This window comes from Micropterus salmoides, unplaced genomic scaffold, assembly GCF_014851395.1.
Source record: "Micropterus salmoides isolate LMB-PRFRI ecotype aquatic unplaced genomic scaffold, ASM1485139v1 Ms_hic_scaffold_17, whole genome shotgun sequence".
NCBI lineage: Eukaryota > Metazoa > Chordata > Actinopteri > Centrarchiformes > Centrarchidae > Micropterus > Micropterus salmoides.
This window is the reverse complement of record NW_024040817.1, coordinates 23,289,421-23,576,064: the sequence shown is the minus strand read 5'-3', so window position 1 is coordinate 23,576,064 and position 286,644 is coordinate 23,289,421. Positions and strand designations below refer to the sequence as shown.

General features: G+C 40.9%; 1 protein-coding gene across 11 annotated transcripts; it reads right to left on the bottom strand.

The window, feature by feature from the left end:
* Positions 1–66,053: 66,053 nt before the first annotated feature.
* adgrb2 (adhesion G protein-coupled receptor B2) lies at positions 66,054–280,682 on the bottom strand. 11 transcript variants are annotated; one of them, XM_038724748.1, is made up of 36 exons: positions 279,919–280,682; positions 207,040–207,943; positions 171,552–171,635; positions 168,711–168,899; positions 160,681–160,842; positions 155,168–155,332; positions 154,581–154,745; positions 153,258–153,359; positions 149,645–149,751; positions 148,448–148,642; positions 147,989–148,057; positions 147,370–147,478; positions 146,923–147,069; positions 142,148–142,235; positions 141,136–141,238; positions 137,073–137,116; positions 121,554–121,680; positions 111,732–111,835; positions 111,291–111,393; positions 110,646–110,796; positions 107,475–107,544; positions 106,457–106,523; positions 103,552–103,637; positions 101,622–101,720; positions 98,793–98,892; positions 96,668–96,739; positions 94,307–94,399; positions 90,572–90,611; positions 90,170–90,184; positions 86,790–86,962; positions 85,718–86,431; positions 83,165–83,200; positions 80,985–81,098; positions 73,402–73,453; positions 70,404–70,457; positions 67,779–67,917 (listed from the first exon to the last, which is right to left on the bottom strand). In XM_038724748.1, the coding sequence occupies exons 2-35, from the start codon at positions 207,926–207,928 to the stop codon at positions 70,420–70,422; spliced, it is 4,872 nt and encodes a 1,623-aa protein (XP_038580676.1). In that variant the 5' UTR covers positions 207,929–207,943; positions 279,919–280,682; the 3' UTR covers positions 67,779–67,917; positions 70,404–70,419. The 11 variants fall into 11 exon arrangements, with proteins under 11 accessions (XP_038580674.1, XP_038580667.1, XP_038580668.1 ...); XM_038724746.1 differs by lacking the exon at positions 70,404–70,457 and having other exon boundaries at positions 66,054–67,917; XM_038724739.1 differs by lacking the exon at positions 73,402–73,453 and having other exon boundaries at positions 66,054–67,917.
* Positions 280,683–286,644: the final 5,962 nt, after the last annotated feature.

Here is a 286,644-nt window from a genome sequence, read left to right as displayed (position 1 = left end):
TTGCAGCTGTCTAATACTGCTGCAACATTTGACCTACATGTTCACCCGGATGTTACCTTTTTGTACTAACATTGGTGGAAACAAAGTCCTTTAGTGGAACATCTGGACAGTAGTTTGTGCATGCAAGTGTCTTTATATGTGCTGGTAGCACAATAAAATTCCAGTTGCTCATCTCTTTCTTAGATCATATGCATAAGTAACTTAATACCGGGTTCATACTGAACAATATTTTTGTCTGTTAAAATGTTCACCGTGTCAGATTAGGCTATTATAGTCATAAATTATTTGCGTGACGTGGCCTTACAGAGACATTACAGTATACACGCTGGCCCCCCACCAATCATAGCTTGCCGTCTTTCATGAAGGAAGGACGTGCTAAGGGGCGGATACCAGGAACAAGAATGTAAACAATCGTGTCCAAAGCGGTGTGTATGTTCGAGATCAGCACAGACCAGTCATATGAAGAGTGGACTTGTAGCTGGAGAGGTGCCAGTTCAGCTTCTTGAGCAAAGCCCTGAACCCCTAACTGCTCGGGGCATGGACTATGTGGCAGCCCCCTCTCTCAGACAATATCTCCATACGTTAATGCATGTGTATAATATGTATAATAATAACACCAGTGTGTAAAAACAGAGAAATCAGAGGGATTAATAAAGTTATCTCCTAAATATCATTTCCTTGACAGCCAGGATGTTCAGGTTTGAATGCTGAATTTAGAATTTCACCTATCCAATTTGAGAACCTTAATTCCATTCCATTCCTTCTTTTAAACTCGACTTGAATTTTTTGATACGTATTGAATTTAAGGAACTTGAATATACTTTATTTATCCTTTTTTTAAAAATGTGTACAGGTATTCATCCATCCATCGTCAACCGCTTATCCTGCGTAGAGGGTCTGGGGCTGGAGCCAATCCCAGTTGACATTGGGCGAATGGCGGGGTACACCCTGGACAGGTCGCCAGTCCATCACAGGGCCACACATAGACAAACAACCACACACACTCACACTCACACCTAAGGACAATTTAGGGTCACCAATCAACCTAGTCAGCATGTCTTTGGACGGTGGGAGGAAGCCGGAGCACCCAGAGAGAACCCATGCAGACATGGGGAGAACATGCAAACTCCACACAGAAAGGCCGGGGCAACCGGGGTTTGAACCCACGACCTTCTTGCTGTGAGTGTACAGGTATTCATGGTGCCTAAATGATTACTGTAAGCCTAACGATTGTGGTGATTCCCTGAACTGATCTCTAGCACTACTAGCTGTCAAATTTTTATTTATCCAGTGAAATATCTCATCATCTACTTGATGGATTAGCAAAAAATTACGTACAGCAATTCATGGTTGCAAAATTATGTTGACTTTAGTGATCCCCTGACTTTTCCACTAGGGCCATCATGGGGTTCACATTTGTGGTTTTGGTTGAAATGTTTTGATATCGACTGGATAGACTGCCATGAAATTTGGTCCCCCTCAGAATGAATTGTAATAACCTTGGTGATCCCTTAACGTTTTTATCTGCTGCTATCATCAGGTCAAATTTTTATTTGCGCAACCCTTTGGTTTATGATTAAATACTTGAAAAAATTATCAACACTCCCATGTCATTGTTTCTTAGCATATTGCTCAAAGCACCAATGTGCGTAAGTACAGCTTTACAGAGCTGTACGAGGACACGGGGAGAACAAGCAAACTCCACAAAGAAAGGCAGAGGTAACCGGGGTTTGAACCCACGACCTTCTTGCTGTGTACCACCGTGCCGCCCCATGCTAAATTCAGGTATTTAATTTTCACAATTTGGTTTTCTTAGAGGATTTACATTTTTACAGGCTTTCTTTGCCTCTCATACATTACAGATTCAATCATGCAGACTAAAAGGATAAGATGCATCATTTTTCCATCTCCCCTCACAAACAAGCCCCATGCATCTCTATGAAGACATTGTAAGAGAAACTTCATAGTTGCCATAGATGCTGCTGTCAGAAGAACCTATTGCACACGAATATGTCCCCCTCACACACATACACCACCTCATGTACACTTAATCTTTGCTGCTTTACACTCTTTCATCATAATCGACTTGTAGCTATTTGCCTGACCCACTTTTTCAATAAATGTCATTGATTAAGAAGCAGAGATAAATCTGTCTGCCAAGGTTTTCTGCTTTAAAGTGCTCTGTTCAAAACTTGCCAATACAGAGGAAGATTGCATATAATAATTACTAGACCTTTCTTTCAAAGGTGCTTTGAGTGTTTGTGTGTGCGGGAGGCAGAAAAAAGAGAAATTACTGACAAGAAAGATGCAATTATTTTGAAGGTTTCTGTATTATACATGAAAGGCTGCTGTTTCAGAGGCCTCCTGAGAACTTCATACGGGTAACAGATTTGTCTTCTCTTCCAATTCTTCACAGCTCTTCTATGCATACAAGAAAATCAGGCCAGGCAGTGCCATGCGACTACAGTTTCAATGAGAATTGATGTAAATGCTCCAGTTCACATGCATATGAGCCATTCATATCCTCGCCTGGTGGGACTAAATTGTGATGACAACCCTGAGAGACACGATCATAAATGCTTCATCATAGAAAAAAAGGGAAACAAAAAAACAATAAAACAAAATAAAAGGATGTGAAGGATCGACAACTGAGATATCATCGTAAAATTCAGAGCCTTGGGGGAAGTACGGGTTGTGACAAAACTGGTCTCATCTTAAATTAGACTGTGCTGTTGTTCACCAAATTGTCATGGAACACAAGGTTTCTGAATATGGCCTGGTTAGGCTGGTCCAAGTTTTACAGGCTTGGTGTGTGTGCGTGCGCATGTATGTGATGGTGTGAACAATTGCAAGCACACATACTGCTCGCGTTGGGTGGGTTTGGCCGAGTTCCAGCTCTCGGCAGGGGAACATCTCTGAAAAGCAGGATCAATGAGCTAGTCAACCGGCATCATATGGTGGTCTGAAAACGTTCCATGATTTACGAGGTGCGAGGCCTCGCTCTAACCAGCTTTATTCTGTCAGCACTCTAAGTTTCGCCTCACCTTCTGTTCAACTTTAACTGCTCTGCCATTCTTTTTGTTTGTTTGTTTATGCACCTGTTCCATATTTGTTCACAGGACACCACTTTCAAAATAAAGCAGGTCTTCTCAGTCTAAGCTCTCTCCAGTTCCCCTCATTAAAAATAAGCAGAAAGGCAATCCAGTCTGATTACGGCTGAGGGACTCTTGAGCGATCTGTTGCTAATAAACATAAAAGTCTCTCTAAAAGTTTTTGCTGTGGGATTGGAAAGGATTGCACCTGTTGCAAAACCCTCTAGGGGGTACTCCAGGATAGGCCAGACTCTCCGTCACAAGTACCCCTGGGTAAGGAAGAAGCAACAAGGGAGGGGGGTCCATCTGTGTGTCCACATGTTCCTTCCCAGAGCTATCTTCCCACTCTCCATCTTCATTCTATCCTGCCCTCCTTCTCCATCCTCCCTCATTCATCTTCTCGCAAGCCCACGCCTCCTGCTTCCTGTCCTCCTCCACCTCCTTCATCCATAGCTGTAGTTAGGCTGGACACCCCCCCAACCACCGCAACACTCTTTCTCCCCCTCAGTAACTATGTGAGGCGCAGGGAGTGGATGGATTCTGGCAGTGTCTTTATTGGCTCAGTTTTTTCCACTGCATGCTCCCATGCTCCCCTAAGAGGATGAGGGACGGGGGAGCAAGGGAGCACTGAAAGAGGGGAGTAGACGGGGTGGGTGAGGAAAGAGAGAGGGAGAATGAGAAAAAAAAGTCACCTTTTTGCAGTCACCTTAGCGTTGCAGTCACCGAACCTTTACACATGCAGGGTGAAAATCAGACACACACAAACACACACGCACACACAGCCGAGAAGGAGATACAGACAGTGCATACGCGAGTTTCTGCATCTTCACTGCAGATAGAGGAGTGAGTTCTATTTCAAGCATGAGTGCTGATATAAATCACTCAATCAATGAGGAAAGAGATAGCCACAAATGCTTATAGATGGGCAGTCGCACAAAACACAGTCTAGCACACAGCACTGAATCAGTGTGAGGGAATCCTGTTTTGATCATTAAAAGCCTCCGTACACTGGTGTGTACCACTAAATTGGCTTAATACTCAACACTGGCTCTTGTTGACTGATAATGTAACAGAGGCTTCAGCTTACCATGAATAAAATAGTGTGTGTGTGTGTGTGTGTGTGTGTGTGTGTGTGTGTATGGTGCTCTTCACTTTGCTGGTCTGCATTATTGCGGCAATAAGCCACAGAATAAAGTCAAACTGCCAGACACTGAGTCTGAGACACTCCCACTGCTGCAGCAAACGGCAACTTAAGTTACAGCATTGCCACACACTGAGCAGACTTCGGATTTAAGGCTGGAGCAAGACGTCGTAATACATTACTAAAGTCTAATTTGCCTGTCTTGACATCGGGGGTGTGGGGGTACAAAATAGAGCACAATAAAGAGAAGGAATGGGATCCATAAAGAACAGAGCGAGTTACTGAGGGAGATGAGGAAGGAGGCTTGAGAAAAAAAAAACGAGATGGAGAGGGAGTAGATTATGCCTGCCACATCCTGCGCCATGACGACAAGCATGTGGAGCCCATTCGGCCAAGTGACACATATTCCAACAAAAGCACTTCATCCCCCCCCCCCCCCCACCCCCCGCCTCCCTGCTCTCAGTCTTTCCATCCAGAAGAAAGGTTCAAAAGGCAGAGAAGGGGGATGGGTCCGTGGAATATGCTGACACAGGCTAATGAGAAAGAGGGAGAGAGGGGGAGAAATACAAAGAGACACACACACAAAGAAGGAGAGGGACCAAGAAGTTGCGGAGAGAGGTGGAGGAAATACAGTAGCTGCAGCAGTAGTTTTCCACTGGAGCCTGGAAAGAGTTGGTGTGCTCCTCTCACTTGGAGCCAAGAAGGAAGTGTGGTCACATGATCACCAGGCCACGTTATTCAGATGTTTATGAGAGCTCATTACTTCCAAGACTTTGGAAAGAGAAGGGTCTTCTTCCTGCCAGGTTTTCCTGCTCTCCAACAGCATGCCAAATGTATTTTCCACATTAAATGTAACACAGACAATGTTTCTGTTCAGAGCCTATCTCCTCTTAACTAAATCAGATATACTGGGGCTCTGCTTGCCCCCTAAAATTTCCTTTTTTTCTCTTACCTGTTTTTACATGTAAAGGATATGTATATGTGTGCATGTGTCTGGACATATGTCTTTGTCATTTGTTACATTCCTTAGGTTCACATTATGGTATCCCATCCAAACTTGATGGGACCTGATCGCACCTGTGCAGCCACTAAGCCAACAAGCCTCTACCTAACAAGTCTCTACAATGATTGTGTTAACATTGTGCTGTCCAAAACACACAATTATTGCAGCCTCACTCTCACTTCTCACACCCAAGTCGTCACATATGGACGCTTGAGGAAGACCCCTTGGCGTCACTGTTTAACGCGCTGGGTACCACTTTAGCATAATTTCTGGGTTACCAAAATAAACAACAATAATGCAATGTCCGGTTAGACTTTCAAAATAAAACATTTGGTTAAAATTTTGAAACGGCACAGCGTTAATGTAGGGTTAATGTTTAAATTTATGTAGCTTAAAGAGTAACTTATTTAACCTTATTTTCCCTTCTTTTTCTGTGTGTCTATGTGACTAATTGGGCCAACATTTTTTGAAATTGGTCCAGTATTGAGTGAGTGCTCTGCAGTCGACAGCAGCGCAACAGGGCTGCAACATAATCTTTGCCAGCAAAATACGTCCACCAAAGTGCTTGTTTTTCCCACTGACTCAGATTGTTATTGCAATTATCTGACAAGATTATGGAAAGGACTCCTACAGAGATAGACCTTTTTTATAAAGAACAGGATCCTTTTTGTTTAAACAGAAACAGTCAATATGTGTCTATCATCGTTTTAGGGTTAAAAACACCACACAACAACACAAACTTACCAGTCGAGGCATCAGTAGACAAGAGAGGTAAAATTACTATTTCTGTCAAGCTTTGATGAGACTGACAGAGCGACTGTTTCTGGTAAAACAAAAAGGTCTATCTCTGTAGGGATCCTGTATCAGACACTCTGAGCCTGTCAGTGGCTCAATAGGACTACTAAATCAAATAGTGAGAAAATATGAACTAATTCTGGGGAAATTTAATTAGGGAATACTTATGAGTTTAGTTGATTTAACTTCACTCTAATATAAAAAGGAGTCCATAAAAAGTACCTTTATGCCAGTAACTTTAATTTTTCAGATAAAAATGAACCTTTTTTTCCCCATCCAGCACTGGTTGGACAGCATGTGAGGGCAAGTTCTGATTCAACATAAACAGGCTACTTAGTTTCAGGATCATTATCATTAATACCTCTGCTGGTACTTTGTCACAGGGGCAAACAAACTTCCCTCTGAGGTGTATTGCCTTCCATCAGTACTTCAAGTTAATCGATATATTATGGCAGATGTGCGAGGGAGCCAAGCAGCTTGGCAAATAAAAAAAAGCCCTCTACACTTTGCTCCCTCTGAGGACTCAGGAAGCGATGTCGTTAGTTCAAGGGCTGGAGATGGCCAAAGGAGCATTAAGACTTGGCCAAGGTCGACTGTTGACACTTGCCTCCTAATTGCCCAGAGGCTGCATGGGCATGCAATCTGCTTTCAAATGCAAAACTGCACTTTAAGAGATTACAGAGACACACCTGGAATACATATTACCATTTAGCATCACCCAAGACTTTTCCCTCTGTTTATCAGCTCAGATAGTTTATCCTGGCAAAACTATGTGTGCACACGTCCCAATCACACACACACACACACACACACACACACATACAGTGGGGGAAAAAAGTATTTGACCCCTTGCTGATTTTGCAGGTTTGCCCACTTACAAAGAATGCAACAATCTACAATTTTAATCATATGTACATTCTAACAGTGAAAGACAGAATCCCAAAGAAAATTCCAGAAAATCACATCATATGAATTTATAAAAATTGATAACCATCTGATGAGGAAAAACAAGTATATGACCCCCTACCAAACAGCAAGTATTCTGGCTCCTACAAGCCAGTTAGTCTTTCTTTAAGACACAGCCCCAATCCCAACCAATTACCAATTAGAACACCATCCCCACCGTCAAGCATGGTGGTGGCAACATCATGCTTTGGGGGTTCTTTTCAGCCAAGGGGACGGGACAACTCCATCGTATTGAGGGGAGGATGGACGGGGCCATGTATCGTGGAATTCTGGACCAACATCTCCTTCCCTCAGTGAGAGAGCTGAAGATGGGTCGAGGATGGGTGTTTCAGCACGACAACGACCCTAAGCACACCGCCAAAGCAACAAAAGAGTGGCTGAAGAAGAAGCACATCAAGGTTCTGGAGTGGCCTAGCCAGTCTCCAGACCTGAATCCAATTGAAAATCTTTGGAGGGAGCTTAAAATTCGAGTTGCCAGGCGACAACCTCGGAACCTGAATGATTTGGAGGCTGTCTGCAGGGAGGAGTGGGCCAACATCCCTGCCGAAATGTGCACAAACCTTGTCACCAACTATAAAAACCGTTTGACGTCTGTGCTGGCCAATAATGGCTTTTCTACAAAATATTAACATGCTGTTTGTCCAGGGGGTCAAATACTTGTTTTTCCTCATCAGATGGTTATCAATTTTTATAAATTCATATGATGTGATTTTCTGGAATTTTCTTTGGGATTCTGTCTTTCACTGTTAGAATGTACATATGATTAAAATTATAGATTGTTGCATTCTTTGTAAGTGGGCAAACCTGCAAAATCAGCAAGGGGTCAAATACTTTTTTCCCCCACTGTACACACATACTGTAATAATAGAGCGTGCAGGTAAACACCTTGGCATGCGGAAGCAGACTAGGACTCGCACAAGCAGAAGTAAAACTGCATTACCATAAAGACTAGCTTTACAAGCCAAAAGAGGAAATAAAGCCATCTGCATGTCCTCCAGTGGCTAATTACAGCAGGTCATGAAGCACATACAAAACACAAGTGTCTGACTGAATCAATATCAGCATGCTTCACATTGCGCATGTTGACAAACACACACACACACACACACACACACACACAGGGTGTTTCTAATCAGATCAATATGAGCAATATCAGTGTTGTGAATCTCAGCTGCTGCTGTGTCTGCCATATGCTGGTCTGTTATATCTGCTCCATTAACCCTATAGGGATCCAAAGCTCCTCTTGAATGCCTACAAAAAAAGTTATATTTGCTAGTGAAGAGTGTATACACAGCAGCCTTTTGCATGTCAATGTAATTCATCCTCAAGGTGGTTAAAAACCTCTAAGAAATCTACTGTACATTTCTTAGAGGTTTAATCCTTGTCTACATCACCAAAAGAAACAGACAGTGGGAATGTAAATCAGCCCTGAGTCGGTGGCTTTTAGGCTAATCGAACTGTCCGCCAGGTAAACGAAATGCACCAGGAGTTCAGGATACTTCTGACAGCCAATGCTGGCAGGTTTAATGAAAGTGTTGGCTCATTAACATAGGGCTCAGACGGTGGCCCTGTGCTGTCCCTTCTAGGCTCGTTATCTCAACAGCGATCCACCACATCCATGGCTAATTGGCTCCAAGATGCAATAAAACTTCTAACATTTTGAGAGAGGTTTGTTTTTAGAGCTTGCTAGCATGTTATCAGCAGGTCCACTGATACAAAGCATCAGATGGCTGCAGGTTCACCTAATTTCTCCACCCTAATGATGGATCCTGCACAGGGGTGTGAGTTTGTGTTTGGAAAGTGATGAGGATGCAAACAGGAGGGGATAGCTGCCCTACTTTCAGAAAAACTGTCCATTTTGTCCAGTTTAAACAGAGTTAAACATTGTACTGTATTTAGATTACAATATAACCACCGTTGATACAAACCATACACCAGCGAGAAACATCACTTCTATCTTCTGTCACCACGTTACCTGCAATGAAAAGAAAACATGTCTTAGTGTGCTGCAAGTTAACTGAAAATTGGCAGTAAAACTTTATTTCGTGTTTAGGAAATTGAAATGCCACATATGTTTTCACTGGGAATTGTGTTTAGAAGTATAGGCTAAATTGCATAGAATTGAACTACTTGTCAAACATTAATTTAGCTGCTTGCTTATATTGCTATTTTTTTATGTTGCCATGTCTTTTCATTTCTTTTAGACTGCTGTGTGTGTCAGGGCTTAAAAGACAGGATTTGAAAGTGGGTTGGACATTTAACATGCTATATTTTCTTTCCTTTCCTTTCATTTTACAAGTAAATAATGGTCAAAATGAAAAGAAGAGAAGTGCTGCAGTTATTATTTTTATAACTGACAAATTGTTGACTAAATCTGCACCAGCAGTGATATGGGCCTGCCTGCAGGGCAGGGAAGCTAAGATATCATGCCGCCTCAGGCTTTTAGAGTTTAAGATGTTTGGGAGCAAAAACACAGATATCCGTGATTATGCCCTTAAAATATCGGTCCTGTGTGACAAAAGTTAATTTATACATTTTTCTGGTGAGCCAATACCTTTTAATGTGCTTCTAATTTGTATTTCATTCTCTCTGGATCTTGGATAAGTGTGCTTGTGCTGCTAGCAACACATTGCAGGGCTGAACTGTCATAGAGAAAGGCTGTGCTATGACAGTTGCATACAACATCGATGTTTTAAGATTAAATGTAATATACTTGTTACGGCTGCTGATTGCGACCACAGCACAAGTAGATGCACCCTTTACTAGGGCGGGTTCAGCCATAAGTCTGTATCATTTCAACTAACGCGAAGATAACGAGCAGAGAGGCTAGTTCTTTTTTTTCTTTAACCTGTCCTGCCCAGCAGCCTGGTATAGAGTATGATGAGCTGGATACCATATTGTGCCAGACAGATTTTACTTTAACAAGAGAGTATTAATATACTCCTTTGTCTGTTTTATTATTTATTTAATTATGTATTGATTTGTCACATGGGGATGGGGGAGCACAAACATTCTAGGCTAGTTCTGCTCACTTCTTGCAAGGTAATCAGGAACTTTTAGTTGCTTTTTTATACTGTTGCGCAACTGTTATTTTTGAACAGATGTCAGAAAGGAGAAGCACGGCGGTGGGAAGGGAGACTGAAAACCTCAGTGCAGTAGTAGAGGTGAAGTTGGCTATACAGCTTTAAACATCAAAAGAATCCTGAGGTGTGTGTTTGAAACGCAGGGAAAATAAGGTTTGTGAAAACAACACAATAATTGTCATGTTGTACTTCTGGCTTTTGCTTGTACACTTTTTTTCAATTGCAAACACACTACATCAATCCTTATCTTGTTGAAACGTACTGAGTGTTGGAAAATGTGGATTGCATTTCTATGTCTTCATCAAGGTGTAGGCAAGCAGCAGCAGCAGCAGCAGCAGGAGATGCTTCCTTTCATTTTGTATCTGTCTGCATGCACTCCCTCTCACACCCTCTCTCTCTCTTTCATATGCATCAGCGGTCCTTGCAATTAGTTTAGATTAACTAGAACCTGCTGTGGGGAAGCCGGCCTAAGCCCAACCTTTTGCAGCAGTGAGGTTGGCAGGTGGTATTTCCAACTGAAAGTCTTGACAGTGCCAGCGGCGAACAGAAGCTCGTCTCGACAAAGAGAGCGTCTTTTTGTGTCTTAAAGGTGTAAAGCTTGCTCCGTCTTACAGAAAAACAGTGAGACCTGTTACACTCCGCCACCCTTCTTCCCTCACATTGTCCTGGTCATTAAGAGTCTCAAAGGGTTTAGCGTTGACCTCTTTACCCCTGCAGAGAAGATATGCTCACTATCATCGCCCGAGATCAATGATGGTGTGAGACCGAGAACAGAGAGAGGGCCAATAAAGAAAGACAGACAGCGAAAGAGAGAGATATATAGAGAAAGAGACTGTTCCACATCAAGTCCTAAGCTGATCGATTCCCTCCTAACAGGGCCTAGTAGTATTGATCGTAGTGTAAGTAGCTGCCTCAATGTGGCTTACACTGAAGGCCACACAGCACTGCTGCAATGGTCTACTGATATCCAATAGAAGTTGGTTTTTAATACTTATTCAATTTCATTCAGTGTCTCTTTTCAAATGTTTTGGTTTGAAAAGTGATTTTACAGCCTTGTTAAGGCATACATGCCCTCAAATGTACACTGTCACAAATCTACTGAGTAAATAATTTCCCACACCACATGGGAGTCTAGCACTAGACGGGGGGCCTATTATCGTTGCAAGTGCTCACCCATTTGCTTGTTGCTTGTTGCTGTTGTTGTTTTTTATCTGAAAACTGTGTGTTTTGCGAGCGTGTGTGAATGTGTATGTCCTTTGAGCCACACACTTGAAGGGATTTTCTTGGTTTATGATCTCAGCACAAAAACCAAGCAAGCTAAACAGAAGGGAAGGCAGAGATAGAGGCAGTGGAAGATCTACGACAGAGGAGACGGAGATGAGTGAAGGATGAGTGGGGGAAAAAAAGAAAGAGGAAAAGAATGCAGGTCAGGCCTCGAAAGATTACTGCATGAAGGTGGTCTAGGCAGCACGGCTAATTATGCGTGACATTACTGAATAAGCTGTTCCGCTTGCTACATTTTATTAAAGGGAGTAAGAGGCTGCACGCCTTAATTCGTTATTCATTGATTTTAATGGATATTTCACAGTGAAAAGACAGGACAGGAACAGTCCACTGGTTCAAAATTTGGCCTTCAGAAAATGTGTATTTCCAGGTAATCAACTTATTGATTTTAAGGGAAAACAACAACAAAATCTGATTGTTTTTCCCTAACTGTCAAAACCAACACATTTGGAATTATACTGTACAACACATGCTGAGGAATGGTGTTATTGGGAGATCACACTTTGACAAGACGTAAATGTCTATGGGCTTAAGGGAGGCGCAACATTTGAGTTGCGATGTTTACAGGTGAGATCTCAAGGCAGCTTTGCTCCATTTACCAAACCAGTGAGGCAATCCAGTTTTACAAATAACTGTAAATGTTGCACACAAGACAGTCCCCTGTGCCAGAGTTACAAGGAATCAGTGAAGAGGGTTTTGTTCTGTACACGGCATTGACTCAGACCTCCAGCTGAGTGAGTTGTGATTCTAATCCATCCATTTGTTCTCCCTCTCTCCCTCCCTACCAAGCACTTGCCAAATATGTTAATCTAACCACATATGCCAACTTATTCTACCAGGCGGAGTGTGTTTTTCTCAAAGCAAAGACCCCTGACTTAGTCCTAGATACTTGTGGTATGCAAAGCACTTTCTTATACGCACACATACATTAGGATTAGAATGCACACACATGCTCAGTCTCCCAGCAGACATCCAAATTCCCAGAAATGTAAAGGCATACGTGCACACATGAACTGAAACCCCGCTGCATGGGCGAGCTCTGGGAGCAGCTGCTTTTGTGCATCTCCGGGTTGCCAGTGCGAATTAGAGAGAAGGCTGCTCTGCCTCCTCTAAATGTTTCATGATGTTTACCAGACTGTTTGTTCTGAGATCAGATCAAGGGCGGACCACTCCCACTGCCCGCACCAAAGGGAAGAAGAGGGGAGGAGCAGAGGGGGTTAAGGAAAGGAAACAGGTAGATGAATGAGTTTCTATATAGCTGGATTGATGGGTGGATGGCTTCAGTGATGGATGCTTAGATGGGTGGATACACCTAATCTGTAATGCATACGTGTTGCTGCCGTTTACGGTACGGGCAGAATGCTGCTCAAAGATCTTGTTGCTCGAGTAAAATGAAATAACATTCATTAGATGTGGTTATCGATCACATTTTCATTATGAAAAAACCTTACTGGCAGCTGGCCACATGCATGGCAAAACAACATTCAGTAAGTGCATGCATTATCATTGCATATGTTGAATCTAAACTTGCGCAATCAGAAACCTGGATGGATAGAATGAAGGTGACCCGATAGAAATGCGGACAAAGGGCTAAATAATGAAATCTAAAAAACTCAACACGCAAAAAAAATCATCACAGAGCGTGGTGGAAGATGGGTGAATGGATACAGGGTACAAAGACACACAAAATCTATAGCTGGAGGATGGCAAACACCAAAGCAGATTCAATAAATATGACGACATAGAGGTAACGCCTCTACAGTGAAAAACTACAGTAGCTTACTAATGGTGATGGGAATTCAGAGGGAATTCTCAGCTGGAATTCCTAGGCAAACTTCACAAACAGGAATACAAAATAGGGAATAGATTATAATTTATTCAGAATTAGATTCACAGTGTGACGGCTCCCCTGCCGTGACTCCTGAGACCTACACTTAGTGTGAGACGGAGTGTGTTTTTTATTACTTTTTCCATTTGAATGAGGCTTGATGTGTTTTGGTTTTGTCTGTTTGTGTTTCTCTCTCTCTTGCTCTCCCTCTATCTCTTCCCCTTAAGCCTAGTTCGCACTACACGATTTTTAAGACGGATTTGCCGGCCAGAGAGCTCGGCGACCGTCGGGCTGTGATCGGGGGTAAATCAGCAATCGATTGGTGGTCCTCAGTCGTTACGTGTGAACTAGTCAACGACGCATCAAAACGGCTCCCTGACGCATCTCAGACGCATCGCAGATGCCAGCCAAATGTCTAGCATGCCAAATATCTGGAGGAGTTGGAGGAGGTAGCTGGCAGAGCAGCTAATTTTTCACTGCAAAACACTTTTTACTCACCTCCAGCTCTCTCTGTAGCACAGACAATTTCTGTTAACTGGGTGTGCTAATCGATTCTTTCACCCATATTCTTTGTCTTTATAATTGTTATCTTTATAATAACAAACAACAGCTGTTTCGTGTGTAGGTTTGCGTCATTTCCTGTTTCCCATTCCAGCCATTGGGTGACACAGCTGTTGTCAGCTCGTGTAGTGTGTGACCCCCTGTCACCAATCAGTAATGTAGTGTGAACACCACAACACCTTCAAGACTCCCGTTACAAGAGGGCAAGTTGTGTAGTCTGAACAGCATGGCGATCGGCCGAGGTTGAAAGTCGTGTTGTCTGAACGAGCCTTTCGTTGGTAGCTGTGGCCGTTACCTCTGTCTCTCATGGTTTGTCGCCTTCACTCACCTGCCTAAGATCTGCAGTCTACATCATGCTAATCAGCTCTTCATCTTAAACCCAAGCCTCACATCCAGTCCCCGTCGGCTCTTTGAGTCATACACAGTATCTCTAGTGAAGCTTCCAGCTGTTTTGCTTGTGTGATACTAGGAATTTTGCCTTTTTGCTCTGTTTGCTTGCCAGCCACACTAACCTTTGTCTCTGTCTTCAGATTCACCTGCAACCAGATATCCTCCTCAACCTGCCCAGCTTGCCTGCCAGCTCACTCTGCCACACACCACATGGATCACTAACAATCCCTGCTCCACTCTCCAGCCGGCCAGCCAGATTCACCAGCCCAGTCCAACTACACCACCCTGGGCTATTCCCCCAACTCAAGCCTACCCCTATTCTGTGTCATTAATTAAACTGTTTAAACTTAAGTGCCTGTCTCCAGTCTGCTTCAGGGTTCTAGCCTCAAATCCTGATGCACGGTATTCGTATGGCTGGGGTAAGCTAGAAAAGATCTACAGATTTTCAGACAGTCTCTCCTGGAAGATAATTACAGTATTATACTCATGTGTACATATGAAAAAACAGAACTACAGAAATAGAAAAAAATGAAAAAAGAGAGCATGAGAGAGTTGTTTGATCCATGCTTAATTCCTTACCTCCACATCTGGCTGCAACTGCTGGGTGAGTTGGATATGAATTTGGGTCAGCAGTTTCAGAAAGCTACCAAAATATCATATGAAGTCTCCCCAGTTCCAATGTCGATGTCAGCAATGTGTGGGGAGAGGGAGTTTCAGACATTGTTCAACCATCCGACAAGCACTTTGCGAGCATATTGACAAGGCAAGTTGCTAAAACTAAAGTACGACACAGCAACCCTACTGCAAGACAATAACATCAATACTAGACAATTTAGTTACATTCCAGATTACGTTGGAAGACAATGTTTTGTTGTTTATTTTTACGTTCAGAGCCAAAGTTTTCTCCACTGGCCACCACAGTTTGGTTAAGGAAATAAAATACAATAGCTTTTTAGCCAATTGAGAAGATCAATACCACTCTTGCATTTCAAAGGTAATAAAACTATATAGTAGATTTTGTAGGCTAAAAATTAAGCAAATGACTTTATGGGTGCTGGTAGGTGGATTTTGTTTTGTGAGGCTAGCTACTTCCCCTGGTTTTCAGTCTTTTTGTTAAGCTAAGCTAACAGGCAGTAGCTTTAACTGTACAGACGTGACAGTGATGTTGATCATCTCAGGTATGTTTCTGTTCCTCTGTGTTCAGTTTCTTCACCAATGTTTTGAGTTTAGCCACTGATGTTGGTGGTGTAGGCTACTACGAACAATGGTGACAGAACCTCAGCGGATCATGTTGGAGCTGACCGATGTTGAAGAGCAGCTACTTTTAATGAAATCGCTAAAATGCAGAAACAAGAGAAGGCGTGGAAGGAGATGGTATATACGACCCTTGAACCGGTTGAGGCAGAAGGAGAAGGACAAACCGGAAATATGTAGGAGGAAATGTGATGCTACCCAGCTGATATTAACATTCTATGTTTTACCTTCTGCATAGATTTGACACAGGAGCATAAATTGGCCTTAACTCTTGGCTGGAAAGTGAAAAAGCATATTTCCCAACATGTCGGACTATTCCTTTAAGGCTATAGGAAACTAAAACACTTTGTTATGGTGGGGTTAGGGGAATATTGTGGCTACATCTAACAGGCACATGTTAATTGAAGGTTTGCGATGGGGCTTAAACTCCAGTCAAGCGTGTACAAATCAGATGTGCCCATCGACCAGGAATGGATGGAAAAAACGTGGATATAATTCCTAAGATACCCTGCTGCATACAAACCACAGGTTGCCTCCTCCACCTTGCAGTGTGCCATAGGTAGCCTATGTCACAAAAGGACCAACATAATGGGACATTATATGTTGTGGCACAGGGAATACAGTAGGCCTAGCTATAACTTGTTCTCTTGCTTTCTATCTTAAACAATGAAGAGGAGTGCATTAGTATTCTAGCCTGTAGCCTTATCTCTAGCACTCCTCTTGCTCCTCTTTTTCTTAAGCTGCAACGTTGGGCAAATATTTCCTCCCTAACTTGACATTTTTCATCGTTCAACACCCAAACCCCCCTCCCCCCTTCTCCTCAGACGGCGTTTAAGACGATAATTGACATTCTCAGACAAGATCAGTGCTGACCTGGAAGCGAGCAGGGAGGCGTTTAGGCGGTGGCGAAGCTCACAATGCCTGCGCTGTTCTGCCCGGTAATTACACGCGGGGCACGGAGATCGGCCGCTGCTTATTGAATTCATATCAAATAAAACTTCGGAGAAACTGCCGGCTGACGGTGCGGTGTGGCACTATCACCCATCCCCCACACCCCGACCCCTCCCCCTCCGCAGCTCATCTACACCCCAGTTTCTCCTAATTCACTTATTCTGTCATTTCTGCTCCCTCTCTCACATTTGCTGGCTCTTTTTCTCCCCACATCTACCCTCCCTCCCCGAAATATCACTTTCGGCTCATTGGCCTCTCTCTATGTTTCCCCCCCCTTCATCCTTTTCCTGTTCACTTGGTCAAACCTCTGGAGTTCTATTTCAGTTTCTTTATCGGATTGTCTGGCTGCTTTACTCAGCTAAAAGCTGGGGTCTCTTGTGTTATTATCCCGTGTATACCCCCCCCCCCCAACACAGCCCCAGCTGCGTTTCTGCCACCACTCGGTGTCTGTCCTCACCTGGCCTCACGCTCTGCCACTTGCTATTTCACTCACAAGCCATCCTCTACTCCATTCTGTAATCATCTCTCTGCATCCAACAGCCTAATCAACTCTTAGCTGATTTTTTTTTATTATTCCTTTCAAAGGTCATGATTGACGCAGAGGAGAATACAGATTACTATATAGTGGTCTGCCCACATAATAGTTAGTTATTTAAAGCACGCTTGCATTTTATTCCCTTCGCTCTATCTCCAGAATGCATGCTGTTATTTTGTCTGTTGCACTGCCGCAGTTTTTCCCCTCGCCAAGAGTTCTGCTACCTGCCACTTGGGGGCGACATGACCATATGCTTCCATTTATTAACTGATCTGCAACTGCAGGTCCACAGCCCCTGCTGTGCCTTATACACAGTCCACAGTCTCGGGTAGCTGCACCATCCCATGGTCTCCCTCCTCCTAATCCTTCTCTCCATCACCCCTTTCATCCCTCCATTACCCCCTCATGCACCCCCCGCACTTCTTAAATCAGCTGCGATAAAAACAGATGCCAGATTGAAATGTCACAAGTGTATCTCAAACTGCCAGAACATTAACCTGTTCACCCTTAGGTGCCTTGCGTTTCTCGGGGGGGGGGGGGGGGGGGTCTGCAGGGGCTGGAGCAGTACGTGGTGAAAGGGAGAAAGAGAGGGAGGTAGGGTGAACTGCCATTTATTAAGAGCCCTCATACGGAGAGCAGGCAGATATACAGGCAGGCTGTGGGGGGAAAACAGACGGCGTAAGCAAAGTAGACAGAAAATACTCCAGTGGCGAGGGAAAGGAGGGAGAGATGGAGGGAGGTAGCGAGAGCAATAAAGCAGAGAGACAAGAACGAGCTATAGAAAAAGAGAGGCAAAAGGGTCGACTGAGCAAGAGACACAAAGTCAAACAGACGAGCAGGAAGAAGGGGAGAAAAGTGAGAAGTGGGTAAATACTGAAGGAGAGGTAAAAGAGTGTACGGTAAAAGGTAAGGTTGGTTGGTCATAGTCAGGTTACGTATGGTGATGGTGGTGGGGGTGAGCACTGATCTGGAAAGAGAGTGAGTGGGGACACAGAGCAGAGAGAGAGCAGAACAGAGTAGATATGTGTTACGTCTCAGTGGGGGCGATTTGGTTGATAATAGGCTGATAAAACCACCGTCTGCTCTCAATGCCTGTCATAAATCTTTCATTGTTACTCTCGTCTACTCCATCTCATTTTTATTTTTTTTTTCATTTTAACTTGTATAGCCATTTCATCAGCCTTCAGCCGTACAATACAACCGCCACAGCTGAAACAGGCCTGTGATGCATTTTAAAATAAGCACCACAGGGAGCATCAGGGAAAACAATGGCTGATGCCACGTCTTCCTGCCAGCAATGGCCAAGCCCACTGTCTTCGAGTCAAAGTGGATATGACTCTGAAATGAGATGTGTGAAGCCTTGAGGATTCTTTATACATAGGTGAAGAGGGATAAAAATGAAAAAGATTCTGAAAAGAAATCCCTGACTTTGACATGTGGAACTAAGTATTAATATTGTCTAACCCAAGGATTTGTTGAGCTACATCACTACTCGGATGTCTCATATTTTTCTGTGCCCATTGTGCCTTCACCTGTCCTCTTAGAAAGTCCTCTTCTTCATTTCCACTTACTGCACTAGACTCAACTACATACCTCCCTCCTCTTCATGCCAGATCTCTTCCTAGTTTCTGTGTCTCCTCTCTCTTGACACGACAATAAATCACCGGGTCTGAGAGGATCTTGTTTGCGTTGGGGGTAATTATATGTACCGTATGTAAGCTCTCAGGCCATGATGAATTAGCTGCCCTAAATAGGCCACTCCTGACTGACACAGGTGGCACTAGCATCAGCCAGAGCTAGACTAGCTGCTACTTATCAAAACAGGTAAATAGGTGAGCAGGAGATGAGAAATGGGAATACAGAGTGGAGAAGAGAGGCAGATTTGGTTTTTTGTTAGCTGCTCAAGCTACTATAGCCACACAATCCTGGAATTACTGCCTGAAGTTCTCTTCATATAGTATGCATGTAAAGTCTGAAAGTATTTAATATTTCTCCTCCCCAGCATTACAGACCATTTTAGTGATTTGGTGCAGTGTCACTACATGCCTAGTGCACAACACAGCAGAGAGATAAAGTTAGTGGCTGGCTGGTTAACATATTGGAACATTTAGCAGCAGATATTTTTTTGCTAGGTTTGGTAAAAAACCTAAGAAGAGCTAAAAGAAGAGCAAATATTATAGATATTATAATATTATTATAGACTTACAATCATCAGGTTGCCAGAAACACTACTCCAAATTTCCTGCCTAAGTTGCTGCATGTGTGCTAAATGGGCAATAGTTTGCTAACATGTTGGTCATTTCAGCTTTGTAAGGCTGTAACGTGTGGAATTGTTAGCTTAGCTTCTTCCCAAAGAGCTGGGAAAAAAAGAGAAATATATGTGTGGTAGCGGTAATCATTTATGAATCAAACTTTACAAAGGAACTTTGTGCAGCAACTGTCAGTCAGGCACTGTACATTCATGTGGGGAAAAATTAAAATAGCCTTGTTTGAAATCTTGTGAAATAATAATAATAATGTCTTAATGTGAAATGCATATTTAAATTACAAAATTGTAATTTCTATCAGTCATGAAGACCAAATTAAGTGACCAAATTAAGTGCAGAGATTTACAGATCAAACAGATTGCTGTCCTCAGTTTAACCCTATTATTGAAACCATTTTATACAGAGATGAAAATCAAGTTGAACATACCTGCATGTATTAGACATATTCATGGAATATTTTATATATTTAAAAACATGTCTAGACATATCACAGTGCAACTGTTATCACCTGCTTGTACAGAAGACATGACGCTGTTAAGCTAAACCAACATTCCCCAGAAATGTATTAAAGACTATGTTCATATCAGGGAGGCATTCAGGATAAATGTAAGATAAATTACTTATTGAACTGAATTGATAATGTATCACGCTGGAAAGAAAAATAACATATTGTCACTGACTGACTGCTTTGCTTTCCTGCAGAATTAATCGATGTATGCAGCTTTTCTAAGAGGCTCTTGGAATTTTTTTGTGCCAAACAATATTCGATGCATTTTATGCTTTTTAATAGCTGCGACTTTAGTGAATTAGCATCCCTGGCCTCTTCTAGAGAAGTAAACATTTTGAACACAAAAGGAGACACACATTGACTTCCAGCCAAGAAAAGGAGACTCCAGTCTGCCTATAATGGGATTTAAACAAAGACGGAAGTGGGTTGAGGTAGAATGCCTCGCTTTGCCCACGTTCCCTCCGCTACGTGCCAGCCATTGTCGTCCCTCAGCTGACAAGTGATGTTCAGTGTGTTCCAAACGCCATGACAGAATGCTCTATCGTTTCGCCTCAGCCAGCCAGACAGAGGCGAGGAGGAGAGGAAGCAGGAATAATGTGGCTGGACTGAGGAATACGAAATGAGGGAAGAGGGAGGGATGGAATAGCGGCTGCAAGCAAGGGCAGGGAATGAGGCAAACAGAGAAAATACATTTATCTTCTGGTATATGAATAATCTTTTTGCCCCCCCACAAACCCCACCCACCTTCCATTCATGCATAATGTTTTTCTATATCACTGGCAAAGGTGCCTGTATGAGAGTGATGCAAAAGGTAAAGTAAGAAGGGAGAAAGGGTGAGAGAAAATGCCTTGCACACATAGATGGCACACGCACACACACACACACACACACACACACACACAGCTAGACCTTCCCTAATGCAGCAGATCAGAGTTGTATTTATGGCTCTTCTGATGGTCACCATGACAATATAACACATAGTGGATTTTTTTCTCCCTTGGAGCTGCCCACACAATTGTCACACATGCATGTATACACACAGCCTGTCACTGGGGTCAGGATAATATATTTGGGAGTGCAATTATGTGTTAAATCTGTTCCATCTAACCTTGAGGAGGGATCTCGCCTCTCCTCTGTCTCCTTGGCTGTGGCACCTCTGTCCCGCATTGTCTCTAGCTCTCTGTCCCCCATCCCCTCTGCCTCCTTTCTCACTTTCTCCTTGTCTCATTGGCACAGGCCTCGTCTCTCACTGGAGGTGTGCGCAGATCCAGCTGGTGTGTGTCATGCTCTGCTGCTTGGTAGTACTCAGTAATGGCCGCGGTGGCCAAGAGAGCATCTGGGCACACACACACGTGCTCGGGCGCGCACACACGGCACACACACAGGCCTCACTCGCTCACTATTCATTCCCCTCATTACCATATTGCCTGTCTCTCAGACAGAACAGGGCCAGGGGGGTATGTGCTGTTGTTTTACCCTGGAGCGCCATCCAAGTGCCTTGGAATAGCTTTCACTGTGATGACCAATGGCACATTTCCATTTCCATCAAACCAGAAAATGCCACGGGACCAAAGGTTTAAGCCTGAACTTAAAATTGCTGGATTAATGCCTAAATTGGCAATTGTAACAAAACAGTGCCAATCACAAGGGCTCTGTGAACAAATCCATCTTGGTTACAAGTCTCCCAGTTTTCTGTCCTTATTTTTATTTTTTTCCCCACAAGCTGATAACCACTCAGTACAGGCTATCTCATGTCAGTCAGGTCGGGGGATCTCCAAAGGAAAGCAGCACTGCATGTCCAAATACATTTCAGTTTGTTGGTCAACAGTTAAACCTAGCAATTCCAGCAATTTCAAAGTTGAAGATTTATTACATCAAAAACTGCATCATAAATCTGATTGCAGTGATTCTAAAAACAGTTTGTAGGCGATGGCTCCATTCGTTCATCCTAGTTGGGGATGTGCTGTGGAGATATCATGCAGAAACACCTGGGCCCATCACAGTTTCTCTTTGAACCTTTGAATGAAATTGGGGGGGTGATGGGTATTTCATCATCACTGTTTTCACACAACTAGCAGGATGAAGAGAAAGACAGCTGCTGGACTGTATTTACATATAAATTCATAACAAGTACAAACTCTTTGTGTGAGTTGATGGCACAAGATGTTGCTTGGGTTTTTAAGACTCTATTCATGGGCCCTGTTGGGTGCTGTTGGCAATTTTGGCAACGTGCATGTAGACTGAAACGTTTGCGGCAGGTTCTGGTCGGGTGGAGTCCTTTGTTTTTCAAACGCTCAGGTCTGCACGAAAAACAGACTTTGTTCCACATCAAAGCAGCCACGGATTTGTTAAGGATCATTTCATTTGCGAGTCTGTGTACTGACTTGTGCCTGGACAACATGTATCTATCCCTGTCTGTCTCCCTTTATCTTTCTGTAACTTCAATATTTCCTAACCATCTAATCGCATTTATTTGAGTGATAATTCTAAACCCAGTGACAGATATTTAGCCTGCCTTTCCTTAAGGGAGAAGCAGGCACACTCAGAGGAAGGGTTTTCACTTAGAGGACAGACAAGAATTCACTCAGGGGGATTATAGGTTGGCATTATATCAATGTGAAAACCCAGCAAAACAGTGCCTACACACACTGCACTGCTAGCTTAGCTGAACAGCTTCAGCTTACCATAAGAACTTATTTCCAATTTTTATCACTTGACTTCATCCACTACAATCACAATCTGAATTTCTTAATACAATGTAGTTGTGCAAGTGCTCCATCATTTATAATTCAGCTACTACAACTTCAGGCTGCTGATTAAAATCAGGCAACATCCACACATTAAAATTGAGTCATTATTAGCACTAACATCTGTGGTGCTGGCCTGCATGGGTTTTACTGATGGATGAATACACATGTTTTGTTGGGTTATAGGTTCTGCCATTTGGCTAGCTTTAACAAGGCTAACTGGGGGATAAAACCAAAATGTATTTCTTGAAATACAATGTGAAGAAGAAGTGCCAATAGGAATGTTCTCATTTATTTGATTGGCAGGTGTCAGCCTATCACTCATTCACTGTGATTTCTGCTTGCTTGTCACATACCAATGGGTGAAGTCACAGACTCTAGACTCATTTCTCCAATCTATGTTCACCTTATTTGACATGATATGTTTAATTTAGGCCTTAGTGTTTCACAGATGTACGTAACATTTTACTATTACTAAAGGTTATGCTCAACATCAATCTCGGCATCAAACAGAGAGAGAGAATGTAAAAACGGGGGAGAAGAACAGACATGAAACAACTCCAACTACACAGATGAATATTTTAAAAGTGCTGAGCGGAAGTGATCTCAGAATTCCTTCTTTGTTTTGACAAACATCAAAAACATCTGACTTTGTAAATGATTGACCAACCCCAGATCAAAGTCATATTCTGTAGAGGAAGTTCATAGACACACACACACACACACACACACACACACACACCAGAGAAATAAAGAAGAAAAAGTAAGAGAAATTCTGTGAATGCACCCCGCTTTGTCTTTTAATCGTAAAGAAGACAAGAAATACACAGTAAGAAAATAGATGTATTGATGGAGCTTATGTGATGAATACATGAATAAAAGCAGAAAGACAGAGAGAGAGGGGATGATGGATGATAAGGGAAACATGGGCAGAGCATATCCATGACTAAGCAACAGAGATGAGAGCTGAGAGTATTGAAGATGAGAGAGGCGAAACAGTCCGGGAGCTTGGCAGCAAAAAAGAAGCACAAGGTGGGGAATGGAGATGAGGTGGGCAAGATGGAGAGAGAAGTTGGGAAAGAAACAGTGTAATAACTTTTATAGTTATTAAATCAATGTATGTAATTTGCTACATCTGACAATGCACATACCGTTACCTCTCATACAGATATCTCTGTCTAACACTGTCTTTTACTAAGGGATTATTTTACTTTTCCCAGCTTCTCCACTGTAAAACTCAGTTTGCAGACAGCACTTCTGTCTACTATAATCCATTTTCTTCCTGCATGCTGACAGGTAGCTGTAATCACTCCTCCTCTCCATACTGGCTATGAAGTGATCCATGTGTAATGCAACTACACTGTAACACTGAAGACCCACTGACCACGATACAAACTTCACCCACTGTTCATTTCCTATGGGATGTGAGCAAATCCCTTTGCAAGGCATTGTGGGATTCTAGGTGATGTGGGAATGCCAAGTGACAAAAAAGTTGATTTTCTGCAGTGACATTTGGTCTGACAATTACTCTGTAATACATAAACTACATAAATTTGTGGGAGCCATTAGTGATAATACTGGTATCAACCCATTCAACATGTAACCAGTTACTTTATTGAAACAATTCTCTGAATGCAAGTCTGGATTCAACTGCAAAATGTAAAAACTGCAAAATAACACATACATTTTTTTTATTTTTTTAACTAGATGGAACACGTTTCAGTAGAACTCAACTCATACAAAAGGAGGGATTAATTGCTCCTATCATTGCAGTCTAATTGTGCCACACATCAAAACAGGCACTTTACACTTCGAACAATTGTGGAATGATCATAAATGTGCCTTACATTGCAAGCTCATTCTTCAGATTTCGAAGTTTGTGTGATAGCTCACGTCGACCCCAAGTTCAGCATTACTTGCGGCAGGAAGTGTTTTCCGGTGGAGTGTGTAGGTAAAGGCAAAGAAGAAGCACATCTGAGAGTTCATTCATTACAAGGCTGCCTCTAGGACGATCGCTACTCTTGACGGGTTCAGTTGAGGCGATGGGGACGGGAATAGACCCCATTATCCTCAAAGCAGAGGAGGAGTGCTGGGATGTCCAAGGAGCGTGCATCATCAAGAGTTTAAGAGACAAGAAAAAAAGGAGATATTCTTGTCAATTGCGATTTGCCGCAAGGCCTGACTGTAATTGTGAAAGGGTTTGTGGTTAAATCAGCCATAAAGTACTGTCTGTATTCTGGGTCTGTCTGAATTTGTGCTGAGGACTTATATAGTTGCACTGGAGGGGATCATTCATTTGTCATTTTTTTCCCATCTGTTTAATCTTGTGACTGTGTATCCCATGTGTCTTCCAGATCCTGTTTGCTCGTTCACCTACACTTATACATTTCCAACTCTATCATTCTGCCGTGCTGCTTTCCAAGACAGCGATGACATTATTTTATGAATGAAGTCCTCAGCTTTTTTTATGTATTCTCTGCAGTATACACGACAATAATAAACAGGAGAGGCAAACTATGACAAATTAACATGATGAAATGACCATTTACTGTTACCCACTAGCACAGCTCCATCTGCAATAATAATTCCAATAATAACAAAAGAAAGTTACTCACAGAGCTGCTCTTAAGGAACTTAGATGCATCATCCCCAAGAATGTCAAGAAGTCCCCTATGGACAAGGCACCTGCTGGCTGTTGACTCAGTGGTATGGAAGAGGGTACAGCATCCATATGAAACAACAAACAGATTAGTCTTAGTTTTGTTTGTGTAGGTTTTGAGAAATTTGTCTCTGATATTTCTGCCTCCACTTGTTTGTGGTGCTCAAAGCACTGACCAATTAATTTGAAAAGCTTAACACCAATGACTCTCTCTCCTCTGTCGCTGTTACTGGAACTATTTCTATAGTGGAAAACAATAATTATAGTAAGGAAATAGATCAATAAAATAAAAGGAATAAAATCAATAAATGACTAAATACTCAAATCTAGACAGAATACACAAACTAAAGCAGTAGTAGTTATAAATTATCTACAGTGTATGGGGCACTAACATACAAAGTGACACCACAGGAGGTAGAAAAGACAAAGAAATGTCAATACTGTGATATATCAACAATCTATACCATACTTCACGTCCAACACACCTAGCTGCATATACTAAGGTCTTCACTTAGCCATAAAGTTATTGTGGGCTAAAATGACCAAGGAAATGTTGCCATATCAACGTGAACTTGTCAGCTGTCCCCCTAACAGAATACCTTCTCTTCTCTAATTTAATGAAATACAACATGTCCCTAATCCACTGTGCAAATGTTGGGAGGTTGCAGTCTTTCCACTTGATCAGAATTTGTTACCTGGCTTTCAGTGTAGCAAATGACAAAAATCTAATTTGTCATTTAATGCAGGAGTTTGTATTGCTACACCAAATAAAGCTAGGTAAGCTGATGGTTGTAAGAGCTCATCAGTAGTCTTGGAAAGCGCATCAAATATTAGCTGCCAAAAATTTGACAATTTAGGACAATCCCAAAACATGTGCATTAGTGTAGCTTGGTGCAGCTTGGGTCTAGGGATTGGGAGAGAACCGTAATAGTCTAACTTTGGTCCAGTGCAAACGATGGAGATTTTTAAACTGCATAATAGTATACTTCATACATATCGAAGATGAATATATTCTCCCTATCATCTTTGGCCAAAGGGTTTCAGAGATCTCAATTCCCAGATCCACTTCCCACTGGGCTCTGAGGGAGTTAAGACTGGTCATATTTTCTTTCATTGAAAAAGTGTATATGTCACCTATCTTTCCCTTTCTAGATGAAGTAATATCATTGATCGGATCTAAGAGGGTGTCTGGGGCCTGCAAGGGGAACTGAGCAATATTTGAAGCTAAGAAGGTGCGAATCTGTAGGTATCTAAAGAAATGTGATCTGGGAATATTAAATTTCTGACTAAGCTGTTCAAAAGAGGGAAATAAACCATCATGTTTTTAATGAAGCATCCCTCAAAGATGGCAGAAATTCGTGGTTGTTTACAAAGGGAGCGAGTACTGAGAATTTACCAATCACAAAGGATAGTCTGAATTGTTTCCAAATTTTTAAAGAATGAATAATAACTGGGTTAGGTGTATTTGGTAAATGGCTCAGAATATGGCAGACCCGAGCATAATAAGGTAAATAGTGAGGTATCCTTAGAAGAGCCTCTTTCTAAAGCTAGCCAATCAGGTGCAGCCACAGCATCCAATTATCAATCATTTTAATGTTTGCTGCCCAATAGTAGAACTGAAAATTTGCCAATCCAAGACCTCCCTGCTGGTTAGGTCTTTGCAGTATAGCTTTCTGTAAACACAGAGTCTTTTTATTCCAAATGAAGGAAGAAAGCTTTCTGTCTTGGGAAATGAAGAACGATTTGGTTAAGAAGGCTGGTACAGACTGAAATATATAGAAGAAACTTAGGCAATATGTTCTGTTACCCCTGCCAGAGACAGGGGTAAAAGATACCAATGATCACTGTCTTCCTTAAGGGAAGACAGGCGAGGGGGGAAATTTGCTGAAAAGAGGTCTTTAAATTTGTATGTTACCCAGACACCCAGATATTTCATTTTGTCCATGCTCACTTTAAACGGCACTGTGTGGATAAACTGGGATTCTCTCGCTGATAGAGTTACAGCCATCAGTTCACATTTATACATGTTTATTTTGTAGCCAGAGATTTTTTTACAAATTTGCTCAAAAGATTATAGACTGCAGGAAGAGATAAGGAAGGGTCAGACAAATAAAAGTAACATATCATCCGCATATAATGAAATTTTATTTTCCAACCCTGCCCTTGTAACCCTTAAATTCCTTACTGCTACACAAAGCTATGGCCAACGGCTCAAGCGTTATTGCAAAAAGGAGCGGGGGTCTAATTTTATACAGATGGTGGATATCAAAGGAGGATTGTTGATTTTTGATGAAGCCTGTCTGTTCTGGTGAGACTGGAAGGACAGTTTCAAGACGGCGAGCGATCATTTTGGCCAAGATTTTGCTGTCTACATTAAGCAAAGAGATAAGGCGATAAGAGCCACATTCCTGCTTGTATTTGCCTTCTTTCAAAGTAAGTGATATGGTGGCTTGCCGTGATGTTTAGAGCAATGTGTCGGCTAACAAGGAGTCATAATATGCAGATTTTAGGATGGGAGTTTTTTTGAAAATTTTTTGTAAAATTCTGTTGAAAATCCATCTGGGCCAGGAGATTTTCCACACTGCATACTCCTAATGGCCATCTCTATTTCACCAACTGAAAATGGGGATTCTAATTTGGTAGTATTGTAGTTAGTTGTATTGTATGTAGTTAGAAGGTCAAATTCTTTTTGGAGGAGTAGATGTTCCTTAACACCATCAGCTGAGGTTGATATCGCCAACTGTGAATCAAGGTCACAAATTTTGTTAGTTAATTCATTAATTCCAGAGCTGGCCCTGGCAATGTTGGTGCCCTAGGCGAGATTTTCAGACGGTACATTTCTGCCTTTTCTGCCTCAATTTATGGTGGAAAAGGTTTCATTTATGTAAAGGGGAACACAAAATTCAGGCAGCAGGTGACAATTCAAAATATAAAAAATGTATAGAATATAATGCAGTAAGGCTTTCAGACATTCTGTAGCTATTGCTTTTAAATAGCCTGTATTTCTCCTGTAGATCAACTTTCCTAATTTAATAAAATCCCTGCTTAGTCAGCACACATGCAGGCATGATTCAGTCTTCCCTACTCTTTTGTGTGTTTTGCATGGGGGTGTGCATGTGGCACCTTTTCACCTCAAATAACTTATAGTTAGGCCTATATATTCCTGGACTTTAATAAATCCTGTGTTTCAGCAGGTTTTCTGCTCATGTTCAAAACTTTCTGCACATTCAGAATCTCTCCCACATCTGTGTTCTCTGACATGTCGAGAAAAAAAAAGATGTAATATTAAGAGACTAACGTCATCATTTGATGAGAATTCATAAGATCTTTTAAGTCAGAGAGTCAGCCCTCTGCTGTGCATTACTTATTGCTCCGCTGGAATTATCCCCTTTAGACCGTTTAACCGACACAGTGCACAGACTGCATGTTACATGCGAAACCGAAACCAACTGGAAAACACTCACCACAAATCCACACACACGTTAACTTCAGCAGCTCACAGTCCCAAAAAGAGCAAGGCTGCGCCTCAGCTTTTAGATATTAAAATCTAAAACTGTCTGGACTCATAGCTCGAGCCGCGAGGTACACTTAATTACTATCAACTATCAATACTATGGAATTTTGAGTTATAAACCTCACCAACACATCTATTGCGCAAGTGTGGATGGTCAGATATTTTCAGATGGGTCTCCTGAAGAAAAGCCATATCTACCTTTAACTGGTGTAAATATGTCAGAACCTTCTTATGTTTCACAGGATGGTTCTTAACGTTCCAGCTCACAAATTTAATTGGACATGTAGCCCCCCTACTGTGGTCCCACCGCGTGCCATAAGCAGAGATAACGAGTATAACTAAAGACAGACAGTAGTTTTCATGCTAGGCCCCCATCATTACAAAAAACAAGGCATGAAAAAACAAATGTGATAAAAAGCAAATGAGAAAAATATCCAGGAGGTTTCAAATCCTTTCTTCTCCTTTCCATCTTACTGGGAAGGGGTTGAGCTTTCTCCCTAATGTAGCAATATCCACACAATGTGCTTATAATAGAACGACTATTAAGCTAAAAGCTAAACCCAACAGAACACGAAAGAACTTTTAGGCGTATATATCAATAGCCTATATAAATGGACCAAAAAGATTCTGATTAGCTCACATCGACCTTCAATTGTTTATGCCTGAACACAAAACAAACAAGGAACCAAACATCCCTCAAGGTAGACTTAATATGAAAGTATGTAGAGTGTAAATATTATGCACATTCAAAAGGCCTGAAGTTGACATGGCTTGACATGAGTCACTCAGTACCCCAAATAGGTTGACAATAGGTGTTTTTTGGGGTGGCTGTAAAGTCCGGTGGGCTCTGTCCAGCACAGAGGCAGCTGTACTGCAACTACGGCTGTTACACCAAAGATTCGTATATTGCTGCGTCTAGATCTGCTTTCCAAGTCTTCACATTTTTCTTCCAAGGCAGCCACCTGGGTTGAGAGCCATTGCACCGTTTGCGGCAATACCACGATGTCATCTGAACACCCAGAAAGTCCCCTCTCCATCTCTATCATGGTATTCTCCATCGCGGTCACCTCGTTCTCGTTCAGGCACAGCCCGAATCCCATCCTTGAAAATTGTCACACAATCCGAGCACAGCGATGAGCTCTTTCTTAAAGGGAACAATGTCAGTCGGGTCTTCCGCTCTCAGAGACACTAGAGGCCTCGGAGGAAGACGGAGTGTTGGTCTTAACAGGCCCGATCACTGAAGTGTTAGTATTTCGGCCTTTGGTGTTTCTACTTTCCATGTTTTTCCTTCTGTTCCGTAAGAAAGCAAGTCAAATGAAAGACTATGGGTGATTTTGGCAATGTTGCGCCACAAAATCAATTAAATGACAAAATGTTCTGATGAGCTCTGCAATACACCAGCTACTCCACTGCTCGCTCGCTAGCGCCCCCCCCCCCCAACCGTCATCTCTTGCCAATGCCTATTACGAGAGGTTTTGTCCAAATCCTCTGTGTCAGAAGTTCACATCTGCTTTTCTTCAACCTTATGTTTAAGAGCTACATCAACACAAGCTTCACCAAGCTTCTGACAAAGATTTCAGGCTTCAAACCTTCAAAGTATGTTCTCTGTTCACTTCACTTTTGTGTGCATTGAAAGTGTTTTGAAGTAACCATCTTTATAGCAGTGGTTTTCAAACCTGGGTGCTAAATAATATGTGTGGTCCTCCATTTGTCCAAATTTCACTTCTCTTCTTACTTCTAAAAAAGCAGACGACAACTACTACTACTACTTATACTACTTCTTTTTCCTCAATTTGAGCTGCTCAGGAGCTCAGTTTTTGCAGAACGTCCATGTTTTAGTATAATGCTTGATGTCTGTATTTATTTGCATTTCTAAAGCATTTCTACATGTGTCTTTGAACACAAAACTGCTGTGCTTAATAAACAAGACTGATGTTAAAATTGGCTTTCAGTTGGGTTTTGGAAGTTAAATTAAAGTAGCTGGGTTTGATGACAAAATTAAGTTAGCAACAGGGCCCGGAAAAATGTAATTAAATATTTTGGATTGCTAATTACCTCTGCCAAACAGCTTTGTGGCACAGCAAAAGTTGAGAGTGGCTATGTTAATTAGTTACAATACAGTGATAATGCATGCTGATCAAACTTAAGCTTTAATGATGATAAGATGATTTCTTCCCATCAATTGAACATGGAAAACAACTCACCATGTTCCAGACTGTGGAAAACAGATTGAGGGAGGAAATGGCATCTTCTGGCAAAAATGGCGCAACTTTCTTAGTATCATCCATCAAACAAGCCCAGACTGGTCTTAAGTGTTTTAGTCAATGACAATCTGGCAGAGTGCTGCAGTGCTGAAAGCTGGGGTGAGGTCCAGGCTAAAAATAGATATTTTAAATTTGTTCAACTTAAAAATACAAGTGCACCCAGTGTTTGCCTTATAATAGTTGTAACCATGTATGTTGCATAGATGATAGAAAATCTAAACCCATCTTTTAAAGTATTGACATGTCATTCTGCTCTGACACATTATCCAACATAACAGAACAAGCAAAAAACATAGTATGTCGGATGTATGGGTAAACTTCAGTGTGCCAATAAAGGCATGATGAATAAAAATATGTTAGGATCAATTTTCCTGCAAAGCTTGATGAGAGACAAACACAATGTACATGCACCTACACCAAAAAACACATACAATAACACACTTTTTTTTCTAGTTGGAAAGAGTTTTCCATCTGTCACAATCCAATAAATATTTAATATAGCCAATTTGAATTCACACAATTCAAAATGTTATGCAGTAATAGCAGAATCGGTACTGGTTCATCAATGGGTGCTTCTTATGTCATCCACATCTGCATCTAGGATATATGAGGTCCCCCCCTATTCCGCTGATGAAATCTCTGTGGCCATTATACAGCAGCAGGGGTGATGTGTGTGTTCCATCTGTGGTCTCTAAATTAAGGGATGTACTGCACATTCTAAATTGCTGAACAATTATGCAAACTTTAAACAGTGTGGGTAACTGTATTACAGAATATCATTTGAAATGGCATTGAGCTGTAGCAAAATATGTATATGGCCTTCTGTGCCCCTAGATTGGTGGGCTATTCCTCACAGACTTTATTGTAGGAAATGTCTTCTAGATGTGTCCTGAGCGCAAAGATTTCAACAAAGAGAACATGTTTTCCTTGACTTTTCATTCTTTCTTTCCAAGTTATATGAAATGTTCATGCATTTTTCCTTCCCCATGACCCTAGCCCTAACCCTAAGTTCTTGAGATTTCCTGCTAGCCTGCAAACAAACAAACAGAAAAATTAGATAAAAAAAACAAAACATGACCCAACCAACTCTGGAGTTGAAGGTAATAAAGGCCAGACTGAAAATGACCGGAATAAACCTTTAACTGAAGGTTGAACAGAGGGAGTCCCAGAAATCCCTTTGATATCTGATGCTTGTGTGTACATGGCCGTCTGCATGCATGTGTGTATGTTTGTTTGTGTGTTTCAGCATTCTTACTCTCAGGTTTTGTGATGTTGGCTTTCACTAATTGAAAAAAAGTACTTACATTACTTCACTAATTCATTTATAACAAAGTAAGTGTTTACTTGTTTCTTAACTTTAATTACCAAGCAACTCCATCAAAGCTGCCTTTAAACGACTACAAATCCCATACGTCACCAATTCTGTATTTAATACGTATAGAAATTAAAAACGAGACATTATTTTTTAACAAGCTGCCAGTGTAGGTTTTGGAGGTATTTACTGACCATCACCAGCTAGCTTAACCTCACATCATGAATGGTAATGCTTTTACTTACTCCTGTTAGTTCTGAAATGCCTTTGAATTGTTCACTTACTGTAGTAGGCCTACATACTGAAGTGCATTTGAACAGTGATGTGACCGCTTAGCTTGGGTAAAAAAGTAACAAACTACAGGTGGTTCTAGTGCGCCATGATGCAACTGAGTGACATTATACTGAGGTTAAATGAAGCAAAATCAGTAAACAAAAAAATGGAGCATTTACAACTACAGAAAGGGAACAGCATGTAGGTTTGACATTTTTTATCATTATATATTAATGCAGTAAATCAGTGATGACAGGATAATTACAATAGTTCTCATCCAACCAACTAAGAGTTTTCTTCTCTACTAGCTCCTGTAAGATCATATTGAATTCTTCATTACCATAGTCAGAATAAAGCTCGACTCCCATGTCAAATGCCCATTCATACTGCGAGACCTCATTTCGATGCTGATGCCTCATCAAAGAGCTTGATGATAAAGAACAATAGCTGAATAACCCTGTCATTTCCAAGCCAATGCATGAACTCTTTTTTATAGAGTCCTCAGGATGAAGGAGATTTGAAATAAAGGAGTCAGTAAGATAGATTGAGGTTCCTAAGATATCGCTGGGAGATAAGAGGTCATTCAATTCCCAGGAAAAAAAAAAATAGTCTCAACTGAATAGCCTGAAGAGACTGCAATTCTTTCCAACCCCCAATTATTGCTTGCTTTCCTATTCCTAGCTATTCCGACTGGCTTTGCCCATCTCAACAGCTTTGTATTTACTAAAAAAGTCACAACTGCTGGCTTTCTGCCTCTTCTCCACCTCCAGTTCTCTACCAAAAAGTTCTCTCAGCTTCTAAGTAATCGTCAGCCATGCATAGGAAATAAATTGACTTGTCAGTGGACGATTGCTTACGTCTGGTTTGCCGTCTCATCTCTTTCCCTTACTTCCTTCTGCTCATTCCACCAACTACCTCCCGTTCCTTCTTTCTTTTCGAAAGAAGGCCCTTTCTCTAATCGCTCCTCTCTCTTCTTCCCTCCTCTTATTTATTTTCTCTTCCTATCATTTTGGTTATCATTTTCTTTCCTGAATGTGTTCTTTGCTTCTCTATTACCCCCCTCCTCTCTTTACTCTCTCTTCTTCTCCCTGGCTGTGGGGTGATGTATGGTCCCTGTCAGCCCTGGAATCAATGGGACGCCGGTTGTTTTAATTTAGCCTGGGAGCCCAGCGGATCCAGATCCTCAGCGTCATGGAAGAGCGATGGCAGTGGCCTTTCTCTCTGTTTGTACTCCCCTCCCTCTGTCCTCCCTCACTCGCTGCATTGATCAACACTTAGCTCCCCTTGGACAACGCTCTGTGGAGGCCCACACCATCTGAAGGCCTTAGAGAACAAGTGAGCTCGCCTCTTGTCTGTTAACATGCTCTGGATTCGCATCAGTGCCAATCGATGAGCTGCCTTTAAAAAAGAAAATGGTTGGATGGGTTGAAGCTGCCACCTGCCCTGACATGATGTAGGCTAACACATTAAAAAAGGAGATTATCATAGATCATAGCATGTGCTTAGCAGTGCTAAGATGTGACAGTGCAGCTTTGAGGATCTGTCTCAAGTATGCAAAAATCATCCTTATGGACTGATAAACAACTGATAATGGGCTGAAAGGTAAAAGGTTGGCCGAGCTTCATTTGAGCCATGATCTGGGGCTCATCAACCACATTTCGCCCGACAGCTCCTCCTCTCATTCTGTCTCATATCATTTTCTGACCTTTCGTCATCCTCCTTCATCACCACCCATCGTTAATACAAATCATCTCTCCCCATATTCCCCAATGGCAGGCTTGAGCGAAAGCCGTCATGCAAAGCTCACATCGTGGGCTAAAGTAATTAAAGTGGCTGCTTTGAAACAAAAGGCTGAATGGGGTAGAGCTTTGGAGAAAATGAAAGAAATCCGTACAGAAAAAAGGGGAGGCAATCAGAGAGGTGGGTTCCACCACAATGGCTCTGTTGATGAGAAATGTGCCGTACACACGGGTCATGTATTATTGGGTTTTTACAGATGTATGCATGGCGTGACACAGAAAGTTGGAGGGGTTTGTTTGTTTAGCACATTTGCATTCAAGAAATAATGTAACAATATTGTCAGAGCTGTAAAGTAATCTAACAATGAGTTATTTTCTCTCAATCGTTTCTTCTCCAACTGTTTTAATTGATAAAAGGAACAAAAAAGATACATATATGTAGACAAAGAAAAATATATTTGACACCAAAGATGATCCTTCATCCTCAAGGCTTCTAAATGGACATACAAATGTAAGTGTTTGATTGACAGCTGAGACAGAGAAAACAACTTCCTCTGGTAACTGTAGCTTATCAACCAAGGACAGACAGAAGTGGAGAATGACCACAACATTTGGCATCAAATCTGACTGATAATAGCATTTTCAGTTCACGTAGACTCATTGTTTTTCACACTTCATGGTATTGTTGACCTCTGACCAAGAAGCATCTCCTTCATTTATTTGTCAGAAATTAGTTGATTTAAATATTCATCATTGTAAATTGTAAATAGGATGCAGAACCCATCACACCTTTTCAACCAAGTTTACCATTGCACATAAAAAAAACATGACAAACTTTTTACTATGGTGGAACATGAGAGAGTGAAAGGAGGAGGGTTAGTGCAACGTAGGATTGATGGTTGTAGGACGGGAGCATTGAGGTGAAGTCGGCATGGTGTCAGAGAGCACCTGTGCAGTTCCCTGGTCTGCAGTACACTCCATTTAACATTACAGCACTGTGAATGTGTCAGAGGGAACCAGGCAGAAGAACTGTTAACTGTTATTTCAAGCTGTCACCTTGGATCTGTGTCACACAATGCCTCATAGCACTTCTCCGTTTATGACAAAAGAAAAGAAGAGTGTAGGTGGCATATAAGGAGGAAGAAACATACACAAAGACAGATGCAGAATTATTATGAATAAGAACGCTGCTCTGCACCTGTCAGAGAAAAAAAGTAAATGATAATGTCCATGTGAGACTCAAACAATTAAAGGATTTGAAAATTTGCGTAATCATCACAGTTTGTGAACACAAACAAAGCAAAATACATAATGATGATGTTGTTGTGGCCTACAATACCTGCTAGTTTATTTTAAATTTGTTTAGGAATAAATTGTCTGAGAATGCACCGAAACAGAGCTGTACTGAAAAATTAAGCATGTAGGTAAAACAAAAACACATAACCATAAACTAATTCAAAACAGGATCCTGGCTCTCCCCCTTCCCTCCTCCTTCTATCTAGGTTTGCAAGGTGTGTTGCCTCCTCCCTGCAGCCCCCATTTGTGACACAAATGGCACAAACATTAAAGCGCATAGCGACAGTTCGCAAAATGTCAGTAGCTGCAGGGCCAGACGTTGTGCCTCAAAATATGCTAGCATGAAAACTGTGTGCTGACTGTTTGCAAACAGAATGCTCTGTCGTCTAAATCACATTTTCTCCAACTGGATTATCACAGAATTTATATTTAGTTTCCAAATACTTAAAGACACTGTGCATATATGACTTGTCAACACAGTAACAGCTACACACAGCATCGGTTTAAGAAAGTTTAATCACATAATGTTGACTTTGATTAGCTCATCTATAGACATTGACTTAAAACACGAAGAATAAAGGGCTCAGTATTCTTCAGATAATCTAGTTTGTAGGAAGTCTCTACAAACAGATTGACTTGATATTGACAGTTTTATTATTGTCATGCTTAGCTTCTATTTCTGTTAGTTGCTGGTAACAATTTTGAGGAATTAGCATGCAGCTGAACACTTTACGCCAGAGTTTTCATTGTGTATTGCATTTTTGACTGCCAGTGTCACAGATGAAATAATGTGTATTACCAGTAAGTCAGAGCAAGGAGTAGAGTAACAATTAATAGGTTCATATTTAGTATTTTTCCCTTCTCATACTTTTATGTTATATCATAGTTTATGATTATAATTCAAGTTCTGCATTCAATCCTGTTTGTAACAAGATGGGGAAAAAATGACTATGCACGTATGTGCCCATAAAGTGCATAGCTTATCGCCACAAGCTTGGCTTTCCATTTGTTTCATCTTCTGATATCCTTTAACACTATGCTGTACATTCTCTCTTATTCAAATTCAAGCTGTCGACCTTCTCTGATTAAGCATGTGGATCACCTAATAAGGATAAGGAGCGATCTGATATTTTCCAATATTTTTATGTAACAGTTTTTGAATAAAGTCAAAAAGTTAAACAAATCACATTGCTTGTCCATAACAACATTAATATGATAATAGCAATCAACTACTATGGCTTCAACAGGTGTCATTTTACGCAAGGTATTGAATGAAGTACTCTATTGGTATCGATATCACTTTAAGGGTACTGGTTTTGGTACTGGTATCGTAAAATTTTAAACAATACCCAGCCATAGTTACTTTTGTGTTCACAGTGTCAATTTATCACCGGGAGTAGTAAAAGCATTGTGCAAGTTTGTGTCCATCCAGCTTTCATTCAAACACTCCCCTTTTCAGGTAGTCTCTGATAATTAGTGTTAGAGTTTTATGTATATGTGTACATGTCGAGGAGTGTTTTTAACACGGTATGTCCGCACATTGTGGAGTAAAGATGTTAATTACACGAAGACGAGTAAGCTAACCACATTAGCCTTTAGCATGCTAACCCAACAGTGGACGAGAGAGTAGTAGCCATGCCCAGACACTGTACCTGTCCTAGTGTCTTCTGTATTTATGTTGCTGAAATGTACTGTTAGCGGTGTAATCATGAATTTTCATATGTTATCAGCATAAGTGTAGTAAGCGGTACTATTTTTTGTGGATGTGTGTTGCTGTATTTGTTTACTCTTTAGTTAAAAGTGGAAAATATTACTGCAGACATATGGTTGTTTTGATGTACCAGTCATTACATACATGATCTAAGGAAAGTTTGTGTCTGTCCAGCTTTCATTCAAACAATCCCCTTTTCAGGGCTTTTAAACAAGCCCTGACATTTTCTTGTCAAGTGGTTTGAGTCATCATCTTTGAATTGTGATGCAAAAGCAGATGTCCTTTTTATCTCCTTCATTATATCGTATCCATGCCAAGAAATTAAGGTTCTTGCCTTGGCTTGAATGTTCAGGCATCTTGTCAGCTGGTAGCCATCTCAAAATCAGTCCTTCTTTTGGAAAACAGAATTTGTTCAGCTCAGGTCATCTAAATTACTGCCCACTAGAATTAAACTGATAAAGAGCTTTAAATGTTATGAGGGGGATTGTGTGATAATGCAAAAACACCTACAGGCTTCTCAGGTGAAAACAGTCTGGCAGTCAATTTGCTTCACAATGCCAAGACGTCCAGAATAAAATCAGCTTCCCTGCTCATAAATTAGCATGGAAAATCGTGGCAAATCCCGTTAGCTGAATCCTTGTCACGCACAGTGCTTGACTTTTTCAACCTCACACATGTCACACACAGTATATTTAAGGGTCTAAACCTGCTTCCATTTCACATGTTTAGTTGAGATGCCAAAAAAGACAAAACTTTCTGGTCGAGCCATCTTTTGTTTAATCCAGGATGGTCACAGCTTCCAGAATGATGCGTAAAAATTGGTCTTAAAGACCTAAATTAAAGACCTAACTCAAACCCACGCTGTTTGTAGAGAAAGCATCACAGCTGAGCGCACAGCGAACACAAAAACCGCAAGTCAATACAAATAAGTCAAGGAAATCTGATGGATGACAACTGTAAACATATTCTAAATCAATACCGAACTGAAGCAAGCTAACATTTGTTATAGCAATTGTTCTGCAGAGAGCATTGATGGCTCTCAGTTTGTTTTGGTAAAGGGACTAAATTAATTGAATCATTTTCCCTTTATTAACCTGCAGAGTAAACAGAGTAAATGCAATTTTCAGTAACACTCTGAATCAAGTGATAAACTTTGTTTAATGCTTTTTCTTATCAACCCTGGGTTGATGCACGCTGACATTACCTAAACCGATGGTCTACAGTGTGTTGAAAAGACAAATCAAACACAGGCATTGACAAGCTGTCACCAGAATAAAAAAGAAAATGGCAAGAAAATACAGAATTTTCTGTGATGGCAGGACCTGACTTTCTACTTTGCTGTTACCTTGGAGACAGGAACAGGAAGCGTACAGACCCACATATATGTGCGCACATACATTCACGCCCAGTCACACAACAGAAAGTGCACCAAAAGCGGAAAGAGAGGGCAGAGGAGGGAGAACTGGGCAGTCTGACATTTCAAGTTGAGTTCAGTGCTACAGTGCAGAAATGTCATATTATTTGGCCAGACACATCTATCAAAGTCAGGAAGAGTCTCCTAACAGTGGACAGTAAAATAATTATCAGTTCATTACATCACCCTTTTGTGTCTGGCTCTCTATACCTACATTTATTTGCACACACCTGTTAGCTTTGAATTTCTTGACTAATGAAACTTGACCTCACAGAGGTGGGAAATGGCACTTTGTTTTCTCCCTTTTGCAAGTGCATTTGGTGGATTGCATTCCCTAATGAAACATATAAAATCCATTTGAGAACCCCAAATGACTCACTAGTACTTCTGTAAAAACATTGCTGTCTGTGGAAAGAGGAAAAAGATGGAAAAGCAGTGGGCGCTAAATAGTGGTCATACGCACATGCACACGCACACATATTTGTCCTCTGGGTATTCAGAAATGTCAAGAAACACATCACGCTGTCAGTCACTGACTCAAAATGGAAGTATACAGTATAAAACAGGAGCTCTCTCCCCTGCAGGATGTGCCACCATGGGATACAGCATCCAGAGCACAGCAGTGCCCCTACGGCTAGCAAACAGTCATCACAAACTGGAGCTGCAGGACTCAAGCACTCATCCAACAGCCGCCACCCCACCCGGAGCTGTATCCCCGCACCCTAAGCCATCATTACATCTGGGTTAGTAGCTTAAAGGCCATGCGATCCATTTGGAGAAGACTAAAACGCTTGCTCGGACACAACGTGGAATTATTGCAGAGGAAATGTTGAGCCTGCTGCTTTGCCCAAAGGCATTAATATGTTTTTCTGCAGTGGAGTGGACCACCTAGAGCAGTGCTGCTAGTAGAGGAGAGGGAGGTAGAAAGAGGCAGAGAGACTTATTGTGAGGCTAGTGGCAAAATCTACATCCACAAAAATCTTGTGCTGAGAGAAAATAAAAGAGAGATAAAGAATATACTCTGATTATATAAAGGGAGCAGTTACTCAAATAGCCAATAGTGGGACCAAATTTCTCCCATTTAACTAAAAAAGACCTTCCAGCAAAATGTGTGTAGAAAATACTAATGCATCATTCAAGTACTACAATATGAGTCAAGCAACTTACAGAGCTATAGTGCTCTTACGTTAAAACTGTTAACTAGGAAAAATGTTCACATTACCTTCTGATGGAAATATTAAGGACATGAGCCATTTGCCCTAGTGTGCAGAGCCAGCAAACATTAGCGCTTTCTTTTTCCTAAGGTAAAATAAAGGTAAAATAAAGATGAAAGGCCACATCTAGAACGTTTAGCGAAGGTAGTTTTCCAAAACATCTGATGCAAAATGATGCATCTCTGAGTATAAAATGGATCATTCCCAGCCTCAAATGGTCAGAGTGACGCACATTTGGCCCTACTTCAGGCATAAGAGTAAAAGCATTTCATAAATTTTCTCAACTAAGGTTTGTCATCCTTCCTCCGACAAGATGTTAAGAGCAGTGCAGTCCTGTCCTCACCAAATCAATCCATTATACTCACAATGCAGAAAAAAACATTACCACACATTTTGGCAAGAAAATACAGCGTGATTTGTACTATGATGTGTACTCTTGTTACTCATTTTTAATGCCACTCACTACTACAACTATCACTAGCCATGCCAGTGATTCTAGTGATGACAATACCATCATTCCACCACTTTGGACCAGACCAAAATATTTCAAGTGCTAAATAGACTGCAACGACATTTTGCACTGCCAATCATGGTCCCCAGAGGATCAAACCCAATGAATTTAGTTACCTGCAGACCTTTCCTCAATTTGCTCTTCCTCTTTTCTTCTTGAGCAACATGTCAGCATTTTCACTTATCCAGAAATCTTTCAACGTCAAATTTGTACAGACATGGTGGCCAGACGATGTATCCAAATGACCATCGGGGGCCCTGACTTTTCTTCTAGTTTACCAGTGTCATTAGAGCTCTGCAGTGCAAGTTGTGACGTAATGCTTGCTGAAAGTGTAGTAAATAACTCTTATCCTATTCTGAGGTGGGATAATCTTTCACTTTATTCTAACTTTCAGTTGTTATTTGAAGGACAAAGAAACCTGAAAAGTTGAAAGAAGTTGATTCAACAGCACAGTCACACATTGACCCTTGGTGTGCAATATAAAAGTGTCTGAAGGTGGATCTTTCCTGCGAGGCGTTGATGAAGGACAGAGGCACACAGCCACCTGCATGTACAGCAGTTTGGGAGTCTAAATCCCAGATACATTCATAACTTGCCTGGAGATGGCCTCGCCAGTGTAATCCCTATCGCTAGTAGCTTGGCGCTGTGGTTTAAACATGGTCGAGAGAACTCTCCCCAGTTAGCCATAAATCTGTGACTTTAGCCGGTGAGAGAGCCAACAGGAGCCTCTCTCTGCCTTCTTATCTTTATGTCCTCCATTGTGAGAGCGCTGATTAAAAGGTGCTTGATTTAAAGTGGCTTTGCCTCATCTCTGCCTTTCCTCATATTGCATTTTTCTCTCGCTCGTCCCCCATCCTAATTCTCTGTCTCACTCTTGTTCACTGGCGTAACGCTTCACTTCCTTAAGAGCATCCAATCATGGTCTCACACAATCACACACAGTACACACACACACACACACACACACACACACACACACTGACAATGTATAGGGGAGGGAGAAGAGGGAGCTGCCTGCTATTTATATGGCTCTGTTATAATTATAGAGGTAGTTTTGGGGAATTTACCCGCCTGTTGCTGATTGAAAAAATAAATTATGGAGGATGGAAGAATGACATTCATATAAGACAGATGTACATGAAGAGTAAATTATCTAAATTTAATTGGTTTTCATTCTATTTCTTTCTCTATCTGTATCTCTGTTTCTTTTTAATCATGATTTCAATCATGGAGCCATGTGATTATTACCATCATGATTATTATTTAAATGGAGAAACGGCTGGACCTATGGAAAGAGAAAATGGGTAGCAGATCAGTTGTGGGCACAATATGAACACTGAGCAATAGATGGGGAATATTGATTCTATCTCATGCGTATTAATAACATCAGGACACTCTTTAATTTTATGAGAAATGCTTGAGAACCACATTACCCCCCCCTCCATAATCTATTTCAGGCCCTCTCGATCCTGGGTCATGTTTTCAAATTAGTTTGGAATTTCCGCCATGACAGGCTGGGCTCAGCGGAGGCCACAGCAACACCTTCCAATTCAGCATGACACTGTGGAGTCTAGGGAGAGTCGGGAGGACGAGGACAGAAGAATAGTGAGGGAGTCATTAAAGTGTTACACTCGGCTGATTTTTCTCTCCTCTACCTGGATGTTTCTCCCTTTCCTTGCCTCTGTTCCTCACCTTTGCTTCTTATCTTGATGACTTCCCTCACTTTATACCCATTTCCCTCCTCTGTTTCTTCTCTCCTTGTGCCCAGCCCACTTTGTTACAATGTATATTATATAAAGCACAACATTTAGAATATGGCAACACGGAGACTGTCATCACAAGAAAAAGACTTGTGTGGATGTGTGAATTATGTCTGTTGTTGCTGTCTTTTTGAATCAGAGGTGAGTAGTAGCGTGATTTTCTTGTTGTGCCACAAAAATCTCTCAAGGAGGAATTCAGCGTGGATGGTCGGTTCAACAAAGCGTGTGACTTTAACACAGGAGACAGGAGGCAGCTGCATCATGTTTAGTACAAACAGTGACCATGAGCATGATCTTTCCAAGTGGTTTTCTAACCCAAATCACAAGATTTCATCAGAATCATGAAGATTTTACATTAATATAAAATTATTATTAATTATTAATAAAATAAATAAATTACAGCCTGTTCACCCCTTATAAGGTTAACTTTTACTATTACATTTACATTTAAACATGTCCCAATACTTAATTCATGCGGAGATTGTCGACATCTTAAATGAAGATTGACTTCATATACACGTCTCAAAGGGTGTTATTTTTTTTACCAGTGTGCCATATTTCTAACCCAGAAATCAATATTTGGCTTTTTATTTTATTTCACGTGTCCCCACTGAATAGATTTTCGTTCAAAATGACACATACTGATGCTCATGTTTCCTTTTCAATGTCAGATCACATCCCTATATGATGTATACACAAACTACATACAATGTGTGCAAGCACTGGCTCTTGCCTTTCTTATGTAGACTGGAATTGTGGACTCTGCCACTGACAATGCAGACTCGCAAACTACTTTATAGAAAGATAACTAGTAACGAGTAATAACGAGTGCAAATACTTTTAGAGGCTATGGCAGAATAAATTACAGTCACAAATAGTATTAAAAGTTGTGTTTGATATCATGAGACCATTAAGGATTATATCTTTACATTAATTCATTTTAGCTGACGCTTTTATCCAAAGCGACTTACAATTGCTATACATGTCAAAGGTTGCACACCTCTGGAGCAATTCGGAGTTAAGTGTCTTGCTCAGGGGGTGCATGGCCGGTGTTGTCGGGGTAGGTTTTGGTGCTCCTCCTTGGGGGTGCTTGACTGGGGGGGCTGGGCCCCCGTCCAGGGATGAGATCGGCCTCGGGGGCTGCTGGCACTGCCTGCACTCTGGGGAGGGATGCCTCTGGCTGGGCTGGGGGACCGTTGGCCTGGTTCTCCCGCGTTATCGCTCCCTGGCGGCAGGGAGCTTCCCGGCACGGCTTTCTGCTGTTCTTCCTCGGGGCGGGGTACAGCTTCCCCCGGGACATGCGGTCTGGGGTCCTTTGCGCTTTGGGGGGTTGCGGGGTGCCCTGGCTTCTGGGGGTGGGGGTCTCTGCTCGGGTTGATCCGGTTGGTTTGGAGGGCTGCGGTGGGATTGTGGGGCGATTGTCGATGCATCTTGATGCATTGTGCTTTTTCCCTGGGCAGGGTCTCTGAATGGCTGCTGGGCGTTTAGTTTGTGCACTGGAGTCCGGGGGAGGCATTTCCTCGTTGGCTGGGAGGGACCAGTTTGCGTCCCTGTTTTGCTTCGTTGGCCTTGGATCCATGCTTCCCCATTTCTCTGTCGGCCGGTTGTTGGACCCCTCTGGATACTGAGGCATATAGTTAGTTTTCGGGATGTGCAGTGTGGGTGTGGGGCAGGGCTGTGCTCCGGTTTGTTCTGGGCTTGTGCCTGGAGTTCTCGGCCCTTGACAGGTGGGTGGGTTGTTGGTGGCATGCAGCTGAGCTGGTTGATTTTGCCTCGTTGCTGGTTTGGCTGGTGTTGCACGGCAGCCGGGGGGCGTGCTGGGCATGGGGGATGTCGGCTGGCGCCGGCGGCCTTAGTTTTTTCCGGCGGTTGGGGGGACGGCGGACTTTTATTGGCGGGTGCACGGTGACTGGTGCGGCGCGTTTGCTGTCGGGCTAGGACTTGCTGCTGGTGTTTCTCTCTGCTGGCTTTCGCTGTCGTGTTATTCCGCTTGCTCTCTCTCGTTTGCCCGACCTCGCACGCAGGATTCGCAGGGTGCTGCTGGGCATTGGGTGTTGCCGTGCTCACGCAGTGTGTGCGTTGGGCTCGTCAACTTGTGCATTGGTGTTGATGATTGCGTGGCATTTGGGCTTTTGGTTGTTCGCTGCGCGGCGGTGGGGTGCTGGGTGGCGGAGGAGCACTGGTCTATGTTGTGTGCGCGCCGCGGTCGGCCCGGACGCTGCTCTTCCGCGGGTTACGCTTCTTGTGTTCCGTCGGCATTACGTTGTCAACTGGCATTTGGGTCGGGGTCTTCCGCGTTTGCATCGCGGTGCATCTGGGAGTCTTTGGTTTTTGATTGATCCCACCCCTATTGGCTACGGGGGTTCTTGCCTGCTTGTTGCTGAGGTAAGTGTGGCACAGTCGTGGCGCCCCACTCTCACTAACAACTACATTCTTTAACAGGCTTATGCGCACACACATGTACATACACACATACAAACACATTCACCCACACGCACACAGACACACACATAGACACAAACAAATTTAGGCTGTCCGTGGTAGAATTATTCCTGATGCTGTTCTTTCAGTTACTTATTTAAATTAATTATTATTCCAGCTCTCGTGGCTGTGCTGTGTTGCTTATTTAGTGTGCTGGACTGTTTCTTGTTTTAATTTTTCTCTTAGTTGTCATACTATGTCAGCTGTTTATTGCTGCTGTTCGGCTGGCTGTCTTTTACTATTATTATTATTTTTATTGTTTGTTTTTGTTTGTGTTTGTTGACAAATCAATATATAATTAAATAAATAATAAAACAGACAAAGGAGTATATTAATACTCTCTTGTTAAAGTAAAATCTGTCTGGCACAATATGGTATCCAGGTCATCATACTCTATACCAGGCTGCTGGGCAGGACAGGTTTTTAAAAAAAAAAAGAAAAAAGAAGTGTCTTGCTCAGGGACACATTGGTGGATGTGTCACAATGGGGGATTGAACCCAGGTCTCTCACACCAAAGGCATGTATCTGATCCATTGCTCCATCACCACCCCACATAGGTGATATAATCATAGGATAGTGGTGGAAGATCTGAAAAAAAAAAAGGTAACATGAATATTTTTGTATCATTTCTAGCTGTTTGGAGTGGCACTGAAAAAAAATGGCATGCTGCCTACAGGGTCACCAGACACGGGTCTGTTTTTAAGGCAATAAAAAACAACTTATTTTGTCATTCATGGTCAATCCGTCCATCATCAACCGCATATCCTGCGTACAGGGTCGCGGGGGCCTGGAGCCAATCACAACTGACATCGGGCAAAAGGCGGGGTACACCCTGGACAGGTTGCCAGTCCATCGCAGGGCCACACATAGACAGACAACCACTCACACATCCACACCTAAGGGCAATTTTGGAGACACCAGTTAATGTTTGAAACCACAACCTTCTTGCTGTGAGGCGACAGTGCTAACCATTGCACCACCGCGCCACCCTTTCATGGTCAATATGTTCAGAAAATACATTTGTGCTAGTATGTAAAATTATCCTTGAAACATGTTGAAAAGCCAAAAACTTGCAGATGTGCTAATATAAATTGAAGGTCAGTATGAAGTGATATGATATAGTTAAAATGAATTCCATCTGCTTTAAATTTAGTTTATTTTTTAACATACAATACATACATATGTGAAATGTAATTTTTCTGTCTGAAATGTGCTTTTGCGCTTCCTGGAGTTCATTGTGCACAGTTTTTCTATTTTTAATGCAGTAGAGTACATTTGTTTGCCAGCACAATCAACAACAACAACACACCGCCACCCAACCGCCTTTCTGTCCTCTCTCCATCACTTTCTCTCTCTCTCTCTGTCCATCTCTTCCATGACTCCAGCTTGGCCCAGGGAGCATCCTGGCTCGCCTGACCAAAGATAGTTCCCCTCTTTCTCTGTGTCTGCCTAGCTGCTGTGCGCTAGACCCTGGGGCTGTCTCCAGTGCAACTGGCTGGGCATTGCTCCACATGACATGTCCATTTGCAAGACGTGCCCTTCCCCTACTTGCAAAAACAACACCCCCCTAACCACAGAGCGCACTGGCAGACTCTACAAAGACATGTAGGGAGAAAGTTTTCTAGCGGGGGAGGTGGTGAGGAAAGGCATATTGTGAGATGGAGAAAGGAGAGGGTGCTGATAAGGTGATAATCAGAAACAAATTTCAATAAAGTTTACATGAAATAACCTGGTAAATAACCTTAAAAACAGTGTCCCTCCTCAGCCAGTTTGGTGTTTTGGTATTCTTTGAAATCCCTTAAATCCATTGGCCTTTCTCGTGTTTAAGGTGAAGTGCCTCATAACATTCCTGTGTGTTTACATCTCTCTGGCCTGAGGGACAACTTAAGCATTATATGCCACTGGAGAGGTGTGAGATGTATTTGCAACGTATTCCCTCCTCTGCTTGCAACAAGACCATCCACTGAACCACTCAGTGCACTGTTGAGGGAGAGTTTGAAGGAGGAGAGAATGTGTTGTCAAGGTAACTAATGTGAAGCCAGATCAATTGATAAGCAGTGTGGCAGAAGCCAGAAAGACAAAATAAATAAATAAATAAATAATTTGTGGCTCAGAGGCCAATAATTGTGCTGTCATAATGTGGTTTCATTTTAAGATCCACTTGGACAAATCACTGTGTCATTTACCTGTCATTGGACATGTTATAAAAAGAAGCATCATTTAATGATGGCCTCTAAAGCATTTGATTACTTCTTATAACCTACATCAGGCACCACAGAGGGCCCATATACCACACAGGAGATCATGAGGGTCTGGAGGACAATCAGCATGTGCCTGTGCCTGCCTCCATCATAAACATAACAGTAAGAGGCAAAATGAGAATTTCTTTTTGCACATAACATGACACAAAATGCTTTTTGGCATTAGTTGTATTAATCACTAAACCTCATCATTCTGTTACAACTGCACTGTATCCTTCTGGAACCAGAATAATTTGCCAGACAAATGTAATACATCATGCAAAAAGTAGTGAAGGGTCTACAGCCATGATAGCTCTGTGAGGCTGTACTTTGAGCTAAATCTGTCATCAATACATGCTATCATGCCCACAATGACAGTGCTAACATGCTGATGTTTAGCAGGTATAGTGGTTACCATGTTCACCATTTTAGTGTAGTTTGTTAGCATACTAACATTTGCTAATTTGCACTTATAAAATACAGCGTAGACTGATGGGAAGGCCGTAGGTTTCACTGGTATTATATACATTTTAACCTGATGACGGTGTGAGATGGAAAGTCACCATAGTGATCACAATTCATGCTGAGGAGAAAATGACTGTCTGGACCAGATTTTATAGCATCTATCTATCCCACTATTTACCCCAAAACCAAAAATGTCAACTTCATTGGCGCTAGAGGAAATGTGAGGGGTTCACCATGAATTAGAAGGCTTCTTCCTCTGGGGACCATGAATGTCTGTACAAACCTATTTGATAATCCATCCAGTAATTGAAGTGGTGTACTGACTGACCGACCAACATTACCATCCCAGAGCCACACTTCTAGCTAAAAAAAAATCAAATCACTTCTCATATGATTGTGGCCACTTCACATGTGACACTGCACATGTCGTTTCAAATGATAGATTAGGTTATGTCAAGCTAAGAGTTGTCTCTGCAAGCTGGTGCAATTTTGAAAACAATGGGCGCCTATGACACCTGGGAGATGGGGCAAATCTCCAGCAGGTGTAATAGCTGGCAGAAGGAGCTTCTTACTGTGAAAAGTAAATTGGTGGTTTCAGATTTCTCATGGGCATTACTGGCTATATATAAAATATTTAACCAAGCAGTGAGCTGCATTCACTGGAATAGTGTGTATCACCTTAGTATTTCACTTTTCTTTTCGAGCATTTTATTATCTGTGATTTGGTGTTGATTTGCCTTTCACACACATCCACAAGTGTCTTTGTTTTTGTTTTGTTTTTTCAAATCAGGGCAGGGCACTAATGTAACATCAAATATTATATATCTTCACAGTGAAGATTTTCATTAAACAAGCATGTTTTTTTGTAATAAGTTTCCAACTGGGTACAAAATCCACTCATTAAGAATGTGCCCACACTCCAGCATGTGCTTGAACATGATCTGAAAAAAGGTGTAAGTAAAACTGCCCAATAAACACATATTTCTCTGGTTGGTGAAATTCTGAGCAGCAAAAAATGTTTTTCTTTGCAAAAGGTTACTTTTGATTTCACCCTAAGAACATTTGCTGTTGAATTTCCCTGTGATTTGATAATGCTATGACATTTTCTACACACAAATACACATACCCCACTGAGTTAAATGAAGAGAAAGCAAAAATAAATATTTCAGTGAATGTGCTGCCCATTTGACTAAACATTATTGCGCACCATGATGAATGCGATTGGAAAGACATCCAGTTCTTCTCCACTGTGTGCGTATTGCAAAAGAAGCACGAGGTACTGTAGTGTGTGTTTGCAGGCTGAACGAATGTGTGTAGAGGTGTCTGTATCATTTTCAGGAAAGCAATTTGAAAAGGGATTTTAAGCAGTTTTCAATAATGTACTTACTTGGTCTTATATAAAACAGCACATGGGCTAAATTTGAACAGTTGTTTGAAAAACTTGGCTTGTCTTAAGAGCTGTATCACCAGATCAGGCTGCTGAATGTCTAGTGCATGAGGTGCCAATTATGCTCACTGGGAGTGTCACATTCAAATTTAAGTGGGTAATGTTATTTTGGAACATCCTCCTCAACATAAGCAATTTATAAAATAATGCTCCTCATCAATGTATGGCTCACAAATGATGGCAGAATCAGTTATGGAACAGCACAAGTTATCTTGTATGAATCACTGTATTTGTAGCATTTCATTTCCTGATCAAGGTTTTGGCTAATCTGAGTCAGGGGAGTTCTGTAACAGCCTATTGTACATGCAAACTCTACAGACCTGCTGGGAGCCCAAATGTTACACCAAGCCGCTGGGTTCGGTCTCAGAGAACGGCCTAATTGGTTCCTCTAGTGCAATTTTTGTGCTCGAAGAGCGGGACACTCCTCTTTGGTTTTGTCTTTCAAAAGAACCTGATGATCATCCTGGTGTGGCAGAGGCAGGATGATGTCCCTGCTGACATTGGCACAGAAAGCATGAACAGCTGGCTGGTGTGCCGTACTAGGCAGAAGTACTTGGGAACAAATATTTAGAGCCTGAAAAGTGAGTGTGTCATCCTGTGGGTATAACACTCAAGTTATCACAAGTTGTCAAAAATGCTATGCATTATTGTTGGCAACTCCTTATTTCTTACTGCTTGCCAACCTTCTTTAAACTCTCCTTTATTGAGTTACATAACTTTTTTGTGCATGTCATAGGTTTGCAAAGTGAAAAAGCCCAAAGTCCAGCCCAAAGGGAGTTCCCATCTCCCACAGAAAACTCTGCTCTGAACTGCCTGAAAACAGCTTGTCTGCAGTCCAGCCGCTTCCCTTTCATCCCTGTGACGACACAGGGATGAAAGCTAAATGCGCCTCATATAAAGCTCCAAGTGGCTAGTCTAACACACCCTCAAAAACACCAGTGGAAAAACACTGAGCTGCAACACACCTCTCCTCTCCCTTCCAAACACTAGCTACCCTCCAGTCAGTCAATGGACATAAAGTTGTTACTGTGATGTAGAGACAGAGCTCATTTAAAATGTTATGGATGAAAGATACTTTTGTTACAGATTAATAACTCACCACTCTGAAACTTTTGCTCCAGTCTATGTTGCGAAGCTGGTCGGCAACATGTACAGCTGAACCAAAGCCGTTTGCCGGCTCCTCACTGACCTGCCCTTCTCTGCTTCTGATTAGCTCGTAGTCCTTATCTAGGAACTGCGCATGTGCAACTCCCATCAAAGATCTAGAGATAAGATGCCTCACTCCATAGGTAAAACGAAGCCTTCAACTCAGGGTGAAAAGAAGAACAGCAGCAATGTGCAGTATGACAAAAAATATAGTGTTTTTTTGAAAATGAAACCAGGTAAACCTGGTACAACCCCTAAATAGGATTTTGAACCTGAAAATGAGCATAATACCACCTCTTTAAGGATTTATATTGTGAATAGTGGCTATAAAATATTAACTGTTACTGCCCGTGAGCAAACATTCGCAGGCATCAACACAGTAACATTATGAGGGACCTCATCAGTGATAATCGGAACCAAATCATCACTCTTTTATAATTGGTTTACAGTGATTTAGCCAATCAGATTGGATAAATACAGAGAGTGAAATTAAATTAGCAATGCCTTCAGCATCAGGTGCTGAATACCACAATCACACCGTCAGGTATTACATTATGTCCTTTGTGGAAGACAGTATTCAATTGTCCTTTTCAATAATTTTTAAAATATCTGTATGAGTTACCTCTTAAAACTCATGGTTTTCATTACAAAGTATCAGGACTCTGGACCCCATGTTGGCAACAGTAACTGAAGCCCTTCAGCACAATAATACGGACACTAGATCTGTGATGCTCATGATGCCCAGAGGCTCAGGCATACAGAGGCAGGCGCAGCAGCAGCATTAGGCTTGCAGGAGAGATCACATTAATAGCAACTGTTCAAGGTTGAAGCTGACTCTTTGCAATAAACTGCATGCCCCTGAGCTTATACAGTTCTACACAGTTTAATGTGACAGAATTTATATTTCCTATTTTTGAGTGCAAACTGTACATTTTAGATATCTGAAGGCCTATGATTTAAACCGAACGTTACCTGAATGCATTATAGACTTGTGAGAATTTTTTTTTACCTCTGCATGTATGCCTGTGCACATTCCGGACTGATTCTCACAGCAAGCATTGCAGTACTGATACCTTATGGAAAAATGGTTGTTGTCTCCAGTGTTCACATGAAACCTTCCGCCTTGACTGGTTTACAAAGTTACTTCACCAATACACACTATGTTTGTATGGAACTTTGCTTAGCTATAGCAATAAATTTAGCTTTAGTTTGTATCCCAAGAAACAAGTCAAAACACTTGTAATTGCATTCTTTTACTCGAGAGATTATCATATTTGATGCATCTATTGTTCTGAGTGTAGTACTTTTCCTGTAAGTTGAGGATGTATGTACATAGATTTGTGTGGCAGCTTAACTGATTAACAAGACATTGTATGACTGAATAAACCTGAAAATCAGTGACTGCTAGAAATCTCTCCCCCATGCCTGAGCTTGTTCACTTTTTGCTCTTGCACTGTTATTGTGGTGTCTGTGTAGCCCAGAATACTGTATACCACTGTGACAGAAGAGCCTTCGCACTTGGCCTCTCCCTAATAAAGCCAGTGAATACTGCAAATGATAAATTACATGCTTAGTATGTGCAGAACAGCTAATAAATGGACCTTGAGGTCCAAGGTCAATAAATAATTTTGAACCTTAGCTTTGTTGCTTGGGTTAAAGGAAATAAAAGGGGGCTTAATACATGTAGTAAATGAGTCAGTTAAATTCTGTAGTCTCTACCTCAGACTGACAGCCATGTTTTTCACATTCCTTACAGTGTCTGGACTAAAGTCGCTGTGACGGTCCTATCACCCGCCAACACCTAAAGGGGTGATAATGGTTTTGTTTTTCTACAAGTAAACCACAAACATTTTTCTTTAGATATGTTTATTCTTATCACAAATGACACTAAAATTTCCAATCTGAGTTCACACAATTTGGTTAATGTTAGTAGTCATTTGAGCAGAATTGCTTAGTGATTTATACCTATCCTTTGTTTCTCCACATGCTGCTGCGGAGTCATCTGCCAAAGGGGGAGTTGGAGTTTGAAACTGCCTTTTATACTCCACCACAGGAAGTGGAAGGAACCAACTCCCGGCAGTGGGCAGAGGGACTCTGAACTACAAAATCCTTAACAGCATGCTGATATTTTGTTATATTGGATTTCAGTAGTGTTGTTTTGTTAGTATTTTCTTATGGCTGGTTGTTGGGTTTATTTATATATTTTTTAAATTGTAGTATGTGTAGTAGGGGTGGTGAGGGTGCAATGGATAAGATGCCTGCCTTTGGTGTGAGAGACCCGGGTTCAATCCCCCACTGTGACCCATCCACCATTGTGTCCCTGAGCAAGACACGTAACCCCTCGTTGCTCCAGAGGTGTGCGACCTCTGACATATATAACAATTGTAAGTCACTTTGGATAAAAGCATCAGATAAATGTAAGTTAAGTTTTTTCCCCCTTTGCATTTGGTGTAGGCTAGCCTGTGTGTACTCCTCCTTTTGTGTCATTTGGTAGGTCAGGTTTGTTATGTTCAGACTTATGTTGTAGTATTGTTACGCTGACCTCAGTTTAGTTAAGATCCATTTTGAGTAATTCTGTTGATACCTTTTTGTGTAATATGGTTTTGAAACTTTAATTGATTTTGTTGGCTAAATAAAGCCTCAACTTTATTAAACCTCTGTGTCCCTGCCTTTTACTGCTTAGTCCCTGACAGTCGCAGAAATACAATGTGCAGAAGCATATCTGGTGTTAGGGCTGCACGATTACGGCCAAAATGATAACCACAATTATTTTGTTGTAAAGAAATGCCACCCCACACCATTACTGACCCACCGCCAAACCGGTCATGCTGGAGGATGTTGCAGGCAGCAGAACGTTCTCCACGGCGTCTCCAGACTCGTCACGTCTGTCACATGTGTTCAGTGTGAACCTGCTTTCATCTGTGAAGAGCACAGGGCGCCAGTGGCAGATTTGCCAATCTTGCTGTTCTCTGGCAAATGCCAAACATCCTGCACGGTGTTGGGCTGTAAGCACAACCCCCACCTGTGGATGTCGGGCCCTCATACCACCCTCATGGAGTCTGTTTCTGACCGTTTGAGCAGACACATGCACATTTGTGGCCTGCTGGAGGTCATTTTGCAGGGCTCTGGCAGTGCTCCTCCTGCTCCTCCTTGCACAAAGGTGGAGGTAGTGGTCCTGCTGCTGGGTTGTTGCCCTCCTACGGCCTCCTCCACGTCTCCTGATGTACTGGCCTGTCTCCTGGTAGCGCCTCCATGCTTTGGACACTACGCTGACAGACGCAGCAAACCTTGCTGCCACAGCTCGCATTGATGTGCCCCATCCTGGATGAGCTACACTACATGAGCCACTTGTGTGGGTTGTAGACTCCGTCTCATGCTACCACTAGAGTGAAGCACCACCAGCATTCAAAAGTGACCAAAACATCAGCCAGGAAGCATAGGAACTGAGAAGTGGTCTGTGGGCACCACCTGCACTCCTTTATTGGGGGTGTCTTGCTAATTGCCTATAATTTCCACCTGTTGTCTATTCCATTTGCACAACAGCATGTGAAATTGATTGTCAATCAGTGTTGCTTCCTAAGTGGACAGTTTGATTTCACAGGAGTGTGATTGACTTGGAGTTACATTGTGTTGTTTAAGTGTTCCCTTTATGTTTTTGAGCAGTGTATATTGAAATCACGATTATTTATCAGGATTATTCATTGATTTTAGGGATAAAATATTTTTATTGCACTTTCAAATGAAAATTTAAAAAATTTAATAACTGTTTTTACATGTACTGTATTTGTGCTAATGTAGAAAATCTTTGCATCAAGAGAAGCCTGGTCTTTAAAGTGCATCATCTCCTAGAAGCAAAATATGAATGACATTTTACCCAGACAGTCCACTGAGTCCGGCTACTGCTGCGCCACGGTTTTGTCCCATCCTCTGCACAGCGTGAACGTCCACTGGAAGCGTCTCAGACGCATTTCAGGAGCCGAGCACATTGTTGGCTGGTTGTTATTTTGTCCTTTTTCTGCTTCTACTCTGCTTACCAGCAACGGCTCTCTGCGACTGTTTTGTTCGGTTGTCTGCATGGCTGCATTTCATACAATCTTTAGAGTGCATAGAGTCTTTTGCCTGCCCGATTGTGCTGACATGTTTAGATTTTGTTGATTTGGTGATTTCTGTGCTTCTTCTATGATTAAGTAGGCAATGTAGATGACTGTGTTTTTTGTTGTTTTATGATCGGGAGTAAGCACAGGGTGTTTAATTTTGAAAACTTGAAAACCGGATTCTCTATGCCGTTCTGTCTAAATTCCTGCCCAGTTTGATGTGCTCTGTGCACCTTCACGTGAAAATAGACGCGTATTTTTCGCGGAGTGGAGCTGAGAGCTGCTTCTGGGCGAGCTGCGTCTGATGGACTCCCAAGAATTTACTAGAAGGGCCGCAACCAGCTCCAGCAGCCGTAGAGCAGCGGAAACATACTGACTCATGGACTGTGCTGTCTACTCTGACTTTAGCAGCAGGAGGGTGCGCTCGTAGCCAAATCACCCCTTGGCTGTAAATGGGAAGCGCTGCAGCAGAGTTTAGTTAGGAAACTAATTAAAATGCTGTTTAAATGCATATCAGCTAATTGCTTTGAGGTGCCGGACATGTGAAATGCTGACATTTTGCTGAATGCATAATTGACAAGTAAGATACACAAAAAAGACAAAATGATTTGTAACTCCTGCTATTTTAGTTTTTAGCATGTTTGATGACACTATCATGTAACTTATGAACCTATTATGTGACGGTGAGCATGGCATCTGTCCATGAAACACATCTGCCATAACAAGTGTGTTTTTAACAACTCTGTTTCTGCAGGAATTGTAAGTGGGTCATTCATTTCTGTTTTTTGAATTTTTTACCCCCTAGTGGCCACAAATCCATTAACACAGCTTTAAACTGAAGACTGAAAAGTAAGAATACTCAAATTCTGCTTTTATTGGACATATTAAGGTGATTGCATTTAATTATGGTCTGACCTCAGTAACTTCAAGTATGCTACTGGATTTATGCTGTTGTTGGGACCTCACATTATGGGAAACAAAGTGGTATGCATGTAAAACCAAAAGCCTAAACAAAGGGACAGTGCAGAAATCCCTCTGGTTCTTTAACTCACCCCTGATTGTGAGATAAAGTTGAATCCAAATCCTGGATTCCTACTGGACGCGCCCGCTCGGGACCGCAGGAACCCCCGGTGGTGCGACATGAAGTCACCTGTTTCTCCTCCAATTTTCACTGCGAGTTGCTACAGGAGGTACCTGTTTCAATTAAATTAAATTTAATTTCCCTTGCTGAAGGTGTTAACTAGCTGGGTTTACAATTAAAGCCTTTTGGTGTAAACCATCCCTCATCAAAACGGACCTTTAGGCTAAAGGTCCGTTTCCTTATCAAATCAATGTGGGTATGGTGCATTGTTTACATTTAAAAAAGGTCCAGTTGGCATTTACAAAGGTGAAAACACAAAAGATCCAGAAATTGTAAACAAAAGCCATGGAGATATAAATGTTGTTTGTAGCCCAGGCTTAATAATGAGAAACACTATTTAGCTGTCTGACCAAGTCACTAAGGGTTAAATTTTATCTTTTCTTTGATGGACTTGTAAGTTAGCAAATGGGTGAACTGTAGGATGCAGTGAGCTGACCAATCAGCTGCCAGCTACTGTATGCTCCGTTACAGTTACGCCTCTAGTTTCGCGTCTCTGCACGTTCTTTTGGCGCCTGCACCTGAGCGTAGGAGGCTGCGTTATCCACTTGGTAAGACGAGAAACGACACGGAGTGAATTAAACTCTTAACTAAATAATAAATAATTAAATTCTGTGTCCATTATCGCTTATACTGACTATATCCTGTTGTAATATAGAGAGTAAAAGAGAGCTGTGCCTGAATCCACTGTTGTCATGGAGCTAAAGGCAGTGAATTCCGCTAAAATGGTGAGGTGTTTACCTGGCGCTAGGCCTTTGAGTTCGCTAGCTTCCACGTTAACAGGCCTGTGGAACCAAGGACGAACTGAGCTCAATGAAGCTGTGCGCACTTTATTATTTTAGTTTGTAATTTTTCATAACTGTTTTTTTTGTATGTACCAGCCCTGTGTATTTAATACACTTAATGCAAACTGTCATTCTGGTGTGGTATTCTTTTTATTGACATTCAATTCTCAGGCTCTTAACAATTTAGTGTCTTCTGATTCTGGTCCACATTAATGATAACCTCTAAGACTACTTTAGACTACTACACCTATGTACATTATTACTACCTCGTGATAAGGGTTACATGTTGGATTATTGGTCATAAACTAACAACAAACCCCTCCAAATTTCTACTTGGATAACTTACTGATATATCTTACTACTTGTTGGTCTGAAACACAAATCAGCAGACTCCAGAGGGCTGCACATATGATTTAGACAGTGAGTATAATAATATAATTTAATGATGCAGGCATTTCGAGGAAGACGCTCTGCCATCAGACGGTCTTGTCACAGCTTATAACACGACTTGTTTACATTTGCCAAATGAAGTGGACCAGTGAAGTAAGTGGGCCACAATTGCAAACATGCAAAAATCAAGTTAGCCCATGCAAATAGGCTAAAAAAAGGTGGTGTTTACGTAATCCATATGTATATTCTGGAATGAATGAATGAATTCATCCATGATTCATAAAAAAAAATAAGTATACCACACACACTCATTAAACTCTCCAGGGTTTGGTTCAACTGGATTAAACAAGGCTGGTGTGGACCCACCCTGAGAGGACTGTGTCTGGGCAGAGATAGGTTTCTAACTGTGTCATTGTAACTTTAGGTTCATTGTTGTGATTTTTGCTTTGCCTGGGGTAAATAACAGCCTGCTGCAATTTCGCTGCCAGCTCCTGTGTGATAAAGTGGCAATTATTTTGTCTTACCGCAGTAATTAGGATGTTGTGTATATTTGCTTGTGTAAGTTCCTGCCACTGTGTGTGAAGCCAAAAACTATGCGTTGTCAAGACCAAGGTCCAGTACCACAGCTGCCGAATGCAAGTTCGCTGCCGGGTCCTGCGTGATAAAGTAGTACTTACATTGTATCTAGCTGCTATATTCCTGCATTGGTGCTCTGTATTTATTAATTGTTATTAATAATTTCAGCAAATTTGCTCAAATATATTCGATGTTTACTAATTCCCAAATCTACCCCTCCCAGATTCCACCTCTGTGTTTAGAAAAAGCTGCATTATATTACTTAATTATGGTCCATTCCAAACCTGCAAACTGATTAATGAAACTACTTGAACTGATGAATGATACAAAATATGTTCTGAGTAATTCAGCTGTGACGTTTGGTAATTTTCAGTACACGGCACTGAGAGTGTCTGTGCAAGGAACGCTTCCTTCCTCTTCTTTTCAGCACAATTATTTTAACTTCAATGGGCTGTGTTTTTCTTAACTCTTTAAAGATTAATGAGGTCCTTGGAACACATTTCTTATAGTGAGGGAGCAGAATCTAATAAGAACAGAAAGTGTGCATTAATCACAACATTAATCACTTCTGTACAAATGAGTGTCAGTACAGGTGCTGTGTTTTGCATTTGCTGAAGTTACCACATCACCCTGAGTTACAGAAGTTGGATAATTATGCAGGGAAATTTGTTTTCTCTTTTCATGTTCATTTTCTTAACATTTCATGGAACTGCTAGTGAATTAGCAGTGATTCATCTGTTATGCTTAAGGGATGAGAAAAGAGGTGTGTATTTTAAGTCTTAATGGCTTGGTTGAACATGGAAATGTTCTCCAATGAGGCAAATGTCAGTTGCAATGTTTGAACGTCTGTGTTTGTAACTTTACACTTACAGAAAGACTGTAAGTGAAACACTGTTATCTTAAGAAGTTTCCTATCTTTCTTTTTTTATCTATCAATGTCGTTAAAGGCACGTGTCCGATTATAGCATTATTACATAGCAATGCAAGTGTAAATGCCCTGTTCATAACATACAGTGTGTTTTTTATTTACACATAATGTCAATGGATATTATTAACTGGTTTTATACAGTGAGACACAGTAAAGAGTGTGACACAGTAAAACAAATAAGGACATCCATCACACACACACAGACATGTTTTATGAATCAGTCTATACTATACATAGACTATACGCAGAGCAAAGATGTGTGCAAATCAAAACCAATTTTCCCAGTATGGATGGTTCACTGAGAGGGATTGCAGATAGGGAGGCAGGGAAGGAGATGGAGGAATCTATTCCTGTATTGCTGTGGGTCTGCTTGACTTGGCACAGAGAGGCTCTTTGAGTGGGATCAAATAATATTTCCTCTCCCTTAGGGGTGAGACGGGGTCCCTGAACGCATGCTGCTTTTATCTCAGGCCACTCTTCAAGGCGTCGAGCCTTATCTAAGAGAATAGAGGGATGAAAAGAAAGTGAAGTGTGATTGAGCCATCCAATCTATGTTGTCTGTATGTTGGTGATAGTATTTATGTGGTATATTTGCGTCCCCGTTGCTTTGTTCGAAGGTTAGGAAGAGCGCTGTGACAAAAATCATTAAAATAATTTAACTTTGCTATGCAATACAGACATTTTGTTTTTGATTATTTGAGGCCTTGACAGGGTACCCCCAAGTTAAATTTAAGACTTTTTAAGACCTTTTTAATACCACTTAGGATGAAATTTAATGCCAACTACACTGCCATATAATGGAAAGTTTTCTTCAATTTGTAATAATACTCACATTCATATTTAATACACAATAGCTTTTTGGGGTGTGTTTGTACTCTGATAACATAAAATGAATACAATATTTGTTGCTCTCAGAATTCATATGTTGTGAAACCAAAAATACAAAATAAATAGTGCAGTATGAGTTGCTACAATTAGTTACATGTCAGTCAGCACAAATTGTAACTTTTGACAGAGACAGTCTGTTTCCCCTTGGCTCCAGCGTCTTTTACGCTAGGCTACGATAAACATGTCCTGACTACAGCTCTGTTCTTAGCACACAGATATGAGACTGACGTCCATCTTTTCATCTCGCTCTCGGAAAGAATGTTAATAACTAAAATGTTGAACTACTACTCCATTAAGAAAGCCTTCTTGACTCTCACTCCAGTTGAAATGGATGTCAGGATACCCAGCGAGCAGTGCATCAACCTCAAATACACACGCACACTCACACACACAGCTGAAAAAATGACTAAAGTGCATGTGGGAGGCATGGATGTGGTTGCCCTCATTTGGACTTCTCACTGCTGACCGCTATTGGACATTTGGAGTTCGAGAGGCCGGCTAGGCTGTCTCATTACCCAGGAACCCGATATGTGTGGGGGCACATCACGACTCCTCACCTCCCTGTCCCAGTCAGTGTATCTACTACACCCTATCCTCTGAAAAACAGGCTGGAGGTGTTAAGCTGCCTGCACAGCCTCATCCTGTGTTCTTTTCTTGGTTTTCTCGCCATACCAGAGGATATGAGAATGCTAAGCAACTGTTAAACACCTAGCAAGTCTCAGGCGTTGCTTTTCTCAGCATGTGAGAGAGGCTGTGGTAGATTGCATTAGCCTAAGCTTACCTCTAAATTGTGCCAGTGCTTTCGAGAAGCCCTTGGCAGTGTGGAGAGGCAATTCATTCTGACTAAATGTAGGTTGCCATGATATGTGAAGAGTGCTTTGTGGAGAGAGCTTGGTGGAGCCAAAGGAAGCCTCAATGAGTCCTTTACCTCAGCTCTGAATAAATCACCCTCTAAGTGTCAAAGACCACTCGTGTTTTATCCCTGTCTGTATGATGGGGACTTGGACACTCAATGGATCAGCAGGGCCAGAATTTGGATGAGGGACAGTGAGGGCATTTCATATGGACAGCCATCTTACGCCATTGTGGAAAGGCAGTCTCAAAAGAGCAGTCTGGCTGTGCCATCAGCACCAAAGAACTGGGCCAAAACTGAAACGTTGGCATCGCAAGGCATTCAGGGATCTGATCCATAACAACACAGATGAGAATAAGCTGTTTAGACAAACATCAGAAAAATAGATGTCTATGGCATTGTGCAAAAGGCTTGCTAACGCCTTTAACTTGGTTTAGAACTTTCAGAGGACTCAGTTTACATTGTGATCTACTTTGCATTACATCCTCAAGACAAACTTCACAGAACCATTCTCCAGTGTCTAATCTATACTTTTATCAGTGCTCCTGTCCACCACGGCCTTGTCCGCTGCATCCCCTCTTCTAATCGGCCAGTCTGCTCCATTCTCAGTGTCCTCTCTGAGCAGCATGGCACCAGAGCCTGTGGGACAGAACCATCTGTCAGCCAGAGAGGAGGGACAGCTAGACATGCCACAACCATTAGAGAAATGGATTTCTGCTGTTCCCTGTCTCAGGACTAAAACTTCATCCTCGCATGCCCTGCGCACTTTCACTTTATTGCAGTGTCAAAGTGAGACATGTCACTCAACTCACAGGTGGTTGCACATTCCCAAGGTACCTCACACTGTCACTTTGCCCAAATTCCTCAACGTTCCAAGGGTGGTTTTTGTTTTTCCTCCCACTAGTATTTGTTTTGCTTGTTTTTTGACTTTGCTTGTCAATCTTATTCCTTCTCACTTTCCATCTCCCCTTGCTCTCACTTTTTCACAACTTTAGTGTATAAATTGTTGTATTTAAAATAAACTATGTATTCCCTACTGAGTCTTCTTCCAACAGAAACTGTTAGTTAAGCTATGCCTTGTTTAATAAAGCTTTTACATTTTGTTTAAGGTGCCCTCTTTTATAGTAGACAAGCAAAGGTTGTTAACATTCATGCTTTGTGTGAATCCTTGATGCCAAACAAACATGTTAAATGCATTTTTATGAGGACCTAATATCTGAAATTGTGCATTGCTTAAATCAAAGTTTGCTAACTATCACTATCTACTTTGCTGCCTAATGAACGCATGGTTCAGATCTTTGCACATTTCTGCCACCAACTTTACTTATACCTAAAAATAGCTACAGATATGGCCAATAATGTTATGATCCTTTATGTAATCTGTGGCATTGACTGTGTTAAGAGACTTTGTTCCCTGACTTTGGTCTTTAAGGCAGCGCCTCCCCCAAGGCAACATCAGTACCCTGATAAAATGGCACCATGCCGAGAGAGAAGGTCTGTCTTGAGGACAAACTTGTGGACAAATCTCCTTTCCCTTACTGTTGTTCCATAGCTTGCAAGCTTTATGGTGAGGTATGAAATGGGCGAGTATATTTAAAACACTTGTAGCTAGGTAATTGGGCAAACACAACAACTGAATGTGAATATGAAGCGAACACATAAAGCAGAAGGATCTCCAGAAGGGGCCGATCAGACCGACATATACCGTTCGATAACAAGGGTGGCTGCGTTATCCCAAGGATGTGTGTTGCTAAAGCTACAGTGCAGGACTTTTACATATAAATAAACATCCGTTACATTCAAACCCTTGCCAAACGAGTTCACACAATGCTGATTAAGCTGATCCCCGCCAGGTAAATCTTTCTGTATTTCGCTGTATACCAAACTTTTTAAATATGGTATCTGTGGCGACATTCCAACTGCAAATACGAGAGCCCTCCCCTTCTTTTGGACCACCATGGGACCTTACTTCAGGAAAAAATAATGTTAGTCAATGGCAGAAGACAACAAATTATTTGATCCCGTTTGAATTGTGCCCTGAATTACACATATGATGATGGTCAATCTAAAATATATATTTCAAAGTCAAGAAAGTGTTGTAAAACTGTTGCAGTATAAGACTGTAATAATGAATAATTACAAAGACCATAAACCCAGAAGTGTATGTGAAGTTGTAACTTTTTCTCTCAATGCTTAAATCAAGCTAAAATCAAAGAACTTACATGAGAAGATGATGTGATAAAAAGACCAAGAGTGGCTGGATTAAACACATCCGATGAGATGATGGGCGGTTTGTTCATTAGGGCGATGCACCACCAAACTGGGAAAGGCAGGGGAATTTTTCTCACCCTTTCTACCACACTGACTTTTTTTGACAGACAGTTTGCCTCTGAATATCGTTGTCCAATCAGCGTCAAGTCGTGTTCCGTTGAGTCCTGCCCATTTCGGGGGATTTCAGTCTAGTTGAAAATCGCCCAGATCTCTGTCATAGACTTTCATGTTAAGGCAGTTTTTTTTCGAACTGCGGGCGCTGCAATGCAATCTATATGGTTTCTGGGAGGGCTTGCACTTCCGTGTTTACGTCATGCTCTCAGCAGCAGAGCTACGGTTCTGCCACCCGAAAACAACTCAGTGGTCTACCAGTGTGTTGCTCGTGCTACTATCAACTGCTGTTTCAACACAACGTACGTTCAGGAAATAATACATACAATTTGTTAAGCTATGAGGAGAGGAAAAGTCCACTAGCTGCTAGGCTAATTTATGTAGTCCAATGCCATTGAAGCCAATAGCTGTGAATAGAAAAAAAAACAAAAAAAAAACAAATCTTGATAGCTGTTATAAAGCCGGATTTTATGTTAATGTTAAATGTGATTGTTATTAAGCCATTTTCATGGGTGGAAGTGGAGTCAATTTAAAATTTTAATTAAAAACCTTAATTAATTTAAAAACCTTTACAGCACTTACCAGTAACAATTATTTTATGTTGTTTTTTTCTTTTATGCCATAAACCACAGAAGAAAGAAGAGGATGATGTGGCCATCACTTGCATCTTTGTCAGAGGAGGATAAAAAGAAGTAGAAGAAGAGAGCAACACAGAAAATAAACCAAAAACAATAGAATTAATTACTTTTATATTTCCCCACATGCCTTCTTGTTTACCAGCCTGTTCTCATGCTCAGGCGTCACATATACACGCTTTGGAAAAAACGTGGCTATTGTACGCAAAACAGCGTGTGTATGATACGCCCCCAGGTTCGTATATATCAGATCGCATCCAGGCAGCGTAAATACAGAGTAAAAATGGGAGAACAGCACATAGCTCACTCTTAATATGTGACTAAAAAGCATGGGATAACAGTGGATACTTCTAATACAGCCCACATCCCTAATATTACTGTGTAACTAGAGGATAACAAGTGGAGAACATTCAAGATGTTTTTACAACTATCTGCAGACCTTATTAGTCTTGTGTAATGAGTGTAAGAATGAAAACAAATTCTAGGCTCCTCTGTACCACATTAAACATTTAAGATTAGCTATGTTTGATACACCTTAATATACAGTATATGTGACATTATTACATTACTGTATTACTTGAGACAGGTAAGCTTGTTTTCTACTCCAGCCTGTCCCTCAGCTGCAGTGCAGAATGAACTGTAAATAGTTTTATTCATTGCACATTATCAGCCCCGTTGCCACTGCACTTTATTCTGGATTTGCTGTACCTAAATAAAATGTACGTAACAGAATCAGATGATTGTGAGAGTAAACTTTTTTTCATTAATGCTAAAGTAGTTGCCTTTACATCCAAAGGTCTTTGAGGGTGAACTGATAAATGGATTCAATGTTCATTCATTGTAGACTTCGACAATGAACTTGAGGATGTAACTGCCGGTAATCCAACCTTGTTTGTGACATAATATTTTATTGATAATTCTAGTGTTTTTTATTTACATGGCCTCTGTGGGACAGTCCTGTCCATGCTTGTTTGTTTAGAGGGTGATATTACAGTGCTGGCGATCCTTTTGTGCATGATCCCTGGGAATAGCAAAACATCATGGAAATAACTGCTTCTTTCAGGAGATGCTGGCAAAACACATGCAGATTAAAAAGAATTTTGTGGATTAGCTGTTTGACTGTGCATGAAGAGTCTAGTGCTTCATGTTACTGCTGTGTCACTATTGAAAACCCACAGCGGAAGTATTTGAGCTTTTGTTTGACTCAGCTATATTAAACTTTCAGGACTTGCTGTTCTGAGCACTAAAACATGTTGTTCTCCCAGTGCTGTCAGGAACACGCAACAGCGTGTGCTGTCTTCATTGTAAATATCAAGCAAAAGGCAGCGCTGACAAGAAGTTCCTCGTGGACACGGTCTCGTCAAGTTGAAATTTGTTATCTATTCCTCCAACTCATGTCTGTCCACTCTTCACTTTGTCTCCGAGTATTATTTGTCAGCAGGGTCTCTTCTCAGGTCACCAGTGACAGACCAGTACCACAACTTAATTACCCACAAACCTCTGGGAAAAACAACCAGAAGGCACTCTAATCACTGCCTCCACTGCCAGAGGTAATGTGAAAACCCCCTCCTTGCTGTTACTCTGTCACCATGCATTTGATCCTTGGGGCTGGCGTCTCTATTTTCTTCCTCCTCTGACCTCTCTCTCTCATCCCTCACACTCCCTTGAGAAAGTTCCAGTTGGTGGCCTTTCTCCAGGGCGAGTGATGGCAGCTCCATGGACAGACTCATCCACACTTAATTACCCACAAGCTCCTTGGAGGGCAAATGTAGAGAGACTGAGGCATGCGCACTGGATCATCCATCCCCTTATGTTCCTTCATTCCAGCCTGTCCACTGTGACTATTTTCACCATGTTACATAACAAAAGCATTTCTGGGAAAGTCCACTTTGGAAGGGGATCGTTATTAGCATAAATATTGCTCAAAGTTTATAAATTTTTAATGAAATAATCACTTTGAGTTGACATTTCCGCCTTTGGTTATTCCAATGCAACATAACTTCAAACCCACAGAGCTGTTCCTCTTACATTTTCAGACAGACCAACAGGGCCTCCGATTGGTCACAGTTAAGCTTCAATGCTTCTGGGTAACAGAGTCTGTCATGCTCAACACCCAGAGTGATATCATGAAAACATGGGATTGCAAGTACACTGCAAATTAAGAAAGAGCCGAGTTGTTCGTCCACAGATGCCCTTGAAGCAACGCGTATACACACGAGACACTGACATCAATTTGAAAATTTATTTTCATATAAAAAGACACTATGAAAACATTAGAGGACTACTTTGTACAATTGTATGTATAAAAATAACAAAAATGAGGGAGAAAAGGAAAGGAAAGGGAGAGTTTTCATAGTAATAAATCAACTGGAGTGTTGGATGGTTGTAGCAGTCGGTTAACACCTAAGCAACGAAAGCGTGAGAAAGCAAGAGTGAAGGTGAGCATAGTAGGTTCTGACGTTGATGTCCGCTTGGGGCAAAGTTGCAAATTGGCCCCGTGTTTCATATTTATTTATGGGCTGTTGAGTTTGGCAGGCTTTCAACACACAAAGAAAATAGACAAGATACTAACACACTCTGACCACGATCTCCATGTGTTAGCGTACACATCATACCAGGGTTTATCATTGTGAAGAAAACTGTGAAATTGCAAGATGACCCTTATTTGTGGTTGCACATTCAAATGATCAGTCAAACACCTCAATCTTAATCAGTCAAGCAGCATCTCACTTACCGTTCTTGGAGCTGAAAACCTTAAAGTTCCAATGTTCATTGAGGGGAAACCTGACATAATGTTCATGTGCTGTGAGAAAAACGTGGAGAAGCTCACTAACGGAAGAGGAAAGTAAGAAAAGCCCATACTTTCCTCTTTTCCTTTTTCTTCTTAATCTTTCATAAAATCCCATTTATAACATACCATGGGAACACAGTTTGTAGAGAATTCATCTAGAACTTAGATCTGGATCCTGAGCCTCACAGAAGGTCAGGTGAATGTGACCTTAGCTCAGCATCCTGGGGGCCGAACCTACCTCGGTCCTCCGAGAGGGAGCGGGCTGTAGGTTTGCCTATCAGCTGATTAGCTTAAAAGGTTAGAAGGGCCGCACTCTTGTCTCACCATCTGCGCTGTGCTGCACTACCACCACATTAGGGATCTTTAAACAGATGGTTTGAGGGCTGCATTGGAAAATGTCAGGACAAATCGCCATCCCCGGATAATTACTGTTATGAGCACTCCCCCCTTCTTAATCTGCATCTCTGCCTGCCTCGCGCTTTCTCACTATATATATTTGGATCTTTTTCCTTGGCTACCTCTTTCTCTGGCACTTTTTCTCCCTAAATTCTCCAGACTGTAAAATTAATGGGACCTGCTTTTTAACATAGACTGAAAAGTTATTGAGCCTACTGAATTCATTCGACACTTTCTCTCTGCCGGTGTGTGGAGGACCGATGTGCTTATGTAGCAATGGCAGGAAACCGGTTGTCCTCTTGTAGCTACTGATGTGCGGATGTAGAATATTAAACAGGAAGACTTCTCCACTGGCTTTTTTTTTTTTTGCCCTCTTTAGTCTGCCACCTTGTAGCCTTATAACCTCTGTGACTCCCCCTTCTGTCTTTGTATTTCACTCTCATTCTCTGCAGCTGCTGTGCTCAAGCGCAGGGATACAATCACACTGACAGGTCTCCATGTGAATGAGGAATTATACATCTGGCTTCACTGCAAACATTAAGATTTCATGCCTCCCTGTTGCACGGCGCTGGGTGGGCAGAATGAGCAACAGAGAAGGGGAAACGGGAAGTAGGTGGTAGAGGAAAGCAAAGGAAGGCGTGTTTCTCTTTAAATCTGATTGGATTCTTGTGACAGAATGAACAAAATGTGGCTCGTGTGGTGTCACATGTTAAAAATTCCTCAGGTTACGTGAAGCTAACAATATTTCCTCAATAACTAGGGAAGACTGCGGTAGCCGCTAAACCGATCGATGTTTCACTCTAAGCAGCCTAAGCATACGTTTCTGTACCGTTTTTCTGGCATTACAGTGATTGGTGATGGCTGAAATGGATTCAGATGTTGCACGGTTTAAAGGCTTTTATCTCCAAGCAGTAGGTGGGGAAAAAACAGCGGGAATCTGTATGACGTTCACTATCCTTCTTTTCCCTCATGGGTGGATAACACGCACTTACCTCAGAAAGCAAGCTCACGTTTATGTGCTGTGTGTGTCCTAAATCCTTGTTTTTTTTTTTTAAGAGTTCCACATGGGTTCATTCTCGCAGGAAATGAAAAAAAGAAAAAAAACAAGAAAAAAGCCAGCACAAGCACAAACCTGTCTGAAAATAAATCAATTCTTCTTGAACAGTTAGACCATAGAACACAACTCAGTTATTTGTTTCAATCGTATTATTTTTTCATTAAAAGTTTCAAAGCATAGGGGAGGACATTTTTGTAACTAAAGCATAGAAAATACACAAAACGGGGGAATACAATGTTGACACAGAGGATGTGAGAGGAATGGATGGATGGGATTGTTGAACTGGAACCTGAAAAAAAGCAGGGTGGATGGCACATATCAATGAGCAGCTCTTTGCCCATTCCCCTGTGCCCTATCCATCCAAAATGACAAAAAGAAACAAATGAAAATAAAAAAAGGAAAGACTTGAGAGATAGAATGCTTTCGTCATCCATTAGAAGGGAAGAGGAAATAAATGAAAGCAGGGTGCCTAGGGGGGCTACCAGTGTGAGAAACCTCAGTGAGATTTTTTCCCCCTTGCTATAAAAAGAACTGAACGGTGCAGAAATATTCTTCTTTTTCTTTTTTCCCCCCCAAATCATCAAACAATTGAAAGAGATTTTCTTTTTTCTCCAGAATAAAATCAAGACATTTTTCTCAGAAATAAGTTTTTCATAGTTTTTTTTTTAAAGTTCATTTAAAAATCTCCGTCAGTCACAGACGTGTCAAGCCCCTGTTCTTTCTTTTCATTAGTCTTTGCGAAAATATAGAGTAGAACAGTCTTCTTTCCATGTCTGTCCACTGCAGCAGTAAACAAATACAGTATGGGATCCAGCAGAGCACATTGCAGGAGACGGGGGAGCGGTGTGTGTGAGATCTTTGCGAAAAATCATTTACGTTATGTATAGCTTTTCAGAAGTTCAGTATCTCTGTGTGCATCTGTATTTCGGCATGAGTTTGAGTGTGTCCAAGTGAGTGCATGTACGTCTGTGCGTCTTCACACTTCAGTCTGGAAGTCTCCCTCGGAGGAGTCAGGCGTGTTGGCGGAGGACGAGTCCCAGTTTTTATTGTGCAGCTCCATCCGGTCCTTCTGCTCCCCAGGCACGATGGACAGCTCGGGGGTCATGGTCTTGAAGCTGTCCCAGGAGCTCTGGTCCTCTGGGGTTGACTTGTCCTGATGGAGAAAGAGGACAAGGAAAAGGGCCACGTAAGGAAAAATAAGCTGCAAATGAAGGCGCCATGTGGACGTAAAAAAAAAATAGATACAAAATCTAAGTTAAAGGGAATTCACACAATCAGGGTCTTATTCTGATGGGTTTGGACACCATTTTTATCTGTACTTATAACAGTGGTGACATCGCAAAAGTGTTGTCTGACAGGGCAAGAAACACAAGCAGTTAACTTAGTCAAATCTATTTGGTAAGTCTAAGGGCCATACTAGTTTTAGAATTTTAAAAGAGTACTCCACTGACTGAACTTTTTTGTTCTACACATTCTTTTGAACTTGTTCAAACCTGGTGCCTACATTACCCACAATGCAACTTGACCACTGACAGTTCAGTCAGACATTTGTGTGTGTTATGCTAGTGGTGACTAATGTAGCCTCGAGCCTTTAGCCTCAACCAGAGATAAGGAATAAGGCTACAGAGGTTGGGTATATTCTCCTCACCTCCAGATTTGTTTATTTTATTAGTAGTCTTCCGCCCCAGCTGACACTGATTTAAGTGACATCACAGGCACTTTACCAGATTTTGCACAGCTCCCTCCGGAGCCACAAAATGCTTTACAAATACAGTACTACTCAAGACCTGTAAACAGAGTTTAGTGTGTAAAATTGTTGTTCCCTTTAAATAGTTCCAACTGGTATTATGATTACATAGTGCATCTTCTTAAATAAAACAGCTTTCAGTCACATTATAAACAAAAACCTTTGGCAACCTGGGAGCCGGAGAACTGAGGGGCCCACAGTTCATGCTTGCCCTGCGGTGGGTTAATATGTCCCTGACCTACTTTACTTACCATAGCTGTGCACAGTTTTCCTGTGCAGTGATGGATTATTACAGACATTTTGGGTGCACTCACATTCGGTTTATCTCCAAATAAAGTGGATTACATAGTCTCACCAAACTGTTTGCTTGTTTCCAAAATGTCTGATCATCTGAATGCACAAGTTTCTTGCCAAGTCAAGACAAAATTTCAGCAATTAAATTTGGTGAATACAGTGTTGTCATAACAATAGACATTATGACCAACACTATGAAACAAGGCCCAAGTGGTAACAAACTGGAATTGTCCTTTAAATAAAGTAACCCGAAATCACTGCCATGGCGAGTGGCACAGATTTGGAGATGGATACATTTAAATATGCGCTAAAGCTAAAGTTGATCTTTTGTCTCTAACCAAATATCAACATAGAGATGCCACTCAATGCCATTTATTAGAAGTTATTTAACTTGACAAATACTAGAAAGTAGGACCACACATACCTGTAGTTCAAGGCACCTTTTCATCTTTCTATCATAAAAAACAACAATTCTTTTATGTACAGAAAAAAATATATACCTGTCTTCCTTTATCTCCCATCTGTCCCAATCAGTAACTTTTTTTAAGGTCGACTGATAAAAGCAGGGCACCTTCTAGGCGTGGGTCTAGAAGGTGGTCGCCGCGTTCGGCAGATGTGCCCACCACGCATGTAAAATGCATGTTGGGGGATTAGCTCTAAACGGAATTAGAGGTAGCATTATGCATCAGATAAGGGCCATTATTCAAATCGGACTCATTATGCGGCAGAGATAATGATTTCACAGAGACGAACTGGGAAAGACATGAGGGATCGCTAGCCCTGATGACTCGTGGTGGAGCAAAAGATACAAAAATAAATAGATAAATAACAAAACCAGGACAGACTACTTGTGGCGCTTTTTGCAGACATGTTGTACCCTGCTGCAGCAGATATTCAAACAGCATATAGCAAGATGAGTGCTCTGAAAAGTGTATCTGCGAGTAAATTCAGGGACAATACCAAACGTGTGAGATATTTACACCTATGTGCCTGTTTGTACATATGTAAGCCATCAGAGAGAGCAGTACTGTATCTGCTCTTCAACTCTGTCTCCCAGCAGCTCAGCTCTCTCCTTCAGCTTCTTTCATTTAGTTTTCTCTGTCTTCGTTTGCCACAATCCCACTTTCCCTTCATTGAAGCAACTCTATGTCTATCTCTTGATCAGAGAAACACACACGCACGCATGCACGCACACAGACACAAACTCATTGATCTGCAGTGGCACAGCACTCCCTTCCCCCCTTGCAGTGTGATGATGGTAGCCGGAGCGCTAGGGGGCAATATCTGCCTGATTATCATTCTCCCTGCGTCACAGCCTGACAGTTGGTAAAATGAATACAAAAGGCATAATCTGGGAGCCAATTTGCATGCTAAATGCTGGCGAAGGAACATTTTGTAATGCAGGAGTGTGGGTAATGCTGCAGTTAAGCCCAACTTTATCCCTGGGAGACTAGGCTAACGCGATTGTGCTGCTACTGCGTGTCTATCCATTCCCTTTCGCCATCTCTGCCTGCCTCCATTCCCTCTTTGCCCCAAAGCACCATCTCATCCCTCTCTTTCTCCCTCTCTCCCTCTCTGCCAGAAACCCCTCTACTTACACTCAACGAGTTCTTTTCACCTCCGGCAGACGAAATGCTCCATCGCTTTCCCCTCTGTGGTGATGAAATGGGAGGCAGAAGACAAGGAAGGGGTGACGAGAGAAAGAGAGAGAGAGAGAGAGAGAGAGAGAGAGAAGAAAAGAAAGAGAGAGAAGAAAGGGGAGGGAGAGAAGGGTGGGGGATCACAGTCACTGACAACTCTGCCCTGAAACAATAGCAATGTTTCCACACCTTCAGCAGGTGAACAGGCAGTTGTTGCTTTGTGCTTACACCTTACCCTTTCTCTCTCTCTCTCTTTCTCCATCTCTCAACCCACCAGCGCTCTCATGAGAAAATAGAACACGTGTAAACACTCACCATGCACACATGAACAGAAACAGTGCAAACAATGGTCGAATACGCACTGTCAGCATGGGTATACACACATAATTGAACTGCGCCGGAACAGGCAGTGTTTTTAACATCCTGACCTGTCCGAGCTTAGAGGAAAACTGATGAAGCAAGGACGGAGTGGCTGAAGGTTTCTACATGCTACGTACCACTAATAGCAACTACAACTACTATAAAAGGGATAAAAGAAGTGACGGCATGTGGGGGCGTAAAGTCATCTGGCTTTAAAGGCAGCAGCAGTGAATCTGCTGTGTAGTGCTAGAGGCTTTTGAAGCTCATGTATTCTAAATAATGTTGAAAGAGGATAACTAATCTGGTTATTGCTATCTACACTATCTGCATTATTGATTTGATACTGTATGTGTGAACACAACACATAAAATAGCTAAAGCTGGGCTATAAAGTGGACATTGCTGACTCTGTATGTTCTGCCTCTGGCTTAGACACATAAACCTTACTTCCCCTGCTGTAACTCTGCAGTGTTATCTACCTTTTTTTTTTAAATGTTCCTGTCTTTCTTTTTAAAGCAAGGTGTCTCAAATGATTTGTTCGTTCTAAATCCCAGTCTGTGCCCAAGTCTTGGCCCGAAATTGATTCTCTACAGTGGCTGTAACGACTTGGCTAATAACAACTGGGGCTAGAAGGATTTCAGGTTATTGTCCAAAAAGGTTTCCGCCACACACAATTGTCAAGATTACGTCCTTCCTTAATTTTTCTTTCTGTGAAAAGCAGCAGACAAAATAACACAACATTCTTTCTAGGAGAGCTGTTTGTGTAAGTGGGAGTGTGTGTGTGTGTGTAGCAAAAGACTACTGCTGTTGGTATGTAAGATTTTAGATTTACCCCTTCTGAGATTAAAAACATTTCTGGGGCTCACCACATTGCCTCAGGGTGTCTTGATTTACTGCCACAATGTGATGTGCTGCATTAGCTAGCTTAGCCTACATGTTGGAATTTTTTAATAGATACTATTTAATTTTTTTATAGAAACTTTAAATTAGCCTATTCCTATTCAACAGTTTCTTCAACAGATTCTTGAAGGTGTCATATTGTGGCATCAGTGGTGGAATGTAAGTGCAGTACTTGAGTTTACAAGTACATTTACTCGAGTACTGTACTAAAAATTACAAATTTAAGGAACTTTAAGGGAGTATTGAGTATTTTTTACTGCACTACTATCTGACAGTTTTAGTTTCTAGTTACTTTGCACATTAAGATTTTACATACAAAACCAAGCTCAGTTTATAAAATATGATGCATTGTATAGATATAACTACCGAATTCAATTCTTTTTTTTATACATATAGAGCCAATTCATAAAAGAAATGATCTTATTGCACTTTTCACATAGAACTAGACCATACTCGTTGTAATATTATTTAAAGAGACCCAACAATTCCCATCACAAGCAAGCACCAGTATATTAAGTAGTTGGCTCCACCAACTAAAACAAAACAATGCTACCAATGCATTAATGAATCACTAACAGTAATCAAATGATAATATGCACTATTATTATATTACTTACAAGGGCTATTTTTGCATTTTGGACACTTTTACTACTGCTTATAATAGAATATTTCAATGTAGAACTTGTAATGGGGTATTATTAGAACCCAGTATTGCCAATTCTACTCAAGTGAAGAATTTGAAAACTTTCACAACCACTGAGCCGTATTAACAAAATAATGTATGATGGTATCTTGAAAAAACTAATCTAGTTCATCTATCAATTCTTTCTTTCTCTCTGCTTACCCCTTTTTCTCTACTTCAATTTGCTTCCGTCTGTCATGTCCAAACATATGCAGCATTTGTAAAAAGAACTTTCTTTAAATAAAAATATACCAAGTTTGGGCAATAGGATGAACATTAGCCATCTGCGATAGGCTGGATTTATGACTCGCATACTTTTTTTCTGGTCACTTTCAATTACCATAATGAGTGCCTTTATATTTCTGCCTCATCAGCATTCAAAGCATCAGATGTGATTTAATAATTAACCTCTAAAAGCACAGTTTGTGCACCATCAGTGTAATGGTACTGGCAATATGGGTTTTCATTCACTGACTCATAGTAGAACAACGTCAACCATTTCACCTACAGTGTGCCTTTAAAAAGATGCATCATGGGGGTACAGTAAAATACTTTCCATAATACTTTTGCAGAGCACAACATGGGAAATGTAGCTAATGTGGCAGTGAGCGCCCCAAGACACCCAAATCCATTGTGTATCACTGGTTAAAGGGGTGTCGGTCACCAATCAGAAATGGTTGCCTACTTGCCCAATGCCAGAGGTTTCAGATAAGCTACATGATTCCCTGAGACAAAATGCTACAAGCTGCAAGCACAACAAAGTTAGGTGAAAAAAACAACAAGTTGTAGGGATAGAACATACTAGAAAAAGATGCTACTGCACAAACGTCTAAGCCCATCTGGGTAAGATTCCGCTACAGTGTTGGTGTATGATTCCCACTCTCTGCCACTCAGTGCCCCTCATTTGGACCATGGAATGGAAATTCTGTACGGATGTGGGTGAGCAATGTAGCAGGTTGTCTTTGGGAGATGATGGGGGAGGACAGGTGGTTGTGGGTAAGTGGGTTAACTTTACCTTTGTTGACTTGGATGCCCATGGTTCTGCTGACTGTCTGGCTACATTCAAACTGGGACATGACAACAAGCATGCAACACAAGGCCCAGTAAGCCAACAAAGGACATAAAACAAGAAACAAAACAAAACAAACAAACAAACAAAAACATAACAAAAATCAATAAAATGTGGCAGTAAGGCAAAGAAACGACATACCAAGTGTGAGGCTCAGATGAAACAAAATTAAATCACATTTATACATGAAGAAAATGAAAGTAACATCAAGAGTGGACTGAGTGGATACCAGAACATGACTGTAGTGTTACAGCTGTCAGTGAGCTTTAGGTCATTGAACCAGAACTGGACTATTTCAAGGTGTCCACATGTGTTTATTCCATTATATAATCCAGATAATGATAAAATCCACGTGCCCTATTCAGCACTGACATTAATTTATTAGGGGGCACAAAAATAGACTAACTGGGCATAGCAGTCTTTAGCACCATTTACCCCTTAGCTGGGAAGAAATCTGTGTCACAAGTAATAAGGCCCTTCAAAGGAGCCAAATCTGGAAAATGTAGGGCAAATAAATTCCATTAGTGCAACACATTGCAAACAAATGAGCAATCAACCACACAGGCTCGGTTCCCTGCTGTCAGAGCCTGTGCTATGCAGCGCAATGTAATCTAAGGCCAGTGCTCCTACAGTGGAAGCAGTTCCAGCCAGTGATTCGGCTCCTTTCACCTACCTTTAATTGGCCCAAGGACACTAAATGAGCTAAATTAGTATTGTGCCTCTTGGTGCACGAAGCCAGTGTTGGGCTTGTTCCGCCTGGGCTAACTGTCCCCTCATTAGGAGCCACTGATAGAGCCAGTGTGCTAAAGCTGCACTCTGCCAAGCCCTCAGTTTTCATGGGCAATTTGCGTGGAAGGATGAAAAACAGATGATGAGTTTATACTCGGCACGGAGAAGGGGGCAAGGAAATAATTAAAAACAAGCTAATGAGAGGAATTAATTATTCAATTAATTCCTCAAACGTGCCACCGAGGGCTGAGTTTAGAGGGAGAAATGGGAAAATGAGGGAGACAGCAAGAGAGAAAATGTCAAGCCGTGAGGTTGAATTGAGGGGAGAATGAGATATGAAGAGGAAGAAGAGGGGAGGACTTGCTTTATTGCTGGAATGTGAAATTGAAGCCCCTTAGCTTAAAACCAGCAAATTGACTATCAAGACCTACGGGGTTTGCAAGTGCAGGCAAATTGCCCGCACTGAATCAACAAAAATGGGGTCTTTGTCATTTAAAATTATACGTCTTCATTTTACATTTGACATCCTCAAAGCATACACGTTACCTTGGCAAAATTCCCCTAAAGTGGCCTAAAACATTGCTGGAATATCAATAACAGCCACTAATGTTAACTGTGCATGCATGCCGACAGCACCCCAGGTTCCACCTCTCTTTTATGGGGCAGGATAATGGAAGAACCCTCCTGAACTAAAATATATTTCCATATGTAGCCTAAACATCCAGAATTTCATAATATAATTCAAACACACGTGTACAGCCATTTAGATTGAATTGCAAATACCTCTTTCATAATTGAAAACCCTGTTTGCTGTCCCTGCTCTGATCTAGCATGAGTGAAATTAAAACAAAGTAGAGTGCTTGTTTCCTTTGTCTTTTTCTCCATCCCACTGCGTTCAGCACAACTCCTCACTGTCTATCTGGAGAGGGAAGCCAAGCACGCTTCATTTAATCAAGAACACAGCAGACGACGGGACGGAAATATATCCCATTTGAGAGCTAAAAAATGCATCAGCCAGGCCATTACGCAGTGCGAACTCTCTCTCTTTCTCTCTCTCACACACACATACACCGTACTTCCCACACAGAGGCACGACACTGCATCACTGCGCACTACATGCAAATTTGTGTTATGACCTTCTGAACCCTGTGGAGAGGATAGGCTAACTCTCCACAGTGACGGGAGCCAAGACGCTATTCTAAATCTAAACATTAGCGCAGATGATGATGCTAATACATACTGTGTTACATACACGCTGCATCCACTCTGTCTTTCGCTAACCCCACTGACTCCATTTGTATGCCACCATTATCCTGTCCTGTCCATTACGGGAGATACACTGGAAAATGAACTGCATTGCCCTGCTAGCCATACGGCCCCTGTCAGAGCATCCACTGTACTTAAAACAGAGTAGGATTTGAATTTGTTTTCATCATTAGCATTAATGTGAAGCCCACTTTCTAGCCACTTCAACTGAGTACAATAAGAGTGTTACCACCGCAACAGATATTATTCTCTTACAGGGGCAGGCAACTGTGTATCTGTACAAAAACACTTGATTCAAGTTAAGTAGCTGCTGTTGTGATGTCAATCAAGCAACATAAAAGCTAACAATCTACAGTCAGCCAACATAAGCTCACAGTGACCTCGGTAACTTTTGTAGCCAGGTTTCAGAATGTAACATGCTACTGTATTAAAAATGCACCCAGACGTCTGAAACCAGGAGAAGAAATATATGTTTGTGTCACAGCTTGCGACTGACCTTTGTTAGCCATAGTTTACCAGTAAGCCATTTTTCCCAAGTAGATTTTAAAGGCTATGCATATGATTTTCAAAGATATCAACAGAATATGTAACAGTGATTACATGTATATTTATTTTCAGACTACAGGAGTAGCTCTGCTAGCCTCAGCAGCCTAATAGAAAAGACAGACAAGGTGATTTTCACCATTGAGGTTAATGGGGAGTCTTGTGATATAGTGTCTGCCTCCCCCTTCTTTACGCCCACGTCTTTCCCCTTTGTTTCTGTCTATTAAGCGTAGCACCGAGTCATTGCTTAACAGCATCTAGCTATCAGTGTAGGGAAATAAAGGGATTACCAGTTACTGGACAAATAGAGTTAACAACAGTGTGAGTAGGTGGTATGGAGAGACAAGGAAAGACAAGGGAAGTAGAAAAAAATGATGTGGATTCTATCTGTGATGGCACAAGTAATGCTCAAGACCACTTTAAGCCCAATGTACTTACACAAAAAACTGGATAAGATAGTAGAAACAAATATGCCTGTCATTGTGTGGGTGACATTTTCTGATATCCACTCATGTCCTCATCACAGCCAACACAGAGATCCTACCTTTTTAGAGAAGTAAAATAGATCAGGTCTCTTCTGACACCATAAGCCTTTGTGATAGTTACTACTATCTCTCATCAGCACCCATACAAAGTGCATTGTGTTTGGCCTTTTTTTTTATTTTTTTTAGAGCCAATGAGCTAGTTTATGGACAGAATGTCGTGGTTTATGAGGTGATTATAAATCTGTTTGGATGGGTCATTGTTTTTATGAACTGATTTACCACTTGGTTATGGTGTTTAGGTCATAAGGTTTAACTCAGGCAGTGAAATGGGCACTGTGACTGTATAGAGTGTCACACCATACACAGTGGTGCTATGGTAATGAAAACACAACCCCAAAACAACAATAAAAAAGTCCTTCTATGTTTTTGTCTTATCGTGGAAGATAAATCCAGTCCTGCATCAGACCAAATTACAAATCCATCTCTCTGGTTATACCTACTCCAGATTGTTTGTTTCAATATGAATTTGTATAGGACTTGATGGAGGACAGGGAATTGGCACTCACTATATGAATGTAGAAGCACATGGGGTATGAGCTGTTACACACTGTTACACCACCACACCACTAGGGGGCCATCTACTATTTAAGCTCATCAAATACAGTCACTTCACTATGAGACAGCGCTGAAGTAGTAGATGAGCAGCTACATGGAGTAAGATTATAGTTTGACACTGTCTGTATGATTGGAACTACAAATAATTATGGTCTTGAAATAGCAGGCTTTGTTTCATGCACACATACAGTATGAAGTACCATACTCGAAATTACCTGTTCGCTAAACCCCGCCCCCCTTAGTTACTGTTGCTAAGCCTGTCAAGCTTTCTGTTGTTGCATGGCATGTATGGTGTATGCCATGATCTGGTGGCAGATTTGGCATCAAAATTGTTGCTCATTTTTGATCTCAGACAGAGGTGGACAAAAGCAGGTTTCTTATTTTCGGCTGGTGACCGTTAATTTTGCTGTCACTGGCAGATTTTCTCAGCTGTAACTTGCTAACTTATTAAGCTAGAGTTAACTTTAGCTACGTGAGTTGGTTGAAAACAATGTTTCTGGCAAGCTTTTTCATGTTTTCAGCTGACTTATTTTGAAATGGACATCTTTATAGAAGAGTCTTAAATATGCACTATATGGCTACACATATTATATGATGCTAAAAGATTAAGCTATAGCTGCATGTCCCAGGCAAAAAGTCAGCATCCTCAGTATTTATGTAATCTATTAATTAGTCTAGTACTGTATTATAAGAATAATAAGGCGAAATGTAAGAAAAGACTGTTATTTTGTTCCATTATAACTTTTGGCTGCACAGCTTACATACTTGCCTTTAACTTTAAGTGTTACACAAGTAATGGATGAAGACTGACAGATGTGTTTGTCAAACTTAACTCTATGTGCTACCGTTAATGTCATAGTAAGAAATTTAGCCGTATGTGCTATAAACTCCCTTTTTAATTCATTCCTTACACTTTTGCTCTTGCGTTTTTAGTTTCGGAAAGGCTAGGAAAAAAAAGACCCTTCAAACTCTTTAAATATTGAGTGTCGCTTTTAGTACAGCCACCTGCACAGTGCTTCAACATGTGAAGCATGTTGAGCAATCTGAAGCTCGACAGGCCTGCCATGCCTAGTTATTGTTGTAAAGTTATGACCGGACTGGGGGGAGGTTAAGTGAATCGTCAGTTACATATGAAATATACATTTTTAAAGCCCAGAAACATACAGTACGCACAGTGGCAAACTATGTGATACATACAGTGACATGTAGCGCATCAACTCATCAACCTTAGAGTGAGTTAGAGGGGCTCTATTGCGGGATGTTTATGCAGGGTTTAGCATGTCTTACGTTGACTTTCTTTGTAAACGAGTGACGCTCTGCGCACTAGTGATGGCTCCGTGTTGTGCCTTGGTGGTGGGGGAGGGGGGACCTGTGGTGGACGAACACCGGCCGTGGTGGTTAGAAGGGGTTACAGGTTCTTTAGGGTCAGGGTTAAAATACCGTTTAGGCACTTTAAAGAAGAGAGGGGCCTGCAAAAGTCAAGGGGGTCAATGAGTTTTTGAGGCATCATTGCTTGAGGTAAATGACTCATTGTTAGGTAGGTATGGGGGACTGGCTAGCCTCCCTTTTCATTCAAAGGTGAGACGCAATAGTGCGAGTATCAACTTTTACAGGACAGAAATGTAATTATATATGATATTAAATGACAGCACTCACATAACATTTGTTAAAATCGCTATCTGTGTTTTTCATATGGCACAGAAACGAGGTCAGTCAAGTTGTTATGAAACAATTATATCCTTACTCATCCTGTAGTTGTCTCCTAAACACAGTTAATGTGCTTCAAACAGGTGCAGTGCAACACACTGATCTCAAATGTAAAACAGATACAGACATTACACAGACATGGAGGAACACAAACACATACACACTTATGCCTACAACCACACACACAGAGACCTGCAGCAACACACGGCACTCTAATATGCGTAGTGTACAGACACACACACACACACACACACACACACACACACACACACACACACACACACACACACACACACACACACACACACACACAAACACTCTTCTCATCTCCATAATTATTGTATAGTCAGCATGTCCGTGTCTGGGGGTGACTCTCAAAGTGAGATGTTGACAACAGCAGAGCTGAACTCAAGCTGGGTCCTGTCAAAGGCCTGACACTGATAGCATTATCCGTGTAATTATTCACAGTTAAGTGAACTGCCTACTTACTTTTAACATAATGGATCTGGATGAGTAAGCCACATCTATGCTGCACTTTCATTTCATAACTTATATGACGTCACTAATCCCGTGGAAATATGCATTCCATTTTGTCTTAATTTGTTTAAATACAGCCAATCTATTATTTGGGGCCAGGCTTTCATTTCTTTTACATTTAATCTTAAAGCACACCTGAGCTTCCTCTGAGGCACGTTAGCATGCTGCAGTGCAACTGTTGAGAACCGCAGACTTCTAATATATGGTTCATGCAAGTAGCCATTTTTCTTCTCTCCCATAAAATATTGACTTGGCATTAATTAATGGGGAGTCGGCCAAAGCTTCTGAAAATCTTGATCAAGACATTGAGTAAATGAGGAGTGAAAGAAAAGGCCCGCTGGTCTGGCATTGGGAAATGGCAGTGTGTTTGTGTGAGTGTACAGTATGCGTGTGGCTACATGGCACAGGGAATATGAGAGATGTCAGCCTGGCCCTCTGTTCATCTACTAGTGGTGTAAATTAGATGTGAACCAGCATGCCGTCTTCGCCAGGGGAAAGTACACCTATCAAGGTTGGCTAACTCATCACGGCTCTACGCACTGAAGCTCCGCAGATGAGGGGAGTGCGGGCATGCACGCGTGTGTTTAATTCTTAATGAAACTGGCCCTCTGAAGGTCAGCGCAGAGCAAGCAGGGACTCTTTCGTCTGCTGCTAATGGTGTATTAATGATTAAAGAAGTCTCATGCTCACAGGAGGCCACCCAAGCACCCTGCTGACACGCACACCCACCTAACCACCCACATAGACACACGAAGAAACACCGTCACATACAATTCACAGACAATGAATCCAATTAAACAGACACATAAACCAGTGTGACACAGGCATAGACAAAGCACTTTTAGTGTATAGGCATGTGTTGTTGTTTTTTTAGCATTGCATTATGGTCAGGTGAGGTGATTTGGTGAGCGTGAGAAGAAATATTTTCACAGCTTTTAAAATTGTAATAGCTGTTTGGATTTCATTAAGTAACTATGATTGATTATCCCTCAGCTTAATGCTTATGTGATCAACTGTTTTGACAGGTGTTTAATAAGGCACCGACCACAAGTGAGAATGAATTAAGTTCAGGCCAATTACAGCAGGTCTAAAAATATATTTACAGTAAGAAACCTGGAAAAAAATCCTGCTCTTAAAGTTATATTCATGAGGTAGTTATTGTTCGATTCTCCATGGATGTGATAATAAGTACAACAATGAATTAATCAAATGGCAATGAATTTAGATACACCATTCACATAACATTCCCTTCCCAAGTTCCCTTGTTAGAGTGGACAATATTTTAATATTTCTAAGGCAGCAATTTGGCTGGGAAAAAGACAACATAATGAATAAAACCTCTTTAAAAGAACTACCTTGTGGTGTATTAGACTGGGAGCCTTGCTCAGAATCTTTATGACTGTAATTGTCTTAAGAGCTGCTTTTACTAATAAGTAAATGCAATGTCACTATATAGCTGATAATTAGCCAGTGCAGAACAGTTTCTGTATATTTCTGCAATCGGCGCAGAAGTCAGTATTTGCTTTCCAGTGTGAATTCTTTTAGTGTTAAACGGGTGGGGTTTATGGGGTTGTGATAAAGTGCGGGAGGGGGTGGAGGTGCATGGGTTCAGTGGGTTCCCATCCCGCATTTGGGCAATGGTCTTACCTTCAATGTGGACATGGCTGGGTCCCTGCTATACCTGTCTATGGTGTGGAACTTGGACGAGTGGTTGAGCTCATGGTACAGCTCAGAATGTCTTTTGCGAGTGTGCATCACTTTCTGGAAGGGAAGAAAGGAAGGGACAGCAAAGATGAACCAAATAGAAACAAAAAAAAAGCAAAGGGAGGGGAGGGGGGGCTGGGGGGGGGGGCAATATAGGGGCAGGCAGGGGAATGGGTACAAGGCTGAGGGAACTGCAGTGATGTCAGCCATGAAAAGGGGTTAGAGAGGGACGCTGACAGAGCTATCGATTGCTGGCTCATGCTCATACATCATCCACTTCCTTAGTCTTTAAGAATTTGGCAACTGGGAGTGCTGCAAAGGAGTCCTTTAAGTGAAAATTTGGTGAAAATGACTGACAGAAATGTCATTGCTACAGACTGATGCCTGCTAGAAGGTGGCCCTGTTAACTCAGGATTTTGTTGAACTCATTAAACGCCTAACAGATGGACTGGAATTTAACACTTGCCCTAGCGAAAAGGATATTTGACAATCCTGCCTTCCATGTGTTTTGAATAAGTCCGTCTAGAAGGTAGCGAAATCCAGATCTTTAATTTTCTGACAGCAAACTGCATATGTCAGTGCCACTGCTGTTGTCTCTCTGTGCTAATGGGCAGTGCTGGAGCTGCTCGGCAGTAGCTAATCGTCAAAGCAGCTTGCGAGGTTGAAAGTGACACAGGGGCAAAATGCCAGTACTCACACCCGCACACTTACTGGCCAGAACTAGCGCTTAGCACAGGCTCCAATTACTTCAGAGTGGGCACTCTCATCTCTGCTCAACTAAGAACGTGCCACTAGTTCCTAGCTATGTGTCTTTTTGCTGCTATGTCTTAAGTTTTCCTTTTTTATGTTTGGCATGTTCTTGTCCGAGTCATATGGTTTTAGTTTTTCATGAAAGTCCAACGAAACCTGAATAAACTAAAGAACACTACAGGGTAACTCCAATGATTTTATGCTTAAAGTATAGTTTACTTGTCCCGAGGAGCACTACCCAGTCTCTAAAAACAGTTGTATAAGTTCTTCTGTGGTTCTGGAGGAGATAGTGAAGTAGCGATGAGAAAGCCTGTGGGTATCAGGCTAATGAAATACACTTGCAAGTCCCTTAACCTAACTTTAAGTACAGTACTAAATCAATGAAGCACTCCTATAAGTTTTCAGAATACTATTATTTCCCCTGAAATACTTACTTAGTCAAGTTTAAAGCTGCTTAGAATGCTAAACTTATATATATATATATTTGACCGTCTAAAAAGAAAAAAAAACATGGATGAAAGTTCCATTAAAGTGTAGACTTCCCTATTTAAGTGATTCTTCTACGTCACCCTCTTTCTCAAATGTCAATAGTCAATTGATGAGAAAAGAGTTGATAAGAATCCCCTTGTGCTAAATTCATGCAGTGGCCATAAATGACTCTCTAGTAAATTTGCCAGATAAGTAAAACAATAAGCCATAGTCACTGTTAGTAGCTGTTCACCACACATACCCTCTGTATGAAAGACATATGTCCATGGTGGAGGGTGAATGTCCAGTCTTTACAACAGTCCAAATGAAAGTGAACTCTCACCAAAAAGCAGCAATGCAAAGGGAGGTACTGTATTGTATAGCAAACGAATGCTCGCTAGAGACTGGAGATTCACAGGACACCCGGATCATTCTAACACAAACATACTCACACGCTGCCAAACCATGTCGTTCCAACAGATATACCAGCCAATCAACTACGGCCGCATACGAGTTTCTTACTTGTATACTTGTATTCATTCAGACACAAGAAGCACTCTACTTCGCTGTTTCTTCAACCAGGACCCCCATAATGACATGACAGCATTGTTTGATGTAATTGTACATGTCAGTGGGATGTTTTTGTTTCCACGTTGCTATGACTAACTGACACATAAATTCACTGAGACAGATAATGAGCAGGGACAGGTCTAAGGCCATTGTTGGAGAAACAGCATACTAAAAGGTAGGTCTGAAACAGTTCATAGTTCTAAATGCAAGGGAAAAACAGGTGCAAAGGGAGGGGTTTAGCAATGCTTTTAGCTCCTCTATGCGTTACTCAAGTCCTGGCAGAAGCACAAGAAAGCAGAGGCAGGCTGATGACGGGGTGAGGTCCGAGATCTTACCTCGAAGTCCAGCTCAGAGTACCGTACTCTTTTCCTCTGGAAGAGGAGGGGGCAGGGGGAGAGAAGAAAGCATCAATGATCACCCCTCGACCAACTCTATCTCCAGTATATCTGTGGATCTCTCAGTGCCATTGTTCAGTTACAAGAGGGGGGCTAATATGCACAGGCTGCCCAACATGATACAGACATTCTTACAAATGTCATGGCAAAAAAGCAGATTATTCAGTCTATTTCAACGTAATGAGATTAGTGAAGTGGAATAACCCAGAATTAGAATTAAATAATAATTTCTCGGCTCACAAACTCTCAAATACAATCATTACAACCCTGGCATAAATCATCCTCCTTGCTATTTTTGGAGAATTTGTTGGAGAAATTCCGATTAAAAGGGCTGCAACAAACATACGAGAAGTGGTTTTTCATCCTCTAATCTTGTTTGGACCCCACCGCTCTCCTCTTAAGTGCCTCCATAGCTATAGCGAGTGGCACACAAGCTGCCAATTTAACAGCTGCAGACATTTCCAACTCATCTGGCCCTGACATTGCATTGCATTACATTCCATCTCTGACTTCCTATCTGGCTCTCGCTGTCTGCCAGATTTGCATTTGGCAGTAAGAGGAGCTGCTCTCCACAGTTAGTTAAAAGCTGTATTCATTCTTTGAAGGGGCAGAATTGCTGATCTGATGTTATGGCAGCCAAGGTTTTAAAAGGTAAAGAAATGCAAACAGAGAGAGCGAGAGAAAGAGAGAGGCAAGTTTCTCTCTGACATGTCACTTTGTGAATTCCACTGCCCCTAAAACATAATGCATTTACTGTCCTATGGAGAAATCCTTACCTTAAACAGAGAGATTCCATGACTCAGTTTGCTTTGTAATATGGTAGACATGCAACATGCATATACATGTACAGTATATTGCATGTTTCGGTGGGAACACACATAAAGCAGTCATTAATGCACTCATACAAAATTCATAAGGAATCCTTTGCTGCTGTGTTTTGTTGCTATGATGGCATGAAGGTTCTACAGCCAACCAAAGTCACACACTTTTTTACATTTGTTTGCATGTATTCAGTGTTGTAAATTGTACGATAACCTGACCTCCATAACCAACGGTATGTGGGTTTGTACAATATTGGAATAACATGGCCCGTGAACCTTTCTCACACCTTGAGTAGATCATTTGGAGTTTGAATTTACAAGCCTCTTACGTAAAATCAACAGTGAAATGAACACTGAGTACATTTGCGTGATCCCTCCATTATGCATCTCCATGTTTGAATTGGGGAGTAAAACTCTGCTGTGATTTAATCTTGAGAGGCACGCTCTGATATCCATCTCCAAATCAAGCATATTCAAACAGGGTGAAATTATAGCAGTAAATTACATCCCACAGGTTTCTCTGCAGGTTTTTTTTTTTTTTTTTGGTATTCATGAGTGCACTCGCAGCTCTTCTGACAGTGATTTTTTATGAGTTTTAATGACGTGTCCTTAACGTCCTCAGCCCTAAATGAAGCATCTGCACTTTTCGGTAAAAGCGTCGTTTCCATCTCTTTAATCAACCTTGTGAGTCAGCAAGATGCCATTGGGGAGGGGGGAGATCCAAAGTGGGTGTGTATGTGTGTGTTTATGTGGCCATGTTATGAAGTGCATGTTTTTGGGTGTATGTATGTCCGAGTGTGTGTGTGTGTGTGTGTGTTTAAAATTAAGGTGGTCTGAAAGACATTCACCAGGGGTATTTCCCCTGATCCTGTCCATCTGCTGTGCCATCTTGTATGGTTAGGAGGGGGTCTCCCACACTCAAACACATTCCACTGACTTACACACTCACACACAGCAAACTACGAAGAATCTGTCTGTCATTAAGAGAATAACTCATTTCAATGCTCATTGTCCCAACCAGCAGCAGCAAATACTCATCTGAAAATAATAACACTTGTTATAGCAGACTTGTTCAAAGGCACATCACTATGCTATTACCACAGTGTGTTGGACATATTATTACTGTATATCACGGACAGTATGTACACACTTGTGTAATTATATGGATGTTAGCCATACAAACTGACTTCTTGTCTTCCCATATTCTGCTGTAGCCATGAATATTAATCATAACATTTAATTTAGTGTAGTATAGAATCTTGCATCTTCTTTTTCTCAAGGTAAAAGCAATGCTGATTGGATAAAATATTTTTACATTTTCCCAATGCACATTACTTTTTTTTAGCTATAGCTCTTTTCTTGATGTGTCACTGCGTTAGATGCAAATGGTGTTATTAGCATTTTTCTTGCATAGAATATTTGAAAGTGTCTAAAATCCTTGCATAAAGAGAATGTCACATTAAATAACTGCACCTTTTCTGCAGAGAACTTTCCTTTCCCTTGCTTTCTTTCTCTCCTCTTTGTCACTCCACCATTACAACTTCACTTATACAGCCACACCACCACCACATCCATAACTGTAATCCTCAATGTGTGCTCAAATGAAAGGTGAACATAGTGAAGAAGCAGCACCACCAACAGGTACCCCTCCTTCCCTCAACCTCTTACCCACCTCCAGGGATCCTGCTGAGTGGCTGGTGTTGGCATTAGTGCTGCCCAGGTTGCGAGGCAGGGTCCTGGTTCTTTCCACTGTGGTCCCCCCTGTCAGAATCTGTCTAACCGACGGCCTCTGGCCTGGCTTCAGCTGGAGCGAATGCCCGTGGGAGTGCATGTGTCCTCCGTGGGAGTGTACAAGACTACCCTGTGCCATCATGTGGCCGTGCCCGTGGGGCATGGTTTTGATCGTCCCATAGGAGCGGTTGAGGTTCATGGTGATGTTCATGTCACCCACACTGGACGGCACAAAATCCGCAGGGTAGGCCTCACTCTCAGCTGGGTGTAGGGTCAGGGGAGAGGGAGGCGGGGGGAAGGGGGGGTCCTCCACTGCAATGTTGAGAGGCTTGTCCTCACCCCCCAGTCCCAGACCTCCTCCTTGGGAGGAGGGTGCTGGAGGTTTGAGACTGACCGTCCTACGAGGCAAGACCATGTAGTCTCCCTCCCCGCCTCCGCCACTTCCTCCTCCCCCTCCACTTCCCCCGCTTCCAGCACTTCCGTCCTGGGAGGTGTTGGAGGAAGCGGGCGGTCGAGCCCAGCCCAGGCCACTCTCAGTGCACAGGTAGATTGGAGCACCGCTGCGTTGCTGCCCCTGCTGTCTCTGCTGATCCACATTCACCTCCTTCTTTAGGGGCGTCTCGCTCAACTCATTGAGGCCGCCGAGCGTTGGAACCTTGTGGAAAAATGGTTTCCATTATACAATTATTTACCGGAGGCAAGATGATATATATATATATATATAGTCTTGATTCAGATAACTTCCTGTGTCAAGATTCAATATTTAAAAATTTGTTAGCGATGTTGCTAGTCTTCATAATACTAGGGACATCTCTTTCACCTCCTATTTAACTACATTTCAATCTAACATTAAAGCCACGTTTTGTATATTTTTTGTAATTTAAAGTAAATGAAATGGGAGGGCAATTGATATGTACAGTATTTAGTTCTTTCTAGTTGATTGTTTATAGTTTTTGGGCAGAAAAGTGCTACACAAATCATCAAATCAATGTAAACTTCAAACCAATCCATACCTGTACGATGAGGTTGGGAGGGGGGATGTTCCCGGGGAGGGAGTTGAAGTTGACCCCCACTCCCCCCTCCTGATGGGCTGACAGCTTGGGATCGTCCTCGTCATCCAGGGAAATACGGGAAAGGGTGCCAGTGATGGTGGCCGGGTTGCAGGTGTTCACCTCCTTGAATATGACTGGAGTTAGATGCGGAGGGAGAAAAGGGAAGCAGTGAGGCCAGCAAGAGAGTGGGGGATAGGCGTGAGAGAGGGGAGTAGGCGTTAGGGTAGTCGGCAAAAGAAAGAAAAGAAGAAGCGGTGAAGAGTTTAAGGGTGGGGTAAAAGAAGAAGAAAAGGTGAGGAAGAGGAACATTCAGAGGGAGAAAGATGAATGGATAATGAATGGAAAGGGATTCATTTAATGTATGCCAAACAGAAGACTGCAAAACAGTTACTTAAGACATAAATTCGGTAGTGATAAAAGTTTGTTTGCAGCTTTCATGTAGCTGTGATGCAGACTGCATCTCCAATGAAAGTTTCACTTCTCACACTGGACTTATATGGTTCACAGTAACTAAGTAAGAGTTCTGTCTCTGACACTGTGACCTTAAGTCTTGCTCCATCTTGAGATTTGCCTGTGAGCCAGGATTTTTATTAGCTTGGATAAAGAGCCTTGCTGCAAAATGTTGAGTGCTTCAAATGAAATGGAGCCAAATTCCCTCCTTACTGACTCCTGTCCCACATCTTGCTCACCATCTTATTATTCCCTGCCCTGTTGTTATATATTACTGAGTCTGTGTGTTTATGTGCTTTAATACATGTGTATCATTGTGTATTTCTGTATGAGGGCCAGTTTGTATGTCATGATACTGTAAATAAAACAGAACATAAAAGTGGTGCTTTGGGTTACCTGGCATACATGTTGTTGAGGAAAAAAAACTTCAAACAGATCCTATGCATTTCTAGAATAGCTGCTCTAAAATTAACTATGACATGCTGATGAGAGACAAGGTTTAATCAGAACTAACATCAATCTATCATCACAATCAAACACAACTCAAACCATCTGGATGTTCATGCTAGATATCATGCTTATTCTGTCATCAGAGGAAAGAATATTTACTCTGTGGCCCACAACATATCAAACTACACGTTTTATCAAAACAATTTAAGCTAGATCCCGCTGATTTCTGAGCATACCAACAAGGGCACTGACTGAGTACAGAAACAAACATTTTCTCTGTGTTCACCATCCTGTTGGTGCAAAGTGACGGGAAATGAGTGGACAGGTTTTGGGAAATCTGACCAATCTGATCCCTTCAAATCTGCATCAAACAGAGACCCAGAGAACGACCCATAGACGAATCCATTGGTTGTTTTATGTGTTGCGCTCTCAAGTACTACTACCATTAGTGAGGTGGCATAGTTCAACTGAACACGCTTACTCTGAGAGACTGAAAGCAGAGATGTTCAGGTTGGCATTCGCTACCTCTTACAGATGAAGGTACTCTGTGTGAATGTGAAAGTTTCAGTCTAAAAGCACTAGTCTTTCATTTTTATATTCTTTGGGGGACAAAAAGAACATTAATGTACCTCTCCCACAGTGCGGATGTCAAAGTGCTGTGTGGAATAATGCAAGATTAAACCCATCAGGAATTACTCGCTATCTTATGATTTTAATCAAACTCAATGATTTCTTGCATTGTTATCAGAATAAATTCATTATTTAATAAAAATTTGAGATCGGGGCACTGTACAAATAGAATTTTGGCCAGAAATTGTAAGAAAGTACCAGCTAGCAAAATATATACTCAGTCTTGAGCAGTAACCTTTAATTTAATTGGGGTGATGACTACAATGTCAAAATGTAAAAGGTTTTACAGGATTTCTTGGCAAAAGTGCATAAGAAGTGATATCTTTTACAAGCATTACAGAGTTATATGCAAGTTTACAAATGCCGGGCCCTCTCTTTAAGCAGGCTACATGTAGGCCAGAAACTTTTGTTAAACAGCCTGCAGGTAAAATAAAAGCCAACATCTCTATGCCGGCGTGACTTTTAAGTTGAATCTAAAAACTGTATTTCTACTAAGCCCATAAGAGGGGAGGACAACAGTCTTTCCTCATGCTTCCACTGCCAGTGTAAGCTTCAGCGCTGAACTTTGTTTCCCTAGGTGAAGGTCTAACTCGCTGGTCGAGTAGGACTGTTTTCTTTTATTTCTCTTTTGTTTTTTTGAATCCTGAAATAGGTCATTGTACACAACATAACGGTCTCATACCTGCAGAAGAAGATAGGCTTCCACTGTTATTTTACTGAGAGATGGATAACTTGACGCTTTGATCTTTCGACCCGCTAAGTCGACTCCACTGTTTTTCACAGCTGCTCCTAAGAATCTGCAGATTACCTCAATGGATTACCTAAATGGACTGATGCATTATATTGCCGTCAATAGCAATTTCAAGTAAGAGGCTGATGTCTGGGCAGAGATTAGGTTTATTACTGTGTTATTGTAACGTGAAGCTTCATTGTGGTGATTTTCTGTGGGATATAACTGCCCGCTGCGCCCTGTTTATTGCGTTTAGTGTTTTCATGCTTAGCACGTTAAATTTTGCATCAGCACATTTCTGCTGGGCCTTTACTTGCTGTGTTCCTCACACTGTGTGTGAAGCCAACAATGGCGCTTTATCAAGACTCCAGTAACACAACTGTTGAATGAAAGTTCGCTGCCGGTTCTTGTGTGATAAAGTGGCAGTTATTGTGTTTTACCACTGTAATCAGGATTCAGTGTATTTTTAGCTGTGTTAGTTCCTGCTACTGCGCGCAGAGTCAATGGCTATACTTTATTGTAACCCTAACCCCTAACCCTTCACTGCTGGGTACTGTGTGATAAAGTGTTAGTTATATTGTTTCTAGCTGCGGCAACAGTGACCTGATATACCTTGCTCTGTGTGCCCTTTTCTCTTTCTCTCTTCCTGCACTAACTAGCTGTGCGCCATCTTGGTGAGGACAGGTAGAGTTGTTCCGCCATTTTGGTTCTTAACCCCTTGCTTAAGGTCAGCGCACCTGCCTGCCATTTTGGATCATTGCATGACGAGCCACCCACGTGGTCACGTCCGACATTTTCTTTACTCTTCCCCCCTTTATTGACCCCCCCTGTTGATGTAAAATAGTGTTTAAATATAATTATATAATTAATCTTTATTAAGAATTTTGTAATACTTTATTACTTATTATTTTGCTAATAACCAACCCTACCCCTGTCATATACTAACACAGGTGAGGTGCCACTGCAGCAATGTAGGCTTTTTTACTTCCACATAACCCGGATTCGTCTATGGGAATTATATAAGTCTAGGGACAAGCCAGGCACTGTTAAGGAGGTCAATAGTTCATGGTGCAAAACTTACATGGGTGTCCTCTCTCTGCAAGGGTGGAGGGGGAAAGTGACTGTATTAATATTTCAAAGCACAAAAAAACAGCATTGTGGTACATTTGTAACACACACACACACACACACACACATACACACACACACACAAATGATTATTGTCACCAGTGAGTGACAGATCTCTGAACACATTAAGGAGTTGTTATTATCATGCACAATTAAACACATTCTCATCCAAACATATGCTCGCTAAACACTTGTTGGGCAGAATCAGTGTGATTGATAAGGCATAATAATTTGTGCACAACTGTGTCGAGATGTAACACATCACCTCATCTCATTTTACCAACATGCACAGCAGCAAGCTAAGAATATTACAGCCCTACGAGACAAAGGGAGAAAGGGAAAAAGGAGAGCTCACCTGTTTGACATGCCAAGTCCACATCCTTCTCAAAATCCGTCTGAGAGAGAGAGACAGGGTAGGAAGAGAGGAAAGACAATGAGTGTGTATAAGTCACTACATTCAGCACATCAGTAGAGACGTGAGGCCTGATGAGTGATCGGATCTCGAGTGGTTATGCTGTATCCAATGACTCTGATGCTCTAATTTAGCTCTGTGGAAAAGGATATGATCTGTTGGCATGGTGACATGTTACAACTCAGTCAATTAGTAAGGCCCTCTGTGAATGAACAAAAAAAGTTGCCTTAAGTCATACAAGAAATGTTCAGTTTCCATTTCTTTACTGAATATGTCCAAAGCCTTTCCAAACTAAAAAGAACAGAGAAAATATTGAAAAGTCTGCGTAATGGCATGCACTACTGCTGCTCTGTTCATGATGTATATCAGTTCACAGCAGCAGATCAAAATACAGTCTTTGAAAGAGACAAGGAGAACGCTGTGGAGTTTTGCCAGATATGTAATGCTACTGTATGCCTCATCAGTCACCTCGCTATGGGGACAGGGACAGAAATATACACAGCAGCAAAACTATTATCTGCTGTGCCGGCTGAAGCAAAACTTTGCCGTCTCCTAGCTGAGCTTTTCTTAGATTGAAATAAATATATGTAATGTAAGAATACAAATGCTTCTACATACAAGACTGAGTTTAACCTGCACTCAGTATTCAGACTTTATGTAGATACAGTATTTTGGGAGCAACAAAAAATAGTGTTTATTTGCTTTGATCTGGAATTCACTTGAGGAATCCAGTGTGGCACTTCTCCGTGTGGTAAAGAAACACTCCCAAACCCAGAGGGCGGTGGGCTGAATGAAGAAGGGCTGCCAAAATGGCCAAGTTTCCTGAACTTTAGGGAAAGTGAAGCTCATTGCTATGCAGTTGTGGTCCTCGCTTGTCTCACGATAGAGCCTCCTCCTGTCCTCGGCGGGATTCACTTACAAAAGCCTTTGTTTGGATAATAAACTACAGATTTTAGACAGTTTGGGCACACCACAGAGGCAAAGAGAAGAGGAAATGAAAAACTGAAAGAGAGAAGGATAGAATGTGTAAAGGTCTCAGAGGAGTGGAAAAGCTCTCTGTACGCAAATCACCCGCAGCACCATAAATGGGTTTCTGCTAAATGGACGAATGCGGATTTGAAAGCAACCTCTCTCTCTTTCACTCAATCTCTCTCTCCAAATTAAGAAAAACAAATCATCATTTTAACTCTAATACACTCTTTCTGCAACAGCATCACAGGTTAAGTACAGTGAATCATCAAAGTCAACTATCTGGAAAAAACACCACAGGGGAACACAGTCCTATTGACTCAGTTAACATCCTGTAGCTTTCACTGTTCATGGTGACTTTAGTGCTGAAGTTAAATCAATTGAGCAGATGCTCAAAGATATATAATAAGTATATTTTTTGCTTACCTTGCTACAGTAAAACAGCTAGTTTGTAGTTATACAGCACAGCTATTCCTACTTAGATTTAAAGGTGCAATATGTAATCAAAACAAAACTAAATTTGGTTATTTTCTTACTTTTTTGGTTAAAGGAATAGTTTGACATCTTGGGACAAACATTCATTGGCTTTCTTGAGAGTTAGATAAGAAGATTTATGCTAAATATGAAGCTACCGCCAGCATAGCTTATTTTAGCAGGGAGCCTCGAAACAGGCACAGACAGCTAGCTGGCTCTGTGTGATGCTAATATACTATGCCTAACAGCCTCGCTAACATCCCTAATTAGCATGTTATGTCATGTTTGTATAAATACATTATATTATAAATGATATATGACACATTGTGGTTTCACGGGGGGTTATGTGCCGGACTATTTCTTGGCTAGGCACAGTGACTTGCAGAGTGAGTCTTGTCGTCAAGAGCTGTTAAGAGCTGTTTCGCCCTGTTTCCAATCTTTGTGCTAAGCTAAGCTAACCAGTTGCTCACTGAAGCTATATATTTAGCGTACAGACATTAGAGTGGTATCGACCTTCTCATCTAACTCTTGGCACTCTCAAAATGTCAAACTATTCCTTTTATGTTTGTTCATATTTGTTGTGAAATATAGTTTTACAGATTCCACCTTTCTCCATCTATAGACTTGACTATTCATTATGACTAATGATGTTGTCATTTCTACAGGTGACATACTGGTTGGCTGCCGTTGTGGTTGTGGCTATGGCTATGAGCGTGGGTCTGGGTATTGTTCAGGAAGGGGTTATGCTCATCATGTGTGTGGCTGAGGGCGTGGCTGTGCTCTAGCCCCTGGTTTCTGCGAGGTAGACTGTGGTAACAGGCTTGTTGGCATGTCTGGTAGCACGTCGGTTGGAAAGGCTGTGGGTAGCAACCCAACAGGCACGTGGATTTGCCATAACGCTGAGAGCCACACTGCTGCCCACAATGGTTCACATTTGGACCCTTCTGATGGTATAAAAAAATAAACAAAGTTGAAATGTTAAAGGAGGACATATAACCCGTTTGTAGAGGAGAACACTGATCTTTAATCAGAGATTAACTAATCAAATACTTTTTCTAAAGACGGCTATTCAACTTTAACAAGAAGGTGTAGTTACAGTTCTACATCTTTATGATGTCTCTAAATGTCAGGGGTTTAACATTCTAATGAGATTTCCTGTGAATAAAACAAGGACACATGAGAGGAAGGTGTTCACTGTAATTATGATTCCGCTATAACTGGTGGTAGCTTTCACTAAATTATCCATCACAATTAATGTTCCCAAGGGTATTGTGTCTTTCATACAACAGCTCTCCATGCATATGTGCTATCTGAGAAGAGTCCTTCATCGTACACATTTAGACATTTAGAAAACTTGAAAAACGTAAAGTTTAACGAGCTGTCTTCAGAGCAATGGTTGGCACAGCAATTCACATCCACTATGAACTGTGTATATGATAATAACATTGAACCAAAAATTTAAAAAGCACAGTTACACTATAAATGTTCCTCTCTGTTATGAAAACAGAGACAGAGAATCTGTCATAATGGGTTCCCCGAGCAGAACGATGGCTCCAAAGTTTAATCTTGATAACCTCAGAGGGGTGTTCAGAAACCCATAATCGTTACCGCAAACAGGTCTGAGGGAGAAATAAAGGGAATAGCGCTGTGAGAGTCACTCATGCTCTCATACTTCCAGTGTGACCGTACTGACATTGGCAAAGCAGTTCAGGCCTATATGATTTATCACACTATTAGCCACATTTGGAACACACACAATAACCTTATTGGAGCTCTGTGCTCTTCAAATAAAGATGAACAAGTTTAAGTTAAAAGTAAATAAAGGTGCTGAAGTGTCTGTTTCGAAAATACATGAAGTGTTACGGACAATAAACAATAAATAGTGTTATCTTGAAGTAAATACAAAAAATGCCAAGTGATATTAATATTAGCAGGATATTGCTTCAGTAATGGCATCTGTTGGCAAAGTTTTATGTCCAGTGATAGGAAGTTAGTATCAGGCTGGGAGTGAAATTGCATTTCTATGGGTAATGAAATCAAACATTTTTGGAAAATAAAACATGAAAATGTATGATGCATAGACAATAATGAAATCCTGCTGAAAATTTGAGCACTTCATTAATGACAGTCATGCTTCTTGCTATTGGAGCTGAAACTTCTTGAAACCTCAGGCCTGGTAAATATTAATCTGGGACTAATGGATTGCAATATGGGATGAAATGGAATGCTATTCACCATGATCTGCACCTGTCCATTCTTGCAGGAGTCTGGTGAGTTTTCGCTGTCATCTTTACATCCCCCCATCCTACAGCGCACAGCATCCTGCACCTGAAGGGGGGTGAACAAAGGATAGGGGAATGGAGGGAAGAATATAGAGAGTCAAAGTGTGGGGGGGATGGTGAAGGGGCGATGCAAAGGAAAGAAGTTAGTGGACGAACTTTTACTTTTACTTAAGTTTGGCAAATGTTGGAGCATGGGGAACTCACTCCTCAGATATTTTATATTGTTCATCTTTATCGCTGCAATGACAGATGTTCAGAGAATGCTAAATTATGTGGAAGGGGCAAAGTAAACGGAAAAGCTTAATTCTTCACAAAGTAGCTCAGCTTGTAGCTTATATAACAGTCAGTGGAGTGGTATAGAAAGCACACAGCAGTTCTTCAAAGTGGCCTATTTGATCCTTGTGAGATCAGTGGTGCACAGTTCTAATTAAAACCAACAGCACGGTATATAGATGTTCTAACCCCTGGGCCTTTCCATTGTCACATTGTTTTTCTTTATCCTCCCACATATGGCATGCAGGCAAATACACACAAGCCCACTGTCACAGAACTTGTTCTTGTAACAGAGCTCAAATCAAATGGATCCCTGTGCATTCTATGTTTCACAGCCAACTCTGAGATTCTTTCCCCCCATCAGGCTCTGTATTATAGATAGCCTGGTTACTCGCTGAGAAGCAACATCATTTCTCAATGTTGCTGCTGTCAAATCCCATAAGAATCTCATGGCTGGAAACACGACTGCTTGTGTAAGACGTGGTGCAAAAGCGAACGAGAGCATCTTCACTCTCGCTAGGTGGTCTCATCTTTGAATGTGTGTGTGTGTGTGTGTGTGTGTGTGCTGCTACAAATGGAGTAGATTGGAGTAGCCTCCATGTCTGATTAATACTGCATGGGCTAGGGGTTTGCTTCCATTGTTTCCTTCCATCCGTCTCTTCTTTTTATGTCCATACTCATCCTCAGTGGCATTTATTCCCTGTTCTCTGTTAGTGTGAGTGTGTGTTGTTTGTGTACTGGCACCCACTGAAGCTTATTCTGACATCAAAGTGGAGAGCCCCCCTATGGGTCCATACCTCCTTCTCCACCTTCCTCTCTATTTCCTCCTCCCCTACTATCATCCCCTGCTCTGCTCTTGAATCACGTTTTTCCCCCCAACAGATCTCTGCATGCAATTTTTTTCTTCCTCCCTTTCCTCTCCACTCACCTAACCAAGTCACTCCCTTACTCTTTCCCACAATATACCTTTCCTTCACATCGCTCCCTTGTTTTCATCTCCTGCTGCCTCCTAATCACAACACCTCTCCTCCTTCTCGACTGATCTCAGTAGGCTGTCTGTGCTGCCGCGATCCTTTCATTCTCCGCTGCACACTACACGTAGCGGGCGCTATCTAGGAGCCCTACACTGCACTACACTCACTGTCACGTTTTATGTCTGTATGTTATGTTTTTACTTCACATAATATCACACTTTGTACTGCTTTCTCTCTTGTTCTGCACCGTAATGCTTCCTCATCCCCCCCCTCGTTCCTCTCCTTCCTCCCTCTGGTGTGGCACTCCCCTTTGCCAATTGTTCTGCAGCTACGGAGGATTTGCGCTCAGTCTCTTGCAGGGGATTTTCATACATTTAAAATAAATAATTCCTGGATTTACTGTACCCTGATCCCTGCTGCTCTTCTGATATTGATTTAATGCAGCTAAGCATTCCAAGCATTTAAAAATTCACTTACACCATGCAGTGCACTCAATATCATAATGATCTCCTGGATGTAGGCAAAGATGTGTGTGGTTTTCATGCATCAGCAACAGAAGACGCATTGACAGCTATAGAAAACTGATGATTAATTGTAACTGTTTATGCCTGTGTCAGTGGTTGTGTAAATATCTGTCTCAAGGGCATGAATGCATGTGTGTGTACAATGAGTTGAAAATGTTGCTTCCCATGGGGCACAGCAAAGCCTGTGGCAAATAGGGACTAGACGGTATTAGTTAGGGACTTATCTTCTTATTCCATACAACACCTTAGTAAGCTCCTTACGGCAGCCTTGGATCAGACGGACAATGCACTATCATACTGCATTATGAAGAAGAGGCATCAGACATCAATACTGTTCTAATCCTTCTCATGTCTGATCCACTTGTCTTCTGCCGTGACTTCGAAATGACCCGGTACCTAACATGACATTTGCAAACATGAATTCCACCTGTCGAAGGTAGTTAGTGTCGCTGAGGTCACTGTGCGGTGCTGAATTAGTAATGTATGAACTCAACATGTCTGGGTCCTCACTGCTGCCTAGCAGAAGGAGGAAACTGTTCTCACCTCTCGTCGCATTGCACAGTGGACGGTGATGATGACAAAACCCTGGACAGAGTCAAAGACGGCAAAGAGGACCTGGAGGAGACCAAAAACATTTGCTTGTTAAGTATTGCACATTGATACTGTATAAACCAAACCTTTTTCAATCATGGTGCCCATTTATAGCGATTTATACTTTCTAGGCACCCCTCTATATATATACACCCCACACCGCTGCACACATGCCATCAGATAGGCCGACTCTCAATTAAAACAGAAGTAAGCTGTGTAAGAAAACTACTAAACAATGGATAAAAATAAGCATGCAAATTAGTTCAGTGTATTTCTTTAATTAAAATTAGCTTACAATTTAGGTCATAAAAGGACAAAAACAGATGACATAATGGATTTATTCAGTTTTTCATTTATCTTAAAGACTTTTTCCCTTTATTTCACCCCAAAGGGAGTTACACAGAAAACACTGCTCCTGCACTGCGTGGAAATAGTTAGTTTGTATACCAGCCTTTACTTCCGTGAACAATTTGCGTCACTGTAACATGCGTCAAAATGCTCGCCTAGCGGCTACTGTGGCACACCCTCAATAACACAGGTGGAAAAACGGAAGAGCTGCCGCACACACAGTGGCAAGTCATTTGCCTGCCTCCCTCATTCTCTCAACCAAATGTTAAGTAGTCAATGGCCATAAAGTTATTACTGTGTTGCAGAAACAGTGCACAGTTAAAATGTTACGTACGTAAGAAAGAATTGGTTACAGATTAATAACTCACGACTCTGAAACTCTTGCTCCAGTCTAGGATGTGAAGCTGGTCAAGGAACATATTCAATTTTTTAAAATTTAACCATGTAAACCTGTTCTGGTACAACTCCTAAATAAAATTATGAACCTTAAAAGGAGCATAATATGACCACTTTTAAGTATTTAGTAGTAGTATCTTTCCTGGCTAAAGAGTGATGTTTCCTCTCAATCTCTTTTGAGCTTACTTGTCAACTCTACCTCATCTGACAGGTTTTCCCTGCAGAGGAGGTATTTTAGTGTGGGACAGCTAACTGTAAGCTTACGGCTGCTTGAATAGTACATTTTTTGGCCGGAAGGGTCTGTTGTCCCATACTGTGTTGAGGGCCGAGATGTATCAGCATCTCTCTGAGCTCTCTCTGAGCTGTTTACACTGACAAATCTTTCCGACACTGACTCTGATACTCTGACAGTCACCATTTCTGACCTGAAAAACTCATGAGCCAGAAAGTGTATTGTGTTACCATGACAACCAGCAACTGTGAGCTGCCATCACTGTTCTTGGCTGTGGATTGCAAATTCCAGCATTTAGAATTGAGATATAGTGGTTTTGACCTTTATTGCCTTTTTTTCTCTTTGAATACATTAGAAAATGTATCATTCACTATATATACTTTACTGTATATTAAAATGTATTTAATGTAAATGTTAAAAGGTGAAAAATGCTTGGTTAAAAAGAGCGAAATAAAATTTGTGCCATGCTTGAACTGTTTTCAAGGCACCCCAGGGTGCTGCATATTACTGTAATACCGTAGTGAAATGACTCAGTGATCAGTAGAGAATGAAATGAGTCAGCCAAGTCATGTTTATTCAAAATAAATCATCACAGTCAAAGTGTAGTTTTAATTAGTCATTCAGACTGTCTCTACACATGATCCTGACAGAGTGGGAATTGTAGGTTGTTCTTTAATGCATTTAAAAAAATGGCCTATTCTCTGTTTATACATGCTATCATTCAGATTTTATCTTTTTGTCTTCATGGCCAAGTGAGATAAAATGTCAAGAATCAAGGCTCTCAGAAGTTTATAGTTGACAGATTTTACATCAGAGTTTACACTTCATTCAGTGACTAACTAACCTGGAAGGGCAACACACACTGGCTAGGTCATAACACCCGAACCAACCGGTGGCATTTTGGCAATGCTTTCGGACGTGTTGTAATATTTCCAAGCATTGACGAGCATTTACTCTGCAGAAAAGAAGCACTGCACGTACCCTGTGTGTTGTACCTTCGGATGCCACACACCATTTTAAAGCTGCTTTTACATGGTGCATCACAGGTGTATGTGTGTGAGTAACAGTATGTGAGCATCTGCTAGTGTTGAGATACTTCACCTGGAAGAGTGTGGAGCGACGGTCGGTTATGGCTAGGACTGCTGACATCCAGGTTAATGCCAAGAGAGGAAGAACCACACAGGAGCTCCACAGAGACGCCCTGTCAGAGAAACAGGCAGAGGCCGAGAGGGGTAGAGGAGGGGAAAGAAGGAACAAGGGTTCAGTCTCAAACCACACCAGCCAGCTCTGGTGATACACACAATTCCACACACACACACACACACACACACACACACACACACACACACACACGTTTGTTCCTCTATCCCTGTGAGGACATCTCATTGACATAATACCTTCCCTAGCCCCTTATCATAACCTTAATCATCACAACTACATGCCTAATCTTAACCCTTACCCTGACCCTAACCATAACCTAATTGTAACCTGAACCCTAAAACCAAGTCTTAACCCTCAAAAAGCAGTTTCTACCCAATGGGGGATCTCAGTTTTTGTCCCCATCAGTTAGTGTGCATTCAGGTTGAAGTCCCCACCAGGATATAAAAACATGAAACGCACACAGAGATCAGGTTCAGTGGTGGGCTATTTGGAGCTGATTGGCAGACTGAGGTTTACACCAGACTTAATATTCAAACTGAGATGTGGAAGATGATGTGTAATCAAGTAGATAGTTATGAGACTGACAATTGCTCACAATTACATGGTTAATGCGCACTAAGTGTCATGCTGGTGCACTGTGAGACGACAGGCAGAGGGCCAACAGGGAGGGGGAAGACAGGCCAATGACAAGTCCTGACATGGGGGCTTCTGAGGAGTAAGTGCGTGGGGGAGTGTGTTTGCATCTGTAACTCCATGGAGTCAGACACCAATTTAAAATATTCGTGCTGTTTCATGGTTTTATAACAATCCGTCTAACAGACGGACAGCTCTGTCTGGCTACGCTTAGAAACACGTCCCTTCAGATGTGCATGTCCGACGGCAATGAATAAGAGAATATAGAGCAATAAAGCCAAAGCTGTGCTCTTCTCTTGTTGATGTGTAAAATTTCCAGCCGTTGTGGACTGTGGTTTTAACTACAACATGTGGTTCAGTACAGTACCATTAACAGCCTACATTCTATGTGAAAAGACACACTCTAACACTGCAAGTGTACTTAATCATACACAATAAGTGTTTTTAATAAGCTGTTATATTTGAAAGTGCTACAAAGTAATTTGGGAGAAAATAAATGTTTGGAAAGCAACATTGTCAACATTTCCAAATGGTGTTTATCTCAATCAAAAAAAAATCTTTATCAGGACACTTAGACCAGGCTTACTACATAATAATGCTACAGAGAATAAAGAAGTTTGTAATACTATCAGCATTTGCTATTTCACTAAATAATACAGAAATTATCCAGCACAGTCAGTTTGATTATGGCTTTACACTATGGATTTCTGTAAACTGATTTTTTGAAGGACCTTCCAACCAAACAGTACACTGCAAGTAGCTAAAAGAAGTGCAGTAATGTGTACAATATAAATGACAATAATAATAATAGACTCTATATGTATTTAGCTAATATTTAGGTGGATCTGAGATCAGCAGAGCTGTGTAAAAACAAATGTCAATAATGGCCCTGTGTGTTCCCAGTGACAACAGAAAACCTGATAGAAACGTGTAACTGCAAATAGGCAATCTCATCCCATTACCCTCCAATCATAGCGTCCAATCACTGAACAACACAGCAAAGAACAGAGCTGCTGCTTTAAACACAGCACTCTTCCAAAATAAACACAAAGCCATAATGAAAGATTTGCACAGGGACGTTGTTAAATATGCAGAGGGTTGTTTGCAACAGTATAACGGGGGAGGGGCCTTTCATTAATAGTCTGGCTGCACTGAACATGAAACCATGACAACAAACTTCTTTCTAAGAAGCACAATTCCAGGTTTGATCCAAGTCAAATACCAAGAAAGTGGTGCAAGTTCCAATGTCATTGAAATAGACAAAGAAATGGTCTTTGACCTGTCCATTGGTCTGTGACCGTTTTCTTGTTACTCCATCTAAAATGTGACCACCCAGTAGAAGATGTTCACTAAAAAATACATATAACTGCCATACATCTACCTGTGTCTCTTCAAACTGATACCTAATGTTTTTCCCAAAATGCAAATCATTGAATTTTTATTCTCCAAGCTCAAGTCGAGATGCGATGTCAATGTAATAATTTTCTCAGACTTGACAAAGCTCTCTTTCAGAGCCACAACCGACATTACAAAAATATTTCCACTGGCTGTGTAGCATTCTGCACAATTAGGAAATACATTTCTTCATTGAGTTCTCTGAGACATGTAGTAAAAATAAGAATAAATGCTCTAAAGATTTAAACACCTGCAGCTCTAGTATATATATATGTTGTTGGTATGTCTGTATCTTAAATGCTTTGTCAGTTTTGAAATATGATGCGTTCACTGTGACCAAAGGTGGTGGAATGGAAATACCATTAAACCATACAACATATATATATAATGAGGGAAAGAAAGTTTATACGATTACAGTACTGACATTGCACTGCCCTGATGTGTTAAGCCTCTGCAATTCTGCACTATAAACAAGTTAAAACAAACTCTAAAATTGATTCACAAATACTGTTTGACACAGGTCAGGTTTGCTCAGCACGACCTGAGGAAAATCCGCTTTGGATCAAAACAAGCTCATTAAATAGTGGCGGCTTGCAGTGCAGGTGTTTTTCCTTTCATTAGGTAGTTTTTTCTTTTTAATCCAGACAAGTCTGAATGTCACCCTGCATCATTAACGACAGCCAGAGAGAGACAGAGAGGGGAATGGAAAGAGAGGTAGAAAGATGAAGATGAAGGACTAACATGGCGCTGCTGGCAGTCGAGCTGGACAGAGCGGTGCTCGAGATCACGCCACACTTGGAGCATTTCAGGAGCAGCCGGCTACGCGCCTCCGCTGGGACACTTTAGGACATGTGCACACAGACACACACACACACACACACACACACACACACCCAACCATGTGGGGAGGAGAAGAGGGAGTGGGATGGGGTCAGGGGGAGGATGTGTGGAAACACAAGTTCCAGTGATGGCGACAGGTGAATGTGCAGGTGTCACAGTTGCAAAAGAACCAGAAAAGAACCGAGAAAAAAAGTGGACACAACAAAGAGTGGGAGGGGAAAAGAAAAAGGGAGGAGGGGGAGGGAGAAAAGAAAGAAAGGCAAATTAAAACCAGACCTTAAAAAGTAGCAGCAATGAATAACAGTCAGAATACCAAGATTGATTCAGAGCAAGTAGAAAGAAAGTGAGAGACGGACATTGCAATGTTAACAGCAAAGTCATGTGGATTAACAGATTACAGTGGCACAGACAGGAAATACACCAACAACATCTTATTCCACTGCCAGTGTATGCAGGTGTGTGTTATATACGAGTACATGTCACCGTGCACAATGAAGCACTATCGGGGTGTAAAGGAAGAAAGAAAAAAAAAAAAGACTCTTTTGGTTGTTTACTTACAGTTGACTACTCAGATGGAGAGCAACAGTGTGTGTGTGTGCGTGTGTGTGTGTGTGTGTGTGTGTATACACAATCACAAGTGGAGAATGATGGGACCATGCACGGGCTATGCTACATTAGCGTCCCATCACAGCTCATTGCCTTAGCGCGAGCCACATCCCCACAGTTTCATGAGGAAATACATTACGCTAATGACAGCCTGTCCTGTTAGCAACACTACCAACTACTGTGTGTAGGTTAAGGCTAAGATACGTGTGTGCTTCTAAACACACACTTCTGAGAATCTGAGAGGAAATGTGCTTAGGATTCGGATAACACCGAGGACTTTGCCTGGAACAAAGACGGGTACATCTGCTTGTGTGTGTTTGCGTGTGTGTTAGGTGTGTTTGTATACACCAACTGGTCTAATCTCAGTTGCATCACCGGGTAACAAAAGCTAATCAAACCCCCGGAGAGCCAATCTGTACTGTTAACCCTTGCAGCTATACACAGATTATCAATTTCAATTTGTGCAGGAGACAGACATTGGAGGAAGTGTAATGAGAGAGAGCGAGAGAGAGAAAAGAGAGTAATAGGAGACACAAGAGAAAACAATGGAATCAATAGGTATGGAAATGAACACATGGATTTGGCTGCGAGAGCTGAGGAAATCTCCACTCATAGGATTAGAAGATGATGAACAGCCGGCAACTGCTTTAATAGATGTAATGTTGTGGATGTAGATGGGTGCATTTGCATGCATGTCTGATGTGTAATAACAGAAAAAAAAATCCAATAGGATTCCAGTAGTGCACAAGACTTCATCCACATAATCCTGGTGTTTACACTAGGTTACACAGGTTTCCATCTGCTGTTTATTTTCATTGACGCCACATAATACTGAGAAAACTAGATGGAAACAGTATGTATGTGGAAGCTAGAACTGAGCAACAGAACACAACAGATGTCTTGTCATTTTGTTGCCAAATTGGAATCTTTCTCTTTTTTTGGGATTTTTTTTTTTTTGCGGGAGGCGCAGGTGCACAAGTAGGTGTGTGTTCCGAGGCCCTTGAAAGCAGTTCGAGTTAGTTGCCATGAACATGTTGTCTCCCTCGGTTTGTGCCTGACAGAAGGTAAAATGTAGCTAATGCAGCAAATATGTAGTCACTTCCCACCAAGAAATTGACTGAATGGATGAGTAAGCGGCACGTGTTTTGTGGGAGTTGTGTGGCAACGCCTTTTGTGTGTAGTAGACTGTGTATGAGGTGCAGAGGGGTTTAGGAAGTGAACTTACCCCGCTCGCTGCTTTTTAGACTTGTCTGAGATGCCGTCTCGAGACATGAGCTTGTTAAACACCACAATTCCAATGAGCATATTCACCTGAGAGCAAGAGAGAGATGAAAGTTTGATCAGGATTGCTATAACAGATGGGTAGCCAACAGGAATTCATGCACTGTATAAATCTATATTTTTATTTCTTAATGTTTCAGTTGATTGATTGAAGATGACTTTTTAATTGTCCCATAGACTCAAGGCTGAATGTGACAGTGCCTTTGCTGTCAGAGTTTCCAGGCTGACTTGCTCTTGTGCAAGAAGAGCTTTAGGCTCAGCTCATTTCACACAAAAAAAATAGTTTCCACAGTGGCTGTTGTGGCAATATGATTTACAACGACAGGCTCATTCACAGCTGAGTGGCTAGTAACGTCCAATCACATTCATGCCGGTATATAGCGTGGACATTACAAGCTGATTGTTCAAATATGTGTTTATAAATGGTGATTAGTTCTCTCAGCAGAAGCCTTGTCCTTGCTCAGACCCTTTAAGAGTTTAAATTTAACATTTACATATTGTTAAAAATGGTTAATTTGTTTGATGCAAGTGTCTCTGACTAAATTATACAAAATAGTGTGTCATTTGTGGTGACTCCCTTAAAGAAATAGTAAAAAAAAAATTAATCCCCACTGATTCTCATCCTGGCTTCTCTTACTAATGAGGCGGCCATAGCTAAGCCTGCCAAACATCTGGCCACAGTGACCCAGTCATAAAGATTCTATTAGGCACACACACACACAAATCTGAGCCAAGGGTTGCTACATGTAGACCTCTTCCGCTGTGAAATTCTGCCCATCTGGGAGATTTTCTATGCTGGCGACAAGTTCCTTCTAATCCTGGTTTCCAACATTATTTCATACTCATTCTTCCACCCTCTGTGGGTGTCTCTGTAGAGTCTCTGTTTGGGTATTCATCTGCTCATGATGTCAGCTGTGAGGTGAATTACCAACACATTACTTTCATACAACTTTGCTGTGTATGTAATGCATTCATGTTCTTATCAAGGTCTTTAACTAAATGTCTGCCTGGATTCTTTTTTTTTCATCTGTTACCAAGTTCAGCTTCTGGCTAGGCAGAAAAATGTTATAGATTCAATACACAGCTGCTAGAAATCCTTAGGAAACAACTGAGTAGTTGAGCACTTAAAGTCTGACTTTCATGTGGTCAGTTGAATTTTCAGTTATTGCAGCTTTTGCAGAAGCTGGATTTTAACTTGAAGCCCATTTCTCCGCCACATCTACGGTACATCTGGCAGCGTTTGCAGTTTGCTAAAAACTCTCTCTCTCTCTCTGATCTCCTTCCCCTCTCTTGTGTGTGTTTCGCTGCTGACAACTACCTGCGATGTGCCAGATTGTGAGTGCGCCATTGTCATGCCAGTCATGTCTGGCCCTAGCTCTGTGAGTCAGCATCATCCTGCTCTTCTATTTGCCCAAGGCCAGGTTCATTAATTAGAGAAGAGTCCTGTGGGAAGGTCTGTGTTTCTCTGCCCGACGTCCCACTCTCATTACAGCTGTTTGTTAGAGTGGGGGCCCTAGCAACAACACCGGGGGGCTGGGGACCGTTACATAGCAGATGGGGTGTGGAGTGCACATTGACATTGTGAAGGTAGAAAGCGTTGAAATTTGGAAACATTCAAAGAAACATCACACACTGACACACAGTGTGTGAGGACAACTGTCTTTTGATTTTACATGACGGCTGTAACCTTTGAGCTCTTATAAAGAGAGACCCCAAATGCCTAACATTTATTTCTTTATAATGTATGAGTTCTACTATATTAAATTGATGAACTTTGGATTTAGTAAAATAAAGCACCAACCTGACGGTTTTCTGGCTAGGCAGAAAAATGTTATAGATTCAATACACAGCTGTACAGTAGTATTGGAATCTACTATATTATCATAATCATGGATATTCAGCACTATTTAATCCCGTATTACATCACGTCCCAAACTGTAGCTTGATGAAAATGTCAACCTGCCACTCGCTTGTCAGGAATTTACTTAAACTAAAAACATGCATATCACCCTGCACACCCGTGGTGCTGTCCATGCTTCCTTTCCGACGTGTAGTATGCCGTGAGTGTGCAAGCAATGAGAAGGGGAAATCTTAACGTATGAGTAGACACACAAACAAAACAACAACAGCAGTGGCAGCAATTACCAAACTAAAGTTTAGTACCCCATCCAGACTTATTAGGCTTAGTGGTGGAAATATGCACCCAGGGATTAATTTAAGAGAAATTAGCTAATCCTGGAACCAGCCACGTACAGCAGCACACAACAGCAGATGATTAAAACACCAGTGAGATGCAATCAATGCACTCAATTTTGCTGTAGAACAATATAGAGCTATATTTACTAGTATATAAAAATGTCAGTTTTATAGCAATTGGCAAAAGCAAACACACATTATTATGATTGCGGTGCACACTGTTAGTCATATATTTATGTTTGAAAAGAAGTTGTTGTTTTTTTTAAATCTATCCTTAAATACATTGGGTACAGTGACTCATACTTTGAAAGTACACATAAGAGTGAGATATTTGGCTGCTGGGCAAGAATTCAGTCCAGGCATATGTTGCCGGGAAGCGCTTGTCTGCTGGAATACATTTTACTTTTTCTGAGCTGACATTTTAAACTCAAGGATCAAAGTCCTCAGCTCATCATTTTGTCGTGGACACCCCGGGTGTGTATGCTCACATGTGCACGTGGGAGCGGAGGGAAAGGGAAAATCCTCTGAGGTCAGCTGCGGCTGTTTTAGCAAAATATTTGTAGAATTATGCAATGTGACCAGTGAGAGATGGGAGCAGTCCATCTAAAAAGTGAGGGAATCTCGTCATGAGAGAGTATTTTGGACAGACTTACCAATACAATGACAGCAGCTGGCCCGACGAAGGCATAAAGCAAGCCACCCTCCAAGGATAACCAACAGCTAGAGAAAAAGAAAACCAGGGAAGTGTTTTGACACAAAACACAGCAAAAGCACAGAGCTACTGGTGTATAAAATATCACTTCACCACATTCAGGTCTCTCATTTCACTTGCCATGAGTGCCAAGCACTTAATCACCACAGGTACCCAACCAATTAAGGAACACATTTACCATAAAACTTTGAATAATAGCCTGGGCTTTTATTTGCTAAAATCACTGAATCGACCCTGCCTTTATTTGGGACAGGCGTCCATATGGGACAGGCCTTTAATTCTTTTTGCACAAAACTGAAACTACTATGAAACAGTTTATTTATTTCGAACAGAATAATACTTATGTAAAAATGATCAAATAATATCAAATACACGTCATTTATTTGATCTAGCTCCGACAGATGGCTTATGCGCTTTTATTTTGAAGGCAGCAACCTCACAAAAACAACAACACGGTGCAGGATGAGAGAAGTTAGCAGACAGAGAGCAATGAACTTCACATGACAGGATTCATAACTTGGATAAATGTTTCTGAAAAGCTGTTTTGATTCTTTTGATTGGTGGACCCTTACAGACTAAAGGAATATAAATAATCAAGGAACGGACACATTCGGACTGCATTTTCAAATTATTGTACTTGCAATTCTTTATACAGTATATTCAGCTGTATAGAGCAAAGCCTCCCCTGAATGAAAAACTGGATACAAATACAAATGTATGAAATAGACCTTAGCTTGAAACCTATAGGGGAAAAACTGGAAGATAGACTTTTCTAAACAGCAAAAGGAAGACTAGGGTATGCTGTGAATGGTAAGTAGTAAAGGGTAATGGATTCTGTTGTGCGTCCGACCCATCCAAACATAAATCAGAGGTAAAAAACTGATGATTAAGTGATGATATCCAAATCGAGTCATGACTGGTGTGAGGGACAGAGCAGGAAGTCTGAGAGTGTTACTCACTAGCTGGCTGTGCCGTAACCTCTTGCTCTGGTGAAACCTACTGACACTGCTACAACTAGAGCTGGAAGACCTGCAGACAGACAGAGAGAGAAAGATCAAAAGGGTGAGACAAAGGATAAAAGGAAGCCTTAATGGGGACAGTTGAACATGTCGGCCAAATAAGATTCTCCGTTGTGAACAACTCCATACGGCTCTTCCTTTTCAAATGCTAAGCAGCCATGCAATAGCACGTAACATGTGCATATGTGATCAAAACTGACTGAGTGCCCTGTAGTTAAGCCCGAGTGCTCTGCATGTGCTCCCTGACACACAGGTCTAACTGGGCTTGGATCCCAGTTCACTGTAGAGATGGAAGCGCTGATTTTGCATCTCAGGACATTCTTGTTGTGCATTAACCCTGCCATATGTCACACACACATGCAGTATGCCTGAGTGTGTGAGCATGCAAGACTAAGAGAGAGTTTATAAGGTGTAGCTTGGAGTGGTCAATAAGTCATGCATTAATTAGCTCAATCAAGCAATTTGCCTGTGTCTGCATGTGGGTATGTGTGTAAATGAGAGGCAGGGAGAGTGAGACTGAGTGTCACAGAGCGTGTGCCAGAAAAAAGAAGGAAATATGCTGGGCCCGTAATGAGTTTGGCTCTGAAATATTCATGTAATTAACAAAGCTGTGATTATGGCTGCAAATGAAAAGCAATTAGAAAAAGTCACATTAACATTAACAAATAAGATGGTGGGGAGCCAGGCCGGTCCACTAACCAGCATGCGCAAAGTTTCAATTAGACAGCAACATTAATCTAGCATTTACGGACATATAATAAAGTAAACACACACCTATACATTACGCAAGGACACTCTACTGCTAATCTAATCCAGATCCAGTCACACCCCAAATCCTCTGTTTCCATGGCAACTGATTTCAATCATTTGGGGAGGAAATTGCTAAAAGGACGTGTGGAAGATAAGCTGTTTGATCCCCTCCACTCTGCTCAACTGTTTCATTCATTTCATGTGCATTTGTAGGTATATTGGATAATTCTATAGCGGCCACCACATACCCAACAAACGCACATACACACACTGTGTCAGTATCTCTCTCTATCTGTGCCTGTACAACAGTCTATACAGTCTCCCTCCCCTGTATCAGGTAAGGGCATCAGTAAACTTGGCAGATTAGACTGGTTGGATCAATATCAAGTGAAATGAACAGACAATGTGTGTGTGTGTGTGTGTGTGTGTGTGTGTGTGTGTGTGTGTGGTGATGGTGGTGGAGCCTGCAGATAGTAATTTATACAGTTATCTCAAAGCATCTTGCTAGTGTTATGCAGATGTTATCATATGTTTTGATTATCCTCTAACACCACTGGTGCTTGTTGCGTCAGGTTATAGTACACTCAGAGAACAGCATAACAGAGTGACACGGAGGGTGAATGCAACAGAGGTAGAGCTGGATGTCTACAAAGGAGTGAGATTACCATTGCTCTGAATCTATACTGTGACATACTTTGTGAGTGTGTGTATTCATGTCAAATTTCATGTCTAGCTTTGGTTTAATTAGATGAGATCACATCAGTAAAAACTGTAATAAATGTATTTTGAGAAATGGAGTCATTGAAGCAGCAAATAATCATATACAGCAATGAAAAATGGGATACAAATGAGAATAGAGCAAATTACGGTTATTAAGCATAATGCAGTCAACAATTCTAACACTACAACATAATAATCTGTTACATTGTCATAAAAAATGCCTGTTTAGCTGCTCTCCATCACCAGCTTGTGTCACACAACAGTGGTTCAATCAGCCTCCATTTCCTGAAAGTGTCTTCATTTACTATGCTGAAAGTCCTCTGGCACACAAGGACGGTTTATATTTCCAGTAACAGCAACAGCAGGAATCTACATTAGCAGCTAGGTGTTGTAGTCAATTTATGAAGCGACTGTGTGTGTGCACTCGGAATGCTCTGCATGCACAGGAATGTACTGTCATATCGTATTAATAGTTACAAAGACTGTGCCGAAAACATTTTTCTTAAAACAAGACTAAAACTAAACACAAAGTGGAAGACTAAACAATCATAAATGTTGGATTAATGGACAAATAAACTAATAACCTGCGATAACCTGCTTGCATCTTCAGAATAACACACAGTATGGAACTGGTAAAAGAATATCTTCCCTCACCTAAATTTATCCTTTCCTCAGAAGATGATTTACCTGCTTGACCTGTTAAGAAGCAGCAGCTTACTTTTCAGTAATGTCAGATAGTAATGTTAGCTAATGTCACTGTTTAACCGTTTAATGACAATAAAGTAACTTCACAGGCTAAATGAATCAACGGTCCCACTAAAACCTTGAAACAAATGTAGCAAAAAACAGCTGGAAGAAATCACAAAAACAAGCACGCATTATCTGTGTGCTTTTAAATGTATGCTAATGTTACTTTCAGTCTTTCGTGTTTAGGATATTGACAGGAATGAGTGCAGGAGTAATGTAGGCTGACCATCCATCCATCCATCCATCATCAACCGCTTATCCTGCGTACAGGGTCGTGGGGGGTAATGTAGGCTGTCAACAATCTAAATCTTCTCCTTGATGTTAGCTAAAGGAATATTTCTATGTTAATACTATCATCTGTTTTAGCCGCTTCTCTCAAGTTAAATCCAAACAGTGTTTTACTGAGCAAGACCATGAATGCAAGCCGTATTGACAGGGCTGAGGAGAGGATGACACATATGTCTTAGAAATTAACTGTCTAATTGGACTGTCACATTAGTCGCTAATGGTTAGCAAGCTTGTTAGCAAGGAGAGCTTCCCTCTTCAGTAAAACGCTTTATTGTATGAACTAAGCTTATGTATAATCCTAAGAACAAAATGCCTGGCAGAGAAAATATACAGGAGCCCTATAGTGACTTATCAACGCTAGCAAGTCCGGGCTGACTAGCATGTTAGCGTTAAGCTAGCCAGCTACAGCAGTTCACCAGATATCTTTGCAAGTACTCCCTATGTCACTGAGCTTCTAAAACCAAATGTTTTACAAAGACATGTGAAATATGAATTTTGCTGTGACACTTGCAGGCCCTAAAACTAAAACTGAATCAAAACAAAGTGCCAAAATTCACACAGCATTCTTTCGTTTTGTAATGTATGATTGGTATTGTGGGTGCTCACCCCAGCCGAGGCACAGAAAACGCTTGCGAATGAGTCGTGACCTCATTTTCCCAATGACGGCCAGGTAGGACTGCCACGCCTCTGTCAGCACCCAGCAGAAGGATGCCAAGAAGAAGAAATGCAGGAAGGCAGCAGTCACAGTACAGAGGCCCTAAAGAGAGAGATGAAAGTCAGGGAGATAGAGAGAGAAAAAAACATTGGAGGCGTTTCACAAAAAAAACGCCTCCAAAAAGGTCTTTTTGTGAGAGGTGTTACAGTGAATCATCTCTTAGGACTAGTCAGCAGTGGAAAATGAAACCTCCACAAAATAAAGAGGAACGTAGGGAGTTATTTAGAAGACTAGGACTTCAATCTGGTTCAGCTGTGTTCCTCATTTTGATCGATACTGACCACCACACAGTACAGTCTTGCTTAGTCAGAGTACTCAAGAGTGCGGTGTGCCAAAAATGTCAGCACGACACTTTGAGAACTCCACTGTATAAACCATGTCTTCCGTTGTGCCAGGTGATTTTTTTTTGACAGTTCGTTTCTGTGCATTATGAAACGCTTGGTCAAAAGCACTATTACTGGAATAATAAATGTACTATGGAAATCCAGTTGTGCAGGAATAGAATGTCCTTTATGTGTTTCTGCTCACTGCCTTACCTTGCTAAGCGTTTGAGATTGTCCCACCAAAATCAATAAATTGGAGGCCAAGATGGAGAGGCAAAAATTCACCAAGATGATGGATCTCTCCGAACGGATATACCTAGAGAGCAGAGGATGAGAGAGAGTGAGGACAGACATGTGAGATAAGTATTAATGACAGATTGATGGACTGAACAGCATCTTTTTGGACATTGCAGAGTCATTAGCTTGATTTTGCCATCTGTCATGTGTGTTACAAAAATCTAATCACCACCCCCTGCTGCAGTTGAACCATTTGTTCCTTATTAGGCCTCACTGGAGTTTTGGCACAGCAGACGACACACACAAAATGTACTTTTTATGTACTGGTAGGAGCCAAATAGTGAGAAAAATCACCACTGTCAGCACAGAGGATGCAATGGTAGACTATGAAGTATGTGTTTGAGTGTGTACATGTACCTCCAGAAGGCAGCGTAGATTAGCAGCAGGATGAGCAGAGCGGTGCAGGAGACCCCACAGCCCACCATGAGGGGAACAGAGGGCATGCTGGTAGGACCCATGTCCTGAATTGGGTGAAAGGTAAGAAAGGGAAAAATGGATAATTAATAATTACAGCAAGGCATTATCCCACAGATCTTAGACATCTTATTTTATTATACCAAAAGAACTATACGGGTTAGTTAAAATCACAGTGAAATGGCAGTTAGAGCATCTGGAGCTTCTGTCTTATGCAATGGAATAGGTGGGTGGGCGTGGCTTAGTTTTGCTGACTGATATCCAAGTATACACCTTCTGCTATGACATCCCTCTGTTAGCTACTATGACCCACAAGCTAACGGTCAAACATTGTAATATTTGACAGGCAGAGAAAAAAGAGGAATTTTGTTATAAAAACATAAAAAAATAATACTGCACATATCAAGAGATAACTCAAAAATTAATATGATGGATTTCGAAAGGGTAATTTCTTAAACTGTGTCTTTACACTGGCTTTGCAACCCGCTTCATGCCGCTTTACATGGAACACACACCGCTTAGCTTTGCTATGAGAATGCATGCATTTACACATTCTCATTCAGGTAACCAGCCGATTTCCAAGGTAGAGAATGTACACTGGGAGCCTGCTGTGCACCCATGTTCAACAATTGCATAATTTCACGTGTACAAGGGTAAAAGCACTAGACCATAACGCATAATTAAGCGATTTAGGTCATGATGTACAGCGGACCTCTGCTTTGCCTCTCTCTCTCTCTCTCTCTCTCTCTCTCTCTCTCTCTCTCTCTCTCTCTCTCTCTCTCTCTCTCTCTCTCTGTGCCTTTGAAAGGAGGGGAGCAGACAAATGAAGCTGCGTGGAGAGCATACACCCTGCCGTGTCCCAAATGGGCTTAATGTTTGGCCTGCTTTTAAGTTCTCAATCACACAATTTACCTCAATTTACCCCCTAGAGTGGCTAGCCTTCCCTTTCATCTCAAAGATTTATCACTGTACACACATACTGCACAAGGTGTCTTTTACTGCAAATAAAGTACATACTCACACACAAAGGCACATCCAGGCAGATGTGCCAACGGCCAAGTAATTGAAAGTCAGTGTTTAAGCCATGTGTGTGTGTGTGTGTGTGTGTGTGTGTGTGTATTCAAGATGAGCTGAAGGCAGAGGAGTAAAGCAAGAGAGAGGACTTTAGAAAGGAATAAAGAACACACGCTTAAAAGAAGGAGTAGGAGATAAATTCAAAGAGAGATGGAGTGGGAAGAGTTAAGGACAACTAAGAGAAAGCAAGGAGGAGGAGGAGGAGGAAGAAGATTTAGATAGGGAGAAAAGAGAACGAGTGAGAGTCAAAGCTTCCCTTTTAGTGGTTTTCCCTGGCCCATCAAAGGAAGCCAATTTCTCCAGAGGAAAGTGAAATAGGCTGGAATACCAATACGACGCACACACACAAACACGCTAGGAGGAGAATGGAGGTGAAACATAATCAAAACTGCCTCCTAAGAAAGGAGAGACCCAGAAAAAAGAGAAAGAGATAGAGGGATATGACAAGCACCTGCTTTAGGAAAAAGGAAATGCTTAAGAGGGGAGTGAGAGACAACAGAGACTCAGTGTGTTTGATATTATGTAGAGAGGAAGGTCAAAGGATATACCGGCATTTGTGTTTTTTTGAGGTCTGACAGATCAAACATGGAGGACCCATGGGGAATGAGAGACACACACATACACACAAGCCTCGTGAATTCCCCTTTTGTCTCTGTCTGTTTTACTTTGTCTTGAATTAGCCTCTGCCAGGCAAGTAATCAAATGCATTACACTCTTACTCGTAATTTACTCAATATACATCCGCAAATTGTCCCTCAGCTCTTCATTGTGTCAATTTGTCTAACAGTGTTTTCTTAATTGGTACGTTTAGGTTATGTATGTGTGATGAGTTTAGGCATCTAATTTCATAATGCGGAAGGATGCTATAAAAGAGGAAATGAAAAAAAAAGGAAACACCCACACAAACACACAAATAAAACACACTCGGCCTGAGGATACAGTGTCACACAAATGCCCTGCTCTAAATAGATATAGTGATATTATGTTGCAGTTGGAGGGGATATGTGGATGTGTTTGGTATGTGTGTGAGACAAGAGAAAAGCACAGAGAGAGACTACAGATTAGAAAGAGTGTGCTGAGGCTCTGCTGTATATGGCCAGGCTCCCCTGGGCAGCTTGGCTACCATGTGATGGAGAAGATAGCTATTTTCAGCTCAGGAAGTTTAACCTACTTATCCTCTCACTCAAACCCCTCCTCCCTCCACTCCTACCTATCCTCCCTTTCTCACCCTCTCTGTGTCTCCCATTCTTCCTCAATATACCTGTACCTCTTATTCACTCCTCAGCAGCTGCGGGTCTCTCTGTACAGTGCTGAGATCACACAATAATGCACACGTTCTAAGTAATTCTGCAAATGCATCCTCTATGAGGAGTATGAGAGGGCTCAGAATACTCTATAAAACAGCTGGCACTGAGTGTCTGAGTGTGTCTCACCACTCGTGTAGTGTGGTGTTTTTGGTGAGTGTCTCATAGGCCCATATAGACTGAAAATGCCATGTCTCTAGTGGAAACCTTGAAGAAAGTCCATTGTATACTTTCAAAGACTATTAGTTCTTGAAAAGATGGCATTTTGGAAACTTGAGTTTTTTAATCCATTAAGTTCTCACACCAAAAGACCAATCATGGCATTTGTCATTGTCTTAGAAAACATATGAGCTCTGTATGATCTCTATGGTTAAGGTTGGTTTGTGTTGTGTTTAGTCAACTTAAACTACTATGTAAAGGGTATGGAAGGATCATGGTTCAAACTTTTCTTTGCAGAAATGCTACAGTGTCAATGCTAACATGCTAAATTTAATTTTTTGTTTCACCTGTTAGCATGCTAATTAGCATTACAAACAAAATGTTGATGGGAAGTGGGATGATGGAATCTCATTAGTTTTTGTTTTTTTTATCATAAACCAAAAAGCTACTATAATTATTATTTTAATATTAACAATGGATGAAATGAACACATGTAGGTAAAGGTTTTCAATTTTCACCTGACTGAATACGTGAATTCCTCTCAGCTCTATGGAGTGTTTACGCTCATTGATTTTGGTTTTAAAGCCGCCAACTTCACTGATTTGGTTCACTATCAATGCTCTCATTATAGACATAGCAAGCAGCTTTTCTTGTTGAAAAGCTTTATGAACCCACTGTATGCTACCTGTTTCGTTAGGTGTTGGTGGAGAGCAAAACAGTACTAAAAAAAGAATGAAGATTGGATCTACATATTTAAGGTGACTTCAAATGAATTCAACTCTAACTAACTCGACTTCAAATTAATGCTGATGTTGCTCCATATCAGCGGGTTGTGTAAACAGGCTAACAGTTAGCTAACATGTTCAGCATATCAGCTTAAAAGGTGATGACATGAGTAATAAGTGTGTTTACAGCTTATTTCTGATGCTACCATGTGGCCAAAAAATCAGTTAATGCAGGTTAGGGAAAGAGTGTTGCAAGTGGGATGCGAACAGTGTGTCATATCACATGACTGCTGACCGTTCCATCCACACTGACAACAAATAACAGCATGTTACTTTTGTCCTTGCATTTGAGAGAGAACAGTCATAACTAAGAGTTTTTCTGGTGAGGCAAGTCTCAGGCTCTGAATACTCTATATGCATCCATTTGTGGGTGTCTTTTGCCATTTCTCATAGTCCCATGTAAGCTGTGAAAATGCTATTCCTCTTGCTAAATATTTCTTGAAAATATGGCATTTTCAACATTCAAGTTACTTCCGCAGTCACATGCTCCATTTGTCCTCACATAGGCACACACAAAAGTATTCACAAGCAGACTGTGCCCCTGCAGCGATGTAAAACTCTACATCTTGCTAATCTAGTGTTCCTGCTATTCAGTTGCCTGTTTTGCTGTCATGGCACCAGGTAAATATTGCCTGCGATATGCTTCAACAGAATCACTTCAGCAGACCCTCGAGGGTTCAGCTTGACAGGCTCTGGCTTCAGTGGCCTCAAGACAAACCATAAGTCTCCTGTCATTGTGTGACAACCTGGAGAGCTGACATAGTGTAAAAATGTTAAGTCATCATATCAAGTGCTGGCCTTAACTTCAGGGTTTTTTTTTTATATATTATTTGAGGTGTGTGTCGCTTGTTTAAGCAAAATGTACCCGGTACAAAACAAAGGCCTAATCCCAAAAACATGTTTGAAATTAAAGCAAATAGCACCAAGATACACTGTTTCTTCAAGGCTACTGTCAAAACCATCTCCGCCCAATCATAGATACACTATAACAGGCCCAGGTGATGGTTCACACAAATCTTCATATCATCACATTGCAATTTTGAGCTTACCAAAAGGGTATTTTAACCTTCATACAATTTGTCACATAAGAAAAACCAAATGAAGTTGGAGACATGCCGAAACAGCATGCCCTACTTAAAATTACTGCCTCTAATCAGCCACCTGTTTACTGGTTTCCACTTATTATTTATTTATTCACCATTCTCTTTCAGTGCTGTTCATACTGTGTCATATTGTATATACTGTATACCAATACACCTACCTCAGGTCATAAGGTCATAGGTCTTATTTATTTATCCCAGCATCCTTTGCACTACACTCCATCACACTGTGTACATGTGTACATGTATGCCTGTATGTGTATGTGTACCTGTATATCATATCCACCTTCAACATGTACATAATGAGAATAATAGTTTACTCTTACATCCTTTGCAATCTGATCACTGCACTATTTATCAATATGTCCATATTGTTTTGTTCATAGTGCGTTTATTAATGTTGTCTATACTGTAGTTTGTGTCTGATTTTATTTTATTATTATTTTATTATTGTGTTATGGTATTTTTGTATGAATAAGCACATCATGAGCAATGTACAATCCTGACTCAAATTCCTCGTATGTGTACGCATACCTGGCAATAAAGCGGATTCTGATTCTGATTCTGATTAAAATTGTTAACAGGGATTCTTGCGGTCAAAAAAGCCACCACAGCCAAAACTATACCTTCTGCTATCCAATTATCAAGTAAATCTGTCCTCACCACACCCACGCTCAGCCATTATGCATCTTCAGCCAGAGAAATAACTAAATAATTGCACCTGTTTATTCTCTCATCATCCTTTCCCTTGTCACTAACTCACCTTCAATTAATGTGACAAGGGATCCAAAGATTCTAATGCAATTCCACACAGAGTCCCTCATAAATTAAAGAAGCCCCCCATCTTTTAATTACGGTTGACAAGTGCAAGGTATTTGCATACTGTAACCTTGTAGGCTTGCTCCATCTAGGCCAGGCCTTGTTGTCTTTCTAAACACTCTCTCCAGTTAAGTTATAATAAGCTAAAATATGAGTTGCCATCTCAGAGTGCCTCAATCATCCCTATCGTCCTTCCACAGTCAAGTCAGGGACTTTGGCCATTAACAGTCTAAATAATAGACTCAGCTGTGAGATTTTTCCATTCTGATTAGCTGCCTGTGAGCACTAATGACAGCAGGGGAAACAGACTCAATTCATCTCAAGCAGACCCAATCATTTCACGAGACTGATTGGGCCAAAGACAGTTAGCCTGGCAGGTAAAAGAAGCTGTGAGAAATCCTTCACAGCAGAAGCAGAGATCACCTCGCATATTGTTCTGTTGAGAAAATTGCTTTGATACCATAATTGGCTTATAAACGAGCTATGGAAACGCAGAAGGCACCCCCGCCTCTTCGCAGTGCCTGCTGCCTTATTTGTCTCCTCCTAGCCAATCTGTGTCTGTAGAACGTGTTTGTATATTTGCTGGTGTACTCGTTCACACTCACTGGGATTAAGGTCTCAGGTGCTGTTTGAACCACTGACCTTTTCACTCACATTTCTGGTTACCTGCTCAGGCAAACCACAAATCCCACTGTAGCCGTAAAAAACAAGTTTGAGAGAGGCACTTGAAAAGCTGTAATTAATTTTCACATCAGCGCAGCCAGGGAAGGAGCCTTGTGTGCTGACGAAACTGAAGTGAAGAGGTATAACTCTCTTGATTAACTTGAGGCACAGAATGTTAAACTGACTTTTATAAAGCCAATACCCCCTTCAACTCCAAATCCCATGATCCCTATGAGCACTATGGAGTCCAGACATATCCGTAGGGTTTGTGTTCCCACTGGAGTCATTTTGGGAATTAAGTGACTTGGTTTATTGTAGGGCTGCATGACCTCACTCACTCGACTCCTCTTTCTCCCTCTCTCCCCTCTGTTTCTCTAAAGTAACAACCTCTGTCTTGTCTGATAGTGGTCTCTCTCTCTACGCACACAACCACACACATGCACACACAGAAATCTCAGAGGCTATAGAAAGTAAACAGGATTAACTGGCTATCCTCGCTCCACTGTAAACGGCCTGTAATGGCAGCACTGCTTCTAAATCCCTCCATCTCTTTCTCTCCCCCTCCCTCTGTCCCTTTTCTATTACACATGGAGGTTAATCCCCCCCCCCTCCTCCTTGTCCCTAGCGCCATGGCCCAGGATAAGCTGTCAGAGCTGGGCCTCTGATACTCAGCTCTGCTCCAGCAGCCACAGAGTCTGGACACAGCATATGAATGCATGTTTGAGTGTGTACATGTGCAGTTTTGTGCGTGCAGATTTGTATGTATGCGCTTGTGTGTGTGAGGGTGTATAAAAGTGCAAACATCCGTACCTAGTTTTCTGTGTTTGCATGTCTGGATGTGACTAGGTTTTTTATGTGTTGCCAAATTCAATCCGTCTCTCCCTCCTCTTTTATGGAATCCAATCTCCCCTGGAATAAAAATCTAACTCTGGAGGGCTGTAAAGCAACAAAGTGCACTCAGCACTGGCCACAGCAGCTCCTGACTGAGAGCCATGAACACAAACACACTGACCCATACCTTCCAGTCCTTAGCACTAGGTCTAATGGTGGTACCGGGGGCTGAATGTTGAATCGCTAATGACTAACGCACTCTTCACAGATGTAACAAATGTCTAAAAAAGTCAATGTGCGTTGCCTCCTAGTCCTCTTTCACTCAACATGGCCGACCTGCTTGCTGCAGCGAGGGAAAAGTCAATATTGTTCACTTGGAAGAGGAGTCACAGGAACCAGAAACAGCAGCTGGAATGACCCATTAAGCTTATAGGTTGTAACCACCATGTTTTCCATATAGTGGGAATTAATGTTTCCCAGAGTTCTGTAAAAGGTTCCAGACCTCTGTGAAGTAATTCAAACATTGAAGGACAAAATAATGTATAACTGAATTTACTCACCTGAAGGCAATTACATTATTTTGACCCCTTTTACATTTCTTAAAAAAACTAAAGAGGGTATCCAGGGGAAGATGACAGGAATCAAATTATTCAAATATGATAAAAAGATCCCCAGAATAAAAATCCAACTGAATATTGGAGGTTTATATCATCCAGCTATCCAGTATGATCAGCACCTTTAGCATAGCCAGGGCTTCTAAAAGGCAAAGGATCAATCACTGCCAGTTCGGCTTATCCAGTGTCCATTGTTTTCAGCTGTCACTTGGATCACTCCATCCTGTGTGACCTATTGGACACCATTCAAGCACCCTTGGTTGTGGAAGTTAAAATCCCATTCATTTTCTCTAGACTCACACATGCAGCACTCCATCCACCAACGGTGGGCAGAAGCTAAAGGTTACACTGTTGAGAAAATTAATTCACCTTCACATTCTGGATAGATTTGACAACTATGATGCCATGTGTTGTTACCAACTGCAAGGAAGAAGCATTTTACATTTGACAGGCTTCTTCTCCATTGCAATGGGGACTGAGGCTCATGGTTAATGTAGTATTTGGAGCCATCCGCCAAGTCAAACATAATTTCCCAGTAACAAAGTAAAAATAATTAAAACCCATAACATAAGCCTATAGGATAATTAAATTTTTTGTGTGACTCCTGTGTTTCTTTGTTGAAGACTGGAGAGAAGAATATTAAGTGGTGAATTTATAATGGTGATAAAATACAAGCAGAACCAGCAGCTCTTTTCACTTCGCAGCTCTATAAAACTGGGTTTAGACTCTAGTCCAGCTGAACCTTGTAATGTATCTTTGGAACATGAGAGGAAACAAAGACCCCAGAAAAAAACATTGACACATATGTAGAGAACGTTACACACCAAGCTAATGTAATGCGCAAACCGAGCCACAGTGTTTTTTTCATTTTCATTTGATGCAGTGTGTATGTAAGGACAGGCACATCTTACCAGCAATGTGTTTTGATGCACAGCACCAGAGAGTTCTATGTGGGAGCACCGTTTTACACTGAAAAGGTTACAGATGTCCACGTATGCCCACAGCTATTTATCTCAGCGACACTGGTTGTTAATGCATTATTACTGAGAGCAGACAACATCTCCTTTCCATCTCTTCGTCTCTTTCTCTCTCCTTTCCTCTCTCTCACTCTCTCTCTTAGTTCTCCCTGACAGCTGAGACCAGACTGCCTTTTCTGTTTGGTTGAACATTTCCTTCCCCAAATCCTCCATTCCTCACAATCACTTTCCATTTCTGTGACACCTGGAGTTAGCCTCCAGTGCTTGCTAAGGGATCTGCTTTGCTGGCTCCATTTTCTAACCTAACCATTAAGAGAGAGAAAATCACACAAAGCTCCCATAGATTCTAGTGTGTAACAACACATTTACCCAAACTCCCTCCACTCCCTGATTATTTAATGTGTCCTCGTGGGCATTAGGTGCAAGTAAGCATGAAGACAAACTAACAGCCAATGCTGAGGGGAACATTGTGTGTCCAGTGAGGGAGCTGTGGCATAAAGTGACACAACAGCTGAAATTGTTGAAAAGGAGGATGGAATTAGTGGCAAAAGTAGGGTGGTATAGAGAAAAAGGAAAACGAGGAGATATTAATGGGAAATACATCTAGGAGGAAAAAAGGTCGCAAGAAAGTAGGAATAAATATTACATTGGGTTAGGTGTGTATAGAAGGAAGGTGTGAAATAAATGAGATGACGATATGGGATGTTATACAATTAATGAATAAGGGTCTGTTGGACGAAGTCAGGCTGTGAGAGGAAGGTGAACTAACAGCTGTCAGGTCTTTGGATGTCCATTAGTTAAAAATGTGAGAATGGGTCAATGTTTCAGAACAGGCATTACCCTGAACTGCTAAAAAGCCTTCTTTAATCATGTCAAACACACACTGCAAGCCACGGGAACTATTTATAGAAGCGCAGGTTACGTGCCGCTGGCAAAATCACACACAGACACAATAAAATCTCTTTTCTTTCCCCTGATGCCTCTTCTCTCTCCCATCACATGGAAGTAGCTCTCTGAACAAACTGACCTTTAAGCTTAAAAAAAAAAGGAAAAAAAAGAAAGTTGCAGAATGTGGAGATTGACAGCCGATCAACATATAATTAGACAAGCAAAGACATACTGATCAGAACAGCTTCTTATACCGTGACAATGTTAAACGCTGACAGCGTTTTCTTCTTGTCAGTGGTGCAAGGGAAGATGCTTGTCAAAGTAAGACACCTTACGTTCAGATTTCACCAGTCACATCAACACCATCCATCCATATCTCTCTAAAAAGACAATAAATGTTCTTACAGCCTGTTGTATTTTACATTAAAGTCCAACTGACAGGGATGCCATCTAAATCCATACTACGGTAACTCATCAGCTCACTGACCTGGCCCCTGGTTAGCCCCCACAGAGTCCCACAGAGTACATCAGGCTATGCATTAGTGACTCACCGGGTCTTTAGCTTGCTGCGCTAACACGGCGTAGGTGGATATCCTGCTGCACAGGCATTTGGTGTGGACAGTGGTTGACGCGAGCGTTTGGCAGCCTTCTGTGCCCCAGTTCTCTGCGCCAGCTTCCCTGGAGGTGTGGAGAAGGGGGGTAGAGGCGGGTAGGGGAGGTGGCACAGGGGACATAAACAGTGAGCGTTAGACAAATACACACAGAGAACTGTCCCATGACTAAAACACGTCTATAGTAAGTTTCCAACTCAAGGTGGGTAGAACGTTTTCAGAGCGTAGACATTCTTCACCATCAAGTTCACCAAGTTTACACATTAACTCTATAGGTTTAATATGCAGTGATCACCACTCCCCCCCCCCCCCCACACACACACACACACACACACACACTGACAGGCTCTTACACCATGCTGGCATTAGAAGCCAATGTCACTCCATTTGCTCTTGAGTCTTCTCTGTGTTTAGCACCCCAAATATTTTCTTTCTCATCTTTGGTCCTTTATTCCATCTCCCCTTTCTTGCCAGAATACTCTTAAGAGACTTGAGGCCTTGAGGACAAATGAAAAGGGTTGCATCAACAGTTTACAAAGACCAGGGAGCTTAAATGGTGTATGGGCTTTATTTAGCACTAAATGGTCAATTGCTTTGACAGGCAACAAGTTACTGTGGAAAAACGCCCAGATTCTCATACAATTGAACCTTCTACACTTCCTTGCCCTACATCTTTGTCATCTTCTCCTTGTTTGCCCCGATCAATAAGATTTTAACCGAACTAATCACCCTGGTGCTACACATTAACCTCATGTTTTAACCTGGATATGCTTCTATTCTAGTCTCCAGAGACAGATGGAAACATTATGGGAGATATAAGAGCAGGTACAGAGATGTTCCAATGGGGTCAAGAAGGCCAACTTCATGATTGCTGCATAAAGAGCTTTCAGTCCCAGTTAATGGAGGCAACAGAGGAATTATGTCACTGTTTCTGCATAACTGCATTAGCTGCTGGTCTCGGTACGTAGGAACAAGGGGATCTAGAAGAGGAAACCTCAGCAGAATGCAGATTACATTTGTTCTTTTTCTTCTTTAAAATTTAAAATATAAAGATTTGTAGAGCAGAAAGATCTGTATGAAATGCAATCATATTGCAGACAGCACGGTGTACAGTGTTGGTTCACCACTAATGCTTTAGTGGAGATCTTAATTACCCCCTCTCAAGCTAATAGCAATGAGAACCCTCAACAGCAGATGGAGAGATATTTAATCAAGTGTTGCCTATATAAGGACTTTAACATATTAGTATTTGAATAAAATCTGCAAGCTTCAAATCATTCAACATACAAAAAATATATAGGCTTTGAATGGCAATATTTTATATATGAGCATCATTTATATCTCAAGGGAAGGCTTTGGTGACAGTTTCACTTTATGTGAATGATAAGCTGGCTTGTTGCATTTCTGATATCTTACTGTAAGAAACATTGTTTATGTTACCCTGCCTTTGGAGAACAGACAGACAGATTGCTTAACATCTAAAATTTGAATTGAATTTCAAGATATTGTTCTAAGTATAAGTATACTAAGCTAAATAACCTAAGCTAAATAACCTAAAAATAATAAAAACTCTTATAGTTGCACTATGGATTACTAGAGGTACTCCCTTACCTAACTTATTATCATTATTATAAGGATCTTTTCTTCATGAACATGGTTGTTTATTTATTTCTTATTTATTTTTACTATACCAGCACATCCTGCTCTGCTTTCATTTTCACATAGCATTTTATTTTTGAATGTAACAATGAAATCCAAACACACATCTGTTAAAATATATTTCTAACTTTTGCAGCTGTGTGCTTTTATTTTGGAGGTTAGATGCAAAACACAGAAGTCTTGGATTGATTTTATTTGTCTGCTGAGTTCATAATTTATTCTTAAAAATCAAGTATTTTTAATCAGTAGAAACTGAATGAACTAACATGTTGATTTGTCTCTGCATCTTGTTTAAAAATGTAAAAAAGAAAAAAGAAAAGAAAAGAAAAAAAAGTCACACAGTCATATTTTGGATTCTTCTGCTGTCAATCAAATAAAGCAAGCGAACGGTTAAAAAAAGTAAATGAACCACCCGGCAATGACAACATGTTAACCGCAGAACAGTACAATACATCACTCAAGAATAAATATACTTATGCTGTGACAGCCCACTCAAACATGATCAGTCTGACTCTAAATGACAAGAATGTGTCAGCATTAATTCTCAAAAGTATATCTGAACACGAAGGCAAGCAGACAAACACACTCCCACAAACACGCACACGCAGCGACACTCAATTCCTAATGTCAGTAATGAGATGTGAGTACAATTCCCTAATGATCATAATCTGCACAGTGACACTTCAAAGACTGAAGATCGGAAAACGAGCAACAGCAGTGAAACCTAGAGACAGCTTGACAGGTAGCAGCATTGTGTGTCTCTGTGTGTGTGTGTGTCAGAGACAGAAATGGGAGAAAGACAAGAACAGGAAATATGGGAGACAAGAGATGTCATGTAAAGTATGACACAAATGGCTTTGTTCACACAAGTAAAACATAGCCATATGAGCTCTGACTACACATGCATTAATGATTGTGTGTTAAATGGGCTGACAGAGGGACATGCGAAGCATACAGCCAAACGGTCTAACTACATGCAACTAAAACACTGACATATCAAGTACTCTATGCCAGTCTGGCAGCAAAAATGACGTTGGGGTAATGAGAAACTGTCTGACAGCTCACAACAGGGGGTCGCTGCTAAAGATAACTTCAACACACATGCACAAATACACATTATCTGTGACCTCTATGTTTTGGCAGCTGAATTTCAAGCTTAATTGACTGCTGACCCCCATCTAGTTCAGCTGGATTTGATTGTTGGTATTGATGTATCAGCAAAAAGCCAGCTTTGACTTTTGTTCTGTTTTATTACATCCAGAGAGTTGGAACAAGCCCTGATCTTTGTTATTGCTGATCCACTACAGCTACAGATACCCAGTTCTGCTGTGTTCCCCGCTGGGCTCATAGATGTAATAGATTATCAGTCGGGTTTAGCTGACGAGGAAACATTAAAAGGACATGGCTTTTGTTTTACTTTTGTTATAGCACTTGAATGAGCCTGGAGCTGCTGCCGACTCCTCTTACCATGGAATACAGGGACCAGATGTACAAACAGGTGTACATATCAGTGCAGTTGGTTTATAGACTATGGATCCCAAATGTATACTGCAAAGACATAAACCTGGCAGTATCCAAACAAATGCTAAGATGTGTAAATATACGTAACACCATCTAGTTTTCTAGCATTGCGATATTCAATACATCTGTTGTTTGGTCTTGACTTTGACAAAGAATCAAGTTTTATTTAATGGGTGTTAGAGTTGGCTTGATTTTGACAGGTAGCTACCCCTCAGTATACACAGGGATTACAGTTTCCTCTGATCAACCTGAGCCAAAAACCTAACAAATATACTCAACATGACAGAGAGTCTACAGCATTCACTCTGTGAGGCTACACAGCAGTGCTTTGAGCTAAATGCTAATGTCAGCAAGCTAACATACTCACAATGACAATGCTAACATGCTAATGTTTAGCATGTTCATTATCTTAGTTTAGTGTGTTAGCATGTTGACATTTGATAATTACGTCCAATACAAAGTACAGCTGGGGCTGATCGGAATGTCAGTCCCACCAGGTGTTAGGTCATGAAACAAAGTGTTTAACACATTAAACTCATGGTGGCGCTAGTTGAGAACTGAGGGGATATAATTGGGATACATTATCAACCATCAATGTCTGTAAAGAATTGTGTGCCAATCCATTTGTATGTATGATGAAATATTTTACTGGATAAATGAACTCTTTGACCTGCTGGTGGCACTAGAGGAAAAATAAGGGGATATGCTGTGCTTGGCATTATTTCTCAGCAGTATGCTAAAACATGCACTTTGTACTGCAGTAACATATTTCTATGCCTTCTAATTTGTTCCCTAATTGCTTGTAAAATGCTGTTGTAGCTGCTAAGACAAATAGGAAAAATACTTCCTGAACAACAGCATAAATTGACCTTTTATGTCTACTGAGAATATATTGGCACCGACTCTTGACTGAAAGGGCAGAGCTATGAAAGCCAATTGCACCCTGTTAAGAAACAAAAAAAAGGTTAAACATGCTTTGAATTATTAAAATTGAAGGGCTTGATGCAGGGTTTTGAGCTGTATGGAAATAAAGCCACTGAAAAAGCAAGCCATCCATCTGCCTAACACATAGACATGATTAGTGGTGTGTTGCCAATGATTCTCATCCAAAGCAACTTTTTATCACTGCTAAGCATTTAAACCAGTTTTACATGCGAATGTGCCGTTCTACATAGCTGTCATTGATGTAATGAGGATTAACATTATCAGCTAATTTTAGCTGCTGGCAAACACTGTCAAAACTGATTTATGAGATGACTGTAGCCAAAGAAATGTAGTTTAGTTGTAAAACTGAATGCCTTGTGTCCATCACTCCGTCATTGCTCATTTCTGGCAAAATGGGCAGAATTTGGGTTTAATTATATGCCTTTTTGTCATCTGTGGTCAGAAAGCAGACAAGCAAAGCAATTACAGAGGAGAAAAAACTCAAAATGAGGAAGGCATAAGGCAAAAGGCAAAACATGCAAAGAGATGCAGAAATAATCGAGGGATTGTTGTAAAGTCTTTAGAAGACAGTAGATATAGGTTTATTATTAAGCGTGCGATATTGTAAAGTCACTGAGCAAATTGCCGCTGGTACAGTATAATTTGATGTTCTAATGTGCTTTTTTGAAAAGACAACTTCATGTGTAGGCATTGTTTAAAACAGAGTGAGAGTTGGCGATACACACTGCACAGAGCTAATGAGTTATAGACAGAATGACTATTGGGAGGGAGAGGGCTTGTGGGAGAGGGATTTTAAGGATCATGGAGGTAAGTGGCCTCAAGTATACACCAATAGGATCAATGACCATCCCTAACTAAAGCATGCTTGTTGTCATAGCTTAGTTGCTTAATGCAGCTTATATGTATTATTTAACACCATTCTATCTCATGCCTCATATACTATTCTCTTCTCATTGGTACACAGAGTCTGGTGACTGCATGTAATAGGCCACGTCACAGTTAAAGGACAGGTAGAAATAATCAAATTAAAGATGGCTGAGTTCCATTTAGCTGCTTCAGTTTCAGGGTCCTGGTACTGTGCATGTACTTCACACTGTCATGACTTACTGGGACACTTGTCTCCCAATATGGTAAGACTTGAGTGCTTGAGTTTCTGCCACAAAACTCTCAATATCCTGTAGGCTATAGTACTGATGGATTCATTCACACTAAAATGAAAATGAAAATGTCTTGAATTGTGGATTTTGAATCATTTTGTGATTGTTTGCTTGTACTTTACGGGTTAAGGGTTGGGTCATCCTGGGGGCCCAGCTGTCTGTGTACACGTCAAAGGTAACATTGTGGGTTTTAAGTGTCATGTGTAATCTCTTTATCTATCTCTCCTTTATATTTCCTAAAGTTTCACATTGTTAAATATGTGATACACAAGGCAAATAACAATCATCATAAAATTCCTTTTCTTCTTAATGTAATTTTGAATGTACTGAGTTTAGTTTCATGATTGAAGGCACAGAAAGAAATGGGGGAAAAAAGTGCACAGGAGAACATCTATTCCAGCTGATGGTCGCCGGTAGATATTACATCCATGGCCGCCAGGTAGCCAGGAGACACATTGGTCTCTCAATATAGCCAGAAAGCAGTGAAGCAAGCCTTCACATGACACAAATCATCTGCACTTACTCAACCCTTCCTCCCACCTATTATGCAGGACTGACCAGCACACATTTACATCACCGTGTTCACCACAATGTAGGTCCCTGTGCGCATTTCAGTGCATGTGTGGGAATGTTTGTCTCCATGCATAAATGTATTTGACCCACATATTAACTCTGTAGGATCTAAGCTTTCCTCCCTTCTGCTGACTGATGTAAAGATGGCTCTCTTAACCACAAGAACATACTGTGAGATTAACTGAAGCTTGCTGTGATGTTATGTGCAAGACCGTACAGCTTATGTTTCTAAATCGATAGATAGATAGTTATTTTATTCAACCCCGAAGGGAAGTTGCAGTGTTGCATTAGCAGTGGTTTACAAAACAAAATTTAAAAAAATAGATAGAATAGAAATTCACAGGCACAAAAACATACATATACAACATGCATACATGCACAACTTACACAAAACATGTCATTGTATATTTAAATGTTATCTATGCTGCGGTAACTTAAACATGGAATATTTATTGATGTTCTATGGAACAATTCAGGGAAAAACACCAATTATACATCTCTGTTGATGAAGTGAGTCATGACAAGGGCAGAGATGAACACTAAAAAATATTTTACAGTACACATGTAGTTTACAACACCATTATTACTCTAGTACATTTCATTGATTTCATATTATTTTAAATGGATGCCTATATAAATAGGTATTTAATAAAGTTATATGTACTGCCCTTGCTTAATCACACGTCACGTGAGGTTGTCACACAAAACCCTACTTCTTTTTCTCTGATTCTCGTGAGAGGAGGATGCTTTGTCATTGACCTCCACCGCCCCAATCTGCTCTCTGGCATGACCATGGGCTAATTTATAAGCTTCTTTCCCGGGATTATCTTTCTTCCTGGTGTGCAAGCCAGTGAGCGAACAGGAAAAAGCAGAGATACAGGTTTCGGGCACGGCCATAAATGGCCTGCCGTTCTGACTGCCTGCATTCTGTGTTAACATGGACACGCTGCATGGCTCAGAAGAAAGTGGCTTCATCAGAAAATGGATTATTAATACTGATTCCCCAAAAAAGTATGAGCGTGTCTTTTTTTTGTCGTTGTTAGACTTTTTCAAATGCTACATAAATGTAGAGGATTTCTCTGAAAACTGGACATTTTCTTATGAACATCTTGCCATGGGCTCAAAGAGGACTCAAAAAGCACTAACCTAGTGCCCTCTCAGCCCACTTCCAGCAGTACACGAGTAAAAGAGGATAATGTGCACGACAACAAGACAAGCATAAGGCAAATATTGCACTTGACTTTAGGTTACATATAAGATCTTTTAAGAAAGATCTTAACACAACAGCTACAAATTAACCTAGAATGGATTTTTAGGGGGGGGTATGGATATTACTTACCCAGCAGCTCTTGCTGCGAGGAGGCAATGTATTCCAACTGACAGCAGAGAGCTAGTCTTCTTTTTCTTCTTATAATCTAAACTTCAAATACTAATCACTACAAATGCCCAACATCATCTTCGGAGAGACAATGCCCAACGGGGACAGCATCAAAGGGTTCTAACGGCTATTCCTGGCCATACAGTGAGATACAGTGCCCCATTCTACATCCACTGGTCACATGATGACACAATCAAGGATAATGCATGAAGTATAAAAAAAAACAAAAAAAACAAAGACTAACCTCAAAAAGAAAAAACAATCTAACCTGCTTTACATAACCTCATCACCCAAACTAAAAAGTTCAAGCAGCCCACACTTATCCATGAAGTCCAGCAGCAGAACGAAATCATATTGACTCAAACTTGTATGTAAGGCTACTTAGAACTGATCTTAACATGTAAAAGCTACTTAAAGCCATCAAAAGTACCTTGGAGCCGACTGTCCTCAACAAGAACCCGAGCATTATGCCCTGAGAATCAAAGCTACAATGTTAACGCGCTCTCTAAGGACTGTTGTGATAGCTGGGGAAATAAGCTGAGAGCCTGTCCACGTCTGTAACGCCCAACGGAGGCAAAGCCCACATAAGCCCTACTGGCCGACTCCCTCTTGCCACACCGACTCGCTGTTTGACACAGTCTTGATCCCTTCTGCTCTGTCAGATGGAAAAGTGGAGCAAGCCCTATCAGCCCTCCACACCCTCCTCTCTGTGGCTTCACTGTTAAGTGTGTTAGTGTGTGTGTGTGCTGTGTAAGTGTATGTCTGTGATGACGGGGAGAGATGAGGAAATATTCTAAAGTGGATATTTTGTAAAGTGGTAAATGTATAAAAAGCATTTCAAATCTCTGACTGGGTGAAAGAAAACTCACCCAACAATTCCTCACAATTCTGTGACAGAGTTATCCGCTGACAAAATGTGTATTTGAGCACATCTGTTGGTTGTTTTAATAAGACTTTCAAAGATGTTCAGAAGCTGCCTCGAAACAGGCAGTGAAAAAAGCAGAATAAGGCAGATCATTTGTGTAATGTGCCTGTGATAGGCACCGCATTATATGTTACATGCTGTAATATGTTTGGCTATTACCTTAGTAACAGACATAAGCATATGGAGGTCTATTTTAAGACTTGACTTTATGCTGTCTCCTCTGGGATAACACTGTCTGTACAGCATCAAATTCATTGTATTATTTATCTATTTTCAATGGTGAGTTAAATTACATACCTTGTGCCTGCGAGAGGTGAGGTACACCATGGACAGGGCCAACATACATGCCAGTGGTTGAAAGTAACGAAGTACAAACACATTGTTACTGTAATTAACCTTTATGCCGTACTCTGGCATTTCTGTACATTTTTCTCAACTATTTTTTTGATTTGGTGATCATTTTGACTGTTTTAAAGCTTGTGACATGAATTTTTGCAGGAACTCTTCTTTTAGCAAAATGTTTGAATTCCAATGTCTTTTTCTCTCACATGTCAATCATAAAATGTATACTTCCCAAAAAACTGCACATTATACATCTTTTTTTTTTTTTTTTGCTTTTTTTCATAAATCACTTTTTTGGTATCTGTATTTTGCTTGAGTATTTTTAGTTGTTGCAACTTTACTTTCACTTTGCTACAGTTCAAAGCCAAATATCGACTTTACTCCGTTACATTCTGCACCAGACCTTGTTACATAGGTATTAGTAGTCTATGCAGTGCACCCGAGGGGAGCAGCACTGAAAAAAAAAAGTAAAACTGATAAAGCTGACTCTGCGTGAATCAACTGAGCCCAGCTGATGCAACACCGGCATACACAGTAACAGTCCAGCGAAGAACCGGCAACGTGAATGTTTGCAACTTTGATGAGAGGATGAAGAGGGACTATCCTTCTAGGCACAAGAAGAGGAAAACTCAATGAGAGTGAAGTGCAGGAACAGCAGTCAGATAAACTTGTGTTCTCCACTCTCCAAGTCTGATGTAGATCACACTTAGCCTAATATGCAGCTGCAGTAAATCTCTCTTTGTCTGTCTGTCCCGCTAGCCAGCTGAGCAGTGCAGCTTGCTCTGTGTGGGACTGTGAGCTGATTTATGAGAGGTGCTGAAGTTAACTTGTGGATTTTTGGTGAGATTGTGAATTGAGAAGTGTTTCAGTTAGTTTTGGTTTTCGCCTCCTTGTCTCATCTTAACATACCCAAAGTCCCAAATGGGGTTCTGTGTCTGTCAGACGGTCTGAAGGGGATACTACCACAACAGCAGAGCAATAACGTAGACTTATCCGCCTCACATATAAGAAATATCCACTTGTCCTCTTGCGACTCAGTTTTCCTTATTGTGATTCACTATAACTTATAATGCTGTAAATTTAAAAAGATAGATTGTGTTTTGTAAAATCAATAGATTTTGATGTGTAGCAGAAACTTTTACTTTGATTACTTAAGTAATTTTAAAACCAGGTACTTTTTTACTTTTACTTGGGTAGGTTTACACAGGATGACTTTTACTTTTACTTGAGGAACATATTTCATGTGGTATCTGTACTTTTATTTAAGTATGAAAATTGAGTACTTCTTCCTCCACTGATACATGCAGACAAGCTGCATTCGCTGCTACTAACGCAAATGCAATCTCGAGCATTTGCGTTAGTAGCTGCATTGTGGGTAACATAGGGGCCAGGCAAAAAAAAAAAAAAAGATATCTCTGGTTATACACTAGATTTACATATTATATGCTTTTCATTCATTTACTTGCTTATTTGTTGTTAGGAAAGTAATATATGGTATATAAAGGACCATAATGCTGCCAATATGAATGAAAAAAGGTGTCATACACTTGGCTAAGGTCTGAACTTGCCTTGGACTATGCCTTTTTGTAAAATAAATGTGATTATATTTTGGACAGATTTGTGAGCAGAATATGCTTTTGACTCTTTACTTCATTTAAAGTTGAGACCCACTAGTGCCAAAGCTGATAGCAGTGCCAGCTCAGTCTGAGCCCAAAGCAAGCCTCAATCTACCGTGTCAGATTGAGGATGTTACTGCTCCTTGTGCTGCACACCAGGCCATTATTAATCTACGGCAGTGATGGGCGGTGGGGGCAGGGTGGGGTTTCCTGGGTCTTTAACCACTGATCCCTGATCAAGCTGAAAACCACTGGGATTAGAAACAGGATTAAGTGACCCTCAGCCCTTCACAAGCTTACTGACATTCAACCATCTAAAGAGTATTTTACACTTATCGCCAGAAGTGGAAAGAGTGCAAAAATATTCTACTTAAGTAAAAGAACAATTCCTTTGATAAACTTTTACAGTACAAATACAAAGTACAAATAAAGTTACTGGTATAAAACTCTACTCAAGTAAAAGTAAAAAGTAGCTCATTTAAAAGTTACTTTTTTAACCTAAAATAATCAACATAGCTTATATCAGTGTGAACAGAACAAACAACAGCAACAAACAAAAACATGGTAAAATCCATAATGAAAAATCTACATAGGCCTACTAAGAAACTTAACTAAGAAAAATGCTCTCAGACCACAGCCAAGGAGGCAGTTCACTGAGGAGTGATGGTCAAAATCTGTAATTATAACTGTAACTCTGATTGGCATGATATATTAATCACCCGGTTTCAAAGCTGTTTTGCAGCTGCACCATTACTGTGCATGAGACACCTGTTACTGGTGGTTACAGCAGATGCCTTTTAATACCACAGGGCACAGAAGTCTGAGGCAGCTAAACAAACTATTGTTGGGCAGTTAATGGTATTTTCCATAATTATGTGAGCAGTCATGGTCTGACTTTATGCTGCACGTGAAAGTGAAAAGAGTTGGTTACCTGGCTGAGAAGGTGGAGGTGATCGCTTATCTCACTTACAAACTTAATGTGAAGCTGTAGCAGCAGGAAATGTTCAGTTTGCAGTAGCAGTAACTGCTAAATAATAAAGCTGTTGTTCTGTTGCACTTGAAGCCAAAGTGGTTGTGAGTTTTCCCTTGCACATTTTTTTACTCAGTAAGAGATGTAATTGAAAATGTAGTAAAGTACAATAATTTAAGTAAAAGTAAAATTACAGATTTAAAAAACTACAAGTACACAATGAAACTACTCAATTTCAGTAATGTGAGTAATTGTAATTCATTACTTTCCACCTCCGCTTATCGCTAACTTCTGGGTCTTCTTTTTTAAGCATGCTTTGAAATGAGATTGCTCAGTTGCCCACCTATAACGCATAGCAATTTGAGCTTTTTCATTTGTATAACATTATGTTGCCTCAATACTTACTAGAAATAAAATATGTATGACTGACGGATAAATAAGTAGGAAGTGCAATGTATATTCAATGTATATTCTGCCAGCAAAAAAGGCAGTTTGTTCTGATTGAAAACGCAGCTCTAAAATCAGTGCGGTACATCTAGGAGTGGCACATTTACAATCGAATGGAGCTACAGTAATCTACAATGCAACACACATACAGGGTTCAGCCAGATTCCCTATACCGAGGCAGAGTGAGGGTCAAAGCACGGAGATGCCAGGGGCAAGGTCAACAACCACAAAGCTAAGAGAAGCTGAACACCCATCATCATTTCCCATGGATGAGAGAGAGCGTTAGTGAGTGGCAACAGAAAAATGAAAGAGATACAGTATATATAGATAGAGATAACCTAGTGAAGATTAAAGATAGACAAAAATGACAATGTGAAGGATTTTATTTCAGGTCCCTGTATACCTCCAGACATGGTCAGACATTTTTATTCTTAATGGCCTCCTTTGCTTCCACTAACCTGTGCTCCCGGGTTTCGAACCTTGTAAAACTTTTATGAGAGCTAAATGTAACAGTATTTATGCGAGTCGGCAAGGCAAATGAATGAGCGTGGGTTGCGAAGACAGGCACATGGGGGAAGACAGGGAGGGATGGTGCAGAGCAACTATTTGGGTGGGCAGATGGTGCCGACATATGGGCCTGTTAGGGGCAAAATAAATAAATAAACACTCACACATAAATACTGAGATGAACTGTGAGTGCCACAAACTGTTGGCCAACTTAGCCAGCTGAGAGAGAGCGCAAATGGGAAAGAGCTACTGCTGAAATTGCTTGCAGATTTCTAACAAGACCGCCACTGCTGAAAAACATGACAATTGTGATGGGGATGACAGAAGGCTTTAGAGATCTGAGCCTCTATGTGATCCCTAATCTCCAAGTGAGTGTGCATAAACTATTTGCGCACATTATAACAATCAAGTGAGAGATAAGATACACATACAGTATATAATCTGTTTTTTGAATGTGGGTGCACAAAATATAGCCTCCAAATACAGGGCATAAATTGGCAAAGATATTTTTTCCATCTCTGAGCTGAACTTCTTTTTCGCCTGCTGTCTGGTTCAGCTGCTGCCGTGTTTGCCTTCCCTCCGCCTTGCTATCTATACATCCTGCACCTCTTGTCTGCCTCCTGCTCAACCCTCAAAGCCTGTGCCTCAGTTAGGGAGACAGCCAGGTTGAGAGAGGTGATATCCTCCAGCAAACAAACTGCTGCTTTGTACAACATGTTCTCTGCCCATATCAATATCCGCTCCGCTCCAGTCAAGATCCGCTGCCCAGCACAGACAAGCAAATGGAAGATGATTCAAATACCAAAACTGTACAGTCAGTGTACATGTGCACAGGGTACTTTGGTCCCTGTGCTGGTGTCCTTTTCATTCCTTCAATGTGTGCATGTACCCATGATGTACATAATGAATACATTTTAAATTCCATATGTGACCAGGCAACAAATTCTTGTAAGTTGTCTGAGCTTCACAGACGTACACCCCCTCCTAACAGCTTCTGTGCACCCAAATGTCTAGTTGTGATGATAAAGCTGTTGACACTGCAACGGTCAAGTCCATTCAAGTACATTAGCTCAAACTGTAAACAACCCATGGAGATCACAAATAGCATAGAGCAGACAATGCTCAGTGTTGCTCCTGACAGCTACAGTTATTACAACTTCAACATTGTTGTTTGGTTGATGCCAGTTTCTGGCTACATTCAAATCTTGCATTTAAGGAATCAACATAGGTCATTGTTAGTGTGTGTGTGTGAACAATTCTAAGCGTCTGTGTGAGTGTATCTCTACAAAAATTTTAAATGGAGCGACGCCTGGGAGCTAGTTCAGGCAGTCAACTCGAGCCGCACGGCTATATGCTCACACGTGACATGCCTCACTCTCCACAATCATCTACCAAACAAACACTCCCAATTTTAGCGGTCTCTTTAAGCTGCAACACTTCCCATCTCCCTCTGCCCTGTAAATGTCCTGCATCAGTATTGCTGCCTGTTCTTTAAGCCCCACCACCACCACAGCATCCACCTGCAGGCTCCGGCTATGGGGTTTAACATATTTCCTCATCACTCCCCAATATCTCTATGTAAACATATCTGCGGGGAGAGATGAGGTTGGGGCCTAGACGCCAAACTCTAACTATGTTCCACTGCTGTGATAAACATTTCAAACGTGAGTTGTCTGACTGAGCTAATCCCTGGGTAAACACATTTGGACCTTCTCCACATTCCTCCCAGTTTGAGTACGTTTGGTTGATAGACATTGCAGCTGCCATGCCACTTTGTATTCTGTTTGCGTATCTGCCCTCGTAATGACTGCAAATTTAATTTTGATTGCAGCTGTAATCTGCCGGCTAGTTAATTGACATTGCAGAGCTTTGTTCCTCTCCTACCTTGATTGAGAGGGGTAGTTTGATAAGTTGCAATGTCGTATCCTCTCTGTGTGAACCCGCAGTTCCATTGGGCGCTTTGGTCACTGGAGAGTACTCCTCTAGAACTGGATAACTAATTAGGGGGAAGCGGAGCTGACCAGAATTTTTCTTTCATCCATCTTGTTGTCACAGTAGACTGGGAGGTCTACTCTGGTGGCCCCATGACACATTCAGTTCTTATAAAAGACATTTGCTCTGTTGAAAATTAATTTCTCAAATCTGTCTATTGACACTTATGTTCATATAAAACTAATCTGTATTAGCAAATATATTTTGCAGGAAAAGTTGTCCCTAGTTGCGTATCATGACAGGCTTCATCACAAGTTGAAGCCTGTCATGGAGAAGTCCTACAACGCTCAGGATCGAAATCAATAACATCTACACTTCCATGATAACTGAACACATTTTTGAGCAAATTTCATCTGCAGAGAAGACCATGTGATACAATGAAAAGCTCCAGAACAAGTAAGTAGCTCTGGAGTGGAGATTGCTTTGTCAGCTGCTGTTTCCAAGACCAAGAATGAACTGACAAGCATTAAATTGACAAAAAAAGTCACTTTTATTGAATGCAACTGTAAAACATTATATCTAAGTTTTACGCTGTAGGTATCTGTAAATCGCCCACAGTCGATATATTTGCTGTCCCAACAGTATCATTTCCTAGCAACATTTGTATGGTAATATTTGTCAATGTTGAATTCAGTGTCAGAGGTTAGTGTAATAAGCAGTGTGCTCTACACCTGTAGTAATCTTTTTTTGATCGTTTAGGGGCAAAAGAAGCTTTGACATTACGTTCTGTAATATTGAACCAAAACAATGATCTTTTCTGGCAGGAGCAGAAGATAAGGGTTGTTCGCTTGTAATTGTGAAAATGTACTGAGACCATGACCTGGAACCAAAGCCTGGTTTAATGGTTCTGACCAAGTTTGACTTTGTTATTGACAAAAAAAGTATGTGGGTTAATGGTCAAAACAGCATGATCAATTGTGCTGGTTTATATTATGTATGTAGTTCAGTAGATGGTCCACTATTCAAAGCCAACGGTATCAAAAAGTCAGTGGCCTACATAGACAAACGAGAGAAAAGCTTTTAGGTAGCTTCAGGTCACTGACTGCATGGAACTGGATCATTCAAGTTTAACCAAATGTCCACAGTGGAATAAAGAATAGCAAGTTAAACCTCTAACATGATGTGAGTAAAGGTTAGGAGAACTGCAACAAAGGAAAACTTGCTTCACTGAGGCATGCTGAGTGAGTTACTTTTGAATTCTGAGCAACATAGAGAGAATGGTGTTTGTTCTTATTGACTAATTTAATTAACACTAGCACAGGGAACTTCATTAAACAGTTTTCAGTTCATTAATAAAATTAATCTGACATGGCACGAGCACACACAAGATAAACATCAAGAGATGCGCTGACAGACACATGTACTGTATGGACTGTATTGCACACACTCACATGCACACAGTGTCAGAGTCATTTAGAGTAACTTACGGGTTGCCATAGTCCCAGACAACACACTGAGGATCCGATGTACCCTGCAAGATACAAGGGGGAAAGGGGGGGAGAAAGAAAAGCTGTTATTGCCAGTCGAGGGGATGAGTGAGAGGGGGAGGCAGAGAGAAGACAGAATAGCTCGTTGCCAGAGGAGAAAGAGTGATGCTGCATGGGCGATGGAGAGAGGTAAACAGACAATGAAAGAGAAGGATTGAGACAGACGGCGGGAGGGAGGGATGGAGAAAGAGTCATTGTCAGAGGACAGAGGAACGAATAGCTGCTGCTGCTGCAAAAAGAGAGAAGGTGTGTGAGCAATGAATTGAGAGAGTTAAGAGACAAAAAGAAAAGAAAAGCCATTTCATGGACTATAATACACAGCAAGTTGGGGTCATTAACATCCAGTAGTGGAAAAGCATTCAGATTCTTTACTTAAGTACAATCACAGTGGGAAGTAGTAAAGTAAAAGTAAATAACTATGATGTAGTAAAATTTACTTAAGGGGAACAAGTACTTATTGTGAAGAAATGGCCCTTTCAGAGTGTGGCTAAAGTCAAGCAACGTACTTCATAAATGATGATACTTCCCTTATCTCTGAACATCCTCAAATGCATTCTATTGATTCAAAACATGTTAACACACACACACACACACACACACACACACACACACACACATACATTTTCTTTATCACACAACCCCTCAGGACGGGGTAAACACCGGTTATTTGCCATCAGCTCGCTCTTAATCCATCGACTCACTGGAGCCAAAAGCCAATCGCCGGGGCTCGAAAGGCAGGTGAATCATCTGGTTATCAAAGCTCAGTCATGTGTGGTGGCGAGGGAAGGCTCCCTATGACTCAATCAGTGAATCAATCAGCGGATCGATGTCTTTAACTGACTCATCCCAACTTGTTCCACCAGTGATCTGTGCATTGTGCCCTTTCAGCCTGCGTGCTTCATTTAGGATTGGATTGCGATTGGTTTTAGGTGAACTTTGTGGGTGTGGATCAGGGATTCTGTTCTTACATTCATTCCTGAATCAAAAGCATTGGACGTTTGTGTCTTTGAGCTAAAAAAACAACCCCAGTCTGAGAGAAACAACTGGCCATTACACATTATGGGTCCTTCAGAGTAGGACTGGTGTGTTACCACATCAGGTCTCCACATGTCATTCTTCCACTGGGCTGATACAGAGGAAAATGGATCCCTCTCTGTACCATTCTGTTGGTCCTTCCTGAGTCTTGCATTAAGCACTTTGCCTTTGAGCTCCCCCTTATGGTAAAGGGGATTATAGCAGTAATTCCACAGCAACACAGCTCTGCCCATTACAAAAAAAGACCATGTCCACTGTAAGTACACTCACTACAGCTTAAAAAACATTTGTAATAATTGCCTCTTCTTAAGTGAAGAGCAAACTGAATGTTTTCTGAATATCAAATGTGTTTTAAATGAGCAAAAAGAAGAGAAGTAGGAGATGCACATTTGAGCCTCCACTATCAGTATTTATCTCTTTAAAAGCAAGGTCACCATCTCTGAACAGTTCATAACTGATCTCCCACAAATCAGTGAGTCCTCAGGTCTCTGCATGGCTGGACTAGAGAGGACGGGATGATGCAACATTTATAAACACAGGATCAGAGGCTTGGCGACACAGATTGATGGATGACAACGCTTTGTTCTGCTTCGTACGCAGACGGCCGCCGTCACCGACTTTAGATGCATTAGCATGGCCCGACTCTCTTAGCATTCAACTATCAATCAGCGGGCATCGCGCCTGACTGTACGCCACAGCGGGAGTGACACCCAGTGTACTCCCACAATGTCTGCTTCCTCTTTAGTGCCGATACGTCGCATAATGACAGCGTCTGCTCAACTGATGCCTCTCAAAAGAAGCAACGTGCGTCTGCTTCTAAGAGCCACATTTATGGTAATAACGGCGTCTACCTTAACAGCTCTGACTTCTTTTTCTCTCAAAAGGAACAGCGATTTCCTACAATGTATTCACAACCACCCCGTGGTAGCCATTTGCTGGTAAAATGGTTCATGCATATTGTGAACATGGTAAGCTAATCACACAAAATGAGCTACTGTAATAGAACAAGACCACACTGGTTCAGGCAGCCTTCAAAGCCTTTCACTTCATGTCAAAGATTGCAGAGTTACAAAATGAAATGGAGCAACCCGGATGATGCATTTTGACTGATGAAAGCAAACTAGATTACAGTGAAATTACCAGAAAGGCGTATGGCTGGTGTTTGTAAAGCTAACCAGAGCTGCCTTTTATGATTGAAAAGTCTGGACAGCTGGAGGATGGGGTGTGGGGTAACACCTGGCATCTGTTCTACTCTACTCTACTGTAAGAACAAAGAGTGTTCTGGCTTCCTGCTTCTCACTCACCATAAAAGACATGTGACAATCTTTAGATAGAGAGATATTTGTCCATTGAATAAGAAACTACAGCCAGCAGCCAGTTAGCTATATATTTATTTTCCAAAATGTTGAAACAGCTTTAATATTACAATTTTGGTTAGCAATTCTGGATATGTCTAAGACCAAGGGCACTGGTTGCATTTCAAATGAAACTAAATTAATGTTATGCTAATCACTTGTATCTTCTGCATTTCAGTTTTGGTTATTTTGCAGAGATGTATTAATGTATCAAAGTAGTACTAATTGTCTACATTAGTTTATTCAATCAAATACTATTCCTCTAGAGTGTAGTTGTGCTGTAGTTGTAATATCCAGTTGATTTATGTGAAATGTATGATTGAGCATTCCTAGCGCTTGTCCACATGAAGGGACTGAAAGTCAGGATTGATTTTCATCATCTCTTTTAAAATCTCTTGTGAATCTCCAAATGTCAGAAAAGTGCAAGAATAAATAGCTGGAGTAGACCTTTAAGCAGAATGAAAATGCAATCAGAAACACCGATCTAAGGTATGCATATGTGCATTTGCCCTCCAAACATTGTCCTGTCCTGTACTGTGCGCAGGAGAAGTGTCTGTCCTCAAGAGCCTCTGGTTAGTAGTCCAGAGCAGCACGCTAGGATCAGCATTAAGACATCATCCTCTAGACATAGGCTGTGCAACCTGCAGTGCCCCTGCTTTCCCAAAAGTGTTAAAAGGTGGAATAATAGCAAGATAAAAGACAGAGGTATATAAAGGAAATGCCATAATTAAGCAATGAATCACTGGTTTAAAGCAGGGAAATGAAGTGGCAGTAGATGGAGAATGAATACAAAGTCTTTGTAATGAAACACTGTGCTACATTTTGACCCTCTGGTCCTGGTTGGCACAAAAAGAGGCTGATTTCATTGGAAGATTTTAGTATGTGTCTGTATACTATATGTATGTGTGTGTGTGTGTTTGTGTTGTCTAGAGACTATTAAATATTCATCATTATTTTTCAAAACTGTGCCCACCTTTGCACACAAGAATGGCTAATGAAACCCCCATCTTATTGAGGTTGATAAGAGTGCCTCTCATTAAACTTGCACTTAGTCCTTTCCACTGAAGACACCCCACGAGTCGTTTATAATAACACACTCCACTGTAATATAAACTCAATAGGTACCAGGAGACACTGCGATATAAGGAAGTCAAAAAGGTCTGCATCTATTCTGGCAATTCAGCGAGCACTATGGCACTTTATAGCATGCAGCACTTTCGCTTTCATCTGAACTCAGGAATCATGGGTCAGCTGGGAGGGGGAAAAAATCCTTTAAAGTCTTAAACAAATTTATTTTCTCGGCCAAAGCTTTGCTCAATATACAAGTATATTAAAAAAATGCTAACCCTTGCATTGGAAAGTGCCTCATATGGAATAATTAACATTTTTGTTGCAACACTCTTTGATGAAGCTAGGAAACTAAGTGTTACACACTCAGTTGAACTAAATCCTATGGTTGGGAAAGTTTAGATAATGGGAATGAAAAAGTAATGTTCTCTACTGTTAAAATGATCTAAACCAATCGGCAGTGTTTTGTATTGCATTGCAACACATGAAAACAGTTCGGCTCTAATATCTGGGGGAAATGAGAGTTAAATAAAAAAACAACTTACATTGATAAGTGGAGACAGCTCCACCACCACCATGGGCTCGCTGGGTTGCGGTTCTGGCCGTACTGTCACTGTCAGGATCTTGGAGTTGATCACTGCAGGGGGTCTGCAAAGACACGCACAATCACACACACACACAAGAGAGCCAGAAGAAGTAAGTAAGAATTTTACTGCACATTAAAGTTTGGCTTATATTCTCTCTGTTTTGTGCAATGATGAGAAAGAAAAGTGGAATATGCTGGTGAGTTGCTTTCTTCTGCTGTTTGTCATACACACAGACACATGCATACATCCAAACACGCCCAGAAACAGACATACACACCCAATGCTCTGCCGTGCTTTTGATGGTTTTTCGGTGTGCTTGCAAAAATAAATACATAAAAAAACATAAATAAAAATGAGAAAGGGAGAAAGCCAGAGCTGGCGCCTAAGTTAAAACAGAACACTGGCCCGATTAGCATTCAGTAGAGCTACAGGGAGAAAAGGGTTTTAACAGATCCAGCTCATCTACAACTAAGAGCACTGACCTGAATAAAAGGGCCCAGGGCCAGCACCATATCACAGTGGCCTTTTGACAACCCCCTGATGTCTCTTAACTTCTATTGTTGCAAGTTTTACGCAAGTTTCAGGACCCATTAGACCCACACCCATTCGAAGCCCACAGCACACTTCACAATGACAACGCAAAAGAAAGGGGAAAACATCTAGGGAAATGTTCTGATAACTAAGCAGACACAAGAAGAGAAAAGAACCAGTAGAGACACTATAAGACCAACAAAGACGGAATTAGATAGAGAGAAGACACAAAACAAGAAAGGGCACAGGAATAGAAAGGTAGTGGGAATGGAAACTAAGAAAAAAAATACAAGGGAGATGACATGTTGTCAGAGTAAGTATTGGGGAAAAAAGAGATGTGGAAAGGTAAAAGAAAGGACAGGGAACAGAGTAGAGGGTGAGCTATAGTTCAGTAGCTTGAAAATGTAAGACCAATTAGTGGATCACATGAAGAACTCACTTTGGTGCAGGTAGGATGACGCCCAACGTCCTGTACAATATGGCTCCGATGACATAGTACATGGTTGTCAGTGATTCTGCCTCTGTCTCTGAAACACACACAATTTTGCAACAGGTCAGCCCAAATACATGCCATGGTTTGCCTAAAACACTTCACAAATTAAACATGAAGCCATCTATCCTTCATTTCATTTATTTTGTATGCCCCATATTTTTGGACAAAAAGTACTGCTGAAGACGTCCAGAAACCTATTCATATTTACCATTTTTTTTTAAAAAACAACAACAACAACAAAAAAAGACTTGAGAAAGTCTTGCGGCTGATAAATGGGTCATTGTAGCAAATATGGTGGTATGTTGAGGGGAAGGGTATTTAAAAGAAGTTTAAGATTTAAAAACCCAAATTTCTCAATACAATATTGAGCCTGCTAATCTGACATTTAAATTAAAGACTGGAGTGTTATGTGTGATTGATTTGAGCTAACCTGCACTGATCACTGGGTTTAAATGAACTAAAAGCAAACATCTATTTGTTCGTGAAACAATTAAGCACCTATTTTACCTGTTTCATCAACTTGCAATTTCACCTTAATTTATATTTATTCTTCAGCTGTTGCTGACAAATGCTCAGTTGACTACATGAAAAAGTTAATTGCAGCACCAGAAGCCTGATTTGACAGCTGAACGATTATTTCAATAAAGTCAAAGTGTCCACATCATCTTTACACAATGTCCCTCTCTTCAATGTTCTCTCTTTTTCCCTCCTTTCAAATCCCTTTTCTTCCCTTCTCGCCCCTCTCATCCTCCTCCTCTGTTGTTATTGCCACTCTCCAACCCACTCTTCAACTTTCCCACAATTCTCAGCAGTCTTTTATAGCCCCTTGCCTTCCATCACTCCTTTCTGTGTTCTTTCACCAAAAAGAGCAGGGTTTCCCAAGGAGATGGACATTGTGTCCCTCTGTAAATGTCACTTTGTCTCAAGTGATGGAGGCGGAAGGAAGCAGAGAGGAAAAGTAAGAGGGGAAGAGTTCATGTTGAGAGATGCCACTCCCTACTTTGCCCTTTTAGGCTGAGAAGAAATGGAGGACTATCTGCACAGAGACAGAAACAGGAGGAGACAGAGGGGGCTGATGGTATCAGACGTATTGGGTGACTCATCCAAAATCTGTCTGTCTGCCTGTGGCCTAAGAGGTAATACTCATGAAGAGAGGTAGCTATGCAAGACAGATGAGGAAAGAAAGAGGAAGAGACAAAAAGATCTCGGCAGTGGGGGGAAAAAAGCCATTGTGAGACTGTGAGGAGGCAAAAAAACAGATCAAAGTCAGCATGAGAAAGCCTGTGAGTGTGATGGATCCTAATTGGACAGTGTCTGCAAAGGCATGCAAATGAGAAAGTCAGTGTATTGTGGGTAAATGGTAAATCAGTGTGTGAGGGGGTGGCACTCCTATGCTTGAGGATGATTAATACCACAAAAGCACTCAATCACAAAACTCTAATTTCCCATGAACAGACTTTTCGTCAGTCTTCGCTTGCTGAACATCTAAATGATTGGTGGTCAGCTGTAATCCACCAGTCACCAGCTGTGAACTTTAATGTGCCATTCGTCAGGGAAAGTTATGTTTGGATTTTTGAGGCTATAATTTATGGTTTTAATCAAAGATCAAAAGCTCCATCCATATAGTTACATGTGAGTTACTCTCTTCATTCCTTCTTGGTTAGTACACAGCACTGAAAATGTTAAGAAGTTAAAGTACTGTAGAATAGCTTTGCTTTTGCCCAGTTGAAGTGACTGACAGGCTAATGTGCTCAAGCTCAGAAACATTAATTGACTGCTGTGCAACCTTTTTAGAGTCAGTGATTTTTATTATTAGCACTAAATTGTCCTATATAACCTTTAATTTATAACATTATAACATTTTAATTCTAAACTGGTCAAGCTGTTTATTCCTGGAGAATTAGCCATTTTGAGAAAATGTCTTATGTATTTGTTTACTTTTTTGCCAAGAGGAAAATGAGAGGATCACTAGCACTTGTCTGTGTGTTACGTGTGGAGCTGGAGCTAGGAGGTTATTAGCTTAGTTTAGCTAGATGGGAAGCAGGGATAAATTGCCAGGCTCTGTCCAAAGTTAAAAAAACACGCCTACCAACACGTCCGAGGCTAACTTATTAACACACTGTAGCTACTGTAGAACTGACTTCTTGACGTCATGTCTTGTCAGTTTGAGGCTGCCAAATTCCAAATAGTCATTCTTACAGTTCTTTTTGTATATAGATAAACAAATGAGATACCGTACGAGTGTATCAGTTATTAGCTCCCCCTGCCTCCAGTTTTTAAGCTAAGCAAGGCTATTCATCTCCTGGTCGCAGCTCCGTACTTAATGCACAGACATCAGTGAACAAGGTAATTTATTAATCACTATGCAACACAAGGTTGTAGAATGAAATTAAAGTTTTTAGTCCCATCATGCTACACATATAGAACATAATAACAGATAATTCCACTCTATTGGCTTGGCATGTATGTATGTTCCACCTTTTGTTAAACCAATTAAAAAAGAATAACCAAAAAGAACATGTTTATTTTCAATATAGGCCTATACATTTATTTATACACATGATGAGAGTGGTATCAATATTCTCATCTCACACTCATCAAAAGAACAAATTGGCTTATTTATTTTATCTCATCCCAAAATCGTCAAATTTTCAGCTTACTGGTGATTTTTGAAACTCACCACAGTTACAGTTAAAACTGTATATAAGGAAGTCTCACACTATAAGAGAGAAGAGCTCATTTGGTTGGTGTCTTGCTTGAGTAATATTTAAAAGTTAATGGTACATTATACCAAATGCACGTATCAGCAATGGTGTATTTGAAACATGAAGTCATTGCTGGCTTGTATTTTTGGATGTATGTGTGCGCGCATGGCTGCAAGACAGAGTGAGTGCCTGCATGTGTGTTTGCGAGAGAAAGTGAGAGACAGTGGCGGAAGAGAGGGAGTTTGTCACCTCGAAAATCAGTGAAGAACGGCCCCCAGCCTCTGCCCAGTGAAGCGATTCATGAACCTATCAATTGGCTGTGTGCATGTGCAACTGTGTGTGCACATGCACTCACAAAGATGCCAATGAGCCTTTATGAGCATGTTTAAGCTATCCATCTGAGATAGGCTTTCATTATGGGGTAAATGAACCAACCAAACTGATAGCAATCAACTGAAGACCTCAACTCATGGATTGCCAATGGGAAGAGGCAGAGTTCCCACAGGGGCAAAGAGTACTAACAATGTCCAAACTCATAAGGCTATATGCAGTTTGGATGAAACAATTTTCTAAATAGCATATGCTTATGTCATGTGCTGAATATGATGCAGCTGGTCACTTTTATTGCACTGCAAGCACCGCAAGAGACAAAACATTCACCACCACAAACTATGAGGACAATGGACTAAAAAAGCAAGATGGAGGATAAAAACATAAAAGCAGGAAAGTAAAACAGGCAGGCCTGATGAACGGAGGATAAGAAAGAAGACAACATCGCATTAAAAAAGCTCTAGCTATCACCCTTTTGTCTTCAGTTGCAGTCACCCTTTAAGATATAGGAATCTGCAGTTCCATAAAATCTGGAAAAACAGTTTGAGCAAAACAACCCTCACTCATAATACACTGTGCATAATAAAGAGACAGAGAGGGTAGGTGAGTTGAGGGGAGGTGCCCTGAGGTTAGCCTTCATGATGTCTTGAACGTCAGTCAAAGAGTCTGTGTCATCAGCGCGATTCAGAGAGGTCAGAGACAGCTCTGCTCTCTCGGACCGCAGCTTCTCTGAACTCTAATTTGGGCAGGGGACAGGGTGCCAGACAGGAAGTCTGGTAGTGTAATTTCCTGTGGGATGTGACCTTTGCCTCCGTTGGTAGTGGATCGCATCTGCCACAGTTATTCTCTTATCTAATATAAACTGCTTCTTCCCACTCTTTTAAGTCCCTTGTTTCCCCTTTACAACTTGAGCTCCTATGTCTTCTTTGTCATCATATTCTCCTCCACCTTTGTGTCTTGCTGTGCATTTGGACAATCATTTTGCTTGTTTTTTGGCCTTACTTGAAATGGGGACATGGGGGAAAACAAATTCACAACAGTTAACTTTCTTGTATCACTAAAAGCGGAGAGACATCTTTCAAAATTGCTTGAGGATGTGATGTTCTCAAGAGCATGTGGCACACTTCTTCACAGATGAAAGACCTGCATCTTCTTGAGAGGCCCTCCTGGGCCTCTTTACAGTCCAAATCCCTCTCAGCATTACCCTCTGACGTCCTTGAAAAGCCTTCTATCTGCTTCCACAAGACACATCTCTGAATTTGTGAATTCACACTGGGATAACTTTTTGGTCTGACCTTGGCTGAAAGAGAGGGTTGAGTGGGGTGAGATCAGGTCCTTGTGTTTCTAATATTCAAGACCGAGAGTGAGGATAACAACTAAAACAGATCCATATTCAGCTTAGTCCTCAAACCTGACCTAAGAGAGAATTCTGGAACTGCTGTTTTGTTCTAAAGATAATCAGCCTCATGTTGGTAATGAGGGTGAGAACATTTTTTGTGTGTTGATTCTTCCAACTATCATTATTGTATCCAGAAAAACCCTTGAAACAAGGGTCTTGCTTGGTCTTGCGTTTAATCTTCAGTGCATGGGATGACCGTCCAACAGACTGAGTGGTACCAAAAAGCCCAAAATTGTGACAAACCCTGGGCAGTGGGCAGTGGGCAGTATCTGTCTTAGGTCTCCTACCTTCAGTCTGGATGGTGAAGACCTCTTTAGGGATGTAGAGCTTGTCCTCTGCTGTTCTGGCCCAGTCCTTCATCCCTCTCCGGCCCTTCATGGGGAAGTTTATATCACTGGAAACTGCTGACACCGGCTCTCGCTGGATGGTTATCACTGCACAAACAAGAGATACCAAAAAACATTTAAAACTCACTGCAGTGCAAAATTGGGGCTTAAACTAAGAAAACTGCTGAAGATAAGGTGAGCAAAACCCGATGAAAACAGTGCAACAAATGCCCATCTAAAAAAAGTCATAAATTCATTTTAAAGACATCTTAAAAAAATCTCAGCACCATGATAAATCACAAGTTCATCTACATAAGTGAATGTCTTTGAACATTGAGATTGGTTTATAGTTATTTTGTATCTGTCTCTGTCATGCCTTGTCATGTGACAGCACTATGTGACACGTACTGAGGTTGTTGGTAACCACAAGGAAACTCTGGAAAGGCTTCTGGGACTCTCCGATGAGGTGAATGAAATCTTCTAATATCCTCATCAGCAGAGCAGCACCGGGAGCGACCTGTGGATAGAGGGATGAAAAAGAGAGGTGGGCTTCAATCATTATGTCATCATAATTATAATCCATGGCCAACTTTCTATGAGACATGTCTCACACACTGACACATTTTTATTCATTGCGTTATCTAGACCACTGAATGTGTTCCACAGCAATAAACTGTAACCACGTGGGATATAATATCATATTAGGCTGCTTGTTTATTGTGTCCAGGTGGCAAGTAGACGCACCTTGACTCAAGGGCATCAAGCTGGGTCACACACAAAAACACACACGCACCTGGTATACTTAATAGGTTGCCACTGTTTTTAGTAAACAGGTGGGTATTTATGACTCTAATGAAAAGGTAATGTGGGGTGTGGTCACACCCACATTACCTTTTACACACAATTTCATGTACGCACACTCAATAAAGTACTTAACCACACACACATTTAGGAAAGTTTGTACCGTAGTAGGATAAGGTGTACAGATGCACACATACAGTGATGCAACAAAGATACAAGGCTTTACCTGGTGAGCGTCTTCCCATTTTTCTAGATTTTCCATGTCCAACATATGGCTGACTATCTGGAAGAATTTCTAGACACAAGAAGAAGAAGTAGTCAATTAGATTTTATTATCTTGTTTGTATGTGTTGCACGCTAAAGTGTCTAGAACAGTAGTCTTCTGTACATAGACATATTGTAAAACATAAAATAACGTCTGTCAAATGACTGCCTGAGACAGGAGCATTTTGCTCTCTTACAGGCGGTGAAAAGAGAAAAACGCTGCAAAAAAAATCCCCTTTGAGGCTATAGCAACTGTGCAGCTGTAGTTCATTGTTATGCACACCCACGTGCCGTAGAAAGTGGAGCTCCTACATTGAATAAATTTGGAGTGTTATGAGTGTGTCTGCGTGTGAGAGTGCATCTGTGACTGCATGTTTTGTAAGGTTTATGACTTGAGGCTTCAAGAGGAGGCTCTCCATACCTGCACGTCGTCGGGAGCTGGGATGTAGGTTGCTCTTTTGAAGGTGTCCGTCACATTTCGCAGAATCTCCGTGGAAAAGAGAAGGTCGCCACTGTAGTAGCTCCTCCTCTGCAAGAGCTCCAGGAGACTCCTTACGATCTGAGACATGCCCTCCCCAGCCAGGGTCCTCTGACCCTTCGCGAGATGCTCTCGTAACTACAATGTGTAGAAAGATACAAAAAGTGAGAACAGTCTATGGTTTCCCCTCTGCTGGTTACAGTCAAGATGATTAAATGCATGGCCATTGTGTTCAGCTGGTGAAAATGTCACAAAGAGCAAGACCAAACAAACCGAAGATTGTGTTTTTTTTCCCCGTAGAAATCAACAAAAACAGTGTCACACAATGCTGTCATGTGACAAGGAATGTTTTAGATGTGTGCCGAGAGGGATGTTTCAAGACAGGAGTATATATGTACACAGTTGGATTTTTGTATTTGAACTTAAAATAGGCAAACAAAAAGAGGCCGTAGCAGCACGCTCATCACTTCAGAGAAAGAGATGCAGAAAGCCAGATTGTGTATGTGCAATGCAGAGAGAGAGAGAGAGAGAGAGAGAGAAAGAGAGACAGAGCCTGGAAGAACAGAAGATAACAGTAATCACAGAAAATTAATTATTGACTCCTGGTGTTAATGAAAGGTTGGAACAGAAGCTAACAGTGCAATCAGCTCTGTCACGTAAAATCCCTGACCCCCATCTCCTTCTGCCATCATCGAGGAGATGGAAAAGGTTGAAGTTCACAGAGCAGCAAAACAGTCTAGCTGATGAACACATTCATTAGCTATGTTCATCAATTGATAAGTGTGAGCGCAAAGCTCTGGAAAAGCTAATTAGAGATACCGGCAGTATTAGTTAGTAAAGACACTTCTATTTGAGTAAACTTAAAAAAAAAAGTTGAACAGAGGTACATGATGGGTGAAGAAAGGAGGAAATTCAGCACGAGAATAAAAAACTGACTGCAGCTTCACTTTCTCATAAATTAACTAATAAGACAAACAGGTTTGATGAAGGTGAGTTATGAAACTGCAACAAACTGCTTCAAATTATGTAAACTGGAAGAATATACACATATTTTTTTCTTCTTGGTGAACATGATGAAAAATGCATTTGTAGAAAGAGTTTCTCAGTATGGGAATACTTATTTCTTAAAGGGGAACTTACAGATAAATGTAAATATCTATATTCAAGTGAGATGCATCTGGCGAAGCTCGGAGGACCCCAGAAAGCAACTCCATTATTGTCCAGCATGCAACGACGACTAGCAGATCCTAGAAAGAGAGACAGAGAGACAAATGCTTTACAGAGAAAAAATTTAATTTAGAAATTAAACCTGTCCAAAAAAACACATCATAATCTATTACTGTTAATATGATGTCCATTTAAGGGCAAAGAACCTTCTGTTGTGCGTAAGTATGATAAACATGATGCAGAAATGGAGAAAGGTTTTCATACTACATAAGAAAATATATAAATATCTTGCTTGAAACCTAAAACTGGTATTCCCATTTATCACAACATTAAGGTCAGGGTGTCTGCTTGACGAGTTTTACTAGAAATAGGGAAATCACAGCACATTTATAACATTGTCACTTGTGGAAAAATAACAACAAAGGTCAATTTTGTGAATTTGCCTTTTCTTGGAGTACAATAGTGTTTAGGATAGTTACAACGATCAAATATTTCATTTGTAGCAGTTTCACAGTGTTTGGCAGCTCACACCTGCTGGCTGTTTTAACCTGCCAGCCAGCAGATAAACTTGTGAAGGCTGCCAAAATACTTTACTGAGACAAAACCTTTTCCCCTGCCAAAAAAATATGCACTTGCTGAAACCTGGCTCTGCCTTTTTATGAGTAATAGGTTGACATAAATAAACTGTAAAATGTCTCAGTTAATTAAATGTAATACACTGATTTACTTTAAATGTAATGTTCTTTAAGCTACAATGTTTAACTGGCAGTCTACCAGATACATGCAGGCATGTTTTGAAGTGGGAGCCAATGTCATAGCTTGAAAGATGTAAAAACACGTTTATATTATAGGCGTTCTGAACCACATCTGCTCTTGGCTTAAATTTTGAAGAAGAAAAAATGAATAAATCAGGGGTTGTTCTAGTTTCTGCTTTTGGAAGTTAAAAGAAAAGGTCTGGCAGCAAGCTGTTTGAGAAACTCTACGGTTTAGCTTAACATTACCGTTGTAAGCAATACACAAATATGGTTCATCTGCATTCAAGCAGGACATGTCTGCTGCACTAATTAAAGCTAGATGATGGATGATGCATTCGTTGGGAATATTATAACTGCCTCTGTACACCAAAATGGTAAAAGAAAACAAAAAACAAACAGTTGTGATGAGCTACATCAGTTTCAGCATTTAAATCAATCTGAGCATCAATTTGTTCCAGACATAGGAGCACATGGAATTTTGAAACAAAGACAGTAAACTAATTTAGTATCTAGCTTATAATTGTATCTCTTTTACAATATTTTCTTTGGTATTAATAATATAAATGCTGTGCTTTTATCACAGTATATTTCCCAAAGGTAACTTAGAAGTCAAACTTTAGAAGCAGTATGTTTTGTTCTTGGAGTTTTCATTGACTATTTTTAGGTTTCTGTGTATTCTTTATTTCTCTCCCTTTTGCTAGCTCTGCTCAAGATAATTACCAAGTGGTAACGTTCACTCATGGCACTCATGGAGCTGACAAACTCTTTCTTGTTTTACGTTTTTGATGCTTACTGGACTTTTGTTTATGTTTTTTTTTCTTCTGTTAATTAACTAACTATGAGGTACACGTACATTCATGAGGCTAACAAAGTTGTGTTGCTACTGTTTTTCATTTGGATTTCCTGTTGTTTAGCAACTAAAAGCATTAGTTGTTTGTGAATATTATTTCCTTCTCTCACTTCTCTTGAGCTAGCATTGCTTATGTTAACTTCTGGTAGCTAACATACATTCATGGTCTCACAAACAAATTATCCAATGTCAACTTATGACTGTTGCTTATGAACAACAGTTGAAGTCACATTTGTAGGGGCGATCGTGTATGGTTGTAACAACACCAATTCCACCAATTAGAAAAAAGATAGGAATCATGAGATCATTTCAGTTACCATAATTTACCTACTTCCTCCCGATGGTGGTGGTCAGGGCTGGGAAGAGGCACATTCAGAATATATAGAGAAAAAACTGATTTTGAGGTAAGTCTAAGACTATATTTTCTTTAGTATACTACTGCAGATAAAAGTGTATGACTTATTTGAGATTAAAATGTAGTTTCTTAGGCAACGGTGACCAGAATTCTGAAGTGAAAACCAGGGACATATTTGGTTCAGTGGTTCAATGTCATTTATGAAATATAATGTTCTTAGATGTGAAATAAAAAAGGGGAAAATTTCAGTTTTATAATCTGTCAAATATAACTCTTCTGAATGAAATCAAGACATTTTGAGGCAGAAACTACCTTTAAGTCAAGCAGAGGCTGCAATCACTTTCTGGCAAGTGGAATACTGCATTACATTGGTTGTTTTAGCCATTTAAAGGTATTTTAACAGGTAAAAAGGACTGGATTGGCTGGTACACAGCAAGTTAAATAAAGTAGAGTCATAAGTATAATTGCAAAAGAGATCATGTCTTTATTTTATATATACCTCAGCAGTAAGTCAAGTTAATTTAAAGCTACATTCAGTTTTCCAAATGTAAACAAGGATATTAGACATATACGCCTACCAAACACATATTCTATGGGCAACTACAGGCTTCTATTATTGCCTAAAGACATACCTTTGCTATTACCATGGACATAAAGTGATGTTTATTTGCACATTATGTCTGTTTGATCCAGATAAAAGCAGCTGTAGTTGTAAAGATACTGAGCGATAACGTTACGTGCAGCGTGCGCTCCCGCAGACAGCATTCAGTTTTCGGCGGACGATCACTTTTCAGCACGACACCTGTCTACTCTGCTGCCCAGCCACGTAAAATCTGTTTTCAGGTCTGTCAACACCTTTTACAGTCTATGATTAACACACAGTTAAAAACGGGGACATTTATGTGAACAGCTCCAGACAGGGACAGGCCACCAAAAACTACATGTGATGCATTTTTCTCCTGCTAATTTCAAACCACTATCCTAATCCAGCTAGCTGAACAATGGCTGGTATACGAATATACACACATGGACACACACAGACTAAACATATACAAAGGTTGTCTTTAATTAGGTACATTGTAGTAGTGTTTATTAATTGTACTGTTAAGTAAGTTTGTTCTAGTGGACAAATTTATGTAAACACACACACACGCACACACCTAAACGCACACACACACACACACACACACGTGAGTCAATCAGACATAGTCTCTTACAGACAGAGAGAATTGTCCTTTTATTTCACTATACCTGTTTTTGAAGCAGTTAATTTGGTGTGGAATCTATTTTTGCTTCTTTTGTCTACTTTTTACAACTTACCCCAGCATGTGTTACAACCTACCCCAGTAGTGGGGTAGGTTGTAACACATGCTGGGGGTTACAAAGGAACAGCATGTATTTGACATCAACTGATAAAAGTTTGAGAATTCTAGCTAAAAAATTCAGCTAGTTAGAGTTGCTGAAGCAAAAAGTGTTACAACCATACCCGGTCTCCCCTACTGTGTAACACCTTTGATTTACACAAAGAACTCCAGGCCAAACTTAATCAAAAATTCACAAAGCTTGATTGAAATACTGTATGCTAACAGCTAACAGATATTTGTTAAAGCATATCATGTGACTAACCAGTGGCGTTAGTTGGACATTTGTTGTAGACAGTTTCTCCAGCTGAGGCTCTTTTCCATGACATAGAGAGAAGATGCTCGTCTTTACATATCTCATGAGGAGCTGTAGAAAGACACAGAAAAAGTGAAATGAAGTCTAGCAGGCACACAGAAAAAGAAAAATCTCCACGCACGCACACTCCCACAGACACATACACAGCCAGCGAAAAAAAGGGAGACAGAAAAGCACAAAAAACAAGATTCAAATCAATGTTCTCCTGCAGCAGCTCCCAATCTTATTCCCTTGTACACTGCTCAGTGCTCTCTGTCAGTGTCACTGCCTCAGTGCAGTATCTCATTCCCTCTTCATCTTACCCCCTCTCTTTATTCATCTGTTTTCCCCCCTCCCTCTCTTTCATAGCCCTGATGAAAAAACAGGGGAGAGCGCTCTGAAGATATTCCGAGGGGGCAGACGAGTGTTGGCGATGCAGAGAGATGAAGAGGGACGAAGAGCGAAGAGAGAGAGAAATGCAGAAAGAGAGAAAATATGATATGATGTTCCCCTGCAATGCCAACAGACAGGATCCTCATCTTGTGTCAGAGTTTTGAGAGCTACTCAAAACCGAGGGGTCATGGTGGAGCCTGCACTCTAAAGTTTATCATTTGTAGCCAGTCAGAGCTCAATGCAAGCACGTACACATGTGGCATTCAGGCTTGTAAAGAAAATACACTTGCATATTCACACGTGCGCGCACAGCTTCAGTCAAGAGGCGTGCTTATTGAACCACAGTGTTTCCTGCAGGGGCTGACACTCAGACATTGAACATCTCACCCTCTACTGGGCAGAGTACCACAGAAAGGACGCAAGAGTGAGATTAGTGCAATGGAAACGATGTTAAAGAGGAGCAATATAAGGAGCAATGGTGTAGACAGACAGAGAAGATTAAAGGAAAACACCACAAGGCAAGGATATTCAAAATCAATGAAGAGGTAAAGATGGATGAGTATGTGGTTTGACAGGAAGATAGACAAGAGACAGATAATAGTTGAGAAGAGCACAGTTTGGAATTTGTTATAGAAGCCTTTGGCTGTGGTGCGAACCACTGGGAATCACTTCCATTCTGCCTGACAAATACTGTGCATATGCAAATCAGGCACACAGACAGATACACACACTTTTTTGTCTCTATCAGGGATCCACTAGGAGAGGCATGCATATAAGAGCCATTCAGAAAAAAATGTCTAAGGCAAAAAGTGCTTTCAAGCATGAACAATATACAGTATACTGTGGCTCTCCCTTATTTTCTCAGCTCACACACAAACATGCATTCACAGAGTCACTGACCAGGGCATTTTTTCTCGTTACAAGACCGGACCTCCTCTCCCGAGCCATCGCAGGGGTAGCCCTGTATTCCGGTGCCCTCGCACATCCTGAAGCGACGCTGCCAACCGGAGTCACATGTCTTACTGCAGAGACTCCAGTGGTTCCAGCTGCCCCAGTTACCTCCACCTAGAACAGGAGCAAAGCACCGCCTGTGATCATTAGGGAGCGGGGAGGAAGTATTGGAGGGAACGAGAGTGGCATGTAAGGTGAAGAAGAAATGGGATTTGTTGATGGAGAGTAAATTTAGATTACAACTCTAAAGCAGCAGTTTCTAAGCTTTTTTCTATTTTTTAGTGTGGTACCCAAATTAAGTCAATATGAGCCCATTCTGGGGCCCAGGCTCATTACAACACGCTAGTATTTTTGTCCTCCGGGGTCCCGGTTGAAACAGACTTCGCGAGCCAAACTGGGACCAAACCCACAATTTCCTGGGGAACACGGATCAGAGAAGACCATACAGATGCCTTTTGATAATGCATGTTTTGTTTGCATAATAACGTTTGAGAGCATGTGAGGGCAAATACTAAGCAGTTATTTGTATGGCTTACCGCTGCAGGAAGGGTTGGTGCAGTCTCTACTCTCCTGATGGGGGCCCTTACATTCAGCCCAGCCGTGCACCGATGCACTGCAGCGTCTCTGCCTCTGCTGGGTTCCTGTGTTACAAGTCACACTGCATCTCGACCATGGCCCCCACTCCAACCACTGGCCCTCCACTAGAAAGAAGGAAAGGGAGATGGAAGTAGATAGGGAGAGACAGGATAATGGATGAAGGTGGAAGGAAAAAGATTTTGAGAGACACAGGGAAATCAGGATAAAGTGGTCCAGAAGGATATAGATAGAAGGCAAAAAGGATGTTTGGGAAAAGATAGTTGCAAAGGAGAAAATATACAGAACAGACAAAGAAGTAAATAGAATATAGAATGAGTTAGGACGGAGAACAAATAAATTACAGAGGCTATTTGGTTTTCCATAAATAGCAACAAACAAACAAAATACACTTCATGGTTCTACGGACATTTTAAATATTTCAATCTGTTATGAAATAGCTGATTACAATTCCTTTCATGCTTTGTTTTAAGGAGTTCACACAGAGTACATTCGGTGTTATTAGAAAGGCATTTCAACTCTTAACTGGCGTTTGTGCAGCAATAGATAAATAGATGATGCATGAATACCAAATAGCTTAACCAAAGCTTGGTGACATGCGCAGGTGTAATCAAAGCCCACACTGTCCCCTTTAATAAGGGAGCGTTGCTGGAGTAAGTGAGCTGTCAAATAAAATATCCGAAATGCAAAAAAAAAAAATTATGATAATCAAAAACAGGCATGTTAATCATTTATAGTGTGTAGTCAAATATTGTGGTATTTCATCAACTTCAAAGCTAGTAATATTTTGGTGATGTGTGTTATAGAAAAAACACAGTGTTCTAGTGTGGAAACGCATGACTGTGAATGAAGATTTATGACAAATAAACTCAGTGAATACTTATTTCTTCACTGTTCTTGATACACATTTTTGAATGGAGCTCTTTGTAACAACTGACCTGTGAACACGTCCGTTTCTCTTTCTAAATACTGTTGAATAAAGGCACTAAATGCATTGATACAATTGTTAGTTTTCGCTTAGCACGTTCTCACCAGAAAAACGCACAGTGGTTACTCTCTTGTTTTCCAAATATTGATTGCTTGATGACCTCATCAATCTAAGATGGCCGATGGCCATGTGCTAAATGCCTCAGATATATCTATAAAAAACTTTTATTCAAAGAGGTCAATCAAGGAAAAAAAATAGTACTATATGCAATAAAGTATCATTAACAGGTTTATGTTTTATAAATTAATATTTATAGTATAGTATAGTTTTTATACACCAAAAACCAACTGCCCACGTATGTGGATGTCATGCAACAGTGGAGTGAGACCGCATTAAGTTTGATTTCTGTAACCAGCTAGTATCTACTCTAATTTTTCTAAAGATGTGATAAATTGTATTATATTATAATAAAACAAACATTTAACAAATACATTAATAATGCAAAAGTGCATATTACAGCATTAAATTGCAACTTCTGACCTATTTTTCCTATAATATGTTTTTATTGTTAATTTTGAACTATTAAGCTTAAGTACATAGCAAAACATGACATAAAAAACATATTTTACTCTTATAATTTGAAGTGGTGATATTGAAGTGGTTGATAACAGTGGAACTGAACCAAAAACAGAAAGGTTGAGGGCAGTAAACAATGAGCTTAAAGACAATAAAACACTCCACAGAGCAGAGAAGAGCAGAGTTGGAAGAGAAATTCCTTTCATATTACACATAGTCATTTAATCAATTGTTAATATATAAAAAAATTAGTAGTGCACCTTTAAATTTTGAATTACAAATCTTTAAAGTAACTTTCAGTCAAGCCGAGCTAATGTGAAGATCATATATTCGTGTCTAGTGACTAATCTATGCTAAAAAGAAATACACTATGTATGCTCTTATAATTAAAGCAAAAAAGTATTTTTGAAAATGTCTGGAATTATTTAAGTTACGGCAATGCTAATGTTTAATCACATACATTTTAAATAGGCTACTATGACACGTCAAATGGGGAAGTCTGTTTTTACCTGCATAGGTATTCTGTATGCGCTGTAGGACTGTATAGTAGTCTGTCTATTTGTCACTATATTAACAAGAAAAGCAATTCAAAGTGAGAACTGTTCTTGTTTGGCCTCAGAATGAAAAATGAGGCGTACACTCTACACACAGGGGCTTTAAGTAGCAGAGAAAGTGAAGTACAGTGCAGTAAATGTATTTGTCTGCTTCTCCCAAGTGGGAAGGCATTGCCAACTCTCCTTGGTAATGTGGTCAATCACGCAGTGTGTGACTGGTACAGTGTTCCAACTAGCTGGGGCCAACACTTGTGTTGGGGATGACGTACACAGAATGAGCTGTGAACTAGAATTTAAGCGTGAAAGGGACACTTCCCAAGTCTGATCCTGAGTAATCAAAGTGACAAGTTTTTAGTTGCTATAGTTTCATCAACTCTCATCGGCAGGAACTTATGCATATTATTTTAAATTCAAGTGAGCTTAACATACAGTATATGTGAAGACACTTCCCAGAAATCAAAATGCCATATCAACAAACAAACTGCATATTTACACCAATTGTAATAAAGTAGCAATGCAGCATGGCAGCTCTCCGGTAGGAAGCTGTTTTCTTGCCAAAGCCACAAACTATTCATTTGATTGTATTTAGGACATAACCAGTAATCCGTGCATAAACTTGGTGTTTATATTGTGAGCAAAATAAGTAGGTATCAAGGAACTTAAAGGCAATTTCCAGCCAGCTCTCTGCCCACATGCAAGTGCCTTTTAGTTCTTGATGTGATCTAATATGATCAAATTAATTATTTGTGTTTGATAATTCTGCTGATTTTGTTCTTAGCCTGTTGATTGTCTTTATTTGATACAATAGCTGTCATGTTAAAATTTGCAGCTCTGCCCACATATGCTTGCGTTTGTTAATGCGTTAGTTTAAGACGTCTGCATAAGAGATTAGTTTTGAGAAATTATAGGAAGAGTTCAAATCTCAGTGGTTCTTAAAGTGCGATTTTTCAGGGGGGGGTTCCAGGGAATCATTTACTTTCACTTTATTTCCATCCATAAGTAACACAATGACAGAATACAGTGTACACTATTTTGTCATACACTTTCTGTAATCTAAAAGCAAAATCAGATGGGTGACCATGGGAAAAAATCTTATCGAATGGGGGGTCCATAGTATAATTTGTCAGTTTACAGGTCCTTGTGTGAAAAAGTTTGAGAACCACTGGTATAGACAGTATAGAGTATGCTGTATTGCATAGTATTCGGACTGAGTGTATGGTTTGCAGTGAGATCCAATCACTGAGGCACATTTTAAAAAATGCATACATACACACACACACATAGACAAGATCCATCAAAGCTCTATTCTCTATGCATGGATGTCTGTGCCAAAAGGCCTATGCTGGCATTCATCATTTCAAAGGACCATTGCCTTTGAACTCCCAAAAGCACATTGAATGTGTTGTGATAGATTCACACACTCATACACGAACACATAAACCATATGAAGACACACATCCACAGATTTCCTTAAGGCCCTTGAAGGAGGAGCCTACCCTTTCTCCCAAACACTCTCTTTCCATCACTGTTCCCAAAACAGCATGGCAAAACATCCCGGAGGCCATACTTTAGATTACGACGTCTCCCTATTCCTCCCTCTTTGAGACATAACTTTGCAGCCTCTTTGTCTGGCAATGGGGACAGTTTTGTTTTATTTAAACATTAACCTTATAAAAAACCCTGCTTTGGAAAACAAAAAAAGCAAAAAATAAAAATAAATATTAGTATGCAGAGACGGGTGAGAACACAAAAAGGCTCTAGACCAGACAGGCTCCAGCGGCATTCACATAAATATTATTTATCATTTACCAGGGGAAAATGGATACAGGATTCTTTGCCTTAGCAATAATAAATAAAAAGCACTTATCCTGTGATAATTGCTCAGGCAGTGAGTGATTACATACTATGCAAGCATACGCAATCTCACGCTGACTGAAATCAATTCAGGCAAAAAAAGGTTATTATTCACAAAGCCACCAATGTTGTTATAAACTGTTTATGTTTTAGTGTCTGTGCATCCTTTAATGTCTCACTCAAAGGTTTGGCAGAAACTATCTGTATTCTGCCAACACAAAAAATTAAATCACTGAAATGAATACTTACTTTTAAAGTAAGTGGTTTTCTTGAAATACAAAATCACATTTACTGAGGTTTGTATTTACATCCCAGGAGATATGTTGACGTCTAAGTTTAGAAAGCTGCCCTGTGATAGTAGCTGCCCCAGTGTTTCTTCAGAATCTGCTCTATTGAGATATTATTTCAATAGCTGCTCTGTCCTATTCCACTCCAATGGCAGCCTGATAAAGACGTTTCAGCTGGACAGTCCGAGCCAGATTGGTATAAAGTCCAGAGGTGCCCTCGACACCAGAATTAGATGTGGCTGCACAGGTGACTTATTGCTGTTCTTGACGCGGTCTAGGCCTAACAGGTAATCTCGGAGTAGCTGAAGAGCTCTAGTGCAGGACTGCTCCGCAATCTAAACCAAGCCAACCATGGAAGAAGCATAGAGGTCCACCCTGAAGGCTTTGCTAGGCGACGATCCTTCAGGATGGCTGAGTGAGAGATTGAAAAGACTCCCATGGCTGACCACAGATGAATATGGAACTGAAAACTCTGGTGAGGATACAGGAAGAAAGCAGCGAGCAAAAGCAGGCAGGAAAGATGAGATGCTGCATTCACACCATGTCAGCAGAATGAGAAGAACAATAAATATCAAATATAGCTCCTTTGTAAAACATCAGACTGTCAAGATGACAAAGACATTTAAATTAAAAAAACAAGAGGAACAAGCGTAAACAGCCAGGTTAGCATCTCAGTGAGGCTGTACTTGTGGTGACAGTGATGCATTGAGTTAAATGCTAATATCAGCATGCTAACATGCTCACATTGACAGGCTGATCTTCAGCAGGCCAATGTTTACAATGATTAGCTAAATTGATTCTATTGATGTCACTATGGAATTTTATTTAGATGGAATTGCCAGAGATGCCATTTTTTTTCAGCCGCCAGTTTGTTGACAAGTATGCAGTTCTTTTCATCATGTGGAAGATATCATAGCTGTCAGAAATAACCAACAGCCTATACTTAGAATTATGGCAGGGTGACATGTACAGTTTTCCCACTCAGCTTCTCGTAATTACAGCCTGCACGGCGTGACATGAATGCAGCATTAGTCCACAGTTTAGCAGAGGAGAGAAACACGTGGTCACTGCAAGAACTTCAACGGAAGAACACAAAATATAAATGCATAAGCATGTAAATTCAAGAGCTATGACACCAACCCAGTTTGGTTTTTGTGATTTGGGAGAAAAAGAAGTCATGCTGGAATACAGAGAGGCCAAGAGAGAGAGAGAGAGAGAGAAAATGGGTGTAGAATGTAAATGGGGATGGTACTAACCAGGACACACTGCTATGTTGCAGAGTTTGGTCTGAATGTCAGGCTGTCCACAAGCCACGGCCCCGCCTCCGTTCACACACTTCCTGGTTCGCGTCCTGGAGCCCCGCCCACAGGTCACAGAGCACAGACTCCATGACGACCACTCCTCCCACAGCCCATGCACTGCAGCACCCACAAACACACGCACAAACACACACAACATGGGGATGAGGAATGAGGGAGAGAGGGAGAGGGGGGAGGGGGTGGACCATCCCATCGCAGGCAAGAGGGTTAGAGAATGAGAGAAACGAGATATTTAATGAGTCTGTCCTTAGAAAGCATGATGGAGGTGACCTTCTGACCTCCACAAAAGCATTCCAATTACAAAGGAAAAGAAACACTGAACTTACATGTTACTACATGAAAGAAAATGTAGGAATGGACACTGGCATTTGAAGTCATGCAGTAACGCAGCTCGAGTCATAACAAAACAACGAATGTGGTAAGTTTGCTTCTGAAATTATTAGAGCTTTCAGTTATTCTATACAGTGAACCAAAGGATCCAAAAACTCCAGTGACTTCAAACACTTCAAACACCAATTAAAGTATTGAAAATGTTTCCCCTCTTCTTTCCTTCTTCCTTTTTTTTTTGGCACATTTCATCCCATTTTAGAACAACAGAATAAATAGAAATAAATGAGCAGTGGAGTTGCACCAAAAAGTTTGCAGATAATGAAGGATAATTCAGCAGCTTGTTGCCATGTAAGAGAAAAGACAGACGCATTTGCACGTGCATGCACAAAAAATAATTGACCTGAGATTAGAGGGAATAATGATGGAAAGACAGATATTAGAGGAACATGAATGCAAAAGAAATATTCAACTGGAGAAGGATGAAAAGATGAGTGACAGGACTGGTTAATGAGTGTCACGAAGGGAGAGAATAAAAACAGATGAACATGACAAAGAGCGGAGATTGTAAGAGAAGGGATTTGGGCTTAAAAAGTTTGAAAGACTTTGGAATGAGAAAACAGAGGCAGAGAAAATGAGGAGGTTATTTTGAAGATACAGAAATGTGCAGCGAGAGACCGCAGGAGATTAAGCTATGTTGAAGAGATGGAAGAAAGAGAAAGGAACAGATTTGGAGAGATGCTGGGAGAAAGATAGAAGGCAAGCTATAGAGAAGGGGGGGAGGGAGGGATAGAAAGTTAGAGACAGCAGGATGGAGATTGCTGGTCCTGTGTTGAGCAAAGCTAAATAAATCATGGCAATAAATAATTAAGTCTACTCTGTGAAGGAAGGCTCAGAGGAGCAGGAGTAGAAGGCTGAGAGAGAGGGAGAAGACGGGGGTATTAAAAGTACAGAGATATAGAGAGCTGGTAAATAGTGAGTAATCTGTAGATTCAGCTACACATGTTATCAGTGTGTCTTTAAGTAAGCTGTAGAAAATGGCTATATGTTGCAATATTGGCAGAGATTTTAAAAAAGCATCAGGACTGTATCCATTGATAAGCATTTGTGTTGTTTTTTGTTATTCTACTTGTACATTTTAATGAAATGCTTTTTCAAGTAAGCTGATTTGTGGCCCTTGCTGAACTGGAGCCGGTTATATCAGCTGTTCTTGAGTTAAAACTCAGCATAGTTATAACATAAGTGTTTACTAAGTAGAGATTTGTACAAAATGTACCACCTCACATTACTGAAGAACTTACTAGCCAGGTTTGCTGGTGCAACCAAATTTGAAACTAGCAAGTAGTAAGATCTTAAGAAGAACTGTACACACACACACACACACACACACACACACACTTTGTATTAGATTTACAAATGGCTTGTGCAACCCAATCCTGAATTTGAAAAAATATTGTTGTTGGCATTCATTTTGGGATTTGTGAGTCATACTGTAGCTAACAGCAAACACCCAGTCCCAAATTTCTTTCTTTTATTTTTTAAATGCACTATTTCATGGTTGCAAGTGTTCATCAGCCCCTAAATTAAAGATTTTTTGAGCTTTGAAATTGCAATTTAGTGCAACCAGCTGAGAAAGTTGTGGCTGCGAAAGGTGGTGTTTATCCTCAAAGTGCAAGCAGATTCCTTGGGGGTATCTCATTCCAAATCGCAAGATCCTTCTCGGGAGACGGCAGAACTTGAGACAATAAAGAGTAGAGGGAAGCTAAAAATACAGTTCAGTCAGAGTTCTCTTTTTAAGCATCTTTTTTTTTACCTCAACACCACAGGATTGCTTGTAGGCCATTACTTATTCATCAGAATCGAGTCTCCATCCCTCAAACCCCATAAAAGTGTATCTGTGCAAAGTCAATCAATTGGCCCATAAAATCAAGCTTGAAGCTGCTTTGGGTTTAAGACACATTAAAATGAATCAATATAATTTGGAGATAGGGACATAGGAGAAATGTAGAAGCAAATTAAAGAAGAAAAAACATGACAAAATGTCCTTGGATATGGGGATTAGGATTATGTCACACTACCTATGCCACGATCAGGTAAATACTCCCCATTCAGTCCAGTCAGAAACACACCAACACGGGGCAATTACATCAAACTTGTCGTCTATCTTGACACCAACAGCTACATTAACATTATACAGCGCATCTTTTAGTTCAACTGTCTTTTAGTTCTCTTTGCAGTCTCAGAGGGAGGTGGAGAAGAGCATGTTTACAGCTGCAAGCACAGAAAAAAAAGAATTAAATAAGTGATCAGTGATGATCAAACAACAAAGTGACAGATCTGTGCAACACAAAGGTCACAGAAGCAAGTTCATGAACTCCAGAAATTGAGCTTTGTGAAAAATGAATAGCAAAAAAAAAAATTTAAAACGTGCACAAAAAGGGAGCACACATAGACTCACTTACACTGGCCTGGGTTTCTGATGTAAATGCGAGCAAGCTCAAATAAGAGAAGATAAAATGTCCACGCTCCCCCTCCTTTATTTAAACATATGCATACACACACGCTTAGTAGAGCACACTTTAATAGCACTGCAGAGAATAAGGATATTTGTAATGAGGATGCGTGACTTCTATACGTGTCTGTGCAATAATGATATTTACTTATGATGCATGCTGTATGAAGATATTTTAATTTTTAATTTCTTATATTTAGGGCCCCAGCACGAACCGTGCGAGGTCCCTATTGAAACTGAAGGGATTCTTTTTCTTTTTTCTGCAAAGATTTTTGCAGAAAATTGTGGTTACTTTACAGAAAAAAGAAAAAGAATCCCTTCAGTTTCAATAGGGACCTCGCACGGTTCTTAATGCCTAGGAGGAGTTCGTTAAAGTATGGAGTGTGTAAATCATCCGAAAAAGACCATAAAATTCAAAATGGCTGACTTCCTATTGGGTTTAGAGCATTGCTCCAAGAGGCATTTTGGTACGCCCTGACATTATACATGTGCCACAGAAATTTCATACATGTAGTTGAAACGTGCGTAGGGGGCTGCTTTGTTAAAGGTCACTTCCTGTTTCCAGCAGGTGGCGCTATGACTTTTAGTGAATATTGGCATATGGGTGTGTTCAGGGCGCGACTCTTATTAAACATATAAAATTTGGTGCAGATGTGAGCATGTATACTGAAGTTATAACAACTTCCTGTTTCATGGCGAATCATCAATGTTTGACAGCACGCCACGGGTAAACTGGCCGACTGATATAACCGTTTGTACAACTTTTAATCGTCAATGGGTTTAGACTGCACAGCGAAAATTTGAAGTTGATCGGACTTATTCCCTAGGAGGAGTTCGTAAAAGTACAGAGTGTGTAAATCGCCAACAATGACCATTAAATCCAAAATGGCCGACTTCCTGTTGGGTTTAGGCAATGGCTCCAAGAGGCTTTTTTGCACATCTGGACATGATACACATACCACAGAATTTTCGTACACATAGGTGAAACTTAGTCCGGGGGCTGCTCTGTAGGGGGCGTTAGCGAGCCATTTCCTGAATTTTGTGCAAAGTTTGGTGAGTTTTCGAATATGTTTAGGCCCCCAAAATTGAGGTTACTTTGCAGAAAAAAGAAAAAGAATCCCCTTCAGTTTCAATAGGGACCTCGCACGGTTCTTAATGCCTAGGAGGAGTTCGTTAAAGTATACGGAGTGTGTAGATCATCCAAAAAAGACCATAAAATTCAAAATGGCCACCTCACTCCTCGACGCGCTACACGTGTGAGGGCCCGCCCAACGCTGCTTGCAGCTTTAATTACATTTGATTTGCATAGTCTATAATAGGGCACATGCATCATATTGACCCTAAGTGTCACCATTATTACCAGCAATTTCATCTGGGGTCATAGCACATGGAATGCTTGCATCAATTAACACTATGTATGAGGGTATGTGCATGCGTAAGTTTGTGTGTGTACCATCTGCATAAGTCTGCCATGAGTTCATGACAATATCCTTGCATGCACCTTCGGTCTCTTGCTTGAGTTAATACTGGAAATGTGGTGTTGCAGCGTTTGACTACGCACTGACCCAGACATACTGTATTCATAATGCACCATTGTTCCACTGCATGTTTTAAATGTCACTGATTCTATGGCAAATGAGCAGTAGCTAAATAGAAGAGAAGCAGGGGTACTACTTCACTTTGCACGCTTTGGGGCATGAAATCCTTATACTTCAGTGCATATTCCAAAAAAAAAAAGTTAATTTGCCAGGCCAATTACTGCCTAGTTTGCTTTGTCAAGAGCCAGACCATTACTTAAAATTGATTATCTGTATCACCTTAATTTAAGAGTTTTACCCATAAAAAACGGAGGAGAAAAAAATGTCCATTTTCACTTCATTGGCTTTCTGTCCAAGCTACTTCTTTGATGTTCCCTAACTCGCGCAGACACACATACAGGCATGCACAGAGATGTGCCCAGAGACATATCCACCCACACTCACCCTCATAACACACCCATACTTCTAAGTCCTAACTTGTGCACAAACACAAATAAATGCTAAAAAAGCAGAATAGAAAATTCTGGCAAACCCATCTACCCAATTAAGCATGCAGACTGCACTCTCCTCACCTCAGGATACTCTGGGAGAAACTGTGAAAGTGTGTGTGTGTCTGCATGTGCTCTTATTCCTGTGTGCCGTTTATATTTGTGGTTGTGAGCAAATACATATGAAACAGAATAGAGGATCATGGTTAAAGACATTTCACTTGCGGATCTTTCAGGTAAATCAGGAAATTGGCCCTACTGGTTGACATGTTCAGCCAATGAGCTGTGTCTCTATATGTATTTCTCTACAAACTCAAATCGCTGTTTCATTTTTATTTTATTTTTATTGACATTGAGAGTGTTACATTAGCATTTTATGTGTATTTTTTATAGTATTTGAGGTGTACATTTGTTATTTTTGTGACTGAATTGATAGTCCAAATTACTGCAGTCCTGATTAGTGTGCTTGTGTGTCTGCCTGTGTATGAAGTACTAAATTTTTCTTTATGACTCCCCATTGGACCAGGGGTGGACAGGGATTGAATCCAGCAGCATAAAGATTAACAAATCAAACAAGCCCCAAATTATACCCCACAATAAGTCAAAGTAAAAAGATAAGATAAAATATAAAACTAAAATGATTTTAAAAGAAAGTAAATCACATTAAGTTCACTAAACACTTTTATGTCTCTTTGCTACCGCCCCTACATTCCCAGTCTACTTGAATTTGGTGTGATCCCATTCAGGCAATCCCTGAAGTACCCCTACACCCCTCCAGAACCACATCAGGAAACATCAGAGGAGTGGGGGAAAAAAGAAATAATAAACGGAACATAACACAGCAACCAATATTCCATCAAAGGAAAGGCTGAGGATATTAATATCGACGCTGAATGGAAAATGAGGCACTTAGACATACAAATCGCGTTGGCACATTTGCATAAAAACAAGATTAGCATATGCACCGACAGGGAAGGAAAATATTCCTCTCGCTTCTCATGTTTTGTTTTTCTGCGGGGGGGGGGGCATCAAAACTCTCACTCTAGATGTACAGAAAATACACACTGAAATGCACTTACTTACTTACGTAACGAATAACACTGACATAACACGGGACGAAGCCAAAACAACACCCTCACGTTATGCAGGCAGGCGCAGACACAAACAACAGAAACTACACATCAACACCACAACCACACATACTATACATACTGTGTAGCACATACAGAGATACCTTGAATGTTCAATGTCTATTAGGGGTGATAGGTGAAGTCCATGTGGTGATGCTGACATTTAGACTGTAGTAGCCCAACTTTTGCTTTGAGTTATCCATCCACAGGGAAGTTCTGTCCTCAAACACATCATTGTCATTATTAGAATGGCTGTTTGAGGGAGACATTAGATCCATATTCCTGTGACGCACTCTCTTAGGTATTATTGGTTTTAGACTGTCTGATATTATATCTGGCTCAGACATGATTCTCTTGATTATACTGAGTAGCCAGCAGCATTGATTTTCCAAATTGTCTCTCTGTTGTTGCATCAGAAATATACATTCAACTGTTGCTTGTTTTGGCATGGCCCATGTTTGTATGAACACCAGAGTTGAGGTTGTTCATCTACTTTGCATAGCCCCACCACAGATGCAATTCCTCAGTTGATAGTGAGGCCTTTTTTGACAGGAATGCACCAAGTTCCCACCTGGAGAAATATCAGATTTTCCATCATTTACATATTGATGATCAATAGTGATAATCCTTCCTCCTGTCCAGCTACAAGAACCATGCAAGCAAACAGACAACACACTGTGCAACTAGCACACTGGTGAAGGCTATAATAGCAGGGGGCAGGCAGTACTTTAAAATTTCCATCTAGTGAAGGACTCACAATATTCAGGATGAGCGGTACATATGTCCACTCAGTGACTCGATCTGGCTTGATTGTGTTGTGTTGCGTGTGACAAAGTGCGCTTTATGTTGCTCCTGCCTTTTAGTAGCAAGCAGGTAGGGTTGCATACACTCACCTTGATTTGCTGAGAGCATATGCAAATAAAACTTGTATTTAAAAGGTTGAATATATCTTAGAGCTGCCATTGCATTTAAAATGAAAAATGCATTCCGCAGAATACGAAGCAAAAGTGTAGCTGCAGTTTTCATTTTGAATGTTTTTCTATGTTTATCACATTAGTGCGACCACAAATTTAACTTTACATTTAATTTACATTCAACAATTTCGATCTTTGTATAGGCCGTATTCTTACCTTCTTACCTTGATGAGTTTCTCTTGTAATTATGTTCTTGGTGGATTCATTTTCTAATTTTCTAGAATACCGAATTTGTTTAGACATAGGTAGACATTAATATAGGCAAAACAAGGGAAAACAGAACAATGCTGAAAGAAAAGTGAAAGAACAGAAGAGAGCTAAAGATAGAGAGGCCAGGAAGTATTAACTTCTGAGCCATGGCAAGTATAATAGACTTGCTGACATTGAGCTCAGGTGTCATGTCTGTCTCTCTGTGTCTTTACCTCTTTCTCTCTCAGCTGGCCAGTAGTGTGAATTGAAGTGACAAAATGATCCCATGTGATGTGTGTGATTGTGTGTGTGTGTGTGTGTGTGCATACTGCCTACCCTCCACAAAAGTGACAAGAGTTTCACACTGTCATTATTGTCTTTGGTTTTACAGCTTTCTTAACACATTTTAAATAGACAAGTAAATGCCGCATGGGTGAGTGAGGTGTTAAGCAGAAAGATTATGGTTGAAAGCTGCATTTTGTCAAATTATATTTTACAAAACACAATTAAAAAGAACGGTGCCTACAGTGTGGTCGTTGGTCGTCATTTTTCAATACTGCTTAACGTTGTTAATCTATTTTCTCGACCTTTTAATCCCTACTTGGGGTCATAGTGGCATATCCCAGAATGCACTGTGGGGAGCCAGGCACTCTGGAGGGGTCACCAGTCTATCTCAGATTTTAAAAAATCACTCAAAGATAAATAAATACATAAAGACAGAACCCCCATCATTCTTGAATAAGAACAGTCAGTGCCCGTGAATTCAGGCAATGCTGAAAGGCAGCCAGTGGAGAGTTCAGTAAGCATACCTGAGCCTGTGACCCCAGGTTCTCCTGGACAGGAAGCGGTGTTGTTACACATGCGTGTTTCCCGGAGGGCACCGCTGCACAGTGTTCCATAGGGAGAAGAAACACACGATCGTGTCCTCACTTGCCAGCCTTGCCCACAGGTGAGAGAACACACACTCCACTGTGACCACTCCTCTGCTGCGGGGTCACCTGAAGAGCAAGGCAGAAATGGACAGAGAGAGGAGAACTCTTAACATTTCATGATGTGTCAGATGGAACACAAAAGGTCAAGAGGAGCGGTAATATTAACTGACACAATCGCAGCTTGCTGGCTGCACGGTTTCAAGCAAATAAAACCAAATGCCGGCTCTAAAACATCCTCAGCAGCAACAGGTGATGTGACAGGTTCCAGGTTTCTCTACATTCATGATATATATATATATATATACAAGGACAAAGCATACAACCATGTGGCTCATTAGACTATCATCTCATACCCATAAAATATTAAACTTTCTTTATATTGCTGTATTAAAGTAGCCTTAGAGTATAAAGCCCCAGCAAAGAAATCAGAGTTACTGTTCGTGGAGATGTATTACAAGTCATACATACATTTTCACTTCCAATTTTCCCAGAACCAAAAGCATCAAGACATGTTGGCTTTATTGATTCGTGTTAGCAATGCTTAGTTCTTCTTTACTCTTATTTACTGAAATAAAATGAAAATTCCCTCGGATGCCTGTGACACCATTGCAACATTACTACAATGAGAAAAGACAAACAAAATTGCAGGGACGTGCACAGGGGGGTTGCTCTGGTTGCCCGGGCAACTGCCCGTTTGCCTTTCCTGACTCAAGTTGCCCTTCTGACTCGCCCTTCCGAGAAAAAAAAATAAAATAAAAAAATAATCGCGATCGCAAAGCCTCATTCACTTCCATTCGGGCACCGAAAGTGAAAGTCAGTAGGGGAAGGGCAAACTCTGTTTAAGTGGCTGCACTGCTGCAGCGCTGCCTGCACGTCAGTCGATTCTGTTCCCTACCGGAATTCCTGTTTCCTTCCTTTATGCAATCATACTACAACAAATCATGCGTAGTTTTGCCCAGTTACCATACGTGATACGTACCAACAGAAGTGAATACGAGCTAGAAGCGCAACTGAATGTACGGGAAGCCAAAAGGTTAAAAAAGGATTGTATTTTTTTTCCGAAATCTAAGCGTTTTTTTATTTAATATTTTATTAGAAGTTTTCCCCCATCTGTCAATTCAATCTAGATTATTTATTTTCAAATAAAAAAAAAAAAGGAAAAAAAATAAAAAATAATAATGATTAAAAAAAAACAATAAACAATAATATAAGGAACTCTTTTTCTCATATGTATTTTGGTGACATTTATATTGTTAATACATTTTGGATACTGTGTTAGTGCCTTTTTTCAGGTCAGAGCAACTGCCCTTCAAAATTCCTGTGCACGTCCCTGCAAAATTGTAATGTATACTATTGTCAAGAGAAAAGCCTGGGACTATCTGACAGATGATAAAAGAGCTTCCTGGTTACAGTAACCAAACAGACTTTCTGTAGATACAGGGCCATTCTTTTTTTCTGTTCCTCCCGTGGATGAGAGACATTTAGAAGCTGAGAGAGCCCAAGAGCATCATTTGTTGGATATAGGAGAGCTTTTGCTTCTTATGCTTATGTTCAACGTTAGATTTTATATAATTTCACATGGCCTGGCATGTGATGCTATATCAATACCCAATATATGATATTGATGCATACTAAATAAGTATACACATTGATTGAATATTGATAAGGATGATGATCCTGTTAGAGAAACCTGCTGATACTCAATATTAATACTCACGGAATCATTGGCAACACATATGATCCCACACCTTTAAGCCAAAAAAGGATTTAAGCTTTAGATGTAGATATAGTGCTACATACATAAAAAAAAGCATTTAATTTTTTTTATTTAATTTTGTGTCTTCTATGAGTTCGTAAGCACCCATAGAGTGCTAAGATATGTTTTGGTTGATCTTCAGTTCTCCTGGCAGCCGTGGAAGGCATCCCATTGTTTCCTCTGAGTTACGCCCTTGAAAGCAAAAACTACGAGTTAAGTCATTCCACTTCTCTCCCTCCAAATTGTTTATGAGCGCTGTGTCCTTTGATGGAGGCGTCATCACATGGCAAAGAAGGAAATCAAATTAATTGCATGTCCGTTAATCGCATTACATCGTCATTAACATGCCGTGAGTCAGGGCTTAAGCTCATCACATATGCCTGGAGGAAAGGAAGAATGGGGAGAAGCAAGGAGGAGGAGAACAGAGGAGAAGGACAAGACAGAGCCATGGGGTTTTCCTCGCGGTAGGGACTCCCTCCTCCATGCAGTGGTAGATGTGAATGTGGGTGTGTATGTGTATGTATGCATAGGTGCAGAGTCTCAAACTGGTATGTGACTTATTCTGCTGTGGGTGAAGCAATCAACATGTCATGTGTGTAAAGGACAGTTTCCTCTGTATATATATATACGTTCATGGAATTAGAAAAATTATATTAAATTAAAATATGTTAATATGTTTAATGTATAATGTGATGAATAATTAAATCCATTAATTATGTAAGCCAAACCCATTCAAAAGCACACATTCACATATTCACACATGGCTATGGTCAATTATGGAAGCTTCCCCAGGGATCAGTCATGCATCAAAAGGTAAATTTATAAAATTATTTATATGGAACTCCTTATTTTAACTTACACATACAGCCTGTAGGTCAAGGTCAAGTTGGATACTCTTGTTCTGTGCTGTGACACACACACACACACACTCATGCTCCCACATGCACACACACATTACTCACCTGTCTGTGCCTGAAACACACCTGGCTGGTCAGCTGATCGTGGTCTTTGGGTCTTCACCTTCAGATCATCATCATCATATGGGTCTGGAAAAGTAAATAAAACAACCACATTTATTTCACTTTTTAATGCGTAAAATCTGCAGTGTATAGCTTGATATATGAAATCCAGTGAGAGGCCAAGTGTGTTAAATAGAAAGATTACAACAAAAACTGGCAAATGGATGCACAGTTTGTATACTAGATGTAATTGTGCCATAGCATACAGAAAGTTGTTTTTTTTAAAGCTATAGTAGATAAAATGCTCATCGCACCCACTGCTATTTTGTACACTCATAGAAGTCAAAAAAGGCAAGTTTTTTAGTACATCCAAAACACGACTCTGGCAAAAATAAAAATACAAACGCCTACATTCCCTTGGCTTGCTCCTTGTAGCAGAATATTTAAAGAACACCCTGATACATTTCAGCACACATCGTGCAGAAACAGATAACAGAGTGTCAAGTCTGCAATATTATCTCAGAAAATCAGGAAGAAGTCAGTTCTGACTGGCTCATTAGCTTAGAGGGAAAACATGAAATGTCAATAAAAATATTCACATTGAAATGCAATGTGACAGTATTCACAATTCAGCACAGCAAAGTAAGTAACTAAAAAAAAAGAATCTAAATATATCAGAGAGCACATCTGATTTAAATTATGAGAGTTTGTGGAAACAGAATGATTGCCTAGAGAGAGAGTATGGAGAAAGTGGAATCATGCAACATATCTAAGTCGGTTTTATCTCAATTGGTACAAACATACGGAGGCATGAGCGCAGACTGTTCTGATCTGTGCAAATGGATTTGTAGGCTTAGTTTCAGCAACACAAGGCTTAATCAACTCCCTCGGCAGGGGAAACAATCTTTGATTTAGCAGATCTTTTCCACATGGGTACTTCTTGCCCGTGGGATTTTTTGCAGTGGTTGCTTTTACTCATAGAAGCTGAGAGCAGTGGTGGAATGCAACTAAGTACTTACAAGTATTTACTCAAGTACTTTACTTAAGTATGTCCATTTTATGCTGCTTCATTCTTCTACTCCACTACATCTCAGAGGGAAACACTGTAAATTTTACTCCACCATATTTGACAGCTTTAGTTACCCATTGCTCTACAGATTACAGTTTTTCATACTCTTCCTGTCCAGTGGAAATCAATCTCCAAATCCGGTGATTTGAAATGTAAATGTTTGATATACTGAAGGATCAAGTGTTCCTTTATGGGTTGAGAAAATTGTCCTAATTCTTATGCTAAATAAACAATAAAAAAAATTAAAAAACAGTGGATTAGTGGAAAATGCATCGACACAAAGCTGAAAACAGGGCTGTTTTTCTGAGCTCATGAAACATTTACTTTTTAGAGATATATGGTTCTCGTAGGACAGCAATGCTACAAACATGTGATGATCTTAAAGAATATGATGAATTGCTGTAGATTAAACTACCCAAAAGTATATAAAGTAGTTAAAATCAACTCAACCTAATAGCAGACAAAATTCACCATAAACATGAATCCACATAAAACTGATAGGGACCATTTAGCTGTAGTGAGTACTTTTACGTTTGATACTTTAAATACATTTTGCCGATAATACTTCCATACTTTACTTTAGTAAAGTTTTGTAAGCATGACTTTTACTTATTCCTGGAATATCTTCACAGTATGGTATTAGCACTTTTACTTAGCTGGATACTTCTTCCTCCTCTGACTTAGATTTACAGTATACCTAAGACACATTAGCCACATTGAATGTGATTGTGTGTGAGTATTATATTACAGAGTGCAAAAGTGATTGACACTAAAATTTCCTCGCATTAGCTTCTATCAAGGAGTTGACCTAAGGAAAAACACATGCACGCACAGCACATCCTCCCCCTGCCTCCCATTGCGCAAATGCCTGGGAAGTGTCACTGGCTCTGTCATGGTTGCTCAAATGGCCATTGCCAGCAGCCCTCTAATTTGGCCTATTACAGAGACAACGCTTTGTCAGGGGGGGAAAAGAGTTGTTTTTTTTACATTCTAACGGCATAAGTACAATATTTTACCAAAAGATCAATGTAATCATTTCAACAACTAGCTACAGCTCCTTTGTAAAATAAATAACTACTGTGTGCATGTATGTGGGTTGCTAGTTTTATTTTATTTCACAACAAACTGAAATTAACAAACAATGCAACATCGCTTTGTAATATTTTAGAAGACATTGAACAGATTTCAATTTTGCCTCATTGCATAAATGCCTAAAAAAACGACTTAAAAGAATATTGTTGCATCTAAGGTGACTATCAAATCGAGAGGAGAGATGCACATGCCAACAGCCCCGGATTTACACGTTTTCATTTGCCACAGTACAAATGCCCACTTACTCTGTGCAGGTGCCATGACTATGCTCCTAGATATTGTAACACTACTCATCCTCCTAACCAATCATCATTCATCAGAATTCAGCAGACAATGTTACAAAACTTGTGGTGTACTTGACTTCCTACATTAGTAATGTAGCATTATCTCCAAAGTCAGTGTATATAGTGTATATATATAATTTTTGGGAGTCACAAGTTATGATAGAAAGATAACTGTTCATTACTGGAACATACTGCCTGGAAACCAAGATGTTATAAGAGTTGAGGGTAATGATAGCAGCTCTGTCTTTCCCTTTATTGCAAGCAAAAACTTCAGCAACCCCAGCTAAACAGTACATTAGATACCACTAGGTTTGCTAAACATCAGTTAGTCTTCATCCTCAAAGACTTATCTTATAAAAGTGTCTTATAAAAGTAAAGTTTGAAAATACAAATGATAAAGCATAAATCTCTTTTTCCTATTTTTCTATACCTAGCAACCAAACAGGCTTACATCTTTATCATCTTTATTACAGCTTTATCGTGTATATAGCCTAGCCATCATATGTTTATTTGCACCGCCTTTACAGAGTTCTCATTTTAAAATCAAACATCTTGAAACAATGAAAAGTCAGCGACAGAGTTTTCAAAGAATTCATGAAGTTTATATGTTAGCATAAGCATTTACAAAAGCTAGCTAGCTACAGCTGATAAAATCTGCTGACAGTGATCTTTGACTCCCAGAAATAAGCAAAAGCAGGCTTCTCACGGCTCTGACTTTTGTCGGCTGAAATGAGAAGCCTGCTTTTGCTTATTTCTGGAAATTGACGAGGCATTGCTTCAAAAATCACTACCAATTTTCGAATGGGAGCCTCAATTTGGCATTGTTACCTTTGCTTATGGATCCTATTGTGCTAGAGTGAATAGCTTGATCCTACTCCTGTCAGTAGTAACTAAGTGGGGGTGGGGTTTAATTTCCAGTTCTTCTCATCCTTCTTTTTTAAATTCCTGCGGCTGTTCATGTCTGGTAACAGCCACAAAGCCAGCAATGCTGCTCGTGTTCCTAGAAAACATGTGCTACAAATATTACCATGCCACTGATCTACTGACAGGAGTTTGGAAGGTTTAAAGTCTGCCTACTAAAATAATTCATGAGGAATGTAAATAATAAAATGTAGCAACAAAACAACATACAGAAAATGTATTAATTTATTCTGAGAGCACCGGAGGATTCTGGGAGTTTCCAAGTCATTTTCCATCTTAGACATAGTCAGCAAAGCACGACAGACAAGTACTGTCTCACATAAAATGACCTGTGAAGACTGCCTTTCTCTGTTTCTCTCTCGCTCTCTCTCTTTCTCTCCGTTAGGTCTACAACACAGTAGAGGATTTAGATGGACAATGGTGCAGAGTCCGCCACAATCGAAAGATCAATATGGATAAACCCCTTGAGAGTACTGACCTTTACAAACCCCACTATATTGTTTAATGTTCTGGACTGCACTTTAATGGATACATCATCACACACTTCATCAAATCGTCTTGCCCTCTCTCATCCCTACTTTTTCCCACTCATTTCAGCTGTTTCTTTATCTCCAGGGGACTCTATTTTCCATAGCTGGCAGTATCATTTCCAATCGTGCGGTTCGATAATCTTATGAATGGTCAGGAGCAGAGGTGGAGATGTGATTTTTTTTTTGACTTGTAGTAGTGCTGATGGTTCAGTGTGACCTGACAGAAGTGTCAGTGAAGTGAAAATGTGTGAATCTTTCCTTGACGAATGAAGAGACCACCTGGGTTTTAGGTGCAGTGTAGTCCTTGAAAAATATGATATATGACATAATTATAGGTCATCATCAACATATCTTGCATTTGAGGGAATTTTAGTCTAGACAAGCCAGACTACTCAATCCTGTCTACATACAGGTGATGTAATGAGAACACTTGATGTTGAAAGACCAAAAATAAAACTGTGTAAAAGCAGACCACTCATCCCAGTTTTGGTCAACCCATTTCAGCTGCATCTCCATCACTAAGCTCAATAATCTTGTCTGAAGAAACAGAAATACACATTCACAATTTAGGGTTCATCATCTTGCCCTAAGGATACTCTCACATGCAGGGGAGCCAGGGATCAAATCACAGACCTTCTGATAAGGGGATGACCTTTCTATCCAATGAGCAACAGCTGCCCTCCCCCAAGAGTTACTGTTATGTTGAGGGTATTACAATGTTAAGATGTTTGTGCAGTTAGAAAGCAACTGACATTAACACTAGAACCGCCAGGGTTTGTTGTATACCTATAACCGCCATAGCGGGTAAAATTTACCTGCAATAAAAATGATGTGATTTTGTGATTATTTCTGCTACATGTTGCTCCAACACACTTTGGGAAACATTTAGCACATTGGCTGTGCATTTCCTATAAACACCATCCCCATATTTCAGGCATTTACATAATGTTTATTCTATTTTATTCATTGTCTTCCCCGTGCAGGTTGTTCGCCTGCGCTGCGCATCTGTGAAGTGCACGTTCACACGCAGCGTCTCTTTTGATGTCATCCACTCGCCGCTGTTATAGATGTTATAGATGTTATAGCCTAGTTATATTCTAAACACAGCTTGAATTTAAATGCAGCATACAATTTACAAAAAAGACTGACTGTTGTAGTGTTTTATAGGCGGTAATAATAAGAGCCTCATAATGTCGACTAGTTCTTACTGTTCTGCTTGTTTATTCGGACTCCATCAGGCATCCAGAGAGTAAAACATAGCTATAAAAGTTTGAAAGTCCAAATAAAAGTAGGCTATTTATTCGAAAAAAATTATTATTATCAATTCCAAAATTCATAGTAGATTTTTACCCAACGGAAAAATGTATAGGCGTAATGATCAGTTACTAAAAAATACAAAGCGTTGGAAAAGTTATAGCTGGTCAAAAAGCACACGAGGGAGCTGCACGCTCTCTTGAAGGGACCGCAGAACACACCTCTATCAAAGGCAAAAACTCGCCTACTGCAGCATTAGTTTTGATGATCATGTTCAGGTGGATCGCTGTCAGATAATGACCCGTCAGATGCAGAATCAACCCAGGACACATCGCTCAGCCTCCACCATCAGACTCTCCTTCACTCACTGCGCTTAGCAAGTGTAATGCCTGTAGTGGGACAGCGCTAAAATGACTGTATTCTCTATAGGGGTAAATTTTACCTGCTGGGGCTTATAGGTATAAATGCCCATTTTTTAAATCTGGCTTTATATTGACATTTTTTAACAATAGTCGGTTCTACTTAACAGACTTTTAGGAAAAGTCAGAGACTGGGGGACTATATTATATTGAAAAAAAGATACATACAATCAAAAAACAGCCCCTGGTAAATTTGACCCGTTGGCGGTTCTAGTGTTAAACAAGTGCAACCTAGTGGCACAAGTACATCAAATGAAAACTGCAGTAAAATGTCACTTTAAATATATTTTCGTAAAGTAGTCTACCTGCCCTGTACTCTGCTGTGCATTAGCCTGCGTTATTGTTCTGCTAATATGGTAGTATCCCCTTCAGACCGTCTGACAGACACAGAACCGTTTTGGGAGTGTACTGGATGAGACAAGGGGGTGGGAAATGAAACCGAATTCACTTATGATAGGGCATAAATCCCACCACAAACCCACACAGATGTTGACTTCACCACCACAGATAAAGTGCAGCTCCCAGCCGCTTCAATGCGAATCATCCTGGAGCAGAGAGACGGTCCCAAACAGAGTAGGTTCATGCCTCAGTTTTAACATTTTTATACGGCAGAACTCTTACGTTACCACTCTGTCACAATTTTTTTTTCATTGCGTGAGAATATGTGGCATGACCGCATTTGAAAAGTATGAAGCGAGTGAGTGACGCTCAATCCGCGATAGTTGGCAGCTCTGCTTATCCACCTCTTTGCTCAAGGCCATTTTACTCTCTTTTTTTCAAACAGTTGATAAAGGAACATGCAGAAGGACATGCCACAGCCTGCGGAGTACTGTCACAGGCTTTTGTCAGCTTCCTCAAGTTATTGCAAAAACTGATGGGATAGCCTCAATGAACACACAAGCAGGAAGACATGAACACGGCATATTGAACATCTAAATATACACATTAAAGCAAGTGTAGGCAATTTATGTCTAAGGCATTTTTGGGGATATTGGTTGAAATGAAATTAAATAAGAAATCAAATGCTCTGAAGTCAAAAAACCTCACTGCACATGGAAATGTGTTTTTGGGGAGTGGTTTTGGAGGGAGGCCTGAAGGAAGGAAAATCTGCTAGTTCCTCCGATGTTGCCTACCCTTGCTTGAACAATGACACCAAAGCTGAAATATACCTTGATCTGACACACACGCACACGCTGAGACACACACACACCTTCACAATAGGAAGTAAATATGGCTGATAAATAAACGTCATGCAGTAAAGCGGTTTTGAGCCCGTACAAAGCAGCAGGCTGGGGAAGGGGATTGGGGCAGAGCCAGTTAGAGCCACAGGCTCCTTTGTCAGACTGAGCCGGGATTTAAGCCTGCTGGGAATACTGTGTGTGTGTGTGTGTGTGTGTGTGTGTGTGCATGTGTGGCAGGGTAGTGCATATGGTAATATGGTAAAATAGCCGTGTTAAGTAAATGCCGTGCACAAAAAACGTGGCACAGAAATGTTCACCGTTGACTACTGTCAGCTCTTGCAATGCAGCTTATATGATTGAATCCACACCTTCCTAAACGTGCACAATCACACACACACACACACACACACACACACAAACACACACAGAGCAATTTCTTAGCCGTATATCAAATCTGAGCTTATAGCTCTCTGGTGCTGTCCATTTACTCCAGGGTCCATCTGGGAGAGCCCAAACTGATAGAAGCACACCATAATGGACTTTTTATAAGCTACTGGACAGACAGGCCCTCTCCATCTCTCTCTCTCTCTCATACTCCTCTCTCACCTCTTTCTCTCTTAGTAGCACATATGAAGAGAGAAGTTGAATCAAGTTGGTGCAGGACAGCGTCTGCCTTACTCTGGTGGGCCTCAAGGTCATCTGTGTGCCTTCAAAATGGATTCGGAATCTAGTTTTCTCAGCACCACAGGCTAGATGGTGGTTTCACACCTGCACACTCACATATATACACACACAGATCAGCCCCACTCCTGGTATTCTTACAAGGCTGCCACACTGGCTTTGTTTTATTTCACTTTCATTCTCAAACACAAATTGCCCCTTCCCCCCCATTTTTCTTTTTCTTATTAGATATTATCAAATCTTCCAACTCCCACACAGAACAATCATTCTGTCTATCCTTCTGCCCTCCACCTCCTCACCCTCTGTTTTCTACCTCAGCCTTTCTTTCTCTTAGTTCTGTAACAAGATGAGAATTATGATGGATTTACAGTCCAGCGGACTCCAAGCAAAGCTACAGAGAAGAGCAATCAATACACGGACGTCCAGAACAATTCATTCAAAGCAGGGCAACAAAATTACTGCACTCCGCTGGCCTTATCAATTCCAGACAATTACACCTATGGTTTTGCATGTATAGTGTGTTTCTTATAAGCCAGTGTAGCAGGGTTTACAATCATGGCTATATGTATGTTAAATGGATCGATGTGAGATAAGCTTCAGCCCAGACACCACAGTTCCCTGGGTGAAAACCTTGTGTTCAGATTAGATATCTCACTGTCTTTCAATCCAGCAAGAAACTGTCTTCATCGTCACCTAATTAAATAATTAAACTTGAGCTGACAAGAAAGTGGCACAGATAGCAGATACCATTTAACAAGACTAAGACACTATAGCCATCCAAGCGACCTAGTGAGGCTGTACTTAGGCACAACGGTGATTTGAGCTCAGTGTTACTGTCAGCTTGCTAACATGGTCACAGTGACAATACTAGGTAGGAAGGTACATTTATTTGTCACTTATTACAAGTTGCAGTTAAGGGGGTATAAGGATTATCATGTTCATCACCTTAGTTTAGCCTGTTAGCATGCCAGCATTTGTTAATTAGCACTAACCAAAAAGTACAGCTGGAGATTTGGGAATGTCCATACTTTTTCAAGTGGGTCATAAACCAAAGTACTGGTGGACTGACCGTCCGATCTACCAACCAACATTGCCGTCCCTTTTAGAGGGATTAACAGTAATGTTATTTAACTGGCTCTTTTATGGTTTGTTGTTGGCTTCATTAAGGTTGGAAGAATTTTGCTACCCATAGAGAAGCTTGTAATCCTTCACATGAATAGCAGCCTACGATCTTTGTTGTATGTCATCTCCCTCTCTCTGTCTTCATCTTTTTTCCTGATTCTCTCCCCCTGATAGAGATCTGGCAAATATCACCTAAAAATAACCAGCCATACTGAACTTGGCACTTTATCGTGAGGCTTTTCTCATGACAACAGCGATATGTATGTACACGACACAGCCTCACGAAAAAAAGATCGATTACTGCTCACATTTGCCTCTGCAGTGGCCATAGTTGCCATAGCAACACCGTCATGCTGACGCCGTAAAGGAACGAAAGGGACACGGGTGGTGGTGGGGGGGGGGGCTTGCAGAGGGACAGAGGGAGGGAGGTGGATTATAAATCAGTGTTCACACACGGTCGCCAGTCCTGCATCTGACAGAGAGGTGAATGGAGTCGGCAGACAGTTATTCTCAACTGTTGTGAAGGGCAGCTGCTGTGCTGTTGACTCTAGTATTCCTGTCTTTTCCACTCTGCCTGTCTTTGCTTATGTGTTTTGTTGCTTCCATTGTTGCTTTTATCCTTTTTTCATCCTTTTTTTTCCTTTTTTTCACAGTCAATTAAGTGTTTTCAATATGGGCCTCTCGTGTACAAGTGTGCATGGTAATGTTGGCCATGTATGTTCATTATTGTATGGCACTGATTCCTCTTTCTGGTAATCAACAATGAAAGCAGTCTGTGCATTCTGCTAATAAAAGAATCGTGAGCAATTTATGAGTGCCACGGAAAATTATCCACATCTGCCTACAGACTGAAAAGCATTCGTGTTGCTTCATAAAAACACACACACACGCATAGACACAAACTGCCTTTGCATGGGCACTTAGCTCACAGGCCATTGCAACCAAGAGCACACTCTGGCAGGTGTTTTTCATGAATCAGAACAGAGTAGCATGAGAAGAGTCTAGTTCTGGTTCTCCACTTGGTAGAAGGGGCAGAAGAAATGGTACTCAGACGCTGGCTCTCGCCCTCAACCTCTTCTGGCTATACAAACATTCACACACCACTTACCTCTACTCTGTCAACTACTGTTCATCAGAGGGAAGGGTCAACACAGCAGGATGGGGGGGTAGGGGCTTCCACACACAAACGTTCACAGACATGTTAAGTTTGGTTTAGCAGTAGCGAGGTGTTTGCTGCAAGACGGGTAGCTGAGTCAGTCACGCTTCCTGCTGTTTTGTGTTTTTTTTTCTTTTAGGTGAGTTTGGAAGGATGAACCCATGTGAGGGAAAATAGTAAGAGAGCAGAAAATAGAGGTGAAACCCAAAAGGACAAAATAAAACAGTGGTGACACGGCCAGGCACTGATAACCCTCTCTTGAATCATCATATAAGACGATGCTCTAGATTTCTACATGGTTACCCTCTCCTTTCATCTGGGAACTGCGAACTGGGAGATTGAGTTGTGAGCTGAAAACTGAAAAATACAACATATTTATTGTCATGGTGTCACAGATGTTGCTGTGATTTTTATGAATGGATGTTCTCTTTGTATATGTTTTTCTGTGTTGTATATTCTTCTTTGTGGCTATTATACTTTGCTACAGTCTAAAATGCACTGTGTGTTCTGTTTAGCTTTTATATCTACTCAGATATATTTTGGACTCCTCAGTTACAGTATGTTCTGATTTGTTAAAGATGATTTTGTATTGTTCTTTAGGTGTAATAGCCCTTCATCTGAGCACTTTTGGCTTCCATAATATAACTGCCAGAGTTTGTTATTTCTCTCAATGTCTGTAATCTTCTAGGTGTGGCTGCGCATTTAGAACAATATGTTCTACAAACCAATACACATCAATATGCTCAGTGTGCCCATTCACACAAATACACAACCATGAATTCATGCCCACGTAAAAGGCATATGCTCGCTTATACAAACATGCTCACATCCACCCACACGTTATCCATTCCTGCCTGGAGAGAGTGACCTCAGGGGCTTGTGCAGATGTATCACATAAGGTTGCTATATTGGAGACGGAGACTTAACCAGCATTTCAGCTCTTACGACTGTCAGTAAGACTCTATGAAGCCAACACAAATATCAATGTAAATAAACTGCTCAGTGACATATTGCTCTCACAGTTCCTGGGGTGCATCTGTGGAGGTTGTTGTCCTTTTGCAGAAATGGAGCATAGCAAAGGACTGAAGTTGTTCTTACATATTACACATTTTGTGTTACACTGTCAATATTTTTGACTTGGCAAATACGTTAATTAACAACGTGTCCTCATGTTGGCAGCATCATGTTCCTTTCAAAATGTGTATACTGTTGCAAATTATTAGTATACATAAGTCATTTGTAAACAAGAAAATCAAGAAAAAGATGCAATCAAGATTCTAAAGTGTAAGTGTAGCCATTTGCTATAAATGGTCATTTCCTTTAAATACGTGTCTCTGACTGAACTTTCTTTCGGCAAAAAAGATGTCTCTGTTCAGGGGATCAAGGAACTTAAATGGATCATAACTAAGATCATTCATGTTGAAAGTACATTAAAAGTAAAATGTCTGGAAAAGTTAAATCCCTATCACTGGGCATGAGTTTTCATTAAAGACATAGCATTCTTCTGAAAACCTTCTTCATTTCAGTGGCTTTCGTAGAGTAACCATGCACATTGTCATGGGTGATCGCATGCCTTTCATTTGGATGTATCTAGTGGTACAATGTTTATTAAATCACTAGTATCTTTCTGATATCAACTCAAAACTGTTTAAAATTTTACCTTACTGTAATTCCAGACACTGAAAACAGCTTTCTTGCTTGGGGTGCACTTCTGGCCTCGCACGTATTATCTGTGATATGCCTGCTGGGGTAAGGTCGAAGTTGTACAGTGATGTGCAGCATTAATCACAGAGGTCTTCATTCATAATAACTCCCATTTTTTTTGCAGAGATGATTAATATCTGGCATTAACAAATGTGACTCTAGCCCTGCCATATCCCCATTTTATTTCCCTGGTGTCGTAGAAAGAGGAATTTCACATACCTGGCTGTACCTGCAGAGCACTGCATTCTGTAAAACTGCAATCGTAACTTTGAGCCCATATAAGCTTCATGGGTGGTAAAAATAAGGGATGGCTTGCAATGTAGAGATAACCCTGACACAACAACCATAGGGAAGTGACAGAGAATGACAGGAGAGTGAGACAAGAATACTTCAACTGCATCCAACTGCAATACTTTTCTGATACTGGCCAAAATGTGTCTGTTTTAAAGAGTATTGGAAACTGTTAAGTACTGAAAGACGCTATCACATGTCTGGTCAGATTTGTGATCTTGTTCACCTCATCACCTAACCGGTTTTGGCCACAGTTCAAACTAATTCTGGTTCTAAGTTATTTTGTGCTGGTGTGAAAACTGTCACACTCTGGTGCAGACTAAATAACCTTTTCAGGCAGGAGTCTTCCAAGAGGATTCTGGAGCACTTTGTTTGTGGTGTGACAGGAAAATAGATCAACCACATGATTGTATGAGAGGAGATATGTCATTTTAGCATGAATTCAAAAGCTAAACTACTATTAAATCCTGTTGCTGAATGTGAACTGTCAAGCAAGACATTTTAAAGGTAATCTACACCCAGATTATTAGGTACACCTAGCAAAGGCAATGTAGTACACCAGTACTGCAACAAATCTTACATTCATGAAGTTCATAATGTTCAGGTGAGAGGTGCTGATTAAAGTTCAGCTGTGTGTTGTTGAACTGTATTGCACTATACAAGTAATGTCTCTTAATTAGCATACCCTCATTGGTATAAATGGGCAAGTGAGTTTATGTAAGCAGTGTATTTATTTATGTAAGATAATTCAGTAAGCATGGTAAAACATATGCACAATCAATTATTTCTTTGTCAGCTCTTTTTGACATTAGAGAACATAAATATAAGATAAGATAAGCCTTTTATTTTTATTGCCAGAAGGGAAATTCAGGTGTTGCAGCAGCACAGAGAGAAATAAGTACAGATAAGGGAATGTAAAAAAATAAAAAATACAAACATATATAACTTATATAAATCTAAGTATATAAATAAATATAATACAATAAAAATACCAACTGAGGAATAAAACTGAAAACTCAAAATAACATCAACTATTAATAACAGCGTACACCAGCATATCAAATAATATGATTATGTAATTATACTATGGAATCGTCTGCATTAATATCAACAAATATAATATACTGTAATCTAAGATAGTGCAGTATGATATCATAATGGATTTAAAGTGTAATATAAGGTGAAACATAGTCAACAAGTAAATATAGCAAATTAAATATATAATAACGTATAGTATGAGCATGGTATATTAAATAATGAAAAGTAATATAGCGGCACTATGGTGCAACATGACTTGCTGTCAGTCAACATTGATTTCCTCACGTGGGTCCATGTAGTGCTGATGATGCAGGAGGACCTCACCAAAACTATCCAAGGAATGAGCTACCTGCCAGTCCATAGTAGCTCTAGTATTGAAAATCCATATTTCCCCATACTCCATCCTCCCTATAATCCCTCTCTCCTCTTCTCTACATTCTCCACAACAGTTACCCATAGTATTAACCTCTCTTTCTCTCTTTCTCTCTCTGAGAGACAAGAGTATGGCTTTGACCTACAGTCAAATACTTCTTCTTCTACACTCCCCCTCAGTGTGCACTAGTCCACACACCCACACACACACACACACACACACACACACACACACACACAGCCAACAGTGAGAACAATCTTCCCATTTGCAGGGCTCAAGGACTGCCAGGGCCTCATCAGTTCATGAGATGAGGCCAGTCCAGTTCGGCTCGTTCTTTCCTTCTACTGGTCTGCTACAAAATGTTCCAGGCAATTTAGTCCAAGGAGAGTAAAGGTGTTGTGCAGAACGAGCGCCTCGATAAATAACGGAGGGCAGTCACGCCACAAGACTAATCGAGAGAGCAGTGCTGTCGGGAGCTCCATGCTAAAGAGTTCATTTGAACTATGAAGGTCAGAAGGGCTAATCAGAGTTGTGCATTTTTCCCAGGGAGAAATGCTGCGTCATGCGTACCAGCTACTAGGTTGCTGTGGGAATTTTAAGACCCCTAATTTTGAGAACACCATGCTTAGTTAAATGATCCTGCATTGAATCAATCAAATAATACTCTGTCCTAGATTTCAGTATAGTTATTCGAGCCGAAGCAACGTCTGTGTGGGTGTTCACATGTATGCATGTGCATGTGTTTTGGATGTGTATTAGTGACTATATCGCTACATACTGTGAATATAATGAGAGTTGAAACAAATCATTTACTCTCTAAAGACATTCAAGCAGAATGTGATTAAAATAAAATAAATGTTTCAATATTTTCTTTAAAAAGTTTGTTCCTCCACGTCTTCTTTTGCTTTTCCTGGCATCCTTTTGATGTGTTTGTTCTCACTTTTGTTTTACTGTATTTAGATGGTACACCATCTGCCATTGTGAGACCCTTGTTCTTTTGTCCTAAATTGATTTATTTGATAAACATGAAATCGCAGTACTAATGAAAAGGTTGCTATACTGTTAATCCCACTGAGAATAAATCTCCTAGTCCACAGCAACACTTGGGCAATGTTCAATGTATTATTTAGGTTAGGTGTTTGTTGAGTGCCAACAGCTTTCAACCGTATAGAACTGAATAGAGTGTGTCATTTTGTAGTTTTGTGTAGAGTTAGTACTTATAGATATGATGCAACAGGAACAGGGGACATGATATAGCCTCTTTAGCTTTGACAATGAATAATTTAACAAAGCATGTAGAGAACATGGTTTATGTCTCTGGTGTCTATGTTGGTGGACACTGGGAAACAAAGTACTTTACAATATACAGTAACAAAGCATCCATTTTTAGAATTCAGTGGTCCGGTGGGAATGAGACTTATGGTTCACCACTAGCATCCTGCTAAGGGTACAGTAGGGGATCAAAAAAGTGTTTTCCTTTCCCTCAGTATGCCTTGCAGTATCAAAAGACATTTTCAACATGTCCCAATGGGAGGCAAACCCCTAACCCCTACAGTGTGACAGCCATTTGCAACTCACTCAGCTGCATGATCATGTGCTGAATACACCCCATGAGCTATTTTTATTTTGGAGTAGAAAATGTGTTGTCCCCTCTCTATACATTCAGTTTCACATACATACATACATACAAAATATATACATTTTTAATTCTGTACATTTAGTAACAGAAAAAAAGTTACCTTTGTTTATTCCCCCCTATCTTACTTAAGTCTGTGTTTAGTTTGAAGTTCCGTAAGTACTGGATAAGTCAAGGATTGATAAATGAATGCAAAGGACCTTTGCATTTTTGGTACTAGAAATACATGGCTTTGATTGTGCTGTAGTTTTTTGTGTAGCAATAACTATAGATTGGGAATAACTATGATGCTACCAAGCCCCTATGTATTCAGCTAAGATTTATCTTATGTCATGTTATCTTACACTTTTATCATTAAATGGACTGTACTGTTTCATGCAGAAAGGTTTACCTTTCCTCTTAACCTTTCCCCTTCATTCTTTATGGCTTCTATTACCATCAGCCATCATACTCCTGTCCCTTCTAGGCATAAATGTGCCACCACAACCACAGTATCTCTCTGTCACTCTTGCACCTGCTTGCTACACCTCCCGTACTTTCTGTTGCCGTCATGGGTTTCTCACTTTCACGACTCTCACTGGCTCCTGGCCCCCGTCAGCCCCTTTGACCCACTTTTCGTCGTCTTTACCCCATCACTTTTCAATCACTCACTTGTTCTCCTGCCACCACTTCATGGTTTCAGTGAAATTTGTGAGAAGAAAGCCTTGCCTTTTTCTGAGAGATGATATAGTGGCATACCAGGGAATATAATAATCAATAAATGTGAGAGAAAACCATACAGCGGACAACTCAGTCCTCAGCTTCAAATCACAGTTGGTCACAAAATGAACTTTGCCTTACAGTCCTCATTCTACAGGTTCCACAGATGGTGCATCATGTTTTGTGTAAATGCAGTGAGGTGAAAAATCTGACTATGCTGTGTCAGCTATAGTAAGCTATTGTGTGTCATCTAATGCTACATGAACAACCTGTCAAATATTGTGTTTATTTTAAAGATCTCGTAAAGATACAGTAGCTGACAATGGGGGCGATGCAAGCCGTTGAACTTGCCACCGACATGTTGCATCATCACATGGAGATTCACCCTATAAGACTTAAGCTACTTTATCGCACAGTATTCTGTAGCCTTTGGTTTCTCCCCCTTCAGCATCCATCTTTCACCCATGATTGATAGAGCATGTGCACCCTCGTGTTTGGTAGACTGAGAATGAACACTACTATTTTCATGCTCGTAGGCTAACAGATAACAGCTTTCTGTGCGATATTGTTTTTTGTTGCTGTTTACTTGCTTTCTCTAATGTGTCTACCACTTCGATTCTCCCTACATTCCTGCTCTCTATTCCCTCTCGTTCAGTATCCATAAGTCTGTCTAAAGAATTCCCTATGTCAGCTGCGTCAGCTTTCGCTGATTAATCACTTGATTACTTCCAGCCAATAGTCACATTGATTAACTTTGCCACACAATGGCTTTCTGGTTGACTCCTCAGAATGTAAGGACTCTCTTTTGCAGAATTCTGATGGGAAACACGCCATAACAAGGGGATAGCTGCGCAAGGCTCTGCCATGTCAGGGTCAGGGTCATGCATGTCAGTGACATCTTGGAGAGATCACACACCAAAGAGCGTTATCCTCCCTTTGCCATGAACAAAGAGAAAACTCTGTATTCAGACAGCTACAATAAGAAATAAAACATCTTAACAACTTGAAGCCATAGACGTCTCAAAACTGACTGGGATTTTTTAGGTGTCCCCTCTGAGCCTAAGCAGTTTCAAGTTATTGGTACAAGAAAAAGAGAATGTGATGCAAGGTTGTGTTGGGGCACTTCAAGAGAAGCATTTCAATCACTTGTTTCTTTAGAAAACCTCTTGGGCTGAATCACGCTGCCACATCCAAAAACATTCAAGGACCACTGTTGCCTCATATCGCTGTCTCTCTCAACCCCAGCTATCTCACCTGAATGCTTCAAACAGCGCTCAATATCACACATAGACAAGTCAAGAAAGGCAATATAAAGGCAGGTCAATCTCCAGCTCCATAGGTGGTGTCTGCTGCAGCTAGGAGCTCATAAGTGAAATGAGAACACAGAGACAAACGAACAGGAAGATGAACTCAAAGACGAGACAAGTCATGCTTTCAATGCCTTCTTCCTCCCCGTCAGGAGAAATGTCTTTAGGAGTGTGGGTGTGTGCCTTGATGGCTAATTTGACTTATATGGGGACTTCTATGAGGATTCCGCAGAGCACATGATGGAAAACAAAGACAGAAATGGAAGAAAAGAGAGGGAAAGAGACTGGATGCAGGGGAGTGCACGCTTAAGCGAGCTCACCTAAAGCAGTGATTAAACGCTCTGGAGATGGAGGGTGTAGAGAGCTCAAATAGCTGCACTTAAGTACTTGAAATAGTGAATGTACTGTAATGACGCTTGCATGAAAAAACAAAACAAAAACACACACACAAATCATCATGTGCAATTAACATAGCTGAGTAAGTGCACTTGAGAGTTTTTCATGCAAGCTTTCATCAGTAGAAATATGATATTATGGGATCAACATCAACTTCGTTCTCTGGAGTGGTGGTGCGTGAACCCTTGTGCGGTCCAAGCATCATTACCATGGTAACGACCCCTTAAGCCACAAAGTTGATAAGGGACAGGACAGCCGTCCTCACAAACCGGCATCCAGCTCTCTTACACTTCATCAAAGCAAACAGCTGCGTGCGTGCACGGGCTTCTTTTCCTCTATGTGCGATCGTTGCTGTACATTCACGAATGTGTGAGCCTGCATCTGTGTGTGTGAGTGTGCCCAGGGAAAGGGTAATGAGGACCACTGGGGCTCGTTTAAACATCCAGGGTTCACTAGCGGAGGAGTGAGCAACCCTTTCCCAGAGCAGGGGGGGGAAGCAGAGCATGCTTCCCAGTCTCATAATCTACAGCCCACATTGCATAAGGACTCAGCCACATGCCTCGAAACCCACACCCTGACCCCTCATCCCACCAGGCCCACCAATCTCAGCAGCCTGAGGAATGGGTGCGCTGTCTTCCAACCAAGCGGTTGCAAAGAATGTGGCTAAATGTAAAGCAAAGCAATAAGCTTGAACTTTTAGATTGTCAATGTTTTTATTTGTATGCATTGTCCCTTAAAGGATAGTTTCAGTATTTTTTGTTTTTTGGTGTCAAAATGACTAGTAGGTACAAAGGTTACGGAAATTGTGTAGTAGATGGCTTCAGCCGTCTGAGGTCTTGCTCAAAGACACTTCGCACTCTGAAATCTCAGCAGAGGCAAGTTGTCACAGGAAATACCGGCGGAAACGAGTTTTTTAGAGGAAAGCTAGCAAGACTTAATTTCCAAACATTACTCCAATACAACAAACTCTTCTCTCCTCTCTCCAGCTCTGACGTTCTCACGTTTCAGCCGTTGTTTCGACTTGTTTCTTGTTAAAAACAAAGGATGTCTCCGGGAGTCACTTGTAGGGATCCATTCCTTGATGTTGTCAGACAGCCAGTCAGTGGCAAAAAGAAGCCCTTTCTGTGGACGTTATTTTGACAGGCGTAATGACCCCAAAGGAATGTTTAAAACTACAAGAATTATCCATTAAAGCCTAAACTGTTGATTGGAGTCAATTCATTGGTGCCAGGGTTTTCCTATTTGGGTATTTTTCTCAATCTGAATGAAGCTTATGCACAAAGACACACAAAAGCACAGGTACATATAAAAACAGACACACAAAGCCATACTCTCTCTCACACACACAAACACACAAACACACAGTAGCCTCATCACCTTACATTGATTTCCCGCTGGCCAACCAACTGCTTAGCCATCTTTGTGGTGACAGGTTGACCCATGAGGCCTGTTAGATGCTCACACACACACACACACACACACACAACCCTTTAGGGAACTCCCTGAAGCCTTTATTGACCACAGAGAGAATGTGGCTATTAATCTGACAAAGGCTTAAAAGCCTGTCACCGTCTGTTTCTGTACGCCGGCTTGTATGACATATGAGTACGTGTGTACAATAGGTGTTTGTTTTTCATGCATTTACAGATGTAATGTGAGCCATTGCTTGAACATGCATACGTGTGTGTATTTCTATTTCTTTGCATTGATAAATGAGTGTTCATGTCCAGTTAAGACATAAACCCAGTTAGGATAAAAGAAAAACTCTATTAAATGTGTTATATAATTAATCGAGGTGTCAAAGGTCAGCAGTTTGGCTCTCATGACACCTTTTAAAAGGCAACATGAGCCCGTCTAACCTTCCATTACAGCAAATTACTGTCATACTGTTACTTCTGCCAGTTCAACACCCCCGAGGCAAACCTACAGGCCTGACAGAGCAACAAGATAATGAGCGGACTGAGAGAGAGAGAGAAAGAGAGAGAGATGGGCAGAGGAAGAGAAAGAGACAATGAAGGACATACAGTGACTCAAAAATGCCTGTGTATTTGTGTGCGTCTGTGCGTGCACTTGTGCCTCCATCCATCAATTAAAAGCCTTAACTCTAAGATCCCTCACTTTTCATCTTGGCAACAAAGAAACAACTTATTTGTTGAGCATTAAAAATCCATGCTGCGGGAACATAGGGGTGCTGTGAGGTCAGAGACGGCGAGGCAGAGAAAACATCTGTCTTATGTCTCTGTGTTTCTCTGCCAAGAACATCAACTTAAGGGAATTTGTCTCCGGAGCCTTGTTATTGTCGACTCAATGTTAGAGGCCATTGTGCTCTGAAGTGTCACACCAACAGAAAGGCACACACGCACAAAAAGAAGCCCGCGTGCGCTGCTTCCATCAGCTCACACACGCATTAGCAGTGTTTATAGCCTTTTTCACTAGCATAAAAAGTGGTTTGACATGTTGCACAAGAGCTGATGTTAGTGTACCCTCTTTCTGTGTCTGCATGTGTGCGTGCGTGCTTGTTCCTAGAGTGTGCGTGCCTTTGGCGTGTCCTTTGTGAATGATGGCTTTGCTAAAGTGCTGTGAAGAGAAACATTGGTTTGCTACGCTTTTGATTCATTGCTGGTGTGAGAGAAATTTGCATAGCAGGCAGACTCAGGGCAGATCTGGGCTCTCGTTAGCCGGGTGGCTAGATACTTCATCATTATCACTAGGCTTGTGCTTCGGTTCCAGCCACTCTGCCCTTGCTCATAATCTTCAAGCAAGCTTTGCAGAGGAGAAAAAACAGAACAATTCTTGAACAAATTTGAATACTTTGCCTTGTGGCAATGCAGTGTGGCTGTGGACACGAGCGGGTCATCTCTGGATGCTGGCTGATCACTGGTCAGTGGGTTTCACCTGTCTGCCTGTTATTCTGTCTACACAGGTACACCACATTTTCCCTCTCTCTCTCCCGCTATTTTTCTGTGTCTCTCTCCCTGACAGGCTGACTGCAGCGCTTTCGGGGACAGTGCTTGTTATAGAGGACATGCTGACAAGTGTCGATCGATACTGACTCCCAAACCGCAGCATCCGTCTGGGAGCTGTGTGTGTGTCTGTGTGTGTACATGCGCGTTGTGTGTATGGGCATCTGTGCGTGCATATCTGTTGGTGTATAAGCAAGATGTTTGGCACTCAGGATAGACACATGCGCATGCTGCTGTCATTCATTTCATTGTGCCCTTGAGGGTGTCAGCTCTCATTGCGCGGGTATGCGGGCGCGGGTGTGTTTGTGTGCGCACACGGGTGTGTGTGTGTGATGGATTTAGATATGAGTTTATGGGGGATTATATGGACAGCTTCCACAGCTATTTTTCTCTATGAATAATTTACCATCATATAAACAAAATGCAATTTCAAGGCAGCTGTGCACATGGGAGAGACAGAGGGAGCAGAGAGGAGCTGTGGCTCTGTGCCAAGCATGTTGCCATCAACCAAAATTATAGGTTGGGATTAGAGGGGCTGGCACAGATGTACTGTAGATGCTCCCATTGAACAACTTTAACAAAATTTGCGTTCCAAAATGCCTATCCAGTTCCACTTGAACACATTTGAGTGAGAATTGGCTGCAGTGGCATAACAGTACTTGCAGCAGGGTGAAAAGAAAAGGAAAATGAGACTGAGATGGAGACTAAGAGTGTTTCTTCTTCCCTGAGTCCTAAATCCGCCATGGGTAACTGCTGTAGTGTGACAGTAGGCTTATAACAGCCAGTGTGTCGATAAATCCCAAGTGCATTTATTTCCTGCGAGACCAAGGAAGCATACCTTGCTTTATGTCCCGTGCAGAAAGAAAAGGCATGGTGATTTTTTTTGTTCTATCCACTTATTTGTCCTGTTATGTATGTATTAATGGGTTCACATGCCTTGTAAACTTTTATAGCATTCCTAGTCACTGCCTTGACAGAGTATGAGCATAACATATGAGTTGTTTGTAGCGTCCTTAACTTCACATCCTCTTTCCAGATCTCTCTCTTTGTTGTTATTAGATGAAAGTTCTCTTAATTTGCATGATAGCATGCACATTGGCACACTGAAACATTAGGCGAAATTTTTAGCGATTAAGTTCACTCCTCCAAACAGCATTACATTAGATATGCACACATTACTGTATTGTCCAAAAAAAGCAATACAACATTAATGGTCGACTCAACAATTAAAAAAAGCCTAATGGGATCATTATTCAGAGTTGCTCTGACAATTAAGCATAACATGTTTATTTGAAGTGCAAAATGATTCAGATAAACCCGTCTAATGGAAAAGTCTCTAATTGGAGGCAAACTAGTGACTGTGGAGACCTTTGATTTCTTTCTCTATTCCATTGCTTCTTTCTTTTTATGCTGAAGCAACCCATGCTGAATATGCTATCAAATAATCTTTCTCTCTCTCTCTCATTTTATATATATATATATATATATAATGCCTTTTATGCAACATTCTAATGCAACATGCTTCAAAAAGAAATGATAAAGAGAAAGAAAGAGTAGATAGTACATACTGATTTCAAAATATTCGACAGTCTGCATGTGAGAGGTCACTAATCCCACTAATCCTAAACCATGCAGAGACACACACTACCACACACACACACGTGCATCCACACACATCGCCCAGTCAAGGACATTGGTAAGGAGAATGTGAAAAAGCTCCTGAAATCACCACGCCCTGACATCCATTTTTGAGGACCCTCACACACACACACACACACACACACACACGTACACACACCCCAAATATGCAGCTGACCATGGCGTCGCCCCACTGGTCCATTAGACTCCCATGCAGATGATATCATCTCTAGTCGGCATGCAGGGATGGAAGGAGAGAGGGGAGGTTTCACAGCACTGCTGTCTGAGAAGGGGAGAGTTATCTTGGAAGCAAAGAGCCATGGATGAGTGGAGCAGAATGACGAATGGTGGAGGTAAGGAGCACACACACATGCACCCACTAACACACACACACACACACACACACACACACAGACACAGACAGACAGAAACATGCATAGCTCCCCATGTGTTTTTGCTAAACTCGTGGGGCAAGATTTCCTTGTCTTGTAATGATTTCTAAATAGGGCCTCATTGCCCAGGGATGTATTTAATTGCCACACACCGGCTGGTGATGCTAATGGGCGCTGACAAAAAGAGAGCGAGCGGCAGAGGGAGGGAGAGAAGCTAGTCACACTTGTTTTGAAGTAACTCTGACTTAGCAAGGGCACGAGCAAATGCCACTCAATGGTCAGCGTTATATGATGTTTTTCTTGGGGAGGGGTTTACTGTGGCTACTGGTAGCAGCTGCAGTCACATGTCTGCCACAGAAGCACTTTCCCACAGAAGCACACATACACATATCCACCTCCAGACATATTCTCCATGCCAAGATATTGTGGCTTCCTGCACTGTGTTGCCAGATTGTACATACATGCATACTTGGGTCTGTGTATTCATGTGTGCATGCCCATGTGTGTTGTACATATGAATAATAATAAAGCAATAAAACATTAATGGTATAGTCTTATTGTCATTTTACACAATGGATGTTGCATTCTTCTCAAACACACACGCACACCCACAAACTGTTGGCACACACATGCACACACACACACACACACACACATACATACATACATTAGCACACAGGTTCATGCTCTGCTGTGGCGGGTGTGTAGGTGTTTTATGGGTTTTTAGCTGTATTATGTACAGCTGCTTTTAGAATGAATGTGTGAGCGCTGCAGTGACCATCTCCCAACAAACAAACAGGAGAGTAACAACAGAGAAAAAAACGTCTTCATACTTGAGTCATAATAAACTTAAAAATAGCTTATTGTGGTGGCTTGCATGAGTGAGCAAATCTCTGAATGTGTGAATATGTGTTTTGGAATGTATGTCTGTGTTTGGGAAGCTTCCCTTCCTATATTAGAATGAATAGCCTTGTCTATCATGTAAGGCTGTGTCTGGCAAACAGATTCCCCTCACGTCAAGCCAGATGAACACAAATGAGTTCCCCAGGGGAGACATTTCTGGGGGAAGAGTGTCCCTGTGACACTTATCGTGAAGGACATCTAACGAATAAAGAGGAGGTGTGGGTGACAGCCAGAAAGTAAGCATGGCTGTGCCATGAACCTCACATTCAAACAATATGCACTGAACTTAAAGGCACTGCAGCAACAGCAAGGAAATGAATATTGGTACTGTGATGTAAAAAATGCATTTACATAATGGAAAGCTATCAGTCATATCCGTGGCTGCATGGTATCAATTACCCCTGTCTGTCTTCTTATGTCTCTCTTGGTGACAATACCATCATCTCACTCCTGGATATGGATGCAAGTCGCACCTATAGCACCTTCAGAATAGCATTAGATAACCACTGGTTGTCAGCTCCTTCAGTATCATTCCACCTAGGAGGTGACAGGTTCCATGCACACTAAATCACTGTACTGTACCAAGAGGTAATTATACTGCCACTGTAAATCTTCTTGATAGCTCTGCAATTTAGATCATGTTCTCACGTGCCTGCATGCACACATACAGCCAGGGATGCAAATATACTTTGTGATGTGAATGCTCACACAGAAGAACGCACACACCACAGCTTAACCGCTATGGGCTCAGGTGGCCAGCTGTTTACCACATGGGTATAAGCATTGTATTTTCTATGCATGATTGCATCATAAGTGGACCCAGTGCACTAAAAACCCTCATCCATATAGGTATTCACATGCTACTCACCATGTTTAGAAATGACTTAATGTTATATCACTATTTATATATCTAAAATGTCTCTATTGTTTACTAACTGCATACGTGGATACGCTAAACACTAGTCTTTTTACCATTATCATTTAAACCATCACAGTACGCCAGAGCTGTTCTCTAATATCTTTAAGATAACTCTTTATTGGCCTAAACCCATTCACATGAGCAGTCATTTCCTTGACAGGGAATTACCATCATATCAGTGGCTCAGTGGATGTTTGCAACAAGATGTGAAAAGACTGATCAATCAATATAGTGGTGAATTACAGATTTTCTCAATTGCTTAAACACTATAAGTAGGCTTTTGTACAATAATTTCTAAACCTTAGTTTACAGTCTTAATTGATGACACACCAGTCAGAAGCTTCAATAGATAGATACAGTTTTTCTCAATTGCTTTAACGCTATAAGCGGGCTTTTAAACTAAAATTCCTAAACCATAACTCGATTTATCAAAAAGCACACCCATTTTCCCAAAATTTACACACAAATCCCATCATTTCTCATTGCCTACACCTTGTGATCATTCAGAAAGCACTGACATTCAATATTGTTCTCTCAATCACACAGGGTGAGCTCAATTAGCACACAGCTACCCAGGTGGAAACACAAACAGTCAAAATTGATAACACACTAATCAGAAGCTTCAATAGATAGATATAGATAAAAGGGCCAGAGTCAGTTCATTCAGTTTAGCAACAATGGATCCAGATAAATATGAAGAAAGAGGCAAAGGACACAGAGGAGGAGGAGTAAGGAGGAGGAAGAGGTGGAGAACGAGAATCTCTGGCCTGTCCCAGACCAAAGACAGGACGCTTGGGCAGAATAATTAGTTGTTTGGTTTGTTATACTGTACAGTACAATAAGAAATAAAAAATGTGTGCTAATGTGCAAATGTACATTTGTTATTTCTTTTGTGTTCATCATGTGAAAAGGTTTTTGAGGGGGAGAACCACATGCAACATTAGTAACCAGTTTTTGTAGTATTGTTTTGAATTTATCTCACCAGTGTGTTAAACTGTGTTGTAGTATGTGTTTTTGAGGGCTTGTGTGTTATGTCTGAGGTCAAAGTTTGGTTTTTCAGCAAGATTGAATGGTTTTGAGTGGAGGGCTTCATTTTGAACTGAAAATAGGATGGGGAATTGGGTGAGAAGTTGTGGATTTGTGTTTAGAATTTCGAGAAAAAGAGGCATAATTTCAAGAAATGTGTTTAAGCAATCGAGAAAAACTGTAATGCTCAAAATCTTCCGGGCCAGGACCCCCAGAACCCCCACTCATACATTTCAGCATCAAATATTTCTTTAAAATAATATTAAAATGTCACCTCCTCTTGGTCTCGTGACCCAAGTGTATCACCACACCCCTAATCTGAGCCCTCATGTCTCCAACCATTTTTTAACACAAAGTGACGCCCTAGTTGAGCTATCAGTAAACTTTTGAAACGTTGAACTTGTAGTTCTGCATAAATGGTTGTGATTACTGAAAAGTTAGTACTTAACAAATCAGACCATGTAGAACATTTTTCTTGCTCAAAATAATTAATAAAAACAACAACCAAAATGAAACGGTTGTTTTGTCGTAATCTGAAATTATAATGAATTCACTACGGCCTAATCAAATCTATAATGTCACAAAACTGTTTTATTTGTGAAACAGTTGAATTGTTGAATCTCAACTCGTAAACTGTTTAAATGTTACAATTACTCGTGTGACCAGTAAATATTAATATTAATATTATACCAACATTATACTAACTTATACAATGCATTTAATGTTATATTTCATTTGAATGCAGAGTACCGGCACCTATTTTTTCCCACTTCAAGCACTGCCTCAATCAAATGCTTTTCTGCAAACTGCATGTCAAAGCTTTGTTTACACAAAATGTCATTGTTGCCAAAATAACAACGCCGGGGTTTGTGTTTGAAAATCAATGTACAATGTGGCACCAACATCTTCTTTTTATAAAACCACAATGACTGACATTCACACAAAATGTCAAACCTGTCATAGAGATTTGCATCACTGGAGTTTGAAATTGCAATCGTTTTAAATCATCATGCAAACGGAACTTCAGCAAACAGATGCACACACAAACACACATGGGGATTGTATCACATGACCAGGGGCACAGCTGCACTAAGGGATGCCCGTCTATTTTCTGCAGTTAATCGATCACATGAAGCCACTGGAGCTTGACTAGGAGTTACTGGGCCGGAGAGTGATATAGACTGTGTGAGTGTGTGTCTGTGTGGTGCAGTCATACATCTCTGTACTCCATTATCATTGAATTCCTCTACGACCACTGTAGAGCTGCATAAGCCTTCTGAGATGGTCTGTAGCTTTTTGTCATCTATTCATTCACACACACTCACACAGCATATGTACTCACACTCTCTCTCCCACACACATACACAAATGCACCCATGTCTCCCATGGCGGGTAGGCCCGGGTGGGGTCTCTAGAGGTTAGCTAATTTGGCCCACTGGTGCCTTAACCACATCTCCCTTGCTTCACTTCATCTCCCACCGCTCACATAAACTTCCGCTCTCTTTCTAAAATATCCTGCTCACAAATCGACTCTGCCTTCGCTGCTGCTCTCTTCTTAACATCATACAACTTTCATTAGGTGCAGACAGAGTGATGAACCTAATTGAGAGCCATGCTTTTGCTGTCATCCCATCCTCCCTACTATTTAAATCCCCTGGGTTTAGAGCAGGGGAATGGTTGTACTGTACATATATATATATATATGTACAGTTACAGTTTTAAATAAAAACACTAAAAGTGTTGCACATCTTCTCTTATAAAGTCACACAACCAATTGATGCACTGTGTACAAAGAGAACACAAAACAACATCATATACCACTCTGGTGAAGGAAAGATAACTGAAAACAAGTACTGGAGAAGAGATGAGGAACATGTTCAGTTTTGATGGACCTTGATGCGTCACTGGTGTGCATCTCGCTGTGTGTGCATTCATAATATCAGGGATTAAACAAAGATGTGACATTCTTGTGGATCATTTACAGCCATGTCTGTCTACAGAATATGACGGCAATATTGTCCAAGAGTTTAATTGGAGAATGAATATAACCCTCAAATTTGAGCAAATGATGTGTGATCTTTTAAGCTTTTTTGTGTTGAACTTACACTTACTGAATCTTGCCATTCTGTCTTGATGACTACATGTCAAATGATCTATGCGCAGATGGTTGCTGTGGGAAGTTCCAATTTTTTACAACTGCTTACACACAAAATCTTTACATGTCACACGATTTTTGAACCTCCAAAACCATAAGCTGTTTCTTAGCCTTTCACTCAGTTTTCAATTGCATAAAACACTTTTTTCAAAACACTACATACAATTCTCTACCTAAGACACAAAAATCTAACAGGAAGTGACCTGCTTTCCTTTTCAAAACACAAACAATCAAAATGATACACTTATTCACCAGGTCACACAGTCACTCCTCACATGTGCAAACACTAACTGCTTAACTGATCACTAACCAATCACTGCTTTAGTATACAGCAGACCTATACATAGGTCAGATTACCTGTTTTGAACAATGGATGCCAACAATGGACAGAGAGCAAGGGGAGTAGGAGGGAGAGGCAGGGGACGACAACAAGGACAAGCTCAAGGAGGAAGAGTTGGAAGAAGAGGAGGACGACGACGATGATGAGAAGGAAGAGGATGAGGGCAAAGAAGTGAAGGAAGGAGAGCCATCAACTTGAGTCGCTTTACACTGGCATCCATAATTTGAATGTTCAGAAATTAGAATAGGTATGCAACAATCTAATGACTATTTCAGCATTACTGTATTGTAAAATAATTATTTTTGGCAATAAAAGTCAAAAATTATTCTTTTGGTTTACATATGTCTATAGTTTAGTTACTGTTGCAACAGTAATGTTTTGCCAAATAAATGTTCTATTCCAATTACTGTAAATGTAAATCTGTTTCAACATTGCATTGGTATTTACAGTATACTTTTCAGCACCTCTCAGCAGATTACTTTCACTCTCGAACATTGTAAGGAAATGTACACATAAGTCTATAAAATACAAAAGAGCTTTAGATTTAGAACAGTGTGCAAATGGTATATTCAAAAATTTACTATTACAAAAAAAATGTTTAATTTTGGGATGTGTTTATGGAATTTTGAATGCAGTGTTTCATTTTGAAGGACATATGAAGCATTTTGCATTTTGTGTGAGCAGTTTGGAGAATTGTGTGTAGAGTTTTGAAAAAAGGAGACATAGTTTTGAAAACGTGTGTAATCAGTTGTAAAAAACTGTAGTAAGTGTTATTATAGTATATAGTATGTGTGGTCCAGTAGAACATGTAGGTGTCAAGTAAGCATGCCTTAACTGCATCTGTATTTACAATCAAGAAAGAAAACTAATTTTCCTAGTGAGGTGTTGCAAGTGCAAGATGCAGCAGGACAAAGGGGTACATTTATTGGAATGTACACACTATTATTTTCCCTATATTTTTGATTTATGACATTTTTAATAGCATCAACAGGAAGTTGGCCCGTGTTGCGGATGCTTCTGAAATACGGCCAAGGCCAGGCAGTGCACTTCATAACAATCCATACAGATCCACAGATATCTGTTGAGAAAATGGTAATGGATATAAATGACAAGGTGTGTATATCTGTGAATGTGCGTGTGTGTAGGTGTGTGTTTGTGTGTGTGTAGGGGCCTCTGCTGGAGCATAAAGGGGCTCAGTGCTCTCCGAGAGAGAGAGCTATAGCTCATGAGCACAGAATACTAATCCTGTTGCCCCATTCACCCTGAGCAGACAGTCCTTCACACACACACACGCACAAACGCAGTTTTGCTTCATTCACTTTAGCAGAAATCACAGCGAATCTATTGCACCACACGCAATAACTCTCTGTCTTCACCAGTGGCATGTGTACATTTTTCACTGTGTGTGCATATGTTGTGTGTGCTGGTAGAGTTAAGGGCTATTAAAACACCTGTATGTGCTGTACAACAGCACGGTGTGAAAATAAACACCTCTCCTCTCTTACCCATGCTGCTAAAGACACACACAAGAAAACACACACTTCTCTCTGCTCTAATTACCAGGAAGCAGATAAGTATTCCTTGAGGAGGGGATGAGCTGACTGTGTGTGTGTGTGTGTGTGTGTGTGTGTGTGTGTGTGTGTAAGTGACGAACCACTGGCTCATACTCAGTGCAAGGGTGATCTGGTCCCAAGAGTCCCGGCAAAATCCCAGTCTTCTCTCTAGGTTTCTCTCTTTCTATCCCCGCTCTCTTTCTTGTCTCTCTCTATGTCTCCCTCCTTTCATATATAAAACACAAAGTACAACCTATATCTTTGTTAAGGAGAATTCCCCTGATTGGAAGAGCTGTGTGTGTGTGTGTGTGTGTGTGTGTGTGTGTGAGAGAGAGAGAGAAGGGAGCATGCCATAGGGAGGTGTGAATGTCAAGAGACTGAGGCAGGTGTCCAGCTGCAAGACCTTCTTGTGGGATAAGTTGACACCTGGATAATGGGCAGTATACCTAAACCTAAATATGCAGACTTCCCCTAAAGCGAATTATTTGTAACTGCAATGTGACATATAGGCAGCTGTTGAGCATAGACTCAGTTGAAACACAATGTAATAGAAATGCATAGATGCAATTTTTTCACATTTTATAGAAGTGTTTTATTTTGTAGGTCAGAGTGAATATTTATTTATAAAACCTGGTATTGGCTTATTATAAAAATTAACACAATTTAAACAAAAGGTCTTTCTTGTTGATGAATGCCCCCCTGTTGCTTATAGTAAGGCAGTCAAATTTTAGAGAAAGAGAAAGTAATAATAAATAAACACTGCAGTCAAAAAAAGGTCTGGCTGACATCTCAAGTCTAGGACTCCTGGTGATCATTGCAACCTTTACATGACTGAATGTGTCATGACCTCACATAGCTACAGTCCACATGTATTGGACGAAGTGGGCATTGTTTTCAGCCACTTAATACTAAACTAATCACTCACCTAGAAAAGTGTCTGCAATAACTAAGTAATGGTTAGGTTTGTTCATCAGTGAGAATTAGTCTGTTTGACCCTAGCCCTATTCCCAGGGAAAAAAATGCTTAAAATACCATACCCAATAACTCCTCAGTCACTAGGCCTATATGCATATTTCTAGATATGCGAGAAGTTAAGGAATATGGATCCATTGTAGACTGTTACCATTCCAGAGTAAATGGAGAAGATAAGATTTGTATCCTCGCCTAGTATACAATCTAGGCAATATTACCAAGATAGATAATCATGCCTTCATGTCTTCACATACTCCTTGATTACAACTGTAACTGAGAATTTGATGAAAATAAATGTAATTTAATTTAATTTATTAAATTTAACATTTAGGCTACAATTTATAAAAAATATACTCAGGCAGTCTCCATGTTTTGGCCATGTTTACTATTTACATGTTGACTGTTTACTGGAAGTTTTAACTTCAAAACACTATTTACTTCCATACAGCCATGTTACAAATAACATACATCTCACACAAAAACACTGAAATATTAATAAACACAATGAATATTGATCAATATTCCCATGACCAAAGAACTCCATGCTATACAGGCAGAAAAATGGGGACTAAAAGCCCGTGTGATATGGAGCATGTCAAAAGATTCGTTCTACTGCTGGAAACCTGTTGAGTCTCCGTATGTATGTGGTCGTTTGTGTGAATAGAGTGACATGATATCAGGAGCGCTAGGACTGCAAGCATGCACCGTGTTCTGATAGCTGAGCTTTGTTTCGTTAAGTAGGTGTGCCACACTGGAACAGCATGCCCATATACATTGTTTTGCGTGAAAAGCGCTCACTGCTCCCGGTACCAGGGGTGCTTAGGCACAACTTAACTGGTAACAGCAGAACAATTGTTGCCATTTGCACAGAATAATAGAACTAATAGAACCACAACTCATGAATCTTTTAATTGTGCTGGCGTGATGGTAAAAGACACCTGACACATAGGAAAAAGTATTTTTTGCACATGGTTATAAGAAAATGTACAGAATCTGTTTGGTTTAAAAGCAAGTGACACTGAGGTAGCCTAACCTGGTTCATTATTATTGACATTTTCTGCTGTGTGTTTTTATTCCGGGATTCCACTTGAGTAGCTTTGCATGAATCACAGTTAAAGAATATATATATATATATATATATAATATATATATATTTATTTTTACTTTTAACCCTTCTTGCAGCCCCTCAGTTTCTCCATTGTCTAAAAATAGCCATTTTACTTACTGTCTCTTTAAGGCCCCTCTCCCTAAAAAAGCACTTTTATTGTCCTTGGCCAACTTCATATGGAGACTTTAACTTATCTTGTTAAATGTATGCAATGTGGGGCACTGAATTTGATGAATTTACAGACTGCAAATGAGACAAGAATTAGGATGTATAGACAAAGTGTTTCTGGGGGCCAGTGTAGATATGCTTGGCCTGGCAGATCTGCTTTGTACTGTTTATTGTACACACAACTTTTATAACTTAATAAACTGATTTTGGTGAAACTGGATCATATTTTATGATGTTTCTGGACGGACAGATAGACAGATAAAAAGTAACCGCTAACTTTAACATTAGCTGCCATAAGATAGTGTAGTACTATAATTCTTTGTTTTGTTTTGGGCTGAAGTAAAACCAAGGTTTTTGTAGCAGTTGGGAGGGAAAGGTAGAGATCCACACAGTGAAAATGTTGGTGAGACCATGAATGGGCATAACTGAATGTGTGTGCATTTTTGTGTGATTCTACAGAATGTGATTTCTAAGACTTGCATCATGAGCAGGCAAGAATAAGAAGGATTTCTCCATAATGCTTTAATGTATGAATGTGCTGAGGCCTCTTTTTCTGGGTACCCCTAAATGTTCTTTACTGGTGAGACTGAGATGCTCCCTCGCTTAAGTTTTGTGCAGGTAAACAATACTGTATGTCAGGCCTTCCCCAGTCCATAGTGCACTGATCCATTTACCTGTATTAAACGTCACTGACAGTGTGTCTTGAGCCTGTCAGGCCATGGAGGTGTTTGAAGGGTGTTTTATGCATTTTGTGTAATAAACCTACAGTATATGGAGTGAGATTGGCATCTTGTCCAATACACATGAGTTTTGCTTCAGAATGTCTTTAATGCTTGAAAGTGATGTAGAGAAGGCAGATAGATGTACACCCACGTGTGTATGTGATGCCCTTCCATGCTAAATAAAAATAGGGATAGATACCTTCAATAAGTACATAAGTAGCAAAGAAATGGAAAACTTGTTTAATATAGCATAATTCAGCATGCATTACCCCTTGCTATCCACTTTAAATGGAAATGAGACAATATTTGTTTATCTGTGTTTTAAATAGATATGTGGTTCAAATCTTTTCACTGTCATGAAATAATACATTCTTAAATTTTATGGACAAATACCCAGGACCCAGGAAAGTCGGGGTACACCCTAGACTGGTCGCCAGTCCATCGCAGGGCCACACGTAGACAACCACTCACACTCACATTCCATCCAACCATCCATCGTCAACCGCTTATCCTGCGTACAGGGTCACGGGGGGCTGGAGCCAATCCCAGCTTACAGAGAGCGAGAGGCAGGGTACACCCTGGACAGGTCACCAGTCCATTGCAGGGCCACACAGACAGACAACCACTCACACTCACATTCATGAAGGACAAATATGCTTCTAGATTAAATGCCCTTATTAATTGACAGATTCCACCAGCACAGAGAAATTATGTTCTTACAGTTCACAAAATGCCATGCAAAGAATACCTTTTACTGTAACTGTCATATCCATTCAAAAGAGACAGTTTCCACAAGAAAACCCTTCCTTAGCTTTAGGCAGAGACCTGCAGAGGGCTTTGCCGATAGTGCAGGTCAGTCACACACCACATTTGCAAAAGGAAGATATAAATTGTGCTCTGCATTGTCCACAAAAAATAAAAACATTTTTTGCAGATAAGATCAAAGTTAATTATATGTTAATTGTTATTTGTATGAATTAATTATGTATAATTAAAATCTACAGAAAACAAGACTAGCTCGGTGCAATGATCTAAATATTGATATTTCAGAGAAAGAAAGGCTGGGGCGATAGAAAGCCATAAGGCTCAGGCTATTAATCTACATTTTATGCAGTAGAATATGTTGTGTCCGTTTAACAATAAATATCCACATAAAGTGGAATGGAAAAATTATACTGGGTAACATCCTGCCCATGTCTCTGCAGCTTTGGTCTCTTTCCTGCTCTTTTGAAATGATCAAGATCAAATCTGAAAATGATTAGCCTCTGTATCAAGCAAAACATCGTATTTGCACTCAAGTAAAAAAAAAAAGTTAAGTGCTATCTGTAAATCAATGACTGAGTATCTCAAGATGCTCGGCCTCGGAAAAGTAAATTTACTCTGTAAACCAAATCCACAGACATTCAACACTTTGTATTCAGCTCTTAGAAACTAAGGTTGACAAACCAACATAAAAAATGCACAATCTTTCCATGGTGTGGGATTGTGGGGGTATCTTTTCTGCTTCTTTTAGAAGTAACAGGGGGGTTACAGTGCATGTAACAAAGGTCACTGGCTGGAATAACTGGAAATACATCTTTAAAGACACATGCATTGTGTCTTAAAACACGTATTTCTTGGTTTTGATGGGTGTCACCCAGAAATACTCACAAGTCTCTGAGCCAGAGTCCAGTCCCATACTTTCAACCACAGACCACAGGGATGCCGTTTGACAAAAATGGTTCTATTGGGCATTGTGCTCAAACAGAGACTGAAAAGGTTTTTTAATTCCAAATTAAAATGATTTGGGGAAATCACAATTAAAAAAATAATGTTTAATGCCAAAAAGTACTAGTTCTTATTAAGTCACTCACTTGGTGAGGTGGAAAATTAAACTGCTCTCTTATCTATGAATGAAGAGCTGCAAGATGGTGTATCTAAGAGTGAAACATGAAAAAAAGATTTTGAGAGGGAGATGGAGAGACCCAGAGAGATGAGGGAGGAGAAAGCAAGCATTTCAGCTTTGTTTTCAAGACTCTTGACAGCATTAATGTTTGTCTTTTAGTGGATAGAGAGAGGGGACAGTAGAGAAACAGGATAGAGGCAAGATTCTGGCTTTCACTCTGACAACGCAATGTAGGGTTTACAGTAATTCTGGTAATTTAGGGTAATTAGGACATTGGGGAATTGTTTGGAAGAAAACACTTTTCCACACAGAAAGGCTTGCCCACACTTCTTCAGGCTATCTTCTCATCAAGGGCGCTACATGTTTCACAGGGGTCTTTATGAGCAGCGAGTGATCCCTCATAGAGTGGCCAGCCACTAACCAATATGTATGGAATATCAGTGTCTTTGAGGTGAGAGGCAGAAAAGCCAACAGAGCTCCCAGGCAACTGGCATAAGTTTAGTATCACCCCGACACTTGGCATCAATTTACAGAGGGGGTCTATCCGTTTGGCTTTTGTCTCAAGCTACAGTGCATCAGTCCAAGTCAAACTGGTGAAAGATGCTCTCTTCTTCTATCTTCCTACGCCATGTCTCTTCATCTGTCTCTCCCTTTCTCCCTCTCTGAGTATATCAGATGATAAAATCCCCCCGCTGCTGATGGAATCCAGACTACGATAACCTTCCCGTCAGCAAGGTAAGACTCTCCCTAGGGCTCTCAGTATGTGTGTTAGTGTGTTGTTGAAGGCAGGCCAAGTCTTGCAAGAATAACTGGGTTCTAATTAGTGATGTTCACTCTGCGAACATGCCTTTAATCCACCCAAAGGAAAAGTATTTATGATGTATATTTATTATGTAACTACAAGACAAACTAAAGTGTCTCTCTGTATAACTATGTTCATTTGTACATTAGTCTAATTACGGAACATTTAAGGAAATAGTGATGAACTGAAAATGTTAAGAAAGCTTTAGTTCAAGTACTTGTCCACCTCCGTATGGATAAAAACACATTTATGCAGATACACACATGCATACATGTGCATTTACTTATGTATGAATGGCCATGTTCACATGTGCGCATGGTTGTCAAATCTGAACTTGTCCCAACATTGTCAATAGATAGTTTCACACACACTCAGACACAAAAATGTGCAGCATGGAAACTGAAGTCTGATGGGCCACACCCCTTGGCCACATGGGATAATCTCTAAAATATAGATCAGAAGGCTGAATATCTGACATCCATTTACAAATCTTTTGATGGAAGGTTTAAAGGGCCCCCTTTGAACTGCTTCATTTTTTAATTAAAGGCCAACAAACAAAATTCAAATAATAAATTCTCTGTCAAGCAGAGGCATATGACCTCCCTGAGGTGGAATCATAAGACAGGATAACAAGGCAAATGTTTCTTCTCTATTTTCTACTGCAAGCTGGGTATACAAGTAAACAGCTGTTTACGTGATGTTGAATTCTTTCATGTTTTTTAGAAAATGTGAGCTGCCACACAATTTTGTGTTATGGCATGTTGTGTTACAGGGCAAAAATAACAGTCCTACCTTGTCGGACATCTCTGGGTGCTATGGCGATTGCTTCATTGGAATGCAGCTCAGTAACGCAGCAGTCATCAGGAACCAGCGAACCATTGCTGAAACTGTGTGGTGTCTCCGGGAGCAAGGGAATAGGTGGTGCCATGATGTTGTGGTTTGGACAGATACATCCTGTCTGGGTCATCCCACAACCATCTCCGTCAGAAACCTCCTGGTCTCCATTGTGACCTGTGCGTAAACACTCCTCAAACCATCGGCAGAGCACGCCGCAGGTAAACTGACTGGAGTTCTCGTTGTTGATGAGTAACACCTCTACCAGTCTCAGCTCCAGCAATTCCTTAGTTACCTGAGGCTTATCCGCAGCTGGATGTCTTGTTAGACATAGTTGGACAAAGTTCTTATCAAACTGTTGGAAGGAGTATGGTCCATCTGAGTTGGATTGGCTGCCACAAAGATCGATGACTTCCTGATCCCTTGCAGCAGCTGTCTGTAAGTGAAGGGGACAGCTTTGATTGGTCAGGTGGTGGTCAAGGGAGAGCAGCATGGGGGAGTGTGTCCGGCAGATGATAGGGTGGCGGGTGAAGCGGAGGTATAGGGAGTACTTGGTGGGGTCTGGGTTTTCCAGGGACCAGGAGCAGCCCGGTGCCCTGGAGGGAAAGAGCTCCCTTAGGGAGAAAGAGCCATAGAGCACCCCAGCTACAAGGCTGGAGCATGGTGAGGAGATGGCCGAGGGGCCCCCTTCTGCCCCGGTGCTGGGGACACCATTGGCAGCCCCATAGGCAGCCTCAGCCAGGGCAGAGAGAGGCGCTAGAGTGAGGGCAGACACGGCAGCCAGGGCCCCAGCCACAGCCAGGAGAGAGGACAGCACAGACAGACACACCCCACCAGCAGTGTTCATCCTATGACATTTGTCCTGCAGGGGAAGGGAGAAGAGAGGAGGAAGGGGGGGAGAGGGGGTTGTACATTAGACACATCAGGATATATCTTCAAACACGACCTGACAAAACCAACCAATGACATGGACAAAAGGAGAACTCATCCATTTTCCTGTTCAAGTCTAGACCAAAGAATTATGTCTGATTGGAAATATTTCTGCATTGCCTCAAAGTACAACATACCCAAGTTCATAGCAGCAGTTCACATGAAGTTCTTTTTTAAATGTACACACACAAGTGCACTGTCAAAAACACAAACACATCCCTGCTGGGCTGGATTAAAAAGGTTGATGACTTGGCTGTTGAGACATGCACTGTGGGGCTTTCTCTACCCTTTCCTGCTGATATGTACGCACAAACACACAGCCAAATGTACACACACTCACACGCACGCCATCGCCTGCTGAGCAGCTCCCCCAAGGCTCTGGCAAACTATTACCATCACCGACACAGCAAGGGTCCACCAACAGCCTGATTTTGACTCACACACACACAATGCTGACAAAATCCCATATACAACATATACAGTGTTTTAGTACTTTGCTCGAAACTACTTCAATACCCACTACATTTTTGTACACCCCCTGTGTCTGCTCCAGTGCTTTTGCATAAATGCAGTTTGAGGACGATGTGTGGGAGACTGAAAATGTTTTGCACCACTTTACCAATAACCTTATAGCATGATACCCAGACAACTTACTCTTAAAAATCAGTATGCTCTGAGATTCAACAAATACTGCAACTCATAATTTTAACAGAGTTACAGCTTTATAGGCTACTGTAATATAAGACACATTTAGCAAAACTTTATAAAACTACTGCACACTGCCACAAAACAAAAAGGCGATGGACACAAAAACAGCAAATGAAAAAAGACCAAAACATGTATATTGAAAAATATAAACATGAAAGCTCGTTGTTGTGAACAAGTTAGCTAAAGTGAAAATGAACAGTAACATATTTAGGATACTTTGTCATTTTCGTTGTGCAACCACTGGGCAATGCAGGGAACCTTTGTGGAATAATCAGTGTTGCCAACTCTATTAAGATGAAAATAACTAGTACTATCACCAGATGACATGCTAATTTGCATATTTAATGCTGTCATCACATAGTCAGTTGCATAAATCTTAATGCTTTTGTCGTTGCATTGACTATATACAGTCTACTTTGGTCGGTTGCAGTGAGGGAGAGATCACCTTACTGGTGGCCCTACACTAGAGGATTATAGGTCAGATTTTGGGTCAGATTCGCCCCTCATGAAAATGATGGGGATTTTCCCAATTCAATGCTGGACTTGACAGATTATCTTCGCAAATTATCCTGTTTTGTGAGGCGACATAATTTTTATGTTACCGACGTGATTAGTGTTTCCCTGATTCAAAATTCTGTAGCGTGACTGGAACAGCGAAGGACATTTTACCAGTAACACGCCAATAGCCAATGAGATCAATGATGATGGAAGCACCACCAACAGTCTGTCTGTTTGTGGTATCTCATGTTTTTAATATTGGTTAAGATTTCAAAGTCCTCTAGTGTGCAAGCCATATAAAAGAGAACTCTTTAGCCAAATAATCACAAACTCACTACAGGGACATTAAATATCCTTAAAACAAATCAACAAAGGGAGAGAGAAGATCAAACAAATAATTTTAATATTCACAAGATCAAACAAACTACTTAAATATTTACAAGCTATAGGAACACCCCAATCCAGAGATCCAGCGAGAAAGATGGAGAGAGAAGCGTAGACTGCTCAAACCTGCCCCACACTCCACACCTACTGCTCTGTCTGTGAGCGGTGAACAAGGCGTAAGAGGAGAGGGAGAGATCCTGGTGATGTTTGCAGAAGAGCTGTCCAGCATGCATGGGAATAAATTACAATATAATATATTTGACTGTATTTCTCAAATTTGCCTGATGGTCCTAATAATTCGCTAAATTTGTTGCTAGTCACTTTAGAAAGAAAGTCGTTAAGCTCTGAAAAGTCGCTAAATCTAGAGAGAAAGTTGCCAAGTTGGCAACAATGGGAATAATGTGTGATTCTGCTGACAATAAATGTGAATGTGGCATAAAATGTGAGCTGCCAGTTTTACCACTACTTTCCTTGCTAAATTACTGTGTCAGTTAGTTAAAAATGCTAAAAAGAAGTAAAGGTCTTGTGAATGGAACACATTTGGGAGTTGAACTCACATCCACCTAGCTGGAATACACCTATTTCTCATTTTATTGCCTGGTTGTATCAAAGTGATCTCCCGGGTTGTAGCAACCAAGGTTACTAAATGTGTGACGCAATTAAAAAAAAGCCTCTGTACTAAGCACATGTATGACTTTAGAGCAAGTACTTCACTTCCCTAAGGCCCAGGTTAATGACGCACAGCAGAAGCCTCCACTTCACAGGATTTATTGAGTCTGTTAAGGCTCTCCAGCATGGGCACCTAGTCCACAGGGCCTGGGTACAGGCTATAGGAACTGTGCTTACTTCACCATGTCAAGAGCTGAGCCAACAGTGGTTGGACAATAAGAGGCACTTGGGCTTAAAGGGGAGAGCTTTTGATGAGAGCTAGAAACACATAAAGGAAAGCAAGATGGAGGAGATGTTGGAGGGAGCAGGGCATTCATATTTATACTGGAATGGGGAAAATGTGTGCAGTTTGCATCATTCACCATGAAAAATAAATAATATCCTGTAGGTTTTAGGCATTCTGATGATGCTACCTCAGAGTGATGTACATTGCATAAAATGGTTTACTGACATGCTCAAGGACAATTCACCTACACACATTTTTGGGGTTTTTGCAGACGGTTAAGGTCATGAAGAGGTCTCTGTAACCACTAGTTAACCCTGCTGTGCAGAATAAATGAAGCAGATTTGGAAAGATATTTTACAGAAGTACAGTGCTGTTCATTTGGTTGGAATAAAAGTGAGAAGAGTTGTTCAAAGCAGGATATGTATGATTCTCAAGGATCATTTTAAAGGCAAGGTTTTCCTCTTTTTTATTATTTTATGCAAACTGGGTGACAGAGTGGAGACATGTTGGTAAAGCAAAACCAGTTGGTAGAAAAAAGATACATGCACAAATTAGATATGAGCACATCCACACTACATAAGTCATTGTAGTTCCTTTCACTCATAAGGCAGTGTTTACTTTAGGAGTAGTTGGTAGTACTGCGAGGCAAGTGACCATAGCAACATCCTATGTCCTGACCTGGATTTGTACTTTTGTCACTGTCTGGACTGGGTTTTCCTCCACAGGATTCTCACCTGCCATTATTCACATGGAACATATGACATAAAGGGTTTTTAAACAGCACTGGCTTTGGTTGCGGTGACACTTTTGACAAATGCATGGTACAGCTGGGCTGATGGAACAGCTAATGCAGCATGTTGTGAAATGTGTATATGGACATCCTGCTGTCTGGCATATGATGGGGTTATAGACTCTGCCACTGGAACACACTCTCATACTTGAAAACCAATATGATATAACATCCATACACACTGCACCACAGCTGCTGACACATGTCCTGCTAACAATGTGTCACGCTAACAACGCGTCACTGAACTGTTAAATCCAGATATTCAGTTTGAATGCATTGCAATATTCTATGGAATAGAAAATGAGAAACAGAATATATGATTTCCCACTGAAACTGAGCTGAATGGGAGATTGATATATATATATATATATATATATATATATATATATATATATATATATATGTAGCATGTCTATGCATTATCATGTTTTGTATTTTTTCATTTTATTGTACCAAGAATAAAAGTTTATCTTATAAAAAGACAAAAGTCAAAAGGGAAGATAGATGGCATTATAGGCCAAACCATGCATTGGTAACGCCTTACGCACATTTTACGGATGAAGAGAAGTCAAAAGCGTTAAGCAAATTGTTTTTGGGACAATGAACAATGAATATTCATAGACCCACAGTCTGTGCAAGAGTAGGCCCTAAAGTGCAGTCTTCATGAGGCCATTCTGTCCCACTTCACTCTAAAACAGCACTTTACTGTGGGCATCCATTAATATTCATTAGCTTTGATGTCTTCCTACCCTCTTCCACCTTGACATTAATGTTGTCACCAAGGATGGCAAAATATGGATATCTCTCACTGCCTGTCTCTGTTTCCTCTACCTCCCCTCTCGGCTCCCTCTTCATTCTTTAATGTAGTGAATTAACAGTATGACTCATCTGATTTTTGACTTCACTGTAAAACTCATTCAAAAGACAACAGAGCTGGGACACAGTGAAATTATCACTGTCCCCCAAATAAGACATTATTTATTACGACAGCATCAAGTTTTAATCTCTGCTCAAAAACATGCCTTGGGTCTTAAATGCTATAGTTCCACATGTATTAGAGGAAACACCTTTATTTCAAGGTTGAAGTTATTCTTGCAATAAAACTTGACCTTACTCTGCTCTACATTTATTCCGCATCCGAGTGGGATAAAATAAGTTTTACATTTGTTTCCCCTGCATAGCATGACGCTGTGCGTCCTTCTTGATGGTAAAGCAAATAGGAACTATCACCACTTATATTATTCTCCATTTGCCTGTCTTTGGAAGCTCCGCAGTCTTGGTCCAGATACTGAAAGGCCTAAACAGCTTCAGTTCATGCTGCACTGATATGCCACTCTAACATGCTGTGAAAAGTTGGAATATCTGACTTATGAAACACCCAATGACTATGTTTACGGATCTCATCCTTGAGAGAAAATAAAGGTGCTGCCGAACTCATACTGTTGATATTCAGTGTGTGCAGTCTAAACTGGATTCATTACAATCATAGTTTATCTGTGGTGGATGAGTCTTGTCTTGCGACAAACCTAAATAATATTTCCTCTGATTTGTTTGAGCTGACAATTAAGGCAGTTCTTAATTACTCTAGTCAAAAAGGTTAGAAAACATTTGTTACAAAATGGTCTTTCAAAATAAGAAAATAAAATAACTTACCAATGTATAAAAGTCATGATAACACAAATGCTTGCTAATTTTCTAAAGAAGGAAAAAACATTTAAACCACTAAAAATCAGACCTGCTTGTTTTAAAGTTTGTCCTTCTCATCCTAGCACCGAAGAAACATGTAGAACTAATGCATATACTGGACTTAAGGTTCTCATTGGCGAAGCCTAAAGCGTGAGTTTACATGAAAAGCTGCTTATCGTGTTTTCCATTATGCAGCAGGCATTTCTGCTTGCCAGTTATGCATGATAAAAATGCAAGCACAATAAGCAAAGTAATCATTGCGTGTTGTAAAAGGTTTATCTATTCTTAGGCCTTGTTCAGACCAACATTAACAGCCCCCATGTTCATTTTAATGAGATCACTGCCTTTGTACTGGTTCAAAAAAGTTAAAAAAGCTAACCTTGGTTTTGGGACCACTGGTGGTCTAGAGGTGTACTATATACTTTCTAGAGACTGTAGCTCAGCAGGTAGTGTTGGTTGTCCATTAATATAAAGGTCGTTGGTTTAATACTCTTAATGAATGGAATCTTCCAGTAAACTTTCTTGTGCTGGTGGAATAATAGAGTGGCTTCTGGACACCACACTTACAGTATCCCTGGTTAGGGTGCTTCTCTTTTTGGGAAATGCATTTCGGGAAGGTTGCGATGGACAATCACGACAGCCCCTCTTATCTCCTTCTCCCACCTCCTCTCTGTCTCTGCCTCTACCTTAATCTCTCATTCTCCGTGCAGACATCTAAGTGCACTGTGGTAGAGAATGGTATTGTTTGATTTATTGATGAGGTGTATTTCTCTCATTTGCAGCCCTCAGTGGAGATCAGCATGTGCCTTGCATGAGCTCACATACACACACACCAAACAATGCACACTAACTAACCATGTGCATTCGACACACAGGCACACATGCCACACACGTTTGAATGCTAACTAGATATTATCAAAAATTCAAGACTGTATCTTGATGCAAAGTCTTTGGAGTTTATCTCCACTACTGATTAACAAGTCATGAAACGTTCTTATTTCCCAGGGTTCTTTATTGTCCCACAAGGGTTCTCATAATGGCAGAATACAAAAGGACAACATCAACAACAACATCAAAAATAAATCACATAACTAGTGCAGTGGAACTTGTGCATCTCCGCCAGCGCAGACTTCACACACCATTACCGGGAATATTTCTCTCCAACGTGCACTCCTGTGCAACCAACTGGATGAACTTCAGCTACTGGTAGGGGTCGTCTTCTCCGGATCTGTGATATTTATTCATAAACTGTAAACCATTAAAGCATCCCGATGAGTTTGTTTCATTCACTCTGGTCTGTGTTTACATTCCACCACAGGCCAACATGCAGGAGGCACAGCGTATGCCAGATACTTGCCAATGGCAGATGGTTGTGGAGGGGACAAACCCGGACTCCATAGTTATTGTTCTCTGTGTTTTTGACAAAAGTAATCTCAGCCATGAACTCCTGAAATACAGATAGTTTATCAAAGGAGAATTTTCTGGATCACTGTTATACTACAGTAAGCAGTCCCTATCACCCCATCTCCCACGCTGCACTGGGACACTCATGTCATGGTCCATCTGATTCCTGAAAACAGGCAGAAATTAAAACTCTCTAAACCTGTTGTGTGGACCAGTGAAGCTTTAGAGGACCTTCAGGTGTGCCTGGACTGTACTGACTGGGATGTTTTCAGGACTGCTACAAACTGTCCGGATGAGTTCACAGAGGCTGTGAAGGCTTACATCTGCTTCTGTGAGGACTGCTGTGTACCATATCGCACCAGGGTTATACCAATTACAGTATATCAATGACAAACCCCGATTTAGAGCTAAACGCAGACAGCTAAGATAGGAGTGGAGAGAGGACCATGTTTGGTCAAAGTACAAATTTAGCAAGGCAGTGAGATGAGCTAAACAACTGTACTCAGAGAGACTACAATACCAGTTCTCAACCAACAACTCTGCTTTTGTCTGGAGGGGGCACAGACAAACTTAAAACCCCCCATTCCATTGAAGAATTCCGCCTGGCCAACAAAAACAATGATTTCTCCTGCCAATTTGAAAGACAATGGGGCAGTTCTGACACCATCTCCATGACTCAGTGACCAGCTCCAGTCCACCAGATCCACCTTCCCCACCTCAGCTGGGGTCTGGGCTCCTACTGTACTTTTTTGGCCAATGTAAATAGTTTGTACATCCCGGCACAAACTGTAATTTAAATGTCAGCCATGCAGACATGTATGGTACATGTCTCATTTTTCTTCCCAATATATGTATTGTTATTTGCCAAGATGCCAAAGCAAACTCCTTGTATGTGTAAACCTGCTTGTTTGTTATCAAAAACCCAATACCAAAACATTTTTAGCTCTCAACTTGGTTATTGTCAAATCCTTCTATAAGAGTAGGCTTAAGGGTGACTTCCGGAAATAAATCATGTTGTTTTGATGCACATTTAGATTCATCACACCAAGCCATAAATTCATCCACCACCCACGATAATGTTCCTCCTCTACAAGAAGGCAGCGATGACTATAAACTTTAAAATGTGTCTGTTGTTATAGTTTCTGTGACACTCATTAGTGTCATGATGTAAAGAAGGGGGGAGAGACAACAGCCTTCAGGGGAACCTGTGGATGAGTGGATCTGGTTGGAGAAAACACTATTAACACTCTCACAATGTTAGCTATCACTTAAAAAGTCCATTATCTAACCAATCAACTTCGATCGAGTTGAAAGTGGAAAATGAACCTCTCTGCGAGCAGGAATGGCTAGATGGTATTGAATGCAGAAGACAAATCAATAAATAAGAGTCTGGCACGTGTCTTGGGGGATCTCCAAATTCTTTACCAGGCCTTTATGCAAATTATAACGAATCTAGTAGTGCGTGCATTAAAACCTTATTCTTGATGAGCTTTTCAAATGAAAACCTGCATGTGATGTGTAAGCAAACCCCCCTCCCAGTGCTTCTGTGTCACCTCACTGTCCAGAATGTAGCCCCTGATATGAAATCGAGTCCCTCTCGAAATCAGTGAGCCAAGTTTCAGTGAATGCTATATGACAGTCATCACTATAGTGACAGAAATGGACATTTCCTTTTACGTCATCATTTTCCTCAAAATTGAACAGTTGCCAGAATTATAGATGGCAGAGGAATGTTATTTAGCTGTTGCGGTGCCTTTCCTTCCTTGTTTGCTGACATAATGCGACTTTCCAAAGATGTTTTCAGTCCCAATAAATATATTCTAGATAAGGTTATGATTCAACAAAGAGTGTATGGGATCATCCATGACCTGGTGTTTCAATCGTTATCCCAGTACAAACTCACGCATGTACTTTTGGGAATACTTTTGTTTGAAAATACTGGTGACTCCAGGCTTCCAAGTTCACCATAAAAAAGTAGAAGGTAAAAAAGATCCATGAATAAACTCCAAAAACAACCAGGAACAGGATCGGACACATAACAAACTTTTTAAAATGTACTTTAAAACAAACAAATAACACGAGAAACAACAGCTGCTGGTCGCCGCAAGAGCAGCGCCCATATCATATACTTTCTGCCTTCCAGCAACTCAGTTCTCATCTTTGGCTTCATGCCCTTTGAAATCTCAGTTTGTGTTCAAAGTCAAACTTTATTTACCCACATTTACACACATCCATATCTGTTTCATTTTAAGTCTTTTATCTTGATAAGATCTTTTGGCTCTAAAGCAATATGAAGAACCAATGTTGTTCAACTGATTTAGCCCGGTTGACATTTTAGAAGTCAGTATTCTGTTTGTCTTTTATCAAACCCAATCCAGTGTACCATCAAGTGCTTTTCACTTTGCCTTATCAGTCATTAACAAATGGCAGGCAAGCTGAGATGATCTCATGCTGTGAAAAGAGACAGCAGTACTAAACCCCTCAATCACAGCAAAGGGCATTTTGTCTTCTAGCTATGGCAGCAGCACCCCCCCCCCACACACACACACACACACACTTCTCCTTTTGCAGTTTATCTTAAAGAAGGAAAGCGTTTGAACATTTTTAATAACTTAATAGTTAGCTCCAGCAAGATGAAAGTGAAATATGTTGTCAATATGAATCACCGAGAGGCTAATCTTAGCAGAGTGATAGTACCAAACTGTAGCACAAATAAGTGTAAACAAACTGGCCAGCAGCACACACCACACCATATTACAAAACTTCAGCCAACTCTGATTACGCGAAGAAAAGGAATACATCCATGCTGTCATTTCAAAAGCCCTGTGCACATATAGAGGTGTGTATAACAATGAGGTTCACAGAAATTCGGTCCTATCTTGTCCATCAATCCACCCCTTCTTACTTGGATTTTTCTGGTATTAATAATACCCACTTTTAGCATTCAAAAATGATGCTACAGGGCTTCCACCAGTGTGCTGAACTATGGCGGTAAGGGGTTTTCCACTGTGTTACAAACTGACGCCAAGGGTTCTTGACCATGCGTCCATATTTGACGACTTGGGAGTGAGAACAACTTGGAAAAAGTGCCCAAGGTTCTCTTGTTCCTTTATTTTAATGGATGTTTTTACAAGTGCGGTAGTGAGAAAACACATGTTTTTCCATTAGTGACTTCATAACTGCACTTTCCACCCATAGGAGATCCATAACCATCCCTTAGTTATGCTGCTATAGGCCTAGACTGCTGGGGGATTTCCCATGATGCACTGAGTTCCTCCCTCCTCTACTTTCTCTCCCTCTGTATGCAACCTCATCCCATTATTGCATGTTACTAACTCAACTTCTCCCCTTTCCGGTAGTCTTGTGCTTTCTCGTCCCTCTCCTCTCTCCTCCTATCACTTCCTGCAGGTTTTCTGGCTCTGGAGCTGTGGAGTCTGGATCTGTGTTTGCAAGTCGCCTGCTGCCCCCGTGTTCCTGCTCGACACCCTCTGCTACAACAACTATTGTTACTAGTCCTATTGTTATTATTGTTATTATAATCATTAACATTACGATTATTATCATTAACACTACTTTAAATATCTGTACCATTTTTCATTTAGTCTATAGCAACATTACCTTTACTCTGTGTGTATATTGTGTAGGCTGTCTCCCTCCCCTCTCTCTCCTTCCATCCCTCTCTCTCTTTCTCTCTCTCTCTCTTGCCCCCTCTCTCTCTCTCTCTCTCCTTCACCCCCAACCGGTCAAGGCAGATGGCCGCCCACCCTGAGCCATGGTTCTGCTCGAGGTTTCTGCCTCTTAAAAGGAAGTTTTTCCTTGCCTCTGTTGCCTAGTGCTTGCTCTTGGTAGGAATTGTTGGGCTTCTGTAAATAACATCACAGATTATGGTCTAGACCTGCTCTTTTATGAAAAGCGCTATGAGATAACTGTTGTTGTGATTTGCCGCTATATAAATAAAATTGTATTGAATTGAATTGAATAACATCTGTAATCAGCAGCAAAACAGAAACAGTCAGTATACGCTGTGAATATGAGCATTGATTAAACAGCACAGAAATGACCACCACCGCTATTTTCTGGGAGATTTTAAAACTCAGTAGCAACTGTTAGCTTCAAGGGCAACTGGACTTGGTTGAAGATACTAGATGGATGGTTTGAAAGAGGTGTCAAGGAAGCCATCTACACCCAGGTTGAGAAGCCGTCGTTGAACAAAGGAGGGGGTCTACGCCACCACTTATCCCCCACTTACAATGCGGTCCTTTCATCATTTCCCAGGAAACTCAACAAACGTAACCTATTGGCCTCAGATGAGGATGCCAATGATGGTCGTTCAAATTTGGCCTTGGGTAGTCCTAACGACAATAACGACTGTCGTTACAACAGCCAGGAACACTAACGAACCAGTGGTATTGACGATCCTGACAAACGACCCCACTGATGTTAAATAGTTTCCCTACCGGTCAGTCAGAACTGAAGAAGTCCTTTGGATGAGGGATGAAACATCTTCTAGTATCTTCAACCAAGTCCAGTTGCCCTTGAATTTAACCTTCTTTGGATAACTATGACCTGGATGACTGAGAATCTTCACAGACTTCGTGCATATCATTTTCCATATCAGCTCTGTATTATCCTGTGCAGTTTGTGTCATTATTGAATATTGAATAAACAAACAGAAGAAGTGACAATGCCAATGTGATAGTGTGATACAAATTCAATGACATGCCATCCCACAATGCTCTAACAAAATGACACCTCATTTATCACTATTATATTTACACTCAGAGCAAAAGCATTTTTCAATATACTTAATGGGAACCCATTTAAGCTAGTCATTAGATGGTCTCATAGCCTTTAAAAACAGTTTGCTGGCATGTAACATTTATTCAGTATACTCTGAACCTGAATTTCAATATAATCGATGCTACATTCACAGGGACATATTGACAATGAATGCTATTAATTTCACATGAGGGGGGAAATGATTACTGGAGATGAGGATAAGTGAATGGATGAAGTGGAAATTGGCTTGCAGGCAATATGTTCACATGACTATGTCCTCTTAAGTTACATTTATGCATTTATAAATACAACTAGGTAGTTAGTATCTATAAATGCTCACCAATGGCTATTAAAAGGTTTATGGTGAACTTAATGCTGAATGACTTCGTGAGAGAGTTACTGATGGAAAACAACATTTTAAAGTAAAATCAGTTTGTCAAACATTTTGACACTTAAAATCATTATCCTCATGCACGGTATCAGTGTGTAACAAATAAAAGATCTTACTGGCTATTGGAATTATAACTTAGCAAGCACAGCAGTGTACTGAATATCAGGTTGAAATTAATATAATAAGAAGCATTGCAACAATAAGTTTGCTCCTCGTCTGAAGATTTGGAAGTTGCATTCAGTGGGTTTATATGCCTTTCATACAGGATATGCGCGTATGACACAGGTCTACTGAACACACATTCAATATGGAGGTAAATTGGTGCCAAAAACATTGAAAATGGACAGACTAAAAGTCACAAACAGATATTACAACTTGTAAACACATAACACAATCTACAAATAGATTAAAAATCCACAAACAAAGTCCTCATGATCCGCAAATCTGAAACACGATCTACAAATAGATACAAAATCCTCAAACAGACTCTTCATGATCCACAAATATAAAGCATGATATACAAAAAGATTAAAAATCTACAAATAAACACATCATGATTCACAAATAGAATCAGTGACTTGTACTTGAAATCCAGAATTTGAATTAATGTAAAGTGATTTGTTTGCAGGTGAATTTTCATGTTCTGTTTGCAGATTGTGTCACATTTGTTTTCAGAATTCTGGCACTATTGTTTCACTGTTGTGACAGAACAATGCCATAATCGTCGAAAATGAAGAGACTATGAGTCAAAAATGCATATTACAATTTGTAAACACAAAACAAGATCTTCAAATAGATTTAAAATCTGCAAACTCCTCACAATCTGCAAATGTAAAAAAAGATCTACAAATAGATAAAATAATCCACAAACAGACTCTTCATGACATACAAATATAAAATACGATCTACAAAAAGATTTAAAATCCGCAAACAAACTCTTTATAATTCACAAATAGAAATCAGTGACTTGTTCTTGACAACCATAATTTAAATGAATTCGTAGTGATTTGTCTGTGCATGAGGGTCATTATTTGTTTGTAGATTGCGTTGCATTTATTTTCAGAATTTTGGCACAACTGTTTCGCTGTTTTTCCCATTAAAAATTCTACAAATGCCCTCATCACAATTTCCAAACAAACACAGTCTAACTTGTATTTTCAAACCGCTGTAAAAAGACATTCTTATACATTCTGTGCAAAGCTCAGCATGCAAGTGTTGAATCTGTGTTTGCAGATCACAGGGCATTCACAGATCCCTCTGCACACTTCTACAGATATTTTTGGCACTATCTTTCCGCAGAGTGTGTGACTACGATCCACATGTGTAGTCAGCCAATCAGGGGTATTGCTTCAATGTGATGTCACGTCCCCTCAATAAGCCCTTTTCAAAATAAGAGCTGGTGCTTCTCGGATAGGTGAGTTGGGCTCACTGCCAGTTGCCGGTGCGACGGTGTCACAGCACTGGCTGAGGCTTGATGTCAGGTTGAGGCTGACGCTCTCAGGATTGGTTGTCAGGTAAGCGGTCGCTCAATCAAGTAATTATGTGACATTTAATAAAGAATAACATTATCGCAGCCCAGTAACCATTAAGGTTATACACTACCATTAAAACTGTCCAGATTCTGGCTCACTGGCCTGGCGTTAGGCTTGTGCAGACTACACAACTTTCAGCGTCGGCTGAACAAATGGCATTGTGTAAATGTGCACTACAGTTTTCATTGAGTTTTAATCAAGTCCCAAAACTTGTCCAGCTAACGTAATATCATTTAGCTTTGGCTATAGTTGGCTATAACCAAACGTGTTTACAGCATATGAACACTGTTCATATGCTGTAAACACAACACACACAACTAACTAGCTAGCTAGCAGTTCTTGCAAACTGCATTCGGAGGGGACGCATCGGCGTCAGGACCCCTGCTGAAATCTCAACCTTATTACTGGGAACTAAAGGACACTGTGTCCCCGTAGCATTTATTTTTATGGCATGGCATATATGTAATGACAAACCGAACAGAGCATTGACGTTAACTAGAACGACCCCTCATTGTCACACTGTTATTTACACTCACCTAAAGGATTATTAGGAACACCTGTTCAATTTCTCATTAATGCAGTTATCTAATCAACCAATCACATGGCAGTTGCTTCAATGCATTAAGGGGTGTGGTCCTGGTCAAGACAATCTCCTGAACTCCAAACTGAATGTCAGAATGGGACAGAAAGGTGATTTAAGCAATTTTGAGCGTGGCATGGTTGTTGGTGCCAGACGGGCCAGTCTGAGTATTTCACAATCTGCTCAGTTACTGGGATTTTCACGCACAACCATTTCTAGGGTTTACAAAGAATGGTGTGAAAAGGGAAAAACATCCTGTATGCGGCAGTAATGTGGGCGAAAATGCCTTGTTTATGCTAGAGGTCAGAGGAGAATGGGCCGATTCAAGCTGATAGAAGAGCAACTTTGACTGAAATAACCACTCGTTACAACCGAGGTATGCAGCAAAGCATTTGTGGAGCCACAACACGCACAACCTTGAGGCGGATGGGCTACAAAAGAAGACCCCCACCGGGTACCACTCATCTCCACTACAAATAGGAAAAAGAGGCTACAATTTGCAAGAGCTCACCAAAATTGGACAGTTGAAGACTGGAATAATGTTGCCTGGTCTGATGAGTCTCGATTTCTGTTGAGACATTCAGATGGTAGAGTCAGAATTTGGCGTAAACAGAATGAGAACATGGATCCATCATGCCTTGTTACCACTGTGCAGGCTGCTGGTGGTGGTGTAATGGTGTGGGGGATGTTTTCTTGGCACACTTTAGTGCCAACTGGGCATCGTTTAAATGCCACGGCCTACCTGAGCATTGTTTCTGACCATGTCCATCCCTTTATGGCCACCATGTACCCATCCTCTGATGGCTACTTCCAGCAGGATAATGCACCATGTCACAAAGCTCGAATCATTTCAAATTGGTTTCTTGAACATGACAATGAGTTCACTGTACTAAAATGGCCCCCACAGTCACCAGATCTCAACCCAATAGAGCATCTTTGGGATGTGGTGGAACGGGAGCTTCGTGCCCTGGATGTGCATCCCACAAATCTCCATCAACTGCAAGATGCTATCCTATCAATATGGGCCAACATTTCTAAAGAATGCTTTCAGCACCTTGTTGAATCAATGCCACGTAGAATTAAGGCAGTTCTGAAGGTGAAAGGGGGTCAAGCACAGTATTAGTATGGTGTTCCTAATAATCCTTTAGGTGAGTGTAAGTTATTATTAGTGACTGGCAATTCAGCTGGTTAGTCAGGCGCTACCCTGTCTGTATGTGAGTGTATTATTTTTCCATGAAAGTGCTTTTGTGAACAACAAATCCGTGTTGGAAATAACGTAGGTAGCAACCGGCGTGCAGCTAACGTTAGTCTCTGGTGTGTGTTCACAACCGAGCTGCTGCAGCCTTAGCTCCGGTTAGGTGGTCAGTGTGTTTTTAGTTGATGAATTCTTCAGTGTCGGATAGTTCAGGAGGTTTCTACCAGGAGCCAAATTCACAAAGAGGTCTGGTCTTGTCGAAAACATACGGTCAAACTTCCCGGGCACCATCATCTCCCAGGACCTCAAGTCGGAGCTGAACATCACCTCCATCATCAAAAAGGCCCAGCAGAGGATGTACTTTCTGCGGCAGCTGAAGAAGTTCAGCCTGCCAAAGACAATGATGGTGCACTTCTACACCGCCATCATTGAGTCCATCCTCACCTCCTCCATCACCATCTGGTATGCTGCTGCCACTGCCAGGGACAAGGGCAGGCTGCAGCGCATCATTCGCCCTACGGTGAAGGTGATTGGCTGCAATCTTCCTTCTCTTCTGGACCTGTACGCCTCGAGGACTCTGAGGCGTGCAGGAAAGATTGCAGCTGACTCCTCCCACCCTGGTCACAAACTGTTTCAGACTCTCCCCTCTGGCAGGAGGCTGCAGTCCATCAGGAACAAAACCTCTCGCCACAAAAACGGTTTCTTCTCGTCTGCAACTAGCCTCATTAACAAGGCCCGGGTCCCCTACTGACACTCCACCCTTACAAATGATACAAATGTCTCTGCACATGTAAATATTGTTTCATCTCGTGTCGGGCACAGACCTGGCACGTCGCACATATTTGTTGTTGATTGTTGATCTTTGTTGTTGTATATTTTTTTCCCAGAATAATGCTCATGTATATATCTGTAACATTGTTCTTCCATTCCATATTTATTATATTTCTACATTTATTTATGTTGACTGTATGATTGTCTATGTGTAGCACCTTATCACCACAGCAAATTCCTCGTATGTGTAAAACACTACTTAGCAATAAAGCTCATTCTGATCCTGATTCTGATTTCATCTAAAGATCTATAATTTACCACAGCATCATGTACAACATACTTTGATATCATTACTGAGTAATGCAAATGTAAGTAATTAGAATCAAATGCAATATGGACAGTGACTAAGCTAACAGTAACTGCGAACATGGCTTAATGCTGTGGCTACTTATTTGTCCCATATACTTACTTCAAAGACAGTCTCATGCTGCACATCACCACATTGGTTCACACATACAAGACTCTGGTACAAATTAATAGGCTAGAGTCACTAATAGGCTCTTTACATTAATAATACACTCACATTCAGAATGAAACTACATTTTGTCTGGCTATATTTGTAGTAATTAACAGATTTACTGAGTTTTAGCAGAACATTCATTTGCAGATACAGAAGCATGTGTCAGACATAACCCTGCAAACCCCAGCACCCCCACTCAGGAATCGTCACACCCTTAACCTTGCTGTCATGGTGGGGGGAAAAAACAAAATGTCACCATCTGTTGAGTGTTTGGACAGAATCTGATGTGACACACATGCGCACACATTCACATCCCTTTGTGTATAGAAAACACTGGCATGTGTACGCATGTATATATCTGCATAAATCTGTGTCTTTGTGTGTGTGTGTGTGTGAGCGAGTGTCCAATAAGGAGTTGGAAAAGGGCCTTGTAGTATTGTGGTGGGCCTGGGGGGAATTTGGGATTCATTGTGAAATAGAAAATCACAAACTGAGGAAGAGGGCGCTTGCCTTTCCTCCGCAGCGTATCCCTGCCAACAGATCAGCTTACACCAGCTTTTTTTCTCTTTTTTTCCTCAAGACAAGTCAGATGTATGGTGTGGAGGAGCGGCAGAGACAAAGAGAGAACACTTAATGCAAGCTTCATATAAAAGGAAAACGAAAAATACTAAAATTCCTTTGAACTGCTGCTCAGTTCAATTGGAAATAGCACTTGTCAATAGCAAAGTTTGCCAGAAAGAGCTGAAATTGAGTTGTCAAATAAATAATAATTATGTTCAAATATTGGCCCTGATAATAGCTCTCACTGAACAAAATATGAGCATTCATTGTTGCCAAGATTTGCTGACAATATAGAAAGAATACATTTAATAGTAACAATCACTTGCTAAAGATTTTCTAAAAATATCCATTTTATTTTCTCATGGATGTGATTACTAACAACTTTATACAATATAACTTTATAAAAATGTAATTGTTAATTACCAGGTCAAATTGAAATGCATCTATTATGACATTTTATTTCTTTTGACCATTTTTAGATTAGCAGAAAGTTGGATGAGGACAGAAGCAGAAGAAAAAAGAAATTTCATGCTGATGGTCTTAATCTCAAGTGTGGTAAACAATCTATGTGTGTCATCAGAATCAACCATAACAAACAAATGTATTGATCAGATGCATATGCAGCAAAGCCACCCAAATGAGATTTCCATTTCCTCTGTGACAGCGTTAAAGGGAAATCTTACAAGCAAATGATTCGTTTTCAGAGTAAAATATGGGCAGCAATTGATTCTCGCCAATGTAAATAGGGACTGTTGTGCATCACTGCCCCTATTTCGCTGCCGCATACTTGGTCCTAAATTGGATTTGGGACTAAATTATTGAATAAACGGTGTACACCACTTTACATGAAAAGCCAAGTCATCTGAATGGCATGTAGAGGGCATAAAAGAAGCTTTTAAGTTCCAAAATTCATTGATTGAGCACAGAGTGGGCTGTGTGGAGAGACATTCATTTAAAAAGACAATATGTCACATAAAGCATTGTACTAAGTATTGTACTTAATGTAATTGTGGCCGCGGGATAAGGGATAAAAAACAGCCAAAGCTAAAGTTATAGTCTGTGTCAACAGATGCAAAAAATGCAAAAATTTAGTGAAAAGAAGATTGTGTGTGTGCGTGTGAGTGTCTATGCGGGTGTGCGAACTGATAAAAAAAACAACGTTTGTCAGGGCAGTCATTTTTGCTCAAAATATCTGCAAATAAAGGACACCTGTTCATGCTAACAAATAAATATCGTGTTTGCATTGTGTGTGCACGTTTGTGGGTGTGTGGTATTGCGCGTTTGCACATGAAGCTTATCTGGATGTGACCCATGACCACATAATGAGGACACAGTTCCAGACAACCGCATGCACATGTCGTAACATATACAAACACATGCACGCCCACTTTCGGTCCTGTGGGAATCAGAGACTATTTTAAAATGGGCATGTCCTCTGTCCGCCTGCTTGCGCATATTACATGAATATATGAAAAATAAATGCAATGACATGGGAACATAATGCGAGAGAAAGCCTATGCATGTACTACACCAGAAATAAACATGAATCACAGTTTGCTCAGCTTTGACAGCGTACACATGCACAGTGCATGGCTAAAGTGGCGGAATGAGTTGTTTATGTTAAGACTAATAAGAAACCAATATAATATAACTAACTATGTCTGATCAGTGATTCAGAACGATTCATAATGCATAATATGATTTTTAACTATCCAGCTAAGAATGGGTCAAACTTCATTAAATGTGTTTCTCTGTGTGAATATATTTGTGTGTGATTGTGGAGTTGCTCTTATCTCGCTATCTTTTCTCTTTATGTAACATCACTCCCCTCTCTAGCTGCAGTGGAGCAGATCAGGCTCTCCCTCTCTCTTTGAAGTGTTGCCAGGCAGGGTATTTATTTCATTATCTTCTCTCCCTCTCTATTTCCTCTCCTTGTTTTTAGGACTCGGTATCAAGAGGGAGACAGGAGTCGAGGCAGGGAAAGCTGACGCTGCAGATGCAGGCCTACAACTCTGGACTGTGTGTTTGCGTTAGCGTGTTGTTCACATCTTTATGTAGGGCATATGTCCTCGCAAGGATGGAAATATGGGAAATCCTGCAAAGTGAGGACATACTGGCTAGTCCATCGCTTCCCTATAAGCTTTTATTTTGTGTTGATTCAGGTTTTATTGTCAACTGATAAATGTCACAAATATGTGTGTGCATGTTCACTGCACTAATGTATTCAAGTTATCCACACACACACACTCACACACACACCCTTGTGGGGCTCCGAAACGGTCTAAGATAGTGGTGGTAGGTGGGGGAGATACTGAATTGGCAAACACAAGATTAGCTACTGGGCATGCTCCATGTGAGTATCCATCATGTCAGCAGGAAATACACTGAGACCTTGAATGGGACATGAATTTACCAAGCACCTGTATATGTATATATATATATATATATATATATATATATATATATATATATATATATATATATATATATATATATATATGTGTGTGTGTGTGTGCATGCGTGTGACCTTTCTCCATATGTCTGTTTGACATGTGTCACACCTCAACAGGAGGTTGAGGGGTTAAAGTTGACTGTGTCACAGGGAGGTTATACCACCCCCAGGTTGAAAGAAAAGAGCTGACCTTTCAAACACCGCTCCTGACCAGGTGCAAGATGTGTCTGGATGGTGCAGTATTGCAGTTTGGCTTCAGTGTCTGGTAAATACCCACCATTTTAGGTAGAATACTATGGAAATTCATAGAAGAACATGATGCTAAATAATGTAAAAATTATAACATAATGATACTACTTCTACAATAGATTTTTGCTTATGTTTGCAAATGGTTATCCTTTGTTGTTCACTGAATGACTGACGTGTATCCACAGTTTTATCTAACAGATATCTTCCATCAATAATTACAAATGACATCCAAGTTGGACCATATATATCTGAGAAAGTGAGTGGGTGATCACATGCTGCACATTGTTCATGATTTGGGGGTTTAAAGGCTCAATCTGGATAGCATTAAACAGATTGTGCACTCCAATTAAATGTGTTATTAAATTCAAGTGTAAATGAATAGTGAAGATTGTTCCTCTACTTCCTCCCACATGACATATAAAGCAGAAAACAGTGGCGAGCAAAGTAAACAAGGAGGTTTAACTACAAGATTGTCTATTATAAGCAAAATGTCATGGTAATTGTTCAATCGCAGCTTTGTTCATCTGGCGTTTAAGTGTTATTGTCAAGAAAAGGTGTGTTTTAAGTAAAACCAGTGAACCATGCTTTCAACCTTGGGTGCGTAATGGAGAGTAGTTTTGGAAAATGGAACAGCGCTACAGTTTTGCAGTGCCTTAATAAGTGCCATTTTACACTACAAACACATGCTCAATTGGACATTGCCCACTACAGTCAACACACTCCTCCACACTGTAATTTGGCAACACACTACCATTAAAGCCATAGTTATTATAGAGAAACATTGCCATAGGCCCTCACCACGACCAGCCACCTCATAAAATGATCAGTCCCACAAATTGCTACTATACTAAAGTTTCTATGTGACATCCTAAGATGACCCAACTTTTATTCATACCTTTCAGAAAAATCACTGGATTTCTTATTAAAACACAAACTCCTCGAGCTGAGGCACAGCCAAATGTGTTGGTAATAAAGCTTTACCAGAAAACGTTTAAATGAATATTAACATCATAAGTCTATAGAGCTGACAAAAACTACTGTGTTGAACTGCTGCAGAATCACATGGACAGAGTGATACTATCAGAAGGGCTGAAAAAGGAAGCTAATGCAAGTAAGTGAGATTCACACCAGTAGGCATCATCAGGGCGGCTGTAGTTTAGGGGGCAGAGCGGTCGTCCACTTATCAGAAGGTGGGTGATTGGATCTCCGGCTCCCCCAGTCTGCATGTTGAAGTGTCCTTGACAAGAAACTAAACCGATGGCTGTTATATCAGTGTGTGAATGTGGATGTGAGTTAATTTCTGTTTCTGGTGAGCAATTGGCACAAGCGCTTTGAGTGGTCAAAAAGACTAGAAAGGCGCTTTACAAATATGGACTGTTTACCATTTAGGCCACCTTTCCAGAACAAATGTATAGAGTATACAGTGGCAAAGGCAGTGTACATTTTCAACCATCTTCTGACTTCCACAGAAGAAGAAATCAGGAGGAAAACAAGAGGCTGCGCTATATTTGTTAGAAACACTAATCCCATACTAGGGGAAGCTGGATTTGCCGAACTGAAGTCTAAAACACTGGGTTTGCCAAGTACTTTCTCATTCAAAGACACTTACGAACAAATAAGGATGATTTGCCAATGCTCTTGTTAAAAACACAAATGGCCAAGTTGAAAGCTTAAAGAATTTTCTAAATTCCTCCAATGATTCCAGTTCTGTAAGACTTGCTTTTATGTTAAAAAGAAATGAGCAGATAAAGCACAGTTACACTACAAATGAGGTGATGTTCGAAGAACGCATTATGGTTGTAATTCTCTTATATGAACAGCAGTTTGTAGGCATTTTTATGACTTTATTCTGAGCACTACTTTATAGATATGCATGTAAAACTGATGCCAACAAATGTGATATACCTCAGACCACTAAAAACTCTGCAGCTATCTAGAACACACCTTTACTTACAGACTCATGCATTTTGAAGTATAGAATTATGACTTTAGCATTCCTCCTTATGCCAGACCAGCTGGATTGCAGACAGTTCAGCTACCAACACCGTTTCTTGTGGAAGGATTTCATAGAAGAAAGCTTTAATTTTAGTGAGAGCCTTCATGCTCGTCTAAATGAGTTACTCAAATTAAGTCAGATCAAGACAAGTACCTAGAGCTGCACCAGTACGCCCAAATTTAATTCCCATCTTCCAAGGTTTCAATTTTGAGCTCAGTTTCTGAGCTGACTAAAATAGATCTACTTAAGAGTCCTGACAGTTTGATGTAAATGGGGGCCCGTTAAATATTGCAAATTTGACATATCATGGCTGTCAGGTGTAAACCTTGTTATTGCAATTTTGGTTTTCATGTTTTCACTTTTGCTGAAGGATTCTGTGCTCCTCTGTGGGTTGAGGAAATAGCCGTTGGGTTTAAGGCACCTTTTCAAAACTAATTAATAAATTGAAAACGCTTTTTTTTTTGGCTCCTGAAAAGCTGACATTTTGGGGTTATGTGGTTTATAAGAGTGATCTGCAAAATCTCCCTAAACAAGGCAGAATCAGGGATTAATGTGTATGTCTAGAGCCAAATATAAAATTTATCCCTGTGCGAAATTGTCATATTTTGTCCATTTTTCAATTCCATTAACTACCATTAAGATCCTTCCTTAGAAATGATGATGATTAGTTTTACATTTGTCACTGCAACAATCTTGCACCAAGACTGCATTCAAGGTCTCTACTCATGCCTGTACATGCCATGTTACATCCATCCTCATCTCCTTTACCAAAACTGACTTCGTTCCTATCTCTCATTATCACCCATCCAGCCCACATCTCCCCTTTCTGAACACTGCTCTCCACAACTTTTCCTCATTTTTACCTTATTTCTCCCCTGTTCATTCTCCTCTCAAAATCTGACAGCTGCCTTAAGGTATATATATATATTAAAAAAACTCCATCGTCTCCCTCCAGCCTTCCTTCTCGGGTAGGGCTGAGTATACCTCTTCTTTATTTATCCAGACCTGTCTTTCACTGGGATGTATTTCTTGTCTGCTTCACTTCTTCTCCTCGTCTCATGCGCTGACAGATATATAGAGCGAGCGACGGAGAAGAGACGGGGGGTCTAAAATGAAAAGGAAGCAAAAAAGGAAGAGAGAGATGCTTCCTTGCATAAAAGATGAACACTGGATCAGGAGCACTGACATTGGACTCAAAAAAAAGATCAGTTTTGAGCAAATGATCACATGCAATGACACCTGAAGAAGACACAGCGTTCATAGCACTGTTTAATGCTAGTACAATAAGGAAAGGACAGGTACAACAGAAGAGACTAATATGAGTCAGACTCATGTCACATGCTCCTTCATCTTCACACACACAAATACACACTCTCACCACTTCATGACATCCCCTGAGCATGAAATCTGCCCTGGCCTTGGTTGGAGTCTGGCACCATTCCCTTACTGTCATTGTGGTGGACAGTTAGACGGATAGCTTGGTCAGAAAACATGATCTCTGTTGGGAGACATACAGTACATGTATGCAAGTGTGTGCTTTGGATGGAGCACAAGTTTGTGCATGTTTGCATCGGTGTAATAATATAATAATCAACTTTATTTACAGAGCTGTGCTTCACACAGAGAGAAAGATGACAAAAACTACAGTGAATGACAAAGTACATGAAGGGCAGAATAAAATAACAATGAAATTAAAAATAAAACGACAACAAGACATAACATTAAATTATGCGATATATAGACAGATTATCAGATAAAACAAGAATAAAAACTGCAAAACAAACAGGCAGCTTTAGAAAAGACTTGACACTGACAGCCTAAATTCCTCAGGCTATGTACTGTATGTCCTTAGGAAAGTGTATGTCTCTATATATATCTGCGTGTGAGCGCTGTCACACACAAAAAGCTGCAAACCCATCACACATCCATACAACATGAAGACATCAGTATGCTAAAATGCTCAGAATGAGCTTGTTCCAAATCTTGGTGCAGTGTGTTAGCATGCTAACACATAATGCAACTGAGCCCAATGGGAATGCCATTAGTTTTGCATGTATTTGGTTAGAAAAGTGTTGGGCAACTACAACTGATGAAGGGCCCTCCATGAAAAGTGAAGGGATCCCCAAAGATGTTCAAATTCACCCTGAGGAGAATGTGAATCACATTTCACTTAAAACCACAAATGTGAACCTCATGGAGCACAAGATGAAAAGTCCTGGCATCACCAAAGTCATTAGGATTGATTCTTTGCTGACCATTAATGTTAATTAACAACATTTCATGCCAATCCATGAAACAGTTTGTAAGGTAGCTCAGTCTGGAACAAAGTGGTGGACCGAACAACACACAGACATTGCTTTCCCTAGAGACACGCCACTAGCATTGCTAAAACTGATACTGTAGTAAAAATAAGCAACTTAATTTAATATGATTTAGAAACAATAATAAAAAATGGAATGAAACAGCAAACATAACGGAAAGATAATATATGAAAAACAAAATGTTAGATTAATAATTAAACAACAGACAATGTTTGAGTGTTGATTCTGATGAAGAGAAACATCAATAAGTGTGGATGTTTGTTTTGAAGCAAAAAGGAAATTGCCCTGTCAAACCACTTATGCTGCTGTTGGTGTTCAATCAAGCAAGGACTATTGAAATGCAAATGCTAATCACAGTGGCAGAGGACAATCATTCTCACACAGACAGAATATGTGTCTGTGTGTTTGGACACAAAGAGAAACTTGGCTCACAAATCAAACTAAACAATCCCACTGGATCTGACATTGTATCCCAGTCTGGATGCATTCATCTCTAATATCCATCCATCCATCGTCAACCGCTTATTCTGCGTACAGGGTCGCAGGGGGGCTGGAGCCCATCCCAGCTGACATTGGGCGAACAGGTCGCCAGTCCATCACCCACGCAGACACATGAGAACATGCAAACTCCACACAGAAAGGCCAGGGCAACCGGGGTTTGAATCCACAACCTTCTTGCTGTAAGGCGACAGTGCTAACCACTGCACCACCGTGCCTCCCTCGTCTCTAATATGTTCCAGACTATTTTAAAAGCTGTCCAGAGAGTGCATGATTTGCTCTGGTATAATGGAACAGAATGTAAGAGGAGGAGAGACCATCCATAAAGACTTTTATAGAATAAACGTAGATATTTTAGGCAAGGCAAAAGGAGAGTTGGCATCTGAGATTCATTCCAAATCTAGAGACAGGGCTGAGTTCACTGACAAGTCAGACAGAAGTTAAGTTAAGCCTGATTAATACTTCTGCGTCAAGCCTGATGTGCACCTCCACAAAAATATTAACTATAAGTCGCAGTGACAGCGATAGCAAGAACTTTGATTGGTCGACTTGGTAGCATCGCATTTCCTCCCACAGTAAGTGCTGCATGCTTTGAAGTCATTTTTACTAGCGGCCAATCCAGCGGTAGTAACATGGTGGATAATTTCTTATGGGCGCCACAACCACTACAAAATGACTTGTTTCACTCTCAGACTATGATCCATTTGGTTGAAAATATTTGAAAAGTCTGTCGATTATCATTTTACCCTCAAGTTAGCGCAGGACTAAACCGGAAGTTAGCTGGCTCGGCCAGTGTGTGTGAAGTGGACACACACAGTGGATGCTTGAATACTACTAAAACTAATGTTTTAGTGGTGTAATTGCAGAACGCAGACAACCTGGACCTTATTTTCCCATGTTTTTGTGTCTATGTGAATAACTTGGAGTACATTTTTTAATTTGTCCAGTACTGACTGGGAGAGCTGCAGTCGGCAGCAGTAAAACAGGGCTGCAACATCATTTTGCAATGTTAAAGACTAAGATGCTTTTTGTTTAACTACAAGTACTTTACAAAGCCACCAGGCTCCATTGATAAAAACAGTAATTTTACATCACAGAACACCTGAGTTGTTGGTCTACTGCTGCCTAGGGTGGTTAGTTTGTTTGTGTTTGTTAGGATTTGGTTTGCTGTTGTTTTTCCTGTGTTTATTTGATATTGTCATGGTTTGGAGTTTTGTAGTCTAGTTTATTATTTTGTTCATTCACTTTTAGTTTTCTGAGTAACTGTCTTGTCTCTCATCTTAGTTCTTAGTCCTGTGCTTAATTCATGTTTAGTGTTTTTCTGATCTGTGTACTTCATCATTATGGTCTGTCTTAGTCATTTGTCTTATATCACCATGTTTTAGTGTAGTCTTGTCTCCTGTTTGGTCCCGTCTCTGTCCGTGTCCTGATTTTGCTGTCTTTCAAAGTTTTGTGTTTTACTTCGGTAGATCTGTCCTTGTGTGTTCCTGTGAACTTTACTTCCTGTTTTATTTTGGTAATCTTCTGTACCTGGTGTCCTTGTCTAGCTTTGTTGATTACGTGATGTATCTCAGCTGTGCTTCCCTCCCTGCTCGTTTACCAGTGTATATATTGTCCTCAGTTGTCTTCAGTGTTTGTCATGTCCTTGTATTGTCTGCATCGTCTGTGTTGTCTATGTTGAGTGGTTTCCCGTGCTCTGCGTTTTTGGATCTTTGGATGGTTCTTTGTAGTGATGGCGAGATGAAGCTTTGTGAAGCACTGAAGCTTTCCATCCAATTGATTCACTCATGGGCTGAAGCTTCACTGTGCTTCATTTGCTCTACTGAGCCATCAAGGCAGAGTGATTATAACTGCAACATGGCTTTGGTGTGTGAAGCTTTGAATTGAATAAATTAATGAATGATGTTTGTGATGTCAATACATGACTGGTTAGCTTTTTAATAAGGTGTCTGTCTTTATGATACAATGACAGGGTCAAAAGGAAAGTGGAAACAAGGGAGAGGGTTATGATAATTTGGTTTGTGACTTTAGATAATAGCGACAACATTTTATTCATCTTTATTTAAAAATAACACTTCCACAGTGCTGGGCTTCAGACGGTTTCTTTTTTGGAGATGATTTTACCTGCTTTAGAAAATTATTATTAGGGTAATATGGGGTAAGAGTTTAATTCTTACCAAAGCCACAAAATGTAAAAATAAAAAGTCTTTTCCTCTGTTTCATCAAAATTTTTGTTTAGTTATTTGATTCTGACATAAGTTGATAAACTTTTTTTAGTCATTTAAAATGAGCTGTAGATAAAATCTAATTGTGTTCAATTTCAAGTTCAAAAGTCCACAAAATGTTGAGGAGGGTCCATTGCATTTTGCTGCTCCTTTCGAATCGCACACCAAACCCGCAAACCATCTCCTGAATCGGTCATGTATGGGCGGCTCGCGAGGCTTCGAACGTCACCACATACGTCATCAACACAAGCCTCGATACGCGCTTCACAAAAATCATCCTGCATTACTCGACACACGCTTCGAAGCCTCGATACGGACGGACACATCACTAGTTCTTTGTTTCTCGTTTATGGATTATGTTTCTGTTGGAGTTACCTTTGTTTGGACTCGCGAGCTCCCGTGGAAGCCTGTTTGAGTTAAGTTTTGAGTTAATAAATAATTTTGAACTGCATTCTCGCCTGAATCTGCATTTGGGTCCACACCTCAGCCCTCAGCCTTCACTCAGCCGACTCTTGACAGTATTATTATGAGACGTTGATGTTTTAATGGGTTAAATGAAGTCACACAATAACACAAACTAACCGATTGAAGCAGTGGTAGAACAGGGAGATAAAATACTGTTTTTTTCTTAAAGGGGCGACAGGTTGAACAAAACTGGTTGAACAAAAATGATCTTACTCTAAAAAAAGGTCTATCTCTTTAGGAATCCTTTCCACAATGTTGACGGACACTTATAATAACAATTTGAGTGGCAAAAACACTTTAGTGGAAATTCTTTGACGGGGCGCAATTGCACGCAAGGATTACTTTTTAGCTTTGTTTCACTGCTACTGACTGAAGCATGCAAGCTCAATACTAGACCAATTTCAAAAATTGTTGTCCAAATTAGTCACAGAGACACAAGAATATGGGACAATATGGTCCAGGTCGAAAAATACTGAAGTTACCCAATTAAGCCAAAAAAAATTAAAAATGTGTGTGTTAAGTAACTGCGGATCAATAGTCCTTGAAGTTGAATCGCTGGAATTTGATTAACCTTGACATCTCATATTTGAATGATGGCTTTCAAGCACTGCATTAAGAACATATAGTCTGTTGTCAAGAAGTCAAACAAGACCAACCATGGGCAATGGGAAAAGGATAAAGTAAGGGCTTCTTGTGTCAATAAGATGACATGTGCGATATGAGTTTCCTTAAACATACAACAGAGGAAAAAATTATGTTCCAACATCACAAAAAATTAAGCAAACTTCATGTGTACCTCAAGTTTCTGCAGGTCAGTCTGAAAGGCAGAAAAATCAATCTAAACAGTAATAGCATGCTTTAGAACATGGTATACTTTTTAGGTGCAGTGCAGTGAATGCATTTCTAAATGTCTCTGATAGCTGAAATGTTCCTCAAATGTCTACAAAGCCTTCCAATGCTTTTAGCTTGGGGAATAACACTGTCTCATCCCAGCAAATGTAAAACATGTATGTAGAGAGTAGTACACAAAACATTGAATATCTTGCTTACTTCCTCCTCAGTGTCCATATAGCCAACATTATATGTTGTTGGGTTCCACCACTAAAACAAAGCTTATTCTTAACCCTACAAGATGGAATGTCACTCCCTAGGCCTACTACTTAATGAAAGACAATATCTATATTTTGCAGGAGACATATTGATTGGGTGGATTTTCTGTGAATACTATCAATAATATCCGTAATTTTCCCACTGTGAGCTGCTGTTTTCCACTGATGAGGCAATACAGTATCTCAACAACACTGAAGGCTTTGAACGTTTCAAAGGGTATAGAGTTTCATTATGGGCATAGTTACAGCAAAAGCAGAACCAGACCTTTATTCTGACATTTGGTATATGCTACTTATAGTTAAATCAAAGAACTTTGCAGATGCCAGAAAGAAATAAAAATCTATTTTTGTTGTTGCTTCTGTTTGATCTAGAAAAATAATTTTTTTAATTTGATGCTTGTTCAAATTTCTTTTGTTGTTGTTTTAACAAAAAATTAAAGACTAAAATATACACAAACATTAGTCATGAATGTGTACAAGCAGAGTCAGTAGAGTCAGAGAGATACAAGCCTTCCCATGGGTTTACCATCTACTAAATCCACACCAATCAAATTGTTTGAGGAAATGGTGATCCACCATCTGAGGTAATTAAAACAACATTATTTAACTATATTTTTTAAACCAAAAATGAGATGGAGACAGATCTAGCAGCAACAGAGGGAAAGCAAAAAAAAACAAACAAAAAAGCAAGAGTAAGAAATGTTGAGAGACTGTGGCATATTGAAGGACACAGGTCTGAGAGGTGGTAAGCAAGGGGAGAGATAGTTAAAGAGGCAACAAGGCAGGGGATCAGAGGGAGAGAGGTCGGATTAAGTAGCGAGAGGGTGGATGTGGCCTGCCTTCTCTCCTTTAGGCCAGAACTTTATCTCGAGCTGCAGACTGGCAGCAGCGCGCCAGAGAGGCCAGACGACCCAGTGTGATTCAAGAGCCAGGCAGAGCCCATAAACACACACCACTGATCGCAAGCAGCTGATAGCACAAGCTCTAACACACAAACACACAGATACATACACTCAGACACATGAGAGAACATACACATATGACTGTAATGTACAAACCAGATTGCGAGGAAACCCCGCCACACACTCCTGACTCTGTTGTACAAATGAGCTTGAATAAATACAATTCAGTGTGAAATATGGGTAAAGAACAAAAATAACAAACAAAAATATTATCACGGCAACACACACACACACACACACACACACACACACACACACACACACACACACGAACACGCCAACAGGTGTTTCACATTTGAGACAACATACGAAATGTACCAATCCATAAATAAGTTTAATTAGAAATAACATCCCATCTCAATGATCTCTTGTTTTATTGATTTTGTCAGAATTATGGTAAAATAGCTTTCGTAACAGTACGTATCCACTCTAGAATTTCATTTTCAAGCAACAGGATGAGAAGAATATAAAGTAATTCTAGTACTGCAGTGGAATCTGACTTGTAAACACAATAACACCTCAGGATGCAGGACGCGACGTGAAGGAGCTGTAGTGAATGTACAGGATTTTTACATTTTAGTATGGCTTTTGCAGAATAACATGTCCAATCTTTCTTGTAGACTATATTCATAAAGGTAATAAGAAAACATAACAACCCGCAGATTTAAATATGATTGTTGCCCAAGCCCCAGTAAGTAATTTTCATCCCAGTTAATCTCTTCCACTTTTACAAGTTTCCTGATTACAACAAAATAATTAATGGATTGCAATTTTTTGATTTATGATCCCAAGCTAGCAAACTCAGATGAGTAATACTTGCTACAGATTAATTGAATTTATGCCCTAAACTTAATTAACTTTTTTCCCCAAAGCGGATGTCATAACCAATTTTAGACTGATCCATCCAAACATCTGTGCTTACACAGTAATACAAACTATCAGTTTGACTATGGTATAGTTCGCTGGAGAGTGCAACACATAAATCAGCAGGAAGATTAGTCAATTGGATGTTAAAGCTGTTTGGATTCCCTGATCATTTACACACAGGTGAAGCAATTGAATTATCCTCATTTCTGAAGGTCACACAGGATGCAATTGCCAATTTTGAGGGTGTAACAGAGAGGTAATATACAGAGTAGTGTGATGAATGCACTCCTCCTGGGAAGTAATAACTTGAACAATATTAATTTTGAAATGATTAATGAGCAATGTGTCACAGTTTTAAAGTAATACGCCCAACACTGGTAACAGCCAAAATACCTGACTGAGGTTTACAGGTTGCCAAGTTGGCATCAATACCCCCCACCCTTAGTCCATTGAGTTCTGTTCATTGGCTTAGAGGGCTGTCTTGGTTGGTTTGTGTGTGGTAGCCAATCGATACACCACATTGGTCAAAGCACGTGGCTAATCCATCAGCCAAGCGATGATGAGATAAGGAGGCGCCGACTGGTGAGGTGGGTCACCATTTTTATTCTTCTCCTTCCATATCAACAATACAGCTAAGGTTGATCAAATGTGAATGACACTGTGAAGACGGATGGACAGAAAGGTGTATTTTGTTTATTGTTGTTTTTGACGATTTCAGATGGAAGAAATGTTAAAATGAAAACCCTCGCTCCATGAAGTGTTCATAAGCACACCGCCCGCCCAGCTGTAAATTTTGTCAACCGATGCAACCCTTTCGCTGCGAGCCAAGCGACCTGGTGTTGTCAGCTCTTTGTCTGTTCTTTTGGTCGCCATATATCCCGAGTCAGCATTGGCCAGAGGAACAGAGTAGAGAAAAAGATGTGAGTGTGTGTGTGTGTGTGTGTGTGTGTGTGTGTGTGTGCAGAAATGTCTGTGTATGCCTGTGTGTGAGGAAGATCGGAAGAGAATGAGTGGATATTACAGTAGTGCTGAGCGGAGCAGTCTATGACAGGCCGGCTACAGACGAGTTGAGGGCCAAGTCTAGACACACAGACACACACTCGCAAAGATACACACACATTTTCATGCATCTCTCTTCTATCTTTATTTTTAACACCTTTTTATTCTTCTAGGTGTTGAAAATCAAGGGAAATAGGAAAATACTCACCAAGTACTGCATGGTTTTCTGTGTATATGAGTGTGTGTGTGTGTGTGTTGGTGCGTCATGGTGGCTTGCTCACTCTTCCAAAGAAAATGCAAAAGGGATTACTTTTTATGTCAGTGTCATGTTCATATGAAAGCGGATACCCATTCCCAATCAACAGAACAACAAGGGTGATTAGATTATTTGTGGAGTCCTGATATTAAAATGTTACATGTGTTGAAATGTCTTTTATTGTATTAGAGAAAGTGGTATCTTTGTTGGGATGACCTAGGAAAACTGTTCACAGCTGAGTCGCATTTTTATGTTGCGCATGTAAACATCTTCTGCGTCAGTCCTGCATATCATGTAAAACTGTTTTGCTTTCCTGAACAGATTTTCTTCACTCCAATAACCTGTAAACACACTGTGTTTTTTTTGTTTCACTTAAATTGCACAATCGTCACTCGATCTCTTTAACAGCCCCTTACTTGACTCCGTGGCAATTTAGTCCGTGCGGCTTTGAGACAGGCACTCAGTTTTATTCATTATTTCATTCTTTTTAGACAACATAACCTTTTGAAATTGCAATAAAAATGACTATGTTTATGCTTGAATCTTAAATTGCACCCTGGGGACAAAAATCAATCTCACTTCTGCCACTGACAGTTGTCGGGAGAGTCAAGGGCTTGAGATGGATTCATGTCTTTGGCCTTCCGCCTGCAGTCCACATGGAGGGGTAACAACAGAGATGGGAAAGCCAAGGTCATGACAGTTATTATAGTGGCTTGAAACCTAACAAGAGACTTGTTTTTCTTCCCATCCTGTTCCTATTTTCTCCAACATGCTCATTTATTTTTTTGTGTAAACATGTTACTGTAGCTACTGCATTTTATGCTACTGAAACTCTTGAATCAACAAAAAAGTGTGCAATAGAATGCATTGTTGTATGCCAGAGCTGATGGCTGCCTAGCTTGCATAATCATCTCATTCTGATGGTCTTTCAGTGCCAAACTTAGATTACAGTGTAATGCTGTGGGCGAACCACTGCCACTCAAGTTGTGTGGGTAGCAGCGAGGAGGGCAGTGAGATGTGAGAATGACAGCGGGGGAAAATAGCAAGGCAGTTTTGAAGGCTGCATTACATTTTGTGGAGGAAAAAAGAGGAGTGACACTGCTAACTCAAGCGCTGCTCAGGGCGATATATGCGTGGGCTTGGACAATCGTGGGGAAATTTAAATAAAGTTGGAATCAGTACCCAAATTTGATCTATGACAGTGAAGGCAGTGAGTGAATGTTGCCTTAGCTGGAGGCTAAAGCTGATGAAGTCAGAAAAGGAAGCCGCTTGGTAATATTTTGAGCCAAGTAGCTTGACTGATTGTGGTTGCTCGAAATGCTGCAAGCGTTGATCTGCACAATTGACCCATAAATAACTCTTTGCTACTCTTTACTGTCATGCTGATGCAAAGCAATTCAACCTCTAGTCAGTTAATGATGCTTTAACATATTATGTTCCAAACTCCCACTGTCAGGTAGCTCAGTCCTGAAAAAATGTAATCAAATCTTGTGCAACGTAAGTAAGACATTTTGGCGGATAGATTTGCATTTGTTTTTATTAAATCCTTATTCACACGATTTGAACTATTTTCTCTTCCGTGGCCTCTTTTAATGGCTCCTAGCAGATCACATCTAGGGTTATATGATTGAATATTATGCTTGAATACTTACTGAGTAGTTTTGCTATGCTATTATTTATTTGTATAAACACTGAAGTACATTTCATTTGGAAGTACAAGATCCCAGCAACTCACAATCACCTGCAGGGTCCCCCAGGAGTCAGTCCTTGGCCCCATCCTCTTCATTATTCACATCCTCCCCCTTGGCCACGTCATTAGCCTCTATGGGGTCTCATTTTAATGTTATGTTGATGACACACAACTGTACATGAAATGGGACACACAACTCCGCAGCTTGACCAACATCTACATCGTCTTCACTACTCACCACCTGTCTGGAGGAGATAAAGGTGTGCTTGAAACACAACTTCCTCCAGTTGAGCAGCTCCAAAACTGAGGCAATTGTTATTGGCACCTCACATCAAATCCATTCATCCTCCATAACTGGTATTACTATCTCTGGTCATCATATTCCCCTCTCCACAACAGTTACCAATCTTGGTGTAAGATGTTAAATGTTTTACTAAAAATCTACAATATAAATTTTTCACAACCCATCTTTTTGTTGCGCTGAGGACACTGGCTCCTTTAACTCTAACGTTAGACATTCTTTTGAGGGGTGAATACATGCTTGCAAATCAGAATGTGGCATTATGTGAAAAAATTCCAAGTTCAGCAGCAGGGAACCCTTTCTTTTGCACTCCATTGCTTTCCAGACATGTCACATCAGCCCGACGTCAAGCCCGACGTTATTTATTTTACTGACTTCGATGAATTTCGTCTGGGAGCATTTACATCTTTGGCCTCCGTGAGTAAATTTTGCACCTCTGATGGATATCTGCGGATGACTTATTAAATCCCCCATTTATCTTTCTAGCAGCATCAAAGTAGGTTGTTTAGCGTGGACAAAGGACGACACTAGTGTTGAGCAAAGCCATCGTAGCTCAACAACAGGAAAAAAAACAGCACCGCCTGCAGAAACGTTTCAATGCTGTGCCGGACAGGATAGTAAAGCTATACTCCTAACTAATTGTCACATTGCAGCTGAGCATTTGAATTCCCTTAACTACATATAATAGCGAAATGAGATTAAAAAAATTAAAAAGTTAATTTAACATGGAAATAAAACACTAAAGTAACGGAGAAGGTGAAAACCATTATTATGACCCCATTTACCCTGTCTTTTGCTCTCACACTCACTCTGTCCTCTCTCCTCCTTCACATGAAATGTGGCGGCGTACAAAGGTCTCGACCTCTAAAGTACCCCTGGGGTTTGTGAGCTTCGTTAGCCCCATCTCCCACTATCTTTCTCTCCCTTTCTCTCTGCCTCAACCATCAGTGGGGGGGGTGTGAAGGGGTTGGTCCCTGCGGGCTTAGCTCCTGCCACTGCAGCTGCCTGTCATCAGTCCATGAAGGCACCACGCTAATAGACTTCCCCCACTCTTTCCTGTCAAACAAATGGCCTGACCATGGTTCCCCCTGAGAGGAAGGCCATGTCATAATCGATGCAGCTTCTCGTGTATATCACTCCCTCCCCTCCCGTGCCCCTCGCTGTTGAGCTGATACGCTCACATGCACACAAGGTGAAAATACTGGTCTCAAAATACAGTCTCTTAAAGCCTGTATACAACTGCTTCCATCCCCTCTAGTAGGGCCCAAACTAATTGTAAACTGACAAATACCCATAAAAAATAATTAACTTTGCCCACTTTTCCCAAATCACTAATCACCATGCAACCTCACTTTGGGCTCCATGGCAGTCTTTCCCTCGTTCGGTCTATCTAGCTTCCCTCTGTTCTAGCACTAGTCTTTAGTGGCAGAGTCCCCTAATTAAACATAAGGAAAAAGTGGAGAACGCGAAATCAAATCCAATTACAGGCGTGATGAACCACATGTGTGCCCCTGGCGACGAGCCTGGCCAGGTTCCCCAAAAGACAACAACAGCTGAACAACAAACCTGATTGAAATGGCAGGCCTTCAAACAACATCCACTCCCACTGGAGCAGAGCTAAACAAACCTCGCTCCCATTGGGCTCCCAGTAATGGGCAGAGCAGAGTGTAATTTAGAAAGTTGAGGAGAGGGGTGTTTTACATGCTAATGCAGACTCCCTGATTCACTGTTGGGCCTGTGAGAAGAAAGACGAGGTTCATCAACATCAAGTGGATGCACATAATTTCTGTATGTAATCTTCCAGTCTTTCTTTACTTAGCATTAACATTCAGTGCAGTTTCAGTGCAAGTTTATAGTTCTGTGCCACTACGTATAAAATATATTTGCTTTTCACATTAAGATTTTACATTAAAACACATGATAAGCTTTTAAAATTAAATCAGGTTTGAGATGTCTATGAGTTCCCTTCTAAACTTCTCAGATGGTTTCATCTAAAAATTTGTGGTCGAAGTATCTAGACTAGTAAACAGAGATATTTAATTCCCGATTAATCATCACAACGTCCCAATTTTATCCTGGGACCCTTTGGAAGGGGCCTGACCTGTAGGATACCCTGTATATAAAATGTCATATGTGATAAGATATCACTTAAATGGGCATTTCTCTGTATAAAAAGTACTTTTATTTTGGTTACTTTAAGTACATTTTGCTGGTTGTATTTTTGTACTTTTAACTTAAATGAGAATTTCAATGCAGAACTTTGACGTGTAATGGAGTATTTTAAGTCTCAGTATTAGTAGTATACATTGCGTCATGCATTACCTCAAATTCAATCAACAGAATGAAGTCAATGACATTTTTGTCATCAAGCTATCAAAACATGTCTACACAACATAGTCAAACACCAAGTAAAATAGGCCTTGGCTCATGATCAAGCTCATTCCACGTTTAACTTATCTTATAACAATTTTGGAACCTTATTACTTTAGGGAGTATGAGCATTGAGTGCAGTATGTGTGCAGAGCACTTCAGGAGACACTGTGCAAACTCACCGGGGGGTGTGTGGAAAGCTTGCTTCCTTAATTTAATTGCCAATTATATTAGTGCCTCGGCTCTTCTGAGTACAACACAGCTACCAAGTCAAAATAATCACAGGCACAAACTTAATGTGTAAATACTTCCAGAGGGAGAGGATGCACTTGCACATACACAGAGACTAGGGGTCAGAAGGGGAGATCATAAAGCTCGAAAAGGGAAAAATGGTAATAACGGTGGCAGCAGATCATACATACTTTACGAAAGAGTTGGTTTCACCAGTCAAAAACCTTTCACCCTCCTGTCACTCTTTGGTGTGATGCCAAAGAAAACAGAGAACATGACAAGAGAGGAGACCATAGAAGGGCAATAGAAGAGAACAAAGGAAATGCAAATACGCTATGGATCAAGTGCTGCTATGTATATGAATAACCCAACAGGGATTCAGAGTCTCTGTGTGTGTACCTATGCATATAACACTCAGCTCCCTTCATGCCCAGGGTAGGCTAAAAAGAGTGAAACGCTATATTTATAATTCATAGCCAAAGTTGTGAAAAGAGAGGACAAGCGAATGACAGGCGTGCTCAACTCTCGCCTGCCCTTTGGGAATTCAAAAACAGCACCATCCAAGTTTGGGGACTTCAGAAGTTTTTTTATTTTTACAAAGCCAGGAAAGCGACAGGGAGTCACCATAAATACAAAAAAAATGCCCCTCAAGGTCAGAGAAGACACCAAGATGAATAAAGGAGTGTGATTGTTAAATCTAAACTCTGCCAGGGTCTCGCCAACCTCCGGGTTGCTGTGCACCAACTGTTTCAAAAGGGGGCAGTCAGAGAGGCAGGCAGGTATGGCTGGCAGACAGACTTATTAAATACACACCAAGTGAGTCAGACATTAAAAAGAAATGTTCAAACCTACTTTTCCCTTGGGAATGCCAAAAAAAAAGAAAAAAAGGAAGAAAGAAAATACAGAGGTCTTTTGTGAGAGAGGGCGGGCATGCAAGAATGGCACCTGAAGAAAACAGATTAGACGTAAGGCCACACAAAAGGAGTTAAAAAAGGAAAAAATAATAAAAGGAACTTGATGTTGGGGAGATATATTTTCAGATGGAAAATGACATCAGCCTTTTTGTCATTGTCATTTCTTTCCCCGACATGGTTCTTTAAGCAGAGAAAAGAGAGAAGGCGAGGGGAGAGGTCACTAGCTTTCATGCCAATTTGGCTTCATTAGCAGGGGAAAGGAGAAAGAGGAAGGGGGATAGATGGAGAGAGAGAAAAGAGGAAGGGGGGTGCGAGGCAGCTCTCAGAATTAAAAGGAAACTATTGATGTCTCTTGCTCCGAGGCCCTCTTTTTACCCAACTTCTAATTTAGCATTTCACACACAGCACACAGAGAAAATAAATTAGAGGGTCAGGGAGAGGAAAGAGAGTTTGAATGCGAGAGAGAATATACTGTATACACAGACATTAAGTTAAAAAGGGAAGGTGAAGGAATTAAGAAGAAATTAAGAGATGTTGCAGATAAGGCAAAAGGAATAGCACACAAGAAATGTGAGACGATGAGGAAAAGAGAAAAGAGGAGAATAATCTTTTATCATGGCATCTTTATCGGTGAAAGGATTGGGGAGCAACCCAATTAAATCAGGTTTTTCTCTAAAGAGAATTCATCAACCGGAGGGCTCTCGTGTCTCAGTGCAGGCTAATCCCCACTCACAAATGAGCACGCACACATAAATGCTCCTGCAAAGATGCAGGAAAGCGAAGACACCCACCCTTAATTGTTACTAATGTTGTTTTACTATTAGTAAGCTGAGGAAAGCAGAGCATCTGAGGCCTTGCTTTGGCTTTAGCTGGCTACCATATCAGTCTCACACACACACGTACACCTATGATTTATGAGTGCTCATTCCTCATGCCGCAGATTCATTTCCGTAAATTTTATTCTGTCCACAAAGTCCTTTCATCTTAACAACAGGGCATCTTAACACAAACACCCACCTTGGCCTGCACACCCGTGCTTTTGCACGCAAACACACACACACACACACACACACACACACACACTCTTATATCCACACACGCAGATATATGAGCATTGCAAATCCCAAGCCCGGGCAGATAGCAGTGACCGCAGACATAGCGAGACAGAGAAGGGTAATTTCATCCACTGTAGTATGAGTGAATGCTGATAAGGGCTGCCTGTCTTCTCCTTTTGACATCTCTCCACCCTCTCTACTTTCCTCCCTTCTTCCTCTTCTCCTCTCCTTGCCTCGACCCCTTTAATGAACTTCCCTTTTACCGCCCGTCGTCTCCCTCGTCCCCAAATGGAGAAGGCGTCATCCGTCCATATGCACCATTCACGGGACTTTGTGTCACTCAGGTATTCAATGTACATAATATAAGTTTTGACAACTTAACACGGAAGATAAGCAGTAACAGGTGACTCACTCCTCACACCAAAAGGCGGCATGTATGTGAAAAGCTGAAGATATGGGATCCCGGGAAGGACAGAGACACAGTGGGAAAGGAGCTTATAAGAGCAAAAATGTCAGCTGATCCAATAGCTGTGGATTGAATGAATGTATTATTGTGACGGAGGATTACGCGTCAGTGCTGCAACCCCCCGGCCCCTGATGGAAAATGTATTGTTACGGGGCAGTGTGATATCAGTTTGTACAAAATGAAAAACCAACAGCTTAGAGTGATAAGATCAAGCTGAGTTATTATTATTTCAAGTTTTTTTTTTTTTTTGGTGCTTGTTCTTAAGTAAACTGCTGACTTTATTTCACAATAGAGGCTAAAGGTGTAACACACAACCTCCCACCACAGCTTTTATGTGCTTTCCCCTTTTTCCTCCCCTTTTCATCATGTTCCAATCCCTGACATCCACTCCTCTTTCTCTCCTCCTTTTCATCTCAATCCCTGCTTTTGACCCAGGCTAGGTGGGACCTGTCAGCAGAAAATGCTCTCCAAACGCCAACTGTCAGGTTCACTCTTCCCTCGCCTCTCTTCTTCCTCTCTCACGCTTAGTCTTTGCCGTGCTCGGTTCACCTCTGAGAGGCAGCAGAAGTACTCTGTAGTTCACCTTCATGTCTGCTTGGCTTTTAATAAGCAGAATGGTAGTCTGACTGGCCACTGGGAGAAGGCCTCTACTAGTGTAATTTAGTGTAATGCTCCCACTTTTACACTTGCTTTAAGGTTCAAAAACAGAAATGACATATGTTTGCTTACTAAAGTCGCATCTAATTGGGTAGATAGCTTTGCTTTTATGTGACCAGTTGAAAGATATCTGTCCATCTGGGATTTCTTACACTGTCACAAAACAGTATAAATGTAGGGATCTCTATTTAGAAGACAACAGCAAGCTGGAGCTGTGGCTGTTCCGTCTTCTTTAAAGTAACTCTCTGATCTGAGTCAGTGAAGCAAACAGACCTATTGCACTGACCTTAATCAGCTGCTCATTACCAAACTCACTTCAAGTCAGTGCAGACAGTATTGGGTAATATATGGGTCCTTCTGTTTATTATAAAATTAAAAAATAAATCAAGCTTAGCATTAGTTCTGGCAGGCAACAAAGTCAAACTCAGCTCATAATCCCAGCACATCCGCTGATAGCAGCCATCTTAAACTAGCCACATCAGATGAAAGCTCAGCTGATTAATCTCTTAGCATTCATTGGCAAATTCCATACAAGGCGCCTTGCTCTTTCCTCTGCAACAGCCCAGGCCTTATCTGATAGGGATACACGATAATTATTGATCCCATTGGGCATATTTCATTATCGGAATCATATAGGGAAGAAGTTAGCCAATAGGAATCAAACAATCCCGCTGCTGTCTTTGCGCTCTGGACGTCATGTTGCTGCTCATGGATAGAGCCACACAGACGCAGTGCAGGTAGCTAGAGCCAAACAAACATGTCGTCAAGGTTCAGATGTTTTTCACTGTTTCAGAAGAAAACAGTGCATTGCATATGGCATCAGTCCTTCCTCCTGTCCTCCTTCCCTCTTTCTCTGCTGTGATCACTGCAGGTGATTGCAACTATGTGCCATGGTAAAGCTACATCACTTAGCTCGTTGAACACCTAGCCAATTGCCAAACTAGCATTAGCGCGGTGTGCTTTTATAACAGAGGATGAGAGACGTGGACAGGGCAGATCAAATAACACATTCTACATGTTGTTCTTGTTAAACAGATACATCGATAAGTATTGTCTTTTACCTGGGAGGTTCTATTGCACGTACTACAGAAACGAGGATAGCTGTCGCCAGCTCGAGTAGTTCAAAGTTACCTTCACTTCACCGTCTCCACCGCAGCCTATCTCTGCACTGTCCGCTGTGTGTTCGTGTACGCCAACGTGTGTGTTTGTGTGCAGAGGCGACACAGGGCAGCAGTGCCACATCCTGATAATTAACAGTATGGGCTTCAGCCCAGGGCCCATTTAACAGTGTTTCAGTGCCATCTTGTTTCTGATTATTACATAATTCGGCATGCCTGCTCTGTTCTGTACAGGAGTTCTTTACTACTGCTCTCTGCCTTGGGCTTTCCATGTATGCACATGGATGGGTAGGGAGGTACTCTCCTCACTTTTTTCTATAATTACCTCAAAGCGGATGTGCAATGTGATGATTGATCCATCATTGTCACCTGAGCTGAATCAGATCTTGACAAGTTTTTATTATGCAGCCAATGTAGCTACTTTTTCTCAGCAGGTGAATATTCTCGAATCCCCATCTTGTCCACACTACCAAAGCCGCTACTACAGCAGTGATGTGACATTCGTTTTCAGCCATGTGTGTTGCTGCTGTACAGTCATAACATAAATACATCAACATGTCACACAATTCGTATTATCATGATATGCCAATTTGTTCATTAACAAAAAGATTTACGCCAATAGTATAAAGAACAATATGACATGACCCACTCCAACAGTTTCAGGGACTATTTCTTTGGTATAGTTTATGTTTCATCAGTGGATTGGACTGACAGACCATGTGGATAAGCACTCTTGTTACCCAGACAGGGTCCAATGAGCTCCTGTGGAGCGAAGTTGTAGTGTTAAATAATGTTAAATGTACAATATTGATTGGTTGAGGCATTTTGGCTTACAATAAATACCTGGACTGTTGTAATGCAAATGTGGCCATAAGCAAACACACACTCACATCACTCACTCACAGACCAATAAATGAATGACCACATTAAAGACAAGACTTTAGGGTCATTTTATATCAGGTCAAATGAGAGGTAGGGGGGAGTGCATCCACTGAGGACACATAATAGCTGGACTGTGTGTTTATGTGAGAATGTGTTAGCGTATCTGTGTGTGTGCAATCCCAATTTCTCTCATGCATGTTCCCTTAGTGAAAGATTGACCTATTTTCTATTTATTTCACTTTCCTCTGACTTTTTTGCCTTGTAAACTGTGACAATCACCACACTTATACTGTATGTTACCAGACGTGGGTTGGAAGCTGTGGTTCATATTCTGCTATGTGATATATCACATATTTCATGCGGTGTATACTCTTTGTGTAGGGTGGTCAATGATCATGCATCAATAATACGACATCGGTATTCCCAGGTGGAAAAGACCAGCTGGCTCAGGGTCCTGCAGTGAAGGCCAGCCATATTTCCCATCAGCCTTCACTTCCATGCCCCATCCCCTCAGAGCTGAGTGGATGCCCAGGAGATATTTTAAGGCTTACAATGGAAAAGGATGCACATGCCACATCAGAACCTCCTGCTTCCCATGAGGTGTGACATTTCACATCGCACTAACTTGTACCTACGAAACACACACCCACACACACATGCATACACATAAACACAAGTGTATGCATACACATGAAAGTATACAAATTCCATTTACCACACTAATGCCTCCCCCCAGCTGTGACATTAATAGCTATGTTAACACCCCATTAATGTGCCTGTTCGCAGACACACATATACAGTATACACACACACAAACTTACACATATACTAATGTACCCTCCAAGCCCCCCTGAAGTCAATTAAAACCTCTCACAGCTGCGGTCTACCCCCAGGATTAGTTGTGACATGGACACACTAACACACACTAATACACACAGACGTGTGCAGCCATATGCAGATTATAACACACATTCACCAGTGGCAGGCACACTGCTTTTTAAGTTGCCTTTCAGTATAAGAGGAAAGGCAGCGGAGATGGATAAGCCCTACTAAGTGTCTGAACCAAAGTGGAAAATCTTTACTTCTCAGTGACCAAGTGTACAGGGCTTGTAAAAAGCCATATTGACTCATAGTTACAGAACCTCTACTGGACAGAGTTTTGATAATATGCCACCCTGCCAGATTAGACATTTTGGAAGCTTCAAGAAACCACATTACATTTAGCTTGAAAGAAGACAAGAGTTCCATCCTTTGAAAATTTGAGTTCAGGTGACATTGTGAAGCTGCCGAACTAGACTCAAATAAATGGCAGAACACTTAAGAAGTTTTAGTAAGCTTCATTTGCTTGGTATAAGTCCTCTAAAAGATCATAGAGGATAGCTTTAGATCTTGTGCAGAGTTTAACTGCCTTGTCTATGGCCTTCACTTCACAAAGACTGAAATAGAAAATGATACATATCACTTTCAAAGATGAATATGATGAACTTTATTCATCCCTAAAGCTGGGTAATGAAGGCAGATACGGTATACCACATACTGGAGACCAGCCTGATATTGCTATATAAATGTGAGTAAACAAACCACATGTGAGTCAATTCAAATGAAGCCCCGCAGGCAGTGAAAGCTGAGCTATATACATTGCGCTGTCGCAGGGTTTTTCATGGCAGAAGGCCACCTTTCCACTCAGACTCCACACTCATAGACAGCAATAGTCAAAGAAGCAATGAGGCTCCACTACAAAAATACACTCAAAACACCATGGCAGATTTATTATCTGTGTTTCAGCATGTCTGTGTGTGCGTGTTCACATGAACACGCACACACAGATGCATACGATCAGTGTTAAGCAGCAATAAACCATTGAACTGCTTGAAAGGCACTTTGGCAAGGCTTCCATACTATAGCTCAAAAGAGTAGTAAAGGAAATGCCCTGCCAGCCACTTCCTTCATTCATCAATCCACTGAGCCCTGTCCTAACCCAGACTAATGGAGGACGGATGGTACCGATTCATACAGTATCAGTGAATTCCAAGACCACTATATGAGCTCTCAAAAATGAATGTTACTGAGGATCAGAAATGTGCAGCCACAAAGATAGCATGCAAATTCAGGATGGCAGGTAGGGACAAGAGCTAAATCACTGCCAAAATATTATGAGTAGCTTTGGTCCACTCAACATTTAAATATGTTTTTGACTGTGGGCCTTCAAGTCAAAGTGGGCTGTGATTGGCTGGTCTACTAAGTCCACTGTCAGAGCAAATTATGCTGATGATGATTATTCATCGAACAGATGGAATTATAAATATTCATCTGTGATGTTACATAGTCAAGACTCGGTGTGTGTAGTCACGCATTTCTGAAGTACAAATGTTCCTAAGGCTTGTAATTCCTGTGGCCTAATGTAAGCAAATAGAAACTAAATATTCCAGTGTGTTATGCAAAGGGCAAATAAACTACTTGACTTTAAAAATGAAGGGGTGATAGGTTACACGGGGACTAAAAGAAGACAAAACAATAGGGGAAAAAGTTTACAGGAAGCTGGGATTTCACAGAACACTCCACATGCTTGGAAAAAATGTTTTTCTTTGGCATGATGCTGTGGGCCCGGGTGCAAATGGCCCACTTGGTACAAGCAGAATATGAAAAACGGAGAGAATATGATAAAAGAAAGGGTGGATGTTGAATAAATGAAAGGCTGGGAACTGATGAATAGGATGTGACAGGGCCGATTTGTAAACGCAGAGTCAGGGATAAATGGAAAAATTAGCCAAGCTATTCACAGGATCTGACTCAGAACAAAATACTGCAGTCATAGCATGCACAAAAAAGTGTGTATATAGACACTCACACACACACTTTACAACTTCACAAGTCCTTCTGCATTCCAACAACAGCTAAAGCATGATGCTGCAAACAAAAATGACATGGACAGATAAAATAGCAAGCATTTTACTGTGAAAAAATGACCACTTAAAGAGTATGCTTAACCACAGAGACTAGACAACATGAGAACATCATTAGTTGCTTATTGACAATAAAAGGCACAACTTAAACACCATCAGGTAAATTCAGTAAGTACTAACCTTTATGGTGATTTAACACGCTTAAATAATGATTTTGAGTAAATTAAATTGATTTTAAGTAATTCACATCATTGATCACAAGTCAATGGAGCCAGCATGAGCTGTTGGTCTGAAAAGCTGGTTACTTGATAACCGGGATAATATAACATCAATCAATATACTATTTTAGCACCACAGATGATAAAAGGTAACAATGAAAGAAACGTGCATGTATCATTTGAACACGCAGTCCAAAACCCCCAAGACACAAGGCCCCCAACACGACAACGACTAAATCAATCAGCTGCGTTTCAGTGAAACTGTGGCAAGTTAGCAAGCGTGTGCCTTCGCTTCATCTTCAAAGTCTAGGAGTCCTGTAGAGGAATTATGCTCTGTTCAGACAAAAGCCAGAGGAGGGCCAGATCAATACTTTTATTTCTTCGTTCCACTTATAAAACGCAGACTGTCAGTGTCAGTGTGTGACAGCTTGGTGTTACCAGTGGGAATACAGGCAAATGTGCAGAGAGAAACCAATACAATCAATGAACAGCTCGATTTTCACATCAATTCATATCAGGGTAATATGTGGGATTAGATCATAAAATGTAGGTTGGTGTGTAAACATGCATAAACATATATGTATTCCTGTCCTCCTAAGAAAAAAACAAGTACTGTACTGCTTGTCAAAAAGCGACCAAAGAGAGAGCTATTAAAGTATCACTCTTGAGAGCGGAAGGAAACTTGCATTCCCCAGCAGCTACATTTTATCATATAGATTGAGTTGTTATTGTAACGTATCTGTATTTTTAACCGACAAGAGAGGAATGCAGATATAGATTGTCCCGCGCTAAAACTCACTCTGCATTTGTTTCCTCCCATAGCTCACAGCAGTATACCAACATGAAGGCCTTCCAAAGCAAGATTAAACCAAAATAGCATTTGTGGGCAAAAACATCCAATAACATCCCGCTGTGGAAATTAGCTTGCACGTTTCCACTGGAACATATGGTTTGATCACACGTCAGTCACATTTTTGTCTAACTGCCTTTAAATCAGTTAAAAAGACTCCATTTGCAATAAAGAGTCAGATGATTGATCCACCAGATGCTGAAATCACTGAGAGTGCAAGGGATGGATATGGAGCAATGATGGTTTGAAAAGATGTGAGCAGAATGGAGAATAGTGTGTGTTTTTTTATGTTAATTCCCTTTCAGGTGAATAGAAAGCCACACAGACTACCAATTGTCATTATGCTGGGTTGTCATAGACTGTTTCCACTCTTCCAGATGGGTTGGTTTCATCCTCCTATTTTCTCTCTCCATCTCTGTACTTGTGTCCACTCCCCCAACCCCACATATCCAATTTCTGGCTTTAAATAACTTGTTTCTGCATGGATGGAGTGGAATCATATCCAGGGTGACACATCATAGATTTGTCTTCCGGAATTAATTTCCATGACAGAACATAGAATGCTTTAATGAGTTTTTATTGCATATTGATCACACATTGATACCACCGGCAAAGCATTTCGTATACATTATGCAGTGACTGGTCCTTTATGACAGCTGCTGTCTGCGCGGAGGTTTGCTATAGCTACTAGAGCATGCTATCTGGAGCCCGGATATTCATTTGGCAAAATTGAATTGCACAGGACAAGATATGCTCTGGCATGTTAGCCTATAATGGGTACAGGCAGCTGAAACTCTGTATTCAGGGTACAGCTACAAGCTGAGGTTTCAAGTTCCAATGGTGCTTGGGGGATTACAATTAGCTTTAGCTGCCAGTTTACCCCCCCCCCCCCCCCCCCCCCCCCCCCCATTTGGTACATGGCATAGGCTCAAGTCTTCAAGTTTTGTGACTTTGTTCTATAATTGCAGCTTGAAAATTTTTTGATAGGAAAGAATGTATAATTCTGAGGCATATAAATGAGAGATACTGGAGAGCAAATGGCTAAATTGACCTGAAACCACTTTTATATGAATGAATACCCATCTTTGATGCCATTCATGGTGTAAATTCATATCATGCCATTTTATGTTTTTATTAAGTAGCTACTGTCAAAATATTATAAACAAGATTGAGAGTCTACAACAACACAAGCATATCTGTGAGGCTTTACTTAGGTACAGTTGTGCTATGTAAGTAAACTCATTAGGATTCAAGGATATGTCAACCTCATAGTGGCACTTGAGGAAAAGTCACCAGAGTCAGTAGGCTTAAAATAGTTGTTAAGGTATTTCGGTCCGGACAAAAGTGATGGGCTGGCAGACGGACTGAACAACATCACCATCCCTAGAACCATGGTGCTAGCATTGGCCTTGTAATGATAACAGAGTGATGGTCATAGAAAACCATGTTTTTGGTTTATTGTACTGCAACATCATTGGCAAAAATGTCCACTTTGCTCAGAACATGAAACATCCTGGTTCATGTGACAGCACAAAAACAAGACAAGTGTGCAGAATGAGAGGGATGGACAGAGAGTAAAAAAGAAAAGCCCTACAGTATGATCGCTGGTTCCATACTAAGGACTCATGACACTTTTCGCCCCAGGGCAGTGAGGACCCTCTAAGAGGCAAGGGATTAGTTAGAGGGGGGGATTAAAGGCACATCCCTGACTTCAGAGGCTATTCAAACATGTACCCTCTCATCTCTCCCATTCCTCCATACTCTCATTTACTTTGTTTATTCAATCAGGACAAGCTGTTAACTTTATGTAAACTTGCATACTAACTAGCACCGCACCACCTATTTTCTCATTAGCATAAAGATAACTGTCCCAGCATTCAAGATAAACAATGTGTCCTGTGTTGGAGGAGTAAAGCAAAAGCAAGGATATTAGATCATTAGAGCAATGCACTGTAATGCAATTAACAGTATAGGAATCTGCTTATCTGTGAGGGTTTTAATCTGTGTATAGTGCGCTAACACTGTATAGCATTTTGCAAAGACAATTTCTTCTGAAATGCTGTTAACATAAAGCAAACAAGGAGGTTCAAAATGATGAAAAGGATGTGAACATAATATATTACAGAAAGCCTCCGTGGCTCAAAGCTCATTTCAGTTCTCCACTGTTTGTGTAATGGCTTTCCCTTGCTAAGCAGGAGCTGTCTTACTGTACATTAGTTATGTATGTTTAAAGAGGAACAGAGAACAATTCATTAGTTAACAATTAGCAATAAACAGCGGTGGAAATTAGATGGAACGCGCCCCGGTGGAGTTTCAAGAGAACAATTTGAGGGGAAACTGTGTTTGGTGAGTAGACTTCCTTGTGGAAAGAAATTGCTTCCACTGCTTGAGAAGGGGTGCCCTATAAAGATACCCTGAAATACTCTTCTCAGGGCACAAGGCCTTAACACAGAATCATAACTCTGTTTTAAATACCCTGTAGCAAAATTGGGTTAATTGGCAAGGTAGTTTTTGCTAGGTCTGGTCTTTCACTAGATAAGACCAAGAATTAACCTATTGAAACACAAATATCAGTGCAGAAGGTGCAGACTATTACCTTCAACAATCCCTATAGGTAACGCTGCAGTCATCCATTTTTGGCACCTCGAGGAAGACAAATTATCAAAAGAGGTTGAGATGTAGACAACTACGACATACCTCGTAAAAACCAGTATTTACTATTTTACAAGCCATGTTTTGCGTGCTGCCGACAACTGCACGTAAGTCGCAGTTCCTCGCGGGTCTATTTCATGTAGAAAACTGGTAGTTCTATGTAAAATCAGATGTTGAGCACCCCCATATCTACAAAATGGCATGATCCTTGTTTCACTGCGAAGTGATCTACTGTAGGAACCACAAGTGAACCCTTTCCCATTACACAGAGCCATTATTATCAAAAAATAACTCATTAATGCAGGTTTTGGGCTTAGAGATCCTCTGCCAATGCCTTTAAAACAGAATTTATCAAACACAGCATAGCATGTAGTCTGAAGATTACAATGACTGCATTGCTCATTGAATTTACAGTATATTCATTTATGTAATGGGGGCCTAAGTGGTCCACATCCTGGTGATAAGCCTGCCCTCATCATTGAGCTATTACACACTCATTTTACATGCCGCACTGGAGACTGTATACTAGTATCTGGGTTCAAGCACGTGTGTCATGAGGCTGAGAGCACACAAATTAAAGTGAGAATCACTGACATTTAACTCCTGTCTGATGAACAAAGGTAAATGGATCATATAAAAAATCCCCTGATAGTCTGGCCTTAAAGAGGGGCTGAAATATTGTTTGAGTACGGAGCCTAATGGCTTTGAATGGCGAGACGGTGATATGTTCTGAATGGTAAATATTCATCTCTCCATAACCATATTCTCATCCAATTCACATGTGCCTGGCCAGCGCAGTTCCATAGGGCAATGAAGATGGAGAGTGCAGCTGCAGTGCCAAGGTAGGTTAATACATCAGTGGTAGCTGCCTTAGAGTTTTCATATGTAACTGCTGAGGAATATTCTGCATTGGATTCAGTGCAGATACCGTGTATAGACAGATGCATACCATAAAGAGCTTGAAGGTTATTGAGCACTGACGATCTGACATAAAAGCTGTGCTGAAATGGGAGCTTCTGTCTTTTTATTACACGAAAAATCCAGTCACTTAGCTTAAGGCTGTCAAAATCAAGACAATAAAATCATCTGTTTAGCCACTGATGTTTCTTATCTTTAGCCCAAAACAGGTGCTGCAAAACGAGGAAACATTTGCATTCAGGCCAACACCGTAATCAAGGGACAATTGCGCTAATCAAATATGAAACAGGCATAAATAGAAGTAGCTTAGCCACCTATAAATACCATCAGGGTTCAGTGTGACAGAATCATGTCTTGTTTCTATATTTCTGCCCTTAACACTTAAACCCATGAATGTGATCTGCTATTTTGGCACTGTGATGAGGTGGTATTATTAGTGCCATGATATTAAGTCGTCTCATTTTAGGGAGGCGGGCGCGAGTGACAGCTCTGAAACAAGCGTTTGACACTAAAACCGTCACTAATGCTAATTCCTCCGGTGCTCGTAAAAACATTAATCTTTAATCACGACACAAAGGCCTACTGTCGAGGGGAGGGGTTACTTTGTCCCCTCAAAACCCTTGACAGCCTCATTCACTCAAAAAACTCTAAAATGTGTTCTACATAATGAAAGACACACAGTATGTTCATTTTAAACTTAAAAGGATAAAAGGAAAAGAAACAGGCAATGCGTTACATGTGTACATAAAGGATGTCAGTGTCATTGGGTATGTATGTGTGTGTGCGTGCCGATGTGCATTGTGAATACCCATTGAGGGTGTCCTTCCTCTCATCATGAAAAGCATTATGCTCAGAGACAAGAAAACATTTAACACAGGCTGAAAGAAAGTATCAGTAATGGAGGTCACGGGTGGCTAGCATCCACGCACTTATAATTAAACACAAAATCACAAAATGGATTTGCAGTGTCTACTTGTGTCTTTGCTTGTGCCTGTGTGCGAACATTTGGCTAAAGATATTTCTCACAGTGCAATTTACCGGTCCAGCGAGACATTTCCATTTCAACTGAAGGGTTTTGTTATTCAGAGACTCTGGCATATGTGTGTGTGTGTGTGTGTGTGTGTGTGTGTGTGTGTTTGTGTGTGTGTGCAAGTGAACGGCAGCGGGCGAACAAGAGATTTAAAGAGAGAGCTTCAAACTGCAGTGAAATGAGTCAGAAGGGGGGATTAGCGGAGGGTTATAAGCCTGTTGTAGGAGTTAGGGCCTTTTTAGCTGAAGATCAGACAGAAAGCAGCACTACAGCCAAATCAGACGCTCTGTTCTTCCCACACTCTGCTTCTCCTTATCATTGTAGCGGTACAATGACTGCTGCGCATGTCCTTGGTTACAGTGCCAGACTCTCAATGCAGAGAAGAAAAATCTGTGCTTTAATTGTTAAGCAGCAAATGCAACCCCCCCCCCCCCCCCCCAAATAAAAGAGAAAGAAGTAGCACAAGAGTTGGACAGAGATTACTCCACACAGCGCTCACACATGGACAAAACAAATGTGGAGACAATATCAAAGTGAAAGGTGTAATTTTCACTAAACAAAACACAAATCACAGGAACAAAACCCTGTGGACTGTGTCTATGTGTTGTATGTACACACTCAGTCATAATCCTTAACCCAGTAGAGACATGTGTCACATAATTGACAGGATAAATGACACTCTTGTCAGTGTTTATTCATCTTTAAAGCCCTGTGTAGAAGATCTATGAGGGGGGAAAAATGAATCTGTCTTGTTCTCCCATTAGCTCACACAAGTTAGATCCAGTTGGTTGCTTTTCTTACACAAACGCGCATAGACATACACAAACACACACACACACACACACACACACACACACGCGCACTTTCATGCATGCATTCCCACGTGAAAACAAGCATAAATGCATAACGCTTCTCGCACCTCCTTTTTGAGGGAGTAAATTAAATGGTGCGAGTGGGACAGATAAAAGCAGGGTACATTAAAGCCTTCTCTGGCCAAACACTCTGCATGTCTTCAGGTCTAGAGCCGGATGACTTACCCACTGTGGGATTGTCCTTTTCCCTCCAATTAGGCTTAGTTATTTTAGACATCTGCCAAAAAGAGCAGCAGCCCAGCACATATTTCACACTGTATAAGTGCTTGCCTGGTTGCCAAGATGATTTGCTTGCGGAGTGTCTGGGTTTATGGTGGTTATAAAGAATTAAAGGCACCTGAAAGAGTCAGGGCCTCGTCACAAAGTGGACACTTGGTTGAGATGATTATGAATTTGGTCCTAGATTCTAATCTAAGGCAATATTATTTGCTGTGATTACAAGATGAACCTGCTCAAGTGTGAGAACCACATTTAGCTCACTGTCGTCTATCACTTTAACTTTAATGTGGGGACGGTTTAAAGATATTCGCCTTTACTTTCTGATGGATGAGGTTACAATTTGGGAAGGGTTATAATCGTGGCTGAGCAAATGACAGGAATATGACGGTGCATTTTCGATTGAAATGCTCATGCATATGATGGAACATCCTGCCAGGAAGGAGACCGGGAAGGTGATGGCAGATCATTCCACTTACACAGAAAAGACACACACACACACTCACACAGACAAGCACACAAATAAACACACACACACACACACACACACACCTTTAAAAAGTGTGTGGAGATGGGATTTAGCTGTCACCCAGTGGAAGATATTACAGCAATAATTCATTACTTGCTGGCCTGGGCTGAACTCATATTTTACTGGTAGGAATGAATAGTAAAAGATAAAAATAGAAATTGTGGCTTTTATATGTCAAAGAGAGTACGGTAAAAAAAAAAAGATGGTGGAAATGTATTGGAAAAAAGTAAAATGATATGATGGAGAAAATACAGTGAAAAAAAATACAGAAATAATGAGAAATTTATTTGAAACTAAAAGACACAAGACAATCCAGTGAACACAAGGGGAAAGTCTTCAAACACTGTACAATGATGGAAATACACACTTGAACCCACTGGTCAGAGGGAGGAAAGAAAAAAAAACATTGGGTTTGAAGTTTTGTTTTTGTGTTATAAGGTGAATACAAAGAGGAAACTGAGACTAACAAAAAAAGTCTTTCTCTCATCTTTCTCTCTGCCCCCACACCGCCTGCGTCCTCTGTTTACAGGGCAAGTGCTGGGTTAGTGCTTTTTAAATGAGCTCAGGAAGAGATTTTAAGACTTGTATTTTTTCCAGTTCCTTTCATTAGGCAGATTAATCCCACTATTAGCCAACAATGCAGAGGGTCTCATTCTCCTTGGATGACTGAGAATCTTCACACACATCATTGAAAGACACCCACACACATGTCCGTGCATATACCCAAATACTGTCTGGACAAAATACAGAAACATTTGTATTCTTGGGTACTTAAACAGGGAATGCACACACACACACACACACACACACACACACACACACAAACTATTCCTCAAAATGGTTAGGCTGATGGTTAACTGCGGTATGCCTTGATTAGCTAGAGCCTGTGTTTTTTACACAGCTTTTAATAAAAAGGATTATGCTCTCACTGAACACTGTTTAAGTCTCAAGGTTTACAGTTTTGTTTTTAATGATTCTGATGTTGGAACTAATTCCTGCTGATAGGCTTAGCATAACAGCTACTAATGCAAAGAGCACATTCCTCTAACTGTAATCCATACCCTCCACCACCTCTACTCCATTTTCTTGTAAGCACGGCTCATAGACACCACATCGACACCAGCAACTACCAATTATACATTGTTCACACATGGTTGTCCATTAAGTGTTATTACTATATGGTTCTTGATGGACATGGGTCTTTAAGAGTTAGCGGCCATATGTATTATGGGCTATGTATCTCATTAAATTGACATTTCCTGCTTTCAAGAGGCCTATTAGCCTGATGAATTGGATCTCCAGCACCCAAGCATGCCAAAAGCAACCAGAAAGAGGGTGTCATTTACTGACAACAGACATAAAGGATCCATCATAACAATTTTGATCATAACCATAACTGACACTTATGATTCATTATGTACCGGGAAAGAGAGCAACAATATGTTCCTGTGAACGAAGGCTACAAATCCGTTTAATGTGTGCTCGTTTTACACTCAGCATATGAGAGGGTGTCAATCAAAGTCTCGATCAAGCAAAGGGGATGCGTTAGTCAGCCTATCAGAGCTCAGCCTTGATTGGGTTCACGCTTCAGTCATGTCATTAGTTCCCTAAGAGGAACCTTAGAGGAATGTAAGTCGGGGGGAAATGAGACAGGGAGGATGAGTGCCAACAAAGATAAAAAACCATAGAAAGGATGAGTGGGATAGAGAAAATAATCTCTTTCAGTACCACGCCTCCAGAATTGGAGTGCATTTAAGGGCTTCTTATGAATACGTGATGATTGAATCCACAAAGCCAGGACTGAGTCACTAGGCAAAATAAAAAATGCAAAGTTAGCGAACACTTGAGGGGGAGAGGGAGAGGTTTTGTGACAGAGCTGGAGGAGGAGAGTGGGGTGTGGGGTATTGGTGAAAGACATCAGTAGGGTTATCTGGACAATGGCTACGTAGTCAGCTGTTGAATGGTTATCTAACGCAGTAATGCCCAACCTTTTCTGTTTGATGTACCCCACCACCCTTACAGAAAGTACCCTTTTATTGACCCCACCTGTCATGTTCCAAACATGTTCTTATGAATGGATTATGAAATGGATGTTATTTAACACTATGAGCTATATGGTAAAACATTGTTCCAGAGTGTTTTCATAGTGAGGAATTGTCAGTGTATATGTTGCTTTGCTGAAGTTTCCACTTGGAGTGACAGAAACAGGGTGAGTGTGTCTAAAAAAGCTAGATGCCTTATTGGTCTCCAATCAGAAATTAATTTCCCCAGCCTTCACATGGAAGTGAAGACATTCGAAGACATTGGGAGACAGAGAGAAAGACAAAAAGCATGTGTGTGTGCTGCCAGGCTCACAAGAGAGTCTTTTCAAAGGATTTTCAAAGACTGCTAGCTCGTAACCATAGCAGCAGGTCTGCAAAATGAAAATACAAAACCTGAAAACAATTATATCGCAGGTAAGACAAAAAAAGGAAAACAAACCTCTAATATAAACAATCTTCAGAAAGGGAACACTGCTTTTAAGTGAGTGCATAGCGTAGGATGAGATCTAGGAAGGGGACCGACTCAAGTAAGAGTGATAGGAAAGGACAGCTATACACAGAGGTGCGTGTGTGAAGACAGAGTACGAGGAGATCTTTAGTTGATAAAAGAGCAAGAAACAAAGACAGCACACATCCCCACATAGGCTCACAACGTGTTGGCCTGCTGGCTGAGTCATGAATAGTTGTGTGTGTGTGTGTGTGTGTGTTCAGACTACTGTGATAGGACCCGCTGTACTAATGAAATACTGTGGCTCCTCACATTTTCCTTAAACTAACAGGACTTGATCCAGCACAAAGGCATCAAAACACAGCAGAAGAAAGCAGGCAGTAAGATGGTAGAAAAAAGAGAGAAAACAAAGAAATCTGAACAGAGATGCAGTAGACTGACCCCCCTGTCTCAAAAAACTAACAGCTCTGCACCCAGATTATAATAAACCTTCCTCCACACCGAGAGAGGAAGATATAATCATCGGTGGGAGTGAGGAAAGGCTCAATGAACAGAAAAAAATAATAAGCTCTCACGGAAGATGCAAATACATTTTGCAAACTACAGCTTCAGGTGGGGCAGAGGAAAGAATGGAAACCAAAGAGACAACACAGATAGGAAAGAATACAGGAGGCGAGAAAACAGGCTTGTGAGAAATGAGAAATATGGGCATCTTACAGAGAAAACTGGTGGAGGCAAACACTGAAAAATGGCTAACATGTTGCTGATTGTTTGTAGGTGTTAAAAGACATCTTAGTCTGTTCCCTTACTGGCACTATGAGGTGTTAATGAGGGATGTGAAGGGAAGTTGAGATGGAGGACTTACGTCACATCGCAAGCGAGTCCAGCAAGCTTGAATTGGCTCCCACTAAAAGTGCTACACTGATGGATCTGCTAACACCTTATTGCTGTGCAGTATTGCAAAACCTTCTCACTGATCTTACCCCCAGCCCCCGTTAATCTATCGGTCCCACGCAGACAAGACAGACCCAGTGGATGTATGGCCTTCCAATCATCCTATCATGGCTGGAAACAAGGGGAAAGAATAGAAAAAGTGTGTGAGAGAGAGAAATAGGTATCGATTTGATCAGATATACTGCTGTGAGCCGGTTTGGCCGTGCTCAGCAGCTTAACACCCTGAAATAGAACGTGAGAAGGAGATAGTTGGTGTAGGTGGAGTGTTTATAAGACAATAACAGCAATGGAGAGGGGAAGCAGCATTTGTGGCAGCTACAAACAGAGGGAAGATGTTACAGAAAAGACAGATTTCATGTAAAAGGGAAACCTCTTTGTGGAATATGACTGGAGACGTTTTATTCAATCAATGATCTGCTACTTAATATACGTATATAATTATAGTAGCCTACTTTTTACTCCTCTAAATTTATTAGTCAGCTTTAATTACTAGTTTAGGAATTTACATTAAAAAGCATCCATTAAATAACCTAAATTGAGGATGTAAGGATAGAGGTCATATGCTGTACAGATTGCTCAGCTCTTTAGGGTAAATTTGTGATTCTGGGCTGTAGAACTAAAACTGACTTGCCTATTGCTACATTTACTTAAAGAATCATTTGGGTTAGTGCAACTTTGCTCTATGTCTTAAAGTTTTGAATTTCTACTGGTTATGATAACATGGTCCTCACAAAGTAATTACAGAGTTCTTGGAACACGACAACATCAATGTCCAGCCGTGCAAGTAACATGAGAAGTCTGACATGTCGTAAACAAGCCATAAACCACTGCACCTGAAATTACCTACTGTTACTGTTTACCTTAGTTTCCTCCTCCGAGTAAGTTTGGCTAACCCAGAACATTGACAGAAGTGAAGCCAAAACATTGGACACAAGTTGGGTTTTAATTAGTTATTTGATGCTATAAAAAGGCGGTTTCATGCCATGATTGACAGCTGAGCCCTGCTCACGACTGAGTCGGCCGGTGTAGTATGTGCACGACCTTAATACCACAGCTCCAACCCCGATCACTACATCAGCACAACATGGCATCTCCTGTATCCAGGATATTTTAGCATCATTTTTGAAAAGTGGCAGGAAGTGGAGACAAGTCGCCCATCTTTAAATACAGTTATGTTTAAAATCTGTCTGATTGTCTGCGTGCTCATGTATTTCATTTTATTGATGTCACACAATTCTTAGATATCAGGTGAATACAATGTCCCAGTGGAAAAATTGGCACAAAATTATTCATTATTTTGCTTTAAGTAAAGGATCTGGGGTGTGTGTGTGTGTTAGAGCTGTCTCCTTCTGGCAATGTGACAGCCATATGACTGGCTGTAATTGCCTGCTCCACTCAACTCAGTGAGGGGGTTAATAATGCCAGTGGCCTCGTATTCCTGCCATCACGTTCTGCTGTCCCGCTTTGACAGTGGCTCTCAGTCCGGACAGCTCACAGCACTTTCAGTCCACAACCATACACACACACGCACGCACATGTACATTGTTGAATGTAATCCTGTAACTGTGTGAAGCGGTATAGATATGGGATATAGACGGGAATGAGGCAGACTCTATCACTGCACTGCCAGACGCTTGCATACACGCTCACATGGGCAAACCCACAGCGAGAACCACATACTGAAAAACACACACACATGCCTATACACACTTGCACAGTGATTCATGTGGTCAGACCTGCACTCTCATTCGCTCAATAGGTATTTACAGCCATTTAACCTTGCCTTAAGGAAGAACGAAGACCACATATTAAGTACAGAGCCAGTGCAGTGTAGTGAGTCCATTGCAGATTCTAAAGTCCATGTCCACAGCAGCAAGGTCTGACTGTAAACTTCATCCGATGTCTCCCATGTCTTTACAGCATGAGAATATCCTATAGGTTTAGTGCTTCACAGGTTAATCTTCCAGTAGCAGGCCCTTAATAGAGATTCATATTTAGTATATTCGCCATATCATAAATACCCTGCAAAGCGGTAATGGCAGTGCTAAGAATTGAAATGACTTCTGAAATAGACTGAGCAGAGGCAAGAGTCCCCTAAGCTACATTCTCACCATAGCTTAAGCTCTATAGGATTTAAACCACATTTATATCAGGCCTTAATACACCACCCACTGCTATCATTTTCTGATAATCATACTGGCCATCAAATCTGTCGAGAAAGTATAACATGGCTCCGTTGGACCTGAGATCCTTATGATATTATTATTTTAGAGAATACATACTGGGCTGTGTGATATTAATTTACAAATGTTGTAGAATATGTATTAATTTCAGAAAGGTGAGATATTTAATGGGCCTCCATCTTCAATATTCCCAAGGGATGAACACTTTTGTTGGGAAAGCAAGCAAATAACCCTGCTTTTCTAATTACAGACAGTCTGGCTGTGTTGTGAATGTTATGAATTTGTTTTACAAGACGTGCAAGTTTAACAAAGCATCATTGAATAAATGAGATCACATCCGACGGGGGACATTCGTAACAACGGGCATTTTAGCAAGATACTTTGATGTTTAACATGCTGGTTTGAAAGTGAGTTCTGCTCTACTTCAGTAGGATGTGCATGCCAAAATCATCTCCTTTAAGAGACCCACCAGCCCCGTTCCCAAGCGATTTCGAGAGATTGGCAGCATCTAATTACTTTTTCCAAGTCAGCCTTTTCCTTTAAGGTACTAGGGTGCTACTCCGCGACAAGCACTGTTCTGAGTCTCCCGGGTCTCTGCCGTGCTAGATTTAGGATCACCAGCTAAATTGGGTCCAGGAGAAAGGTGCTGATGGTGTGGTGAGAGGAGATTGGGCTGCTATGATACTGGAACCGCAAGGGGAATTAAAACGCTGTCAGGCTGCAAGCAATAAAACCGATCTAAGCATCACCAGGGATTTTCTTCTTCACTAGAGCATATATAGAGAAAGTTATTAATGGCAGATTTTTATGTTCATGTGTAGTAACCAGTTGCAAGTGGACTAAAAAGCTCCGTATGTATCTAAGAGGAGATTATGTTGGAGATCATGCAGGTAAGTCGTCTGTAACTGGTATACACAAATAAGGTTGAAACGTCTTACTGTAAAGTTTTAGATAGCACTGAATAACTTGGATGGATCCACCCTGTTAACTTATTTTTGCATTTAAAATTTATATTTTTTTGCTGTCCTTTTAAGAGACGCTATTTAAAACTGAACATATACATTATGTATATGTATTTTTATATATAAAATATATATAAGCCCTTGGGCTACATAAGCTGGCCCCAATGTGCTTGTTCCTTCCTACAGCTTAAATCCACCCTACATCACTTCCTTTTGGTTTGCACCTTAAACACCTTCCTAGCACATCATCTACACATCCATGAATTTCCTTCATGGTTAACATTGCTGATCGATACCATCCATTTTTCATTTGAGTTAACCTCAGTTTGAGTAAATTACTTTTATTTCAAGTATAACCTTTGCTTGGACTCTCACTTCTTGCCACTGTTCCTGAAACAGTGGAAACAACACAGTATCATCTGGAGATATCCTTCAATTATACAGAATGCATTGTGCATCATTGCTATCATTCAGTTCATTGTTGAAGTCAGAGGGTTACACACACTCCTGTCTACATCAGTGGACATGAGGTGAAGCAAGTGAACAGTTTCAGGTTCCTGGGAATCAGTGTCACAGAGAACCTGAAATGGTCATCTCACCTCTCCAAACAACTGTATTTCTTGGGGAAGCTTAAGAAGGCCAAATTCCCGTGCCAAGTTCTTCTCAGCTTTTACAGAGGAGCAATAGAAAGCATCCTGACTGAAAACTATCACAAACTGGCATGGGATGTGCATGGAGGGCTCTGCAGCGGGTGATTAAACTTGCTCAGAAGATCATTGGTACCCATCTCCAGAGCATCAGGGATATCGGGTGAGGTGAGGTGCCTACGCAGTGCCCAAAGGATACTAAAGGACAGTACCCACCCAGCCACAGCCTGTTCACCCTGCTGCCTTCTGGGAAGAGATATATAAATTTCAGCTGCTGCACCACCAGACTGTAGAACAGCTTTTTCCCCCAAGGTATCAGACTTTTAAATTCACCTTCAGCACTGCTCCACTGATTATAGTTTATTTCTGGTTACCATTTTTAAAATTGCTTCTGTAGTAACGTATATTGTCGGCTGTGTAGCAGAATGGGGGTTACAAAACTCAATTTCACCATATAACCTGTTATATTGTGACAAATAAATGTACCTACCTACCTACCTACCTACACTACATGACTTTGTGAGTCCCAGCCAGCAGGATGAAAGACATAGCAACAGGGAGCCACTAAGAAGAAAAGTATCCCTCAGGATATATTCTTGTATAAGATCTGCTGAGCTCTAATTGTGATATAACAAAATTTCATGTGTCACAGTGTGTCGTGTGTATGTAGTATGTGTGTCACAGTTGAGTGGGGAGTGTGTGTGTGTGTGTGTGTGTGTGTGTGTGTGTGTAGGTGGGGGTGTGACTATGCACATAGTGCAAGGCTCTGGAGAAACGTGCTAATTCAACAGAGAAGGAATAGAAATGCAGGGAACGTGCATGCAGTTATGTTTCTGCATATTTAAGGTCCCACTGTGGAGATTTTATCTGTTCAGTATGAGCTTTCCTCTGCTGTTCCCGGTTAACATCAGTGGAAAGATGTAATGTACAAAGTGCATACATACTAGAGATGGTGAAAAATGTATGTGTGAGCACTAAAATTATTATAAATATAGGCCTAACACTTGAACAAAGAAAAAACTCATAGTAAAACCTTATGAAAGAAAAAAGATTAAGCACAAGTTGGATATGAAATTTTAAAAAAGAATTAACCAATTGAATTAAATTTTTTTATAAGAGAACCATTACTGTGAGCCATGTTTCTCAGTTAGGGCCTTAAAAGGATAAAATAGTATTCCAATCCTACACACACAGAAATTTTTCAACTCAAATTGTGCCATCTGCTGTTTAAGAAGATGCTTTATAATCCCACATTGGCACTTAACTTGAGAGAATGCTCTAAAAAAAAAGACTAGAGCTTGGACACTCACCTTCCGCAAGACCCCAAGGCAATTCATTATAATTTAAGCAAAGGAACGCAGACTGATTAACAACTCAAACTGCACTGTACAGTCATGTTAGTTTCCAGTGAGCACAGACCAGATATGATGAAACAACTCATTTCATCAACATCATTTTTCGTGCCTATAAGCCATGTGACCCTTCAGTAGGGATGTTAGCTGGTTAGCTAGTTGGCTTAGTTTATCTGTTTGGCCGGTTTGTGAAAACACAACATGCATTAATATCACAGAAATCATGCCTGCTGCACAACACTGTATGAGATCATACGAAAACAGATTCACACTTGGAAACGGACTTGCCCGATACGGGGGATGTGATCGATTTTCGCTGTTGTAGCTGTTTTCCGTACAAAACCAGCAGTCCTTTGTGTCAACAGAGACCGTCTGGCGGGCCGCCATCTTGGTGAGGTTGGCTTAGTTATAAGTTTTGTTTCTGTCGCCAGATTGAAGTAGAGAAGAAGAGTTTGCTTTGGTGGAGGCGGTCTTTATCGGCCTCTGCTAGCGACCCGTAAGAGCTACACAGACATCCAGGATATGAATCGATTCGTCTCGTCAATACGAACAGAAAGAGGGTTAGGATGTTCTGTTCTCAAGCTGTGGCCTGTAAAGCATGGGAGTGCTTTTGGTCATATATTGACTGTTTTTATCAGTATTTCAATGTTTTGGAAGCTTTATGTTATTTGGAATGTGGTTGTATGGAGATAAATAATGTTTTGAAGATAACTCCCAATAAAAGTGAACATATAAACAGTATATATGTAATAAGTGTTGTATATCGGTTTCTTTTCATCAAATTTACAGTTACAGGTGTATTATAATCTACCTTATGATGGTTTTGATGGTTTATTGCATTAAAATATAGTTGTTTTTTTTCCGGGCGAGGATGAAAATATCATATTTTTTCTGTATTTCATCTCCATGTAGTCTGTAATAGTAAAATAAATATGTTAATGTACAATGGATTTATGTTCCTTAGCTTCTTGGTTATATTCATACTGTACATTTGATCAGTTTGTATGGTTTGTACTACCTGCATGTTGCAAATGTAACAAATGTATTATGATTATGATTTGTGCTACAGCTACACATTTTGACTTTTTCCACTTGCTCTATACTACACGTATCCAGTAGCATAATCTGTACCCCTGAAGCACAAAAAAGACTGTAAAACTGTGCGTTTTATGTTTCAGCCAGGACAACTTTCTTCAAAGACTGATGTTGCGGCATTGTAGTTATATTTGGCGGTATGGCTCTGTTCTGGGATCTCCCCGTCCTTCCACACCCCTACATGGAAAGCCATGAGGCGCCATGAGCAAATGAGAGCACACCTCTCTGCCCTTCCACATGCCTATGTGGAAAAGCCATAAGGTAGGGAGAGCACCTCCCTGCCCATCCATGTGCATACATGGAAAGCCCGAGGCAGAGAGCAGCAGTAATTAAACCCCTGTACAGAACAGAGCAGGCATAAGCGATTTACATGTTTAATCAGATACTAGATGGGCACTGAAGCATGGGTTAAAACGGGCCCAACATTAAAAAAGGAGCATAACATGTAGAAGGGGTTATTTGATCTGCTCTGCCCATGTCTCTCATCCTCTATGTGATTTAAAACCACACCACATCGAGCTTGGCAAAGCAAGATGTACAAAGAGCAAAGTGAAAGCTGTCTGTAGTCTAACTGTTGAACTTAGATTGCCATGTAGCTTCAATCTGCACATTGTTACCTGCAGTAAATCACACAGAGACAGAAGGAAGGAGGACAGGAGCTAGCTGCCTGAACTGCGTCTGTGTGACTCTGTCCGCACACAGCAACATGATGCCCAGAGCATGACAATGCGGCGCATGTTAGCATGTTTGATTCTGATCGGCCAAATTCATTCCCCGATATGCTTCCAATCATGGAATATGCCCGATCCGCAAATACTTATCGGAATGATATTTATTGTGCATCTCTATCAGATACGGCCTGAAGCTGGGGTGGTGGTGGGTTATGAGCTTTTTGCATAGGAAGCAGCGAGGACAGCTTAAATAGGCACCTTGTATGGAATTTGCCAATGAAGGCGAAGAGAGGAAACAGCTGAACGGTCAGTTGATGTGCTGCTTAAGATGGCGGCTATCAGCTAATTTGCTGGAATGAGTTGAGCTTGACTTTGTTGCCTGCCTGAACTAACGCTATACTTGATTTTAGGTTATATGTTAAGGTTGGCAACTACAATAACTTAAAGTTTTATTGTGATATCCATATAATTTATCGACCTAACAATTTCCATATACTATAATGCCCCTAGGTGTATTATGCTGGCCTCTGTCAGTTTAAACTTGAGGTTCTCTATACAAGCTTTTTTCTGCAACCACAATATGCACACAGCATGTAGATAGTGCATATAAACCATATCGATCAAAATGCACACACTTGGGCCATTGAGGCAATGCCTGAATGCAGTGTGTGGGCAAGCGCGGTGTTTCTTCATAGGAGCCCAGTGGCCTCTCACTCCAAGTTTAATTACATCGCTGGCCTCTGCAACACCCTCATTTCATCTACCTGTCTAATAGCTGTGAAGGTAGCGGGAGAGCCATGATGACACAGCCTCTGGTCACAATGTGTAGTGAGAAGACAGTAAATTACGCAACACATCTGTGAAGGGACCGCAGTCTGGCTCCTGAAGACCTGGATTTCTCCGTGGTGCTCCATGAAAATTAGAGTCATGTTATTAACTGCGGTAATTATTTTGGATGCTTAAAGCTGCTAAACAATTTGTTTTGCAGAGGTTGTATGTTGTTTTCAGCCTTATTGTTTGTCATATATATGCAAGTTCCCATTAGACGGTAAATTGTTAACACTGGAACCACAAAGGACAATGGTGTCACTTGGGGCCACATGGTGGTGCTATGATTACAGTTTTACTGTTTTTTTAAGACCGTACCTCCCATGTGCATTTCCATAAAATTCGATAAACACATTTACTGGCAAGTACTTGGTTCAGAAAAACACAATGTAACCTATGGAAACAAGGACTAATATTATTAAGGCCTGATATTGCTATGAAAGAGAAACCAAAGCAAATTCAAATTTGACCAATAAGGCCGCCACAATACCTAAATAAATATGTTCTCCATAAAATGTCATTATATTCAGCTCACATTATCCTATGGTTTGGAGCAGAGTGGAATAGCAGCAGTTCCTCCCAGCTCAAAACATTTGGTATTCACTCCGTTCCCAGCTGCTGTTGGTTTAATATTTGCCGCTCCCCACTTGCTCTCCACTCACACTGGGAGAAATCCTGCTCTAGTCCTCTCCATAGCCCCTCACTTGCATTGCTACTTGCAAGGGGCATAAGACAAAGATTTGTCAGCTTAGGGTGGAAATGTTTCAACTTTGGATAACTGCACAATTTCGCAGTTACCCAAATCTGTAAAGGAGTACAAAGACAGTAACAGAAGATGATGGTCCAACGGGAAATATGAGAAACAACTCCTTCAGTCTGAGCAGTCCTGCACACAAAGACATACCCCACAGTCACTTTGTGTTGTTAAAGCTGTACTGTCATGTAGGGACACACACTTTAGTGTTAGTGGCCAAGAGACACAGACTACAAAAGCACAAGAGCAATCAGCTTAGAGGGAGCAAGAGAGAGAACCAGCACTATGACTTTCAAAAAAGCTACTCCACACAAAATCACATCACTCCACTCGCCGCCACGCTGCAACACTCACATACCCTGCAAGGTCCAGGGCCCTAAATGAGTTGAAAATTGAAGATCTGGTGAAGTAGATGAAAGTTGGCATGTGCTGTTACATAGATTTTGTGCATTATTTTGCCCGCCATATCACCTCTGAAGGACATGGTTGGACTCTACCAATCCTAGCAATAGAGATAGATTTGTACCCTCAGAGGTTCTGCAGCCTTGGGGTATGTTGGGGACAAATAATGCAGCAATTTCTATGTCTAACACTCAAATAGTTTGTCCAGTAGTTCAAATAAAACCAAACTTCCAAACCCTTTGTCCAATAACATAAGCTGGTAAAGTCAAATCTGTACCTTTTAACTGTAACTATTAATCTCCTAAATCCAACAGTGACAAGAAATTTGTTTAAAACTGGGCATAGTCACAGTCTTTTGTGGCTCCAGATGGAGCTGCGTGAGATCTGGTAAACTGCCTCAAATCTGTTGAGTTAGAAAACAGAAAGTTTAACAGACTTCTGTAGTCTGCTAATATCCCCCCGATAATAATGTAAGGGGCCAGACAAGGAAGAGGAATGCATGGAACAAACAAGTTGATATCACTAGTTCTGTCTGCTGCATGGATTTAGAGAGTGCAGCAGATTACAGAGTACAGTGCTAAATTGGTGGCGTACTGCTGCCACTTGCAGCTGCATTGTTGTTCCTTGCTGACCTCCTGCCTCAGGTCTCCTTCTCTCTCTAAATGAGCCTGTTAAACAATATCAAGAAACACTTCATTAATATATGCAGACTTTTAACCACTGTGGAGAGCCACATTTGCATGCCACATTCTGTGTGTAGTCCAAAGCTATTACTACCTCTGAACATCTCTCTCATTTACTTGTTCACCTTTTTTCTATTTTTTTAATTCAACATAATTCAGTTCAATTCAATTTAATTCAGTGGGGCTTCATTGGCATTGGGAAATTTACATTACCAAAGCAAGTGTGGAATAAAATTGCATACATTAACAGAAGCATTGTTCTATTATAATAAATAAATGTATACAGATACATATATATATATACAGATAAATAAAATAATATAATATTGACAACAATAATTCTGCAATAGTTACACAGGTGAGTTCAAAAGAAAAGAAAGTGCAAACAAATACGTTGACTCACACAGACACATACAATCATTCTCCATTAATCTCCAGTCCAAGTTTTTGAGATTTACAGAATACATGATAAAACAGTATGCACCACAGGGATTCAGCTAATCGTCTCCATGGCAACTCTGCACTGTCAAATGTAAACACCTGCCACAATGTGATTCTACCCAGCATGCCTCTGGGCTTGAATTCCACCTGTCCACTTGGTTCCCTCCAAAAACACACAAGCTGAAGCTTTGACAAGCCACTGGACCTGGGGAGGTTCTCACACACACACACACACACACACACACACACACACACATACAAATACAAACAAACACATCTCTGTCATGGATAATTTCACATGCATCAACATACACACATATAGCACACAGACTCACACCGAACTAATGAAACATGAAAACTGGAAGCACATAAAATCACAGCATGTTACCCCTGAATGCCTGGAGGATTTTTTTTGTCTTAACCTTTATTCAAACAGGCAAGCTGAGCACATTCCAAGAACACATTTTATTTACAGCAACAGCCTGGGGAGTTGTAGAAGCCCTTAGTCAAGATAATTTCTGGCTCTTACTTTGTCATAGACGTCTCTCTCTATATTTCAAGGACAAGAGTAAAAATGTCAGGGTTGACAGGAGTCAGGGGCCTTTGTGGGCTTCACCCAGCAAACAAGACAAAGATGACTACGGAAGCCAGGACTTTCCTGTATGTTACCAAGTGGTAGGAGGCATTTAAGGAACAGAAAGTGTGGTTATTACTAAAATTGATACGCTACTTATCAGCTAACAATAGGTGTGGCACAAACGCACAATGCTGACCAAATAGATTAATGTAAACATCTTTGAAACTCTATATATTCACATTAACCTTCTCTGCATTTTGCTGCTGTGTATTTCCTTTTTTTAATTCCCAACATTGCAAAACAAAATCCTTCAGTAGGGTCCACGTGATATTTCTTTATTTTCCACTAAAAGCACTTGGATGCACAAGACATCATATTTACCAAGCCTGCACAACACTGAATACAGACATGCATGCATCAGGTCCCATTAGATCACACCACAAAAGGAGTCCAGGCTCCTTCCATCTGCTTTGGCAGAGCACAGCACTCCACTTGTTGGCCTGCAAACACGAAGCGTCCTCCTCGATAAGGAGCCGTAATAGAGGCCGATGGGTGTCACAGCAGGCCACTCTGCTGATGACGAGGCCAATGTGCTAAAGCAGATGAGTCTGCACCCTCTGAACGCTGAGTTAAGCAGTGGAACTAGCCGCCTGCTTGAGCATGAGCTGCAAAAGGGTAGCAACTGTGTATGTGTTTCTGTGGATGTGTGGATGTGGGGGGAGTGTGGACACAAAAGGAGTGACAAAGGAGAGGGGAAGAAGGTGTTTTGGAGTGTGTGCATTGCAATATAATGGCAAATATGAGGACGGAGAGAGAAAACAAGAGCCATAGAAGGAGAGAGAGGCATAGAGATGATTTGGATGTGAAAAGGTAAGACCTGTCCAGTACGCAACCCAAGAAAAAGCAATCATGAAAACACGTTTACTTAGACAGTCCTCAGAGGACCTCCTGTACTGCACTATAAAATAGCAGCTTTAGATGCTCTGAATCAATACAATCTGCCAGCTCTTGCTCCTTCTCTGTCCCCAAGGGCCATACATTATGAAAAACATTACATAAAAGACAAATATTACTGCTGGGATGCAGTCAGTCACCAAACAAGTGCGGGCGCAAACCCACCCACAGACTGACACGGAGCGAGTAACAACCTCAAACTGCACAGTCACTGTGTCATTGCACAGCAAAAACTCCTTCATCTTTGCACAAAGAGAGTTATTAACACAAAACTCATTGAATTAACTGTTCTCTGTGGCTATATTGTGGCAGTTTCTTATCCCTCGTGCGATCAATATTAATTAGTGATGTGAATTTATCTTTGCAATTCAAGGCAATTCATTTGTTTTGTCCCCCCCCCCCCCCCCCCCCCCCCCCGCTACCCCAACCTATATATTCCCAAGGAGGCCCATCCTTTCACTTTTCTTGCCAAAAGGCTTAATTAATTGTAGAGAGCAAGTCTATAGGGTCAGGCTTTTTGTTTCCTGTTGACTTTCCTTTTGCCCTAGCCTCACGCCCATGCCCAGTCATGCTTATAGAGTGCCCCAAACCTAAATGGCACTCACTGCAAATATTGACACAGTCACCCGGGGCTGCGCCAAATGAATGCCGCCCTGGTGACAGAGGCATCTGTGACTCCAAATGGAGCATGGCAGCGCATACAAAGCAGGAAAGCATGATATATGACACTGAGGAGAGGAGAGGAGATGAGGAAAGTAGATAATTGCACTTACAAACTCTTTCACCTCTGATCCTTTCTTTTCCTTCTTCAGCCCCTCCCATCTAAGCAACTTCATCATGCTAGTGTATTCATTGCCCTGAACCACCCTTGAACCAAAAAAAATCCTCATATTTAATGCAGATTTGCATGTTTCCCTCCCCTTTCTTTGGCCCTCTCTCCCTTGCTAAGCGGTGGCCTTGGTCTGTGATGGCTGATGTGCAGAGAGCTGACAGCAGAGATTCTAGATGTGACAATGACAAGTCTTAAGCCTTGTTGTCGGTGCATGTTACTTGAACAGGCTCACCCAACCACACTGATAGAAGAAGATGGCCGTGCCCAACTTAAAATAATATGTCGACCCAGGCCTTACCGGTGCAGTGCAGGCCAAGATTGGAAGCCACAAGAAGTCGGGAGGATAATATTTTAATTGGAAAACAGTAAGATGGATGAATGGCTGTAGAGCAGAAGGAAGAGAGATGGGAGGAGGAGCAGAGAGCAGGAAGCTTGTTAGGGAAAGGCCAGCAAAGGGGAGGAAGCGTGTGTTGTGTGTGTAGGGGGGGGTGTCAAAGGAACAATGGCCGAGCAGTGCAGTGATCCAGACAAGACCAAGCTGTCGCGGAGCCCCTACTCCATATGTACTATTTAAAAAGCATGCATGTGTGCACACACACAAACACACGCAGCTTGACACGCCACTATCACTTTGTGTACGGTATTTTCTCCCTCTCTCCTGTGTGTGTGTGTTGTTTACGTATGCTGTTGCACATTTACCCGTCAGTTGCTTGAAAGAAAGTGAAATAGAGAGATAGGTGAGAGGTTTGTGTGTGTGTGTGTGTGTGTGTGTGTGTGCGTGTGTGAGTGAGAGAGAGAGAGAGATTTAGCATTGCCAGCATTAGTGCATGATATGTGGGCGGATATTGAAGATGTTATTAGTATCACATTTACAGGCCTTATAAAACTGCCACAGAACTGGGTGGCTTTCATACATCTTCAGCTGCTATGTGTCACACTGTCATTTGTGTTGCATTTCCAGCAGCTGCTCAGATGATCATTCTGTGATAGAGCAGTCATTACACGCAGTCTCATTTCTCTGTCCCATTTAACCTTCCTGCTGCACTTCGGTCAAAATTGACTGATTTCATAACTTAATTCTGTAATAATTTTTTTTCCCTCCATCTGATTGCCAAAATGGTTTCTGTCACACTCAATATTCTAGGATATAAAATTAATGATCGCCACAATTATAAAACTTTTATACTATGTTTGTATTACATTTTCAAACGCATCAATTCTTGCAACACTCTCAGATGTCCCACTTCTCCCCTCATGGGACCCAAAGATTATAACTTTAAATTATATTTGAACAAACAAAACACTGTATTCACCTGCAAGATGACATCTTGCTACACTGGACAGCTCTTGTACTGTAGCTTTGTAGCAGTATATAAGGCTTCTTTATGTTGCCAGCATGTCATTCCGTGATAGCACCACAATAAGCAAGCAACTGACTCTTGCTGGGAATGAGGCACCTGATCTCATTTTGGATTATCGCCCTGATGAAAATGTGAAAATCCAGCCTGGAACCGCAAGGAGCTCACCATAAGGAGGCTCTCCCTAAAGGAGCTAGAGAGATCTATGGAGATGTGTACGGACATTGGCCTTGGCCAGATTGGCAAGAGACACTCCCACACAAATAAACCCAGAGTGGAGGGTTTTGCTTCTAGGAACAAATCCACTAAAAACAAAAGATAATGCAAACAAAAAGGTGACCCTAAGAAATGTGAAAAACAGCACCATGGGCCACAAATGGAGTAAGTATACTCTTAGCCACAGAATTGAACTGCATATTCAACAAGCTAAATGAAGGTTTGTGTTCTACAATAATCTTTTACAGATTCAGTCCAGACTTTTTACAAGATGAATGTTCATTTCTTTCTCAATTAATTAAACACCATACAGATTCATTAGATGTTAATATGATGGAAATTATAAACTTTGGAACAGTCTTTGCGAGTACACTCTTTTTAGTTTTGTATATACTCAACTTCTTAAAAATATTTCTTCTAGTGTCATAATTGTTAAGGGATTGTTTCACCCAAATGAAAAACATATTTTCTCACTGACCATTAGTGGTATCTATCCACATTTTTTGGTTTTATTTGACCAAAATCTGTCTGTCTGTCCGTTGAGATTCTCCTGCCACTCCATAAGCTATACAGAGTTAAAAACAGTTTGTTTGTGGTACCCACACTTTTGAAAAAAGTACATTTTTAAAACATGTTCAGATGTTTTTTTTCTAGATTAATAGTCCAACTCTCTCTGATAACCCACAGAACAAGCTATAAACCGTTTTCATTGACAATTCTTCAGAAATACCTTCCAATGAAACCTGTTGATGAAAGTGGTCTGTGTATAATCCAGAGTAACTCTGATTCTGTAAAAACATGTTGCAATAGTTTGTTTCTTCATGTCTTTTTGCCACGGCCGCTGTCCAGGGCAATGTGTCTGGGGCTGATGTCGGTGTTTCCCCGATTAGCCTTATCATTTACCTCACCTAGCTAACTATACTTGCTGTTCCAGATCGTGCGCACTGGGTCTTGGAGACACCAATGCCAAGCTCCCTCCACTCCATCAGCCTTGTTAAGAGTGCTTTTGTCTGTGACCAGGTCAATTTGTTTTTACCTGCCCTTTCCAGCAGTAGATCTTCTGGTTTTGCATTGACTTGAAATAGAAGGAAGGTTTTTTTTTTAAGTCAGACATGACATGTGTGGCATGATCTTTGCATGTGGGTCCATTTAAGCAACTTTTTTGTTTTATGCGGAAAGCCCAGCAGCACAAAATTCTTCAAACCTGGGCAAATAAAACCAATACTATCTGGCTAGATTCCACTAGCGGAAAGTGAAAAAATATGTTTTTGATATAAATTAAGTAGGTTGAATGGTTTAAAATTAAATTGAATTATAAACTATGTGTTAGTTTGTTTCATAAATAGAAACACAGGCATGATTTCCATGGATCTTGTTACAACCAAGAGCAAAAAATCCTTAGAACTTTATCTGGAAGCCATATTTAGAAAAAGCATAGCAGAGCAGTATTATGAACCAATGTTCTCTAAGCTCATTAGTCACTGCTTCACATGTTCTCAGATAGAACATGTTACAGATCCTCTCTGTGGATGCTAGAGGCAGGCTTGGAAGTTTTGGTTGCAAACGATGCTGTATTTAGACTCTGACACTTTGCCACTGCTTTACTGAACCAATGCCCCTGACCAGCCTTTGTCCTCTATCCAGGCGAGTTAAAAAAGGAGCCCTCTCTCACATCCAACTCATCAGCCATCATCAGTGGGTTTCTCATCTCTGCTAAAAGGGGACACGGCCCTGCCGGCTCCATTAGTTCCGACAGCAGCCCAGAGAAATAAAACAAACGAGGTTATTCACTGTGTTTAAAAAAAGAAGAGGCCACATTATGGTTATTCACTGCTCACATTCAGGGTGGAGACAGTTCTACAGTAAAGAGAGGTCTCCAAATGAAAAGTCAGCATAATGAAAAGTCAGTATATTATTTCTTTAATATTGTCCATATTTACTGTGAAGTTTCTTGTCATTTCCTTTCATAAAATCCATTACATTTTTACTGAACTTCCTTTTTGGTATATGAGTAATACTACAGGCTAAATCTGACCTGTTAATCCAAATCCTAAATGGCACCAAGACCGTCACTGCTCATGAATCAGTGTCCCTGTTAAATAGCCTACACAAGTTCACCCACAGGCTGATGTAGCAGAGTTTGGCTCGACTCAGTGCTGGAATAAGTAGCGTATTGTAGGAAATTGTTCAACATGCCACAGATGGCTGCTTGGGTCGCCGCTGCCATGGGTATTACATTCCATTATTTAAGGTGATTCGATAGTAGTGGTGGGAGTTTGTTTTTGAGGTGCGTGCGTCGAGAGCGCACACATTGCATGTTCAACAGATGGGTAGAAAACAGAGACACGGAGAGAGGGAGGATGCTCGGAGGCTTCTTTCCACTCCCGTTGTCGCATCCCGGTTGTCATTCCCGTTCAGCGTCACCGGAGCCACCTGCTTGCTAAGGGGGGGGGGGGCACGAGGCCAGCGTCTGAGGAATCGTTTTCTCAGCCTCCACAAAAACCCGGCATACTTATCATTTTACCGAAACTAACAGGGAACATACTGTGAGGAGGTATGGTAACAAGAAGCGGCACTGCGGCAGACGCACGCCACAGTCAGAGGCGCCCACTGATAAATCGGACCTCGGTGCGTGATCTGGTAGCTTTTAAATGACTTTCTCTTGCGTGGTGACATGCCAGTACGGATGCAAGTCAAGCAGTCCCCCTTTCAACCTCCCAGTGCATGCTCACTGGCGTCTTTGGTTCGCTCTGGCTCTTTAGCATTCTACGGAAGAAGGAACCCACTCACCAAGGCGCACAGCGCGCACGGGGGGGATCGGCATCAGCCCTCTAACCTAACGATATACAGTGAACCAGGCCACGGAGGAGACGTCCTCCTGCCAAGAATCATTTCCAGCCATTAGGGGCACTGCTAAAGAAGCTTCGAGGCGGGTGGAAGATCTCTGATTTATTAATGTTATTCTAAACTCAAAATGGCATCGTGGAAACCCCCGTAAGAGGAGAGAGGACACCATCATTGTGGGTGTGTGTATGGAAGGTGGAAATAAAAGGGTTTGGGCAAGTTGTGTGCGCGCGCGCGTGTGTGTGTGTGTGTGTGTGTGTTTCTTTTGGCCACTGCGCAAAGTTACAGGTCTGCCAGCGGCTTTAGAGGCAATCATACAGCTCTCTGTGTCTCCCACTGAGCGATTCAGCATTCAGGAGGCTTTTGCTGTCCACCTGTGCTCAGCTAATGGGCTGTAATTCAACTGGTGAGATGTATTTGGGGATTTTTTCTGTGATCGGTACTTAAGTTCAGTTCACAGATCACACAACCCCGCGAATAACTTGTGAAACTGGCCAATATGAGGGTCCAGTTTCAAACTCATATGCGTCATTAAAACTGGACTACACTTATACACTGTGATCTTTAAACAAGGACGTCAAGAATAAAATAAATAAATAAGCCGGCAGACTGCAAAGCAATCTGGAGTAGTCTACATGGCGCAAAGAAACAGCCCAACGGGTTTTACAGACGTAGAGTTGAATAGATAAAATACATTACCTGATCGCTGTCAGCAGTAGTTATTTGATGCGACGGCTATTCCCCGATCGGTTCCGTGGATACAAATTAAGTTTTCCATCCATGGCACGTCTCAGATGGAGAGGGAGACTCATTCATTCACCCACGCGACTGCGCTGCACGAATGTTCTCTGCGAGGCATTCCACTTCTGCGCCTCCGAAACGGACCAAAAAATAAGTGTAAAAAATAAATAAATAAAAATGAGGAAAGATCGCTATAAAGACGTGAAATCATAAAGTAGCCATAGATCAAAGGAAAGCGGAACAGAAGAACGCAAAAAAGACATAAAAAATGAAAATAAGAGGGAACGTCGCTTTTGTAGATGTCCAGTTGTGTGCCAAAAATAAATCCACGTCATATAATCTCCATGGTTTTGCGCATATAGGCACGCTGTATATTCCAATGCAAGGAGAGAACGCGCTCACAGACAGCAGCGCCGCAGCAGCAGGGGCAGAGTGGGATAACGGTTTCTTTTCTACTGATGCCCGATACTCCAAGTCCAAGGAAGCTCTTCATTTGAAGCAGAGACAGAAGCAGAGAGAGGAAGGGGGGTGGGAAGAAAAATATATTTTAAAAAAGCATTCTTATTCCGTTCACTGCCCCTATTCACTCCTCTTTCCTGTCAGAGGGTGAAATGTGTCTGTGGCTCCCGCCTGCTCTGGCATTTGGGATAGGTATCCACAGGCAGCGGCTCACAGTCGGGCATCTGGCTCCCCTGCAGTCGCTTCACAAGCGGAGGACAGAGATGCGCGCCCTCGCTGCCCTCCGCCGGGGATCCGTCAGGCGCGTTCACAACGGAACCCTTCCTCCCTCCCGCTCTTCTTTACCCCACTACCATCGTGACGTCAGCGCGCAGTTTCCAAATACAGCAAGTGCACATGCACCGAAATGACTGAAATTTGCATAGTCTTGAAATAATAACCCCACTTATAACATGTAACTTGTTATTTTCAATAACCAGTCTACTTAACTGTTTCATTCTGTAGTGTCTCTCAGTTTATGTAGGAATACTGCTGTTAGTCTAATGAAGCAAATATAAAGCCCAAACTATTTCAACAAATTAGCACCGCATTTATGCATATTTAAATATTCGATCCATTTGGAAGACCCAGCAGTTATCTCTATACCACATCTCAGTGAAAATAGTCATTATTATTATTATTGCTCACACATGTCCTTGTTAGCATTTCCAGGCACTCTGTCAGAAATAATCTAAAATGGAGAAGAGATCTGCCAGTCTTTATTGCTTTCAGTGTCAATTCTACAATAAAGCTAAAAAAGCTAAAATGTCATTTCACACAAACATGCAATTACATCACACCTACATGTGATTGGATTTTGGAGTACTTGCTGCATACATTTGCAAATGGATTTGTTAAAGTGGTGTGACATTAGTCAGCTCAAATGTTCCTTGAGCTCAGAGGTGCAAGAGGAGCTGTAGCGGTGCAGCTCTTTTAGCGTAGACAGATTTCCAACTATCCATGTGGTCACCCATCATCCATTTTGCAGTCTTCTTACAGTTCTGTGGGTAAATTTAAGACTTAAGGCTCATCACCAACTACCTCACAGAGGACGAAAGCTTTTCCACACATTGAAAAGTTGTTTATTTTTTATTTTATTTTATTTTTTATGTATAGTGAACAACTAGGTGCTGCATTTGCAGTCAGACACAGTGTGAAAATGAAGTCAGTATCTCTGGAGACCGAAGTGGACAGTATCACTTTCATAACTCAGATTTGAACACTCACCATTGTGCTCAATGAACACAGTGGCAGATGACACAGAGCAAATAGTAGCTATCGTGGGATTGTGTCTGCCAGATTACAGCGTGTCAGAGCTGTAGATTTAAAGTTAAACAACATTTCTTCTTCTTCACTCTTGACTCAGTAGGTTGCCAGATTTCCTTTGTCTCTACACATATTTGTTTATATGTAAATAGACCCTGGCTTGATTTTGTGGAATTCTTTTTGGTAATGATTTCATGTTTGGAAATTTGCTGCAAGGCTTAGAGAGTTGCATCAGTTCACTGAGCTGAGGGATGCATTGCAATACTGACAGATCCATTTTTAATTGCCGAATGATGATTTTGTGTGTCTGATTAATGGTAACACTAATACATGAAAATGAAATGGCCCTATGTTATCTGAGATGTCAGGACAGAATGCATGTGTATTGGTGTTTTTCCTCTGCTTAAGTATATTAAATAAACTAGGGGTTTTCTTGGATGTACCATTGTCATAAGACCTGCCAATGATAATTTTCCCTCCGCTTTACAGCTCTTGTAAGCGACTTTCTATGAACATTTTGCTATTCGCCTGAGAGGATTCTGCTGGGAATCAAATTTGTGGCCTCCCAAATTGGACTAAATGAAAGCACAAAGCAGATCAAAAGGGAGACTGTCTGCCACTGTGATAATCATGCTCATATATTAGCATTAGAACATGCCATTGCAACTAATTCTGCAGTTACATATATTGATGAAAAATTCTTCGCTCACCACCTTTAATTCACTTACTGACTGATAGGAATCTCTTTACAATTTATCATTTCCCATGACTAATTGGAAAAAGGGATTCGCACAATGTTAACTATTTGAAATAGAAGCCACACTACAGATGGTGTTCAGACGTTTGTCTGCTCTCTGTTCCAAATGTCCAGGATGGTTTGCAAACATCACTCAAACATGATATCCTCACATCGTCCTACATCCACCAGTTGGCAAGACAGCGCCTCAGGATAACAGCATCGCTAGAAAGGGAAATTTTTCATTGACTAGAACAGCATACTTTGGAACATTCTTGGCAGAGACAAAATAATCACATTGTCAGGACAGTAAATGTTTCCCAGTGCTGTACAATGGGGATGGCTGGCAGGTGCTTCAAGCATGTACTTCTGAACAAATCCACAGCTGGATGTAGTCTAGTAGGCCTTTGGTACACTGCTACAAATTATATATAATTTGATATATTCCTTCACATGGGAAACTTTTTAAATATACTACTTCATTGACTTTCTGTGGCCTTTGAACCCAGTCCTTGGATGTATTCAACATCTTATATTGAATTTACGAGTTTAGTATTGGGACTAGTATGTACACCCCATTAATTTGAATATATTTCAAATTACCTTGTCTTCTTAGAGACTTTGGTCTGTAGTGGGAACCATTGGTATGTGAAGCCCATTGATACATTGGACTAACTGTGATATTGGGCTATAGAAATGAATGACTACTCTTGTTATCCTGTCTGGTTATACTGGGAAATGATGACCTTGTTACTCAGAATAAACACAGACGGGGGAGTTAAAAAAGACCCATGATGAAAGTTTGGATGGTGAAAAAGAATGCAGTGCATGCCAAGTTTGTTGCAATTTCAGCACCATGGAGAGCTCATTGAAGCCTAGATCATGCTTTTAGTGACACATACACACACACACACACACACACACACACACACACACACACGCACACACACACACAAAGTCCTTGGAAGATTTCAGCACTATGGAGAGCTCCATCAGTATCTCAGAAAGACATGAAAGGTGATTTTGGAGCCTTCTTATACACATTTGGGCATAGACAGACAGACAGACAAACACACACACACGCCAGCTGATTTAGCCATGAGGACAGCAAAGAGATAGAGAGCTTATTTTTAAAATATGTTTATGTGATTCCATTCTATTAAACCAAAGGGAATTTCTCTAAGCATACATTTCGCACTATATTGGCCCCCTTTGAAAGTGGATAAGAAACAGAGCATTTTAAAATCTCAATGTTCTTTACCATGGTTTTCACCACATTTGAGAGATTAAAGCTCTTTTGCACAGATATAGTGCCTATTTTCTCAGCTTTAATTAACAGATTGTCTTCCACGTGCAGAAAATATGTGTAATCATGATTGTAAGGAGGACAATATTTATAAGGAAATTCACTGATTAAAATTAATCACTTGAATAAATGTCTGCCACTCTGTTTAATCTTACATGTCTTTTCAGCCTTTTCATTTTTCATACAATCACTTCTCTACATTACCCTTTGCAGTAATAACGGTTTCTCGACAGTGGAGCTGACCTGCACTTCTGGGGGCCATGCTTCAGGAGGCAGCTAGGTCAAGCTTTTTGTGTGAACTGTGCAACCTACTGTGTGTATGTATATGTACCATGTATGTACACATCAGCATAAGTCAATAGTGCCCCTTGACCTGATTAACTGACATCTGCTGTAACCAGAGGGAGTCTTCTGGTACAGACACTATAAGAAGAACTAGTAGAAGAAATCTTCTAAGAAGGAATACAGCATCTAAGAGCGAATTAGAGGATGATAGTGAGAATTATTACATCAGTATATACTGGATGTACTGTATGCTTGCATCTCTATGGAGATCTATTTGTGCAAATTATTTTATTTCCACTTTGCTCATATGTTGCTATCATATTGTTAAACAAAAAGCATCAGTCTAGCTGGTATTTTGCTCTTATTGTTTACAAAGGTGTGTGCTAGCACTGACAATAAGCAATTTCCTATTTAGACTTAAGGTGTGCATATGTATAGTTCTCAGTTTTGTGTACAACCTTAAACCCCACATTAAATGAAAAAGCCATAAGGCATGCAAATACCCCAACTCCACTGTTAGGCCCCTGATGAAAACAACTGTAATTTTCTACTCTTACTCTCTGTAATTTTAAAACGTCTGCCTTTTCAGAAAATTGTATTGCCCCTGTTTGATTAATTTTGCAGAGGCTAAATGGCTCCTGAACAATGGCGTGTTTGATTTGCTTCCATGAATCAGGGAAAGTAAGGACAAGCCAAAGCTTCGGGGTAGAACTGGCATTGTCACTATTGTTTTTCACTTTCCCTTTTTCACGTAGCTAGTATCAGGGAACAGAGTGAGGCCCATTCAATCACAGTCACTTGGACAACTTGCATACAACAAGTACAGCAGCATACAGAGACAGATGTATTTCTTTAAACTGGTATTTGACTTGAGTTGTACATTTTTCCCTGCAGGACCTCCTTGTAGTCTGTGAACCATCAACTGCACTTATTACTTGCCTTTAGGATTTTTTTCTCTTCTTTTCTGATCCCTGTTTGCAGTAATCGCTTTGAAGTCTGCCAGTGCACCAGCTTCGATCAAAAATAACACATACGCCATAATGTTTTCATTCTACCCCTTTTCCATTCACACTTTCCAGAGATACACTTCAGTAATCCTCTCTTCTCTGTGTTAATGCATCTCTTATCTGCTTAGATTTGAAATCAAGACAGAGCAGGCGTTGTGCTTTGGGGACGTTATGTTGAGGTAAATCCAAGCACAAAAACACCTGAATGAAACATCCCATATTTGCTACAGATCTTCTTTTTTATTTACTCTAATTTCCCATCTCTGAAAATGCAGTTGTGCACAGACTTATTTGAGCATAATCAAGTGCATGCTTGTGCATGTGTGGGTTCGTGTGCAGCCATATATGTGAATGCCACCATAAAATTGGGTCCTGTTTGTGTGTCTAATGCTCAGCCCACTGAATCCTCGGTGGGGTGGGAGCTTGGAAAAAAGCAGTGGTCCATGAAGCTAACTAGAGTTCCTCCCTGATCAAATGTGACAATTATGATAGTGCTCCTTGGTACAAAACTCCCTTCTGGCTCCCCCATCCATTCCTTCCTCTTCTCTGCTAATGCCACCTCCTCTTTACATCTTTTACTTTTCTGCCCTTTTCTCTATCATGCGACCGCTACTCTGTATTTTCCAATTTGTTTTGTTAACCCGGCCCACTCAAAGCTAACCTCTCTTAACTAATTCATTATCAGACTCACTTTTCTCTACCTGCATTCATGTTCAGCTCAATTGAAAAAAATACTTTATTCATCCTTCAAGGACCAATTTGATGCAAGCAAGTCTCCAAACACACACACACTCAAAAAAATAACATTCACACAGATGAAAATAAAAACACTAATAATGAAGAAAATTGTTGAAATACAGTACATGAATCAATCAATCCGTGGCTGGCCAGCTACACATTATGTGCTTTGTTTTACATGCATTCAAAAACACATTCTTGATTGTGTTAGCAAATAGTACTGCAGAACTATCAATCTCTGTCTATTCTCTTCTTTTGGGTTGACTGCAGTCATGATGGTGAGTCAACAGAGTATGGCTCATGAGAAAGCACCCATGTTCCATTTCCTCCATGCTATAAATCGCACTCATACGGGGTAACATGCAGTGAGCGGTGCATTTCCACATACCTACAGATAATCATCCTTACCTTCAGCACAGGTGTTATATTTCAGGATTATCTGAGGGACAAAATCCCTCATCTGACAGAGACAGATGACACGCTGACCATGGCCCTGTACACCCTCCCCACCCCCACTGCGGCCCACCTACAGTATAACTTCTCTATGGTCATCTCTGTCCGTTTATCCCTTTCCTCCCTTGCGTAGACATCTACCACCTCTCCCTGGGCCTTCTTCTCATATATCTCTGCTGGTCCCTCCATCTAATCTCTCTGTCTGCTCCATTCATCCCATCTCTCCAGCCCCCTGCCCATACATTTAAGAGTAGCTGAAGCCCACAGCACACCACACTTTGTTGCCCCATCCATCATGACTGACTGTAGGCCAAACAGGTCGGGGGAAAAAAGAAGAAGCTATGATTTAAGTCTACCTTATTTTCAGCTAGGAGGGCTGCTTTGCAGTGCCCCAG

Bases quoted from the DNA above. Each gene is read 5' to 3' on its own strand.
- adgrb2 (XM_038724739.1), bottom strand. From the start codon at position 207,928: ATGAACACTGCTGGTGGGGTGTGTCTGTCTGTGCTGTCCTCTCTCCTG. The intron at 148,058-148,447 runs GTATGGAGAGCC...TCTTGTGTCTAG, and splicing joins CAGCTCCCGACGACGTGCAG to AAATTCTTCCAGATAGTCAG. The intron at 83,201-85,717 runs GTGGGTAAGAGG...CTCCTCTTCCAG, and splicing joins ACTCAGCAGGATCCCTGGAG to AGGAAAAGAGTACGGTACTC.